Source organism: Lontra canadensis, unplaced genomic scaffold, assembly GCF_010015895.1.
Source record: "Lontra canadensis isolate GAN:19392208 unplaced genomic scaffold, GSC_riverotter_1.0 scaffold174, whole genome shotgun sequence".
NCBI classification, from domain to species: Eukaryota; Metazoa; Chordata; class Mammalia; order Carnivora; family Mustelidae; genus Lontra; species Lontra canadensis.
In genome coordinates, this window is record NW_022631168.1 from 1,889,934 (window position 1) to 2,148,241 (window position 258,308).

At 37.3% G+C, this 258,308-nt stretch overlaps 2 protein-coding genes and 1 pseudogene across 3 annotated transcripts; all 3 read left to right on the forward strand.

The window, feature by feature from the left end:
- Positions 1-86,907: 86,907 nt before the first annotated feature.
- Positions 86,908-95,595, forward strand: SPRY3 (sprouty RTK signaling antagonist 3). The gene is made up of 3 exons (XM_032846358.1): positions 86,908-87,439; positions 87,902-88,073; positions 94,092-95,595. Exon 3 carries the CDS (start codon positions 94,195-94,197, stop codon positions 95,059-95,061), a length of 867 nt encoding a protein of 288 aa, XP_032702249.1. The 5' UTR covers positions 86,908-87,439; positions 87,902-88,073; positions 94,092-94,194; the 3' UTR covers positions 95,062-95,595.
- Positions 95,596-110,801: 15,206 nt separating this feature from the next.
- LOC116860358 lies at positions 110,802-186,010 on the forward strand (annotated as a pseudogene).
- Positions 186,011-186,184: 174 nt separating this feature from the next.
- On the forward strand, positions 186,185-236,470 carry VAMP7 (vesicle associated membrane protein 7). 2 transcript variants are annotated; one of them, XM_032846303.1, is made up of 8 exons: positions 186,185-186,318; positions 196,003-196,157; positions 201,390-201,447; positions 203,453-203,590; positions 206,219-206,309; positions 227,870-227,937; positions 230,483-230,575; positions 234,605-236,470. In XM_032846303.1, exons 2-8 carry the CDS (start codon positions 196,012-196,014, stop codon positions 234,671-234,673), a joined length of 663 nt encoding a protein of 220 aa, XP_032702194.1. In that variant the 5' UTR covers positions 186,185-186,318; positions 196,003-196,011; the 3' UTR covers positions 234,674-236,470. The 2 variants fall into 2 exon arrangements, with proteins under 2 accessions (XP_032702194.1, XP_032702195.1); XM_032846304.1 differs by lacking the exon at positions 186,185-186,318 and adding an exon at positions 192,893-193,042.
- The last annotated feature ends 21,838 nt before the right edge of the window (positions 236,471-258,308 follow it).

Genomic DNA, 258,308 nt, shown 5'->3' on the forward strand with positions numbered 1-258,308 from the left:
CTTCTTCATTGCCAATTTGGATACCTTTTATTTCTCTTTGTTGTCTGATTGCTGTTGCTAGGACTTCTAATACTATGTTGAACAAGAGTGGTGAGAGTGGGCATCCTTGTCGTGTTCCTGATCTCAAAGGGAAGGCTACAAGCTTTTTCCCATTGAGGATGATATTTGCTGTGGGTCTTTCATAGATAGATTTGATGAAGTTCAGGAGTGTTCCCTCTATCCCTATACTTTGAAGCGTTTTAATCAGGAACGGATGCTGGATCTTGTCAAATGCTTTTTCTGCGTCAACTGAGAGGACCATGTGGTTCTTCTCTCTTCTCTTATTAATTTGTTCTATCACATTGATTGATTTTTGAATGTTGAACCATCCTTGTAGCCCAGTGATGAATCCCACCTGGTCATGGTGGGTAATCTTTTTAATGTGCTGTTGGATTGTGTTTGCTAGGATCTTGTTGAGAATACAAGACCCATTTTTATGCTGCCTACCAGAGACTCACCTTAGACCTAAAGACACAGTCTGAAAGTGAAGGGGTGAGAAAACATTTACCATGAAAGTGGAATTGGGGGGAAAAAGGCCGAGATAGCAATACTTAGACAAAATAGGCTTTAAAACAAAGACTGAAACAAGAGACAAGGGTATTGCATAATGATAAAGGGATCAATCCGAGAAGAAAATACAGTAATAAACAGAAATCATACAATGCATCTTTTCAGACTACAAAGGTATGAAACTAGAAATCAGTCACAAGAAAGAGAATGGAAAAAACATGAACATATGGAGACTAAAATATTAAACAACCAGTGAGTCAATAAAAAATTAAATAATAAATCAAAAAATACATTAAGACAAATTAAAATGAAAGCACAAGAGTCCAAATCTTTGGAAACAGTGAAAGCAGTTCTAAGAGGAAATTATATAGTAATACAGACCTACCTAAAGAAACAGGAAAAAGCTCAAATAAACAATGTAGTCTCACACCTAAAGGAACTGGAAAAAAGAGAACAAAACCCATGGTGAGTAGAAGGGGGGAAATAATAAAGATCAGAGCAAAAATAAATGACACAGAGACTAAAAAAGTAAAGAAAAGACATGAAAAGACACTTCTCCAAAGAAGATATACAAATGACTAACAGACACATGAAAAAAATGTTCATCATCATTAGCCATTGGGGAGATTCAAATCAAACGACATTGAGACACCACTTTACACCAGTTAGAATGGCCAAAATTAACAAGGCAGTAAACAACATGTGTTGGAGATGATGTGGAGAAAGGGGAACTCTCTTACACTGTTGGTGGGAATGCAAGTTGGCGGGGCCACTTTGGGAAACAGTGTGGAGATTCCTCAAGAAATTAAAAATAGAGCTTCCCTATGATCTGGCAATTGCACTACTGGGTATTTACCCCAAAGATACAGTTGTAGTGAAAAGAAGGCCCATCTTTACCCCAGTGTTCATAGCAGCAATGACCACAGTCGCCAAACTGTGGAAAGAGCCAAGATGCCCCTCAAGAGATGAATGGATAAAGAAAATGTCGTCCATATATACAATGGAGTGTTATGTCTCCTTCAAAAAGGATGAATACCCAACTTTTGTATCAACATGGATGGGACTGGAAGAGATTATGCTGAGTGAAATAAGTCAAGCAGAGAGAGTCAATTATCATATGGTTTCACTTACTTGGGGAGCATAAGGAATAACACGGAGGAGATTGGGAGAAGGAGAGAAGAAAGCAGTTGGGGGAAATAGGAGGGAGAGATGAACCGTGAGAGATTGTGGACTCTGAGAAACAAAATGAGGCTTTTGGAGGGGAGGGGGATGGGGGGATGAGTGAACCTGTTGGTGGGTATTAAGGAGGGTACATAATGAATGGAGCCCTGGGTGTGGTGCATAAACAATGAATCTTGGAACACCGAAAAAATAAAATTAAGATGTTAAAAGAATTATGCAAATACTACAAACAATTGTATGCCAAGAAATTGGACAACCTGGAAGAAATGGATAAATTTATAAAAGCATACAATCTTCCAAAACAGAATCAAGAAAAAACCAGAAAATCTGAGCAGACCAATTACTATTAATGAAATTGAATTGATAATCAAAAAACCACCAAAACAGAAGAGTCCATGACCAGATGGATTCACAGGTAAATTCTATGAAACATAGAGGAGTTAATACGTTTTCTCCTCAAACTATTTGAAAAAATAAAAGAGGAAGGAAAGTGTCCAAATACATTCTATCAGGCCAGTATTACCCTCATACCAAAACCAGAAAAAGACACCACAAGAAAAGAAAACTATGGGCTAATAACCCTGATTAACATAGATGCCAAAATCCTCCACAAAATATTAACAAACTGCATCCAACAATACTTTAGAAGGATCATTTGCCACCATCATGTGGGATTTATTTCAGAATTGTAAGGATGGTTTCATACTTGCAAATCAATCATCGTGGTGCACCACATGAAGAAAATGAAGGTTATAAGTCAAATGATTAATCTCAATTGATGCAGAAAAAGCATTTGATGGAATTCATATCTATTCATGAAATAAACTCTCAACAGAGTAGCTTTAGGGAACATACCTCAACACAATAAAGAACACATATGTAAAAACACAGCTAATATCATACTCAATGGGAAAAATGGAGAGATTTTCCTCTAAGATTAAGAGCACTAAATGAGATGTCCACTCTCACCACTTTTATTCAACAGAACACTGGAAGCCCTAGACACAGCAATCAGATAAGAAAAAGAAATAAGAGACATCTATGTCAGTATAGAAGAAATTAAACTGCCACTCTTTGCAGATGACATGATATTATATGCAAAAAACCCTAAAGACTCCACCATAAACTATTAGACATAGAAATTAAGGAAACAATCCCATTTACAATTGCACCAAAAATAATAAGCTATCTAGGAATAATCTTAACCAAGGAGGCAAAAAATTCTGTACTCAGGAGACTATAAAACATTGATGAAAGAAATCGAAGACAACAAAATAAATAGGGATATGTGCCATGCTCATGGGTTAGAAGAATTAATATTGTTAAAATGTACATATTACCCAAAGCAATCTGCATATTCAATGCAATCCCCATCTAAATACCAGCAGCATTTTTTACAGAACTAGAACAAACAGTAATTTTTTTAATGCAACCAAAAAGACCCTGAATAACCAAATAATATTAAGAAAAACAAAGGTGAAACTATCACAATTCCTGAGTTCAAGATATACTATAAAGTTGTAGTAATCAAGACAGTATGTTACGTACACAAAAATAGACAAATAGATCAACCAAACACAATAGGAGTCCAGAGATACTCCTACACTTACACGATTTATAAGTGTGTCAATCTACAACAAAGGAAGCAAGAATATACAATGGGAGAAAGACAGTCTCTTCAATAAATGGTCCTGGGACAGCTGGACAGCTACATGCAAAAGAATGAAACTAGACCACATTGTTACAACATATACAAAAATAGATTTAAAATGGACTGAAGACTTTCTTAAAATTTTAGTGACAAATTTAATTTATTTAATACATATAAGATCATTCATATTCTCTGTTTCAGCTTCTGCCCACTTTTTTAAAAAAGATTTTATTTATTTATTTGACAGAGAGAGAGAGAGAGAGCACAAGAAGGCAGAGAAGCAGGCAGAGAGAGGGGGAAGCAGGCTCCCTGCTGAGCAGAGAGCCCGATGCAGGACTTGATCGCAGGATCTTGAGATCATGACCTGAGCTGAAGGCAGAGGCTTAACCCACTGAGCTACCCAGGTGCCCCACTTCTGCCCACTTTTGTAGGTTGTATTTTTTCAGGAATTTGCCCATTTCATCTAAATTTTCAAATATTTTTGCATAAAATTATTTACAATACTTACTTATTACACTTTGTCTATATGACATGAGGTGATGTGTTCTTTTCCATTTCTGATATGGCTGACTAGTTTTCTTTTTTATTTTCTGGATCTAACTGGAAGTTTATCATTTTTATTTGTCTATTATTTGTTTTCTATTTCATTATTTTCTCCTCTTTTTCTTTTTTTCTACTTACTTCAGGTTTACTTTGTTCTTTTTTAAAAAGTTTTTAGTTAAATTCCAGCTAGTGAACATACAATGTAATTAGTTTCAGGTGTACAGTTTAGGGACTCAACAGCTCTGTACAACACCTGGTGCTCATGACAATTGCACTCCATCTTCATCACCTGTTTCACCCATCCCCCTCCAACCAGCTCCCCTCTGACCACCATCAGTGTGTGTTCTTTATAGTTAAGAATCTGTTGGGCCCAAGAAAAGAACCAGCGACAATGCCTCTCCCACAGACCTAAATAGATATGGGTATAGGCAAGATGTTTGAAATAGACTTCAGGGTAGCAATTATGAAGATAGTAGCTAGGCTTGAGAAAACCATTAATGGCAACATAGAATCTTTAAGGGCAGTAATGAGAACTAATCAGGCTGAACTTAAAAATGCTATGAATGAGACACAGTCTAAACTAGATACTCTAATGCTAGGGTAAATTAAGCAGAATGAATTAGTGATCTAGAAGATAAACTGATAGAAAGGAAGGAAAGGGAGGAGGCCTGGAAGAAACAGCTTAAAATCCATGAGAACAGGATTAGAGAAATCAGTGACACTATGAAACGTTCCAGTGTCCGACTTATTTGGATCCCTGAGGGGGTGGAAAGACAGAGAGGACTAGAAGATATATTTGAGCAAATTGTAGCTGAGACTTCCTTAACTAGGGAATGAAACAAGCATTCATGACCTAGAGGCAGAGAGGACCCCTCCCAAGATCAAGGAGAACAGACCAATGCCCCAGCATGTAATAGTAAAACTCACAAATCTTAGAACCAAGGAAGCCATCCTAAGGGCAGTTAGGGGGAAGACATGTCTAACGTGCAGATGGAGGAACATTAAAATAAAGTCAGACCTGTCCACAGAGACCTGGAAAGCCAGAAAGGGCTGGAAAGACATATTCAAGGTACTAACTGGGAAGAACATGCAGCCAAGAATACTTTATCCAGCAAGACTGTCATTCAGAATGGATGGAGAGATAAAGACCTTCCAGGACCAGCAGAAACTGTGAGACTATGGACTTCAGGAAACAAACTGAGGGTTTTGGAGGGGAGGGAGAGGGGATGGGTGAGCCCAGTCATGGGTGTTAAGAAGGGCATGTATTGCACGGAGCCCTGGGTGTTATATGCAAACAATGAATCATGGAACACTACATCAAAAACTAATGATGTACTGTATGGTGACTAACATTAAAAAAAAAAAAAAAGAATATGTGACCACCAAGCCAGCCCTGCAAGAAATACTAAGGGGAATTCTATAAAAGAAGAAAGACTCCAAGAGTAATATGGACCAGAAATATACAGAGACAATCCATAGAAACAGGGACTGTACAGACTATAGGATGGCAATAAACACATATCTTTCAGTAGTAACCCTCAACATGAGCAGCCTAAATGCTCCCATTAAATAACACAGGGTTGCAGGTTGGATACAAAGACAGGACCCATCCATATGCTGTCTATAAGAGACTTATTTTGCAACTAAACACACTCCAGACTGAAAGTGAGGAGATGGAGAACCATTTTTCATGCCAATGGACTTCAAAAGAAAGCTGGGTTAGTAATTCTTATATCAGACAAACTAGAATTTAAACCAAAGACTGTAATAACATATCCAGAGGGACACTATATCATTCTTAAAGGGTCTATCCAACAAGAAAATCTAACAATTGTAAATATCTATGCCCCCAACATGGGAGCAACCAACTGCATAAGCCAGCTGTTAACCAAAACAAAGAATCAGACGGACAATACTACATTAACAGTAGGAAATTTTAACACTCCACTCTTACCACTGGATAGATCATCTAAACAGAAGATCAGCAAAGAAATAAGAGCTTTGAGTGACACATTGGGTCAGATAGACTTTGTAGATATAGACAGAACATCCCACCTTAAAACAACAGAAGACTCATTCCTCTCAAATGCACGCAGAACTTTCTCCAAAATAGACTACATATTGGGTCAAATCAGTCTCAGCCAATACCAAAGGACCGAGATTATTCCCTGCATGATATCAGACCACAACACCTTGAAACTGGAACTCAAACACAAGAAAAAATTTGGAAGGAGTTCAAACACTTGAAAGTTAAAGAGCATACTACTAAAGAATGAATAGGTCAACTAAGAAATTAAAGAAGAACATAAACAATTCATAGAAACCAATGAGAACAAAAACACATCAGTCCAAAACATGTGGGGTACTGCAAAGGTGGTCCTAAGGGGGAAATACATAGCCATCCAAACTTTTCTCAAAAAAATAGAAAAATCCCCAATGCACAAGCTAACCCTACACCTAAAGGAGCTGGAGAAAGAACAGCAAATAAAACCTAAATCAAGCAAGAGAAGAGAAATAATAAAGATTAGAGCAGAGATCAATGAAATAGAAACTAGAAAAAAAAGTAGAACAGATCAATGAAACTAGAAGCTGGTTTTTTGAAAGAATTCATAAGATTGATAAAACCACTGGCCAAACTTATCCAAAAGAAAAGAGAAAGGCCCCAAATTAATAAAATCATGAATGAAAGGGGAGAGATCACGATTAACACCAAGGAAATAGAAACAATTTTTTGAAATTATTATCAACAACTATATGCAAACAAATTAAGCAACCTGGAAGAAATTGATGCCTTCCTAGAAACTTACAAACTACCAACACCGAAAGAGGAAGAAACAGACAATCTGAAGACCAATAACCAGTAATGAAATTGAAGCAGTAATCAAAAACCGAAAAAATAAAAGTCCAGAGCCAGGTGGCTTCCCAGGGAAATTCTACCAACCATTTAAAAAAGAAATAATACCTATTGTACTGAAGCTGTTCCAAAAATAGAAATGGAATAAAAACTTCCAAACTCCTTCTATGAGGCCAGCATTACTCTGGTCCCAAAACCAGGCAAAGACCCCTCAAACAGGAGAATTACAGACCAATATCCTTGATGAACATGGATGCCAAAATACTCAACAAGATCCTAGCTAATAGGATCCAATAGTACATTAAAATAATAAACATTGTTAAAATGTCTATCTTCCCCATAGCTATTTACACTTTCAATGCCATCCCTATTAAAATACCATTGACATTTTTCAAAGAGATGAAACAAATAATCCTAAAATCTGTATGGAAACAGAAAAGACCCCAAATTGCCAAGAGAAGGGTGAAAAAGAAAATAAAGCTGAGGGCATCACATTGCCTGACTTCAGGCTGTATTACAAAGCTGCGATCAACAAGACAGAATGGTATTGGTGAAAAGCAGACACATAGACCAATGGGACAGAATAGAGACTCCAGAAATGGACCCTCAACTCTATGGTTAACTAATCTTTGACAAATCAGGAAAAAATATCCAATGGAAATAAGACAGTCTATTCAATAAGTGGTGCTGGGAAAATTGGACAGCTCCATACAGAAGAATGAAACTGGACCATTCCCTTACACTATACACAAAGATAAACTCAAAATGGATGAAAGACCTCAATATAAGACAGGAATTCATCAAAAACCTAGGGAATGTAGGCAGTAACCTCTTTGACACTGGCCATAGTAACTTCTTTCAAGACACATCTCCAAAGGCACATGAAACAAAAACAAAAATGAACTTTTGGGACTTCATCAATATAAAAAGTTTTTGCACAGCAAAGGAAACAGTCAACAAAAACCAAAAGTCAACCAGCAGAATGGGAGAAGATATTCGCAAATGACATTACAGACAAAGGACTAATATCCAAGATTGATAAAGAACTTCTCAAACTCAACACTCAAAAAATGAATAACCCAGTCAAAAAATGGGCAGAAGACATGAACAGACACTTCCCTAAAAATGACATAAAAATGGCTAACAGACACATATCTTGAACTGCAATGATATACCACCTTACAACAGTTAGGATGGCAAAAATTAACAAAGCAGGAAACAACAAATGTTGGCAAGGATGTGGAAAAAGGAGAACCCTCTTACACTGCTGGCAGGAGTGCAAGTTAGTACAGTACTCTGGAAAACAGTATGGAGGTTCCTCAAGATGTTAAAAATAGAGCTAACCTGTGACCCAGCAATTGCACTACTGGGTATTTATCTCAAAGATACAGATGTAGTGAAAAGAAGGGGCATACAAAGCCCAAAGTCCATAATAGCCAAACTGTGGAAGGAGCAGAGATGCCCTTTAACAGATGAATGGATAAAGAAGATGGAGTACTTATACACAATGGAATATTATGCAGCCATCAGAAATGATGAATACCCACCATTTGCATTGACGTGGATGGAACTGGAGGGGATTATGTTAAGTGAGGTAAGTCAAACAGAGAAAGACAATTATCATATGGTTTCACTCATATTTGGAACATAAGCAATAGTGTGGAGGACCATAGGGGATATGATATGAGATAAAATAGTCTTCAAGTTAAAGAGTAATGCCAGAGATAAAGAAAGACATTTCATAATGATAAAAAGAATGATTTATCAGAAGGACATAATAATGATAAGTGTGTATTCACCTCAAAATGCATGAAACATATTTTGATAGCAATAAATGGACAATCTCACAATTATTATAGAAGATTTTAACACCCATGCTTCAGCAACTGACACAACTAAAAATAGAAATCAGTAAAAATGTATATAATATAAGCAACACTATCAACTACCTTGATTTAATATTTGTAAAACACTATACCAAACAATTGCATAATACACATTTTTTTAAAGTACACATGGTACACTCACAAAGGTAGACTATAATTTAGGCCATGAGACATGTTTCCATAGATATAAAATGATTGAAATTATATAAAGGAATATGTCTCTTTCTGTCAAATAAATAAATAAAGTCTTTAAAAAAAAAGAATCTGTTTCTTGGTTTGCCTCCTTCTCTTCTCCCACCTTTGTTTGTTTGTTTCTTAAATTCCACATATGAATGAAATCATATGGTATTTGTCTTTTTCTGAGAGACATTTCATTTAGCATTTTTTCTTCCTTTTCTAGCTTATCAATCATTAATTTTAGACATTTTATCTTTCCCCCCAAAATTTAAACCTTTAATTTTTCTTCTAACATCTGTTATTTTAATTGTACAATTTTTCATATGTTGCATTTTATTATCATTTAGCTAGAAATATTTTCTAATTTCCTTCATTTATTCTTTGAATCATGATTTATATTTAGAAGTGTGTTTTAAATTTTTCAAATATTAAGATTTTTTTTAGTATATTATTATTTATTTATAATTTAATTCCACTATGGCCAGACAACTTCCTTTATATAATTTCAATCATTTTATATTTATGGAAACATGTCTCATGGCCTAAACTATAGTCTAGCTTTGTGAGTGTACCATGTGTACTCTAAAAGAATGTGTATTATGCAATTGTTTGGTATAGTGTTTTACAAATATTAAATCAAGGTAGTTGATAGCGTTGCTTATGTTATATACATTTTTACTGATTTCTATTTTTAGTTGTGTCAGTTGCTGAAGCATGGGTGTTAAAATCTTCTATAATAATTGTGAGATTGTCCATTTATTGCTATCAAAATATGTTTCATGCATTTTGAGGTGAATACACATTTATCATTATTATGTCCTTCTGATAAATCATTCTTTTTATCTTTATGAAATGTCCCTCTTTATCTCTGGCATTACTCTTTAACTTGAAGACTATTTTATCTCATATCAACATAGCCATGACAGCTTTCTTATGCTTACTGCTTGTATGATATATCTTTTTCCATACAATTACTTTCAACTTATCTGCATCTTTATATTTAAAATGTGCTGTTTTGAGGTAGAATATAATTATATTTCTTATACTTATGGATAATCTCTGAATTTTAATTGGAGTGTTTAGACCATTAATTATTAATATGACTGAGTTTGTTTACCATTTTAATATTTTTATTTTGTCCCCTCTATTTTGTCTTTCCTCTGTTTCCTGTTTTATTTTAGATTTTTGCAGTATTTTAAGTATTACATTTTATTTATGGTCTTTTTAGATAATGTGTTGTCTGTGTGTCTGAGTGTATGTATGTGTTTTATTTTTTCTTTTTAAAAAATTTTTATTTATTTTTTAATTTCTTTTCAGTGTTCCAGAATTCATTGTTTATGCACCACACCCAGTGCTCCATGCAATACATACCCTCCATAATACCCACCACCAGGCTCCCCCAACCTCCCATCCTCCTCCCCTCCAAAACCCTCAGTTTGTTTCTCAGAGTCCACAATCTCTCACGGTTCATCTCTCCCTCCTATTTCCCCCAACTCCCTTCTCCTCTCCATCTCCCCATGTCCTCCATGTTATTCCTTATGCTCCACAAATGAGCAAAACCATATGATAATTGACTCTCTCTGCTTGACTCATTTCACTCAGCATAATCTTCTCCAGTCCCATTCATGTTGATACAAAAGTTGGGTATTCATCCTTTCTGATGGAGGCATTATACCCCATGGTATATATGGATCACATCTTCCTCATCCATTCGTCTGTTGAAGGGCACATCTTGGTTCTTTCCACAGTCTGGTGACTGTGGCCATTGCTGCTATGAACAATGGGGTACAGATGGCCCTTCTTTTCACTACATCTGTATCTTTGGGGTAAATACCCAGTAGTGCAATTCCCAGGGTCATAGGGAAGCTCTATTTTTTAAATTTCTTAAGGAATCTCCACACTGTTTTCCAAAGTGGCTGCACCAACTTGCATTCCCACCAACAGTGTAAGAGGGTTCCCCTTTCTCCACATCCTCTTCAACACACGTTGTTACTTATCTTGTTAATTTTGGCCATTCTAACTGGTGTAAGGTGGTATCTCAATGTGGTTTTGATTTGAATCTCCCTGATGGTAGTGATGATGAACATTTTTTCATGTGTCTGTTAGTCATTTGTATGTCTTCATTGGAGAAGTGTCTGTTCATGTCTTCGGCCCATTTTTGACATGATTATCTGTTTTCTATGTGTTGAGTTTGAGGAGTTCTTTATAGGTCCTGGATATCAGCCCTTTGTCTGTATTATCATTTGTGAATATCTTCTCTGATTCCCTGGGTTGCCTCTTTGTTTGGTTGACTGTTTACTTTGCTGCGCAGAAGCTTTTGATCTTGATGAAGTCCCAAAGATTCATTTTTGCTTTTGTTTCCTTTGCCTTTGGAGCTGTATCTTGAAAGAAGTTGCTGCGTCCAATGCCAAAGAGGTTACTGCCTATGTTCTCTTCTAGGATTCTGATGGATTCCTGCCTCACGTTGAGGTCTTTTATCCATTTTGAGTTTCTCTTTGTGTATGGTGTAAGAGAATGGTCGAGTTTCATTCTTCTACACATAGCTGTCCAATTTTCCCAGCACCATTTATTGAACAGACTGTCTTTTTTCCACTGTATAGTTTTCCTGCTTTGTTGAAGATTATTTGACTGTAGAGTTGAGGGTCCATATTTGAGCTCTCTACTCTGTTCCACTGGTCTCTGTGGTCTATATGTGTTTTATTTTAATGGATTCTCTAGGGATTAAAATATACATTATCAAATTTTCATAGTCCACTTACAGTTAATATTGTACTCCTTCTTGGAAAATGTAGACACCTTGGAAACATATAGATCTCTTTACATCTCCTGATTTTTTTTATATCCTGGTTCTCATAGGTATTAAAACTACATACATTAAAGAACTTTCAAGTAAATGGGTGATGGGTAATAAGGAGGGCATTTATGATGAGCACTAGGTGTTATGTGTAAGTGATGAATTACAAAATTCTAATTGTTTTAAAAGATTTTATTTATTTATTTGACAGAGAGAGATCACAAGTAGGCAGACAGGCAGGCAGAGAGAGAAAGGAGAAAGCAGGCTCCCTGCCAAGCAGAGAGCCTGATGAGGGACTCGATCGCAGGACCCTGAGATCATGACCTGAGCTGAAGGCAGAGGCTTAACCCACTGAGCCATCCAGGTGCCCCACAATATTCTACTTCTGAAACCAATATTACACTATATGTTAACTAACTATAATTTAAACAAAAACTTGAAAAAGAAAAAAGATTATCAATGTTTTTAGTTCTATTTTCCTGGGCTTACTGTAACTTTTGAGACTAGGGAAAAAGCCCAAATTGTACTATTTTAAAGATATCACTTGGCTATAAATGTCTTCTTAAGTGGGACAATGGTGACTTATCATTATTGTCAAATAAGGTTTTAGTAAATTGCCTTTTTTAGGGGAAATGGATTAAATGATATTAAAGTTATATATATCATTATTTTATCAACTAAAACATTTGATAAATATATTATCATGATTGATATTGATGAAAATGAATAAAAATGTGTTTTTCAAAAAAAGTTACACATCAAAAACTAATGATATACTGTATGGTAACATGACAATTAAAACAGTTATAATTTTTGTTTTATTTATTTATTTAACGATTTATTTATTTACTTTAGAGAGAGAGTGGGGAGGGGCAGAGGGAGAGGGAGAGAGAAACTCTAAGCAGACTCCTCTCTGAGCATGGAGTTTGACATAGGGCTTGATGTCATGACACTGGGATCACCATCTGAGCCAAAACCAAGAGTCGGTTGCTTAACCAACTGTGCCACCCAGGGCCCCATAATTTTCGTTTAAATAGGCATATGTATTTTATTTTTATTTCTTCAACTTTTTGTTTAAATTCTAGTTAGTTAACATACAGTGTAGTATTGGTTTCAATACTACATTAAGGTACTAACATAATGTATCATTGGTTTCAATATTACACATTAGTGTAGAATTTAGGCAGATGCATTTTAGAGAAATTATTAGGGGAAATCATGTACCACTTCTGATGCTCTTGTTTTTGTTTTTGAAGATACAGGTTTCCCTTCAGCCTCAAAAACTTCTTTCAGCATTTCTTGTAGTGCTGATCTATGGGGCATGAATTCTCTTAGTTTTCCATTTACTAAATATGTCTTTATTTCATCTCCATTATTGACGAATATTTTCACGAGTTATAAAATTCTGGGCTGGCATTTCTTTCTTTCCATGCATTAAAGATGTCAAGAAACTATCTTCTGGTATCTACAGTTTTTGATAAGACATTTGCAGTCATCCAAATCATTGTTTCTGTCTATGTAATTAATGTGTCATGGTTCTCTTTATGCTTTTAAGACTTTTTCTTTCCTTCCTTCCTTCCTTCCTCCCTCTCTCCCTCTTCCTCCGTCCTTCCCTCCCTTCCTCCCTTCCTTCCTCCCTTCCTTCTTTCCTTCCTTCCTTCCTTCCTTCCTTCCTTCCTTCTCTTTCTGTCTTTCTTTGTTCAGTAGTTTTGTTATTATGTACCTAGGATTGATTTTCTTTGAATGTATTCTGTTTGAAATTCTCTGGATTTTAAAATTTATATCTTTCATTGAATTCAAGAAGCTTTGAGCCATTACATTTTCACATTTTTTTCTGCCACATTTTCTTCATTTCTTCTTGGATTCCATTTTGATATAAGCCAAACCTCTTTATACTGTCCCACAAATCTCTGAAAATCTGTTCATCTTTTCAAGCTGTTCTCTTTTTCAGATTGTATAATTTCTATAAATCTGCATTTAAGCTCATTTTCTCTTTCCTCTGTCAACTCTATTCTTTTCTTAAGCTCATCTAATAAAGTTTTTGTTTGAGCTATTGCATTTCTTATTTCTAAAAATTTCTTTTGGTTCTTTTTAAAAAATATTTTCTATTTCCCTGCTGATGTTCCCTGAATTTTAATTAATTTCTAGTGCATTTTCTTTTATTTCATTGAATATAGTTATAATGCTGCTTTAAAGTCCTTGTATGATAATTCTGACATCTGGGTCATCTCAGGGTTGGCCTCTGATAATTTTATTTTCCCTTGAGAATTGGTCACATTGTCCCGTGTGTGTGTGTGTGTGTGTGTGTGTGTGTACATTAGTTTTAGATTGTACCCTGAATATCATGGACATTATATTATAGAGGCTCTGGGTTCTTTTAGAGTTATCTGAAGAATGTTGATGTTTTGTTTTATCAGATACTAAAACAAGAAACTCACCTTATGGCCAGTTGCTTTTCTAAGTTTTGACTACCCTACTTTATATATCTTATTTTGTTCATACTTCAGGATTCTCAGGGTTTTGTGTGTGTGTGTGTGGGGGGGTGTCTAAACTTAATAGTTGCTGCTTGTGGGGAAAATTGGTCTAGAAGGGGGTTTATGTTGCCATATCTGAAAACCTTCAGATTAAGGTTCGGTTGCAGAAGGTTCAGATGCAGAATCTTCCTGATGACTCAAAGGTAAATTTGATATTTTGAAATTTCTATTTGTACCCCCCAGAGATAGATGACTGAGTGTAACCATTTACTGGTATATTTATCGAGGTCTAAGATGATCAAAATACATTCACACAGACTCCAAGAATATAGTGAGTAATCTTTTAAATGTGAACCATTATTTCCCCAGAAGTCATGCCTTGAAATCAATCTCATAATTCTATTCTTATAATCTTTTATATTCTTCTAATTAATATTACTCAACCAAATCAAAGCCTAATGTAATTGGGGAAAGAGTAGTCTTAGGATCCCCATGTCCAGACCCACTTTTATTGACTCTGAGAGTAACTTTGTCATGAAATAAAGTTTAAGTTGCTAGATAAACATAGCCATCACAAACAAAACCATAAACTTTATTTTGTGTTTTACCCCATAACGTTCAAATGCAGTATGGACAATCCAACCAAATTCCTGGTTTAGGTAAAAGATATAACTCTACCAAAGACAGGGATTTTGGAAAATTCTGGGTTGATGATTGTGACCCTTATCCTTAAGAAAACTGGAACTCCTATTCCCAGAGAATGCTCCTACAGCTATCTGCCCCTCTGGCACATGTCCTGAAATTAATCAATAGTTCTCCTTCATGTATACCCCAGGTTCTGATGCTTCTGTGCTGTGTTTTGGGCCATGTTATTTAGCTACCTGGCTCTTTAAGGGTGGAGACTCAGTTTCCTATACCCCAGCAGCTCTCCCAGAGTTAAGCCCTACTGATTTTTTTGAACTTTTTTAAGATTTATTTTTATTTTTATTTGTTATTAACATATAGTATATTACTCGTTTCAGGGGTATAGGTCTGTGATCCATCAGTCTTACACAATTCGCGGCACTCATCATAGCACATACCCTCCCCAAAGTCCATCATCCAACCACCACATTCCTCCTACCCCCTTCCACTCCAGCAGCCCTCAGTTTGTTTCCTGAGATTAAGAGTCTCTTATGGTTTGTTTCCATCTCTGGTTTCATCTTGTTTCATTTTTCCCTCCCTTTCCCTATGATCCTCTGCTTTGTTTCTCAAATTCCTCATATCAGTGAGATCATATGATAATTGTCTTTCTCTGATTGACTTACTTCACTTAGCATAATACCCTAGTTGCATCCATGTCATTGCAAATAGCGAGATTTCATGGTTTTTTTTTTTGATGGCTGCATAACATTCCACTACATATACATACCACTTCTTCTTTATCCATTCATCTGTCAATGGAAACCTAGGGTTTTTCCATAGTTTGGCAATTGTGGACATTGCTGCTATAAACATTGGGGTCCATGTGCCCCTTTGGATCACTACATTTTAATCTTTGGGGTAATACCCAGTAGTGCGATTGCTGGGTTGAAGGGTAGCTCTATTTTCAACTTTTTGAGGAACCTCCATACTGTTTTCCAGAATGGCTACAGCAGCTTACTTTCCCACCAACAATGTAAGAGGGTTCCCCTTTCTCAACATCCTTGCCAACATCTGTCGTTTCCTAAGTTGTTAATTTTAGCCATTCTGACTGGTGTGAGGTGGTATCTCACTGTGGTTTTGATTTGTTTTTCCCTGATGCCAAGTGATGTTGAGCACTTTTTTGTGTCTATTGGCCATCAGGATGTCTTCCTTGCAGAAGTGTGTGTTCATGTCTTCTGCCCATTTCTTGATTGGATTATTTGTTCTTTGGGTGTTGAGTTTGATAAGTTCCTTTAGATTTTGGATACTAGCCCTTTATCTGATACGTCATTTGCAAATATCTTCTCCCATTCTGTCAGTTGTCTTTTGTTTTTTATTGACTGTTTCCTTTGCTGTGAAAGCTTTTTATCTTGACAAAGTCCCAATAGTTCATTTTTGTCCTTGCTTCTCTTGCCTTTGGCGATCTTTCTAGGAAGAAGTTGCTGCAGCTGAGGTCCAAGAGGTTGCTGCCTGTGTTCTCCTCAAGGATTTTGATGGATTCTTGTCTCACATTGAGGTCTTTCATCCATTTGGAGTCTATTTTTGTGTGCGGTGTAAGGAAATGGTCTAGTTTCATTTTTCTGCATGTGGCAGTCCAATTTTCCCAATACCCTTTGTTGAAGAGACTGTCTTTTTTCCATTGGACATTCTTTCCTGCTTTGTCAAAGATTAGTTGACCATAGGATTGAGGGTCCATTTCTGGGCTCTATTCTGTTCCATTGATCCATGTGTCTGTTTTTTTGTGTGTGTGTGCCAGTACCATACTGACTTGATGATGACAAGCTTTGTAATAGAGCTTGAAGTCCGGAATTGTGATGCCACCAGCTCTGGTTTTCTTTTTCAACATTCCTCTTGCTCTTCGGGGTCTTTTCTGGTTCCATACAAATTTTAGGATTATTCGTTCCATTTCTTTGGAAGAAGTTGATGGTATTTTGATAAAGATTGCATTAACTGTATAGATTGCTCTAGGTAGTATAGACATTTTCACAATATTTGTTCTTCCAATCCATGAGCATGGAAAGTTTTTCCATTTCTTTGTGTCTTCCTCAAATTCTTTCATGAGTATTCTATAGTTTTCTGAGTACAGATTCTTTGCCTCTTTGGTTAGGTTTATTCCTAGGTATCTTATGGTTTGGGGTGCAATTGTAAATGGGATCAACTCCTTAATTTCTCTTTCTTCTGTCTTGCTGTTGGTGTATAGAAATTCAACTGATTTCTGTGCATCAGTTTTATATCCTGAAACTTTACTGAATTCCTATATGAGTTTTAACAGTTTTGGGGTAGAATCTTTTGGTTTTCCACCTAAAGTATCATATCATCTGACTTCTTTGCCAATTTGGTTGCTCCGTGTTTCTTTTTGTTGTCTTATTGCTGAGGCTAGGACTTCTAGTACTATGTTGAATAGCAGTGGTGATAGTGGACATCCTGCCGTGTACCTGACCTTAGGGGAAAAGCTCTCAGTTTTTCCCCATTGAGAGCGATGTTTACTGTGGCTTTTTCATAGATGAGTTTTATGATATAGAGGTGTGTACCTTCCATCCTTACACTGTGAGGAGTTTTGATCAATAAAGGATGCTGTACTTTGTCAAATGCTTTTTCTGTATCTATTGAGATGATCATATGGTTCTTGTTCTTTATTAATGTATTGTATCACATTGATTGATTTGTAGGTATTGGACTACCCTTGCAACCCAGGAATAAATCCCACTCGGTTGTGGTGTGTAATCTTTTTAATGTACCGTTGGATCCTATTGGCTAGTATTTTGGTGAGAATTTTTGCATCTATGTTCATTAGGGATATTAGTCTATAAATCTCCTTTTTGATGGGGTCTTTGGTTTTGGGATCAAGCTAATGCTGGCCTCATAAAATGAGTTTGGAAGTTTTCCTTCCATTTCTGTTTTTTGGGAAATTTCAGGAGAATAGGTATTCTTTTAAATGTTTGTTAGAATTCCCCTGAGAAGCCATCTGGCCCTGGGCTCTTGTTTGTTGGGAGATTTTTGATTACTGCTTCAATCTCCTTAGTGGTTATGGGTCTGTTCAGGTTTTCTATTTCTTCCTGGTTCAATTTTGGTGGTTTATAGGTCACTAGGGATGCATTCATTTCTTCCAGATTGTCTAATTTGCTGGCATATAGTTGCTCATAATATGTTCTTATAATTGTTTGTATTTCTTCAGTGTTGATTGTGATCTCTCCTCTTTCATTCATGATTTTATCTATTTGGGTTCTTTCTCTTTTCTTTTTGATAAATCTAGCTAGAGGTTTATTGATCTTATTCTTTCAGGAACTGGCTCCTAGTTTCATTGATCTGTGCCACTGTGTTTTTTGTTTTTTGTTTGTTTTTTACTTCTGTCATTGATTTCTGCTTTAATCTTTGTTATTTCTTTTCTCCTGCTGGATTTAAGCTTTATTTGCTGTTCTCTTCTGAATCCTTTAGGTGTGTGTTTAGATTGTGTTTTTGAGACTTTTCTTGTTTTTTGAAGAAGATCTCTATTTCTATATAACTCCCTCTTAGGACTACCATTGCTGTATCCCAAAGGTTTTGAACTGTTGTGTTTTCATTTTCATTTGCTTCCATGTATTTTAAAAATCTTCCTTAATTTCCTGGTTGACCCATTCATTCTTTAGTAGGATGATCTTTAACCTCCATGTATTGGTGATCCTTCCAAATTTTTTCTTATGGTTGACTTCCAGTTTAAAGCATTGTGGCCTGAATAGATGCATGGTATGATCTCAGTCTTTTTGTACCAGTTGAGACCTGATTTGTGACCTGGTATGTGATCTATTCTGGAGAATGTTCCATGTGCACTGGAGAAGAATGTGTATTCTGCTGTTTTATGATGAAATGCTCTGAATATATCTGTTAAGTCCATCTGGCCCAGTGTGTCATTCAAAGCCCTTGTTTCCTTGTTGATCTTCTTAGGTGATCTGTCCATTGCCATGAGTGAGGTGTTAAAATCTTCTACTCTTATTGTATTATTTTCAATGAGTTTCTTGAATTTTGTTATTAACTGGTTTATATATTTGGCTGCTTCCATGTTAGGGGCATAAATATTTACATTTGTTAGAACTTCTTGTTGGATAGACCCTTTAATTATGATATAATGTTCTTCTTCATCTCTTACTACAGTCTTTGGTTTAAAATCAAGTTTGTCTGCTATAACGATTGTCATCCTAGTTCTCTTTTGAGGTCCATTGACATGATAAATGGTTCTTGACCCCTTCGCTTTCAATATGGTGGTGTCTTTGGGTCTAAAATGAGTCTCTTGTAAGCAGTATATCAATGGGTCTTGGGTTTTTTAATCCATTCTGATACCCTATGTCTTTTGATTGGAGAATTTTGTCCATTTATATTCAGAGTAATTATTGAAAGATATGAATTTAGTGCCATTGTATTAACCTGTGAAGTCACTGTTCCTATATATTGTCTCCTTTCCTTTCTGATCTGTGTTACTTTTGGGCTCTCTCTCCACTCAAAGGATCCTCATTAATATTTCTTGCAGGGTTTAGTGTTCACAAATTTCTTAATTTTTTGTTTGTCCCAGAAAAACTTCATCTTTCTTTTATTCTTAATGATAGTTGGATAAAGTATTCCTAGTTCCATATTTTCCTCATTTTATTGCATTTAATACATCATCCCAGTCCTTTTTAGCCTGGCAGGTCTCTGTGGACAGGTCTGCTGCCAGCCTTATGTGTCTACACTTGTAGGCTAAGGACCTCCTGTCAAAAGATGCTTTCAAGACTTTCTCTTTCAAATTTGCAAGCTTCGCTATAATCTGGCAAGCTGTTGACTTATTTTTGTTGATTTTGAGGGGGGTTCTCTGTGCCTCCTGGACTTGAATACCTGTTTCCTTCCTCAGATTAGGGAAGTTCCTAGCTATAATTTGTTGACATAAATCTGCCTCTTTCTCCAACTCTTCATCTTCTGGGACCCCTAATATATAGAAATTATTTCACTTTATGGAATTGCTGAGTTCTATAAATCTCCCTTCATAATCTGATAGTTTTCTTTCTGTCTTATTTTCAGCTTCTTTATTTTCCATCTCTTTATCCTCTATATCACAGATTCTCCTGCCTCATTCTTCCTCATTTCTATAGCATCCACTTGGGACTGCATTTCAGTAATAACATTTTAAATTTTGGTCTGACTATATTTTAGCTCTCTCATTTCTACAGTAAGGGATTTCTTAGTGTCTTCTATACTTTATTCAAGTTCAGCTAGTATCTTTATAATTGCTTCAAATTCTAGTTTACTCATATTGATTACATTCCTGACAGTGAGTACCATCTCCTGTTCTTTCTTTTGGGGTAAATTTCTGTCTTGTCATTTTGTCCAGAAAAGAAAGGAAGAAAGAAAAAGAAAAAAAAAACAACAGGAATAACAATAACAATAAGAACAACAACAACAAAACTTCAAGTCACATCATTTTAGTTAGCATCTCAGAAAGAGAAGAGAAAGAGTGGTGCAGAAAAGGTGTTTAAAGAAATAATGTCTGAGAACTTTTGAAATTTAATGACAGACACCAAACCACTTTTCCAAAAACTCAGAGTACTCCAAACATGGATGAAGAAGCTAAGCATATGATATTCAAACAGCTGGAAACAAAAGACAAAGAGAAAATCCTGAAGGAAGAGAAAAAAGAATAACAATAGACTGCCTATTGGAAACTGTGCAAGTCAGGAAACAATGAGGGATTATTTTAATGTGTAGAAAGAAGAAACTTTCAATCTAGGATTCTTTGCCCAGGAAAAAAATTTTTTTTAAATGAAGGTAAAATACCATATCAGACAAGCCAAAATTGAGAGAGTTCATTGTCAGAAGGCCCACTCTATGAGATAAAAGGAACTTTTTAATGCAGAAATAATACTGTAGCGGATAAATGTGGACTGACTACAGAAGGAAATAAAGAATGCTGAAAATGAAATAAATGAAGGTAAAATTGTATTATTTACTTTTTCTTATGTTTATTGGCCTAAATGATAATTCATCATCTAGGGAAAATAGTAACAATTTATTATGTTTTCATAGCATATATAAAAGTGGAAGTTATTCCAACTAAAGTACGAATAATAGGAAGGATTAATTGGGAATATACTGGAATATACTGTTGTAAAAGTTTTATATGCCTTGTGAAGTGGGAAAATAATATTTGCTAGTAGAGTCTGATTAAAATATAAAATCATACTCTGAGTACCCACTAAAAATATATTAAAATGGGGGTATAAATTGTACATCAAAAGGAGATAAAATAGAAGTTTGAAATTTTCAACTAAAGGAAGAGAAAGCAGAAAAGGAGGAATAAAGAAACAGAGATGACATAGAACAATTAGAAAACAGCTATCAAAATGGCAGATTTATTTTTTATTTCTTTTCAGTGTTCCAGAATTCATTGTTTATGCATCACACCCAGTGCTCCATGCAATACATGCCCTCCATAATACCCACCTGGCTCACCCAAACTCCCATCCTCCCCCCCTCCAAAACCCTCAGTTTGTTTCTCAGAGTCCACAGTCTCTCATGGTTCATCTCCCTCTCCAATTTCCCCCAACTCCCTTCTTCTCTCCATCTCCCCATGTCCTCCATGTTATTCCTTATGCTTCACAAGTAAGCAAAACCATATGATTATTCATTCAGCATAATCTCTTCCAGTCCATTTCATGTTGATACAAAAGTTGGGTATTCATCCTTTCTGATGGAGGCATAATACTCCATAGTACATATGGACCACATCTTCCTTATCATTCATCTGTTGAAGGGCATCTTGGCTCTTTCCACAGTTTGGCGACCGTGGCCATTGCTGCTATGAACATTTGGGTACAGATGGCCCTTCTTTTCACTACATCTGTATCTTTGGGGTAAATACCCAGTAGTGCAATTGCAGGGTCATAGGATAGCTCTATTTGTAATTTCTTAAGGAATCTCCACACTGTTTTCCAAAGTGGCTGCACCAACTTGCATTCCCACAAACAGTGTAAGAGGTTTCCCCTTTCTCCACATCCTCTCCAACTCATGTTGTTTACTGTCTGGTTAATTTTGGCCATTCTAACTGGTGTAAGGTGGTATCTCAATGTGGTTTTGATTTGAGTCTCCCTGATGGCTAGTGATGTTGAACACTTTTTCATGTGTCTGTTAGCCACAAAATGGCAGATTTTAATTCAATCATATCAATTATCTTAGTAATCATTATGTGTGAAAAGTCTAAACATACCAGTCTAAAGGCAGAGAGTCCCATATTGAATTAAAAAAAAATTAAGACCCAGCTATGCTGTTTACAAGAAAACTACTTTAATTATAAAGACATACACAAATTAAAAGTAAAAGGATGGAGAAAAATATATAATGCAAACATTAAACAAAATAAAACTATAGTGGCCTCACTATCAGACAAAAAAAGTCTTCAGGAAAGGAATATTAACAGGGATACAGAGGGACATTACACATGATGAAAGAATAAATTCTCCAAAAGACATAATCTTAGGTGTTTACATTCTTTACAATGGAGCTTCAGAATCCATAAGGAAACATCATAAATTACTGTAATTTTAAAAAGTATATAAATCTACACTAATAGTTGGAGACTTCAACACTTCTTTAGTAGTAGCTGTAGGACAAGTAAACAGAAAATCAGTAAGAATATAGAAGACCTGGGGTGCCTGGGTGGCTCAGTCAGTTAAGCATCTGCTTTTGGCTCAGGTCATGGTCCCAGGGTCCTGGAATCAAGTCCCATATGGGCTCCCTGCTCAGCTGGGAGCCTGCTTCTCCCTCTCCCTCTATCCCTTCCCTCTGTTCATGTGTGCTCTCTGTCTCTCTTTCTCTCTCTCAAACACCTAAATAAAATCTTTAAAAAAAAGAAGAGCTGAACAACAAGACTTGGTTTACATTTATAAAACACTCCGCCTAACAAAAGTAGAATACAATTTCGTTTCACGTGCACATGGAATGTTCACCATTATTGATCATACTTTGTGTCATAAAACAAACCTCAATAAATTTAAGATTCTCAGTCATTTAATGTTCTTTATAAATAGAAGAAGAAATACTTCTCAACTTATGAGGCACGCATTACTCTAATACCAAATCAAATATATTGCAAAAAAGAAACTAAAAACCAATATTTCTCATAAATATAAATGAAAAATACTCAATAAAATATTAGCAAATCAAATATAGCAATGTATAAAATGCATAATACATCATGACCAGGATGGGAGTGGTTTATTCTAGTAATGAAAGGCTGGTTCAACATTTGAAAATCAATGTAATTCACCATATTAGTAATATAAGAAAAAATGTATGATGATTAAACAGATGAAGAGAAAGCATCTGATAAAATTAAGCATCTCTTCATGATATTTTAAAAACTCCCAGAAAGATAGGACTAGAGGGAAAAATTCCTTAGCATGATAAAGGGGCTACAGTCAAACCTGGCAGTTAATACCATACTTCTCAAAGATGCAAAACAAAGCAGGGAAATACTCTCATAATTAATGCCTATTCAACAAAATACTGGAAGTCCCAATGAATGCAATAAGGGAAAACAAAAATAAAATGTAAGAGACTGAAAGAGAAGAAATAAAACTGTCTATACTTTCAGGTGACATAATTATTTAATGAAGAAAATACCAAAGAATCTACAAAAAAAATCCTAGACCTAACAAATGAGTTTAGCAAGGTCATAAATTACTAAGTCAGGATAGAAAATTCAATTATATTTCTGTAGACAAGAAATACACAAATGGGTTTCAAATTCTTAATTTTTATTTATTTATTTGCCTATTTATTTTATTTTCTTATGTTCAGTTAGCCACTGTATCATTAGTTTTTAATGTAACGTTCAATGATTCGTTAGTTAAGTATAACACCCAGTGCTCATCACAGCATGTGCCCTCCTCAATACCCATCACCCTATTATCCCCTCCCCTCACATTTCTCCCCTCTGAAACCCCCAGATTGTTTCTCAGTGTCCATAGTCTCTCATGGTTCATCTCCTTCCCTGATTTTTCCCCCTTTGGATTTCCCTCCCTTCCCTTAAATTCTACACCTGAAACTAATATTATGCTGTATGCTAACTAGCTGGAATTTAAATAAAAATTTGGAGAAAAAAAAAAGAATGAAATCTTGCCATTGGCAGTGACATGTATGGAGCTAGAAAGTATAATGCTAACTGACATAAGTCACTCCGAAAGACAAATATCATTTAATTTCATTCATATATGGAATTTAAGAAACAAAACAAATGAGCAAAGAGGGAAAATAAGAAAGAGAGGAAATCCAAGAAACAGACACCTTAACTACAGAGAACAAACTAATGGTTACCAGGAGAGGTGGATGGGGCATGGACTAAATAGGTGAAAAGGATTAAAGAGGGCACTTGTGATAAGCACCAGGTATTGTATGGAAGCGTTGAATCACTCTTTTGTATACCTGAAACTAATATTACATGTATGTTAACTAACTAGAATTTAAATTAAAATGTTTTAAAAGTCCTTTATCAGTTCATGATTTGCAAAATTTTCCTCTCATTCAGAGGGTTTTCTTTTCATTTTCTTGACTGTAGCATTGATAGCACAAGAATTTTAATATTGGTAAAGTCCAAATTATTTATTTTTTATTTTGTTACCTGTTTTTCGTCATCAATCCAAGAAACCATTGCCTGACCCAAGATAGTAAGGATTACTCTTATATTTTCTTCTAAGATTTTTTCTTTTTCTTTTTAAAATTTTTAAAAAAGATTTTATTTATTTATTTGACATAGAGAGACATGGTGAGAGAAGGAACACAAGCAGGGGGAGAGGGAGAGGGAGAAGCAGACTTCCCACTGAGCAGGGAGCCTGATGTGGGGCTTGATCCCAGGACCCTGGGATCATGACCTGAGCTGAAGGTAGATGCGTAATGACTGAGCCACCCAGATATTTTCTTTTTTAAAATATTAATTCCAATATAGTTAAAAACAGTGTTATATTAGTTCCATTCTTTTTTCATGGCTGAATACTGTATGTGTGTGTGTGTATGTGTGTGTGTGTACCATTTCCTCTTTATCTATTCATCTATTGATAAGCACTTGGGTTACTTCCATAATTTGGCTATTGTAAATAATGCTGCTGTAAAATCAGGGTGCATGTATCCCTTTGAATTAGTGTCTTTGTAGTTTGGGGGTAAGTACTCCGTAATGTGATTGCTGGATCACAGGGTAGTTCTGTTTTGAACTTTCTGTGGAACATCCATACTGTTTCCCAGAATGGCTGTGTCAGTTTCCATTCCCACCAACAGTACAAGAGTTTCTTTTCCTCCACATCCTTGCCAACACCTGTTGTTTTTTGTGTTGCTGATCATAGCCATTCTGATAGGTGTGAAGTGACAACCCATCATGGTTTTGATTTGCATTTCCCTAATGGTAAGTGATGCTGAGCATCTCTTCATGTGTCTGTTGACCATCTGTATGTCTTCTCTGGGAAGATCTCTGTTTATAGAACTGACTCATTTCTCAATTGGATTATTTGTTTTTGGGTGTTGAGTTTTGAAAGTTCTTCATACATTTTGGGTACTAACCCTTTATCAGGCATGTCACTTGCAAATATCTTCTATTCTGTAGGTTTTCCTTTCATTTTGTTGATTTTTTTCCTTCACTGTGCAGAAGCTTTTTATTTTGGCGAAATCCCAATAGTTTATTTTTGCTTTTGTTTCCCTTGTCTCAGGAGACATAGCTGGAAAACATTTGCTACCACCTGTGTTGTCTCCAAGGACTTTATGGTTTCAGGTCTCACAGTTGGGTCTATAATCCATTTGAATCTATTTTTTGTTTAGTGTAAGAAAGTGGTCCAGTTTCAAGTTTTGCATGTTTCTGTCCACTTTTCCCAACACCATTTGTTGAACAGACTGTCTTTTTCCCATTGGATATTCTTTCCTGCTTTGTCAAAGATTAGTTGACCATAGAGTTGTAGGTTTCTGGGTTTTCTGTTCTCTTCCATTGATGTATGTGTCTACTTTTGTGGCAGTACCATACTGTTTTCGTTAATACAGCTTTGTAATATAACTTGAAGTCTAGAATTATGATGCCTCCAGCTTTTCTTTTCTTTTTCAAGACTCCTCTGACTGTTCAGGGTCTTTTGTGGTTCCATACAAATTTTAGGATGGTCTGTTCTAGCTCTGAGAAAATGCTGTTAGTATTTTAGTAGGGATTGCATTAAATGTGTAAATTGCTTCAGGTAATGTAAACATTTTTAACAATATTTGTTTTTCCAATCTATGAGCATGGAATGTATTTCTTTGTGATTTCTCCAATTTCTTTTATCAGTGTTTTATAGTTTTCAGAGTACAGGTCTTTCACCTCTTTGGTTATGTTTATTCTTAGGTATCTTATTATTTTCGGTGCAATTGTAAATGGGTTGATTCCTTAATTTCTCTTTCTGCTGCTTCATGATTGGTGTATAGAAATGCAACAGATTTCTGTACATTGATTTTTTAAAAAAATTTATTTATTTACTTGACAGACAGAGGTCACAAGTAGGCAGAGAGGCCGGCAGAGAGAGAGGGGGAAGCAGGCTCCCTGCTGAGCAGAGAGCCCAATGTGGGGCTCAATCCCAGGACCCTGAGATCATGACCTGAGCCAAAGGCAGAGGCTTAATCCACTGAGCCACCCAGGCACCCCTGTACATTGATTTTTGTATGCTGTGACTTTACTGAATTTTTTGATCAGTTCTAACAGTTTTTTCGTGGAATCTTTGGGTTTTCTATATAGAGTATCATGTCATCTGCAAATAGTGGAAGTTTGACTTCTTCCTTGGTGATTGGGATGCCTTTCATTTCTTTTTGTTCCTCTGACTGCTGTGGCTAGGCCTTCCAGTACCATGTTGAATAAAAATGGTGAGAGTAGACATCCTTGTCTGTTCCTGACCGTAGGGAGAAAGCTCTCAGTTTTTCCCCATTGAGGATGATGTTTACTGTGGGTTTTTCATGACCTTTATTATATTGAGGTATGTTTCCTCTATCCCTACTTTGTTGAGGGTTTTATCATCAATGAATGTTGTACTTTGTCTTAATGTTTTTTCTGCATCTATTGAAATGACCACATAGTTCTTATCCTTTCTCTTATCGATGTGATGTATTATGTTAATTGATTTGTGAATATTGAACCATGCTTGCAAACCCAGAAGAAATTCCACTCGTGTGTGGCAAATGATTTTTTTAAATGTATTTGTTGGATTCAGTTTCCTAGTATTTTGTTGAGCATTTTTATAGCTATATTCATCAGGAATATTAACGCACAGTTGTCTTTTTTTAATGGCATCTTTATCTGGTTTTGGTATCGGGGTAATAATGCTGGCCTCATAGAGTGAGTTTGGGAGCTTTCCTTCATTTTCTATTTTTTGGCATATTTGAGAATATGTATTAACACTTCTTTAAATGTTTGGTAGAATTCACCTGTGAAGCCATCTGGTCCTAGACTTTGGTTTCTTGGGAGTTTTTTTCGGTTACTAATTTGATTTCTTTGTTGTTATCAGTCTCTCAAATCTTGTATTTCTTCCTGTTTCAGGTTTCATAGTTTATGTTTCTAGGAATTTATCCATTTATTATAGGTTGTCCAATTTGTTGACACAGTTTTTAAAATAATATTCTTTTATAATTGTATTTCTGTGGTGTTGGTTATTATTTCTCTTCTCTCATTTGTGAATTTATTTGAGTCCTTTCTCTTTTTTTCTTGAAAAATCTGGTAGAAGTTTACCAACCATCTCCTGGTTTCATTGATCTGTTCTATTGTTTTTTTTTAAAATGTCTATATCATTTATTTCTGCTCTATTTTCATTATTTCCTTCCTTCTGCTGGTTTTAGGTTTGGTTGTTATTTTTCTAGTTCCTTTAGGTGTAATGTTAGGTTGTTTATTTGTGATTTTTCTTGCTTCTTGAGGTAGGCATGTATTGCCATAAACTTCACTCTCAGAACCACTTTTGCTGCATCCCAAAGGGTTTAACCATTGTGTTTTCTTTTCATTTGTTTCCATGTACTTTTAAATTTTTTTTCTTTCATTTCCTAGTTGACCCATTCATTGTTTAGTAGCATGTTATTTAACTTCCCTTTATTTTTCCTTCCAGGATTTTTTCTTTTGATTAACTTCTGTTTTCATAGCATTGTGATGACAAAAGGTGTATGGTATGATTTTTCACCTTGAATTTGTTGAAGCTTGTTTTGTGGGTTAATGTGGTATATTCTGGAGAATGTTTTGTGTGTACTTGGAAAGAATGTGTATTCTTCTGTTTTAGGATAGACTTCTGTTTTAGGATGAACATATCTGTTAAATCCCTCTGTTCAAGAGTGTCATTCAAAGCCATTGTTTCCTTGTTTATTTTCTGTTTAGATGATCTGTCCACTGATGTAAGTGGGGCTTTAAAGTCCCCTACTATTATTGTATTATTGTCAATTAGTTCTGTTATGTTTGTTATTAACTGTTTTATGTATTTGGGTGTATAATACAATTACAATTGTTATACCTTCTTATTGGATTGTCCTCTTTATTATTACACCATGTCTTTCTTTATGTCTTGTTATAGTGCTTGTTTTGTAGTCTACTTTGTCCAATACAAGTATTGATACCCCAGCTTTCTTTTGACATGCATTTGCATAATAGATCTTCATCTCCTCACTTTCACTCTACAGGTGTCTTTAGGTCTGAAATAAGTCTCTTGTAGGCAACATATAGATGGATCTTGGTTTTTCTCCATTCTGTGACCCTATTTCTTTTGATTGGAGCATTTTGTCCACTTACATTCAAATTAATTATTAATAGATATGTATTTATTGTCATTTTATTATTTGTTTTTTTTCCTGCATATTTTCTTTGATCCTTCTTTCTCTCTTTCATGGCTTGCTGGTTTTCTTTTGTATTTTATTTGAATTTCTTTCTCTTTATTTTTTACATATTTATTAGTGGTTTTTGATACATGACTACCATTAGGTTTGTATACAAAATCTTGTGCATATGAGTCCATATTAAGCTAATGTTTATTTAAGTTTGAACCCATTCTTAAGCCTCTCTTCCCCACATTTTAGGTGTATGTTGTCATATTTTACATCCTTTTATTCTGCAAGTTCCTCGACTGATTTTTACAGAAATATTCATTTTTATAGCTTTTGTGTTTCCTACCTTCATATTATCACTTTTGGTCTCTCATTTCCACTCCAGGATTCCCCTTTAATATTTCTTGCAGAGCTGGTTTAGTGGCCACAAACTCCTTTAGTTTTTATTTGTCTTGGAAACTCTTTATCTCTCCTTCTATACTGAATGATAACCTTTCAGAACAGAGAATTCTTTCCTATAGATTTTTCCCATTCTGCACTTTGAAAGTAGCATGACACTCCCTCTGGCTTGCAAAGTTTCATTGAAAAATCTCCTGCTTGCCTTATGAGTTTTACCTTATAAGGTACTGTCTTCTTTTGTCTTGCTGATTTTATTTTTTTCTTTATCACCACATTTTGCTAATTTAACTACAAAACATCTGGGTGTGTGTGTGCTTTTGTTGATCTTGATGGAGTTCTCTGTGTCTCCAGGGTCTGGAAATCTGTTTCCTTTTCCAGATTAGGGAAGTTGTCAGCTATTATTTCTTTAAATAAATGTTTTGTCTGTCTCCTTTTTTCTCTCTTCTTCTGGGACTTATATACTAATGAATGTTATTACATTTGATGGAGTAACTGAGTTCCCTAAGTCTATTCTCATTTTGTGTAATTCTTGTTTCTTTTGTTCAGCTTGATTACTTTCCATTACTCTGCTTCTAGATCATTAATTCATTCCTCTGCTCCTTCCAGCCTGCTGTTCATCCCATCAAGAGTATTTCTCATTTCATTTATTGAGCCTTTTATCTCTGGTATGCTATTCCTTATCTCTGTGTGAAGAGTCTCACTCATGCCTTCCACTCTTTTCTCAAGTCCAGTGAGCATCCTTATGATCATTACTTTACATTCTCTATCAGGTATGTTATTTATATCTGTTTTGTTTAGATCTCTGGCCATGGTCTTGTTCTGTTCTTTCATTTGGAATAAATTTCTTTGTCTTCTCATTTTGTCTAGGTCACTGTGCCTGTTTCTTTGTTTTGAAAAAGTCAGCTACATCTTTTCTTGAGGGTAATAGCCTTAGGAAGCAGAGGTCCTATATTGCCCTGCCATGTAATGTCCCCTGTTCCCTAGGGCCTGGCACTTCCAGGAGTGTCTCCAATGTATGTGGCACATGCAGATTTTTTCCTGGCTGCTTTATCCTTCAGGCCAGTTATCTACAGAGACTCTCTTTGCCTATTGTGGGAAGTGTTTGGTCCATGGTCTGAATATGGTACATTTTAACTAGGTGTGCTCTGGTCTGTTTGTGAAATGAGACCTGTCACAAATGAGGCTTCACAAAACTTCCAGGTTATGAAATGTCATGTGAACATGGGTTTGGTCCAGTCTTCTGGGGGTGGGGGTCTGTCTCCCTCAAACTAGGGTGTGAAGGGTGGTTCCATTGAGGCATGGGAGATTAGGGCTTGGTGTAAGCAAGTTAAGTAATGTCTGCTCTGTGCTCATTCCTGAAGCTGACTCTATAAATCTACAACTGTTCTAAAAACTAGAGTCAAATAAAGTATTTAAAAATTAAACCAAATGATATTCATGAAGTATTATGAAAGCTCTATCCAGATATAAAGTCAAAATGTAAAAGTCAACTCAAAAGTTTATAAAAAGGATACAATAAAACAAAAAGAAGAAAATGACAAATATAAAAAGCAAAATAGGTAAATTCTGAAACAAAAAATATTTTATAAATAATTCCAAGAAGATGATCTTAGAAAAAAGGCAGTAAAATAGACAAATCTCAGGCAAATATAGTCAATGTAAAAGATTATTGATTATTATCAGTAATTCCAGTTAATTAGAAAGAAGGATAATATAGTAGATACAGAGGGGAAATTACAATACATAAAAATATATACTTTTGAAAATCTCAAAGGAACAATCTTTTGTAAGAATGTAAATTACCTAAATTCAGTAAAGACATATAAAAATGCATAGACCAATAACCAACAAAGAAAAAGGGGACCTGAGCCCTACAAACTTTTGGATAAATTTTAGAAAATGTCAAGGGAAGTTAATTCAAAACCTATAGAAATTATCCCTGAACACAGGAAAATATTGAAAGGTACTTCATTTTATGAAGCTAGCAAAATCTAACACAGAATGCCAAGAAATATATCACCAATAAGTTCATTATAAATCTATTTTACCTATAGATTTATGCCTTAAAATTATAAATAAATAAAATACTGACAAATTGAATTGATGGTATATTGAAAATAATAATGTGCAAATATAGCTATGTTAGAAATCTCCCATCTTAGTCTTTTAGTGAGTATGTGCTTCTGGGCTCTGACTTTCACAAGTGCTTCAGCCTAGAATGGGGTATTTATCTCCTCCCATCAGGAAGAATAGGAAAATTCTGGAGTTTGATATTTCCTTTTCCTCAAATCATTTAGACTCTGGTAAAATCCACACTGGTTAGACTCTGGTAAAGTTGCTTCTCTTTTTAAATTCTTTAATTTAAATTCCAGTTAGTTAACATAGAATATAATATTAGTTTCAGGTGTACAGTATAGTGATTCAGCACTTCCATACAACACCTGGTGCTCATCACAACAAATGCACTCCTAAATCCCCATCACCTATTTCACCCATCCCCCAACCATCTCCCCTCTGGTAACCCTCAGTTTGTTCTCTATAATGAAGAGTCTGTTTCTTGGTTTGACTCTCTCTCTCTCTCTATTTTCCTTTTGCTCATTTATTTTGTTCCTTAAATTCCACACATGAGTGAAATCATACGGTGTTTGTCTTTCTCTGACTGACTTATTTCACTTAGCATTATACTCCCTAGCTTCATCCACATCATTGCAAATGGTAAGATTTCATTCTTTTTATGATCAAATAACTTTCCATTGCGTACATGTACTACATCTTCTTTATTCATTCATCAGTCCATGGATACTTGGGCTATTTCCATAGTTTAGCTATTATTGATAATGCTGCTAAAAACTTAGGGGTACATGTATCTCTTCGAATTGGCATTTTTGTATTATTTGGGTAAATATCTAGTAGTGCAATTGCTGGACTGTAAGGTAGTTATATTCTTAATTTTTTGAGTAACTTCCATATTTCTTTCCAGAATGGTTGCACCAGTTTGTACTCTCACCCAAAATAAGACGATTCCCCTCTCCCACAATCTCACCAACACATGTTGTTTCATGTGTTGTTGATTTCAGCCATTCTGACAGGTATGAGGTGATATCTCATTGTAGTTCTGATAAAGTAGTTTCTCTTGAGGACAGAACTTTGTTAAGGAGTTTAGAATACTCTGGGTCTATTTCAAAATAGTTATTTTTCCTCCTCCCTCTGAAGGAAACATGAGGGGATTTTTCTCTGATCTCTACCATGGTTGGATTCCCAGGGGTAAAACTCTTGAAAGTGTGGAGTCTCCCCTAAGGATGGACCTCTAGAACTTTTTAATCTCTCAAATTAATCCATTTTTAATCTCCAACAACCAGCCAATTACCTTGTGTTTATATCTCATACTGGCTTCAGTGTAGTTTCTTTTCCCACTAAACTATAATTCTCTATATCCACCTGTCTTCTCTGCCTTTCCAGTTTTTGTGGAGTTGTTTGCCCTGTGAATTCAATTCTCTTATGTATCTAAGAAGAGTTGTTCATTTTCAGTTTTCAGGATTTTTTTTTCTGGTTGTAAGAATAGGAATGGTGACTTCCAACCTATTCACATGTCAGTCCAGAAACCACAAGTGTTTTTAATTTTTATGATTTCTTAAATGTAATTATGTTTTAAGAACTGTATCTGCCCAACATATTTAAAGTGATGTTTCAAATCTTCCAGGTGTTTACATTTTGTTTGTTATTTAACTTTTATCTTAATTAAATGTGGTCAGAGCATTTGTCCCTTAACTCTTATTTATAAAATGTTTGAGTTTGCTTCATAGCACATTATACAATAAATTTTATAACTTTTCTATAGACCTTTACAAATAACTTCTAAAAATATGCTAACTTTGTTCAACATTGTTGATTAATTATATTATTCTATGTTATCATTTATTCATTCAACAAATACTTGTTGAAATCAGTATGATTCAGGCAATGTGTTAGTTACCTGTGAAATAATGATGAACAAACAGAAACAATCTTTGGTCTTGTGAGATTCACAATCTAGAAGTAAGATGCAGACAATTAAACAGACAACTATAACACCATCTGAAAAGTGCCATAGTGAGGATCATATAGAGTTTTATGTAAGAACATAGGAAGGACAGATAATACAGACTAGGGAGTCAGGGAAGATTTTATGGGGAAAATTATGACCAAACTGAGACCTAAAGGATGAATAGAAGCTAACCAGGAAGAGGGGAATTAAAAAGGGTTTTAAACATGTCTGAAGAACAGGAGGTGATAGTTAGCAATGCATTTTTAGGAACTTAAAGAATTTCACTGTAGCTGGATTGTGCAATGTGATCTGGGACTAGAGGGCAGGGTGGTGAAATGAGACTGGACAAAGTCCAAATTATGTGACGACTTTTGCCCATATTAAGGAGTATGTAATTCATCTTAAGATAAGTAAAGAGCCATTGAAAAAATTAAACTGGTGAGTGACATGATTTTAACTGTATATTAGAAAGAGTCTCTACTGAAGTCTTAGCTACAACAACCAGACAACAACAACAACAAATAAAAGGCATCCAAATTGGGAAGGAAGAAGTCAAACTTCCATTATTTACAGATGATGTGATACTCTATATAGAAAACCAGAAAGACTCCACCAAAAAAACTGCTAGAACTGACACACAAATTCAGTAAAGTTGCAAGATACAAAAATCAATGGACAGAAATCTGTTGCATTTTTATATGCCAATCATGAAGCAACATAAAGAGAAATCAAGGAATTAATCCCTTTTACAATTATACCAAAAATTAATAAGATACTTAGGAATACACCTAACCAGAGAGGTAAAAGATCTGTACTCTGAGATCTGTAAAATCCTGTTGAAAGAAATTGAAGGTGACACAAATGGAAAGGCCTTCTATGCTCATAGATTGAAAGAACAAGTATTGCTAAAATGTCTATATTACCCAAAGCAATCTACACATTTAATGCAATCTCTATCAAAATACCAAAAGCATTTTTCACAGAGATAGAAAAAACCATCTTAAAATCTATATGGAATCACAAAAGACCCTGAATATCCAAAGCAACATTGAAAAAAAAAAAGGAAACTGGAAGTATCATGATTTTGGACTTCAAGTTATATTACAAAGCTGTAATAACCAAGGCAATATAGTACTGGCACAAAAATAGGCACATAGATCAATGGAACAGAATAGAAAACCTAGAAACAAACACATAACTGTATGGTCAATTAATCTTCAACAAAGCAGGAAAAACTATCCAATGGAAAAGACAGTGTCTTCAACAAGTGGTGTTGGGAAAACTGGACAGCCACATATAAAATAATGAAGATGGGCCACTTTGTTACACCATACACAAAAATAAATTCAAAAATGGATTAAAGACCTAAACGTGAAACAGAAAATCATTAAAATCCTAGAGGAGAACACAGGCAATAACCTCTATGACATTGGCCATAGCAACTTCTTTCTAGATATATCTCCAGAGACAAGGGAAGCAAAAGCTAAAATAAACTATTGGGAGTACATAAAAATAAAAATCTCTGCACAGTTGCAAATAGTATATCCAATAAAGGGTTAGTTTAGAAAATATATTAAGAACTTGTTAGATTAAACACACAAAAACCAAATAATCCAATTAAAAAATAGTCAGAAGACATGAAGTGTCTACTTCTCCAAGAAAGACATCCATACAGCCAACAGACACATGAAAAGATGCTCAACATCATTCATCGTCAGTGAAATACAAATCAAAACTGCAATGAGATATCACACCACACCTGTCAGAATGGCCAAAATAACAAGTTAGGAAACCACAGGTGCTGGTGAGGATGTGGAGAAAAGGGAACCCTCCTACACTGTTGGTGGGAATGCAAACTGGTGCAGGCACTCTGGAAAACAGTATGGAGGTTCCTCAAAAAGTTAAGAATAGAACTACTGCCGCCTCCTGACAGTGCATGGGGGAAGAATGAGGCACAAATATGTCAGCTGCAAGAGAATGGGAACAGGGGGCAACAGTAGAAAAGACTGTCCCTGTTTGGGCGCCAGTATGATCCTATGATCCAGCAATCTTACTAATAGATATCTACCCAAAGTCTACAAAAATATAATTCGAAGGATACATGCACTCTGATGTTTATAGCAGCATTATCAACCATAGCTAAATTATGGAAAAAGCCCAAATGCCTATTGATAGATGAATGGATAAAGAAAATATGCCATATATATATATATATATATATATATATATATCATATCTTCATATATATATATTATTCAGCCATCAAAGAGAATGATATCTTGCCATTTGCAGATGTGGATGAAGCTAGAGAGTATTATGCTGAGTGAAATAAGTCAGAGAAAGACAGATACCATACGATTTCACTCATATGGAATTTAAGAAACAAAAGAAATGATCATAGGGGAAAGAAAGGGAAAGGCCGACCAAGAAACAGACTCAAAACTATGGACATTGGGGAGGGTATGTGTTATGGTGAGTGCTGTGAAGTGTGTAAACCTGGCGATTCACAGACCTGTACTCCTGGGGATAAAAATATATTATATGTCTATAAAAAATTAAAATTAAAATTAAATATTATATGTCTATAAAAAATTAAAATTAAAAAAAAACTATGGAGAACAAACTGATGGTCAACAGAGGAGAGATGGGTGGGGGGATGGATTAAATAGGTGATGGGGATGAAGGAGGGCACTTGTTGTGATGAGCACCAGGTATTTTATGTAAGTGATGAGTCAATAAATTGTATACCTGAAACTAATATTACACTGCATGTTAACTAACTGGAATTTAAATAAAAACTAAAGAAAAAAAGGGAAGATTCTCTATCTTTAAAATGGAAAATGAATTGGAGTAAGGAAATATAGGATATCTTTAATCCTATATTAATACCACCTCTGATTTTATTTTTAATTCAATTTGAATTATCCAAGTAATATATAAAACTATCCTCACACCTTATACAAAATTTAATTCAAAATATATCATGGGCTTATACATAAAATGTAACACTAAAAGTTTTAGAAAGTTAACACAGGATAAAATCTTGGGGACCTAGTGATAGACCAAGCATTCTCAGACAAGATAGCAAAAGCACAACCCATAAAAGAAAAAATGGATAATTTGGACCTCATCGAAATTAAAAACTTTTGCACTGTGAAAATAATGTTAAGAGGAAAACTCAGGATGCAGATTGAAAGAAAATATTTGCAAACCATGTGTCTGACAAAGGACCTGTATCTACAATATATAAAGTGTGCTCAAAACTCAACAGTAAAAACAGTCAATTCAATTGGAAAATTGTTAAAAGACATGAGCAGACATTTCACCAAAGAGGATGAATAATATACAGATGACAGATAAGCACATGGAAAGAGGTTCGATATTATTATCCATAAGGGCAATGCAAATTCAGACCACAATGCAATATCATTACAGACCTATTATAGTAGTCAAATGGAAAGTAGTGATAATACCAGATGCTAGTGATAATACACAGAAACTGGATGTCTAATACATTACTGGTGTGAATGCCAAATAGTAAAGGCTCTATGAAAACAATTGTTGCAGTTTTTATAAACATTCAATTACCATAAAACCAAGCATTTATACTCCTGTACATTTATCCAAAGAAATGAATACTTATATTCATATAAAAACCTGTACATTAATATTAATAATAATAAGTAAAAATAGAAAAATACTGGCAACAACTCAAATGCTGTTCATCCATGTGAATGATTGAGCAAACTATTTTAGATCTAAACTATGGAATGCTACTCTGCAATAAAAATGAATGGACCATTGATACATGCAACAACTTAGATGCACTTCAGGGGTATTATGCTTAAAGAAAAAACCCAATTCCAAGATGTTATATACTGTATGTTTCCATTTATATAACATTCTCAGAATGACTAAACTACAGAAGTAAAGAACAGGTTAGTGGTTCCCAGGGGACAGGGATGGAGGTGGGGTGTGGTAAGGGGTGAGCGAGAATACAAATAGGTAGAACAAAGTAGTTCCTTTATGGTGATGGAATAGCTTTGTATCTTGATTGTTGTGATGCTTACACAAAACTATGTGTGTAATTAAATTGCATAGAACCAACACACACAGATGCAGATTTTAAAATGGTGAAAACTGAATGAAATCTGTGGTCTTACAGTAGTTTACCAATGTCAGATTTCTGGTTTTGATATTATACTAAATTATATAAGATGTCACCATTAGGGGAAGATGGGAGAAGGGTTCATAAAATTTTGTAGACTATTTTTGTAGCTTCACATTTCAAAATAAGTTTTAAAAGAATATTTTCCTAGATTGTGAAGAAACACTTAAGAAAATTAATAACAAAAACCTTGAATTCAACCCTCAGTTGTGACATGTATTATTTTTTTCTCAAGACAAACTATTGTGTTCTAACTGTAACTACTTCAAATTATTTTGGTCATAAAGAGAACTGAACAAAAAACTGCATTGATCAATGCAAACACTTTAGCACTGAAAAATGTATAACTCCTGTTTTAAAATATCACCATAATCTGAGGTATATTTTAGATTATTTCTCTTCTGAAGGTCAATCTGATTTTTAAAAAACAGTTATGCATCATCAGAGTCTTATACTTGTGAATAAAGCACATGGGACATATAATTTTAAGTCAGACATAAGATGTAGCTTTGGAACGGTTAAGATTATTTTCTTGTATATTTCCTACCTGCCACTTAAGGCGATAAAGACAAGTCCAAATATGCTTCAAATAATAGCAACTTTTAAGAAAGTCAGGTCTGGAGACACCTGTGGTGGGGTGGGATCTCCCGGGGCCAGGAGACATATTTGGGTTCTTATCTCTGTCCTTCTTAAATAGGATTTTAGGCAAGTCATTTAATGTCTTTTAGCTTCATTTTACCTCTCTATAAAACTGCAGTCATGGGCACCTGGGTGGCTCAGATGGTTGAGCGTCTGCCTTTGACTTGGGTCATGATCCCAGGGTCCTGGGATCAAGTCCTGCTTCGGGCTTCCTGCTCTGTGAGAAGCCTGCTTCTCCCTCTGCCTCTATTTGTCTCTCATGAATAAATAAATAATTTTAAAAACAAAACAAAACAAAACTGCGATCAATTTTCTTGTTCTGCTTACTTAAGAGGGCTGTTATGAAGATTGTGAGATAAAATAAATGAAAAATTTGTAAAACTATAATGTGATATAGAAATATAAGGTGAGACTAAGGGTAGTATTATATTAAAGGTATACTGACTTTAAAGAAAAAGAATTAAGACATCACATATAAGTCTAAAGTCCCTTGTGGTCACTATTTCTGATTACATTCACTTCTCCACCCCAGAAGTCATTACTGCTCTAAGTTTAGTGTGTACCATTTCATAATTCTTTTTTATTTTATGCATACATATATGCACTTACAAAAATATGTGTAAATATATGGTATTATTTTTGCATGCTTTCTACATAAATGTTATCATATGGTGTGTGTCATTCTGTAGCTTGCTTTTTTCAGTCAATGTTATATCTTAAGGATATATTCATACTGATATATATATAGCTTTAATAAATTTATTGTGACTGTGACATTCCATTTGATATACAATTTCTATTTAACTATTTCTCTGTTATTGGACATTCAGGCTGTTTTCAAGTTTTTGCAGTGTTGTAGAAAATATTCTTGTACATGTCTTCTAATACACATGTATATTTTTCTCGGGGGAGGAAATAAAATTGATGTGTCATAGATTAACATTTTGACCTTTACTATAACTGCCAGATTATACCCCAAAGTGGCTGTACCAATATGTATCTCCATCATTTCCCCACACCCTTGCTAAAATTAGATCTTATCTTCCAAATATAACCTATAAAAAATCAATCCACCTTGTGGCAGTTTCAGCATGGTGTCATGTTCAAATAAACAGTTGTCTAAAATCCAAAAAGAAAGTAAAAACATTACATTTTATTTTTGCCTCTTATATGCCTTTCACAACACACAGCAAAATAGCTTAAAAATATTTTTCACCTATTTACTTCCTGAAATCCCCAGTCATCATGGTACAGTAGGTACTCCAATCTCTTTCTCTTTCAAAATTACCTAAAACACTGGTATCTAGCCCAAGTTAATTTTTCCTTCTTTTAGTAATTGTCTTCTCTTTCCAATATAAATCAAACAAATCCTGGCTTGTTTCATTTCTCTCTCTTAACCATTATCCTGATCTTTGGAACAAAGTTCAGGAACAGAGTGTGCAAGGGCACAATTCTAAGTGGATGTGTGGAGTGTAAGTTGTAAGTACTTTTATTTCAATTCTTTTTCCTATCACACAAGTTAGAGCAAAGTGCAAGACTGGTTTTAAGTTTGAACTTTAGGCAGGAAGAATGTCTTCCCACAAGATGGGGTTTTCAAATTCCTCTTTTATTTACACAGTACACAGAAAAATGTAGGTCCTGAAGAAAAAAAAAAAACAAAACATATCTCCCAGGGAGATAACAGATAAGAACCAATCAGATTAGAACAGCTGCATCAGGAAGTATTAATAAAACTCTTTCTAGTTACAATTACTCTACTCATACAATATCCATCTCAACAATACTGAGCCCTTCAGCAAGGCTTTTGGTATTTCCATGATTGGTTAACAAATATTTCTAGAGTTCTTCTTGTGTGCAAAGTCCAGTATTGTCTAGTTTGTGAGAGAGGTGGAGCGAGCATAGAAGACACATGGTGTCTGTTCCTAGGTACCTTTTAGTTTAGTTTCAGAGTGTCATTGCAGCATTGTGGTTAAGCATACAGACTCTGAGGTCAAATTTCATGGGTGACATGACTTTATCACCTGTTTGTGTGACCTTGGGTAAATAATTTTAGCTCTCTGAGTTCAGTTTCCTTATTTATTAAAGCAATAATTGTTCCTATCTCATAAATCTATTCTGAGAGAAACAGTTCTTCCTGGTATATTTCACATGAAAGGAAAACAAAAACATATCTATCTTTTCTTTGATTCTCACTCATTACTCTATTAGGGAAATGCAGATCAAAACCACAATGAGATACCATTTTATACCGACTAGGATGGCCACAATAATTTCTTTAATGGAAAATAACAAGTGGTGAGGCTGTGGAGAAATTGGAACCCTTGCACATTGCTGGTACATGTACATGTACATGTAAAATGATTCAGTCACTGTGAAAAACAGTTTAACAATTCCTCAAAACGTTAAACATAGAATTACCATATGACATGGCAATTGCACTCCTAAGTATATGCACAAAAGAAATGAAAACAGGTTTTTAAGCAAAAACTTGTACACCAAATTTCACAGGATTCCTATTTACAGTATCCCAAAGTGGCGGACAACTTAAATGTCTATGAACAGATGAATGGATGAAGAAAATGTGGTCTGTCCATATACTAGTGTATTATTCAGCTTTAAAAGTAATGAAATTCTGACACATCTTACAATATGAATGAACCTTGAAAACATTATGCTAAATAAAATAAGCCAGACACAAAAGGACAAATATTTCATGTTTCAGTTTATATTATACATTTTATATATTTTATATATTTATATTAAGGAAAAGGTGTGTTTGCATAGCCCAATTTTCTCTTCTCTTCTTGGGAGCTGGACTGCCCATAGAAATAATGGAACATAGCAAGGCATGCAATTTTATGTAACCCAGTGACTTTGGCAAGAGAGGGGTACAGAGAAGAGAAGAAAGAAGAGAGCCTAACACTCAAGGCTTCACTCTGGGACTTTGGAGGTAAGGGAGGTGAGGGTCTGGAAAATTTGTTTGAATATTCAAAAAGCGTAATTCCAGACAACTCTGAAACAGAGGTTTCTGTGTGTGTGTGTGTGTGTGTGTGCGTGGCGTGTGCGCGCACGCATGTGTGCATGCTCCTACTGTAAAAATTCCAGCCAAATGCTATGAATAAGCAAGAATGTTGGAGAAATAAGAACAGCATGAACAGGTAACATCTTATAATAATGTGCTCTTGCAAGGTCAGGCACAATATTATCTGGAAGATCTAAGTTAATTTGTGTGAAAAAAGCCAACCTGCCACAGTAATGGGCAAGAAGTAGTTAATCAGCAACCAAAGTGCTCCTGCTTCCTAGGGCAGTTGGGGTGATATTTCCCTTCAACATTCCTGCCATCTTTATCTCTGCAAAGTGTGGTGTTGGTTTCACTTCAGATTCCAAGGGGAAGGGGCTTTTCCTAGCAAATGCATTTTAAAATGTTTCTCTCGGTGTTACGTTGTACAGAAAAATACTAATCCCACAGAGAGAATTAGACACACACACACACACACACACATACACACACACACCAAAAAGAAGAAAAAAGTCTGATATGAGTACAGACCCAGAACACCAAAGTCAGAGAGAGCCACAGCTTCACACAATCTTTGCTCACATTATAGAGGGAAACAAAGTCTTCCACAGAAACCTGCTGTACCACTCTTAGTAATGGACTCCTTTGGCTTGGCCTGGGCCATTCTACTTGTGGATTGTTTCTTGGCAGCCTTTCCAGGTAATGCCTATATTTTCAGGCTGCCTCAATTCATTGGATTGGGCCTTGGGGCCTCTTTTTGACATGCATCTGATCAAATGGGATCAAGGAAGACTAGAATGGTAAAATACTGACTGCAAAACTCCTTTACCAACTTCCAATAATGTCTGAATTCATGTCTAAGGAACATAGAAACACCCTTCAATTCCTAGTTTCTTGCCACCACTCAAACATTTCTTATGGAGAACAGAAAGATTCAATGCAATTCCAGTCTCAGAAAGAGCTCTAGAGAAACCATCTTTTTCTAAGCTGGAAAAACTCGCCTCATCCAAGACCAGCTTTAATTCCCTAAATTTTGCTTAAATCAAAGAATAGGCAATTAGAAGGGATATGCTAGTTGGTGTTCCATAGGTTGGTTTTCTTGGAGAGTGGAAAGGGTCTTTCACCTGTTACTTAACTGTTTCTGTCAGTAAGGGTGCATCAGAGACCCTGTTGTAATAAGTTGCATTACTACAGAGGAACACACAAGACTGGGGCCTGGTACAAGGACCATCAAGAAGCATAGCTATTGAGACCCACTGACAACTTTTTAAAGGTATGACTGTATTATGCCATAAGTGAAACAAGTCAGTCAGATAAAGACAAATACCATATGACTTCAATAATATGTGGAATTTAAGAAACAAAACAGACAAACACAGGGAAGGGAAGGAAAAGTAAAATAAAAAGTAAATTTATTTTTAAAATAAAAAATATCTATTTAAAATAGATAAAAACAGGGGAAATCAAACCATAAGAGGCTCTTAACGATAGAGAACAAGGGTTGCCGGAGGCGAAGGGGATGGGGGTATGGAGGTAAGTGAGTGATGGGCATTAAGGAGGGTTAATGTGGTGAGCACTGGGTGTTATATGCTAGTGATGAATCACTAAATTATACCCCTGAAACTAATAATACACTAAATGCTAACTAATTTGAATTGAAATAAAATCTTTTAAAAAATAAAGATTTGGGTGTAACCAACCAACAAGAATAACAAAAACTTCCAGTCAGCAGGGATCACCTGTGAGAGCAGAAACTAAATGTTCAGGCTTAGGAGAACTTACTCTACTAACATACCTGGTTTTGTCTTCCAGACAAAAATCATCCTTGACCTCAGAATTGACTACTAATATCTCAGTAGACTTCCATTTGAACACATAAAACAATTTGGCCTTGAGGATTTTTTAACCCCACTGAGCATCAATTTCCCTATCTGAATATGAGTGTTTACCTTATAAATTTGTTGTGAAGCTTAACTGAGACAAAATATGTAATTAACCTTGCATAATGCTTGGTGCATAGTAAGGACCAAAGGTTATTAATATTATTTTCACTAGCAAATTTAGTAGGGCTGAAGGCTCTGAAACACTGGGTAGGAATTTGAGCCAGCCATAGAGACCTTGAATTGTAACCTGGCCTTCAGATTCCTCATCAGGAGGGTGGGACCAGGACTAAGAGCGTTACACTTGGCATAAGACCAAACTGCATGACTGCACAAACACTGTAACTGTTCTGTATTCAGACACATTTGAAAGGATTTTTCCAGCATAAATTTCTAAATGTGCTGCTTGTTTTGTAATTCAATCTAGGGCAGCGGCAGCAGTGCTATCATTATTTGCATTTCTGCCTTTCAGACTTGGATCCAAGATATTTGCAGCAGTATGAATTGGCTCATAACGAAATTCTTCTCTTCAAAAAGCATTTCGCATTACTTTCTCTCATACCTGTAAGCAAATAAATCTTAATAATCTTTTACATTGATTTGTTTCTGGGACATTTGGTCAAGAATAATTTATAGAAATGAACTGGTTTAGACACTATGGGAAATTTGACATTAATTTTTTCCCATTGCTTTGATTTTAAGAAATTATTTCAGTAGCGAAGAGTTTCATTAGCAATATATTTCTAATATTTCTTTTAATATTGTAATTACATATTTTCATTTTAATGAACAAAAGACAATACAAAGGTTTTATAAACAGTTGGAAAATCTCCTCACCTTAAATTAACTTTTCTATTCTCTAGGATTTCATATCTCCAATAATAACTTGGATATCTGTTAATCTTCAATTTATAATTGTACAGAGGAAAAAAACATTTTCTCTTATGTATTTGTCAAGCCTTAAGATGGTTCCAATAGTGACTAGTTATTTTTCACTCTGCTTTACCCTGTTGTGTTTGGAGTATTACATTCTCTAACATTAATAAATAACTGTACATCTACATTAGTCTTTCTTCACTAGAGTGCCCTCAACTTCTGGAAGGACTAACCTGGTTATCTATAATGGACTGCTATATAGCCTCAATGAATGAACTCTCGAATAATCTGCAACTAATTCTAGGGTAGAAGCATGGGAGTAGTTTTTGAAGGTTGGATAATTGAATGGTCAGAATTTTGTAAGAAACCTACTGGAAATGTTCACATTACACACAAAGTTTCCAGGTACTATATTTCTGTATTTTTATTTTTCATTTACTGCTTTGAATTCTTTGTTGTCTCCTTTTGGCTCCAAACTATGGACCACATATATCTCCAAGCAAATTTTTTAAAATTTCTTTTCAGTGTAACAGAATTCATTGTTTATGCACCACACCAAGTGCTCCATGCAATATGTGCCCTCCATAATCCCCACCACCTGGCTCCCTCAACCTCCCACCCCCAGCCCCTTCAAAACCCTCAGATTGTTTTTCAGAGTCTATAGTCTCTCATGGTTCATCTCCCCTTCCAATTTCCCTCAACTCCCTTCTCCTCTCCATCTCCCCATGTCCTCCATGTTATTTGTTATGCTCCACAAATAAGTGAAACCATATGATAGTTGACTCTCTCTGCTTGACTTATTTCACTCAGCATAATCTCTCCCAGTCCCGTCCATGTTGCTACAAAAGTTGGGTATTCATCCTTTCTGATGGAGGCATCATACTCCACAGTGTATATGGACCACATCTTCCTTATCCATTCGTCCGTTGAAGGGCATCTTGGTTCTTTCCACAGTTTGGCATCTGTGGCCATTGCTGCTATGAACATTGGGGTACAGTTGGCCCTTCTTTTCATTACATCTGTGTCTTTGGGGTAAACCCAGTAGTGCAATTGCAGGGTCATAGGGAAGCTCTATTTGTAATTTCTTAAGGAATCTCCACACAGTTCTTCAAAGTGGCTGCACCAACTTGCATTCCCACCAACAGTGTAAGAGGGTTCCCCTTTCTCCACATCCTCTCCAACACATGCTGTTTCCTGTCTTGCTAATTTTGGCCATTCTAACTGGTGTAAGGTGGTATCTCAATGTGGTTTTGATTTGAATCTCCCTGATGGCTAGTGATGATGAACATTTTTTCATGCGTCTGATAGCCATTTGTATGTCTTCATTGGAGAACTGTCTGTTCATGTCTTCCGCCCATTTTTTGACATGATTATCTGTTTTGTGTGTGTTGAGTTTAAGAAGTTCTTTATAGATCCTGGATATCAACCTTTTGTCTGTATTGTCATTTGTGAATATCTTCTCCCATTCTGTGGGTTGCTTCTTTGTTTTGTTGACTGTTTCCTTTGCTGTGCAGAAACTTTTGATCTTGATGAAGTCCCAAAAGTTCATTTTCACTTTTGTTTCCTTTGCCTTTGGAGACGTATCTTGAAAGAAGTTGCTGTGGTTGATATCAAAGAGGTTACTGCCTATGTTCTCCTCTAGGATTCTGATGGATTCCTGTCTCACATTGAGGTCTTTTATCCATTTCGAGTTTATCTTTGTGTACGGTGTAAGAGAATGGTTGAGTTTCATTCTTCTACATATAGCTGTCCAATTTTCCCAGCACGATTTATTGAAGAGTCTGTCTTTTTTCCACTGTATATTTTTTCCCTGCTTTGCTGAAGATTATTTGACCATAGAGTTGAGGGTCCATATCTGGGCTCTCTACTCTGTTCCACTGGTCTATGTGTCTGCTTTTATGCCAGTACCATGCTGTCTTGGTGATCACAACTTTGTAGTAAAGCTTGAAATCAGATAATGTGATGCCCCCAGTTGTGTTTAAACTGGGGGCATCACGTTGTTACCTGGTTCCAAGCAAATTTTTAGCCCTTAATTACCCATAGCATTGCATCCTTTCTGAAGCACAAGATAATTTTTCTCTAAATTAAAGGGAAATCATAAGTCCTCACGTTTAATGCTCCTGATTCAAAATTAGTTTTCTTTCCTTAGATGCCTAAATTACCCCCAGTGCATAACTACAGAATCTTGCTTTGAAAAGGGCCCTTGAGGGACATCTGGGTGGCTCAGTCGTTAAGCAACTGCCTTCGGCTCAGGTCATGATCTCAGGGTCCTGGGATTGAGCCCCCACATCAGGCTTCCTGCTCAGCGGGAAGGCTGCTTCTCCCTCTCCCACTCCTCCTGCTTGTATTCCCTCTCTTGGTGTGTCTCTCTGTGAAATAAATAAATAAAATCTTAAAAAAAGAGAAAAGGGCCCTAGAGCTTAATCTAATTTTCAGCTCTTTGAAGGATTCATTATTGCAGTATCAATGACAGTTTGTAAATCAGTCTCTAATTGAGTACTTACCTGGTAAAGAAGACTACTTTATTAGTTGTTAGAAAAATATTTCTTAAAATAAGACCCACCTCCCTAAGTTTTCTTTAAGGAAAAGTTTATAGTCCAAAATAAGATTTCCCTACTTTCTTTTTTTTTTAAAGATTTTATTTATTTATTTGACAGAATGAGAGCGATCACAAGTAGGCAGAGAGACAGACGGGGGGGAGGAGCAGGCTCCCCACTGAGCAGAGAGCCCGATGCAGGACTCAATCCCAGGACCCTGAGATCATGACCTGAGCTGAAGGCAGAGGCTTAACACATTGAGCCACCTGGGAGCCCAAGATTTCCCTACTTTCATTTAAAATGTTGTACTATCAAAATGTTGTACATTTATCTCTAAATGGATCAAGTATGGCACATTTTAACAGGAAGTATTCATAGTGGTTCTATGTCCATTAATCCGTATTCCAAAATATTGTCTACTCTTTAAAGCTACCAGCCCTGATGCAACATCCCAAATATCATTGCCAAAACCAGAAGTGCATTCTCCTATTTCATTAATTGTAATTTTATAGTATGGTGGCAGGAAATGCACTTTCATTTCACTGGCTATAGCTATTATACTATGTGGAAACAACTGCCTGGAAATCAGCCAAGTCCCTTGGCATAAAGGCCAACCCTGAGTAAGACAAAGGTAATACAAGAAAGGAAACTATGCCACCACACCAAAAGCATTATTGAGACACTCTAAAGCAGGGCTTCTCAACTCTTTGCTAATCATATGTGTAAGGGAAAATATGTTTGCCTGGTGGTAGGTTGTATCAAAAATCATTTTTTTCAGTTAGGTAATCACCAGAAATAGAGTTCAGGAAGTGACATCACCACACAGGCAAAAGAGAGACCCTCCAAAAAGTAATTTTTCCAGAACCCTGGAATAACCTTAGGTCAGAGGTAGCAAAAAGGAGAGGGGAATGTGCCATAAAATGATAGATGGTATATTTAATTAAAGAACCGAGGAATAGTTACATGATTTGCCCTCCTCTGTCACTGGTGATTGCTTCAGGATGAAACTTAAAAATGAAGTCTGACATTGAAGGTTATCAGGTTGCACTTACTTGTGGAATATAAGGAATAACATGGAGGACATTAGGAGAAGGAAGTATTTACTGAAAAGTAAAAACATTAAAATATTAGACATTAAAAAACATTAAAAGTAAAAACATTGAGTCACCAGACTCAACTAACATGATAACTAATATTCAAGGAAATAGTAAATGGAGAAAACAGAAAAGAACTATAAATATGCTTAAATAATATTTAGAGAAAGATTCATCACCCTTAGAATACATCATTAAATAATTCACATTCATAAAATAAAAATAAGCTCCCGTTCAAAAAAAAAAAGGAAATAATCAGGGTTCTTATTTGTAAATAATATAATATAATCCATATAGCTTTGTCCAAGCCTAAGAAAATGGCTATTGAGTGGCTACTATGTGCCAACTACTCTTTTAGACATTGGAGATAGGAGATACAGCAGCAAGTAAAACAAAGTTCATTTCTTATAGAGCTTATACTTCAGTGAAAATCTAAAGACTACGAAGTTGTATGATTCAAGGGGTGCTTGGGTAGCACAATCAGTTAAGTGTCTGGCTCTTAGTTTTGGCTCAGGTCATGATCTCAGGATAGTGAGACTGAGCCCTGCATTGGTCCCTACTTTTCTCTTTCCTTCTGCTCCTCTCCCTCTCAAATGAATAGATAAATCTCTTTTTTTAAAAGTGTATGATTCAGGTAGTGATATCAAGCAGAATAAGGGGACAGCAAATGACAGGGGCATATGTATGTGTGTCTGTGAGTATGTGAGCACATTGTGTATGCTATTGTAGATAGAACAACAAGAATAAGCCTCTCTGATAAGGTAATATTTGAGCCAGGAATTAAAGAAACTGATAAGATGAGCCAAGAGGTTAGAAGAAGAATATTCTAAGCAAAAGGAGTGTCTAGGGGTTTTTGATTAATAGTAAGGAGACCAGTGTGTCTTCAGCACACTGAATAAAGAGTGGTACAGTTGAAATAAAAGCAATAAGAGCAGGCCCAGTTACATAAGATCTTGTAAATCATTGTGTTTTGGGTTTCAGTATGAGATATTTGGAAAGCCATTGTGTGCTTACTAGGTGAAGACTGACATAATCTGACATACATTTTAATAGTCTCACATTGGTGGCTGTATAGACAATAGGCTAGAGGGAACCCGAGTATAAGTAGGGAGACCAGTTAGCAGATTATTGTAGTGATATGGAAATGAGGTGATTGTGGCTTAGAGCAGGGTGTTACCAGTGGGAATGAGGATATATGGTCAGACTCTGGATATATCCAAAAGGAAATATGGAAAGGATTTGCTGGTGACTTAAATTTGGGGAATGAGAGAGAGAAGACAAGAATAACTCCAATATTTTGCCTGAGGAAGTAGAGTAGCAAAGATACTATTTATTAAAATAGAGAAAATTACAGGAGAACTGGCTTATTTTTGTTGGAGAATGAAGAACTGGGGTTTTGGACATGTTAAGTAGGAGACATCTATTGAACATCCAAGTGGAGACATTGAGTAGGTAGTGGGATATATTATTCTGAAGTTCAGGGGAGGGATCTTAAGCTATAGATATTAATTTGGCAGCCCTCTCTATATAGGAGGCATTTAAAGTCATGAGACTGGATGATAACAGCTAAGGAATGAGTGGGGTCAGAAATGAGAAGAGGACCAAGGATTGAGTCTTGTGTTACTTCACTATTTTGCAGCTGGGGGCTAAAATATTACCAGAGGATATGGAGGAGAAACAACCAGTGAGATAGGAGAAGTATAAAGAGGTGTCCTGGAGGCCAAATGAATAAAGTGTTCCAAGAAAGAGAGAGTAATTGACAATGTAGGTAATACTGACAGGTCAACTAAGATGAAGACTAATAATTACCCTTTGATATTAGCAATATGGAGGCTATTGTAAACTTAAGGGTAATTTGTTAAATAGGGTTATCTGTTGAGGGTGAGAATGGAATATTAGTTATTAAAGGCTTTTTTTAAAAAGTTTTTTATGTACTTAAAACATTTTTTTAATTTCTTTTCAGTGTTCCAGAATTCATTGTTTACACACCACACCCAGTGATCCATGCAATACATGCTCTCCTTAATACCCACCACCAGGCTCACCCAATCCTCCACTCCCCTCCCCTCCAAATCCCTCAGTTTTTTTCTTAGAATCCACAGTCTCTCATGGTTCATCTGCCCCTCCGATATCTCCCAACTCCCTTCTCCTCTCCATCTCCCAATGTCCTCCATGTTATTCCTTATGCTCCACAAGTAAGTGAAACCATATGATAATTGACTCTCTCTGCTTAACTTAGTTCACTCAGCATAATCTCTTCCAGTCCCATCCATGTTGATATAAAAGTTGGGTATTCATCCTTTCTGATGGCTGAATAATATTCCATTGTGTGTGTATATATATATCACATATTTTCTTTTCTCAGATCTTGGAGTAGCGTTCAGTGTTGGTCTGGAGTAAGGGTAAGGGTTCGGGTTAGGGCTGTGGTGAGGGTATGGGTCTATTGTACTGCAGTTCAGAGACCTCTACAGAGGGCTAAGTTTAGGGCAGGGTTATGGTCATGGTGAGAGCTTAGGGTTAGGGGTTAGTGGTTAGCAGTTTGGGGTTAGTGTTAGGGTTTGGTTTAGGATTAGGTTTTTACACTTTACCTTCATCCATGTCTTGCACAGGGTAAGATTTCTTTTCCATGGCTGAGTAATAGAACATTGTCTATATACACCAAGTCTTTTCTTTTCTCAGATCTTGGAGTAGGGCTTGACATATGGCTGTATGGAACCACAAAAGACCCCAAATAGCCAAAGCAATTCTGAAAAAGGAAAGTAAGGCTGGAAGCATCACAACTCTGGATTTCAAGCTGTATTACAAAGCTGTAGTCATTGAGACAGTATGGTACTGGCACAAAAGCAGACACAGATCAATGGAACAAAACAAAAAAAAAACAGAAATAGACCACATTTATATGGCCAATTAATCTTTGACAAGCAGGAAAGACTATCTAATGGGAAAAAGACAATCTTTTCAACAAATGGAGTTGAGAAAACTGGACAGCAACAGGCAGATTAATGAAACTGGACCACTTTATTACACCTTACACAAAAAAATAAACTCAAAATAGTTTTTCATAATATTCTGATAATTGTATTTTTGTGGATTATTTCTCCTCTCTGTTTGTGATTTTATTTATTTGATTCCTTTCTTTTTTTCAAAGAACCATGTCTTGGTTTCATTGATCTGTTCTATTGGGGTTTTTTGTTTGTTTGTTTGTTTGTTTAGTTTCTGTATCATTTGTTTCTGCTCTTTATTATTTCATTTCTTGTGATGAACTTGGGTTCTTTGTTGTTATTTTTTCTAATCCCTTTAGGTGCAATGTGAGGTTGTTTATTTGAGATTTTTCTTGATTCTTGAGGTAGTCATGTATTTCTATATACTTCCCTCTTAGAACACTTGCTGCATCCCAAAGGTTTGGGACCATTATGTTTTCATTTTCACTTGTTTCCATGTATTTCTTAATTTCTTCTTTTATTTCCTGGTTCAGTCATTCATTGTTCAGTGACCTGTTATATAACCTTCATGTATTTGTGATCTTTCCAGATTTTTGCTTGTGGTTGACTTCCAGTTCATAGCATGGTGGTCACAAAAGGTGCATGGCATGATTTTGATCTTCTTGAATTTGTTGAGGCTTGTTTTGTGGGCTAGCATTTGATCTATTCTAGGGGATGTTCCATGTGCAGTTGAAAGGAATGGGTATTCTGTTTTAGGATGGAATGTTCTGAATATATTTGTTAAATCCATCTGTCCAAGTGTGTCATTCAAAGCCATTGTTTCCTTGTTGGTTTTCTGTCTAGATGATCTGTCCACTGATGTAAGTGGGGTGTTAAAGTCCCCTATTATTTTTGCCTTATTATTATTAGTTCATTTATGTTTGTTTTAATTATATTATATATTTGTTGCTCCTATGTTGCATGCATACATATTTAAAATTGTTATATTTTCTGTCATATATTTATTATCCCCTTTATTATTATATGGTGTCTTTCTTTGTCTCTTGTTACAGTCTTTGTTTTAATGTCTGCTTTTTCCAAAATAAGTATTGCTACTCCAGTTTTCTTTTGACATCCATTGCATAGTAAATATTTCTTTATCATCTCACTTTGATCCTTTACGTGTCTTTAGGTTTAATGGATAAAAAAGATGTGGAAAATATATAAAATGGATTATTACTCAGCCATCAAAAAGGATGAAATCTTACCATTTACAATGATGTGGGTGGTACTGGAGGGCATTATCCTAAGCAAAATAAGTCAATAAGAGAAAGACAACTATCAAATGGTTTCACTCATAGTGGAATTTAAGAAACAGAACAGAAGATCATAGGGGAAAGGAGAAAAGGAGGAAAAAATAAAATAAGACAAAATCAGAGAGAGAGAGACAAACCATAAGAGACTCCTAACTATAGGGAAAAAAATAAGGGTTGCTGGAGGTGAGGGTGGTGAGGGGATGGGGAAATAGGGTGATGGGGGATTAAGGAGGGCACATGATGTAATGAGAACTGGGTCTTATAAGCAACTAATGAATAACTGAACTCTACATCTGAAACTAATGATATACTACAGGTTAACTAAATTTAAACAAAATAAGTTATTTAATAAAGAAAAAAAATGAGTCTCTTGTAGATGGTATATAGATGGATCTTCTTTTCTCATTCATTCTATCACCCTCTGTCTTCTGTTTGGAGTGTTTAGTCTATTTTCAGAGTAATTATTGATAGATATGTATTTAGTGTCATTTTCTTATTTGTTTTGTGGTTGTTTTCTGAAGAAAGATCTTTTCTTGTCTTTCTGATTTGCTGATTTTCTTTAGTGATGTAATTTTCCTTCTCTTTATTCTATACATATTTATTAGTGGTTTTTGATATATGGTTACCATTAGGTTATATATAACATCTGCATATAGCAGAAATCTGTATTAAGTTGATGGTCATTTAAGGTGAACCCATTCTCTTTTCTCCTCCTCATATTTTAGGTGTATGTTGTTATATTTTATATCCTTTCTTGTGTGAGGTCCTCAACTGATTTTTTTCCAGAAATATTCATTTTCACTGCTTTGTATTTCCTACCTCTATACTGTCATTTTTGGTATCTCCTTTCCACTCAAGAAATCCCTTTTAATATTTCTTTTTTAAAATTATTTTTATTAACATATAATGTATTTTTGCCCTGGGGTACAGGTCTGTGAATCATCAGGCTTACACATTTCACAGCACTCACCATATCACATACCCTCCCCAATGTCCATAACTCAACCACCGTCTCCATACCTCCCCACCATCCAGCGACCTTCAGTTTGTTTTGTGAGATTAAGAGTCTCTTATGGTTTGTCTCCCTCCCGATCCCATCTTGTTCCATTTTTTCCTTCCTTACCCCCCACACCACCTGCCCTGCCTCTCAAATTCCTCATATCAGAGAGATCATATGATAATTGTCTTTCTCTGATTGAGTTAGTTCACTCAGCATAATACCCTCTAGTTCTATCCCACATTGTTACAAATGGCAAGATTTCATTTCTTTTGATGGCTGCATAGAATACACATAGTATTCCATTGTGTGTATATATATATACACACATAAAGAAGATGTGGTATATATATATATACCACAATAAATTCCTGTTAAATTCAATATTCAATATTGACATTCAATATTTCTTGTTAAATGTCTTATATACATATACCACATATATATATGCCACATGTATATATACCACATCTTCTTTATCCATTCATCTGTTGATGGACATCTAGGTTCTTTCCATAGTTCGGCTATTGTGGATATTGCTGTCATAAACATTCAGGTGCACATGCCCCTTTGGATCACTACATTTGTATCTTTAGGGTAAATACCCAGTAGTGCATTTGCTGGGTCGTAGGGTAGCTCTATTTTCCACTTTTTGAAGAACCTCCATGCTGTTTTCCAGAATGGTTGCACCAGCTTGCATTCCCACCAACAGTGTAAGAAGGCTCCCCTTTCTCTGCATCCTCACCAACATCTGTCATTTCCTGAGTTGCTAATTTTAGCCATTCTGACTGGTGTGATGTGGTATCTCATTGTGGTTTTGATTTGTATTTGCCTGATGCCAGGTGATGTTGAGCACTTTTTCATATGTCTATGGGCCATCTGGATGTCTTCTTTGCAGAAATGTCTGTTTATGTCTTCTGCCCACTTCTTGATTGGATTATTTGTTCTTTGGGCGTTGAGTTTGATAAGTTCTTTATAGATTTTGGATACTAGCCCTTTATCTGATACGTCATTTGCAAATATCTTCTCCCATTCTATCAGTTTTCTTTTGGTTTTGTTGACTGTTTCCTTTGCTGTGCAAAAGCTTTTTATCTTGATGAAGTCCCAATAGTTCATTTTTGCCTTTGCTTCCCTTGCCTTTGGCGATGTTTTTAGGAAGAAGTTGCTGCAGCTGAGGTCCAAGAGGTTGCTGCCTGTGTTCTCCTCAAGGATTTTGATGGATTCCTGTCTCACATTGAGGTCTTTCATCCATTTGGAGTCTATTTTTGTGTGTGGTGTAAGGAAATGGTCTAGTTTCATTTTTCTGCATGTGGTGGTCCAATTTTCCCAACACCCTTTGTTGAAGAGACTGTCTTTTTTCCATTGGACATTCTTTCCTGCTTTGTCAAAGATTAGTTGACCATAAGGATGAGGGTCCATTTCTGGGCTCTCTATTCTGTTCCATTGATCCATGTGTCTGTTTTTTTGTGTGTGTGTGCCAGTACCATACTGTCTTGATGATGACAGCTTAGTAATAGAGCTTGAAGTCCGGAATTGTGATGCCACCAGCTCTGGTTTTCTTTTTCAACATTCCTCTGGCTCTTTGGGGTCTTCTCTTGTTCCATACAAATTTTAGGATTATTTGAAAGAAGTTGATGGTATTTTGATAAAGATTGCATTAAATGTATAGATTGCTCTAGGTAGTATAGACATTTTCACAATATTTGTTCTTCCAATCCATGAGCATGGAAAGTTTTTCCATTTCTTTGTGTCTTCCTCAAATTCTTTCATGAGTATTCTATAGTTTTCTGAGTACAGATTCTTTGCCTCTTTGGTTAGGTTTATTCCTAGGTATCTTATGGTTTGGGGTGCAATTGTAAAAGGGATTGATTCCTTAGTTTCTCTTTCTTCTGTTTTGCTGTTGGTGTATAGAAATTCAACTGATTTCTGTGCATCGATTTTATATCCTGACACTTTACTGAATGCCTGTATGAGTTCTAGCATTTTTGGAGTGGCTTCTTTTGGGTTTTCCACATAAAATATCATATCATCTGCAAAGAGTGAGGGTTTGACTTCCTCTTTGATGATTCAGATGCCTTTAATTTCTTTTTGTTGTCTGATTGCTGGGGCTAGGACTTCTAGTACTATGTTGAATAGCAGTGGTGATAGTGGACATCCTGCTGTGTTCCTGATCTTAGGAGAAAAGCTCTCAGTTTTTCTGCATTGAGAGTGATATTCACTGTGTGTTTTTCATAGATGGCTTTGATGATATTGAGGTATGTACCCTCTATCCCTACACTTTGAAGAGTTTTGATCAAAAAAGTTACTGTATTTTGTCAAATGCTTTTTTAGCATCTATTGAGAAGATCATATGGTTCTTGTTCTTTCTTTTATTAATGTATCACATTGATTGATTTGTGGATATTGAACCAACCTTGTAGCCTAGGAATAAATTCCACTTGGTCATGGTGGATAATCCTTTTAATGTACTGTTGGACACTATTGTGTTAGTATTTTGGTAAGAATTTTCACATCCATGTTCATCAAGGATATTGGTCTGTAATTCTCCTTTCTGATGGGGTCTTTGTCTGGTTTTGGGATCAAGGTGATGCTGGCCTAATCAAATGAGTTTGGAAGTTTTCCTTCCATTTCTATTTTTTGGAATAGTTTCAGGAGAATAGGTGCTAATTCTTCTTTAAATGTTTGTTAGAATTCCCCTGGGAAGCCATCTGGCGCTGGGCTCTTGTTTGTTTGGAGATTTTTGATGACTGCTTCAATCTCCTTACTGGTTATGGGTCTGTTCAGGTTTTCTATTTCTTTCTGGTTCAGTTTTGGTAGTCTATATGTCTCTAGGAATGCATCCATTTCTTCCAGGTTGTCAAATTTGCTGACGTATAGTTGCTCATGATATGGTTTTATAATCATTTGTATTTCTTTGGTTTTGGTTGTGATTTCTCCTCTTTTATTCATAATTTTATTAGTTTGGGTCCTTTCTCTTATCTTTTTGCTAAGTCTGTCCAGGGAATTATCAATATTATTGATTCTTTCAAAGAACCACCTCCTAGTTTCGTTGATTTGTTCTACTGTTCTTTTGGTTTCTGTTTCATTGATTTCTGCTCTGATCTTTATGATTTCTCTTCTCCTTCTGGGTTTAGGCTTTCTTTGCTCTTCTTTCTCCAGCGCATTTTGGTGTAGGGTTAGGTTGTGTACTTGAGACCTTTCTTATTTCTTGAGAAAGGCTTGTATCACTATATACTCTCCTCTCAGCAGAGCCTTTGCTGTGTCCCACAGATTTGGACTGTTGTATTCTCATTTTCATTTGTTTCCATGATTTTTTTCAATTTTTCTTTAATTTCCTGGTTGAGCCATTCATTCTTTAGTAGGATGCTCTTTAGCCTCCATGTATTTGAGTTCTTTTCAACATTCCTCTTGTGACTGAGTTGCAGTTTCAGAGCATTGTGGTCTGAAAATATGCAGGGAATGATCCCAATCTTTTGGAACTGGTTGAGACCTGATTTGTGACCCAGGATGTGATCTATTCTGGAGAATATTCCATGTGCACTAGAGAAGAATGTGTATTCTGTTGCTTTGGGATAGACTGTTCTGAATATATCTGTGATGTCCATCTGGTCCAGTATATCATTTAAGACCTTTATTTCCTTGTTGATCTTTTGCTTGGATGATCTGTCCATTTCAGTGAGGGGGGGTGTTAAGGTCCCCTACTATTATTGTATTATTGTCAATGTGTTTCTTTGATTTTGTTATTAATTGGCTTATGTAGTTGGCTGCTCCCATGTTAGGGGCATAGATATTTAAAATTGTTAGATCTTCTTATTGGACATACCCTTTAAGTATGATATAATGTCCTTCCTCATCTCTTATTATAGTCTTTGGCTTAAAATCTAATATTTCTGATAAAAGAATTGCCACACCATTTTTCTTTTGATGTCCATTAGCATGGTAAATTGTTTTCCACCCTCTCACTTTAAATCTGCGGGTTTCTTTGGGTCTAAAATGAATTTCTTGTAGACAGCATATTGATGGGTCTTGGGTTGTTTTTTTTTTTCCCATTCTGATACCCTCTGTCTTTTGATTGCAGTGTTTAGCCCATTTACATTCAGGGTAACTATTGAAAGATATGAATTTAGTGCCATTGTATTGCCTGTAAGGTGACTCTTACTGTATATTGTCTCTGTTCCTTTCTAGTCTACTACTTTTAGGCTCTCTCTTTGCTTAAAGGACCCCTTTCAATATTTCCTGGAGGGCTGGTTTGGTGTTTGCAAATTCTTTTAATTTTTGTTTTTCCTGGAAGCTTTTTAAATATTTATTTATTTATTTATTTGACAGACAGAGATCACAAATAGGCAGAGAGGCAGGCAGAGAGAGAGGAAGGGAAGCAGACTCCCTGCTGAACAGAGAGCCTGATGTGGGGCTTGATCCCAGGACCCTGGGATCATGACCTGAGCCAAAGGCAGAGGCTTTAACCCACTGAGCCACCCAGGTGCCCCTGTCCTGGAAGCTTTTTATCTCTCCTATTTTCAATGACAGCCTAGCTGGATATAGTATTCTTGGCTGCATATTTTTTCACTTAGTGCTCTGAATATGTTATTCCAGTTCTTTCTGGCCTACCGGGTATATGTGGATAGGTCTGCTGCCAATCTAATATTTCTACCATCATGTGTTACAGACTTCTTGTCCCGAGCTGCTTTCAGGATTTTCTCTTTGTCACCAAGACTTGAAAGTTTTACTATTAGATGAATGGGTGTGAACCTATTTTTATTGATTTTGAGGGGGGTTCTCTGTGCCTCCTGGATTTTCATGCTTGTTCCCTTTGCTATATTAAGGGAATTCTCTATAATTTGCTCCAATATACATTCTGCCCATCTCTCTCTTTCTTCTTCTTCTGGGATCCCAATTATTCTAATATTGTTTCGTCTTATGGTATCACTTATTCTCGAATTCTCCCCTCATGGTCCAGTAGTTGTTTTTCTCTCTTTTGCTCAGCTTCTTTATTCTCTATCATTTGGTCTTCTATATTACTAATTCTCTCTTCTGCCTCATTTATCCTAGCAGCAAGAGCCTCCATTTTTTATTGCACCTCAATAATAGCTTTTTTTATTTCAACTTGGTTAGATTTTAGTTCTTTTATTTCTTCAGAAAGGGGCTTTATTTCTCCAGGAAGGGATTCTCTCATATTTTCCATACTTTTTTTGAGCCCAGGTAGCACCCTGATAATCATCATTCTGAACTCTAGTTCTGACATATTACCAATGTCCTTAATGATTAGGTCCCTAGTTGTTGGTACTGCCTCTTGCTCTTTTTTTTGTGGTGACTTTTTCTGCCTTGTCATTTTACCCAGATAAGAATATATGAACAAGAGAATAAAATACTGAAATGGTGGCAAAGACTTCCAGAAAAATGTATACCAACCAAATCCAAAGATACCCCAAAACTGGGGAGGAGAAGAAAGGGGAAAATTTTTAAAAAATGAAAAATAAAAAATTATATATATGGCCATTGACTAGAACAGAGCCACCCACTTGATTTTGGGTATATACTGGTATCTTAGAAGAAACTACTTCCCAAAATTTTAAAGAAAGAAAAACTTATATATATACAAAAATAAAGGAAAACATGTTGAAGGGATGGAATATGACTGTAAAGATAAAAATTAAGTAAATATTCTAAAAAAGGAATTGATAAGATAAGTTGCTTGGGGAAAAAAAAGAAGAAAGAAAAAGAAAAAAAAAAGGAGGAGAGATATGATCAGGCTGGAGACTAGAACAAAGCCACGTGCTAGATTTAGGGTATATTTTGATCTATTAGAAGAAATTGTATCCCAAAATTTTAAAGAAAAAAAACCTGTATGTATACAAAAAATAAGGCTAAATACAATGAAGGGATAAAATATGACTAAATAAAAATTTAAAAAGATTTTTTAAAGTTATTGTTAAGATGAACTAGTTAAAAATGTTAAAAGAGAAAAGAGGAAAAGTTTAATAAGTGGAATAAAAAATAAAATTAAAAAAATTTTAACTTTGCAAGACTAAAGGATCATGGGGAAAAAGCCATGAATTCTATGCCTTGCTTTCCCCTAGTTCTGGAGTTCTGTAGTTCTCATTGATTGGTCAACTTGTTCTTGGCTGGATGTGCTTGTTGATCTTCTGGGGGAGGGGCCTATTCCAGTGATTCTCAAGTGTCTTTGCCCAAGATGGAATTGTGCCACCCTTGTCAGGGTCCAGGCTAAGTAATCTGCTTGGGTTTGCTCTCGGGAGCTTTTGTTCCCTGAAAACTTTCCCTACAGCTTTGGAGGACAGGAATGAAAATGGCAGCCTCCCAATCTCCGGCCCAGGGGAGCCAAGAGCTCAGGTCCCCACTCCTCAGTGTGCCTTCAGAAAAAAAGCAGTCAATCCCTCCTCTCTCCCTGGTCTCTGGCCACTCTCTGAGTTCACCGGCCTTTGAGTGAGCATTCTATCTCTGGTGCATGGCCCCATTTGGAGTCTCCAAACCCAGCAGATTCCTGCTGTGTGCTTCCATGCTGCTCCTCCTGGAGGAGGAAGGAGGGGGTCGCTCCAAATCTGCCACTTGTGGGGTCCCTGCTCAAAGAGCAGTGTCCCAACTGTGCCTTGGATCACAGTTTAAGGTAACCCAGATCTGAGAGCTCACTCCTTAACTCATTCTCGGTAGTCAGCTTCCCACTCCAATACCTGGCAGCTCTGCCACACTCAGACACCCCGGTCTTTCTGTGACCCCATGGGTCCAGAGACTAAACTGCCCCTGAGAGGGCCCCACCCCTCTGCTTAGCCTCTGGAGTGATGTCCTTCAGTGGATCAGACTTCTAAAAGTTCTGATTTTGTGCTCTGCTGCTCCACCACTTGCCAGGAGCCAGTCCTCCCACCATGGTCTATCTTCCCGTCACTTTGGATTCACTTCTTTGCACATCCTATCTTCTAGAAAGTGGTTGATTTTCTGTTCCTAGAATTCCTGCTCTTCTTCTCTTCTACCTCCTGTTGAGTTTGTAAGTGTTCTGAATGGTTTGATAGCTATCTAGCTGAACTCCTGGGACCTGATGTCATTTCAGTCTGCTATTCCTCCGCCATCTTGACTCCTCCCTCTCCCCTTTTAATATTTCTTGCAGAGCTGTTTAGTGGTCATAAACTCCTTTAGTTTTTGTTTGTCTGGGAAACTCTTATCTCTTATTCTATTTTGAATGATAGCCCTGCTGCATAGAGTATTCTTGGGTGCCGATTTTTTTCATTTAGCATTGTGCTTTTTCCATCTGCCTTGCAAAGTTTCTGTCAAGAAATCTCTTGTAAGCCTCATGAGTTTTCCCTTATAAATCACTGTCTTCTTTTGCTGCTTTTAAATTTTTGTCTTTATCACTATATTTTGCCACTTTAAATACAATATATCTTGGTGTGCATGTGTTTTTCTTGATTTTGATTTCTCTGTGCCTCTTAGATCTGGGTATTTGTTTTCTTCACCAGATGAGGGAAGTTATCACCTATTATTTCTTCAAATATTCTGCTCTTTTTTCTCTCTCTTCTTCTGAGACTCCTATATTATTAAAATTGTTAAATTTGATGGAATCACTGAGTTCCTTGTCTACTCTTGTTTTGTGCAATTCTTTATTCTCTCTTTTGTTCAACTCACTTTCCATTACTCTGTCCTCTAGGTCACTAATTAATTCCTCGCTTCTTCCAACCTGCTGTACATTCCTTTATGTGTTTCTTATTTTGTTTACTGAGCTCTTTATCTCAGCTATGTTTTTCCTTATCTCTGTTTTAAGGGTCTTACTGATGTCTTCCTCTCTTTTCTCACACCCAGTGGGTGTCTTTATGATCATTACTTTAAATTCTCTATCAGGCATTTTACTTATACCTGTTTCACTTAGATCTCTGGTGGTGGCCTTATTCTGTTCTTTCATTTGTGATAAATTTCTATGTGTTCTCATTTTGTCTAAGCCTCTGTGCCTATTTCTCTGTGTTAGGAAAGTCAGCTAAGTCTCCTGTTCTTGAGGGTAATGGCCTTATGAAGAAGAGAATATATAGTACACTACCATGTAGTGTTCCCTCCTTGCCAGGGTCTGGAGCTTCTGAGTGTCTCTAATGTATGCTGCATGTGCTCTGCGGCTTTGTTCTGGATGTTTTTTCCCTCAGGCCAGTCATCTGCAGAGGATCTCTTTGACTGCTGTGGGCAATGTTTTGTTCTTGGTCTGAATGTGGTACATTTTAACTAGGTGTGCTCTGGTCTGTTTGTGAAATGAGACCTGTTGTGACCCCCACTAGAATGAGGCTCCACTCTTAACCAGGAGATGTAGTCTGAACAGAGGTTTGGGCCAGTCTTGGGGAGGGGACCTACATGCTGGGACTGAGGCAAACTAACTGGGAGGGGTAGCTCCATGGGAGCCCAGAGATTGGGTAGTTGGGGCTTGGTATAAGCAAGTTCAGTAGTAAGCATCAGGGCTGCACTGGTTCCCACAGGTGACCCTGTCTGTGCTTATGCTGAACGGTAAGAGGGAACTGTTTCTGGCCAGCCTTTGTCCCCAGAGGAGTCACTCTTAGATGCTGCCTCTCTGGGATGTGCTCCAAGATGTGCAAATTACCTCCCCACTGTGTCCTTGTGCTCTTCAAATTACTGTTTCCACATTGTATGTCTGTGAGCTGTTTCCGCTGCCTTCTCCAAGAGCAGCATAATGCCCTCAGGGTTCTATCCTAGCCAAGCCTGCTGATCTTTAAAACTTAGGTCTTTAAGCTCAGCTCATTGTAAGAACCCATGAAATTCTCCTGCTTTCCAAGCCAATTGCTATGGGGATTCATTTTCCCCATGTGCTTCCCTGTGTGCTGGTCTTCACTACACCTTAATGATTGAAGATACCTCCCCACTGCAGTGGCCATGATCCATTTTTCTCCCAAACTATGTCTCTGCACTTCCTACCTTCTTGATATGGCCTCTTCTCTACCTTTAGTTATGGAGTTTTTTCTGTCAGTGTTCAGGTCAATTTCTGGAGAATTTGGGATGATTTGATAGTTATCAAGTTGTGGGATGAGGTGAGCATAGGATCCTCCTACTCCACTGCTACCTTCCTACACCCCCTAGATATTGGAGGTTTAAGAAGATAGTAGGTGGTATACAGTAGTCATCTAGATAACATGTTATGAAAATGTCATAGCATTGCCAGGCAACACTAAAGGCCCTCTGAGATTAATGGTCATGAATTTGAAGATGAAAATTAAAAGAAGATCAAACCAGTTAAAATGAAAACAGAGAAATGAAGAATTGGGTTTAAACAGGTTTGAGATTATTTTTTCTGGTGAGTATAATGAATGGAAAGAAGAGCAAAGGAGTAAATGGTATGCCTGGGAGTTGTTATAATAATGGACCATGAAATATAAAATTTAAAAAGGAAAGTAGTAGTAAAAGGTCAATGGATTGGAGTTCCCAGAAGGGTCAAGAAAATGTTGAAATTGAGGTATTACAAGGAGTGAGGAAAAAGATAGGGGAAAATAGCTTGAGAAGGGGGATGTTAAAATTGAGGTTGTATACCTAGTGAAGTTATTTATTAAAGGAAAGCTGGAAAACCAATTTTAAGACTCAGTTTCCAGAAACAATTGCCCAGGGCCAATGCCACAGAACTGGCCTGATTTGAAAAACTGTTGCTCCTGCATTATATGCCAACAAATTGACTTTACTGTAACAGCTACTGCTGCCAGCCCCGATGCCACTACTTTATTAAGAACTTGACCTTGCATTCTCTGCCATCCTTCAAAGCCAAGTTCCTTCAATACTACCTATTCCAGAAAATAGAAACCACACAGTACCACTTTATTCACTGCAATTCCAAATCAAACTCTCATGCCAGGGCATCTAATTGGTAGACCCTAAGTCATATTCCTACATCTTAGTTTCAACACAGACTAGAAGTTTGAGTTTTGACTTTTTTTAAAAAAAGATTTTATTTATTTATTTGACAGACAGAGATCACAAGTAGGCAGAGAGGCAGGCAGAGAGAGAGGAGAGAGGAGGAAGCAGGGTCCCTACTGAGCAGAGAGCCCAATGCGGGGCTCGATCCCAGGACCATGGGATCATGACCTGAGCTGAAGGCAGAGGCTTTAATCCACTGAGCCACCCAGGTGCCCCTGAGTTTTGACTTTTATATTTGATAGGTAAAAATTATAATAAGAATTTCCCAAATATCAAAAGGCCATTCATAATATGCTGGTCAAACACAATATGACAAAAATTTACTATAGATATTTTTATAAATTAAAAACAAAATTGTCAAAAATTTACCCATTTCTGAAGGAATGATTATGCATACAACTAAAACTAGAGTTATATTTTAGTTGAGGATTGAACACAGAGATTCTTCCAAGGTGCAACACAGAAAAGCAAAAAACAAAAAGATAAAAATTCAGAGTCATGCAGATCTTTATGAGAATCGCAATATTTATTTAATAAAAGTTCCAGAAAGGAAAGGAAGGGGACAGAAGGAAAGATGAAGGAGAGACAGTGACAGAAAGACAGAAAGACAGAAAGGAAAGGAGAGGAGGGGAGAGGGAAGGGAAGAGAAAGAAGGGAAGGAGAGAGGGAAAGGAAGGAAGAAGGAATCAAAGAAATACTATATACTAAAATGTCCTTAAATTGAAGAATGTCTTATATCTTCAGATTTAAAAGGTCCATCAGGGGGACATCTAGAGAATATGGTGGAGCAGGAAGACCTTAAATTCACCTCATCCTGTGGCTACAACTAGGTAACACTGCATCAATGTAACTATCCCAGAAAATGACCCAAAGACTAGCAGAACAGACTCTCCATAGCTAAATGTAGAGAAGAGACCACATCAAAGAGTGTAGGAAGGGCAGAGATACAGTCAGGAGCTAAACAGATCTTTAAGACTGCCCATAGGAAGGAAGGATGCTTTGGGCATAGAGATGGAACAAAAACAGACCTTCACTTCAGGCACCCCAGGCATGGGGAACCCACAGGGGAAGATAAATCCCCATAACATTTGGCTTTGAAAATCAGAGGGGCCAAATTTCAGGAGTTCTTATAATTAGTGGGGCTTAACTCCTGGAACTTTAAAAATCAGTGGGGTTTTGCTCTGGGAGAGTTGGGAGGGTGATATGAAATTGAGTTCCCACCCTTAAAGAGATAACACAACAGATGGACCTGATGAGATATAACATAGAAGCAGCAGTTTGAAAAACACCTGGGGGGTATGGAAAGGAGATTTATTTACTAATTTTAGAGCATGTGCTGGAGGAACAGGGATCACTGGGAGACTTCTCCAGGAACTGGCAGTGTCATTTCCTTCTCCAGCCCCCTACCTTGATACAGGAACCTGCAGGAACCAGCACAGTGCCAACACTCACTACCAAACTTGTTAAAATTGTACCCTATTCCCAAGTCTTCCTGTGGACATGCTCCCTCTGGCCCTATGTTTTCTAAAGCTGCTCCAGTTCCCCTCACACCGCAGATCTGCACAAACCTTGCTAATACCATATGTCCTGCCCATGTGCATGATTCTGTGGACCTGCCCCCTCCAACCTGGCCTGCCTTGGTTCCCAGTGGCTGCAGGTCCCATCCCACAGCAGACTGAAATAGACCTTAATGGCACCATGTGCCCCACCCCGATGTTTTCCTGCAGACCTGTCCCCTCCAATATGCCCTTGGCCAGAGCCCATTCAAAGCAGTGTCACAAGCCTGGAGTGTGCAACCAACCCTGACAGGGGCCAACATCATGCCAAAGTGACTCCTACTCTGGGAAGAGGGGAAGATAACCACACACACCAGTCTGATTGTATTCCAAGCAGTGGGCTAGGTGCAGACATCTGACTGCAGTCCCCACCCATCAGCAAAAGCTTCTCAGGGAAAATGCCTGCAGTACAGTGTTACCGGATGTATAGCAAATGCCTGATCTGACTAAACTCAAGCCCAAGGCAACCCCAGACTGGTCCATAAACAACATGGGGACCAAACCCTTCCCACAACAAGCAATGAGAGCCATTTCAGATGGCTGCATTAAAGGAAAATGTAGCTCAGCCACAACAGAAGGGTGGACTCAACACACATAGTAGATACTCCTGAAGCACCAGGGTCTTCAGAGCACTATGCTGCAGGACAGTACAGGACCTTTTCTCTATAAGGTCACTACTTTCTAGAGCAGGAGACATAGCTGACTTTCTGAACACATAGAAACAGGCACAGAGAATTAGACAAAATGAGGAGACAGAGGAATATGTTCCAAATGAAAGAATAGGACAAAATCACAGCAAGAGAGCTAAACAAAGCCAAAAGTAATATGCTTAATGGAGAATTTATTTATTTATTTGACAGACAGAGATCACAAGTAGATAGAGAGACAGGCAGAGAGAGAGGGGGAAGCAGGATCCCTGCTGAGCAGAGAGCTTAATGTGGGGCTCGATCCCAGGACCCCGGGATCATGACCTGAGTTGAAGGTAGAGGCTTTAACCTACTGAGCCACCCAGGTGCCCCTGGAGAATTTAAAGTAATGATCATAAAGATACTCACTGGACTTAAGAAAAGAGTGGATGACTTCAGTGAGACCCTTAACAAAGAGATAGAAAATATAAAAAAGGAACCAATCAAGAGATTGGTTATTTTAATTTTTGTTGGTTATTTTTATTTCAGTTATTTTCAATAACTGAAATTAAAATTAGATGGAATAAATAGTAGACTAGAGGAAGCAGAAGAATGGATCAGTGACCTGGAGGACAGAGTAATGGAAAGAAATCATGCTGAAGAGAGGAGAGAAAGAAATAAAAAATGAAAACAGACCAGGAATACAGTGTCACAAGCAAGCATAATACTCACATTATACAAATCTCAGGAGAAGAGAAATAAAAGGGAACAGAAATTATATTTGAGGAAATAATGGCAGGAAACTTCTTGAATCTGGGGAAAGAAACAAAAATCCAGATCTAGGAGTCATAGACAGTGTCCAAGGAAATCAACCCAAGGAGTTCCACACTAAGACACATAGTAATTAAAATGGCAAAAGTGATGATAAAGGGAGAATTTTAAAACAGAAAGAGAAAAGAAGATAGTTACATACAAAAACCCCATAAGACTATAAGCTGATTTTTCACCAAAACTTTGCAGGCCAGAGGGAGTGGTGTAACATATTCAAAGTACTGAAAGAGAAAAATCTGCACCCAAAATAATACTGTATCCAGCAAGGCTATCATTCAGAATAGAAAGCAAGATAAAGAGTTTCCCAAACAAACAAAAACTAAAGGAGTTCATAACCACCAAACCAGCTCTACAAGAAAAGTAAAAGTGGACTCCTCGAGTGGAAATGAAAGACCATAAGTAGGAGTAAGAAAAGAAAGAAGCACAAAAACAGTAAAAACAAGTATATCTATAAAAATCAGTCAAGGGATTCACAAAATAAAAGTATATAAAATATGATACCATACACCTAACACATTGAGGTGGGGAGAAGAGTACATAAGGGGTTCACACTTAAGCAACCATCAATTTAATATAGACTGTTATATGCATGAAATGTTATATGCAAATATAATGGTAAGCATAAATCAAAAACCAGTAATAGATATGCAAAAAATAGAAAGAAATCCAAGGATATCACTAAAGAAAGCCAACAAACTGTGAGAAGAGAGAGTAGGAGAAGAAAGGAGCAGAGTACTACAAAAACAACCACAAAACAAGAAACAAAATGCCAATAAATACATACCTATCAATAATTACTTTAAATATAAATGGACCAAACACTCCAATCAAATGACATAAGGTAACAAAGTGGATAAAAAAGAAATACCCATCTCTATGCTGCCTACAAGAGACCCATTTTGTTTTATTTTATTTTATTTATGATTTTTTATTTATTTTTTATGAGACCTATTTTAGATTGTTTTTAAAGGTTTATTTATTTGAGAAAGAGAGAATGGAGGGAGGGGCAGAGGGAGAGAATATTCAAGCAGACTCCCCACAGAGCACAGAGACTGATGTGAGTCTCAATCACACAACACATGAGATCATGACCTGAGCCAAAACCAAGAGTTGAATGCTTAACTGACTGACCCACCTAGGCACCCTGAGACCATTTTAAAACTAAAGATACCTGTATATTGAAAGCAAAGGGATGAAAAACATTTTTTACACAAATGGAAGTGAAAATAAAGCTGGGGCAGCAATGCATATGTTGGACAAAATAGACTTAAAAAAAAGAGTAAGAGACAAAGAAGGTCACATAATCATAAAGGGGACAACCCAAAAAGAAGATATAACAGACACGTGATAAAATGTTCATCATCACTAGCCATCAGGGAGATTCAAATCAAAACCACATTGAGATACCACCTTACACCAGTTAGAATGGCCAAAATTAACAAGGCAGGAAACAACAAGTTGTTGGAGAGGATGTGGAGAAATGGGAACCCTCTTACACTGTTGGTGGGAATGCAAGTTGGTGCAGCCACTTTGGGAAACAGTGTGGAGAGTCCTTAAGAAATTACAAATAGAGCTTCTCTATGACCCTGCAATTGCACTACTGGGTATTTACCCCAAAGATACAGATGTAGTGAAAAGAAGAGCCATCTGTACCCCAATGTTTATAGCAGCAATGGCCACAGTCGCCAAACTGTGGAAATAACCAAGATGCCCTTCAACAGATGAGTGGATAAAGAAGATATGGTCCATATATACAGTGGAGTATTATGCCTCCATCAGAAAAGATGAATACCCAATTTTGTATCAACATGAATGGGACTGGAGAAGATTATGCTGAGTGAATTAAGTCAAGCAGAGAGAGTCAATTATCATATGGCTTCACTTATTTGTGGAGCATAAGGAATAACACGGAGGACTGGGGAGATGGAGGGGAGAAGGGAGTTGGGGGAAATTGGAGGGGGAGATGAACCATGAGAGACTGTGGACTCTGAGAAACAAACTGAGGGTTTGGGAGGGGAGGGAAGTGGGGGTTGGGTGAGCCTGGTGATGGTTATTATGGAAGGCACGTATTGTATGGCTGGGTGTGGTGCATAAACAATGAATTCTGGAACACTGAAAATAAATTTAAAAAAAGAAGATATAACAATTCTAAATGTGAAGCCAACATGGGAGCACCCAAGTGTGTAAAGCAGTTAATAAGAAACATAAGGGAGTTAGTTGATAGTAATACAATAGTAGTAGGGGCCTTGAACACTCCACTTATATCAATGGACAGATCATCCAATTAGAAAATCAACAAGGAAAAGTGGCTTTGAATGACACATTGGACCAGATGGGTCTAATATATATTTAGAATAGTCCATCCTAAAACAGCAGAATACACATTCTTTTCAATTGCACATGGAGCATTCTCTGTAATAGGTCACACATTCGGCCACAAAACAAGTCTCAGCAAATACAAAAGGGTGAAAATCATACCATGCATTTTTTCATCACTATGCTATGAAACTAGAAATCAAACACATGAAAAAATTTGGAAAGAACACAAATACATGGCTGTTAAGTAACATGTTATTAAACAGTGGATGGATTAAACAAGACCTCAGGGAGGTAATCTAAAATTACGGGAGACAAATGAAAATGAAAATGCAACAGTCCAAAATCTTCAGGATGCAGCAAAAGCAACTCTAAGATGGAAGTTTAAAGCAATACAGGCCTACCTCAAGAAGCAAGAATAATATCAAAAGACTGAATCGTACAACTAAAGTAGCTAGAAAAAGATGAACAAACAAAAACTCCAAACAAGTAGAAGGAAAAAAATAATAATGATTAGAGTAGAAATAAATGATACAGAAACTTAAAACAAAAAATAGAACAGATGGATGGCACCAGGAGCTTGTTCTTCAAAAAGATCAACAAAATTGATGTCTATTTTTTTTGGTCTCCCAGTGTTTTTTATTTTTAAAATTGATAATCCTTTAAGCAGACTCATAAAAAAAGGATAGTACAAAATCAGAAATGAAAGAGGGGAAATAAAAATCAATACCACAAAAATACAAAGGATTATGAGAATTTTTAAAAAAGATTTTATTTATTTATTTGACAGAGAGAGAGAGATCACAAGTAGGCAGAGAGGCAGGCAGAGAGAGAAGCAGGCGCCCCACTGAGCAGAGAGCCCGATGCGGGGCTCGATCCCAGGACCCTGAGACCATGACCCGAGCCGAAGGCAGAGGCTCAATCCACTGAGCCACCCAGGCGCCCCCCCCTTTTTAAAGATTTTATTTATGGATTATGAGAATATTATGAAAAATTTTATGGCAACAAATTGAGCAATCTAGAAGAAATAGACAAATTCCTAGAAACATATAACCTCCCAAAATGGATCAGGATGTAATAGAAAATTTGAACACAGAATACTATCAATAAAATTGAATCAGTAATCAAAAAACTCCTAACAAACAAACCCCAGGACCAGATGGCTTCACGAGGGAATTCTACCAAACATTTACAGAGGAGTTAACACTTATTCTACTCAAACTTTTCCAAAAAATAAAAGAGGAAGGAAAACTTTCGAATTTATTCTGTGAAGCCATCATTACCCTGATACCAAAACAAGATAAAGACACTACGGAAAAAGAGAACTACAGGCCAATATCTCTGATGAACATAGATGCAAAACTCCTCAACAAAATATCAGCAAACTGAATCCAACAATACATTAAAAAAATCATTCACCATGATCAAGTAGGATCTATTCTGGAATACAAGTCTGGTTCAATATTTGCAAATCAATCAATGTGATAGATCACATTAACAAGAGAAACCATATTATGCTGTGAATTGTGTAAGACTGATGAATCACAGACCTGTACCCCTGAAACAAATAATATGTTATATGTTAATAAAAATAATAAAAAAGAGAAACCATATTATTATTTCAAAGGATGCAGAAAAAATATTAGACAAAGTACAACATCCATTCATGATAAAAATCCGCAACAAAGTAGGCTTAGGGGAAACATACCACAGCATAATAAAGGCTATATGTGAAAAACCCATGGGTAACATCATGGGTTTCAATGATGAAAACCTGAGAGCTTTGCCCCAAAGGTCAGGAACAAGATGAAGGTGTCCACTATCACCACTTTTAATCAACATAGTACATGAAGTCCTAGACACGGCAATCAGACAACAAAAAGAAATACCAAACTGGTAAGGAAGACATACAATCTCCCTTTGCAAATGACATACTATTCTATATAGAAAATCCTAAAGACTCCACCAAAAAACTACTAGAACTAATAAGTGAATTCAGAAGATTGTGGGATACAAAATCAATATTCAGAAATCCATTGCATTTCTATTCACTAATAACAAAGTACCAGAAAGAAATTAAGGAATCTATTCCATTTACAATTGCACCAAAAATAATAAAATTTGTAGGAATAAACTTAACCAAGGAGGTGCAAGACCTGTAGACTGAAAGCTATAAAACTTTAATGAAAGAAACTGAAGATGACACAAATGGAAAAATATTCCATGCCCGTTGACTGGAAGAACAAATATTGTTAAAATGCCCATAGTACCCAAAGCAATCTACAGATTTAATGTGATTTCTATAAAAGTAATGATGCACTTTTCACAGAGTTAGAGCAAACAACCCTAAAGTTTGTATGCAAGCACAAGAGATCCTGAGTAGCCAAAGCACCCTTGAAAAAGAAGAACAAAACAAGGTATCACAGACCCAGATTTCAAGGTATACCAAGCTGTAGTCATGAAAACAGTATGGCACTGACACAAAAATGGACAAATAGATTAATGGAACAGAATAGAAAGCAATAAACCTAGGATTATACGGTTAATTAATCTTCAACAAAGGCAGAAATATGCACAGAAAAAAGTCTCTTCAACCAATGCTGTTAAGATAATTGGAGAGCTACATGTAAAACAATAAAATTGGACCACTTTCTTACACTATAAACAAAAATAAACTCAAAACAGATTAAGGAACTAAATGTGAGACCTGAAACCATAAGAATCCTAGACAAGATCACAGGCAGTAATTTCTCTGACATCAGCCATAGGCACATTATTCTAGATATGTCTCCTGAGGCAAAGGAAACAAAAGCAAAAAAGCAAAATAAAGTATTGGGACTATATCAAAATAAAAAACTTCTGTACAGTGATGGAAACAATCAACAAAACTAAAAGACATCCTACTGAATGAGAGAAAATATTTGCAAATGATATATCTAATGAATGGTTAGTAGCCAATATTTATAAAGAACTTATACAACTCAACATCTCCTAAACAAATAATCCTAATTAAAAATGGGCAGAGGAGGGGCGCCTGTGTGGCTCAGTGGGTTAAAGCCTCTGCCTTTGGCTCAGGTCATGATTCCAGGGTCCTGGGATCAAGCCCTGCATCAGGCTTTCTGCTCAGCAGGGAGACTGCTTCCTCCTCTCTCTCTGCCTGCCTCTCTGCCTACTTGTGATATGTCTGTCAAATAAATAAAATAAAATCTTTTAAAAAAATGGGCAGAGGACATGAACAAACATTTCTCCAAAGGAAATATACAGATGGCCAATAGACATATGAAAAGATGCTCAACATTATTCATTATCAGAGAAATGCAAATCAAAATCACCATGAGATATCACTTCACACCTGTCAGAATGGTGAAAATCAAAAACAGAAGAAAAAAATGTTGGCAAGGATGGTGAAACCTTCCTGCACTGTTAGTGGGAATGCAAACTAGTGAAACTACTCTGGAGAACAGTATGGAGGGTCATCAAAAATTAAAAATAGAATTACCATGTGATCTAGTAATTCTCCTACTGGGTATTTACCCAAATAATATAAAAACAGCAATTCAAGAAGATATATGCACTCCTATGTTTATTGCAGCATTATTTACGATAGACAAATTATAGAAGCAACCTAGTGTCCATTGATAGATGAATGGATAAAGAAGATGTGGTATATATATATACAATGGAATAATATTCAGCCATAAACAAGAATGAAATCTCCCTATTTGCAACAGCATGAATGGATCTAGAGAGTATAATGCTAAGTGAAATATATCATTCAGTGAAATACAAATACTACATTATTTCACTCATATGTGGAATTTAAGAAAGAAAACAAAAAAGAAAAGGAAAAAGGGATAAACCCAAAAGCAGACTATTAGCTATAGAGAACAAACTGAGGGAGGGGTGAGGGGAGGGGAGATAGGTGAAATAGGTGAAGGGGATTATGAATACATGTAGCATGATGAGCACTGAGTAATGTATAGAATTGCTGAATCACTGTATTGTACACCTGAAACTAATATAACCCTGTATACTGCAATTAAAATTTTTAAAATACATTAAATAAATATGTAGTCCACCAAGTCTCAAGAAGGAAGAATGGAAAGAATGGTGCATACCTATATAGATCTTAGTAAAGATATATCCGATTATCATATGGTTTCGTTTATTTGTGGAGCATAAGGAATAACACAGAGGACTGGAGAGATGGAGAGGAGAAGGAAGTTGGGGGAAATCGGAGGAGGAGATGAACCATGAGAGACTGTGGCCTCTGAGAAACAAACTGAGGGTTTTTTGGGGGAGTGGGGGGATGGATGAGCCTGGTGGTGGGAATTAAGAAGGGCACAGATTGCATGGAGCACTGGGTGTGGTACATAAACAATGAATCTTGGAACACTACATCAAATACTAATGTTGTATTATATGGTGACTAACATAACATAATAAAAATTTTGAAAAAATAATAAAACTAAAAATAAAAAAGAATCTTTTAGGAAACTCCTGCCTCAGTAGGTCAAGAGTATACAGGTGCCCTAAGGCTAAAATGGGTTATTTTATTTACTCATTTTTAAATATTCCCAGACTGGAGATAACTATGTCTGTCTCTTTATGTGTAAACTGACACATAATATTAATGAAATACTAGCATCTATTGAGCATTAACAGTGTATTGTTACCATTGTCCTAAATACTTGATACATATATTCCTCATAAAAATTCTCCATGTTAAGACACCAAAATCATCTCCATTTTAGGATGGGACAACTGAGGCCAAGAGAACTAAAGCTAAGTTACCTCATGTCAAACAACAAATACGTAGCATAAATGAGATTGGAACCTAGGCAGTCTGGTTCCAGAACTTACACACTTAACTTCCATACCATACCTCTTCCCTAGAGTAGGACTGATATCTATTGCATGACTTGTAAATAAAGAGGGAGCAAGGTGAGCAAATAAAGAGGGAAGGAAAAATGGGAAGAGTAAGTGCATCTAAAGTAGCTTTCAGCTGAGTGAGAAGATTGTATTCCTTTTAACTTTTGCTTTTACTAAAGCAAAATATGAAATAATTCAGAAAAACTGGAGTTAAATAGGAAAGAATTGGAAAGGGTTTTGCTTTCACTTTTTTTTTTTGCTAATTCTGAATATTAGGCATTGATAATCTCTTTATTCTCCAGTTAGACTATGTGAGTTCATCAGGACCCAAATAATTTTTAGTTTTATTGCAAATTCTGTACCAGTTACAGGGGACGAGTGATGGAGTGGTTATATCCGTACAATGGATTACAATTCAACAATACAAGTGACTTGCTTTTCTCCACTACTATTACCCAACAGCCCATGATTATTATTTGTAACAGACTTCCTGAGCAACTTCTTTATCTAAAAAACACACACACACATGCGCACACACATGCACACAAACAAAAATACACACACACATTCAGCTAGATGACAAGATGTAAGATCAATATGTAAATTGTATTTCTACACATTAGCTATCAAGAATCTGAAAATGAAATTAAGAAAACAATTTCATTTATAATAGCATCATAAGGAATAAAATAATTAGGATTAAATTTCACAAAAGAAATGCACAGACTTATATCCTGGAAAATGCAAAATATTGTTGGAAAAAAATTGAAGAATATCTAAATAAATGGAAAGGCAGTCTGTGTTCATGGATCAGAAGACCTAATAAGTCTTCTTATCAGACTTGTTAGTCTTATTAAGATGGCAATACTCCCCAATAGATTCAACACAATCCCTATCAAAATCCTAGCTGGATTTTTTGCAGAAGTTGATTAATCCAAAGATTTATATGGAAATTCAAGGGGGCACAGAATAACAACAACAAAAAAATCCTGAAAAGGACAAAATAGGAGTACACAATCTTTCTAACTTCAAAACTTACTATAAAAACTGTAGGAATCAAGACAGCGTTGTGGCATAAGAATATACAGATATATCAATGCAGTAGAATTGGGAGTCCAGAAATAACCCCTTACATTTATGGTTAATTGATTTTCTATAAGAGTGTCAGGATAATTTAATGGGGGAAACAAAGAGTCTTTTCAACAAATGGCACTGGGACAACCAAATAGTTACATATAAATGAATAAAGTTGGACATCTACTTCAAACCATATACACAAATCAACTCAAAATGGATTATCAAAACAACTTACGAGCTAAGGCTACACAAACATTCTTAGAAATAAGCATAGGAATAAATCTTTATGAACTTAGATTATGCAAAACTTTCTTAGATTAAACAACAAAAGCACAAATGACAAAAGAAAAAATAGATAGATTGCACTTCTCCAAAATCAAAACTTTTTTTGCTACCAAACATATCATCAAGAAAGTGAAAATACAACACACAGAATGGGATAAATGTTCTCAAATCATGTATCTGATAAGGAAATTGCATCCACAATAGATAAGTAAATCTTTTTTAATTGTAGTTTTATTTTATTTTTCAGTGTTCCAATATTCTTTGTTTTTGCACCACACCCAGTGCTCCATGCAATACGTGCCCTCCTTAATAACCACCAACAGGCTCACCCAACTCCTCACCACCTCCCCTCTAAAACCCTCAGTTTGTTTCTCAGAGTCCACAGTCTCTCATGGTTCATCTCCCCTTCTGATTTCCCCCAACTCACTTCTCCTCTCCTTCTCCCAGTGTCCTCCATGTTATTCCTTATGCTCCACAAGTAAGTGAAACTATATGATAATTGGCTCTCTCTGCTTGACTTATTTCACCAGCATAATCTCCTCCAGTCCCGTCCATGTTGATACAAACGCTGGGTATTCATCCTTTCTGATGGAGGCATCATACTCCATTGTATATACGGATCATATCTTTATCCATTCGTCTGTTGTAGGGCATCGTGGCTCTTTCCAGTTTGGCGACTGTTGCCATTGCTGCTATGAAAATTGGGGTACAGGTGGCCTTTATTTTCACTACATTTGTATCTTGAGGGTAAATACCCAGTAGTGCAATTGCAGGGTCATAGGGTATCTCTATTTGTAATTTCTTAAGGAATCTCCACACTGTTTTCCAAAGTGGCTGCACCAACTTGCATTCCCACCAACAGTGTAAGAGAGTTCCCCTTTCTCCACATCCTCTCCAACACTTGTTGTTTCCTGCCTTGTTAATCTTTGCCATTCTAACTGGGAAAATTGGACAGCTATGTATAAAATGTTCTTAAAAAACAAACAAACAAACAAACAAACAAACAAACCTGGAGACATGAAGAGGAAAGTGCCCAGAGGAGATAGTGAAGGACACCAAGAAAGCAGAGAAGAGGAATAGAGAAGAGAAGAAAGTTAGAAACAGAAGAAACTGAGGAGGCCAGATAGAGGAAACAAGGTAGTTGGGGAGAGGAAATAGAACAAGAATAAGGTTCATGAGTTTGGGGGGCTGGAGAGAGAGAGAGAGAGAGTGAGAGAGAGAGAGAGAATGAGAGGAGGGAGGCCGACCTTGTAATACAGAGCTGAGCTTTATTGAAGTTTAACAGAAAAGAAACCTTGTTTGAAAGGAAGAGACTGGCTATATTTAGTACTGGGTAGGATGTCAGTTCTGAAAATAAACTGCTCCCAGAACCAAATGTAATCCTCAGTGCTGTTGTCACCTGCAGCAAGCTGGCCTCCCTTCCAGGGGAATGAGGAACATGGACACATCAGCTACCTCAGAGTTCCTGACATTGACAAGGACTTGCTTTGCTCCATTATCAAGTTTTAAAACTTCAACTTCTGATTAATATGGGGGGGGGAAAGTAGCATAGCTGGAGAAAGTGAAATATATGTTAGTATATATGTGGGGCAGGGATGTGTCCTGCTAAATAAAAACCAGAATCTAAACACCATGTGGCCAGATGCTTAATACAATATTCGCTACTTCCATGGTACACTTACAATACATGAATGTGAACATAGGGGCCCAGAAGGAAGTATGATAGACCATGTAGAAGGATATACTTGAGGTACACTATAAGTGGCATAGAGATAAGTCCGGTGTAGAGGTCATGCATACACAATGGCAGACAGGCCAAGGTCAGGCTACATTAGGAAAAGACAGAGACTTAAAGTGCATTTGCACACACACACACACACTCACTCATTCACTGTGTTGGGAAAGTATAGGTGATCACTGAAATGGAAAAAAAGAAAACCTGAGATAAAACAGGTATTTCAATGGGAGATCTACTTTAAAAGCAAAGTGTACCCCCAACACAGGGCTCAAACTCACAACCCCAAAATCAAGAGTCACATGCTCTGCAGACTGAGCCAGGCAGGTACTCCCATGGAAGAAAATACAAGCAGAGTTCCAGAATTCTAAGGTTCAATTTTATCTTATCACTTCCACTGTTACCCTTCTCTAGTCTAGACTGTTTCAACAGCCTCTTAGCTTGCACTCTAAGGTCCTATCCTGAATACATGTACTCCACAGGGAAGCCAGGGAGATCCTTTTAATATTATAAGTCAGATTATTTCAACTCCTCTGGATCCAGCCCTCTCCTACCTCTCTGGTTTCCTTTGCTACCAGTATCCCCTCATTTCTTTCAGTCTAGGCATGTTGACCTTCTTGCTCTTCCTAGAACATTCCAAGAACATTCTGGCTTTGGGATTTGCATTACTCTACCCTCCATGTGGGAGATGCTGTGCCCATATAGCTAAATGGTTTTTTCTCTCACTTTTTTTGAGACTTATCTAATGCCATCTAATGAGAGAGACTTTCCATGACTACCATACATCAAATAGAGGCCACCTTACTATATCAAGTTTATTGGATAAAGAAAGATGATGGGTGGAGATTTCTGATAAACTGTTAGATATCTGGGTCTAGAGTTCATCTAGGAGGTCTGGATCATATTTGGGAGTTTCCATCACTGTAAGCAAGGATAATAGTGTTTGTAATGGTCTAGAGGTAAGGGAAAACATGGTATATTCAAGGACCATGTGGGAGTTTTTGAAAACACAGATTTGTTGGTCTCACCCAAGATCTTTTGAATAAGATCTCTGGAGGTGAGACTTAAGAATATGTAGCTTGATAAAGTTCCACATATCATACTGATGTGCAGTCATGGTTAAGAACCACTGCTTGAAAGATACATGCACCTTCACAAAATTTACTAGTAATCTCCACAATGCCAAACCAGCAGATACTTTATACATCTCATTTGACCACTCTGTTGGAATTGATAGTTGATCACTCAACTTCAAACATTTTACTTCCATGGCTTCCAGGCATCACACTGTCATGATTCTCCTGCCATATTTCTGACCATCCCATCTCAGTCTATTTGATGGACTTCTTTCATGCCAGTCCCTTAAATATGTATGATCTCCAAAGTTTGGCTTCCTTTCTGTCACTCTTCCACACACTCTCCTACTAGGCTCATCCATTCACATGACTTAAATTTGTGTACTACTGGTGCCCATATTGCCATTCCTGATCCATATCTTCTCTTTTCAAGTTTTTATTTAAATTCTAGATAGTTAACATACAGTGTAATGTTAATTTCTGGTGTAGGATTTATTGATTCATCACTTACAAACAACACCTGGTGCTAGTCAACAAGTGTCCTCTTTAATCCCCGTCACCCATTTAACCCATCCCCCCACCCACTTCCCCTCCAGCAACCCTCAATTTATTCTCCGTAGTTAAGAGTCTATTTTATGGTTTGCCTCTTTTCCTCCCCATGTTCATGTTACATTTCTTAAATTCCATATATAAGTGAAATCATATGATATTTGTCTTTTTCTGACTGACTTATTTCACTTAGCATAATACATTCAACTCTATACACATTGTTGCAAATGGCATTTTTTCATCTTCTTTACAGCTCAATATTATTCCATTCCATTGCCTTTCATCCATTTTTAGTTTATTTTTGTGTATGGTATAAGCAAGTTGTCCAGTTTCACTCTTTTGCATGTGGCTGTCTAGTTTTCCACCACCACTTGTTGAAGAAACTTTTTTCCATTGGATATTCTTTTATTCTTTCCTGCTTTTGTGAAGATTAGTTCATATATATATATATATCTTCTTTGTCCATTCATCGGTCAATGGACATATGGGCTCTTTCTTTAATTTGGCTATTGTTGATAATGCTGCTATAAACACCAGGGTGCATGTACCTCTTTGAATCTGTATTTTTGTATCATTTGGGTAAATAACTGGTAGTGCAGTTGCTGGGCTGTAAGGTACTTCTACTTTTAACTTTTTGAGGAACCTCCATACTGTTTTCCAGAGTGGCTGCACCAGTTTGCATTCCCATCAACAGTGCAAGAGGATTCCTTTTTCTCCACATCTTTTCCAACATCTCTTGTTTCCTCTGTTACTGATTTGAGCTATTCTGACAGGTGTGAGATGATAACTGATAGTGGTTTTGATTTGTATTTCTCTGATGATGAGTAATACTGAATATCTTTCCATGTGTCTGTGTTAGCCATCTGGAGGTCTTCTTTGGAAAAAGGTCTATTCATGTCTTCTGACCATTTTTTAACTGGATTAGTTGTTTTTTTGGGTGTTGAATTGTGTAAGTTCTTTATATTTTGGATACCAACCCTTTATTACATATGTCATTTACAAATATCTTCTCCCATTCTGTAGATTGCCTTTTACTTTTGTTGATTGTGCCCTTCACTGTGCAGAAGCTTTTTATCTTTTTTTAAAAAGATTTTATTTATTTATTTGACAGAGATCACAAGTAGGCAGAGAGGCAGGCAGAGAGAGAGGGGGAAGCAGGCTCCCCGCTTCTCATAGAGCCTGATGCAGGGCTCGATCCCAGGACCCCAGGACCATGACCTGAGCTGAAGGCAGAGGCCTTAACCCACTGAGCCACCCAGGCACCTCCAGAAGCTTTTTATCTTGATGAAGTCCCAATAGTTTATTTTTGCTTTCGTTTCACTTGCCTCAGAAGATATATCTAGTAAGAAGTTGCTACAGCCGCTGTCAAAGATGTTGGCTGCCTTTGTTCTTCTCTAGGAATTTTATGGCTTCCTGTTTCGTGTTTAGACTTTCATCCACTTTTAGTTTATTTTTGTGTATGGCATAAGAAAGTGGTCCAGTTTCACTCTTTTGCATGTGGCTGCCCAGTTTCTCCCACACCATTTGTTGAAGAGATTGTCTTTTTTCCATTGGACATTCTTTCCTGCTTTGTCGAAGATTAGTTGACCATAGAATTGAGGCTCTCTATTCTGTTCTATTGATCTATGTAATTGTTTTTGTGCCAATACCATACTGTCTTGATCACTACAGCTTTGTAATGTAACCTGAAGCCCAGAACTGTGATGCCCTCAGATTTCATTCTCTTTTTCAAGATTGCTCTGTCTATTCAGAGGTCAACAAAACCAGGAGCTGGTTCTTAGAAAAAATTAATAAAATTTATAAACTCTTAGCCAGGCTTATCAAAAGGAAAGGAGCTAGATAAATAAAATCACAAATGAGAGAAGAGAAACAGTAACTAAAACCGCAAAAATACAAACAATTATGAGAGAGTATTATGAAAAAATATATGCCAACAAACTGGACAACGTGGAAGAAATGGATAAATTCCTAGAAATATATTAACTGGAAAAACTGAAACAGGAAGAAATAGAAAACTTGAAAGACCAATCAATAACCAACAAAGAAACTGAATCCATAATAATGTTAAGTGAAATAAGTCAAACAGAGAAAGTCAATTATCACATGGTTTCACTTATTTGTGGAATATAGGGAATAGCATGGAGGATGTTAGGAGAAGGAAGGGGAAAATGAAGGGGAAGAAATCGGAGTGAGAGATGAACCATGAGAGACTATGGACTCTGGGAAACAAATGGAGGGTTTTAGAGGGCAGGGGGTGGGGGGATGGGTGACCTGGTGGTGGGTATTAAGGAGGGCACATATTGTATGGAGCACTGGGTGTTATACACAAACAATGAATCATGGAACACTACAACAAAAACTAATGATGTACTATATGGTGACTAACATAACACAATAGTTACAAAAAAAAGAAATTGCATCCATAATAAAAAATTTCCCAACAAAGAAAAGTCCAGGGCCAGATGGCTTCCCAGGGGGATTCTACCAGATAGTTAAAGAGTTAGTACCTATTCTTAAAGAAATGAAATAATAGAAATGAAAGAAAAACTTTCAAACTCATTCTAGGAGGCCAGCATTACCTTGATTCTGAAACTAAACAAAGATTCCAATAATAGAAGAGAACTACAGTCCAATATCCCTGATGAACATGGATGCAAAAATTCTCAACAAAATACTAGCAAATTGAATACAACTGTATGTCAAAAGAATCATTCATCACGTTCAAGTGAGGTTTATTTCTGGGTTGCAAGGGTGGTTCAATATTCACAAATCAATCAACATGACATACCACATTAGCAAAATAAAGGATAAGAACCATATGATCCCCTTAATAGATGCAGAGAAAGCATTTGACAAAGTACAACATCCATTTAAAAAAATTTTTTTTAATTTATTTTCAGTGTAACAGTATTCATTTTTTTTGCACCACACCCAGTGCTCCATGCAATACGTGCCCTCTCCAATACCCACCACCTGGTTCCCCCAACCTCCCACCCCCCCGCCTCTTCAAAACCCTCAGATTGTTTTTCAGAGTCCATAGTCTCTCATGGTTCACCTCCCATTCCAATTTCCCTCAACTCCCTTCTCTTCTCCATCTCCCCTTGTCCTCCATGCTATTTGTTATGCTCCACAAATAAGTGAAACCATATGATAATTGACTCTCTCTGCTTCACTTATTTCACTCAGCATAATCTCTTCCAGTCCCATCCATGTTGATACAAAAGTTGGGTATTCATCCTTTCTGATGGAGGCATAATACTCCATAGTGTATATGGACCACATCTTCCTTATCCATTCATCCGCTGAAGGGCATCTTGGTTCTTCCCACAGATTAGCAACCGTGGCCATTGCTGCTATAAACATTGGGGTACAGATGGCTCTTCTTTTCACTACATCTGTATCTTTGGGGTAAATACTCAGTAGTGTAATTGTAGGGTCATAGGGAAGCTCTATTTTTAATTTCTTGAGGAATCTCCACACTGTTTTCCAAAGTGGCTGCACCAACTTGCATTCCCACCAACAGTGTAAGAGGGTTCCCCTTTCTCCACATCCCCTCCAACACATGTTGTTTCCTGTCTTGCTAATTTTGGCCATTCTAACTGGTGTAAGGTGGTATCTCAATATGGTTTTAATTTGAATCTCCCTGATGGCTAGTGATGATGAACATTTTTTCATGTGTCTGATAGCCATTTGCAACATCCATTTTTTATTAAAAACCCACAACAAAGTAGAGATAGAAGAAACATATGTGAACATCATAAAGGCCATATATGAAAACCCCACAGCTAACAGCATCGTCAATGGGAAAAACTAAGAGCTTTTCCTCTACTGTCAGGAACAAGATAGGGATGTCCATTCTGACCACTGTTATTTAACATAATACTAGAAGTCCTAGTCACAGCAATCAGACAACAAAAAGAAATAAAAGTCATTTGAATTGGCAAGGAAGAATTCAAACTTCCACTCTTTGCAGACAACATGATGCTCTATGTAGAAAACCAAAAAACTCCTCCAAGAAACTGCCAAAACTGATGCACAAATTAGTAAAGCTGCAGGATACACAATTAATGTGCAGAAATCTGTTGCATTTCTATACATCAATCATGAAACAGCAGAAAGAGAAATTAAGGAATTGATCCCATTTACAATTGCACCCAAAACCATAGGATACCTAGGAATAAACCTAAAGATCTGTACTCTGAAAACTATAGAACACTCATGAAAGAAACTGAAGATGACACAAAGAAATGGAAAAACATTCCATGCCCATGGATTGGAAGAACAAATACTGTTAAAATGTTTATATTACCTCAAAGCAATCTATGCATTTAATGCAATACCTACTAAAATACCACCAACATTTTTCACAGAGGTGGTACAAAAAATCCTAAAATTAGTATCAAACTGATCTATATCTTCTTATAAAGTCAAAATCCATGTATAATTTTGCCTGGATTACCATTTAGGTACTACATGGGGACTTCAAACCCAACATTCTCAAACCTAATTTTTTAATGTTCCTTCCATATTTCAGTATATGGCATGATTAATAGCTCACATCTAATAAGTCACTTAATCTTTATTCTATAGTCTGCATATCATCCACTTTTCTTCAACCACACTGCCCCTACCTTGACTCAGGCCACAATTTTCTCTCATCTGATTTAGTGACAGGTTGTGTTGTAGTTTATATGTTTACATGTCCATTTATTCTATCAGACTGTGAGTAATGAGAGGCTAAGATCACTCATTTACTCATTCAACCAGTATGTATTCATCTCTATATCTTTCACATCTAGTGTATTCCTTGACATTAAGTAGGTGCTCAGTATATGTTTGTTTTACTGAATTACATTGAAACTTACTATGTTACAGATGAGAAAAAATGGGCCTATAGATGAAAAATGACCTGCCAAAACTGCAAAGGCTAAGAAGCTAAAATTTACATTTCCTTACTCTTAGTCAAGTTTTCTTTCCACAGATCAACTTTGTACCTACCTCCTACCCCTCTATGCTCTCCCACATTATTTTTTTTGTCTCTAATTTTTCTATACCATTCTCTCATTATTGGTCATATTGCTCCTATATTTGTTTTCCAGCTTCAATGGGGAAAAATAATTATCACCATCCCTATAGGCTTTTTGGTTAAGAATCTGTATTTCCTTGGCATTGTTTACTTCTGGCATCATCACTGCTGAATCAGGATGACCATAGGTCAGCTTTTCGTCTGGCATTTATAAAGAGTTCCTCTTGATTTCAGTAGGGTATGGATAAAACTGGCCTTATGTAGGAACTTACAAGCTCTCAAATGGATTTAGCTGCAGTCTGGGAAAAACAGAATGAGGAAAGAGTTTCAGAATTTGTGTAGAATACGTGTTTTATGTAGACAAACTAAGAGAGTATGGGTTATAATTATAAGTGAGAGAAATTGATGTTTTATTGGATTTATGGGTGAAGATTCTGATAATGATTATTTTAGACACTGTATTGAACCATCATACAAAATTGTTTCTTTATGTATAATCTATTTCTACTTGCTACAATTTAGTAAAACCTAAGTAAGAAACCTAAATAAGCTCAGTACATTCTAGGAATATGAAGAAAATATGTGGGCCATGCCTTCTAGAGAAAATTTCTGCTCCTAATTTGTTCAGACTATGAGTATAGGGGACCCTCTTAGAATGGTTTATAAAACATATTGTTTTCACATCTTTGTATCTTCATTAGTTCTGTTATATCTGCTTGTAATTGTTTTCATTTGTCCTTTTATTTATCAAATATTTTCTGTGCATCTACTCTGTGCCAGGCATTATGATAAATTTGGGAGATTCAGTGATGTTTCTTTTTGCACTTCATTCTGTCATCCCCTCTCTTACCTCTTGCTTTTTGCACATGGTATTCCCTCTGGCTCTAATGTCCTTCCCATCCTTCAATTTTATATTTAAATATCACTTTTTCCAGGAAGCATTCAATAACACCCTCAACATTGGATTAGGTGTATTTCCTCTCTGCTCCCTTACATAACACTTACCCTTTATTATACTTGTCTGTTTGCTACCTTTCCTACTAAATTATGAACCCCTTGAGACCAGGGATTCATTGACTAATTATATATTAATTAATAGCATATATAACCTAGTATCTATATTAATAATTAATAAGAATTAACTTATTCTATATATTAATTTATTACTATATTATTATACTGTGAGGCTATATATAGTAAGGCACCAATGTAAATAACTGAGATTATTCAAACTTCTCATGTCTTAGGATGATACCCATAAAAAATGATAATTAGGTTAATTTGATCATTCATTCAACAGTGCCTTCTATGGGTCACTCACTTGTTCTGATTATTCAACAACTAAATTTCTTACTCTTGTGGAGTTGACACTCAAGTGGGTAAGGAAAGATGTTTGTTCTGTGCCAGATACTGTTCTAAGCATTTCACATGTTTTAACCCATTGTAATTCTCACAACAACCCTATGAAGTATATTTGTAAGTTGTACTGATTTTACAAATAAGAAAACAAGGCCCAAAGAGATTAAGTAACTTGGCCAAGGATATATAGCTGGCAAGTGGCTGATCTGGAATTCAACTCAGGTTGACTCATTTCAGAGCTTACACTCTTAATCACTACACCAGAGAACCCTCTCATCTATAAATCTCTTCAAGGATTTTTGCTCTAACTTTTCCAAATTACTTGATATCCCTGAATATTCCAGGTCATTATGTACTGTTTAGCTATCTGTCCTTTTCTTTATCACCCTTAATTATAATTATCTGTCTCCCACTCTAGACAGTGATCTCTTTGAAGGTAGATATAACACAACATATTTGTCTCCACTGCTGTATCCCCAGGGCCTGGCACACTTGGTCACTCAATTATTGCCTATTAATTGAATAAATAACTGACTCTTGGTAATCAACATAAATATTTTTATTTGTGCTTTAAGCTGTTGTGTTTCTGAAAGATTATTTGCAGTTTCATGATTTTTGAAAAGATATTGGGATAGTACAATTACATAGAGAAATTGGTGTTGAGACATTACAAAATTCACTATGTCATATCTGACAACCTGATTTACAAACTGGTTAGAATCAGTATATTTCCGGAAACATGCTTTCTTAGCTCTTTAGTTAATGGTGTGCTTTTCAGGAAACACATTTAGACATATTCATTGGATTGTCTAAAATCATACAACTAGTTAGTGAGAGTGTTGGCCTAGAAGCAAACACAGGTCCTCCTGTCTCCCAGTCCAATGGCTTTTTTCTCTTTATAGATACCTTGTTGACATTAACTCAAATCCAGCTGAATTTGGACATACTGTCTTAGCACAGATCAACACATCTACATCTAAAAGCCAGTAATTTCAAAAAATAAGTAACCTTGAAGAATACCAAATAAATCACTCTGCCCTCCAAATATCTTCCTTACTACTATGTTTTAGAAATCTCTAAGTTATAGTTTTATGATTAATTAAATACACTCTTCCATACTTACAACAACTGGTTGTCCAAATCATTTTTTTAAAGATTTTATTTATTTATTTGACAGATAGAGATCACAAGCAGGCAGAGAGGCAGGCAGAGAGAGAGGGGGAAGCAGGATCCCGGCTGAGCAGAGAGCCCGATGTGGGGCTCGATCCCAGGACCCGGGGATCATGACCTGAGCCGAAGGCAGAGGCTTTAACCCACTGAGCCACCCAGGCGCCTCCAAATCATTTCTGATATGACAGCTAAGTCACAAAGATTTTGAGAAATAAAAGATTTCTTTAGAACAGAAGGGAGCCTTAGAGTCAGGGAAGTATTCACAGAGGAATTAGGACCCTGATATAGAAAATGAATGAATATATACAATCATGTGAAGGATACATATGGAAAGCTGGTATTTTAGAAGAGTGAAACATTCAACTTTTCTTATGTTAAAAGATATGTTGAGAAGTGATTGAATGTATAGAGTCAGAGAATAACTTGATTGACAAGCAAAGCAATTTAAACTTAATGCTGTAGGAATTAGAAATAAGTTTTTGAACAAAGGAATAAAGTATGAAAATAAGTCACATTTAAGAAAGATATATTTGGCATATATCTGCTTAAATTTAAAACGAGCTTAAAGTAATAAAAGGATTTCAATCATTGGAATCATCTCCTGCCTTTCCTGTGGGCTTCATTAGGGTGAGAACAATTTCTTAATTTTCATATTTACTCTTCATTGAGCACTTACTATATGCCAGACACATGATAAACCTTTCAAATGCAAGACCTCATTCAGTTGGTAGGAAATAGCACAATCCTGTGATGTGGGGACTATTGTTACTTCCATTTTATAGATGAATGGAGGAAACAGGTTCAGAGAGGTAAAGTGACATGCCTAAAGTCAGATAGCTCATAAATTTAGGAGCAAAAATTTGAACCCTGATCTGTTTGACCCAAATCTAGCTAGTACAGTAGTTGGCACATAGCTGATGTGCAATAAATACCCGTTGGAAAAAATGGGTGAATGAATTTATCAGTAAATCTATCCTCTTCTGCTGATGAAACTACAGATTAATGTTTTTCATGATCTTGATAACCTCAAGTCAATATTAAGAGTAAAGAAAATGTTTAAGCCATGAAAGAGGAAAATTTACATAGGCAAATCTCTTGGCTCTAGAAATTCTGATTAGGAAGAGATCTGGATTTGCTTAGAAATTATATGCACACACACGCACACATATGTGTGCGTGTGTGTGTGTCTGTGTGTGTGTGTATACACTATACATACCTACATATCAACAAAAGAGTTTGGATAACCTTTGACACACACATACACATATGAGTATGTAGACCCACACAAGCATGTATATTTTTAATCCCATGCTTTCTTCTGTTTTCTTAATCCTCCTGAGAGGGTGTAAATAACAGAATGTCAGAGCTAGAAGGGACCTTAGCAATTACCAGCAATTATCAGATCTTTTCATGTAAATGTAGAAATTGAGACACTAGAGGGAAAGTAAATTGCAAAGGTCATACAAGGAGTTAGAGTAAGATTAAGGATCTCAGGTTCATGACTCACACAGGTTTGTTTTACTCTGAACTGTCACCATTTACCATCTCAATTTTATAGATGGGGTAAGCAAGGCATCCTAAGAATGTTGATGATCAAGCTCCTGCTACTTGTCCATTGAAGCAGGACTTGAAATCAGATCTCTTTTATTTTAAATGTGAGGCTTGTTTTCAACCAAGTGCTTGTCTCGATGCCCAAAACAAAGACCGGTTCCTACTGAATTAAATAGTGGACTGAGGATAATTTACAGAAAACTTTGTCCTTCACTTTAAGAGAAATTGTCCAAAGCTGCTTTATTTTCAGAAGACTGGCAGCCCTAAGGGGGCTGCATAAAGGCAGGGATTTTGTCTTCCTTACTGAATCCACAATATCCAGCGCAAAAGAAGGCACAACATTTTTGTTGTTGTTGACTATATGGCATACTAAAGGCAGGAAGGGAAAGTAAGGTGGGTAATGGTTTCCCAGCGGATGATGGATGGATAATCATTATTAGGGTTAGTGGGAATGAATGTGGGTAAGAGGTGGGAGAAACCCTTAAACAAAGGAGAAGCTCTGTCTGATAGAAGCTGCAAGCACTCGGCAGAGATATTTAAATGAGGCCTCCTTAAAATCGTTACTTTCCACCCCACCCCCTATTCCCCTTTAAATTTTGTTTCAGTCATTACCCAGGGACCGGATACAGAGATTCCTATGGGGAGTTCTAATGGGTCGATTCAATTTCAGCTGGATGACGCCACTTAGCTAAGCATTAAGAGCTACGGCTCCGGGAAAGCCAACGACACAGAGAGAGGGAGAGAAAGAAATTATAACAAGGAGCAATAAATCCCTTTCCTCCCATCCTCCCCTATAATCCATTCACAAGACCTTCAGAAATCACCTACATTCACAAAACAGCCGGCTAGCTGAGCTGAACACACTGCAGTCTCACTCCCCTACCCCCGTCTCTGCAGATTATATACCAGCACACCCTGAGCTGTATAAATAATCACACACTAGCGGTATCTATTGCTCTGTTGAGATACCCTGTGTCTACAACTGCAGTTTCTGCTGCTTCGGTTCATCCGTCAGATTGGAGGAGACAGAGGCGGAGGCGGAGGCGGAGGCAAAAGAGAAAGAGGGGGAGGAGGTAAAGAAGGAAGAAGGGGGGGAGGGAATGGGAAGGGAAGAGGAGGGGAAGGAAAACGCTGAAGGAGGAGGGGGAAAAGAAAGAGGAGGAGGAGGAGAAGGGGAGGAGAAAGAGGCGGAGGAGGAGGGGGAGGAGAAATAGAAGAAGGAGGAGGAGAAAGAAGAGGAGGAGGAGGAGAAAGAGGAGGAGGAGGAGGAGAAAGAGGAGGAGGAGATGAACAACTTACCCCGCTGAGCTTTCTTTGGGGAATACGTGCATCAAGATTGAGATCTCCATGTAAAATCTATACAAAGTATCTGCCACTACAGGTCTGACTCTCCTCCCCACCCCCCACCCCACCCCCCCCTTTTTTTTTTCCTTCTTCCCCTCTTCTTTTTCTTCTTCTTTTTCTCTTTTTTTTTTTTTTTTTTTTTTTTTTCTTTTTTTTTTTTTTCTTTCCGTTTTCTCTGCTGTGTCAGAAAGACCGACACAGAACTATCTGTTTCTGGCTCCACTGCCAGTGAAGGAGTTTTCATTCAGACTTTCCGAAGAGAGGTGGAGAAACCTGAAGACTCAGGAGAAGAAGAGGTCTTTTGAGCCAAATGGGGCATTAGTTCTTCTGCTTTCCTCAGCATGGATAAACCCTTTCCTCAAGGTAAGCCATAGAGATTAGCTCTTAAAGACCCTAGAATTCTTTCTGTGCAATGCATATATTGCCATTCATTCCAGCCATCCTGTGTGTGTGTGTGTGTGTGTGTGTGTGCGCGCGCGCGCGCGCGTTCGTGTGTGTGCGCGCGCGCGTGCGCGTGTGTGCACGCGTACAAGAGCAAACGCATGGGTAAAATAAAATGAAAACCATTTAAATGACATTTTAATGAATCAGCTTTTGCAAAAAATTTTCCGTATTAGAAATTTATAAATCAAAATGGAACTTCAAAATAACCCTTTTGTAGCCAAATGTCAATTTAATTTTTAGCCTGTTGACCTTTAAATGCATTTTGGTTCGTGCCTAAGCCCCTTATAGCGCAGCCTAACCACCCAAGCTGAGGACGTAGGGAGAGCCCGTGCTGAGGCCAGTCTGGCTGCCCAGCGGGCATCCTGTCAGCGTGGGGCTAGTCTGCTATTGGCTCACAAGTCTGGGCTGTGCATCGTTCAGATTTCATCACATCACCTTGCCCTGGGTAGAAATGGCGCAAGCTGACACGGCATAACCCCCTGCTTACATTGAGTCAGAGCAATGATTTAGAAATCTCTGGATCCATGCCTGGGTGTGTGTGCACATGTCTCCGTGTGGCATACGGAAATTTTGTTGAAAGTGAGAACCTGTGACCATGTCCAGTTAACCAATAGGCATTTGATAGGACCTAGTACAGTGCTTTACACTCCTTCCATTCCTCTAGCCAAGTATAATTAGCATTCACCTCTGCCTGCGGCAAACCAAGTTGGATGAACAGAAAACAGACCTCCAACTCTTAAACAGAAAATCTATTTTGAAATGCAAACTATTGTTGCTTTTTTGGGTACATTAAAACCTCATTGTAACATAATGTGCTATGACATGAATTTGGATATACCAGGTGTTAAATCATGCTCCCAAGTCAGCTGCATATATACATAACCAATAAGGTACTGACTAGCATTTTATCCATAAGGGAGTATTAGTCTTGTTCCCTGTACCTCTAAATAAACATTTACTAAGACTTTATTCTATGCATTTTGGTTTCTTTGTGTTCTGTTTTTAGGTCTCTCTAGCTGTGAAACAATCTAGATAGTGATCTGAGTGACTTGGATTTAGAAGGTTTTTACTCAGGGTAGAGGAGTTGGGTAGTGAGGAATGAAAAAACTTGAAGGAAGGAGACTAATTCTTCATGAAAGACTTTTTGAGACAGAGAAGTACAACCAACAAACCCAGTATAAAAAATGTAGAGCATCAAAACAAGAAGGGGCCTTAAAAGCCACCTTTTCATGCCTCTCATTTTGCAGATAAACGGAGGCTTGGGATAGAAGTCGTTTGCCCACAGTCACACAACAAAGCAGTTAAGACTGGAACTTAAATTTCACGTATCTTGTAAAAGGTTATGGGGTTTAAAGAAAATCCCTACTTCTTAAGTGAACAACTAGCATTTTCTTCAGGATTAGAAGTATGTGAATTCATTCAATATTACAATTTTCCCTGTATTGCTCATCACTAAAACACCTACATCTTTAAAAATGCAAGGACTTTAAACTGCTAGACTCTCTAGTTTGAGTCTTAATGAAACTATTAAAGTAATGAATAGAGCTAGGGTAGCAAAGTGACAAGTTAAGAGTTAAATGTGGTGAGAACCTGGCAGCTCCAGCAAGATGTATGTGGTAGGAGGGAGGCCCAGTCAGTGGCTGAGAGGTTAGTAATGTAAACTATATACAACTTGGTATTTGTAAGGGGGAAGTGCTTTGATAGAGATGCAAATGCTTTTGCACAGAGAGGGATTTTTGGAGAGCAGACTTTGGAACAGTAGAACTAAGAAAACATATAAAGCCATAGCAGAAATTCCCCCTATGTTTGCTTTCAGTTATTCTGAGAAGGAGTGTATGTAACAGCAGAGCACAGAAAAAAGTAACACACCCCAGAGCTGTTACACAGTAAGGTACAAAACAGCATTGAACCCATGGGAGTGGGATAAAACAGGAGCCAAGCTCTCCTTCTCTGCCCTCCTCTTCTTTGAAATTGAGGTTGAGTCATATTGTATCAGAAAGGATTTACCAGAAAAATCAGAACTGTCTAAGGCTGTTAGCATAGTAGAACTTTAGATTAGGGAAGTTTTCAACTTTGGTTTCAACATGGCAGATTTTGGGTTCCAGGGAGTAAATACATTTTCCTTTCATTAACAAACAGAATTTCTTGAATAGGTTTAGCTCTCTAGTCCCTAAGTTGGCGTAAGAAAAGAAATTTCTGTTTAGATTGAACAGAAAATTTCAGGGCTACAGGAAAACTGTTGAGAAAGCTCTGAGCACCTGGCCAGAGGGACTGAGATGGGAGTGGGTTTACAATGCATCATTCATTACTGCAGAGGCACTACGTGACAGAAATCACTAGATCCCACCAATGTGCAGCCAAGACTTGTAATCACCTTGGCTCCTATTTAATAATATGTGATATGCTTATTCTCTCTCTCATTTAATAGAATATGGAACTGACCAACAGCACAGTTTCTTGACTGGTTTTGCTCACAATGAATTGCCCTTTAGCAGGAGGATTTCTGAATCATAAACATGCATGCAGTCGTAGTTTTTCATCTAATCTATGTGCTGTAACAGTCTCTCTTGCCTCTTTGCTTCTCAGTCCCCCCTCCCCTTACCTTCCCCTATGGTATCTATTTGGGTTCTTCCTGTTAGCTGGATCAAATCAGCAAACATTTTATTGTCATTCAGTCCTGTTTTATTCTTCTAATTTTGCCCAGGTCCTCCTTCTGCCTATATTGCAGATTTTCCACAGTCCATTCTGATAAAAGATTTGGTAGGGCAGGAGTTCATTCTGGTAAGCCTCTTGTAAACAAGGCGATAGTACCTCATCATCCCAGACCAATGCCCAAAGTTTCTTTTAATTATCCAACCAGCAATGCAACTTTTCAGTCTTACAGCAATCTAATCAATATCCAGATACACCTTCTCAACTTAAGTACCATATACCCTTTTGCTGCCAAGACAGGATCCTCTTTGAACATGGTTCTGAGTCATTTCTATTATGACCTAGATTCCTCCAAGCTTAGCTTTTCAACCTTCTGGGCATGTCCCTGAGATACCTAGTGATATCTTTGGAATCCCAGAGGATTATCTTTTGTAACTTTGAGACCTTGTATGCCTTCCTTTGAGTTATTGATTCTTAGAATTTCCAATATGTTTTGAGTCTAATTTCCTTTGGGAAATCAATGAGTCTAAAATGCTTCCAGTGTGTCTGTTACTGTTCTTATAAAGGACACAAAGGACCCCATGCATTCTTTATCTAATCAATGTGCAATAAATCTACTATTTCTTATAAATTTGCCAAAAGACTCTTCCTGATGCAAAGTTTCCACATGCCATACTCTGCAAGTGAGCTGAACAATGTGTCTTTGTTTATTTTTTTTAAGATTTTACTTCTTTATTTGTCAGAGAGATTGAGCATAAACAGGGGGAGTGGCAGGCAGAGGAGAAGCAGGCTCCCCACTGAGCAAGGAGCCCCCATGGGGGGCTCTTGCGGGGCTCTCTGGGATCCTGACCTGAGCCAAAGGCAGACCCTTAACTAACTGAGCCACCCAGATGTCCCATGTCTTTGTTTATTTAGGTGTTCCAATGAAAACTACTTTTTCCTTTCCAATGCTGAGATTATGAATCTCAACTAAGTTCAGTAAAGGTAGATATAGAAGGTTTCAGGGGGCTGTGAGTCCAAGTAAATTAAAGAGACGTGGGGTGCCTGAGTGGCTTAGTTTTTAAGCGGCTGCCTTCAGCTCAGATCATGATCCCAGGGTCCTGGGATTGAACCCCACATATCAGGCTTCCTGCTCAGTGGGAAGCCTGCTTTTCCCTCTGCCCCTCCACCTGCTTGTGTTCCCTCTCTTGCTCTCTCTCTCTCTGTCAAATAAATAAATAAAATATTGTTTTTTAAAAAGAGACATAAATTTTGCTTTTGAATGCTGAAATGAAAAAGGGCATGTTCCTTAATTTACCCTCAAGGATTGAAGATATAGAAGGTGTAGATGAAGAGAAATTTTTGTCAAATTGTGTAGTTATAGAACTAAAGACCATAATGGGGCAGAGTCCTTCAAAATCACCTAGTTTACCCCTATAATTTTATAGATAGTAAAATTGAGGCCCAAACAAAGCAAGTGATTTGACAAAAGTTTCATAGATATTTGAGTGCTAGAATGTCCATAGTGTTTATTTGCATTCCCCTGTGCTGCATTAAATAACACCAAAACAACTAGCTAAAAAGTGAAATTATAGTCAGACTGGTTCTTTTCTGTGATGTGCCAGAAAAGTTATTTTTAACCAAATTAAATCTTCTTTTCAAAAACGAACAGATGTAAATTCAACTAAACAGGTTTACACGGGGATATAGCCTCAAAAGGCAATGAGGCCAGTCATATTATTAGCCACTGAGTCCTTTGTGAGCTGCACCCTTCTCTTTCCTGTTATTGAGCTCTGGGCACATTTCGGTGTCATGTTTGCTTGCTTATGGAAACCTAATCAAGCACTATCCTTTTTCACTTGTTCATTTCTATTACTCATTCAAGCTTTGCATTCCATACAGTAGTGTGAGTAATCGATCTATTTTGAGGAGGCCTGAAATATGATGGATTTCAAATATATGCTTTATTCATGCTAGTGTTTCCTAGGTCCTAATGCCTCCAGGATGACTCTTGGATTTGTGCTTAGGTTTTCTTGTGTATACCTTTTTGGCCGGTCAGTCTTCCAGGTGTGGTACAGTGATCTACTGTTTGTACCATATTTTCCTCATAGTCACCATTATCAGTTTTAAGCTCCATTAAATCCTTCAGGGAATGACCGCCCAACTCTTCCTGATTGTGATACCGTGGAGACACAAGTAGGTGCTTTCTAGATATTCAACTTGTTTTAAATAGGCACTGTTAGGGGCGCCTGAGTGGCTCAGTGGGTTAAAGCCTCTGCCTTCAGCTCAGGTCATGATCCCAGGGTCCTGGGATGGGGCCCCGCATAGCATCTCGCATCAGGCTCTCTGCTCTGCAGGGAGCCTGCTTCCCCCTCTCTTTCTGCTTTCCTCTGTGCCTGCTTGTGATCGCTGTCAAATAAATAAAATCTTTAAAATAAATAAATAAATAAATAAATAAATAGGTACTGTTACAGGTGACATTTCAAATAATTCAGGGATCATCTTACATTGTTCTCCCATCCCTAGTGTTTGATTCTGGAGCTGTACTACCGCTTAGAAAGAGTTATCTCCTCAAGGAGTTAAAGCAGACTAAAGGTGAGGAGAATTGCAGGGTGATTAGTCTTGGCTTCCATACACCGTGGGGTGGTTTTTTCCTGTTATTCTACAAATAGCCTGATTTTCACTCTCGGTTTCTCTGCCATATCACTGCCGTTACTGCATCCTGCCTGCTTGTAGTCTCCGAATCAAGCAATTTCTTTCTCATCTGTTTATTATGCTTATCAGAAATTTTACTGAAAGGAGAATATGTATACCTAGATCCCATCAATCAAAAACATATATATGTACATGTGTATACATGTCTCATACATATACACATGCAACTTCTCATGGAAGACTTTTGAGGATTTTTCTTTTTGTTTTACATTAGCATTACTACAGGATGTAGCCTTTGCATTTGAAATTAGCTTCCAGTTTTATTAGAATTCAGAGGCTCAGGGCCTAGATTTCTCCATTAGCACACATCTGCATGGTCTAGCTGCTCCTGTGACCCTGGTCGTGTGACGAAATACAAAAGGAATCAATGATGTGAGCTTTGCTCCCAGAGAGCTTTATAGTCTGGATGCATTGAGCAGATTTGCCTGTACAGAAGTCGGTGAGGTCAACTACAGAACAGAGGTGTAACCCTAACCCTAACCCTAAAGTGATTGAAGGTCGTGGTAGAGTTAGGGCCTGAGCTTTGGTAGTTCCCTGCAAAGTGGTCCTCCTGTGTGTTCTCATGTATTGTGTCTGTCTCCTCTCCCCTAGGATTTTCTGATGTGCCCTAAGGTCCATATAACTAGAAGGGCTATTTATCACCACAAGTGCCACCCTGACCCCAAACCACTCAGAAGTCAAGAATCAAAGGAAAATGGATGCCGCCATGACAGACGACTTCCAGCAGATCCTCCCGATTGAGCAGCTGCGCTCTACTCACGCTAGCAATGATTACGTGGAGCGGCCCCCGGCCCCCCGTAAGCAGGCCCTCTCCAGCCCCTCCCTTGCAGTGCACACTCACAAGTCCGACTGGTCCCTGGCCACCATGCCTCCTGCTCTTCCCCGCAGCCTCAGCCAGTGCCACCAACCGCAGCCCTTGCCTCAGCATCTGAGCCAATCCAGCATCGCCAGCTCCATGTCCCAGAGCACCACTGCCTCCGACCAAAGGCTCTTGGCCAGCATCACGCCCTCGCCTTCGGGCCAGTCCATCATCCGAACCCAGCCCGGAGCGGGGGCCCACCCAAAGGTCGACGGTGCTCTGAAGGGAGAAGCTGAGCACCCCACAGGGCACTCCGGGGAGCACCTCTTCATTTGCGAGGAGTGCGGGCGCTGCAAATGTGTCCTCTGCACAGCGGCTCGTCCTCTCCCCTCCTGCTGGCTGTGCAACCAGCGTTGCCTTTGCTCTGCCGAGAGCCTCCTCGACTACGGCACTTGTCTCTGCTGCGTTAAGGGCCTCTTCTACCACTGCTCCACCGACGACGAAGACAACTGCGCCGACGAGCCCTGCTCCTGCGGGCCCAGCTCGTGCTTTGTCCGCTGGGCAGCCATGAGCCTCATCTCCCTCTTCCTCCCTTGCCTGTGCTGCTACCTGCCTACCCGTGGATGCCTCCGTCTGTGCCAGCAGGGCTACGACAGCCTCCGGCGACCAGGCTGCCGCTGTAAGAGGCACACCAACACTGTGTGCAGAAAAATCTCTTCTGGTAGTGCACCATTCCCCAAGGCCCAGGAGAAGTCCGTATGACCTTCCTACAACACGGAGCCAGAGCTTTCTCCTTCTCGCACCCGTTAGGAAAGTGCAGGCCTCATCTCTGGAGAGGGGGAGAAGGAGTAAAGCAGCCAAAGTTAGGGCCTCACCAGTTTTGCTCCCGCAGTGTCAGGGAATGGCCGAGTACATCCTGGCGCAGGATGCCTTGTTCTTTCTCACAGTATCTATCCCACTTCTCTTCAACCTTCTTACACCTGGCCATTTTAGCCATGTGGCTGTCCTGGCAAATTCAGGTGATACACAGGCATGAGATTCGGACACGGAGGACTGACAGAGCCACCAACGTGGAGGGTTAGGGGCTCCCCAACATAATGCCTCTTGATGCAGGCTCTGAGCATCCCTCCACTGTCCACAGTGCCTTTGGAAACTTTCTTCTAAGATGGTTTTCCGGGCTGCATGTGGAACAGTGTTCGATATTCCAGGGAATCCGACCCCTTCTCCCTGTTTACTGCCCTTCCCTTCTTCCGTCTTCTCCCTCTTACCTCTTGTTCTTTGTTCCTTCCCCCTTCATTCCAGCCTGATTCTTAGTTTTCATTCCATTTCTTTCTCCCTCCCTTCCTTCTATTCCTTTCCTCTCTCTCTTTCAGACTGACCCATTCTCCGTCTTGTTTGATCTATCTTTGTCTCTCTCTACCTGTCCTTTCTCAACTACGTCCAAAAGTGCTGTTTTTCCATAGGTGTTTCCTTTGACGCCAAACTTTGCTATGCTATACTATTTACTAAATTTTATTAAGGGAAATGGATTACTGTAATGAACTGATCACTAGCAATAGTCTATATCCTGACATGTGTGTGTGTGCACTCATAACCACACTCACTTGTTTGTGAACACACGAGGCAAAAATTAATCTTACATTTCCTGGTTTAATGAGCTGGAGTTTTACTCCTTTTCCCAATAATCAACTTATAGTACTGACAGATTCCACTAGCATGCAGAGTAGGATAGTAAATCAGGATGCTCATAACTTTGTATGTCTGACCCAAGTGCCAAAGGCAGACGTGCTTTATAGCTAAATGAACAAAGCAAGGGATATTACAGAGGTCTGTTCTCTCTTAGAAGCTAACTGCCCTGAGACTGCATGGCTCAGGCCTTAATTATGGACATAAAAAGTCATAAAACTTTAGAGCTGGAAGGAATCTTAACTGTTAATCTAGTTCAATGCCCTTATTTTGCAGATGGGAAAACTGAGGCCTGGAGATAGGAAGGGATTTTTCCCAAGGCCACACACTGAGTTCATAGCAGGGTGAGACTGGAAAAAAAGTCTTCTGACTTCTAGTTCAATATTCTGTACTCTACATCACATTAGGTCATGGGACTTTTCTCTTAGGACTCTATTAACAGTGACAGAAAGCCATTGTCATTCAATTTTTCTGGAACCATGCCAAGTTAGTGTGGTGGTCTTTATGCAGTGCATGGTGGGTAGCTAATTAACTATCAGGTGTTGAGGCTGCCCCCAGTGGACATCACCTTTGACTCTGTCACCTGTAGAAGCTCCAGTGTGGAAAACAAAACAAAAACAAAAACAAGGAATCCCTAACCAAGCTATATCTTCGCCTACTTTTTGCTGCACATGTCGTGCTCGCTCCTGGCTTTGTCTGCGATGGCAATTGCCTGAGGACCTAAATTTCAGCAGCTGGAAAACTGAGATGAATGACATATAAAGCAGAGAACTGACTTCTCTTCTTTTAAAAATATACCAAGAGCCTGTGTTGTGAATCTACTTCAATGGGAAAAGGCTGCACTGGGGATGGCAGGCACCTAAAGACACAAGCATTAGATCCAGTTTCCCTCTGTAAGTGAATCCAAAATTCACTAAGGAATTCAGAGATTGAGGGCACTTGCTTGAAATCAAGGTGCTCCAACTTAGTTTAAGACTTCCAGACTCTAACTTTATAGATCATCTCTTTTAAAGTGTGCATGGATGTGTACTGCAGAGCGGCGAGTTGGGAGAAATGTATAGTCATACACGGGGGGAAGAAGGGAACATCCACATCCCTTTGTTGGCTATATGCTATAGAAATATGTGCCACTCACTTTGTGTTGGTTCTGAATCTTCCTGAAGTGTACTGACACAGCCCCATGCTTTCACTTTCGCCTCCTCTTCTAGAATTGCTTTGCTCTATTTTTGTATATATAAATATGTTATGATGATTATTAATAATGTTAATGATATTGCTGCAAATGGTGCCATATATAAGGTTTGGCTTCTTGGAACATTATAAACCCAAACCAATACCTGTAACCTCTTAAGTTGCTTTCAGATCCTTCCATTTTAAGTAACTTTTTAAAATCTTAACGAGTCTGCCTGATTGAACTTTGACTTATCTATTCCTAAAAGCTGTGCCCAGTTCTCTGGCTGGATCCAGCTGGATGGTGATGAGTAGCAACATACCCTTCTCCCCGCTTATGCCTGAAATTTGCTTAGAGCTGAGATATATAAGGGTTCTATGACACTAGTGCATTGTTCCTGGAGCTAAAGTTATTCTATGGATGTTTGCTTATTAGTTTCAGGGCCCAAAACAACAAAAGTCCCTCCTCCTTCATAGCTCCTTGATATCCCAATCCTGCAGTCCTTACTCAGGCAAATTGTGCACTGCCAGAGGGGCCCTGGGCTCTGCCATACACCCAGAAGAGCTCTTCTCAGTGTATTTCTAAATGGCCTTACACTTGGTAGAAGAAACTGAAGGGTTACTCAAATGCAATTGCAATGTGCAATCTGCTGCTGAGTCAGGGCTTTGCCTTGTGTCCAAGTTGGCCTGATACGGGCTGCATCTGGTTTACGTATAGATGGGTCCTTTTGGGGTATGTCTACAGAAGTGTGAGTGTGCATATGTACCCTTCTGTGAAATTTTATATATATATATGTATACACATATATGTATGTGTGTGTATATATATATATGTGTGTGTGTGTGTGTGTGTGTGTATATATTCACACATCTCTATATATTTTAATGTATTGCACATGTATATTTAAAATATATATAAAAGAAGTCTAAATCCTGAAGAAAGTGTCTGTTTTCATTATTTTTCTACCTTGTGTCATGTACTATATAAGCAGGAATATTTAGAGGATGTTTCCTGCTTAGCATTTTTTTGCAGTTAAGTCATCTGTTACCCCCTAATTCTACTACTTTCCACATATTTGTTCCTTGATATATTTATTTCACATGGCTTAGTCAAGAGTTTTCCTTTGATTCCAGCCCATCTTCCCTCATCACGATGGGTATAATAAATATAGTGAACATTTCTATAGTGCTTACTCTGTGCTAAGCATTATTATAAACGCATTGCCTATATGAGCTCATTTCAATCTCACACTAACTTTAAGATGTAGGTATAATTACAACTGCCATGTTACATATGAGAAAACTGAAGCACAGGGAGGTTAATTGACTTGCCAACAGTAACAAAGCTTGTCAGTGAAGGAGCTAATATTTGAACCTAGACTGTCTGAGTCCAAAGTCCAGGCTCCAAAGTTAGCTATAGAAGTCTGGAACATAAAGTACACCCTTCTGGTATAAAACAAGCCTCAAACAGTGAATAGTCCTTTACCCAACACCAGTTCCTCTGCAGCCTAAGAGTTGAGAAAAATGGGCTCCCATGTTAGCAGTGAAGCAATAGTTAACAGATATCGTATATTAGCTGTCTTGTCTCCCAAGATGGCGGCATTAGAAACTTCTCCACTACTCCCCTCGAAAACATGTTTGCAGCCAGTTGCCACTTCTCAGACAGTTTACAGTGCCGAGCTACTAGAGAAATATTTTCACTTGTGCAGGAGAAGGTAAGAGTTTTTAAGAGTGTGACATTTTCTTTATAGGGCCAGGAAAACTATTTGATTTGTTTCTGCAGAAAGTAGAACTAAAACTATTTTTAGAATTTGAGATTAGTTGGAACTGTTAACATTTAAATTCATTGATTATACTGAGTGCATTCTTCTGATTCAAATGTAAGCAATCCACTAATGACCATTGTTCAGTATAATTTCAGCCACTAATTATGATGATATCACATAGACACGTTTTAAGTGCTACACTATCATTTATTCTTATAAACAATAGTTCCCTGTGCCCTATAGACCATTCTTACATGAAGTCAAAGCATCTAGTTAATAAAAACATCCCATTGGTGTGGTTTCATATCTATGGACAATGTCATAAAAGCATTGAATGCATTCCACTGATTTAATTTTTGCTTTTTTTCCATGTAAGAAAGGATAAGCATAGGAAAATTCTGAAGAAGTCTTCCGGGTACATAATGGAATCATGCTATCTCTACAAACAATACAGCAAAACTCTACTTTACCTGAGTTACTAGCACCATTTGACAGAGTTGCTCATTTTATCACCTGGCTTCCAGGATACCACATTCCTCTGGTTTTCCTCCTACTTCACTCTCTGCTTCTCCTCTGTATTCTCTGCTGGACTCCCTCACTTTTTTCACTTCTTCATATTCAAGTAACCCAGCGATTGGTCTTTGAAATGTGCTCTTTGGGTACCATTTACATGATGACTTTCAAAATTCTATCTCCAGCCTGGACTACTTTCTTGAACTCCCCACTCATATCCAACTGCCTATTTCACATCTCTACTCTGATATCTGGTAGGAATTTCAAACATAACATGTTCAAATGAAGCTCTTAATCTTTCTCTCCTCAAACCTGACTTTTGCAGCATTTCTTATCTTTTTAAATGCCAATTCCAAACTTACAGTTGCTCAGATAAAAAAAAAAAAACTTTGTATTTATCCACTAGGCATTTTATTAGTTAAAAATGTAGCTAAAATTCTCAACCTCTAAATCCTCAATTAGCCTTTTACTCTGATGATTTAGCATGTGGTCATTAGTACCCTTTTGAACCTCTGGCCTAAGGTTTGATAAAACTAAAATCCTTTGTCCCTTTATCCTAATCTAGGCCCACATCCTTATCTTGACCCTCAAATTGATCAACACTCTACCAGTGTTGCTGCTTTCAAAGGCCAGAATGACAAGACACATGGCCCTCAAGGAAAAGCATCTTGGGAATGACACCGCTCATTGTTTAGAGATCTTGATATCATCACAATCAAAGTTATGTATGTTGCTCCCAAATGCATTTACTGGCCAGTCTCCTAGAAAAGTAGTAATCTTGACCCACAAGTTGTCATTCTCCAACTATTCAGGCAATTCTTTTGACTATACCATATAATTGTCATGTCTCTGATGGTAAAAGCCAAAGATGATAAGGACCTGGAAGCCCCCAAGTCCTTTAGGAACTAACAAACACCACTGATGCAGGTTACTAAGGAAAGAAAACAGAGACAGTCACTTGGGCAAACACCCTAGGTTTATTAATATAGGGTTTTAACCTCAAGTCACCTGTATGTTTTCCTACTGTGACAAGATGAGATGAACTATACAAGCATTCTGAAGGTTCATTTTGAACATATGTTCTAATGCTTAAACTAAAGGGACACTGAATGACTCAATTGGCCCTCTTCTCTTAGGTCCACACTTTAATCTTACCTTCAAATTCTTACCACTCTGATGACAAAAACAAAACAGAATAAGCAAAAAAATATTAAAAAGGAAATACAAGGAAAAGAATACTAATTTTTATAATATCAGAGATTAGTTGGTAACAATTTTACTCTAAGAAAGGGACATTTCCCAATGGGAGTGAAGGGCTTCCAAGTAGAAGTCTCCAGCTATACATGAGCTATATTAAAGTAAAGAAAGAAACTGTAGTGAGGAGTAATACTAAACATGGGTTGAGACATTTTTTTTAAGATTTTATTTATTTGACAGAGAGAGATCACAGGTGGGCAGAGAGGCAAGCAGAGAGAGAGAGAGAGAGAGAGGAGGAAGCAGGCTCCCCGCAGAGCAGAGAGCCTGATGCGGGACTCGATCCCAGGACCCTGAGATCATGACCTGAGCTGAAGGCAGAGGCTTAACCACTGAGCCACCCAGGTGCCCCGAGACATTTTTTTTAAAGATTAAGAAAACGAGCCATATGAAAGAAAAAAAACCCCTATGATCAGTTTGTTTCTCTCACCTAAAACTCCATTTCACCAGTCTCTTGAACTCCTTTTTGTCCTTGACTTTTATTTATCATCTCTCTTCTTTCTTTTTCAAGCTCCTATAGCACATCTGCTGGAATGATTCTCTGTGTCTGTGCATGTGTGCATGTGTGTGTGAGAGAGAGAGAGAGACAGCGAGAGAGAGAGAGAGAGAGAGAGAGAGAGATGTGGATGGAGCTTGAGCTCTCCCCTAGAGGTTTTAAGTTAAGAGTATGCCCATTAACACTCTCAGCCTTTCAAACTCCCTTCTAGGACTTGTACCAGAGTACCTGGATCTTACACTAAATGAGGAGGTTTCTTTTCTTCAGAAATACTAGACTGGATTTGTGGCTTTCCCTGGATTGGCTTCTTCTAAGTCAATATGGTACTGTGGAAATCATAGTACCCTGAGACCAATTAAATAAAAATCTGTGGAGGTAGGGCTGAAGAAAGGATTTTTTTTTAAAGCTCCTGGGTGATTATAATATGCAAACAGTGTTGAGAAAGCCTAATCACTTCATTCTACAAATGCAGATACTGAAACTCAGAGAGGGGAAGTGACTTAATTATAACCACACAGTGAGTTAGAAAGAAAGTTAGGAGTTATGAAAACCCAAGTCTGCTGACTCTTAGGCCAGAGGCCTTATCTTCATACTACACTGCTCCTCTTTCTATCTTGTGCTTTCTGGACCTTTGCTTTCCTCATTTGGAAAATGAAGATAATAAATCCTAGAGATTTTGTGAGAGTCATTAAACAGACAAATTTCTAATATACAAGGTTCTGTGCAAATATGGAAGAAAGTTATACTTGAGGGAATTAATATACAACACATATGTGAAGCTGAGTCTATAAAACAAGTTGTTTCCTATTTTAATCAGTCAATTGTTTGGGTATTGGGTATTGTACCTACCTAATAACATAAATCAAGAAGGACCTCTTGTGTGGGTTGTGTGTACCTTTAAACCTAACTTGGTGTCAGTGACAAGAAACTCAGAGTTGATGAGAGAGTTCATTCTTTTCTTTCTCTTTCCCTTACTGCAATTGGAATTTAAAAAAATATATATATAAAAGTAGTGAGATATCTGGACTTCTTATAGTCAGTCAACTACAACATGGCCTTAGGACTGAACTAGCCCAGGGTTTCTATTCCTGAGGACAGTTAGGGGTTGGAGGGAAGGGATTTAAAAAAAAAAACAAAAACAAAAACCTGTCTCTTCTGAAAGGCAGACAGATGCATGGAAAGGCAAAGGGAGGGTTTCCAGTTAGGAGGAGCTACTGCTAAAGAAGCAAGACAGGAGGGAAGACGTTTCCTGATTTGGCTGATCTGAGGAAGTAGATTATTTGGAGGTCTAGTATCCCCAGATTGACAGAGAATTAACCACAAGGAACACATTTTCTGAATTCCAGGGCCCCAGCACAGAGTTCTAGACCCATTCCTGTCTTATCCACCCCAGGTATTAGGAATTTCCAGAAGAGGCCCCTTCTATTCCCCTAGGAGTCATACATCTGGCTACTTGTTTATTTGGTAAAAATGGAATTCTGTACCATTTATAAAATGGACCTCTTGTGTCTTCCTTATTTTGAAAGTATAATGCACATTCCTAATTCATCTTTCATTTTTGCCAATGATTTTTAAGTATTTATTTGAAAGTTATTTTTAATACAAAAATATATTTATTTAACAAAGCATTCCTTTATCCTTTTATTTCAGCCATACTAATAAATTAAAAAGAAGCCATGATTAAAGTAGGTATTTCTATATGTCACATTACAAACTAGTTTTAAAAATCTACTTAGTAGGGACGCCTGGGTGGCTCAGTTGGTTAAATGTCTGTCTTCTGCTCTGGTCATGAATTCAGGGTGCTGGGATCAAGTCCCACATCAGGATTCCTGCTAGGCAGGGAGCCTGCTTCTCTCTCTCCCTCTGTTCTCTCTCTCTTTCAAATATAATTTAAAAATCTTTTAAAAAATCTACTTAGTATATATATCATCATTTCATCTTGAAATACCTCCTTTTTAGGGGGGGAGGCAGAGACACAAGGAATTTGAAGGAATCAAGATGCCTAAAAGTATAGTTATGGGAGCTTATAATCAAGACCTGCCTCAGGCAGGGGTTACATTTCAGGTAATTAAGACATGGTGACTTATGCTTAGGAAAATGTGGGTTGTTAGAAGCCATGTTTCAGGGGTCTATGATATCCTAGCAAATATAATGCAGAAAGCTCCTTGCTAATAGCTACACTGCTGATGAAGTGCTTGTACTTTGCCTAACAACAATTAACACAAGAACCTAGAATGAGCTGCATAAAATAGCATGTGGACAGAATAAGAAATCAGACTGTCTCTAGTTCTAAAGTAATGGTCAAATTTGGTTGTGCATTAATAGTAGGAGCATTGAAATCTCTTTCAAAAGAACTTGAAATAAACAGAATGGAGATTGGACCTGAGGAGAATAAATAAAGGGTAATTACTCCATAAAGGACTAGAGCATAAGCTAAAGTACAGAAGCAACACTGAATTTAGAATCAGAAGAGAAATGTAATAACATACAAGACAGTATGAGATGAGAGAAACCAACTTTGATGAATTTCATCCAAAGAATTATTGGTCATTCCACTATGTGTTAGGCACCTTTGGTAGGTTACTTAGGCTTTCTGTGCCTGGTTTTGAACCTAGAAACCATGATTCTAAATATTTTGTGCTCTTAACTACTATAATCTACTTCTTTTCTGTATAAATAAAAATGGCTATATGAGTAAAGTCATAGGATGTTCTCATTTGCCTGGGACAGTCTCAGTTGATACCTGTTTCCCAGAATATTTAATAGTGTCCTCTTATATTCTGAGAATTTATCCAGACATAACTTGGTTGTAATATGTAATAGTATGCTTAATTAGCTAACTCTGATAAAATCATTGTATGAAAAGAGTTCTCGGTAATTTCAGCGTTGGCCCATTGCTCCTATTATCCTCAAACACCATCCAAAATTGACCTCCCCTGCCCCCATTTTTAAAGCCTTTCTTACCCAGCTTGCATTCCCCGGTCCATCATGACACCTTTGACCTTTTTTCTCCCTAGCACACTTGCTTTAAAAAAAATCTAAACCTAAGTTCAATAAAACCACTTGTCCCACATTTTCATCTAAACAGAGGAATGTGTTTGGAGAAAAATACACAACCATAAACTCGAAGTGAGCCCTCAGTACCACCAGACATTTCTACTTTATTTCTCTTTTCAGTTTCTTTTCCAAATTTCAAAAAGGCTATCTCATACTTCTCTCGTCACATATCCAATACCACTATCTCCTTCATACCTGCACTCTGTCTAAGACCTAGGCACGTATCATTGAGAAAATAGAGACATTCTCTCCTGAAACTTCTCTAGCCAGCCTTTTTGAACCAGCCCTCCACTGAAATGGCTTTTATTGATGTCACGAATGATTCTACCTTCCTAAATCCAATGGTAAATTCTCAGTCTTCATCTTACTTGTCAGTAGCTCTTGTCCCAACTGATCATGCCATCTATCCTAACTTACATTCCCCAAAAAGCCTATCAGAGCCTGAGATAAGGACTTGCATGCAGTTAGTTTATTTGAGGAGCTGACTCAGGAAACAGGAAAGGCGACTGAGAAGAATGAATCAGGAAAGGAGGTAACATCAATTCAAAGATATGTTATTAATTTGCTTACTAATGTAGGCAACTGTGGATTATTCCCACTGAGGACTACCTTTGAAACTGTATAGATATGCTTTAGAATTTTCCACCAGACATAAAAGAGATGGGTGTTTATCCATCATATTTTATCTTCCATTGACCAAGGGTAATCTGAGAGAGTATTAACTCACTGGCACTTGCAGGTTTGTTCATGAACTAGAATCACTGAGCAGGCTCCTGCAGGTGTTCTACCTGGTGATAGCACAGAAGCCCCAAGGCAGGAAGAAATAGTTTAAGAAACCGCTGAATGAGGTAGCATCAAATTGCCCCTGCATACAGCTGCTACAGCAGTGTCCCGAAAAAGATGTGGTCCAGGAGCATGTGACATGCGGCATTAAAGATTTTCAACACACCCTCCTTTCTGAAATATATTCTTTACTTGCCATCCCGCACATGATACTCTCCTAGTCCTCTTCCTGCCTCAGTGATCTCTCCTTTTCCAAGTCCTTTTATGGTTCTTCTTCATCTCTCTAAACTATAAATATTTTTTTAAAGATTTTATTTATTTATCAGAGAGAGAGAGGACAAGCAGGCAAAGTGGCAGGTAGAGGCAGAGAGAGAAGCAGGCTCCCCCCTGAGCAAGGAGCCCGATGCGGGACTTGATCCCAGGACCCTGGGATCATGACCTGAGCCGAAGGCAGTGGCTTAACCGACTGAGCCACCCAGGTGTCCCTAAACTATAAATATTAGAGTGCCAAAAATTTCAGTTCTTAATCTTCTTTTCTCTATCTATACTCACTTTCTTGATGATCTCATCAAGTATCCTGCATTTAAGCACCATTTTTATATACTCACAACTCCCAAATGTATATCTCTTGCCCCAACCTCTCCTCTGAATTCCTGACTGTTTTCTTAAAATCTCCACTTAAAAGTTTAATAGTAATATAAAACAACATATTTCAGTGATAAATGATTTCTATACTCTTGAAAATTGCTCCTCTCTGTTTCCCCCATCTCAGGAAATTATGACTCCATTCTTCCAATGACTCAAGCCAACCATTCTGGAGGTATCTTTAACTCCTACCTTCTTCTCATATCAGTTGGCCAACAAATCCTGTTAGCTCCACACACAAAATAAAATACTTCTCTCCATTATCACTGTGACTACCTGGTTTCATTCACCCTTATCTCCTCCATTGATAACTGCAGGAGCTCCTTGATTCTACTCTTGACCCCTCCCCCAGAGTCTAATCTCCACAGAAAAAACAGAGTAATTGTTCTATAACTGAAGCCTGGATCTTGTTTTTCTCCTGCATAAAATCCTTCAATGATCTTCCCATTATCTTACAATCAGATTCATAATTTCCATCATGGTTATAAAGCCCTACATACATGCTTTTCTCCTGATATCTACATGGTCCAGTCCCTCACTTAAATCAGGAGTCCACTCAAATCTCAATTCCTCAAGGCCTTCCCTGACCATCCTAAATCAGCATTACTCACCATTCTATCCTCATTTTGCTTCATTTTCCCCACATAGGATATCTTTCTACCTCATTATTATATTTTATTGTTGAATGAATAAATAAACTGATATCATGGGCGTTAAGCTGGAGCAGTCTTTCTTTTTTAAAAATTTTATATGGTTATTTTTTATTTCTTAAAGTTTTTATTTGAATTCCAGTTAGTTAACATACAGTGTAATATTAGTTTCTGGCGGACAACTTAGTGACTGAACACTTCCATACAACACCTGGTACTCACCACAACAAGTGCCCTCCTTAGTCCCCATCACCTGTGTAACTCATCACCCACCACCTCCCTTTGGTAACCATCAATGTGTTCTCTAAGGTTAAGAGTCTGTTTCTTGGTTGGCCTCTCTGTTCCTTTTATTTTCTTCCAATTGTTCATGGGTTTTGTTTTTTAAATTCCACATGTGAGTGAAATCATATGGTATTTATCTTTCTCTGACTGACTTATTTAACTTAGAATAATACTCTCTAGCTCTATCCATGTCATTGCAAATGGCAAGATTTCATTCTTTTTTGTGGCTGAGTAATATTCCATTGTACATACATATCAAATTTTTTTCCTTCAAATTTAGGATTAGGGTCCAGTTTAGGGCCAGAATAATGGTTTGGGTTATGGTTTTGGCCACTGTGAGGCTATATGCCTATTATCCTGCAGTTCAGATACCGCTCTACAGAGATAAATTTAGGATTAGAGTTAGGGTTAGGATTAGGTTTTCATTTAGAATTATGCTTTCTAGCACCATCCATGTCATTGCACATGGCAAGATTTTATTCTTTTTTATGGATGAGTAGTATTCCTTTGCATATGTGCCAAATCTTTTTTTTTCCCCTCTTGGATTCAAGATTAGAGTTTGGTTTGGGGCTAAAATACAGGTTAGGGTTAGGTTTGGGGCCAGGGTGATGATATGTGCTTATTATCCTGTAGTTGAGAGACTCTGCAGAGAGATAAGTTTAGGGTTAGAGTTATAGTAGGGCTAGGTTTAGGGGTTAGTGGTTAGTGGTTATGGTTATGGTTTGGGTTAGGATTATGTTTAGAGCTAGGTTTGGTGAGGGTAAGGGTATGTGCCTTGTATGCTGCAATTCAGAAACATCTCCAGAGAATAAAACCTCAGACTCTGTTAGCTTGAGCATAATCACAGTAACCATATTCTGGCTGAAGTAAAGAGCAAATATGACCCTATAAATACTCTTTATTTGGATATTCTATTGGTTCTTCTTTTTCAGTCTCTATCTTTGCATACATTTTCAGAATTATTGCACATTCTTATTTTATTTTAAGTTTTTATTTTCATTTCAGTTGGTTAACATACAGTGTAATATTAAATTCTGGTGTACAATGGAGTGATTCAACAATTCCATAAAATACTCACTGCCCATCACAGGTGCCCTCCTTAATATCCATCACCTATTTCACCCATCTCCCTACCCATCTCCCTTCTGGAAACCAACAGTGTGTTCTCTGTATTTAAGTCTGTTTCTTGGTTGGCATCTCTCTTTTTTCCCCCATGATCATTTATTTTGTTTCTTAAACTTCACATATGAGTGAAATCATAGAGGCACTCTTCATCGACATCAAGAAATATTGACAAATGTGCCTGTGTGCTACACATTGCTTTGTGTATTATTCTACTGTGTTCTCTCCCAAAACTCTTCCCTTGCCCCCTTGGAACCTCTATTTTATTTCTCCATTTCTGGAACTAACACTCTGAAATTACATTGCTTCCCCTTCAACACTTTCTAGTAGTTGCTGTTTATTCTTCTCTATATGACTTCGCTTCATTCACAATGCAGCCTATACTCCAGAGAGATGACAATTTGAGTGCTCCTCATAAAAAGTGTTGGTTGAAATTGTATGGGTGTATGATCTTTCTCTGGCAGAAAGTATACACCAGAGGAATGCAGAACTCTAATAGAATTTTTCCTTTAAAGTGATGGCTTTCATAATTAGAGAAAAGAAAGATTTCTACTGGTAGGAGTTTCAATGATTAACAAAGGCAGGTTTACCAGGCCTCTTTAAGGTATTTCTATAAATGTATGTTTGGAAACAACTAAAATATAAAAATAATAAATACCAATTGTTGAGAATCCTTTATGTTTCAAGTGTAAAATTTAATCTTCATAGCAACACTATGATATAGATTTTTTTTTATCAATATTGACAACAGATATGGAAACTGAAACTTTGGAAAGTTAAGTGATTTGTATAAGGCAATACAGTTCACAAGATTTTTTTCTAGATTTATTGAGGTACAATTGATAAAATAAAAATTGCATAATTGAATGTAGACAATGTAGTGTTTTGATATATGCACATATTGTGAGATTAGTACCACAGTCAAGCTAATTAACCTATCCATCACTTCACCTAGGTTTTGTTTTTTATTTAAATTCAATTTAAATAACATGTAATCAGAGGTGATTTAGTGATTCATCATTTGCATATAACATATAGTGCTCATTACATCAAGTGCCCTCCTCAATGCCCATTACTGAGTTACCCCCTCCCCCCACCCACCTCTCCTCCGGTAACCCTCAGTTTGTTTCCTAGAGTTAAGAGTCTCTCATGGTGTGTCTCCTTCTCTGTTTTCATCTTATTTTTCCTCCCCTTCCCCTATGTTCATCTCTTTTGTTTCTTAAATTCCACATATGAGCGAAACTATATATTTGTCTTTCTCTGACTGACTTATTTTGCTTAGCATAATGTCCTCTGGTTCCATCTACATCATTGCAAATGGCAAGATTTCATTCTTTTTCATGGCCAAGTAATATTACATTCTATAAATATACCACATATTCTTTATCCATTCATCTGTCGATGGGTATCTGGGCTCTTTCCATAGTTTGGCTATTGTGGATATTGCTGCTATACCCTGGGGAGCACGTGCCTCTTCAAATCACTATGTTTGTATCCTTTGGGTAAATACCTAGTAGTGTGATCACTGGGTCATAGGGTAGTTCTATTTTTAACTTTTTGCAGAACCTCCATACTGTTTTCCAGAGTAACTGCACCAGTTTGCATTCCCACCAACAGTGCAGGAGGGTTCTGATTTTTCCACATCCTCACCAACATCTGTCACTTCCTGACTTGTTAATTTTAGCCATTCTGACTGGTGACCTCACATTGTTTATGTGTGTGTGTGTGTGTGTGTGTGTGTGTGTGTGTGTTGTGGGAGCCCTTGAGATCTAGTCTCAGCAATTTCAAGTATACGATATAGTATTAACTTACTCACAGTGTTATACATTAGATCTCTAGAACTTATTCATACCACATAACTGAAATTTTGTACCCATCAAACTCCCCATTTCCCCCACCTACCAGCATCTGGTAATTACCATTCTACTACCCATTTATATGAGTATGACTTTTTTATATTCTACCTATGAGATCAGGCAATGTTTGTCTTTCTGTGTCTGGCTTATTTTACTTAGCATAAAGACCTCCAGATTCATCAATGTTGTCACAGATGGCAAAATTTCTTTTTTAAGGATGACTAAGGGTGACTAATATTCATACATGGATGGATAGATATAGATATAGATATAGATATAAATTTTCATTATCTATTAGTCCACCAATGAACACTTAAGTTGTTTCCATATCTTGGCTACTATATGAATAATACTGCAATAAACATGGGGGTGCAAATATCTCTTTGAGATACTGATTTCATTTTCTTCAGATATGGACCCAGAAATGAGATTCCTGGATCATATAGTAGTTCCATTTTTAATTTTTTTGAGGATCCTCCATACTATTTCCATAATGGCTCTACCAATTTACATTTCCACCAACATACAAAGGTTCCCAATTATGCATAGTTGATCAACATTTATTATCTTTCTTGATTTTGATAATAGACATCCTAGCAGTTGTGAGGTTATACTTTATTGTAGTTTTGATTTGCATTTTCCTGATGATTAGTGATGTTAACTACTTTTTCATATACCTTTTGGACCTTTTTATGTGTTTTCTTTGGAGAAATGTCTATTTAGGTCTTCTGCCCATTTCTCAAATGGGTTATTTGAGGTTTGTTTTTGTTTGGTTTGGTTTGGTTTTTTTTGCTATTGAGTAGTGAGCTTCTTATGTATTTTGGATTTTAACTGCTTAACAAATGAATAGTTTGCAAATACTTTCTCCCTTCCATCGGCTGTTTTTCACTCTGCTGATGGTTTCCTTTTCTGTGCAGATTTTTGGTTTGAGGCAATCCCAATAGTCTCTTTTTGCTTATGTTGCCTGTGCTTTTGATGTCATATCCAAAAAAATCACATTAATTTTCTGGCTGATTTGCTTGTCTGTTGCTGTCACAACCAGTATCAAGACCTCAAGTTAGCAGTTATGCTGGCCTTTCCTGTTAGTTTGTCATTGAGGTTGTTCTTGTTTTCAGCAATACGGCAGTGGCTTTTTCCATGCCCATCTCTAACTTAGGACCACTTCCAGCAGTGAAGTTACTGTTCCTTATGATTTACCTCATCTCTGGAGAATTACCATGGCATGGAGCTGGAGGTGGGTAAAGGAGCTGTTCCAGACTAAAGTGCCACAAACTTTCATCATTCTTATTGAGGTTTAGTGATTCTTCTTGAATAGACTCTTCTCAATTTGTTTTATACATTTGGCTAGTTTACAGATTTCTGTAATCATAGTTTTTGAAAGTTTTGTCTAGTTTCATTGTTCATTTGTTTGTGAAGAGAACTTGTCAAGGTCCTCACCCAAAATTTCTGGAAGTCCTGCCATAGATTACTGATTTTTTAATCTTTATTCTTTTTTAATATAATCATTGGAAGCTATAAATTTCCATATAGATGTTGCTGTATCTGTAGACCTACACATTTTGATGTGTTGCATTTTGGTTATCGCTAAGTTGTAAACATTTCCAATTTCTTCTTTGACTCATGGGTTATTTAGAAGGATATTTCTTCATATCCAAGTAGTTAAGGATTTTCTAGGTATCTTTTTTTTCTTCAAATTATTATTTAAATTCTAGTTAGTCAACACATAGGGCAATATTGGTTTCAGTAGAATTCAGTGATTCATCACTTATATACAACATACAGTGGTATCGTTTAACTGGTTTTTTTTTGTAATTTAATGTTTTGTTCAGTGAACAATCTCTGTTTTCAATTTCTTTTAATTTATTGAGACTTATATTGTGGCACATCATATGGTCCTTTGTGGTGAATGCTTCATGTGTAGTTGAAAATAATGTGTATTTTGCTCTTTGGGAATGAAGTGTTTTATAAATGTTAATTGAACCATTATTAGTGTTTAGTGGTGTTCAGGTCTTCTTTATCCTTACTGATTTTCTGTCAGCTTGTTTTATCAATTAGTGAAAGAAGTATGTTGACATTTCCAATTCTAATTGTACTTTATCTATTTCTCCTCTCATTTATGTCAAAGTTTGCTTTATGTATATTCAATGTCTGTTTTTAGGTGTATACACAGTTAAGATTGTTATGTCTTCTTGCAGAATTTACTCCTTTATCATTATGTGGTATCCTACTCATCCCAGATATTTTATCTCATTTTGAAGGCTACTTCATCTGATATTAATATATCTACTCAATCTTTCTTTTGTATAATATTTGCATGGCATATTTTTCTCCATTCTCTTAACCTATGGCTTTATATTTAAGGTTGTTTTCTTGTAGGGTCATATAGTTTCTCATATAAGCATATATAATGGTATTTTATTGTAATAATTTTTTAAATTATAATTTTCAGGACATTTGTATATAATGTAATAACGTGGTTGATGTAATTCTACTTTTTCACTCTTTGTTTTCAATTTGTTCTATCAATTATTTATCCCTTTTTGTCTTTTTTCCCTTCTTTTGTGTTGAGAGGGTTTTTTTAAAATTGTTTTGCAGTTTATTTCCTTCATTGGTTTATTAGCTTAATTTTTTTTTGACCATTTACCCTAAGGTTGACAATATACATCTTTGACTTATCAGTCTGCCTTCAAATACATTACACTTTCAGGTTCAGGGTAGGAACTTTACAGCAACAAACTTCCATTATCCTCCTCTCAACATTAACATTATTGTTTTCATAGACTATAATTCCAAAATACATTATCATTATTTCTAAACAGTTAAAATTTATTTTTAATCTATACAGCTACAATTTATACTTTTTGATGTACAATTCTTTGAGTTTTAACAAATGCATCAAACTGTACAACCACCACATAATCAGGATACCCCTAAAATTCCTTCATGCAAATCCTTTGTAGATAACTCTGGTCTGCAACCCCAGACCCTGGCAACCACTGGTTTGATTTCTGTCTCTGTAGTTAAGAGTTTCATGAATGTCTTATAAACAGAATCATACAGCATGTAGACTTTTAAGTCTAGCTTCTTTAACTTGACATAATATATTTGAGATTCATCTATGTTTTCCTTTTTTTTAGATTTTTATTTATTTGAGAGAGAGAGAAAGAGAGAAACAGATTTAGAGAACGAAAGGGAGGAGGGGCAGAAGGATCATGACAGGAGCCAAAGGCAGACACTTAACCAACTGAGCCACTCAGGCTCCATGTATGCATGTTTTTCTTTAAATTAGTGAGCATATTATAATATTTATCATACTTGTTTAAGGTATTTGGCTACTGATTACATTATCTCTAACATCTCTGTGATTATTTCTATTCTACAATTTTCCTCCTGGTAGGAATAACATTTGCATGGCTGATAATTTTTCATTGGTTATTAGACTATGAGAATTAACATTTTTGAACAATGGACTTTGTTGTCTTTTTTAAAGAGTGTTAAAATTTGATAAACTTTTGTATCAAGGTGATTTCTTGAGAATTTAGTTTTTTACATTCTGCTAGACAAAGTCTATATAACCTTTTCTTTATGTCTAATTTAGTAAAGTATGACTCTTTTTAGGGGTTTCTACTGAATGTCCAACATTTATCAGAGGTATTTTTACTCTGGTTGGTCAGAATTCACATAGCTCTCAGTTCTGTGTGAGCTCTGGGTAGTTGTTATTTGAGATTTGTGTTGGGGTTTCATCATATACATGTGTGGATTGATGTTTAGCCAAAGACTTATGAAGGCCCCTATGTACATTTCTGGAGGGATTTTCCTGACTAATTCTCCCCTCCTCAGTTTTCAATCCCCAAAGGTCTAGCACCTCCCAAGCATCCTCAAACTCAATTCTCTGTCCTGTCAACTCAGACTGATGTGTTGTATCTGGTATTCTCCCAGCACCAATGTCCAGAAGGTGTCTCCAAGCACAAAATAATTAATAATAATTATAATAATGCCCACTTTGTTTTCCTTGTTTTAGAGATCACAATCCTTTGCTTTTGTGTTCCAAAGTCTGAAAACTGTCATTGCATATATATTTGTCCAGCTTTTTCATTGTTAATGGTAGGAAGATAATTTCAAATATTAAGGTTTGAGTTTGGATCTCAGACATTTTCTTTTTTCTATACTCATATCTTAGGTAATGTTATCCAGTCTTATTATTTTATACAATATTTCTGTCTTGACACATCTCCAAAATTTATTTCTCTAGCCTGGACTTCTTTCAAATCCAGATGTATATAGTCAACTTGCATATTCACTTGAATGTTAGCAGACATCTGAAGTTTCACATATTTAAAACTAAAGTCTTGAGGAGAGGAAGGAAAATGTGTGAGGAGCTTCCACCAGTCTTGCTGACTGCCTGTCCTTGGACTCACTCCAACAGATAAAAACCCTGAGAATAAAGAAGCAGCATAGGGAAAATTCAAACAAGTGGCATATGAAGTGTTATGATGCTAAAAAATGGGACATCTAACACAAATACAGCAAAGAAGGATTAAATGGGGGCATCTGGGTGGCTCATGGGTTAAGCCTCTGCCTTTGGCTTAGGTCATGACCCCAGGGTCCTGGGATTGAGCCCCACATCGGGCTCTCTGCTTAGCAGGGCGCCTGCTTCCTCCTCTCTCTGCCTACTTGTGATCTCTGTCTGTCAAATAAATAAATAAAATCTTTAAAAAAAAGAAGGATTAAATAATAAAGGTAAAAGTGGAGCTCATTTTGACAATCTGAGTTTGGCTTCACATTCTGTAACTTAGATGACATCTTCAGGGAATTTTTTGGTGGAAGGGGTCTCTTTTCATTAGACTTCTTCAAAGACCCATTTGAGGACTTTTTTGGGAGTCAAAGGGTTCCCCGGTGGAAGCAGGAGCCAGGGACCAGGGTTAGTTATTTTTCTCTGCCTTCAGTGGATTTCTGTCTTCTGGAGAAGGTTTTCTTCTTTTGATACAGAATTTACTTCCTTCTGGTCACCAGGTCGTGACCTCACTTCATTCTTTTCCATGGCATTTGGTGGTGGTGGGATGGGCAACTTCAAATGTATATCACTAAATGGTTAATGACAGAAAAATCACTACAAAGAGAATTATTGAAGTTGAAGAAAACAGCTAAGTCCTTAATGGTAAATGGTAAGGAGCAGCTGCTATAATTGGAAAACAAGAAACTCAATGCACACATGTCTAAGGGTTACAGGGGGGGGGGGGGGGGAGGATGGGTGTTGGGTATTATGGAGGGCACCTGTGGTGAAGAGCACTGACTGTTACATGTAACTAATGAATCATTGAACACTACATCAAAAACTAAAGATGTATTATATGTTTGCTAATTGAATTTAATTAAAAAAGTCAATGCATAAAATCTTTAAAAAAAAAAAAAAAGGCGGGGAAGGGGGCCCCTGGGTGGCTCAGTGGGTTAAAGCCTCTGCTTTCAGCTCAGGTCATGATCCCAGGGTTCTGGGATCCAGCCCTGCATTGGGCTCTCTGCTCAGCAGGGAGCCTGATTCCCCCGCTCTCTCTGCCTGCCTCTCTGCCTACTTATGATCTCTGTCAAATAAATAAAAATCTTAAAAAAAAAGTCAATGCACACATGTAACAGAAATGTTACCTGTAACCAGCACCACTGAGGATTAATGGGAACATTTTTTGGGGAAGATTTCAAATGAACTCAACTTTCATCCTAACTGTACCTAACCTAGAGTATTTATACACATTGGAGCCCTATTTGTCATAGGCTTTTGAGTTTATTGTTGGGGCTACATAATGGGACCGTTATTTGGGGAGATTTTGTTTTTTTGTTTTTGTTGGTTTTTTTGTTTGTTTTTGTTTTTGTCTTTAAAAGTGTTGTAAATCTCTGTATGCACCTTGCTTTCTCTATTAAATATAATCCAAGGTGGCCATGTTACACTAACACCAGGATGGGCCTGCTTTTCTATCGTGTTTCAAATGTGAGTCAAATAGAGTCAATCTTTTGTGAAGTTAACATTGCCAAGATGAATCTTCCACAAAAATAATTTCAATTTTTGTCAGTATTTAATAGCGAGAGATATTAATGCATTAATGGTAAGAGATTTTTCATTTAACATAAATTGAGGATGCTTTTCCAGTTGTGAATGCTGACAATTTAGTAAGTTTTAGAACTGTTTAAATATGTAACATTAAGCTTAGGTTTAAAAAGGTAAAGCTGGTACACTGGATCTTTGTCATTTGTTTAAAAAAATGCAAAGGTGTTTGGTGCAAAAAAAACAAAACAAAACCAAAAAACCAAAAAAACCCTAAAGTCTTCATTCCTAAAGTGTTCCTATCCTTTCTTTCCAAACCTTTTTCTATACCACTGTCCATTTATGTGACTACTCCATTATTCTAGTTGTTATGTCCATCCTTGAGTCTTTTGTTTCTCTAACCCCCTTTCATGACCTCCACTCCACTACCCCATCAAAGCTCACATTATCTCTCACCTATATTACCTTAATAGCCTCCTAACAGGTTTTCTTGCTTCTGTTACTGTACTCCCTACATTCCATCCCCTCAAAAAAAACAGAGTGGTTCTGTTAAATGATAAGTGAGATAATGTTGTAACTCTTCTCAAAATCTATAACAGCTTCCCAGATTATTTTCTTTCCTTGCTCATTCCACCTTAGCATGGCCAGGATTACAGTGAGGCAAAAGAGGAACACACTACACAAAATTTAAGGAAGTCCTATGAGTACCTAACCCTTGTTCTGGTCCTGTACTCTAGCTATATTGACTTCTTTGTTGTCCTTCACAAATCCCAAGAATGTTTTGGCCTTGGGTCCTTCACATTTGATGTGGGCACTGCTTTGAATATATTCTTCCATCCAGTACTTTCATGTTTTGCCTGAGCTCTTCATTCAGGTTTCTATGAAAAATGCCTTGTCAGTGAGGTTTTAGCTCACACTCTCACTCTCTTATTCTGTTCCTTTATGCCTCTCTAGTTTTCTTCTTAGCACTTACCACCACTTAATATATCTTTATTCATTTATTGCCTGTATCTTCTACAAGAATGTAAGCTCACTGAAAACAGAAATTTTGTTTTATTTTGTGCTGCATTCCCAGAAATTGGAATATTGCTTTGTCCATAGTAAGCATTCCATAAATTATTTGTTGAATGAATGACAATGTACAGCCTCTTATTTTTTTTTATCTCTTTTCATTTCATTCCTTTCTTGCAAACAACACGTGCTTAGATGATTTCTTTACTCAGTTTTATGGCCTCTGTCTTTTAAAGAGATAATTGAGATTATCCACATTTTGTATAATGTTTGATACACTTTATTTAATTTCTTACATGTTATTTAATAAACACATTATTTATTTTATATTGTTTTGCCCACATTTGCTAATTTGATCGAGATATTAATTCAGTCTTTCCTTTGTTAATTTGTGACCTCTAATATGCTTTATAATTTCATTAATGGTTACCTCAACTTTCAAGCACGTAAGCCTCCACTATTATTTGAAAACATGATTTCTTCCCTATTAGGGTTTCTTCTACTCCAATATTTTTATTTAGAATATTTTCTTATTTATTTAGAATACTTTCACTTTTTTCCCTCTACTAAATTCATACTTTTCCTAATAAGATCTTTAGAATGTGTTTACTTCTCTAGTCGCACTCTTTTTTATTCATGAACTCTTATTTTTCATAGATGAGGTAGTACTTTTAGTAGTTCTAAACATAGAAATATGTTAGTTCTAAACATTGAAATATGGAACTTCTGTTTCAAAAGTCATTATTTAATATTCATGTTACCTATTTCTAGATAGTCTATTATTATCTGCTTACATTAACTACTATATTTCATATGTAGACTTTGTTTTTTCACTTCAGGGATTGTTCCCCTCTTGTTTAATTTGGTTAGTTTTTGTATGTTTTTTTCTCCTTCTGGAGCTGAAATTGTTCACATATTTGGCCTCCTGCATCTATACATCAATGTAGACCCATACCCAATGTAGAGCTTTTTGATATTGATCCCTAGGTGCTTGTTTAGCTCACAACGTAAAAAGTCCAGCACCAATTCTTTTTATTATAATTATCACAGTATCAAAAACTTCATTTGTCTCCAGGTGATAGGTGCCATTTGATCCAGGTGAGGCAGATAATTCAGAGTTAGTAGAGGAAAAGTGAGCTTTGTTCAGATATCCATCTTTCTAGAGGATGGGTTTTAAATGGCAGTTCACGAGTGTGGAGAGAGAACATATTTTTCTTCTCCTTCCTTATTTCTTCCTCATTTTTGTTTAAAATGATAAGTGTACTTTCAGCTAGGTATGCTCAGAAACTTTGGCCTTCTCTCCTGCTACTTCTTTTGTAGACTTTCCCCCCATGACCCTGAATAAAGTGTAGTTTGAGGCATACTCTTCTTTAGAAGAGGTTAAGCTATTTCTTAACCAAATCTATTCTTTGTTTATTTATCTGTTCATTCATTAAAAAATATTGAGTAAGTATTCTGTGCCAAACACTGTTCTAGGTGAGTTAGGCATATACAATCCCTACCCTCATGAAACCTACATTCTATTGTGAATAAATAATCACAAGTTAATTTCATATAGCTATAAATGAAATAAGGAAACTGTGGATAAAATATGAATCAGTAATATCTTGGAGAGAAAGGTATGAGTAAGAAGCCTGGGGGGAAAATCAAGGGAAAACTCCTGATAGTAGAAATCCTTGTCAAGTAGGAAAAACAGATTTTGCTCTTTTTCAGAACTTCATGTCAAATTATAAAAACAATTTGTGGCTTAGAAATATATAATCAGGAATGAGTTATACTCCTGATCAAGTAGAATAAAGTCTCATACCAACAATTAAACAAATTTCAGAAGAACCCAGGTACTCTAACTAAGGCTGTGCACAAATCTTAACTGAACTTCCCATTTGTATTCAGCTGTTCCCAAACTTAGAAATGAAAATTCATGGGCCCCTCCTCAGAACTATTGAGTCGGAATCTTGAGATAAGACCTAGGAATTAGTATTTTAACAAGGCCTCCTAGTGACCCTTATGTAAGTTAAAGTTTGAAAAATGAAAACTTAGAGCACAATATATAGGTAGAAATAACTTAAGTTGCCAACATTTTATTAATGCAAAAAAGGAGTTCTAGAATAGGTAAGATCACCGTTGTTAACATATAAACAAGGCGAAAAGAAATACCATGGCCAATATTCAAACACACTAGGGGAAAAGTAGTCAAGAGAAATAAATCTGGAAGAAAATATATAACAAATACTGAAAGTCACCTCCTTATCTTTCTCAAGTAATAAAATTTCTGTGTTTTGCCTGGACATATGATCACACAGTTGGAAAATTGCATTGCTCAGCCTTTGTTACAGCTAGATGTGTCCATATAACTAAGTTCTGGCCAATAGGATTTGGGAAAAAGTAATACACTTCACTTTCAGATCCTCCTCTTAAAAGGAATGAGTATGCTCCCCTTTCCCTTTCCCCTTCTTACTGCTATAGATATGAAAATGGTAACTGGAGAAGCCTGCTTAGACACAGACGTTGAAACTACACAATTTGTCCTATCAGCCCCATACCACCTTAGCTCTGGAATATAATGTGAAGTAGAATAAAATTTTATCTTATTTGAGCTCCTATATTTTGGGGTCTCTTTGTTACAGCAGTTTTGAATATACCCTAATAAATACATTGCATGAATCCAGTAAAATAAGGACTGAAAGACAAATGATAAAACAACAGAATAAGATGAAAAGGTAGAGGGGTAGAACTCAGGAATTAAATCAAAGATCAAAACAATATTATTGTAGAATTAAAAATTAGGAAATTGAAAAGAATAAAAAAGATGGGTTAAAATATTGTTATTAATATAAAGAAATGTCTGAGATATATTCACTCAAGAAATATTTGTGTGGCAGCTACTTTTTTCCACACACTGTTCTAGGTACAGATATTTGGGGGACAGAGTTTACACAGGTTGTATTTCAAACAAAGGAAAGAGTATGAGTGAAAACCTTGAGGCAGAAAAGAGGTTGGTGTTTTTATTCATAATGGAAATGAAGTTGGTGCAGCTAAGGCCATGTGAATAAGGGGCCAGAATTGTATGGGATTAAGTTGGAAAGTTTGAGAAGGAAAAGACTGTACAGGGTCTCTATAGGCCATGGTAAGATTTTCCATTTTATTCTTGGCTAATTGGGAAGTCACTGGGATGTTTAAGGTGGTGGACAAGAATGATCTAATTATTATTTTGAAGCTAGTTTTTTTCCCTAAAGATTTTATGTATCTATTTGACACAGAGAGAGAGAGATCACAAGTAGGCAGAGAGGCAGGCAGAGAGAGAAAGGGAAGCAGGCTCCCTACTGAGCAGGGACCCTGATGTGGGGCTCAATTCCAGGACCCCAAGATCACAACCTGAGCCAAAGGCAGAGGCTTAACCCACTGAGCAACCCAAGAACCCCTTAAAGCTAGTTGTTATATGAAAGATAGATTACAAGGGGATAATAATGGGAGCAGGGAAACCCACTGCTCACTGTCCCTCCAATAACAACTCCAAGGCAAGTAATAATGATGGCTCAAACCAGGAAATTCCAGTGAGTAAATACCTAAGTGATGTTTCACACAGATTGAGTGTGTAGATAAGAGCTTAGATAAAAAGTCTGATCAGGGCGCCTGGGTGGCTCAGTGGGTTAAAGCCTCTGCCTTCGGCTCAGGTCATGATCTTGGGGTCCTGGGATTGAGCCTCGCATCGGGCTCTCTGCTCAGCGGGGAACCTGCTTCTCCCCTCTCTCTCTGCCTGCCTCTCTGCCTACTTGTGATCTCTGTAAAATAAATAAATAAAATCTTTAATCTTTAAATAATAATAATTTAATCTTTAAATAATAATCTAAATAATCTTTTAATCTTTAAATAATTAAAACAAATTTTTTTTAAAAAGCTGATCTGAAGATATAAGATTGGAAGTCCTCAGCATATAGTTGCCAATTGAAGGCATAGGAGCAAATGAAATCAAGTGAGGTTGAAATGTAGAATAAGAAGATAAGAGAATTAAAGCCCAAGCTTTGAGAGACTCTCAACATTTAGGATGGGTAGAGGGGGTAAAATTTCCAAATAGTATTATTGAGAGAGGGAATTCAGAGTGGTGGGAAGAAAGCAAGAAGAGTGTGGTGTCATGGAAGGTGGAAGAATGTGTTTCACTAAGTCAAATGCTGCATGGAGAAGTCAAATGAGATGAGGACTGAACAGTGTTCATTGAATTTAGCTATAAAAAAGTCTTTAATTAGCAGTCTCTTAGATTGCAGATGGTTAAAGAGTAAGAGACAGGTATGTAAGTGTGTTTAATGATAAGATGACTGGCAGCCTGTACCTCCTGGGAGAAACCATAGCTTGCTTTTTTCTTTCCTGTCCTCTTTTTTTTCCAACATAATGTGTGGGTCTAGGGAAAACAGTCTATGTCAGCATAGTGTTAGGTACTGAGCAATGTTTTTCTTCCTTGATTCCATTTCAGTGGCATTGGGAGATGCAGCCTTTCATGTTATTGGAAGGTAACATCAGAGGTTCTGGTTTAGGCTTAGAAGGAAGCCACTTAAGTCTTTAGGCTAAAAGAGAGAGGGACTGAGGGAGAAGGGAGAGAGAGAGAGAGGTTTTTCTATGTGACTCACACCAGTCTACTAGAGTTCTTATTTAATATTTGGTTCCAAGTTCTCAGCTAACAATAAAGCATTTTTGTTTGTTTTCTTTGTGCCTATATCTACCTTAGGGACTTCACTGAAAGGAGGGATAGTTTGGATAGGTCAGGATTCATATAGTCCTGGGATTTCCTATCAGAATAAAATCTCAATAGATCCTTTTAACATCTCCTCATTTCAGCTTCTTACATGACCAAGCTATCAACTTGAATTACAGATCCCTTGACAGTCCCTGTCTTGTTCCCAAACCCATGATTGTACTTTTATATTGAAATATTTCTGATATCCATATACCTCTCCTCTATAGTAATACTATCATAACTTTAAACTTCAATCCTATGGTTCTCATCCTTCTGCTGACAAACTCCCCCAAGAAACTGACCATATACCTGGGCTAATTTCTTTAGTTTGTTAACACTTTCCCCATATCAGCTCTGTTCAACTACCTGACTGAAATTTCTTGTGTCATATGCATTGAATCTGCTACTTAGTACTTGCCTTGTGTTAATGAGCATGTCTAGGCTTCTGATACAGATCCTTCTCAATGTGATCTGTATAGTCATTGACTAATGTGTTACGTTTTAGCCTCATTTCTCATACCTATAGAAAAAAAGTAATAACCAATTGTGGTTCCAGTTAGCTTCTGGAAGAATAAAATTATCTAATTTTGAAAGGAGCTCATTGGTTCTTCTCTTTTAAATATATTTGTCCCTAGTGTTTCCTCAAGTCAATATTAACATCTTTATCATTTGCTTATTATAATAAGATTTCATTGAGTTTACTTTTGTAGCCACATAGATTTGGGGACAAGATCTTTTCCCCTTCACAAAATGACCTAATAGCTTAACATTTTTATAAAGTTATTATTTGCATACAATAAAATCCATCCATTTTAAATGTATATTCAGATGGATTTTTTTGAAGATTTTATTTATTTATTTGACACAGAGAGAGATCACAGGTAGGCAGAGAAGAAGGCAGAGAGAGAGAGTGGGGGGGACGCAGGCTCCCTGCTGAGCAGAGAGCCGGATGTGGGGCTTGATCCCAGGACCCTGAGACCATGACCTGAGCTGAAGGCAGAGGCTTAACCCACTGAGCCACCCAAGCGCCCCAGTCAGATGGATATTGATAATTGTATACAGTTGTGTAACTACCAGACACATAGCCAGGTCTGGGGACCACTGCTACTTCTATCTACATTCAGACTATTTTTAGTAATTTTCTCAGTTGGTTTTTATAAACACTCCAGTTTGAGCATCACTTACATTCTTACTGTTGTTTGGCTCAGGGTTACTTTGAATCCAATCTCCTTTCTCTCTTTTATCTCCTTTTTCTTTTTTTCTTTCATAGGCTGTTGATATGTTGTGGGTGAGTTGGTTTCACAGCAGCATGCGCAGAGAGTTGACTTTTATTTTTCTGCTGATGTTACCACATGCAGAGCCATGCATTCAACTGGTGGACTCAGAGAATGGAAATTGTCATTCTGTTTGGCTTAGCATATTAATGAGGTTTAGTGCTTCCACAAATGCATGTCCTGAAGTTCAATGCCAAAGAGAAATGCTTTTTGTCTAAACCACTGTTTGTAATTCAGTGGCTACCACTAGGGCCTGATACTCTAGATGTCAGGGATTCACCTATAGTAGGTAATGAGGTATAAAGGTGATGAGGAAAATGATTACTTTTCATTTTAATAGAAAGCAATGACTTTAGAATTAGACCTTCAAAACTTATGTCCTGAGTTTCTGCACCAATATGATACAGAATAAAACAACAAAGTGGGCCAGGGATTTCCTATGAGATGCACAGGTACTGTTTAGTATCATTCCACTCTTCTCCCAGTATTTTCTATGGAGGAATAGAGTGGGTGAGTAGTAAGTTAGAATCATTTTCCATAATAAAAACATTCTGGAAATGAAGAATACTTATGCGTTAGAGCCATGGGAACTAATCCTGACTTTGCTACTAACTCACTGTTCTGACTCACTTTCCCCATTTTACAATAAGGATGATAAATTAAATAATCTCTGAGGACCCTTCTAGCTCTGAAATTCCATGAAGCTGTAATTCTCACCACTTTTCTCCTTCTCCCAAATTGTGGGGAGAGAGATATGTGTTGGATTGCTTTTACTCTTTCAGCTTAACAATTAGCTCTTCAGTTGATTAATGTTCTGCTGGCAACAACAGCATTTTAGTGAAGATGATTTAGTATTTCACCAATTGCTAGATGCTTATAAATGTGCCAGCTTGGTGTATTGAAATTAGTAAGGTTTCTAAAGGTATTTCAAACTGGCTTTATTTAATTAAATGCTGGATAGATGCAGTCCAAGGTTAACCACTTAATAAATTGGCAACCAAATAAAAAATTGAGTCAAACATTTTGAGCAGTTTACTGGAAGAGATCTGGGCTTTCCACCAAGAGATTCTGTAGCAATGCTGGCAGCAGGGTGGGCCATTTTTAAGCTCCTGACTCATTGTCACTATACCCTTCCACCCAAGATTGAATCCTTCCCCACAAAAAAAAAAAAACCTGCATAGTGTCACTTGATTGGTAGCAACAATGTCTGTGTTAGCATCAACAGACTAAGAGAAAATCCCCACAGGAAATGTTAATAGTTGAGACAAGAACCATCTTTAATTCACTGTGTATTTGAACATAAGAATATTTTAAGAAAGTACAGTGGTGATAGTTCTTAGGTATGTAGAAAAGTTTTTTTTGCTATTTCTCTGAACTGGTATTTAAGTTGAAGACTACAAAAAGGGATCATGGAGTAAGATAACATAATCTTGCTTGGAAGACTGTAGAGAGTGTTAAGGTGTTAAAGATCTGAAAATGAGAATTAAGGGTTGCCATGTAACTACTAAGAGATTAATTCAGGAAAATTTCTGTTTTCTGAGAAACTAAAGGAATAGATATTATCACTCAGGTTGTCAGGAAGCTGTATTTATAAAAACCTGAGCATCTTGTTAAGTTATAAAACCAAGAAACCCATTAAGCAGCTACTTCATGCTCAACTCTGTACTAAATGCTATGGAAAACATGAGGTGGAGATGAGATTACTGCCCGAGAGTACTTAAAAGACAACATGAAATAATGGAAAGAGTTAAGGACAGAGAGTAAGAAGAATTGGTTTCCACCAGCTTACTCTGTGACTTTGGTAAGGGACTTCTCTCCAAGTTTCGGATTCCCAGAGCATTGAAATAGGATTCCATGAGATAATATGTGACAGTACCTCAGAAATTATGAAGATCTAGTCTCATGTGGTCAATGACAATACAGTTGCTAATGACTGGAGGTAATAATGGTGTAGTAAAAACAAACAGAACACCAGACCCTCTGATAGACAAATTTGGGTTAGAATCCTGTCCTTGTCATTTGCTGAGTGGTCTTGGGAAAATTACTTAACCTCTATAAGGCTCGGTTCCCCATTTGTAAAATTAGAATAATGATAACAATAAAAACTTACCACATAATATTGTTGCTTAACATAGCAGGTATTTGGTAATGGTAGTCTTTATTACTCATCAAAATAAATACAGTAAAATAGGAAACTGTATGGTATAAGCTATAATGGGAATGGGAATTTAAAATTCCATGTCAAGTTATACTGTGAACAAAGCTACCATGACAGCTGGAATAGTTGAAAGTATCCCTTTTTAGAAATTTATTTTTTTATTTTAAAAAAATGTTTCAGGATTCCAAGATCCTTTTTAGAAATTTTATATAATGATTTTGTAGTTTTTGGGTAAATACCCAGTAGTGCGATTGCTGGGTCATAGGATAGCTCTATTTTCAACTTTTTTGAGGAACCCCCATACTGTTTTCCAGAGTGGCTGCACCAGTTTGCATTCCCACCAACAGTGCAAGAGGGTTCCCTTTCTCCACATCTGCTGATTCCACATCAACATCTGCTGTTTCTTGTTTTGTTGATGTTAGCCATTCTGATAGGTGTGAAGGGATATGTCATTGGTAGCTTTGATTTTCATTTCCCTGAAGGTAAGTGATGATGAGCATCTTTTCATGTGTCTATTTGCCATCTGGATGTCCTCTTTGGAGAAATGTCTGTTCAAGTCTTCTGCCCATTTTTAAATTGGGTTATTTGGCTTTAGGGTGTTGAGTTTTATAAGGTCTTTATATATTTTGGATACTAGCCTTTTGCAAATACTAGTCATTTGCAGATATCTTCTCCCATTCTGTAGGTTGCCTTCTAGTTTTGTTGATTGTTTCCTTCACTGTGCAGAAGCTTTTCATTTTGATGAAATCTCAATAGTTTATTTTTACTTTTGTTTCTCTTACCTTGGGAGACATATCTTGGGATACATGTACCCGCTATGTTTATAACAGCATTATTTACAATAGCCAAAATATGGAAGCAGCCCAAGTGTCCATCAGTAGATGAGTGGATAAAGAGGGTGTGGTGTATGTATACAATGGAAGATTATTTAGCCATTAAAAAAGAATGAAATCTTGCTATTTGCAATGATGTGGCTAGATTTACAGAGTATTATTCTAAGGGAAATAATTCAGAAACAAAAGTGCACACACTCTATACTGCAAACACAGTCCATATAATTCCTATTTTTTTTATGCCCGAACAACTTCAATTTCATAAATATATTTTACCTATTTGGCATCTGGAAACATTTGAGTTTTCATTTCTGGTAGAATAAAAAGCAGTGGACTTCCTAACATTCATCATTTAAAACAATTACTAGGCTACCAAAATATGTTAAATATTATTTGTAAATTATCGTACAAAAGTGTACATTTTTCTATTTTGATGTAAAGTTCTACGACTTTTAGCATACGTATTGATACATGTAACCACCCTCACAATCTGGGCACAGAACAGCTACCAAAAATAACTACCTCATTCTACCACTTTATAGTCATCTCTCCCTCTACCCATAAACCCTGACAGTCTGTTCTTTATCCTTTATAGCCTTGCCTTTTTCAGAGTGCAATATGAATGAAATAATGCAATATGTAGCCCTTTAAGAGTGGCTTCTTTCATGCAGCATTGTGTCTTTCTTCAAGAGTCATCCAAGTTTTTCTGTATAAAAATAGTTTATTCTTTTTAGTCTGAGCAGTATTCTATTGTATGAACATACTTCAGTTGGTTCAGTGTTTGCCCATGGAATGACATTTAGATTCTTTCCAGTTTTGGACAATTATAAATACAGCTGATATACACATTGTTGCTTAGATGTAACTTTTCTTTTCTCTGGGGCAGAGACTCAGGAGTAAGATTGCTTGGTCTTATGGTAAGTCTATGAATTTACAGGAAACTTCCAAACCATTTTCTGGAGTGAATGTCACAGTTTTGTTTTTTTTGTTTGTTTGTTTTGTTTTTTTGTTTTTTTTTTTTCATTCTAATAATGTCTGAGAGTCCCATTTGCCCATATACTTGTCAGTGCTTGGTATTACCAATATTTATTAAAATTTATTTTTTGTTATAAAAGTAAAGGATGTATGTGTTGATTTTTTTAAAGGAAATATACCAGAAAGGCAAAAAAATATAAAATAAAATCCTCTATTGTCTCTCCCCCCTAACCGGGATAAACCTATTGGCTTCAAGTGTATCTTTTCAGAAGTATTTAACTTATTTGTAAGTATATATGGACGTATACAACTATCCTTGTGCTGCTTTTAAAAATTCAAACGGACAAAGATATCAGACAAGAAATACTTACCTATACCTTGATGATAGGTGATATATTCCTTTGTCAGGAAAATACCTCCAAAAAAACTATGTTGTAATGTTCTGATAAGAGTGATTTTTTACAGCCATTCCCATTTCCACGAGTTCATCCTCACTCTTAATTGGGATTTAAGAATACAGTAATGATAAACTAAATGTTTATAGCAGTTTTGTCTAATTGCCAAAATTGGAAGCTACATGACCTCCTGCTGTACATCCCTCAATGGAATACTACTTAGCCATTTAAAGGAATACACTTCTGATAACACAGAAACATGGAAGAATCTCAAATGCATTATGCTAAGTAAAGATAATTTGCTTAACTGTCTCAAGAGTTACATAGTGTCTGATTCTGTTTATATGACATTCTGAAAGTGGCAGACTATAGGGATGGGAAACAATTCAGTGAAGGGTTTTGTACACCAGGGACTGAGTATGGGGATTAAGGATAATGATAAAAGGGACATAAGTGAATTTGGGAGAATGATGAAACTGCATTATATTTTGTTTGTGGTGCATATTTCAAAATGTAAAAATAAGCACTTGCATTCTATGTAAATTATACCTCAATAAAAAAACAAATACCACCACCAAATAAATAAATAAATAAATAAATAAAATTCAAATGGTATTATATATGAATATGGATCTGTACATAAATGTACATTGTACATTAACATCTACAATCCACTTTGAGACAATTTTTGTATAAGGTGTAAGGTTAAGATTGAGGATGTTTTTGTTTTATTTTGTTTGCATACTGATGTTCAATTGTTGCAACACAATTTGCTGAAAATCTTTACTAAATTGAATTGCTTTTGCACTTTTTGCACTTTTTGCACTTTTGAATGTGCAAAAGCAATTCAATTGGCCATATTTGTGTTCGTATATTTCTTCTTTTTTTAAATTTTACACTTTTTAATTTAATTTTTTATTTTTATTTTGGTTGGTTAACATATGGTGTTATGCTAGTTTCAGGAGTACAATAGAGTGATTTAACACTTCATATATCAGTCTGTGCTCATCACAGCAAGTGCACTCCTCAATTCCCATTACCGATTTCTCCCATTCCCCCCACCACCTCCCCTCTGGTAACCATCAGTGTGTCCTCTATACCTAAGAGTCTGTTTCTTGGTTTGCCTTTCTCTCTTTTTTTCTCCCTTTGACCCTTTGTTTTGTTTCTTTAATTCCACATATGAGTGAAATCATATGGGATTTGTCTTTCTCTGACTGACTTATTTCGCTTAGCATAATACTCTCTAGCTCTATCCATGTTGTTACAAATGGCAAGATTTCATTATTTTTTATGGCAGAATAAAATACATGTGTATATATACCATGTCTTCTTTGTCCATTCATCTATTGGTGGACACTTGGTCTACTGTCATATCTTGGCTATTGTAAATAATGTGGCTATAAACATAGGGGTGTATGTATACCTTTGAATTAGTGTTCTTGTATTTTTGGGTAAATACCCAGTGGTGTGATTACTGGATGATAAGGTAATTCTGTTTTTATCCTTTTGAGGAACCTCCATACTGTTTTCCACAGTGCTTGCTGCAGTTTGCATTCCCACCAATGATACACAATTGTTCTCTTTCTCCACATCCTTGCAATCACCTGTTTTTTTCTTGTGTTGTTGATTTTAGCTATTCTGAAGAGTGTGAGGTGATATCTTACTGTACTTTTGATTTGCATTTTCCTGATGAAAAATGATGATGAGCATCTTTTCATGTACCTGTAGGCCATCTGTATGTCTTCTTTGGAAATACATCTATTCATGACTTCCCATTTTTAAAATTTGGGTTATTCATTTTGGAGGTGTTGAGTTTTATAAGTTCTTTATACATTTTGTATACTAACCCTTTATCATATATGTGATTTGAAGATATCTTCTCCCATTCCTTGTGTTGCCTTTTAGCTATGCTGATTATTTCATTGACTGTGCAGAAGCTTTTTATTTTGATATAGTCTCAATAGTTTATTTTTATTTTTATTCTGTTGCCTTAGGAGACATATCTAGAAAGAAGTGCTGTAGTCCATGTCAAAGAGGTTGCTGCCTGTGTTCTCCTTTAGGATTTTTATGGTATCAAGTTTCATGTTTGGTCTTTAATCCATTTTGAATTTATTTTTGTGTATGGTGTAACAAAGTGGTCCAGTTTCATGTCCTGTTTTCCCAACACCATTTGTTGAAGAGACTGTCTTTTTCCCGTTGGATATTCTTTCCTGTTTTGTTGAAAATTAATTGGCCATATAATTGTGGGTTCATTTTTGGGTTTTCTAGTCTGTTCCATTGATTTCTGTGTCTATTTTGTGCCAGTACCACACTGTTTTGATGATTGTAGCTTTGTAATACAGCTTGAAGGCAAGAATTGTTTTGCCTCCAGCTTTTCTTTTCCTTTCCAAGATTCTTTTGGCTATTTGGGGTCTTTTCTGGTTCCAATCAAATTTTAGGATGGTTTGTTCTAGCTTTGTGAAAAATGCTAGTGGTATTTTGATAGGGATTGCATTAAATCTGCTTTGAGTAGTATAGACATTTTAATAATACTTTTTCTTCCAATCCATGAACTCTAATTCTTTGTGATTTCTTCAATTTCTTTCTTCAGTCTTTCATAGTTTTCGGGATATAGGTCTCTCACCTCTTTGACTATGGTTATTCCTAGGTAACTTACTGTTTTTGGTCCAGTTGTAAATGGGATTGATTCCTGAATTTCTCTTTCTTCTGCTTCATGACTGGTGTATAGAAATGCAACAGATTCCTGTAAATTGGTTTTGTATCCTGCAACTTTACTGAATTTGTGTATCAGTTCTAGCAATTTCTTGGTGGAGTCTTTTGGGCATAAAGTCATCAGTAAAAAAAGTCATCGGAAAGTTTCACTTCTTCCTTGCCAATTTGGATGCCTTTTATTTCCTTTTTTTTTTGTCTGATTACTGTGGCTGGGACTTTCACTATTATGTTGAATAAAAGCAGTGAATGGAGATGTCCCTGTCTTGTTCCTGACCATAGAGGAAAAGCTCTCAGTTTTTCCCCCATTGAGAATGATATTAGCTGTGGGTCTTTCATATGTGACCTTTGCTATGTTGAGGGGTGTTCATGTTAAACCTACTTTGTTGAGGGTTTTTATCAATAACGGATGTTGTATTTTGTCAAATGCTTTTACTGTTTAAAGGATCATATGTTTTTTTTCTTCTATTGATGTGATGTATCATGTTGATTGATTTGCAAATATTGAACCACACTTGCAGCCCAGAAATAAATCCCACTTGATCGTGATGAACGGTTTTTTAAAATGTACCATTGGATTTAGTTTGCTAGTATTTTATTGAGAGTTTTGCACCTATGTTCATCAGGAATATTGGCCTGTAGTTCTCTTTTTATTGGTGTCATTATCTGGTTTTGGTATCAGGGTAATTCTGGAATCATAGAATGAATTTGGAAGTTTTCTTTCCTTTTCTATTTTTCAGAAATTTTTTTTAGGATTTATTTATTTATTTATTTATTTAACAGATAGAGACCACAAGTAGGCAGAGAGGCAGGCAGGGGGGTGGGTAGCAGGCTCCCTGCTGAGCAGAGATCCTGATGCGGGGCTTGATCCTAGGACCCTGGGATCATGACATGAGCTGAAGGCAGAGGCTTTAACCCACTGAACCACCCAGGTGCCCCTATTTTTTGGAATAGTTTGAGAAGAATGGGTAGTGGCTCTTTTTTAAATATTTGTTAGAATTTACCTGTGAAACTGTCTGGCCCTGGACTTTTGTTTGTTGAAAGTTTTTGATTACTGATTCAATTTCTTTGCTGGTTATTGATTGATTGGTCTGTTCAATTTTTTCTATTTCTTCTTGATTCAGTTTGGGAGGTTATATATTTCTAGGAAATTGCCCATTTCTTCTAGGTTGCCCAATTTGTTGGCATGTAATTTTTCAGAATATTCTCTTATAGTTGTATTTTTGTAGTGTTGGCTATTTCTCATCTCTCATTTATGATTTTATTTATTTGGGTGCTTTCTCTTCTCTTTTTGGGGGTGCTTTCTCTTCTTTTGGTAAGTCTGGCTAGAGGTTAATCAATTTTACTATTTTTTTTTAAATCACCAGCTCCTGGTTTCATTGATCTGCCCTATTTTTTTGGGTTTGTTTTTGTTTTTGTTTTAGTTTCTATCTCACTTATCTGCTCTAATCTTTATTATTTCTTTCCTTCTGCTGGTTTTAGGCTTCATTTATCATCTTTTCTAGCTCCTTTAGGTGTAAGGTTAGGTTGTTTATTTGGGATTTTTCTTACTTCTAGAAGTAGGCCTGTATTGCTATATGCTTCCTTCTGATGATCACTTTTGCTGCCTCACAAAGGTTTTGGACTGTCATGTTTTCATTTTTATTTGCTTCCATGTATTTTTTAAAATTTCTTCTTTGACTTCCTGGTTGACCCATTCATTCTTTTAAAAAAAGATTTTAATTAATTAATCAATTTGACAGAAAGAGAGATAGAGAGAGAGCACAAGTAGGCAGAGCAACAGGCAGAGGGAGAGGAAGAAACAGGCTCTCTGCAGAGCAGGGAACCGGACATGGGGATCGATCCTAAGACCTTGAGATCATGACCTGAGCAGACGCTTAATGACTGAGCCACCCAGGTGCCCCATCACTCATTCTTTAGTAGGATGTTGTTTAACTTCCATGTATTTGTGGTCTTTCTAGATTTTTTCTTTTGTTGGCTTTTAGTTTGATGACAAAAGATGCATGGTATGATTTCATTCTTTTTGTATTTGTTGAGGCCTGTTTTGTGATCTAATACATGATCTATTCTGGAGAATATTCTGTGTGCACCTGAAAAGAATGTGTATTCTGCTATTTTAAAATGGAATGTTCTGAATATATCTGTTAAACCCTTCTGTTTCAGGTTGTCATTCAAAGCCATTTTTTCCTTGTTGATCTTCTGTTTGGATGATCTCTCCGTTGATGTAAGTGGGGTGTTAAAGTCCCCTACTATTATTCTATTATTATCAATGAGTTCCTTTATATTTGTTTTTAGTTGTTTTCTATATTTGGGTGCTCCTGTGTTGGGAGAATAAATATTTACAATTGGTATATCTTCTTGATGGATTGTCAAGTATAACACCCTTCTTGGTCTCTTGTTACAGCCTTTGTTTTAAAGTCTATCTTGTGCAATACAAGTATTGGTAATTATACTTCCTGGTGTGCACAGAGATTTGTGCTAATCTTACAGGGGAGGGGCCTGCTGCACTGGGACTGAGGCAAGTGTGATTGAGAAGGGCAGTCCAACAAGTGTGCAGGGGTGTTGTGCCTTGTGTAAGCAAGTTGTCAGTGTCAGCACCATGCTGCTTCCTGCAGGTTGCTCTGTGTTTATGTTGAGGGGTCTGGGAGGAAAAAGGCTCCAGCCAGCTCCTTTGTTCCTGGAGAGGTGTCTCTGTGAATGCTGCCTTTCAGGGACACCCAAGAAGAGCTGATAGTCTCCCCACTGTGTGGCCCAGGTGTTTTTCAGATTGCTATTTGCACACTATCTGCCCCCCAGGTTGTTTGTCTTCCTTCTCTCCAAGAGCAGCACAGTGACCTTTGGGCTCTTTCCCAGCCAAGCCTGCTGACCTTTAAAACTCCGGGCTTTAAGCTCTGCTGGTTGCAAGAACTCATGAAATTCAACCCATCCTCATTTCCAAGCCAATGGCTTTGGGGAGTTCTTGTGTGTTCCTCTATGTGCTCGTCTTTGTCTCACCCTTCTCCATAAACATGTCTCCTTCCCCTTCACAGCAGCCATGATACATTTCTCCCCTAACCACATCTTCCCAATGCCTACCTTCTTTGATATGGCCTATTGTCTCCCTTTGGTTATGGAGTTTGTTCTGTCAGTCTTCAGGTTAATTTCTGGGGTATTTAAAATGATTTGATAGTTATCTAGTTGCATTCATGGGATGAACTGAGCCTAGGATCCCTCTAGGGGACCCTAATACTAACCCTCTCTGTTTCTTCCAGCTTGCTGTTCATTCCATCAAGTGTGTTGCTCATTTCATTTATTAAGGCTTGTATCTCTGGTATGTTATTCCTTATATCTGTGTTAATGATCTCACTGATGTCCTCTACTCTTTTCTCAAGTCCAGTAAGTATCCTTATGATCATTGCTTTAAATTATCTATCAGATATGTTACTTCTATCTGTTTTGCTTAGATCTCTGGCCATCGCTTTGTCTTGTTCTTTCATTTGAGATAAATTTCTCTGCATTCACATTTTGTCTAAGCCTCTGTGCCTGTTTCTCTGTCTTAGGAAAGTCAGCTAAATCTGTTCTTGAGAGTAATGGCCTTATGAAGAAGAGGCCTTGTAGTGTCTTGAAGTGCAGTGTCTCCTCCTCCCCACAGCCTGGCACTTCTGGAATGTCTCCAGTGTGTGCTGTGTGTGCTCTACTCTCAAGTACTGGCCACTTTAAATAAGTCATCTGCATAGGCTCTCTTTGCCTGTTGAGGGCAGAGTTTGGCCCCTGACCTAAACACTGTGTTTTAACTAGATGTGCACTGGTCTGCTCATGAAATGAGACCTGCTGCCACCAAGACCAAGTCTCTCCAAAATCCCCAGGTTGGGAGACAAAGAATTGGCAGGAGTTTGGGCCAGTCTTCTTGGGGAGGGGTCCCACTGCCCTGGGACTGAGGCAAGTGTGACTGGGAGGGGCAGTTCCACAGGAGAATGGTGGGGGGGCAGGTCTTGGTGTAAACAAGTTAGGTAGTGAGCGTCTGCTCTGCGCTGGTTCCCACAGGTGTGTTTATGCTGGCGGGGGGAGTGGGAAATGGAACTGGCCAGTTCCTTTGTTCCCAGAGGCTCTCTCCATAAATGCTGCCTCTCTGGGATTGCTCTGAAATGAACAAATAACCTCCTCACCGTGTGCTCCAGGCACTCTTCAGATCACTATTTCCTGCTGTATGTTCTTGGGAGGTTTGCCTGCCTTCCCTCCAAGAGCAACCCCAATGCCCTCTGGGCTCCATCCAAGCCAAGCCTGCAGACCTTCAAAACTCCAGACTTTAAGCCCTGCTGGTTGCAAGAACTCATGAAATTCAGGCTCTCTCTCTTTCCAAGTCAATTGCTGTGGGGATTCATTTTCCCTATGCGATCCTTTGTCTGCTAATCTGTTTCTTGCCCTTCTCTGTGACTGGGTCTTTCCGCCCACCATAGTGGCCATGATATGTTTCGCTCCCAAACTGTGTCTCACTTCCTACTTTCCTGGTGTGACCTCTTCTCCACCTTTAGTTGTGGAGTTTGCTCAGCCAAACTTCTGGTTGATTTCTGGGGTATTTAGGATGATTGGTAATTATCTAATTGTATTCATGGGACAAGGCAAGACTAAGGTCCTCCTAATCTGCTGCCATCTTCCCCTGTCTCTGGGCATATTTCTGGGCTAATTATTTTGCTCCATTGATCTATATGTCTATCCCTTTGCTAATGTCATGTTGTTTTGATTACCATAACTATACAGTCAATCTTTTTTTTAAAAAGATTTTATTTATTTGACAGAGAGATAGAGAGTACAAGTAGACAGAGTGGCAGGCAGAGGGAGAGGGAGAAACAGGCTCCCCACCAAGCAGGGAACCCGATGTGGGGCCCGAACCCAGGACCCTGGGATCACGACCCGAGCCGAAGGCAACCACTCAACCAACTGAGCCACCCAGATGCCCCACTATACAGTCATTCTTAAAATAAGGTAGTGTGATTGTTCTAACTTGATTATTTTTTTTTTCAAAATTGCTTTAGCTGAGAATGCCTGGGGTGGCAGTCAGTTAAGAGTCTGATTCTTGGTTTTAGTTCAGGTCCTAATCTCATGGGTCATGACATTGGGCTCTGTGTCAGGCTCTGCACTCAGTGGGTCTGCTTTGATATTCTCTCCCTCTGTCCCTTCTCCCATTTGTGCTCTCTGTCTCTCAAATAAAAATAAAATCTTTTTAAGAAATTGCTTTAGCTATTCTGTTTGTTTCCCTTATAAATTTTAACATCAGCTTATCCATCTCTACAGAAAAAAATCAATTTTAGTAAGAATTTAATTGCATTAAATTTATAAATAATTTTGAGTAGAATTTGTACTTTTATATGTTGAACTATCCAATCCATGAACATAGTATGTTTATTTTTAGGTGTATTTAGGTTTTCTTTTAATTCTTTCATGAGCATTTTATAGTTTTCAGCATATGGAACTTACACGTTTTGTTAGATTTATACTTAAGTATTTCACTTTTGGAGGGTTATTGTAAATGGTATTATTTTTAGATTTTTTTCATTCCCAGTTGTATACTAATAGTATATAGAAATATCTATTTTTGTTATTATTGACTGTATGTCTTTTAATCTTGCTAAACTCAGTTATTAGTTCTATATGTTTTTTGGAGACTATGTTAATATAGTACTGAATTCAACTTGCTAATATTTTGTGTTGAATTTTGCATCTATGCTCCCAGGAGATATTGGTTTATCATTTTTTGTAATTTCTTGCAATGTCTTTATATGGTTTTGATATCAGAGTAACACTGGCCTCATAGAATAAGCTGGTAAGTATGCCTTTGTCTTCAATTTTTGTCAAGAGTTTGTGTAGAACAAAAATTTCTTTCCTAAATGGCAGAATTCATCAGTGACAATCTGAGCCTGTTGTATATGTGTGTGTGGGAGTTCATTATAAATTATAAATATAAGGATATTCAAGCGATCTATTCTCTTTTTTGTCACACAATAGAAATTTTATTTGTAGCAAATAAAGAGATCATAGGGGAATAACTTCAAAGTGCTGACTCCCCAGGTGGGGATGAGTGGTTTTCTTTTGTTTAGGGATAGGATGAATACTCAGAAAGGTAGTTATGTCATCACATGTAGAGGTGTGTATAAGGTAACAGATGTTTACTTAGGAAACATGCCTATACATGTATTGTATGTTATGTTAATGAGGTTTATGTTCCTCCTTGCATGGATATTTTAGCATTATTATGAGGTAGGGTGACTTGGACACTCCATTGTCCCTCTGTATAGGTATGAGTGAGTGGTTGAGCTCAAACTGGTCTAGGCTGGCTGGAGCTCTTCCTGTTGTTTGCCTCTAAAAGATAAGGTTAACATTCCTGTGAAGAAGCAGCAGGGTCATTGGGGACCTTTCTGGTGACGGTTTTAACCTCATTGACCCCATGGGGCATGGTTTCAATCACCTCTAGAGTTATGATCCTTCCTCAGTTTTGAAGGAATTGGGATAATGACCACTCTGGCTATTCCCTGCTAAAATGGAGTGAGGTTTTGGAGTTTGAGGAATGAAACAACTTTGCACTTTGTTGGAAATATACCCTGGTATTTGGCTAACCATGTACATTTTGCATGGCCAAAATATTTGGAAAACATATTTCATTGTTACATATAACCCAAATTTTACTAGTCCTTGTAACATTGATTTAATCCTTTGGGGATTCTAGAAAAAGGGTCCAGTATTTAGTACAATTATCTTGTTACCAGTATAATGTAGTTCTCTGACTTAATTTATCATAACTGGGAGTAATCTATAAGAATCTGTCTCATATGTGCAATAAATTTCTATCAAAAGTTCTTGTGGTATGGTTACAGAGTAACATTCTCTCCTTTGACAAGATTTTTCTTAGAAAAGCAATATAGATCAACATTGTTTTCTCTTAGCTGGAACTTAACTGTTCTGTTCTGGACCACAGGTGAAAAGTTTTCTCCATATCTTATAAACTGGTCTTAGTCTTGAAAATAGATTAGTTTAACAGTTGTCTCATTTCAGGAGGCAGTCCTGCAGGGTGGGGGGGGTCTCTCAAAATTAGGTCTGTATTGTGCAAGCAATCGGGTAATGAATGAGACATTTCTATGGAAACAAAAGAAAAACACGGATTAATAACTGAAGCAAATTATAAACCCAGTGTCTGAGTCCTGAGTGTTGCCAGTAAGAATATTTCTAGATGTTGGTTTGGAAGCATCCTTAGTGGGAGTGCGAGCAGGCAATGGCAACCCCACACACACATACACTGGATTTTTTCTAGTTTGAACTTGTTTGAACTAAAATGTCTCTAGTGATCTTTCTCAGTGGCCAATACAACAATAGGCATGAAGATTGTGTAAACCTGGGGCATCTGGGTGGCTCAGTCAGTCAAGTGACCAAATTGAATTCAACTTGGGTCATGAGCTCAGGCCCCTTGTTGGAGCACAGTCTGCTTGAGATTCTCTCTCTCCTTCTGCCCCTCCCCCACTTCTGGACTCTCTTTCTGAAATAAATAAATAAATAAATATAGTAATAAAAAAGATTGTGTAAACATGGGCCAGTATGGCAATTTCTCTGAAGTTTACCTTAAGTTGTCTAGCTTCATTTTTCAGGGCTTTGGGAAAAGAGGGTAGTTTTAGGGCTCAGTGATTCCAAGTCAAGAGAATGAAAGACAATTGGAAACTTTAGTTTGGAGAGTCATAGCCAGATATTCAAGGAAACCAGAATTCAGGATCTAGCCCAGTTTTATAGGAAACAACAGTCAAAGAAATTAATCAGAACTAGAATCTAGTATCTACAAAGGTGTATTATTGGAACCATTTTTATCTAAAATCACACTCATTTCTGTCAAAAGTAGCCAAATTAAGGGTAATTTGTTTGTAAAACAAATTCAGTTTTAACATATTTTACCTCACTATTTACATACGTGTAGCAAGAACAGTGATTGGTTGATTGGCCATGTAAGTGTCTTTAAATCTACTTTGCTGGAACTTTTCATAAGGAATTTTAGATTAAAATTTTAACAGCTTCTCAAGGTGAAGAAGCCAAGCCAAATACTTGCCATCAGACTCATCTGCAATAACTATAGATTTGTTACTTCTTCTTTTCCTGAGGTCCCCAAAACATCCTGACTTTCCTGCACCTGCCAAAAAGTGACTTTCTTTACTTACATGATAAGGCTGCTGGGAACTCTGTAAACAAGGTATCAAGTCAACATTTCCAAGAGGCTTTATTGGCTTCATAAAGTCAAACTTAGTTCTTTAAAGCTGTCTTGTCAGATCTGAATCTATGCAAGTTTCTCTCAAATATGACATTCCAGTCAAAGTCTTGGTAATATAACTGGTGTTTCCCATGGTGTTGTGCTCAAGGAGAGCAGATTCTTATGGAACTATGCAAATGACTACAATTGCCATGAAAGGAAGAATACTCACTGATAGTTTCTGAATTTTGGAGGGTTCAGGTAGGGAGAAAAGATAAATGTTCCAATTTTTAAAAAAAGGAGTATTTTACCACATTTTTGTGAGACATTGATAGCTTAAAAGAAAAAGTTTGTTTTTTTTTAAATCTATAAGAGCAAACATTAGAGAACCAGCAATATTTTATACTAAAGCCATAAAAACTATAATCATCTTCCTCAATTTGTTCCCATGTTTTTAATTCTTATTCTGTTTGAATGCAATTTTTCCGTTAGTTCCAGAAATTCTTGCTCAGTTTAGTCTTATAATTGTAAGGGTGTCAAAAACCTGTATTTGTTAAAAGTCCTTTCTATGAATCTCTTTGAAGCTGAAACATCTTATCAGAACAGAAAATAATATTAATGACAAAAGACTAAAAATGGATATGGTTAAAGATCTGATGAGAATTCATTATAGTGTAGTTGAGTATGAAATTCAGTTATTTTTGTCACACACAACATTCTAATAATTAGAATTTTAAGTGATGACATTATATCAGTACTTATTAAAACTTTAGGAATTTCATATACTTTTTGGAACTATTATACCATTTACATGTACATATAACCTATGAAGGCTTATCATCATTTGTTTGACAATGCTTGTCATGTAACTTAACATACCAGATAAACAAGTCTGATTAATCAGAAAGGCTTCATTTAGAATTTGAATTTCAGGGAAATTTGTTTAAAAAAAAACCAGAAGATTTTAAAGCACAGGCCTAAGTAGGATCACAGATCACTATAAAACTTAATACTTAATTATCTGTTTAAACCAAGGTGGTGAAAAGAGTTTCCAAAGGCAAATACAGAGGGTTACACAGTTATTACAGAAACTTAGCTCCTTTAGGGGTGCCTGGGTGGCTCAGAGGGTTGGGCCTCTGCCTTTGGCTCTGGTCAGGATCTCCGGGTCCTGGGACTGAGCCCCTGCATAGGGCTCTCTGCTCAGTGGGGAGCCTGCTTCCCCCTCTCTCTGTGCCTGCCTCTCTGCCTGCCGCTCTGCCTACTTGTGATCTCTGTTTGTTGAATAAATGAATGGAATCTTAAAAAAAAAAAAAAGAAACTTAGCTGCTGTAATATTGAGAAGATTCAGGGTTTTTTTTTTTTAAGTAATCAAAGACCTGTTTCCAGTGACTCAGGTTGCTGCTGCTTCCTTTGTCTGGGATTGTAAAAGAAGAAAGAGAAGCGCAAAGACCAAGTAGCCAGGGTGGAGATTTAAACAGGAACAACAACAGTGTCTGGCATGCCTGACAAACACACTAAACAACCAGGTGGGGCAGAGATTTTTCTTTCAGCCTCCCAGATTCTAAAGTAGTCTCTGCTGGACCATTTCTTGTTTTACCAGGCTGGGGCGTCCAAGCCTCCAAATAGTCAGGTTGTGTGATCTTTCATCACCCAGTGAGGTCTAGGCTGAACATGAATGAGTATTCAATCCACCAGAGTACTCTGTTATTCTGGCTTGCCCAGACTTTGTGAGACAACTCCAGTTTTCCTCTAAAAGCTGTGCTACAAATCCAGTATAACTTATACCAGCAGAGATCCTTTTGAGTAAAAGTACTCAGAGTGGCCACTGGATTTTAGGTGAGGTCAGAACATTGGGCCAGTGGTTACAAGCACCAGGGAGAGTCCTCCAAGGAGCTGGCACCAAGTCCTGGTAGCTTAACTCAAGTAACTGGAAGGCAGAACCTCAGAAGGACAAGTGTCCCATTTGCGTCACCAAATTTGTAATTTGCGTCACCAAATTTGTAATTGAACTAATATGAGTTTGCTCCTTGGTGAGTTACAGATAGAGACTATACACCAGGTGGACTTGTCACACAATAAACTTTATTTGTAGCAAATAAGGAGATCATGGGGAATAACTTTCAAAGCCATGACTTCTCAAGTGATTTATTACTTCTTGAGTGAGTTTTTTTTTTTTCCATTGAGGGAGGCAATCTATATAATAGGACCTGAGTATCCCTTCAACTTCTTGCTGGGTTTGCCAAGAATACAAGGCCTTGAGCACTCCTTGCCTCGGTCATTTCTCAGCGTTGTGTTTTCAGTGAGCAGCCTAGAGGGATGAGGTAATGTCTGTCCCTTAGACAAAGAGCAGTGGTTCACTAAAAATGGCAAATACCCTCATCTCAGTGTTTCTGTCCTGTAATGCAGCCCACAGAATGTGTATCTATCTAGGAGTCTAGTGTTTTTTGCCAGCATTCATGAACTGGTAATAGTAATAATAATAGTGAGTCTCAATTAGCTTGCAAGCAGAGTAAAATTCTAGACCCTCAGGGTTCCTGGTAGTTTTTGGCAATGAGGATGGGTGTATGCTGTGATATGGGATGTGAGAAAATTCCCCAGGATGTAATAGAGAAAAAATGTGTTCTCCTTAGTGGTGAGAAGGCCAACGTGGAAATAAGTGTTCTTTACTGCTCTAGCTGTTAATGGACCAGGAATTATAAAAGGACACTCCAACGGTACTTTGTTGTTGAATCTTTTCAGGGTGGGAGTTTGTAGGGATTTTATCATGACAATGGGGCAGCAGCCCTGGGGCTCCAACCAAAAATATGATGTACACTGTGACTGCTGAGTCAAAAGGCCTCGGATAAGGATATAGTGTCAGCCTTGAGAATATAGAGCTTTGAGTGGAGCAAAACGTTAGAAGTTCACTTGTTTAGCCTGAGCAGTTATTCACTTGAAAACAAAAGCAAATGTAAAGAAACTTCTTTCTCACTCTATACCCCCCTGATTACTCTCTTCCACCCCAATCTCAAGTGATTATTTTTTAGGGAAAAAAAAGTATACTGGGGAATTTGTGGGGAGAGAAGAGACTCAAACTTTTATAACTGTTAGATATAAACACCCAAGTCGCCATCTTATCTGGTCCTGTGGAGGTGTTTAAAAACATTGAGGGGCAAAAAGGGCAACAGGGCCTGGGCCCTTGCTGATCTCTACGAGGTACAACCTTAACCAACTCTGGGTTAAGGAGTGAAAGGAAAAAAGCCTCCCTGTAGCTCAGCTTTGTAAGAGATAACTACAAAAATATTGCAGCATGCATCATATCTAAAAATAAAAGAATGAATACTTTCTTCTAGGATCATGAACATGGCAAGATTGCCAACTCTCACAATTTTTATTCAACATGGTACTGGAAATCCTAGTCAGTATGTAAGAGAAGAAAAATAAATAATAGGTATACTGATTGTAAAGGTAGAAGTAAACCATTTATTCACAAGTGACATGACCATCTATGTATAAGATTTTAAGGAATCTATATAAAAAGTGATTTGAACCAGTAAGGTCCCAAGACATAATGTCAATGTGCAAAAAATCAGTTGTATTTCTAAGTATTAGGCAATGAACAATTGGAAATCAAAATTTTAAAATGTCATATATAGAAGTATATAAAAACATTAAACATGGATGGGTCAATTGAATAAAATATGTGCAATACCTATACACCAAAAAATATAAAACATTGTTGAGATAGAGAGATATACTATCGTCATATGTTGGAATGTTCAGTATTTTTTAGATGTTGTGCTAATTTTCTATTGTATGAGAAATTGCCACAAACTCAAAATGACACAAACATTAACTTAAAATGACACAAACATTATCTCATAACTTATGTGAATCAGGCATTGAGGCACCAGTTAGTTGGATCCTCTCTGTTCAGGGTCTCACTAGGCTGGCTGAAATCAAGGTGTTGGCCAGGGCTGTGATCTCATCCGAGGTTCAGGGTCCTCTTCCAAGCTCTCTGGTTATTGGACAATTTAGTTTCTTGCAGTTGTAGGACTGAGGATCAGAGAAAGAGTTGCTGATAGGTCCTCTGAACCACTAGAGCAAATGGTTAAGTTGGAGTTTTTCAGGATAATCTAAAACTCCAATTATATCAAGCCATTAAAGTAGGACTGATGGGGTTTTAGAACACAGGTGAGGTTCAGTGGAGTGAGGTCTGGAACCGACATCAGAAAGAATTCTTGAGACATCTTTGGTGCAAAAAGGTGGTTTATTAAAACACAAGGACAGGGGGCGCCTAGGTGGCTCAGTGGGTTAAAGCCTCTGCCTTCGGCTCGGGTGGTGATCTCAGGGTCCTGGGATCAGGCCCCATCGGGCTCTCTGCTCAGCAGGGAGCCTGCTTCCCTCCTCTCTCTCTCTACCTGCCTCTCTGCCTAGTTGTGATCTAGGCCTAGTTGTGACAGATCTAGTGCCTGTCAAATAAATAAATAAAATCTTAAAAACAAAAAAACAAAACAAAACAAAAAAAACACAAGAACAGGACCTGGGGCAGAAAGAGCTGCCCTAGGTTTGTGAGGGGTGGCTGATTATATACTTGGGAGTCGGAGGAGTGTAAGGAAAAGGGAGGTTTCAAAAGGATTTTCAGGAGTTAAAGGAGACTCACAGGATATCAGAGGCCTTGACATTGTCAAGTTAAGGTTGTTTTTCCCTGTAGCAAGGCATTAACATTGGAATAGTTGGGAGCTTCCTGGGGGAATATTATACTCTGTCCCCTTCAGGTATCTGTCAATGGCCTGCAGGTTATAAGGACATTTAATTGTATCTATATTTCCTTCTGGAAGCTAGGTTATTGACAGAAATGCTTTGTTTAGTAAATTGCTAAGACTTTTGTAAACCAAGGGAGACTCAGGTCTTGCAGGATTGTGATCTCTGTAAGTTAACTATTTGTTTTTCCTTTCCTTAGCTTTAGTGCATCCAGGAATGAATACCTGAGGAATGTGGCAGATAGCCCATGGGTGGGGGTGTGTGTGTGAGTTGTCAGCTTCCGCTTTGTCCTCAGCTAGCCTTCTGTTCCTCAACAGGACTATGAAGTAGGAACTTATGTAAAGGTCTATGGAAAGTTTTTGTCTTTGTGTAAGGTGTCATTTCTTTGGGACTTAGTATCTGATGGTATATCTAGGGTTGCTGTTGGTCAGCAGAGTCAGCAGTTGCAAAGAAGAGATAGATGTTTAGCAGAGGAGAGCAATGACAAACGACTCTTTAAGGCACCTCTGCATTTGTCTATCCCCGTATCAGCAGCAGGTTTTCATTTTTCAAAGATGGTTGGAACACTATTCCATCTTTTATGTTCTTCTACAATATGACTTTGCCACTCCCACGTCAGGAGGTATGGTCTGTTTCTCATCCCATTGGATCTGGGCCCTATCTGTGACTATTTTGACTAAAAGAAAATGGTGTAAGTGAAACTATGGAAGTTCTAGGCACAGCACTTACCTGGCATAAAACTTCTGATTCCTGCCTCTTGGAATACTCAAGATTGATACAGTCCCTCATGGAGCTTCTGTACTATAGAAGCCCAAGTCATATGGTGAGGTCGTAAGTAAAAGCTATGATCCACAGTCCCAGCCAACAGGTAAGTTCCCAGGCAACAGCCAACTATGTGCATGCATAAACCATCCTGGATGTCCAGTTGAGTTGATTTTTATGATAAGTCCAGCACTAGATACCATCTGAATGAAGCTGTGAAACCCCAAGTGAGAACTACTCAGCTGATCCTAGTCAACTCACAGAGCAATAAGAGAGAATGATAATTTTTTCAGCCACTAAGTTTTGGGATGATTTATGTAATAATAGATAATCAGAATAGCATCTGATTGTGAAGAATCTCCAAGAATTATAACCATTGTTTCACTTCTACCTCCCTAAATCTCACACAGATTCTTTTAACACGGAGCCATTCTTATAAAGGGTTTCTAGGAAATGTAGTTTCAAGCTCAGATAAGTTGACAATAGAACATTTGGTATATTTGGCTTAGTTGCAAAGCTTTGGCTATTATAATATGAATTGACATGGCATAAGCAGAGGGTTTAAATGTATTTGCTGTGTGTTGGCTTTTTCTTCTGCTTTTGCAATCTGCCATGAGAAGAGCCTGCCTTGAATAACCTCTGGTGTGGTCCTACAATGATAGGTAGAGAAGACCTGATTCAAACTCTGGGTCTGGAGTTGAAACTAGCCAAGCCCAGCAGGGCTCAGCAGAACCACAAAGAACTAGCAGACTAGTGAACAAGAAATAAATACTTGTAAGCCACTGAGATTCTTTTTTAAAATTTATTTATTTATTTATTTATTTATTATTTTTAAACTTAATTTTATTTTTTCAGTGTTCCAAGATAGCCACTGAGATTCTGAAACTGCACAGCATTATTTCAGGCAATAACCATCTATTATAACTAGTAAATAAATGGAAAGAATAAAACATTTTTTCTGCCTTTCTTGATGAAAGTACTTCAGGGCAACCCAATACTTGATGTGGGTAAGTTCTTCTTTACAGAAGAATCCCAACTTATAAATGCAAGAAGAATGACAGGATATCACCATTTTGAAGCATATAATGAAATGATAGTTCTAAGCAGAGATCATCAAGAACTGTGAAAATTATTAGGTAGAAAGGGGTTGGGTAAATTTAAAATAGATTAATCAGGCTGTCAACACATAAACAAATTAATAAGCATTAACAACACAAAAAAAGAGAGACAACCAAATATTATGCCTTGACATGGTGCAATAGGAAATACAAACAACACCACTTATAGCTTATTCATGTTAAAATTTGAATCTAAATCTGATAAACCTCTATGCCTAGTTACAGGAAATACAGAAGTCAGAGGAACTGGTGTGTGGTGGTACCAGTTAATTGTTGGGAACCCTGGAAGAAAGTAAATGACACCATGGGGAAGAACATTTAGCAAAACCCAGAGTGTGGGAAATTTTCCAGGACAAACAAATGATTTCTTCCACAAATACACTGAGGAGAAGGAGAAGAGAAATATAACCTATAGATTAAAAGAGATTAGAGACATAGCAATCAAGTCTGATTTATGTACATCGGTTGGATCCTAATTCAAGTAAACCGACTGAAAAATAATGTGGGAGACAACTAGAGAAATTAAGACATGATATTTGGTGACATTAAGGAATAGTTGTTTGCCTTATATATGATAATATATTTAGCTGCAACTAGGGGATAGTTGTTATCTTTACCCGTAGTATTGTGATTGTGTTTAAAAAGGAGTCCTTATCTTTTTGAGATATATACTGAAATGTTTATGGATAAAATGACACATCCTGGTCTTGTTTCAAAATGGAGGGCAGTGGGTGGGGGTACAGATTCAACAAGACTGGCTAAGAGCCTGGGGCTTTGGCTGGAGCAACTGTGTGCATTGTGGTACAGTTAAGTCAGAGAGAGAAACAGGTTTTGATTGGGACAAGGGGAGTGGCAGATCTGGAACTCTGTTTTTGACACATTAGATTTGAAATGACTATTAGAAATAGTAGAAATGGAGATATCAGGCATAGAGATATCAGGCAGTAGTAGAGATATCAAGAAGTAGTAAAAGTAGAGATATCAAGCAGATATGAGTCATGTCCTCTCTGAGAGGTCATGCTGGAGATGTAACTTTGGGTGTCTCCAGATTTTGTAGTTTACACTCTTCCCATGTGAACTCATCTATCCACATGTCTTTAATACTTTCTAGATTAGGTAGGAGCTATCCTATTCTTTACAGTTTCTATCATTCTTACAGGGAATGCCAGTATATTCAGCCATTTTGGATAAATTAGCAGTATGTATTAAAAGGCAAAACCCTAACCCTAACCCTAATGCTCAATGACCAATTCCACTTCTCTGTATCTACCCTAGAATTACATTTGTACCTGAGCAAAAGTAGACATGGCAAGAATACTCCCATTTATTCATAATAGCAAAAATCTGAAACAACCCAAATGTCCACTGAAAGGAGAATGGCTAAATTATAAATATTTTCACACTATGGAATATTATGCAACAGTTGAAAAGAAAGTATGCTATATCTGAGTATTGTAATGAAAAGATCTTCAAGGTATATTATTGAATATAAAAAAAGCAAGTTGCCGAGGAATACTTCTACTTTTGTGTTGATAACTTAAAAAAAACTATGTGTGTGTATGTGCATGTGTATATACATATATTTATATATGTGTATTCAAATTTAAAAGTATTTAAAATACTATACACCAAACATAACATTGGCTATATTTGGGTGGGATACTAATTTGGGTGGCTGGTAAGGAGAACTTTTAGCTTTAACAGTAATGTTTTCACTTTATAATAAAATGATATTTACATATTGCAAATTTATCTTTTATCTAATATCAAAGAGTAAAGCAATTATGTGTAATTATCTGTGATCAAGTAATAGCAAATGACATAGTGAAGTTATTAGGAACAGGGGCTTTGGAGTGGGATCTTCTGGGTCTGTATTCTGGTTCTGCAATGTAGTACCTGTGTCTGAGTAAGATGGATAAATTCTCTATGTTTCTATTTCCTTATTTTTAAAATGGAGCTAACAATAGTACTTGTTTCAGGGTGCCTGGGTGGCTTGGTGGGTTAGGCGTCTGCCTTTGGCTCAGGTAGTGATCTCAGGGTTCTGGAATCAAGCCCTGCATCAGTCTCCCTGCTCAGTGGAGAGTCTGCCCCTTCCCCTCGCTTGTGCCCATACTCTCTCTCTAATAGGTAAATAAAAACAACAACAACAACAATAGTACTTGTTGCAAAAGTCTGTGTTAAAATAATATATACAATAGGCTTATAAGACTGCCTAGCACATAATCAGTGATCAATAAATCTCTGTCATTTTTATTATTTTAAAAACTTATTTATTTATTAAAGTATAATTAATATACAATGTTATATTAATTTCAGGTATACAATGTAATGATTCAACAATTCCATCATTTTTCAGTACACATCATGATAAGTATGCTCTTAATCCCTGTCATCTATTTCACCAGCAGAAAAATGCAAATCAAAACCACAATGAGGTATCATCTCATCCCTGTCAGAATGGCTAACATCAAAAACGGAAGAAACAACAAATGTTGGCAAGGATGTGGAGGAAAGGGAACCCTCTTGAACTATTGGTGGGAATGCAAGCTGGTGTAGCTACTATGGAAAACAGTATGGAGGCTCCTTAAAAAATTAAAAGTAGAGCTACCATATGATCCAGTAATTCCACTACTGGGTATTTACCCAAAGAAAATGAAAACACTAATTTGAAAAAGATATATGCAGCCCTGTGGTTTTTTTTTTTAAAGATTTTATTTACTTATTTGACAGAAAGAGATAGCGAGAGAGGGAACACAAGCAGGGGGAGCTGGAGAGGGAGAAGCAGGCTGGCGGAGAAGCAGGCTCCCGCCTGAGTGGGGAGCCTGATATGGGGTTCAATCCCAGGAAACCAGGATCATGACCTGAGCCGAAGGCAGATGCTTAATGACTGAGCCACCCAGGTGCCCCAAGCATCCCTATGTTTATTGCAGCATTCTTTACAATAGGGAAGATATAGAAGTAATCCAAGCATCCACCCACAGATAAATGGGTAAAGATGTAGTATATACATATATACACAATGGAATATTACTCAACCATAAAAAGAGTGAAATCTTGCCATTTGTAACAACATGGGTGGCTCTAGAGAGTATAATGCTAAATGAAATAAGTCAATCAGAGAAAGACAAATACCATATGACTTTATTCATACATGGAATTTAAGAAAGAAAACAAAAAAGCAAAGAATTATTGTTATTATTTCCATTTTTTTTAAGATTCCATTTATTTATTTGAGAGAGAGAGTGACGGAGAGAGGGAGAGAGAGAGAGAGCATGAGAAAGAAGATCAGAGGGAGAAGCAAACTCCCTGCTGAGCAGGGAGCCTGATGCAGGACTGGATGTTGGGACTCCAGGATCATGACCTGAGCTGAAGGCAGTCACTCAACCAACTGAGCCACCCAGGTGCCCATTATTTCCATTTCTTAATAGACTTATGGTTTGGTATATTAAGGGTGTCTGGATATTATTCTTGTGAGTGAGATGGTGAAATAGGGGCTGAATGGTATTGTTAGGCTATTCATAGCAGATTCATTCATTAAATATTTTGCATACCTATTATGTGCAATTGTGTCCAATGTGTTTTCATTCATAGATTGCTTTCTGCTTGGAAAGGCATGATGTGGCGCTATTCAATAGTTTTGTCAAAAAAAAAAAAAAAAGAGCAATGCCTGAGTCAGTTAAGCATCTGCTTCAGTTCAGGTCTTGATCCCAGGGCCCTGGGATCAAGTCCCACATCAGGCTCCTTGCTCAGTGGGGAGCCTGATTCTCCCTCTGCCTGCCACTCCCCATGCTTGTGCTCTCTCTCTCTCACTCTCTCTCTCTGAAAAAAATAAAATAAAATCTTTAAAAAATTTAAGAAGAAAGAAAGAAAAAAGAAAGTGCAAATTACATAAATCTTCAAGGGAATACAAATTCCACAGATAACATGCAGGGTTGAATCCAATAAGATGAAAATATTTTTTTCATAAAGTAAAACAATCTTAGATTTTAAAGTTTCTTTCATCCAATAGCCACTCCATGCAATAATATTCTCACCAGTAACCCAAACAAGAATCATCATACTTCTTCTTAAGTGTTGTTTTGAACAGAGGACTCATGATTTCATGAAGAAGACTCTTCAATTGTTGAGGAGCTAGAACTGTATCTTATGTTGATACTAAATCAGCAACTCAACAACTTCAAGAGGTGGTTCATTTTCCTATGATAGATACACAAATCAATTCTCTTTCATCTTTTACATGGCAACTTTTTGAATATTTGTAGACAGTGATCCTGCCACCCTAGAATCATTTCTTCTTCAGGCTAAAAATTCCTGCACTTACCTCATTTCCTATCACTCTTCTTATCCTTTGGACTAATTCCAGTTCAGTGGTGTTCCACTTAGAGTGTAGGACTTAGTTTTTTTGTTGCTGGGAGAATATATCTGCTATTGCAACTCTCCACTTTTATACATAACAGAGAGATAATCTGGAGCAGTTGTTCTTCTAATGACCTAATATAATTAACCCTTCTGGTATCTAATTAAAAATAAACATATATCAGGGTCTCTATGTTTCCCTGTGGAACTGTTCTAATTCATCTTTGTCCTCTGGCTACTATTTTACATAAGATAAGCATAGGGCAGTTAATTTTGGAAACACATATGATAGAAATTTGTAGTTCAAGATTTTTTCTTAATGTACTTTCAATCAGTCCTTCCAGTTACACTCAGTGATAATTTTCTTATACCTATATATTCTTCCATCCATAATCCTACATAGGAAATACTGAAAACTAAAACTTAAACTGACATGACCTAGAGCATTACCCTGATATAAAAACCAGACCAATATCACTGATAAAGAGGGATGCAAAATCCCCAACAAAATATTAGCAAACTGAATTCAATAATACATTAAAAGCATCATTCACCATGGTACAGTGAGATTTATTCCAAAGATGCAAGGGTGGTTCAATATTTTCAAATCAATCAATATAATATATCACATTAACAAAAGGAAGGATTAAAACAATATGATCATCTCAATAGGTGCAGAAAAAGCATTTACCAAAATACAGCATCTGTTCCTGATAAAAGAAGATACTCACAAATGACACTACAAAGGGCTGATATCCAAGATCTGTAAAGAACCCCTCAAACTCAACCCTCAAAAAACAGATAATCACATCAAAAAGTGGGCAGAAGACATGAACAGACACTTCTTCAAAGAAGACATACAAATGGCTATCAGACACATGAAAAAATGTTCATCATCATTGGCCTTCAGGGAGATTCAAATCAAAACCACACTGAGATACCACCTTACACCAGTTAGAATAGCCAAAATTAACAAGACAGTAAACAACGTGTGTTGGAGAGGATGTGGAGAAAGGGGAACCCTCTCACACTATTGGTGGGAATGCAGGTTGCTATAGCCACTTTGGAAAACAATGTGGAGATTCCTCAAGAAATTACAAATAGAGCTTCCCTATGACCCTGCAATTGCACTACTGGGTATTTACCCCAAAGATACAGATGTAGTGAAAAGAAGGGCCATCTGTACCTCAATGATCACAGTAGCAATGGCCACAGTCGCCAAACTGTGGAAAGAGCCAAGATGCCCATCAACAGACAAATGGATAAAGAAGATACGGTCCATATATACAATAGAATATTATGCCTCCATCAGAAAGGATGAATACCCAGCATTTGTATCAACATGGACAGGACTGGAGGAGATTTTGCTGAGTGAAATAAGTCAAGCAGAGAAAGTCAATTATCATATAGTTTCACTTACTGGTGGAGCATAAGGAATAACACAGAGGACGTTGGGAGAAGGAAAGGAAAAGTGAATTGGGGGAAATTGGAGGGGGAGATGAACCATGAGAGACTGTGGACTCTGAAAAACAAACTGAGGGTTTTGGAAAGGAGGGGGTGGGGATAATAGGTGAGCTTGGTGGTGGGTATTAAGGAGGGCACGTATTGCATGGAGCACTGGATGTAGTGCATAAACAATGACTCTTGGAACACTGAAAAAATAAAATAAAATAATAAAAAAGAAGCTCAAAAAATAGAGGAAACACACCTCAACATAATAAAAGCCATGTATGGCAAACCCACAGCTAATATACTCAATGGTGAAAAGCTGAGCTTTTCCTCTAAGATCAGGACATCTAAGATGTCCACTCTGGCCACTTTTATTCAACTTAGCACTGGAAATCCTAGCTACAGGAATCATCCAAGAAAAAGAAATTTTTAAAAAGTCCAAAATGGACAAGAAAGAAATAAAATTGTCACTATTTGCAGATGACAGGATACTATTAGTAGAAAACTCTAAAGGCTCCATCAAGAAACTATTAGAAGTTGTATGTGAATTCAGTAAAGTTGCAGGATGCAAAATTAACATACAAAAGTCTGTTGCATTTCTATCTACTAATAACAAAGTAGCAGAAAGAGACATTAAGAAATGTCTTATTTTCTTATCTTATCCAAAAAGACTAAATTATTTAGGAATAAAGTTAATTTAGGATGTGAAAGACCTATTACTCTGAAAATCATAAGACATTGATGAAAGAAATTAAGGACAATACTAACAAATGGAAAGATATACCATGCTCATGGATTGGCAGAATTAATATAATTTAAATGTTTATACCACCCAAAGAAATCTGCAGATTCAATGCAAGCCTATCAATACCAACAGCATTTATCACAGAACTGGAACTAATAATTCTAAAATTTTTAGGACTCACAGAAGACCTCAAATGGCTAAGTAATCTTGAGAAAGAACAAAACTGGAGATATCACAATCCTAGATTTCAAGATAAACTACAAAGCTATATCATCAAAACAGTATGGTATAGGCACAAAAATGGACACATAGATCAACAGAACAGGATGAAGAACCCAGATATAAACCTGTGCTTATGTGTTCAGTTGACCTATGACAGAAAAGGCAAGAATGTACAATGGGAAAAGACATTGATTTCAATAAATGGTGTTGGGAAACTGGGCAGCTACACAAAAGAATGAAACTAGACCACTGTGTTACACTACACACAAAAATAAACTCAAAATGGATTAAAGACCTAAAGGTGAGACCTGAAACCCTAAAACTCCTAAAAGAAAACAGGCAGTAATCTCTTGGACATCAGTCTTAGCAACATATTTATGGCTATGTCTCCTCAGGCAAGGGAAACAAAAGCAAAACAAACTATTGGGACTACATCAAAATAAAAAGCTTTTGCACAATAAAGGAAACAATTGACAAAACAAAAAGTCAATGTATTGAACGGGAGGAGATATTTGCAAATGATATTTTCAATAAGAGGTTAATCTCCAAAATAGATAAAGAATTTACACAACCCAAAGCAAAAACAAAAACAAAAACAAACAAACAAACAAATAACCAAAAAAGAAAAACAAACCCTAAACCAAACTAAACAAGTAATCTGATTAAAAATGAGCAGAGGTATGTGCCCTCTATCCCTACAATTTGAAGAGTTTTGATCAGGAAGGGATGCTGTACTTTGTCAAATGCTTTTTCAGCATCTATTGAGAGTATCATATGGTTCTTGTTCTTTCTTTTATTAATGTATTGTATCACATTGATTGATTTGTGGATGTTGAACCAACCTTGCAGCCCTGGAATAAATCCCACTTGGTTGTGGTGAATAATCCTTTTAATGTACTGTTGGATCCTATTGGCAAGTATTTTGGTGAGAATTTTCGCATCTGTGTTCATCAAGGATATTGGTCTGTAATTCTCTTTTTTGATGGGATCCTTGTCTGGTTTTGGGATCATATGATCTCCCTGATATGAGGAAGTGGAGATGCAATGTGGGTGGTTTGGGGGGGTAGGAAAAGAATAAATAAAACAAGATGGGATTGGGAGGGAGACAAACCATAAGAGACTCTTAAGCTCACAAAACAAACTGAGGGTTGCCAGGGGGAGGGGGGTAGGGAGAAGGTGGTGGTGTTATGGACATTGGGGAGGGTATGTGTTATGGTGAGTGCTGTGAAGTGTGTAAACCTGGCGATTCATAGATCAGTACCCCTGGGGCTAATAATACATTATATGTTTATAAAAAAAGAAAAAAGAAAAAAGAAAGAAAAAAAATGAGCAGAGGGCCTGAATAGACATTTTTCCAAAGAAGACATACAGATGGCCAATAGACACATGAAAAGAGGCTCACCATCACTAACCATCAAGGAAATGCAAATCAAAACCACCATGAGATATTGCCTCATACTTGTCAGAATGGCTAGTATCAAAAAGACAAGAAATATCAAATATTGGCAAGGATGTGGATAAAAGGGATTTATCAAGGGATGTGGGAAAATCAAGGGATGTGGGAAAAAGCATTGTGCACTGCTGGTGGAAATATAAATTGGTACTGCCACTGTGGAAAACAGCATGGAGTTTCCTCAAAAAATTAAAAATAGAAATACCACATGATTTAGTAATTCCACTACTGGGTATTTATACAAAGAAAATGAAAATTAATTTGAAGATATATGTACTCCTATGTTTATTTATTATAGCATTATTTGCAACAGAGAAGATATGGAAGCAAGCCAAGCATCCTTTCATAGATGAATGGATAAAGAATGTGAGTGGACAAAGAAAGAGATACACATAATGGAATATTATTCAGCCACAAAATGAAATCTTACCATTTGAAACAACATGGATGGACTTAGAGGGTATTATGCTAAGTGGAATAAATCAGAGAAAGACAAATACCATATGACTTCACTTATATGTGGAATAAAAAAAAATGAACAAACAAAAAAACCCCTAGACTCTTAAATACATAGAACAAACTGATGGTTGCCAGAAGGGAGGTGGATGAGGGAATGGTTGAAATATATAAAGGGGATTAAGAGGTACACATTTGGGGCACCTGGGTGGCTCAGTGGGTTAAAGCCTCTGCCTTCGGCTCAGGTCATGATCTCAGAGTCCTGGGATCGAGCCCCACATCGGGCTCTCTGCTCAGCAGGGAGCCTGCTTCCTCCTCTCTCTCTGCCTGCCTCTCTGCCTACTTGTAATCTCTGTTTGTCACATAAATAAATAAAATCTTAAAAAAAATTAAAAAAAAAATAAAAAAAGAGGTACAAATTTCCAGTTATAAAATAAGTCGTGGAGATGAAAAGTACATGATAGGGAATATAATCAATGATATTGTAATAATATTGTATGGTGACTACATTTATTGTGAATTTTGAGTAATGTGTAGCATTATTAAATCAATATGTTGTACACCTAAAGCTAATATAAAATTGCATGCCAACTACATTTCAATTAAAAATGACAAGGTCAGTGTTATTCCCATCCTCAGATCTATCCAAGATTCCCCTCTGAAGTCAGGTAACAGATACTTTCCTCAACCAGAGAAAATCCTGGCCTACTCTCTCTCAGAAATAAGAGAAATCCTAGGTAGGCTACATCAGCATACCTGAGTCTATATCGTTAGGCTCTTATTGACCCTGTGGTTATCAAGTTCTGACTCTTAGCCCAGAATTTGCTCTTTTACTAGGGTCACTGAGTTCGGAGCTGTTTTGTTCTCCTGGCCCTTTAAAGTAAGTCTCAGTGGATTCCCATAAGACTGAGTAACTTTCAAACACAGGGGCTCCATCCTTGGATCCCTTCCATGTCTACACCTACTTTCCTCATCAACTGGTTTTTGTAGTGTTAAATACCATATATATGTTGGTAATACAAAATGTGTATGTCCTGTTCAAATCTCCCTGTTGAATTCTGATAGCCATGTAGTGAGATCCATACTATGGCGGACTCCCTTTAAAGTCATGAGATGGCTGCTGGCACACATTGGAACTATATTCTTCCTTGTTCCTTGTTCCTATCTAGTGAAAAATAGACTGCATTGCTTCCCACAGTCAAAATGTTATTTATTTTTAAGGCTTTTTCTATAACAGATTTCCATTATCATGTAGTTTTCTCTTTAATCTGTTAATATGGTGAATTACTTTTATATATTTTCTAGTATTAAACCACTCCTGCCTCTCTAGCATAAAACCTACCATTGTATTCAATTATTAATATTTCATGTAGGATTTAACATTTATATTTATAAATGAAATGGAAAAGTCATTTTCCTTTTATATAATGTGTTTGTCTCTTTGGTACTATGATTATGCTGTCTTAAAGATAAGTTATGAAGTATTCTTTTTTATCTGTTGCTTGGGAGAGTTTGATTAAAATTAGGATGATCATCTTGAAATTTAGTCAAACTTGCCTGTGAAACCATCTGGACCAGGTATTTTCATTGGAGGAATATTTTTAAAATACTGTTTTATTTCATGATTCTAGGACTATTCAAGATTCTTATATTTTTTTAGGTCAGTATTGGGTAGTTTAAGTAAAACTTCTTGTGACGTTGATATCTTCTATATTCTTCTGGATTATTTTTGTCTCCTTGATCTTGCACTAATTGAAAGAAATGTATTAAAATTTCCATGTGGTAGATTTGTCAACTTCTTTCTGTAATCCTACGAATGAAAAAAATGCTTCTTTTTGGCTAAGTTCTAAACATTTGATGCTATTATTGTTGGCCTGTAAGAATTTTATCAATTTATATGTAACCTTTGAATTAGCACATTTTGATCACTTATCCTTTAACTGTACATGGAATTTAACTCAGAGAAGTCCCAGTTATGCAGTTGGTCCATTACATCGGCAGACTCAATGACACACATTCATTTGGACAGTTAGTTTGTAATTATTTCTAATTGTTAAAGCTTGCTGCAGATGCAGTTCATGTCTATTACTCCTCTATTACTGCAGATTCCTGCATTTATTTTTTAATTATTTTTATTAACATATAATCTATTATTTGCCTCAGGGGTACAGGTCTGTGAGATTCCTGCATTTAAATGGCAGATTTAAAATAATGATAGTACAGTGGTTTTAAAAGATTAAGAAAAAAACCCTTGAGTTACTTCATTTCCATCATTCTGTTTGATCACTTGGAGTTTTTATTTGTTTTGAGCTCTGTTACTAGTGTAACAGTATGAACAGAAAGATACAATATTTTTGATTCATAGTGAGTTTTAGTTCACACATGAAATATTTTGCTCAGTTTGAATAAAACACTTAAAATTGAATTTTAGTCTTTTTAAGATATTGTTTTTAAACTAAAAAAGAAACCCCCCAAATAAAGAGGAAAACAAGAAGATAATGATTTTTACATATTATTACATGATTATCATTGAAAATAATTTTGTCATATGAAGGAAGACAACACTAAAAAATGATCTGCTCCAGTGATAAATACACTAGGTATGCCACTGTTAGGCAATTTGTTCATTCATTTTATAAGCTCTTATTTTTTTCTCTTTAAGATACTCCAAAATTTTAGGGTGCTTGGGTGGCTCAGTCAGTTAAGCAGCTGACTTGATTTTTGGCTCAGATCATGATCTCAGAGTCCTGGGATTGAGCCCTAGGTCAGGCTCTGCACTCAGCAGGGCATCTTAAAATCAGGTAAATTTTGTTATTTTAGAAAATTCTTTTTAGCATTTAGATTGTTTGCATTTCCATATAAATTTTAGTATCAGTTTGTAAATATCTTTTTAAAAACCTGTTGGGATACTGATTGCTTGAGTTACATTTGTGAATTAATATGAAGAAAATTGACACTTTGATACAACTGAGTCTTCCAATCTATGACTATGGTATATCTCTCCATTTATTTTTCTTCAAATTTTGCCAGCAAAATTTAAAGGTACAGGCTTGTACATATTTTGTTAAATGTAACTTTAAGTAATTCATGTTTTGGGATGTTATTTTATATGTAATTGCTTTTTTTGAAAATTTTATTTATTTACTTATTTGAGAGACTTTTGTTTCTTAAATTCCACATACAAGCAAAATCATATGGTATTTTTCTTTCTCTGACTGACTTATTTTGCTTAGCATAATACCATCCAGTACCATCCACATCTTTGTAAAGGGCCAGATTTCATTCTTTTTAATGGCCAAGTAATATTCCATTACACACACACACACACACACACACACACACACACACACATGAACAACAATTCTTTATTCATTCGTCTGTCAGTGGACATCTGGGCTCTTTCCATACTTTGCTTATTGTGGACATTGCTGCTTATAAACATTGGGCTGTATGTGCCCCCTTCAAATCACTGTTTGTATCCTTTGGGTAAATACCTAATAGTGCAATAGCTGGGTCATAGGGTATCTCTATTTTTAACTTTTGAGGAACTTCTATACTGTTTTCTGGAGTGGCTGCACCAGTTTGCATTCCCACCAACAGTGTAGGAGGGCTCCCTTTTTTCCACATCCTCACCAGCACCTGTTATTTCCTGATTTGTTAATTTTAACCATTCTGGCTGGTGTGAGGTGGTATCTCATTGTGGCTTTGATTTATATTTCCCTGATGCCCAGTGATGTGGAGCACTTTTTCATGTGCCTATTGGCTATTTGTATGTCTTCTTTGGAGAGATATCTGTTCATGTCTTCTGCCCATTTCTTGACTGGATATTTTTTGTGTTTTTTGGGGGGGTGTTGAGTTTGATAAGTTCTTTATAGATTTTGGATACTAGCCCTTTATCTGGAAAGACATTTGCAAATATCTTCTCCCATTCCATAGGTTGCCTTTTAGTTTTGTTGACTGTTTCTTTGCTGTGCAAAAGCTTTTTACCTTGACAAAGTCCCAGTAGTTCATTTTTGCTTTTGTTTCCCTTGCCTTTGGAGACGTGTCTAACAAGAAGCTGCTGTGGTCAAGGTCAAAGAGGTTGCTGCCTGGGTTCTCTTTAAATAGTATTTTAAATTCAATGTCTTTATAAGATGTAAACTTATTCAGATTTTCTAATTTTTTAGTCAATTTCAACATTTCATTTCTCAAGGAATTTGTCAATTTCATCTAAGCTGTAAAGTCTTTTGGCATAAAATTATTCATAATATTTCCCTACAATTTTTTCATATATGTAGGATCTGCAGTGATATTCCCTCTTTCATTCCTGCTAGTCCTAATTTGTTTCTTCTCCCTTTTTTCCTTATCCTATTAGTTAAGGCTTATGAATCTTTTCAAATTACCAGCTCTTGATCTTACTGATGCTCTCAATTGTTTTTCTGATTTTAATTTCATTTATTCCCCTTATCTATTTGTTCTATTTCTAGTAATTCTATTTCTAGTAATCGAGGTAGAAGCTTAGATTGTTGATTTGAATACTTTTCTTCTAGTATAATGAACACATTAAGTTATTTATATTATTAAAACATAAATTTCCCTAAAGCACTGCTTTAGCTGCAACACACAAATTTTGGTATGCCATGTTTTCATTTTCATTTAGTTCAAAAGTTTCTAATTTAACTTATGATTTCTTCTTTGATGCATGTGTTGCAAATATCTTTTTAATTCCAAACATTTAGAAATATTTGAGATATCTTATAGTTATAGATTCCTAATTTAATTTCACTGTGCGTCATAATTTGCATGATTTCATTCTTTCTAAAGTTACTGAGACTAGTTTGTGGCCCAAATTATGGCTATTTTGATAAATGTTCCATGTATTATTTTATGTGATATTAATACAGCTACTCCAGCTTTCTTCGGTTTATGTTTTATATTGTATACTGCTTTTCACATATTTCCTTTTAACTGATCTGTGTCTTTATAATAAAGTGAGACTCATAAACAACATACAGTTGTGTCTTGGTTTTATATCCAAGAGAGGAAGAGAGAAAATGATTCTTTCCTTTTCCTTTTTCTTCCTTTTTTTGGGGGGGGGTAATAGAGAAAGTCCTATTTGAAAGTCAAAGTAAGTGAAGTCAAATGAGTATATTTTCTAAGATGAGTCAACACTGCCTGACCCAGCAGGACTTGAAAAGTTGCAGTAGGAAATAAGAATTAAAAGTATTTCTGGGCATTTTGACATTGAATGAATAATGCATGACTTTTAAGCAGTACATAATACAAATTAAAAATTTTGAGTCGGCAGCTCAGGTGCACTTTATAATAGGATTGTAATAGAAAATGAAGAATAGGTCTAAGCCATAGACATGGTTGAAATATGTATATCTCTCAGTTTTATGCTTCAGTATAATGGAGTAAAGACAGTGATCAATAATGAAAAATAATTTGAAACAGTTGTACTTGTCAGTGGAATAGCTTGTAGTAAGTTGATATGTATTTTTTCCCACAGTTTTATAATATTCCAGGTAGGGAGGGCACAGTAATTAACAATATAATCATTATCCCTGCCCTCATAAAGTTTATATTTTAGTAGAACAAAGGAATAAATATGCAATTAAATAATTACATGGAATTGTACAATTCTATGTATTGTACAATTGTACAATTCTATGTACTAGTAGTGAGAGCACTGAATGCTAAAGAAGTGTACAATGAAGGGTAAAATCTAGTGTTCAGGGGACCAGAACCAAAGTGGATAGTAAGGAGATCTAAAGAATGAGAAATAAGCTATGTGAAGGGGGTTGGTTTGACAGACTAAGATAGATATGGGGAAATGCCTGAGGCAGGAGATAACTTGCTATGTTTAAGAAAATGAAAGAAGGCTAGTATACCTGGAATAAAGTGAGGAGAAGAAAGTAGGATATGAGATAAGAGAGAGGTAGGCAGTGACCTGGCAATATTAACTTTGATTTAGTAATTAGGGAGCTGCAAAAAGTAATGGAGGAGTCCCTGGGTGGCTCAGTGGGTTGGGTCTCTGCCTTCAGCTTGGATTGTGATCTCAGGGTCCTGGGATTGAGCCTTGCATCGGGCTCTCTGCTCAGCAGGGAACGTGCTTCCCCCTTTGTCTCTGCCTGCCTCTCTGCTTACTTGTGATCTCTCTCTCTCTCTCTGTGTCAAATAAATAAATAAAATCTTTAAAAAGGCAATGGAAATCAAGGAAATGACATAAATTTACATTAAAATTTTTTTTACTCTTTGCTATGTGGAGCAAATATTGGAGTGGAAACAAAAGATTTTTTATAAGATTTTATTTGAGAGAGAGAGAGAGAGAGAGAGAGAGAGCATGCACAAGCACACATAGAAGCAGGAGGAGCAGCAGAGGGAGAGGGAGAAGCAGGGAGCCCGATGACCTGAGCAGAAGGCACACGCCTAACCAACTGAGACACCCAGGCGCCCTGAAACAAATTTTTTTTTTTTTGAAACAAAATACTTCATGAGGAAGTTAGCTAAGAAGATATTGAAACACTGCAATCAGGCATTGTTAACAGCTTTGTGGTGAGTAAGTTATGGTTGTAGAGATATAGGAAAGCTAATCAATTGGAGAGATTTTAAGAAAGTAGAACCAACTGGACATTTTGATTCATTGTATATATGGGTTGAAGGAGAAGATGAGTTTAATTTATAAGCTTATGGCTTGAGTAGTTGAGTTGACAGTATTAGCATATTTGAGTCTGAGACCCCCAGAAGATGAGCAGTTTTGAGGGGAAAAAAAAGATAATTAGTTCAATTTTGAGCATACTGAACTTGAGGTAACCAAGATATATGCAGGTATAGAGTATGCAGTTGGATATAGTCTTGAGTTTGAAAAATGGTGGATGCTGGAGATACAATTGTGGGATTCATCAGCATATTGATGGTGGTTTTTCATAAGAATGAATAACAGACATTTTCTAGGTAAAGGGTGTAGAATTGAAAAGCAAAGGGCCCTGGAAGAGTCCTGAATATCCAACATTGTAGGGCCATGTTGAAGAGAAGGACTTAGAAAATGAGACTGGTAGGTAACTATATAAATAGTAGGGAAACCAGGAAAATACAACTTAATGGAATCCAAGGTATAAAATAACTTCAAGGAAAGAAAGGTCAATTGTGCTGAAAGTTATTTATAGATCTGATAAAATGAAAATTCATGTTTAATTTTCATATATACATTCTAATGGATATAACTAGCAAATAAGGTATTGTTGCAAAATGCAAAGAACATGATGTTTGATTGAGACAAACCTGGTTTTAAATCCTCAGGAAAGTAACATCAGCAATGTGGTGGAACAGGAGTTTTAGCCCTCATCCCCGACAAAGAAAGATTTTTGACAACCACCCATGGACGAGAATACCTTTGTGGATGTATAGAAATCCACAGAGAGGTTCTAGCACCTTACTGTAGCTTAAAAATCTGAGAATAGACTCATTGAAGAGGATAAAAAGAACACTTTTACTTTACCTGAGGATAACAAGAACACTTTTACTTTACCTGTGTAATCCCTCCCCAAAGGCAGCACAGCTCAATGCCAAGAGAGAACCCCTCAGCCTGTGATTTTTCCTATGGGGGAAAGTGAGTCTCTGACTTCCTTAGCTGCTCCATTCTCATCCTATCCACAACACTCAGGACATTGGCATATCTGAGTAGTCAGGGGGCAGCAAGGAGCAGGGAAAGGGTGGAGACTCAGAATAACTGAAGGGTTGAAGTCTATAAAGATTCATGGATTCTACAACTCACCTCGCATAATCTGCCAAGAGGCCCACTTGTAAACCTTGTATGATACATCACCTGTAGTCTCTCCCAATTATTCCACAAGTGACACCTAGATCTCCATGCATCCCTCACACCTTTGGAGCTGGTGCTCACCCCCTACTCCCACAAAATACACATGCAAGCCTCTATAGATTGTGCACAAGCACATACAGGTGGCTCAACTCTGCTGGGTTGGGAGATGGCACATAACATTAAATGCTTCAGGGCACTGCCTAGGGAAAATAAATGGGAGGCTCTCATTACATGGCTTTGTAGAACTGAGAAAGTGCATACAATCCTAAAACTACCCCCAAGAGAGATCAAGAGGAGTGGAGTGGGTACATCCATAAGAAAGGTCTGAGAGACCCCCAGAGTGCCTAGCTAGGCTGACTGATGAAGGTCTTTCTCTCTCAGAGCCAATCAGTAAAGACCAGAAGAAGTGACTGCTTTAAATGCAAAGATGGCAATGCAAGAATTCAAGAAATATGAAAAATCAAGGAAACATAACACTACTAAAGGAGTGTAATAATTTCCCAGTAATCAACCCCTCCAAAATGGAGATCTACAGTTTAACAAATAATTCAAAATAATTGTTTTAAGGAAGGTCAGAAAGCTATAAGAAAACAGGCAATGCAATTAAATCTGGAAAACAATTCATGAACAAAAGAATTTTAACAAAGAAAAAAATAAAATCATTAAAAAAGAACCAAATAAATTCTGGAGCTGAAGATTATGATGAAAGAAGTGAAAGATGCAACAGGGCTTCAATAGCAGACTTGTGAAATGGAAGAAAGAATTTGTAAACTTAAATCACTTGAATTTATCCAATCAAGAGGAAAAAAAGAATGAAGAAGAGTGAAGGAAGCCTATTGGTTTTATAGGGTACTATCAAATGAACTAATATATGCATTATGTGACTCAGAAAAGAGAAGAGAAAAGAGCAGATGGTTTATTTAAAGAAATAATGGCAGAAAATGTCCCAAATTTTGGGAGGAACATGGATATCCAGATGCAAGAAAGTTAAACAGTCAAATAAGATCAACCCAAAGATTAAACTGAGACACATAATAATCAAATTCTCAAAACTCAAAGAGAAAAAGAAATTTAAAAGCAATAAAGCAAAAGCAACTCATCACATACAAAAGAAACCCCATTAGACCTTATAGACCAGGAAAGAGTGAGATGATACATTCAAAGTGCTGAAGGAAAAAAAAAATCTGCCAAACAAGAAATGGAGAGATAAAAACCTTCTCAGAAAAACAAAAATTGAGGTAGTTTTTCACCACAAGATCTGCCTTACAAGAAATGCTAAGGGGAGTTCCTTCAGTTGAAATGAAAGGATGCTAATTAATAATATGAAAACATAAAAAATTATAACTCAATGGTAAGGGTAAGTATACAGTCAAATCAGAATACTCTAAGACTATAATGGTGGTGCTTAAATGACTTTTAACTCTAGTATAACAGTTAAAAGACAAAGGTATTAAAAATAACTAGAAATTTGAATAAATAGAAAGTAAAATAACTAGAAAATAAATAAATTTAAGTAACTTTAAATTTGAGTAACTAGAAAATAAAATTACTAGAAAATAATTAAAATTAAAATAACTAGAAATTTGAATAACTAGAAATAATTTGAAAATGAACACACATTATAAAAAGATATAAACTGTGACATCAGCAACATAAAATGTGAGGTAGGAGTAAAAGTATAGAGTTTTATACTTCAATTTTATACTTCAATTGTATGCAATTGAAGTAAAGTTTTAATCAGCTTAAAACAGACTAGAAGACATTTTATGTAATACTAATACCATAAGGAAAACACTTCTAGTAGATACACAAAAGATAAAGAGAAAGGAATGAAGGCATACCACTACAAAAAGCAATCAAATCACAAAGGATGACAGAAAGAGAGGAAGAAAAGAAAAAAGGGAAATATAAAACCATCATAAGACAACTAAAATGGCAAAAGTCCTGACCTATCAATAATTACTTTAAATCTAAATTGATTACTTCCAGGGCAGAGGTCACTGGCAGAGCTGACTTGACCTGGGCTTTGGTCTGTGAAGCATGTTTGGAGTCCATGAGTACCTTCTTTCAGGCAGTGAGCATCAAGAAGGTCCATTCCACCAACTTCAACTGCTTGGTGATTGTGTGGATGTTCTTTTCGGAGTAGGCATTGCCTGATTATTTACAGTGACCACCACATGGCCCAGGAAATGCTCATCGCCTTGCCCCTCACATCCAGGCCAGGTCTGCAGCAGAAGTGGGGACAAGCCAGGTGCTGGTACCAGGCACTGATAGTGCAGAAGAGACCAGAAAGCAGATTTTAGCTTGGGATCGCTAGGACACTTCTTTAGGGCCACAGAGCAAAGAAAATAAAAAGAGCAAGAAAGCTAGCAAGTGTGAGCCAGAGCATTTCTGGGACAAGACACATTCAGAGAGGGGTCTGGACAAACTTGAATTTATTTCACTTTTTTACTATCACTCCCTACTGAACTTGTTTGAATTTGGCTTCTCCTAGCATTCGCTCACGGTACCTCTTACTCTGATTAACCAAATCCAGTGCTTTTTCTCAGTCATCTTTCTATATCAGTAGCATGTGCCACTTTTAATTCACTCCCTTGTGGAACTTCTCTTTTTTTTTTCTTTTCTTAACCATAAAAGTGTACTACTCTAATCCTTCATTTTCTTCTCTATTTCTGGGGTGTCTCATTATCATAACTTGAACTACCCTCTTGGTTTAAATCCTACATTTCTGTTTGGCTTTAATTTCAATTACTGAGCTATAGTCAGATTACGTGCTCCAAATTTCCTCTAAATCCCACCAACATTCTTTGTCCAAAATAGAACTGATAATCTTACATGCACATATACTTGCCTCTCCCCCTGACTTCCCCATTCCTTTTAAAGGCACTTCATCTGCTCAGCCACCTAGGCTGGAAACCACAGCATTATATCTGGTTCTGCCCTCTCTCTTTCCCTGCATATCCAATCAGTAAGTTCAGAATATTCTGTCTTAAACAAAAGCTTCAGAAATGTTCTCTCTATTCCCATTTCACTGTATTGTTGTATTCTCCCACCCAGTCTCCCTTTCTCTGATCATTTTTGCTGCTGTTTAATTTCATCTTTCAAAGTACATCACTGGTTTTATGTATCTCTACTGCTTGTTTCACACTGTGCCTAATGTGTTTTTCATACTGGGTTACCACCAACTTAGTGTGGATCATGAAATCAATTTAGGGGATTAAATCAGCCTTTAAAAACAAAGTAAAATAGAATAAAAAGTACCAGAGTGCATGGCACAGGGAATGGGAATTATTCTTTTAAGAAATTTAACTTTTCAGCATATAATCATGAATATATATGTAAAATATGAAGTATGTGTATGTGTGTGTATACTTAGTTGAAGGAAAAAATGGTTAATGGCTACCTGTTTAGAGAACTTCAAAATGCTCAGCTTGGCAATCAATGATCTCTAGACACTGGTCATTGTGTACTTTGCCAAACAAATACATTTTCCATGACTTCGCTACAGTATTACTGTACTTATTCTCATTTAAAAGGGTGTTATCTTCAAGAGCTGACCCTAACCCTTTAAAAAAGAAACTAGCAAAAAGCAAACAAACAAACAAAAAACCCTATAGGAGGCAGTATAGTGTAGTAAAGAGCCAGAATTCCTGGGATTGAAATCCTAGCTTTGCCTGTAAGTAGCTCTGTGGCTGTGAAAAAATTACTTAGTCTCTCACTGTCTGTTTCCTCATTTATAAAATGGGCATGATAGTACCTATCTCCTAGGACTGTTCAGAGGATTAAATGAGTTGATTTCTGTAAAGTGCCTAGATCATTACCAGGAGCATAGTAAGTGTTATCTAGGAGGCCTTATGCTATAAGGATATAAGCCTAGATTTGAGCTAGTTAAGCTGCATGCTTAACTAGCTGTTATTTCTAGCCAGACTGTAACACTCTCTTCATCTGTAAAAATGGGGATGGTTCAAACATTGCTGCAAAAGTAGACAGAATGCTGGCAATGTGAACTTGAGGTTTGGGCTGTTTTCTCTGGGTCCCCAGCACTTTGCATAGTGCCTGATACACAGTGTGCAATAAACATTTGTTGAATTTACAAATTAAAAAATCTAAATTGATTAAATTTTTCCAATCAAAAGACACAGTGCCTGAAAGGATTTTTAAAAACCCACATGTTCTAACTACAAGAGACTCACTTCAACTTTAAGGACACATATAGGCTGAAGGTGAAAAGATGGAAAAAGATACTCCTTGAAGATACTGAAAGAGAGCAGGGGTAGCTATACTCCTACCAGGAAAATAGACTTTAGGTCAAAAACTGTCAGAAGAGACAAAGAAAGTCATTACATAATGATAAAGGGGTAAGTTTATCAAGAGGATATAGCAACTGTAAATACATAAGTATCCAACACTGGAGCACCTAAATATGTAAGAAAATGACTGTGGACTCTGAGAAACAAACTGAGGGTTTGGGAAAGGAGAAGGGTGGGGGGTTAGATGAGCCTGGTGGTGGGTATTAATGGGGGCATGTATTGTATGAAACACTGGGTGTGGTGCATAAACAATGAATCTTGGAACACTGAAAAAATAAAATTAAATTAAAAAAAGAAATGGAGAAATAGTAATAAAATAATAGTAGGAGACTTCAATTTGAACAACAGATAGATCTTCCAGATAGGAAATGGATAAGGACACAGAACACTTGAATAACAGTATAGACCAAATGGACCCAACAGATATATACAAAATATTCCATCCCTGGCAGAATAAATATTCTTCTCAAGTGCACATGGGACATTATCCAGAATAGATATGTTGGGCCACAAAACAAGTTTTAATAAAGTTAAGCAGATTAAGATCATATCAGTACCTTTCCAACTACAATGACATGAAACTATAAATCAATAATGAGAGGAAAACTGAAAAATTCACAAATATGTGGAAATTAAGCTACACATTCCTAAACAACCAATGGATCAAAGAATTTAAGTGGGAAATCAAAAAAATATCTTGACACAAATTAAATGGAAACACAAAATGCCAAACTTATGGGATGCAGCAACAGTAGTTCTAAGAAAAAAGTTTACAGTGGTAAGTGCCTATATTAAGAAAAAAAAACCTCAAATAAATGACCTAATTTACTCCTCAAGGAGCCAGAAAAAGAACAAACTAAGCCCAAAGTTAGCAGAAGGAAGAAAATAATGAAGATTAGAGCAGAAATAGATGAAATAAATTAGGTAACAAAAAATAATCAATAAAGGTAGGACTTGTTTTTTGAAAAGATAAACAAAAGTAGTAAGCCTTTAGCCAGACTACCAAGAACACATAGCCAGACTACCAAGAACACAAGAGATAAGATTCAAATAAATAGAATTATAAATGAAAGAGTAGACATTACAATTGATACTACAGAAATACAAAGGATCATATTAGGCTACTATGAACAATTACAGGGCAACACATTTGATAACCTAGAATAAATGGATAAATTCCTAGGAACACACAACCTACCAAGATTGAGTCATGAAGAAATTAGAAAAATCTGAATAGACCAATAATGAATAAGGAGATTGAATCAGTAATCAAAATCTCCCAACAAATAAAGTCCAAGATTAGATGGCTTTTACTTGTATATTCTACCATATGTTCAGGAAGAATTAACACCAATCATTCTCAATCTCTTCCAAAAAAAATGAAGAGGATGGAACATGGCCAAACTCATTTTATGAGGTGAGTATTACTCTAATATCAAAGCCAGGTAAGGACACTACAAAAAAAGAAAATTACAGGCCAATATCCCTGATGAACATAGATGCAAAAATCCTCAACAAAATACTAGCAAAATTATTTAAATAACATATTTAAAAGATCCTATACCATGATCAAGTGGGATTGATTCCTATCATGCAAGATGGTTCAACATATGCAAATCAATAAATGCAACACAGCATAGTAACAGAATGAAGAGTACATATTATATGATCATCTCAATAGATATAGAAAAAAGCATTTGACAAAATTAAACATCCTCTCACAATAAAAACCTCTCAATAAATTAGCAATCAAAGGAATGTATATTGGGGGAGGTCACTGAGAGGGTGTGATCACTGGTTGACCCATGAACTGGATCCCAGCAATTGAAGGGTCCTCATCCCCTCCCCAGTCCTTTGAATGTGCATTCTGTTTGCCTTCCTTGCTCCCAGAAGCTGTCCTAAAGACACAGCCTTGAGATAGTGATATGGTATTGAGACCATCTGGAGAGTATATTTGACTGAACTCAGTTAAGGCATCTATATAAAATTTCAAGATTTGGCAGGTGAGGAGATCTACTGATCTTCAGACAAGCCTCCTGTGTAATTTCCCTTGATTATTAAATCTTCCACATACCACTCTGGAGTGTTCTGCCTCTTTCTTTGGTCTCTCCCTGCCCTCTGCACATAGGGGCTGGTTTCAGATTATACCCAAGAAGTTCCTGAGGTTGTGAACCAACAATGTATTTCAACATAATAAAGGGTGTATATGACAGGACCATAACTAATATCAGAGTAAACAGTAAAATAGTCAAAAGCTGAATGCTTTTCCTCTAAGATCAGGAAGAAGACAAGGATGCCCACTCTCACCATTTCAATTCAACATAGTATTGGAAGACTCTGTCAGAGCAATTAGGCAAGAAAAAGAAATGGAAGGCATCCAAATAAGGTAGAAGTAAAAATATGCTTTTTTGTAGATGACATGATTTTATATAGAGAAAACCCATAGCCACCACCTAAAGAACTAAACAATGAATTCAGTAAAGTTTCAGGATACAACACTGACATAAAAATCAGTTGCATTTCTATACACAACCAAATATCCCAAAAGGAAATTAAGAAAACAATACTACTTGCAATAGTATCAGAAAGAATATTTAGGAATAAATTTAACAAAGGAGGTAAATGATCTGTACGCTGAAAACTATAAAACACTGATGAAAGAAACTGAAGAGGACATAAATGAATACAAAGATATCCTGTGTTCATGGATTGGAAGAATTAATATTGTTAAAATGTCCACACTACCTGAAGCCATATACAGATTCAATGCCATCCCTATGAAAATTTCAATGATATTTTTCATAGAAATAAAAAAAATCCTAAAATTAATATGGAACTATAAAAGACCCTGAATAGCCAAAATAAGCTTGAACAAGAAGAACGGAGATGGAGGCATCACACTTTCGAAAGGTATTACAAAGCTACAGTAATCAAAACAGTAAGATACTGACATAAAAACAGACATCTGTATCATTGGAGAAGAAAAGAGATACCAGAAATAAATCCATACATCTACAGTCAACTGATCTTTGACAAGGGTTCAAAAACACACAATGAGAAAAAAATAATCTCTTCAATAAATTTTGCTGAGAAAACTGGATATCCATAAGCAGAATAATGAACTTGGACTCTTATCTCATGCTATATACAAAAATTAACTCAAAATGGATTGAATACTGAAACGTAAGACCAGAAACTATGAAACTACTAGAAGAAAACATAGGGCAAAAATTTCTTGACATTGGACTGTGCAATGATTTTTTTTGGACATGACCCTGTATTAGTCAGGGATCTCCAGAGAAACAGAACCAATAGGATAGATAGTGATATAGATATAGAGATGATACAGATTTGCATATAGAGTACAGATATAGATATATGAGGAGATTGCTTACAGGAATTGACTCATGTAGTTATGGAGGCCAAGAAGTCCTATAATCTGATGTCTAAAAGCTGGAGAACCAGGAATGCTAGTGGTAAAATTCAGTCCATTGTCTGAAGGATTGAGAATCAGGAGAGCCAAAGGTGTAACTCCTGGTCTAACACTGAAGGCCTGAGAATCAAGGGGCCACTGTTATAAGTCCTAGAGTCCAAAGACCTAAGAACCAGGAACCCCAATGTCCAAGGGCAGGAAAAGATGGCCATCTCTGCTTGAGGAGAAAGAGAATTTGCCCTTCTGGTTTCACTTGGGCCCCCAAAAGATAAGATGTTCCCTTCCCACATTGTTGAGGGCAGATCTCTTTACTCAAGTCTGTTGAGTCAAATGCTAATCTTTTCTACAAACACCCTCACAGACACCCAGAAATGATTTACCAGCTACCTGGGTATACCGTACTCCAGTCAAGTTGACAAATAAAATGAACTATCACAGACCCCCAAAACAAAGGCAGCAAAAGCAAAATAGACAAGTCAAATTGCATCAAATCAAAAAGTTTCTGCAAAGCAAAGGAGACAATCAACAGAGTATACAACCTACAGAATGGGAAAAAATGTTTACAAACCATACATCTAGTAAAGTGTTAAAATCCAAAATACATAAGAAAGTCAAAGTCAACAACTCCATTGCAAAAAAATTACGAATAACCAGGTTGAAAACCAACTAAAGAACTAAATACACATTTCTCCAAAGAAGATATGTAAATGGCCAGCAAGTATATAAAAAGGTACTGGTATCACTAATCATTGTGTAAATGCAAATAAAAACTAGTGCAGTACCAGTATAAAGTCAGACATATAGACCAATGGAATAGGATAAAGAGCCCAGAAATAAACTCTCATGCATATGGTCAAATGTTTTTTGACAAGGCTATCAAAACTATTTAATGGGATAGGGTGGTCTTTTAAATAAATGGTGCTAGAAAAACTAAATATCCACATGCAAAAGAATGAAGCTGGATCCTAACACCATATACACAATTAACTTAAAATAGATCAAATATCTAAATGTAAGACATGACTATAAAACTCTTAGGAAAAAAACATAGGGGAAAAGCTCCAAAACCCTGGATTTGACAATGATTTATTGGATAAGACACCAAAGACATAAACAAAATGGAAAAAAAAACAGACAAATTGGACTTCATGAAAATTTAAAATTCTGTGCATCAAAAGACAGTATCAACAGTGTAAGAAGGCAACTCACAGGATGGGAGAAAATATTTGGCACATTATATATCTGATAAGGGATCAATATCCAGAATACATAGAGAATGTCTAAAACTCAACAACAATAACAAACAACATGATACAAAAATGGATAAAGTCCTTGAATAGACATTTTATCCAAAGAAGATATACCAAATGGCCAATATGAACATGAAAAGATGTTCAACATCTTTTGAAATGCAAATCAAAACTCAAACCTATTATCATGACTAATACCAGAAGAGCAAAAAATAAGTGTTGGCAAGGATGTACAGAAATTGGAATCCTGTGCATGGTTGATGGGAGTGTAAAATGGAACTACCATTGGGAAAACAATATGGCAGTTCCTCAAAAAATTAAAAATAGCAGTACATTACCCAGCAATTCCACTTTGGGTCTATACCCAAAATAACTGAAAACAAACAAGGTCTTGAAGAGATAGTTATATACCCATGTTCATAGCAGTATTATTCACAATAGCTAAAATGTTTAAGCAAACTAAGTGTCAGCTGACAGAAAAGTGGATAAACAAAATGTGATATATCTATATCTATCTATATTTATCATCTATGGCACTGTTTTAGTGGAAATCAGTCTGTCAGTCTATCTATTACACTGTTGTAATAGAGGTCCTACCTAGAGCAATCAGGCAACAGAAAGAAATAAAAGGCAGAATCAGAAAGGAAGAAGTAAAAATTCTCTATTTTCAGATAACATGATTTTATATATAAAAATCTTAAAGACTTTATCAAAAAGCTATTAGATCTAATCAACAAATTCAAGGGCCCAAAACCATAAAATACTTGGGAATAAATTTAACTGAGGAGGCAAAAGATCTTTTTTTTAAATTAACATATAATGTATTATTTGTTTCAGGGGTACAGGTCTGTGTGATGCAAAATATCTCTACACTGAAAACTATAAGACATTGATGAAAGAAACTGCAGAAGACAAATAAATGGAAAGCTACCCCATGTTCATGAACTGAAAGATTTAATATTGTTAAAACACTCATACTACCCAAAGCCATCTATAGATTCAATGCAATTTCCATCAAGATTTCAACAGCATTTTTTATAGAAATAAAAAAAAATCCTGAAATTCATTTGGAACCACAAAAGACCCCATACAGACAGGAAAATCTAGAGAAAGAACAAGCTGGGAGGTATCACTCTTCCTGATTTCAAACAATCTTAGAATGTTATCATAATCAAAACTGTATGGTAGTGGCACAAAACAGACACATAAACCATTGAAACATAATCAAGATTCTAGAAATACACCCATGCATATATGGTGTACTAACATTTGACAATAATACTAAGTGGAGAAAAGATAGTTCTCTTCAATAAATGGTGCTGGGAAAGTTGTATATTCTCATGTAAAAGAATGAAACTATAGTCTTATCTTACAGCACTCATAAAAAAATAACTCAAAATGGATTAAAGACTTAAATGTAAGACCTGAAACCATAAAACTCTTGGAAGAAAACAAAGGGTAAAAGCTCCTTGACCTTGGTTTTGGCAATGGTATTTTGGATGACACCTAAAGCAAAATAAACAAAATAAAAAATGAACAATTAAGACTGCATTAAACTAAGAAGCTTCTGCACAGCAAAAGAAATGATGCACAAATGAAAATGCAACCTATGGAATGGGAGAAAATATTTGAAAACCACACTTCTGATAAAAGGTTATTATCCAAAATACATGAGTAACTCATACCAAGCTATAACAATCCCCCACCCAAATAATCCAAATAAAAATGGGCAGAGGAATTCCACAGATGTTTTTCCAAAGAAGATACTCAAATGGCCAACAGGTACATGAAATAACCAACATTACTAATCATCAACGAAATGCAAATCAAAACTACAATAAGACTTCACCTCAGACCTGTTAGAATGGTTATTATAGAAAGACAATACCAAGTGTTGGCAAGGATATGGAGAAAAGGGAACCCTTGTGCACTGTTGGTGGGAATGTATATTGGTATAGTCACTATGGAAAACAGTATGAAGGTTCCTTAAAAAACTAAAACTAGAGCCATATGATCCAGAGATTCAACTTCTGAGTATGTATCCAAAGGAAACAAAATCACTAACTCAAAGATAGATGCACCCCATGTTCACTGCAGGATTATTTACAATAGCCACGACATGGAATCAACCTAAGGTATCATCAGTGGATAAATGGAAAAGTAAATGTGGTGCATACATACAAAATGGAATATTATTCAGCCATAAAAAGAAGGAAATCTTGTCATTTGCAACAACATGTATGGATCTTGAGGGGATTATGTTAAGTAACTAAGTCAAACAGTGAAGAACAAATACTGTATGATCTCACTTATATGTGGAATCTAAAAACAAACAAACAAACAAACAAACAAACTCATAGAGAACAGACTGATGGTTGCCAGAGGTGGAGAATAGAGGTAGGCTGCATAGGTGAAGGCAGTCAAAAGATACAAACTGCCAGTTATAAAATATAAGTTGTGGGGATGTAATGTACAACATAGCATAGTGACCATAATTAATAATGTTGTATTGTATATTTGAATGCTGCTGAGAGAATAGATCTTAAAAATTCTCCAAACTGAGGGTTGATGGAGGGAGGTGGGTGGGGATGGGCTAAATGGGCAATAGATATTAAGGAAGGACTTGTTATGATGAGCGCTGGGTGTTGTATGTAAGTGATGAATCACTAAATGCTACTCCTGAAAGCAATATTACACTATGTTAACTAACTAGAATTTAAATAAAAATGTGAAACAAACAAAAAGTTCTCATCACAAGAAGAACATGTAACTTTGTGTGGTTATGGATGTAGACTTATTGTGGTAATCATTTCATGATATATACAAATATCAAATCATTATGTTGTACAACTGTAACTAATATGTCAATTATTATATCTCAAACAAAGCCAAAAACATTACCATACATATACATGAACAGAAAGTCCTCATTATCTAAGGACAACTTAAAATGTATACCTAAAATGTACTTAAAATGATACCTGAAGAGAATCAACCTAAAAGGGTAATAAAATTTCATCACAAATGGAAAAAAAAAAGGTTTAGGATTTAATCTATAAAAATAAAAACAAAAATTATGAAAATATGCTAGTTAATCTCATATTTAAAATAATGTAGGTTTAATTTCAGTTATGCACTAATTTTTAAAATGGACAGAGAATGAAATAATTGGGGGATTTGCGGCATTGCTCCAACAAAAGTATTACATGATACAGTATCCTTCACCATATTTTTTTATTCTCCTAACATAAAAAGGGTAATTTTTGCCCAAACATTTGAACAATTCATTTCTTCTAAAGATCCCTCATCAATTTGATATCAAAACTCATATCACTCATCCATGTAGATTTTTGTCACTTCAATTATTAAGTGATCTAATTCATGTATCAGTGGCTATGGTGTGTTGAAGCAGTTATCCAACACCACTCTCAACTTTATGAAAAACTTTGTATCTTTTGCAAAATTTTTTAATTTTACCTTGTGATTAATTTGTAATTTTTCCACTGTTAACATTCAATAGTCAACAAAGGACCAATGATGTGATGGACAGACAGAGGTTACTGCTAAGCAGCGAGAGATTTTGGAGGGATTTTGAGGAGAAATAATTTTATAAGTGATCAATTTATTGGTGATCTTATCCATGGTATAATGAATTCTGCTTTCCTGTACAAACTCATAAAATATAAGCACTCAGAGAAAGTGTAATGTAATTCTGTAAACATACACACACATCTGTACATGTATATATAATCTTCTGAGATCTATATCATAAATGGTAGGATTAAAGCTTATTTTTATATTTCCCTTGTTACCTACCTGAATTTTCTGATTTTTCTATTACTGATCATACATTATTTGTGTAACTAAAAAAAAAACTTGTATGATTTATCAGATGAAAGTAAGCTTTGAATAATGTTTGAAAGTGAGGCTTATGGTTTCTGTCTAGTCACATATTTTGTTTGCAGTGGTTTTACAAACTGGCAACTGAAATTTGGCCTTGATAGTTGTATGTCCTAGAGTCATTAAGCCCAGAATTATAGGGTACCACTTGCTAGGGACAGTAAATGGACTTGAAACTACAGAATGAAAGATTTAGGTTTTATCTATTAAATAACATTCATTTTTTAAAAAGATTTTATTTATTCATTTGACAGACAGAGATTACAAGCAGGTAGAGAGGCAGGCAGAGAGAGAGAGGAGGAAGCAAGCTCCCTACTGAGCAGAGAGCCCCATGCGGTGCTCGATCCCAGGACCCTGAGATCATGACCTGAGCTGAAGGCAGAGGCTTTAACCCACTGAGCCACCCAGGCACCCTTATTAAATAACATTCTAACAGTTTCTGTTGTTAACTCTGGTAGGCATTACTACAAATTGAAAAATTTGATCTTAGTTTAGGATTAAATCTGATCCTAATTTGAGTTTGAGGGATTAAACAGTTTTTCATAGTCTTTTCCAGTATTTTCTAAGCTTATCTACATCACCTAGGTCTCTTACTACAAATACAGACCTTCTTATCCCACTCTTAAAAATGTGACTTTGTAGGCCAGGAATCTATATTAACAGCTAACACCTTCAGGTGATTCTGATGTAGCCCTACACATATACTGGTGTCAAGGAATCAGTGTTTTAGTCCAGTGGTTCTGGGACGAAATCACCAAACTCTTGGTGAATGGACATTTACATTTACTTCTTCATGATCCTATAATAAACAGAATTTCTTAGGGTATGGCCTTCCTTGGGCAATACAAACATGGCACAATTTCTATTTGTATCAATGCCAGCAGCTGCCAACCAAGAGAAAGCAAATGATAACAGTGTTATTCTTCAGTATCAAGTTTCAAACATTAGAATGCAGCAAAATTTGAAAGAGAAAAGCATTACAACACAACACATACCCTCCCCAAATGAGCACTGGGTATTATATAAGACTGATGAATCACAGACCTGTATCCGTGAAACAAATAATACATTATATATTAATTAATTGATTTTAAATTAAAAAAGAAAAATATAAATAAAATGAAATGAAATGAAAAAAGAAAGAGAAAATCAATCACTTAAAGCAAACTTTTCAACAGATTTCAACACAGCAAAATCATAAAAATTTATCTTGAAGATCAGCTAATACAACCTCAAATTTTACAGATGAAAGTCATAAAGGTGAAGTCATATGAATTGTATTACAACCAGAATTGTTACAAATTCAGGACACAATGACTCTTATACTTGCATTTTTGTTTGTTTGTTTAAATTTTATGTTTTCAGTCTTCCAAGATTCATTGTTTATGCACCACACCCAGTGCTCCATGTAACACTTTCCCTCCTTAGTACCCAAAACCAGGCTCACCTAATCTCCCACTCTACTTCCCTTCAAAACACTCAGATGACATGATACTTTATATGTAAAACCCAAAAGACTCCACCCCCAAACTACTAGAACTCATACAGCAATTCAGTAATGTGGCAGGACACAAAATCAATGTACAGAAATCAGTTGCTTTTTTATACTCTAACAATGAAAATACAGAAAGGGAAATTAAAGAATCAATTCCATTTACTATAGCACCAAGAACCATCAGATACCTGGGAATAAACCCAACCAAAGAGGTAAAGGATCTGTACTCAAGGAACTACAGAACACTCATGAAAGAAATTGAAGAAGACACAAAAAGATGGAAGACCATTCCATGCTCATGGATCAGAAGAATAAACATTGTTAAAATGTCTATACTGCCTAGATCAATCTATACTTTCAATGCCATTCCAATAAAAATTCCACTGGCATTTTTCAAATAGATGGAGCAAACAATCCTAAAATTTGTATGGAATCAGAAGAGACCCCGAATTGCTAAGGAAATGTTGAAAAAGAAAAACAAAAATGGGGGCCTCACATTGCCTGATTTCAAGTTTTACGACAAAGCTGTGATCCCAAGACAGCATGGTACTGGCATAAAAACAGACACATAGACCAGTGGAACAGAGTAGAGAGCCCAGATAGGGACCCCCAACTTTATGTTCAAATGATCTTCAACAAAGCAGGAAAAAATGCACAGTGGAAAAAAGACAGTCTCTTCAATAAATCGTGCTGGGAAAATTGGACAGCTATATGTAGAAGAATGAAACTCGGCCATTCTCTTACACCATACACAAAGATAAACTCAAAATGGATAAAAGACCTCAGCGTGAGGCAGGAATCCATCAGAAGCCTAGAGGAGAACATAGGCAGTAACCTCTTTGATATCAGCCACAGCAACTTCATTCAAGATATGTCTCCAAAGGCAAAGGAAACAAAAGCAAAAATGAATTTGTGGGACTTCATCAAGATCAAAACCTTCTGCACAGCAAAGGAAACAGTCAACAAAACAAAGAGGCAACCCACAGAATGGGAGAAGATATTTGCAAATGACAGTACAGACGGAAGGCTGATATCCAGGATCTGTAAAGAACTCCTCAAGCTCAACACACACAAAACAGATAATCATGTCAAAAAATAGGCAGAAGACATGAACAGACACTTCTCCAACGAAGACATACAAATTGCTAACAGACACATGAAAAAATGTTCATCATCACTAGCCATCAGGGAGATTCAAGTCAAAACCACATTGAGATACCACCTTACACCAGTTAGAATGGCCAAAATTAGCAAGACAGGAAAAAATGTGTGTTGGAGAGGATGTGGAGAAAGGGGAACCATCTCACACTGTTGGTGGGAATGCGGGTTGCTACAGCCACTTTGGAAAACAATGTGGAGATTCCTTAAGAAAATTACAAATAGAGCTTCCCTATGACCCTGCCATTGCACTACTGGGTATTTACCCCAAAGATACAGATGTAGTGAAAAGAAGGGCCATCTGTACCCCAGTGTCCATAGCAGTGATGGCCACAGTCGCCAAACTGTGGAAAGAACCAAGATGCCCTTCAACGGATGAATGGATAAGGAAGATGTGGTCCATATACACTATGGAGTATGATGCCTCCATCAGAAAGGACGAATACCCAACTTTTGTATCAACATGGATGGGACTGGAAGAGATTATACTGAGTGAAATAAGTCAAGCAGAGAAAGACAATTATCATACGGTTTCATTTATTTGTGGAGCATAAGGAATAACATAGAGGATATGGGGAGATGGAAAGAGAAGGGAGTTGGGGAAAATTGGAGGGGGAAACGAACCATGAGACTATGGACTCTGAAAAACAGTCTGAGGGTTTTGAAGGGGCAGGGGGTGGGAGGTTGGGTAAACCTGGTGGTGGGTATTATGGGGGGCACGTATTGCATGGAATACTGGGTGTGGTACATAAACAATGAATTCTGCTACACTGAAAAGAAATTTAAAAAATAAATTAAAAATGTTTTAAAAATCCCTTAGTTTGTTTCTCAGAGTCCACAGTCTCTCATGGTTTGTCTCCCCCTCTAATTTCCCCCAACTCACTTTTCCTCTCCATCTCCCCATGTCCTCCATGTTATTCCTTATGCCCCACGAGTAAGTGAAACCATATAATTGACTCTCTATTCTTGATTTATTTCACTCAGCATAATCTCCTCCAGTCCCATCCATGTTGATACAAAAGTTGGGTATTCGTCCTTTCTGACAGAGGCATAATATTCCATTGTATATAAGGACCACATCCTCTTTATCCATTCATCCACTGAAGGGCATCTTGGTTCTTTCCACAATTTGGCGACTGTGGCCATTGCTGCTATGGACATTGGAGTACAGATGGCCCTTCTTTTCACCACTTCTGTATCTTTGGTGTAAACAGCCAGTAGTGCAATTGCTACTTGCATGTTTTTAATGAATCAATTATGTCTACTACTTGAATTCCTTGAGAGGATGTATTTCTAGTACCTAGCATACTTTTTAGCACATCACGCCTCCGTAAAAGTTTGTTAAACTGTTCTGTTTAATTTCAGGAAGTCAAAATAAAAGTCATGGTGATAACAGGAGACAAACCATAAAAGACTCTTAATCTCATGAAACAAACTAAGGATTGCTGGGGGGTGGGGGAGTAGGGATGGGGTGGCTGGGGGATGGACATTGGGGAGGGTATGGGATATGGTGAGTGCTGTGAAATGTGTAAGCCTGACGATTCACAGACCTGTACCCCTGGGGCTAATAATACATTATACGTTAATAAAAAATTCTATTTAGAGTATTTGAAAGCTGTAAACACATATGTAACACAAAGAAAACCAAGGGATCTATATCTATATCTATATCATCTATATCTATATCTATATCTATATCTATATCTACCTGTATATCTATCTATCTATCCATCTATCCATCTCTTTTAGGCACTGAAGCCCAGGAGGCAGGAGCAGAAATGGAGGAGGACTAGGGAAGCAAATAGATTGTGTACAGACCTGGGGACTGTTTGATTTAGGTAATTAACACTAACTGCTCACCCCTCTTTTTGTTCCCTCTTTAAAAAAAATTATCTTTTATTAACATGTATTGTATTATTAGCCCAGGTGTACAGGTCTGTGAATTGCCAGGTTTATACACTTCATAGCACATACCTTCCCCAATGTCCATAACCCCACCACCCTCTCCCTACCCCCCTTTCGTTCCCTCTTAAAGGGCTTCTGAAGTTCACGCAAGAGGGGCAGACAGGAAACCAAGACCTCCATAGACAAACCTTGGCCCCACTCAGTTTGTGTGCTGTTTGGAGCCTCCATTTCCTTTTCTGGAAAATGAGGTTGACAATAATAATAATTAGTTTGCAGCATTACTGAGATGATTAAATGCAGTAATATATATTTACCATAGAATACTATTTGGTACCAGAGAAGTGTTAGCTCTTCTTCTTAGCATACATTCTTTCAACAAATTGTAATTGAGCACCAACACTATGCTACCTTGAGGAGGTACAATGATGGACAAGAGCAATAAAGTTCCTTCCTGCAAGGAATTCATATGTTCTATTATTGAATAAAATTAAATGGGGGCATACAATAAACAAGTAAACATTGAAAAATTATTTTGAGCATATATTTTGTAAAGAAAACAAAACAGAAAAAATGTTTAATGATCAGTGGTCATGGAGAGTCCAACTGAGGAGGGGCCATATAAGTTGGGACCCAAATTACAAGAAAGATATGTGCACAGATCTGGAGGTTCAGCCTTCAGTGCTGAGTAAACAGCTGGTACAAAAACTCAAAGGTGAGAACATATTTGATCTGTTCCAAGGTGGAAATCATGCACTTGCAATATGATCATGCCTTGGAGATGTATTTTTACCCCTGCACATGTGAAGATAATTTATATGGGCATCTTCATCCTCACCAAGTAAGAGTTGGAGAATGCGGAAGATGTAGCTACATGTCTTGCATGTTCTCTCATTATAAAACGAAAAAGGTCGGCTTATGTAGAGAAGCAATCCCAATCCCTTCCACCAATGAATGATTAGTTAATTGCTGAAAGCTTGAAGAGTCGAAATCCTGAAAAACTGGGATTGAGCCAAGGTGGAAAAAAACAAACGCGAAGTTACAGGTCTCTTACCTAGGGACACCAGGCTTGTGGTTTGCTACTCTATTAGACTGTGGATTCTTTAACTTTGAAGGATAATTTCCAATCAGTGCTTTATTTCCCTCCATTTGATCAGTTTATAACTTAAACCTAATCACTCACTATCTGATAGCAATATCTACCTCAGAGCCATTAGTATCCCTTATTTTTGACTTGGTTATAAAGATAAGATAATTCAAATTAGCCCTTCTTGTAATCTGACATCAGTTTTCCTTTAGAAACTTTAAAACTGAAGAAAATGAGTTGTCTTGTTAGTGCCGCACTTCCATGTTCTGCACCAAACCTCAGGCTTGCCCTTGGTTTGGTCCTTTTTATAATGTTCATGTTCTGTGAAGCAGCCATTTTCTGTTACATACCATTTGGAGTTAGTCATGCCATTAAATATAAAATTTGGTGAATTTAGTGGAGAAAATTTCTCCAGAACTAAAATTTCATGGATAAGTCAAAAAGTGAAATGGTCACAAAATTTAGAATTTCCTTATGAGTATTCTGTATGTTTATTGGAAACATAACTAAATAAAACATAAATGAATAAAAGAGAAAAAATAAAAGTCAAACAGCCAAGGGAGGTAAAATTGATAACAGAACAAGAGGAGGAATATATATCAACTTAGTAAATAAAATGCTTAGATAATTTTGCCAGACCAGGGCAGATATTTCTATGTATGGATGCTCAGTGGTTTTTAGAAAAGGCTAATGAAATTGCTCTCTAGGTGGGAGTTGATGTCAACTCTTTATGGCTGACAACAATGTTCCCAGCATTTTCACAGTATCATATCACATCACCTAAAAAGTAAAGCATCTAAAGTAACTGCTGAAGATTGTCTTGAAAATGAGAAGCCAAATCTGAGTAGATGCACTCATGGGGGTACATCTGATGAACCTCTATAATCTGCAACCAAACTAGAGGCACACTGTGACAGAAGAATGTTGTCCTGGAGAAAAAAAGATATGTAAAGAGAGATGGGTTATCAGCTTTACTTTGTTACAGTGCTGGGAGAAGCAAGAAATTAGATTCATGGAATCTATAATTAGATTATATGGAACTTTGAAAACCCCCTTTGTATATACAAATTTCCTGTGTGTATATAAAGTTAACAAAAATCCACTGACATCTGGCAGGTTGTTTGGGAAATGGCTCTTGCAATTAGAGAGAAAAATGTCTTACCAGAAAACATTCTATTACTGATAGCTGCACATAGATATGGGAGGTTTAAATTAAAACAGTCTATAGGGTTTTTTTCCTCTTATTACCATGGCTATGTGTAGCCATTAGACTGAGAAACAATAATTCATCAAAAGCTGGATGCTGAAAGTGTTTGGTACATTATGAAAAGCATTGTTCTAATGCAGATGTAAATAAGTGGCATGTTCTTGATACCAAGAGAAACTTCATTGCTGTGTGGGAAAGACACCTCAGAACTGCTTTGCCAAACCTGGTGTTGGAATCAGTGATGGCTCAGAGAAACAGAGCAGGATAAAAGTGATGACTCTGACCGAAATGATCCACAAAGAAAAAATGAACTCTCCCATACTCAAATGCCAATGATTTTGTAGATATTGATAATGTGTTAGCTCCCTCTGCTGATTGGAATTTCAAAGGAGAACAGGCACTCTTGATGTAGGACCATTTTGAACACAAAACAAAAAGAAAATTTGCCCAAGACCAAATATCCAGGAGAAAAGAAACATAAACAGCCCTGGGGATCAGTGATGGAATGCAACAATGTGCATGATTTTGAAGTCAAAGCAACAGTCACTGGATTTGTCTGTGAACCACAAAATAACACATCAGGGTTTAATCCTATTAAGTGGAATGTAAAACCAAGGTCTCCCAGATAGGGTTAGCACTAGCCCCACAGACATTTCTAGATCCCTCTAGTAGTACATGAGAGCTGGTTTGTAATCCAGACTCCATTGTTTCTTAACTTTGTAACCTTTGCCAAGACTAGAAGATTTCTCATGTACAAAATTAGGAAACTGGATTAGGTTATCTAAACCATCAGTTCTACAATTCCAGGCTTCGTAGCTGCAGGAACTGAAATAGAAGTTGAAACCTTTACTCCATACACTCAAACTACCTAAAATCATCAATCATAAAGAAGTGATTCCATTCTTCAATAACTTGATGAAATAGTAACAGAATCTGAATTTGAAAACTATAAAATTATAAAGCCACCTATTTAAATAGTTCTGTATACACATTAGTGTACACATCCAGAAGCATTTTTCTTGGAAACTACCCAATATATTTTTAAAACTGTAGATATTAATTTATTACCAGGATAGATGGTGTATTGGCATGCTAAATAAGGCTAATTAAAAAAAAAACCTTATATAAGATCATATCGCTGCTCTGCTCTAACCTCTCTAATGATTTTCTGTTATAAAAGAATAAAATCCAAATTCATTCCAGCTTCCACAGTCTTGCAAGACCCACTGGCCATAAAATAAGACATAATAGAACTCCAAGCACAGAGAGCTAGTACAAAGATCATAAAATGGGAAGGAGCTCACAATATTTAAAGACCAGAAAGAAACCTGGTGTGATCTCTCCTCCTCCACTCTTCACTTCTGCTACCTTCCAGTCACTCTGGCTTTATTTCTGTTCTCTCTTAACCTTCTTGTGGCTGATTCCTTCTTGACTTTCAGGTTTCAGCTTAAATGTTACCTCCTGACCTTCCCTGATTTCCCAATGTAAAGGCTTGTGCTAGAAATACAAATTTTGGAGCACAGATATATTACTTTAGGGGAGAACACGGGGTAAGAAGAGAGGCTTTGATAGAGCCCTAAAAATCTCTAAATTGAGGCAACATTTAGGGTTCACATAGTTCTTTTTTTTATTTTTTTAATTCATTTTCAGCGTAACAGTATTCATTGTTTTTGCACCACACCCAGTGCTCCATGTGATCCGTGCCCTCTCCAATATACACCACCTGGTTCCCCCAACCTCCCACCCCCCACCCCTTCAGACCCCTCAGATTGTTTTTCAGAGTCCATAGTCTCTCATGGTTCACCTCCCCTTCTAATTTCCCTCAACTCCCTCCTCCTCTCTAACTCCCCTTGTCCTCCATGCTATTTGTTATGCTCCACAAATGAGTGAAACCATATGATAATTGACTCTCTTTGCTTGACTTATTTCATTCAGCATAATCTCTTCCAGTCCAGTCCATGTTGATACAAAAGTTGGGTATTCATCCTTTCTGATGGAGGCATAATACTCCATAGTGTATATGGACCACATCTTCCTTATCCATTCGTCCGCTGAAGGGCATCTTGGTTCTTCCCACAGATTAGCGACCGTGGCCATTGCTGCTATAAACATTGGGGTACAGATGGCCCTTCTTTTCACTACATCTGTATCTTTGGGGTAAATACCCAGTAGTGCAATTACAGGGTCATAGGGAAGCTCTATTTGTAATTTCTTGAGGAATCTCCACACTGTTCTCCAAAGTGGCTGCACCAACTTGCATTCCCACCAACAGTGTAAGAGGATTCCCCTTTCTCCACATCCCCTCCAACACATGTTGTTTCCTGTCTTGCTAATTTTGGCCATTCTAACTGGTGTAAAGTGGTATCTCAATGTGGTTTTAATTTGAATCTTCCTGATGGCTAGTGATTATGAACATTTTTTCACATAGTTCTTAACTCAGGACTGTCTGGTTCCAAACCTCATTCTCTTTCTAGGACACTATTCCCTCTCACAAAGAATAGGTACTAAATAAAATTAATACTAATATGAAAAGTAAACCTTTGCAGGGGGTGGATAAAGGTGAAAAAAGAAGTATGTACTTTAATGAAAAATGAAGAAGTGATATTTGAGATAGGTATTGAAAAATAAATAAGATTTAGACAGGAGAGGCAGCATGTGCAAAGGCACTGAGACATGAAAGAGCATGGTACTCAAGTGTTAGCTCCATGTAGGCAAGGACATTGTCTGTCTTTCTCACTGTTATATCTCCAGGATATATCATAGGCCTGGCTCACAGTAGGCACTTAGTACATATAGTGGAAGGAATGGAAGGATACATGAATGAGTGAATGCCACCATAGAGAAGCAGGCTTGAACACAGAATGTTTTGGTGAGAGAGACAGAATATGAAGCAGGAGAGGTAGAGAGAGGCCAGATCATGGAGGGCCTTGAATTCTCTGTTAAGAATCTTAGACCTTATCCTCTATATAATGGGGATCCAATGAAGGTTTTTTTTTTTAAGATTTTATTTATTTATTTTACAGATAGAGATCACAAGTAGGCGGAGAGGCAGGCAGAGAGAGAGAGAGGAGAAAGCAGGCTCCCGGCCGAGCAGAGAGCCTGATGCGGGGCTCGATCCCGGGACCCTGAGATCATAACCTGAGCTGAAGGCAGAGGCTTAACCCACTGAGCCACCCAGGCACCCCTCCAATGAAGGTTTTAAGTAGGATTTCAAAGTGATCAGATTTTGTTTTAGATAGAATAATCTTAAGTGATAAGAAGGGGTGGGTGGGGAGATTGTGAAGGAGACACTATAGGTACAGAGACAATCCTTCTGATTTCTAATGCCCTGATCATTTTAGTTATGATTCTCTTAATGTACTTCAATTTGTCTATAGCCCACCCGGAGCTGATAACAATAACTAAGGTATGGTATATCCTGCACATATTAGATTAGAACCATGTGTATAGTGACTCATGACCAGTACTTTTTTTTTTGACATGCTTGGAAAAATACAGAGGAATGGAGTAGAGGTAATTTGCACAAACTATCTCACCATTTATCATTCTTCCTTTTTTTTTCTCTCCCTGAATATAAACTAAATAAAAGTAAATGTTAGTTATCATTTTGTAAGACCAAATGAGGGAGAACCAATGACAAACACAAAGCTTGTTTGATAAATACTTATTGACATCAAGTGCTTACTCTCTACCTGACACTAGTGTTCATTAATCATTGCAACAACCCTTGAAGACAGGTGTTGTTATTATACTCATTTTAAAGATGAGAAAACTGAAGCTTTACAAGTGAGGCATTTAGGAGATAGAATTAATATGTTTTGCTGATTGTTTGGATGTGAACTTTGAGGGAGTGAAATCACTCAAAATGATAGCCAACTTTCTAGTGTGAGCAACTGATTGCACGGTTGTGCTGTTCACTGAGGTGGGATTAGAGGAGAAGGAAAAACAGGTTACAGGAGAGGGTAGAGTGGAAATGTACTAGGTCATATGAGGACTACATTAAGTTTTAAGTTCTTGAAAGAGATGCCCAGCTGTCATTAAATATCTCAGTCTGGGTTACAGGAGTCTTTTCTGGGCTTCCTATATGTGGGAATCCTCAGCATACAGATGACAACCAAATCAGTGGGGATGGGGAGATTACCCAAGAAACATGTGAGCATAGGGCAGAGCACTATGGGTCATGAACATTTCAAAAGAAAATGAGGAGCTGCATAAAAGTGGGAGGGGAATGAGGAATGTGAATCATCTTAGAGATAAAAGAATAGAAAGTGCTATGAAGTGAATGTTTGTGCCTCCGCCCAATTTATATGTTGGAGTCTAGCTCCTCAATGTGATGGTAGCTGGAGGTGGTGTCTTTCTGAGTTAATTAGGCCAGGAGGATGGAGCCCTCATGAATAAGTTTGCTGCCCTTGTAAGAGATGTGTGAGTACTGATGTCTCGCCTTCATGTGAAGATACAGCAAAAAGACAACAGCCTGTACGTCAGCAAGCAGGTTCCCGCCAAAACTTAACCATACCAGCATTCTTGTCTGAAACTTCCCGGCCTCCAGAACTGTAAGAAATAAATTTCTGTTGTTTAAGCCATCCACTTTGTGATATTTTGTTAAAGCAGCCCATACTAAGAGGATTTAAAGAGGAAAATAATCAATGTTAAATCCTGCAAGTATGAAGTATGGTAATTGTTGAGAAGGGTCTATTGTTTTAGCAACACAGTTGAGAATTTTGACTGGAAAAGAGAGGTGGGAAAAAGACCACAGGTTAAGTTTGTGCGGTGACAGGTTTTGGGGGGTGTGGAGTTGAGAAGGGTGACTTTGGAATGTTTTAGATGAGAGAAATTCTGCCAATCTTTAAATGCTGATAATAAAGAGCAAGTAAGCAGGGAGCCATTTGAGGAGTCATGAGAAGGAAGGGTTCATCAGTGGAGCTAGACTCAGTTGGCAAGAGAGAACAGGAATGTAAAGGGGAAGGGGCGAGGGAGCTTAGATCAAACGAGAGAAGGCGAAGGAGGAACGGTTATTATTATTATTGCAAAAGAATGGGAGAAAGGATTATTGAAGGGTCTAAGGAGGTTAGGAAATTTCGTGGCGAAAGTAGGGAGCTCCTGCGACACGAATTCTACTTTGTGCCGTAACAGGAGACGTTACCTGCTGAGAATAAGCACAGAGATGTCGGGGCAAGCTTCGCTCTTCATCTATCCCACCGACTCAACGCTGGTGAGCTCTTTGTGGCCCTGCATCCTTCCTTTTGCCGGAGGAACCGCTTGATGATGTTTACCACAAGTTATTGACTGTGTGACAGACAGGACGATACGCCAGTTGGAACTACCACTCCCAGAATGCAGTGTGGCTACTGGGAAGTGCCGGGGCTGGGAATGCCGCGAGTCCCGCCCTACAGTCCATTTTCATTGGAGGAACGCTCACATTCCCAGGAGGCCGCGCGCGGGCGGGGCGCTTTACGCGGAAGCCGGTGGCGTCCGGTCCCAACCTCCTCCCGGAGCGGGCAGTTGGTGGTCCGCCTCTGGCTTACGCCGCTCGATTCTGAGCCTACGCACTCTTAGGGGGTTCCCGGACAGGTAAATGGTACTGGGCGCGCTCAGCAGAAGGCGGGGAGACGACGGCGGAGGGAGGGCAGAGGTGTGGACGAGAAGGTGGTGGGGTGGAGTGAGGAGGCAGTGCAAGGGTGACTTGGGCTTCTCTGGTGTCGACGGTTCGAATTGTCGGGCAGGTTCAGTTTTGGCGAGCTGCGTTTTGTGCCGCTGAAAAGGTCTCGAATTAAGGAGTGTCAGAATGCGTCACTTAAGTTGTTGCAGGAGGGAGAAATGTTAACTTTCCCTCAGTTCGCATTCTGCAAGACCTTTCTTTAGCGTTTGAATCTTGAGATTCAGTCTTGAGATCTCAGTCTTCTAAAAACTAATCTCTACGCCCTTGTTTTGATGACGTCACTTTTTGGTTCACCTACTTCTGAGCTCCGTGTGTTTGTACACCTCCGCGTGCCCTTTCTTCACCACCCATTGTTTCATTCCTCTTCTTCCTCGGTTTGGATAGGGACTCAGTAGCTCTACCCAGACCTATTTCCACAGCTTCAGACCTGTATGTTATTGTAATAATTGGCCAATATTTAACAAACTCAGACCATGTACTAGACTCTTTCGTAAATGTCTTACATCTCCCTCTCTCATATCCCCCCACAAATGATCAGTTGTCAAGTCCTTTTCTTTCTCTTATTAATTGCGCTCAACTACCTGTACCTCCATCGTCCCACCCTTGATCCCAGAGACATGTTACGCCTTTGAATAGCTGTGGCTGAGAGCAGACTCACATGTTTAATAAATATTTATTGAACAGCTAGTATGTCCTAGAGACTCTTCTAAGGTCAAGGGATATAGCTAGAAACAAGTCGTAGGAGATCTCTACTCTTAAGTAGTTTACATGTTTGTGTGTGTGTGTGTGTGTGTGTGTGTGCGGGCAAACAGGAATAATCCCGATGATGTGATGTGGTAGTGATGGTTAATGCAAAATAGAACAGGTGGTTGACTTGACAGGGTAGGCTCCTATCCCCAGAAAGTCAGAGGGATTGAATTTGGTCTCAGAACAGCACCATAAAAGAATATTTGTAACACCAGCAAGAATACAGCAAGTCTGTAACCAGACTTCAGGCTTTTCATAAACACCTCTTCTTTTCTTCTGCCATATCAATATTTGTTCTTCATTCTTCTGTCTCCTCCAAGGTTATTACAGCAGAATTGGTGGTTTATCTGTCATTGGATTATTTCCTTCTAAAACCCTGACAGAAAGTTGGGGATTAGAATAGATTAAAGCAGTTGAACTGCTTTATCTTAATTAAGGACATAATTTAGTAATCAAAATATCCTTCTTACCAGGTCCTACTGAATATAAAGTTACTGTTGTTTAAACCAAAACATGCTCAGATTCATTCATTTATTTAACAAATATTTGAGGGAAAATTATATGCCAGGCATTGTGCTGAGCACTGTGAGCTGGTGAGGATAAAACGAACTTTGCCCTCTCTTCCAGAGGAGTAATTATAACAGTATGTGGAGGAAATTCCTAATACATAGGCTGACACCTGCATTTTTTCTTCACCCAGTGAAATAATCACAAACCTCTAAGAAGTCTGAATAAATTTGTACATTTTTAGATTATTCACTAGTTACTCTTTATTGCAGTTATTTATGTCTGTCTTTCCCATTGTACTATGGCTTCCTTGAGTATAGAGGTCCTCTCTTACTGGGCTTCATATCTCCGGTGTCTACTCCTTTGGCTGTCATATAGTAAATCCTCGAAAAATATGTGTTGAACTGAATTTGAAAAACGATTTGATCCAATACATTAATTGTTTCATTTATACAGGCCTTTTTTTTAAAAATAAAAGGTCATTGTACTTATTCCTAAAACTTCTCATTCACCAAATGTGGACCATTCCATCTCATCAGGCCAGTTTACCTTCCCTGGTTTGTTCTCACTACTGTGCCTTCTCTTGTTCCATACCTCTTCCATAAAATGTGTTCCCATCTCTTTCCCGAGCACTTTCCATGCCCCCTTCCCATTTAACTTAATGGGCCAATTTCATAGTATGTGAGAGGGTGGAAACAATCTAATGTTTCCTATGAAACATTCTGCTAATGAACTGTTGCAAGAATTAACACAATACATTCCTTTGCAATAATATAAATAATGATACAGAATGCATTCTTTTGATTTTGTATTGACTGTTACCATGTGCTATGTGAGAAGTTAATTCTTCCCCTTTTTTTCTGTTTGGACAGTTGCACAACCTTTATTCATACAACATGTTTTAGTGTCATTTGGTTTCCACTTAGTACAGACACAACTTTAAATATTATTTTCTCCTTAGCCTGAGATAATTGTTATTTTGTCCCTCTGTCACTTTCAGAATGTCAAATCTTAATTTTTCAAATAAAAGGTTTCTATTATGCAGATATCTTTCAATTGTAAATTGTTACGGTAAAAGATAAATTTTGTCTTTATAAGTGATTAAAAAACACAACAGGAATACAAGAGTGCTTGAGTCATGATTGTGATTATGATTTTAGGATGTGCCAGCCTAAGAGCAGCCAGACATGCTTCTAAGACATTAAAAATTAGGCACTGTCATTTTAGAGAATTCCTTAGCTCTTTGGCCTTTATGGTGCAAATGCAGCATGGAATTGTGTGTCATCATTTATAAGGTATATGTGTATATCTGGAATATTAACACATTTTTAATGTTATCAAAATAAGAATATAGAATTTAAAAAATCCTAAGAACACATAGACTTGAATGTGAGAAAAACTGACTTGGCCTTTTTCTTTACTCAGTTCCCTAAAACTATCTTCATCCTCTACTTGAAGATGCCTCCACTGAGGAGCAGTGTTTTCATTGTGGCTGTGGTATATGTAACTTGTTATTTATTTTCCTTTTTATGTATTTTTTTCTAGAGAGGGACATGGGGAATGGGGAGCAATTTTTTAAGATTTATTTATTTGAGAAAGAGAGAGAGAGAGAGTGTGTGTGTGTGTGTGTGTGTGTGTGTGTGTGAAGGACAGAGGAAGAGAGAGTCTTAAGCAGACTCTGTGCTGAGTGTGGAGCCTGACACACCATGACCTGAGCCAAAACTAAGAGTTGGTTGCTTAACCAACTGTGCCACCCAGGTGCCCCAAGCAATTTGTTTTTAACACAGGTAATCCCTTACTTACAAACGGATATATTTCAAAAATTCCTTTTTAAAATTTTTTTGAAGCTTCATGCCTTTTTCTTTATAAATAATGCTGTTCAGGGCATTTCAGTTATTATGACAATTGGTAACATCTTAATCTTCAATTTGATGGACTTGAAGATCTTCACAGTTTAATAATTCTTCTGCAAAAAACTACATCTAGAATTCTCAGTTGGATTCCCCCATGACATATCTTTTTTTTTTTTAATCCTGGCAACTGAAACAAAAGTGTCCTTTCCTTAGAATCTTCTTGTAGAAGTAGAAACAGGCCTTTCTAGCTCCCAAGTTGTTGGAGGTGGCCCTTCTTCTCTCTACGGACAGGTCTCTAATGAGAGTAAGGGAAGAGTGAATATATGGAGAGGGAAGAGTACGAATGATTTGGGAGGAACAGTGAGGTTCTCAGATGTTTTGTGTCCTCAAGAAAGATACGTTGAATCTTGACAGGTGGTACCTGTGAATGTGACTTTATTTGGAAATAAGGGTCTTTGCAGGTGTAATTAAGATGTAAGTTAAAATGACGGTCACAGTGGAGTGGGTGTCCTAATAAGAGAAAAGACCCAGAGATTTCTATATGAAAACATGGACACGCATGAAGAACACCATATGACTGTGGAGGCAGAGATTGTGAAGTGCTGCAGCTGAAAGCCAGGGAATGCCAAGGATTGTCAGCAGACTACCAAAAGCTAAAGAGAGATAAGAAAGAATTGTTCACTATAGATTTCTGAGGGAGCCTGGCCCTGCTGACATCTTGATTTAGGGCTTCTGGCCTCCAGAAGTAGGAGACAATAAATTTCTGTTGTTTTAAACCTTTGTGGCTTTTGATACTTTGTCAAGGCAGCCACAGGAAACTCATACAGGATTCTTAGCAGGAAGGAAGTAAAGCTGGGATAACGGCTCTGGGACCAAGCAAGGCATCCGTAAGAGAATGGAGGAACAGTGTTGAGACACGACTTTCCTTTATATATCATTTTTTTTTCCTTCTCTTTCTTCTCTGGCTTATCTTTTTCACTCTTTTTTTCTTGCATATTATATTTATATAGCATTTTATGGTTTATTACACTTTCACATACTGCTAGTAATTAGCAGAGGCAGGTTTTCACTTTAAATGCAGTATTCTTTCACTGTTCTTTCTATTATCCCAATTTTCAAGCGAAATGAGAAAAACAGTTATCATATGATTTCGCTCATATGTGGAATTTGAGAAACAAAGCAGAAGATCGTGGGGGAAGAGAGGAAAAAATGAAATGGGACGAAACCAGAGAGGGAAACAAACCATAAGAGACTCTTAATTTCATGAAACAAACTGAGGTTGTTGGGGCAGGGGAGGGATAGGGTGGCTGGGTTATGGACATTGGGGAGGGCATGTGCTATGGTGAGTGCTGTGAACTGTGTAAGACTGATGAATCACAGACCTGCACCCCCCTGAAACAAATATGGTATATGTTAATTAAAACAAAAAGACATTACAGATTCAGGTGATGGGGATTAAGGAGTACCCTTGTGAGCACCAGCTGTTGTGGATGTGCTGAATCACTGAATTATACATCTGAAACTAATTTTACACTGTTAACTGGAATTTAAAAACTTAAAGGACATTACAGATTCTATTGCATGAGAGTTACAGTGGGGGCAGATGAGGCTTGATAATAGGTGAGGTTTTTAACAGTCTAGAAGAGAGTAAGAAATTCCTATTATTGGCGTCTGAAAAGAAAGTTTCTGTTGCTATGTACCTGATATTTAACAGATATTTTTTAATTGGGCGCTGATTTTCTTGAACAAAACACTGCTTCCCTGTAAATACATCCATTGTTCCTAATTATATTCCAAACAGTGCGCTCCCTGTTCTGGGTGACTGTACTTCATGTAAACTTGAAGGCTATTGTCATATTCCCTCTAAGTCTTCTTCTTTTAATATTAAATATTTCTAGTTTATCTATGTATTCTTCAAATGATAGAATGTCCAGGTCCATTACCCATAAAGTGGCCCTTCCATCCAGTCTTGAAATGCTGTACTGAGAGTTGAACTCAATATTCCACATATGTTCTAACCAGCACAGGGTATAATGGTAATAGTACTTAAAAAGATCAAGGCACCCTATTTTAAAATGTAATTTAGGATTATGTAAGCATTTTAAGCAATTACCTGATGTTCATAATGAACTTACAGTCCACTAAGACACTAGATTTTTTTTTTGTATTGTTGCCAAATTCAGTTTTCTTCTTGAAGCTATTAAGGTACTGAAGCTGCTACTCTTTCATCTGTATCAGGGGCCATATAATTTCTCATCTCTGTTTCTCTTTGTGTTATTGTTCCACTCTACTGCATATCTGTTGGACCAACCAATGACTTCCTTCTTTATAAAATTTAAAGTCTTCCTACTGTGCATCAGTAAACACAGATAGGAGCTGACATGTGTTCCTTCTTGACACTTGCTTTCCTTTTGGCTTCCAGGCCACCACACTCTTCTGGCTTTCCTCTCACTTTCTCAGTTGGTCTTTCTCAGTCTTCTTTGTGGGTCCCTGTTCTGTTCATCTGCCTTTCCCTCAGTTATTTGTTGTGCCTTCAGTTTTGTCTTTAGTTTTCCCTTAACTTTGATTGTGCCCTGTTTTTTTTCTATATGCAAAATGTCTTCAGCAAATAGATCATGTTTAAAATGACAGGTTTAGATGAGCTCTTCTTGGGATGAGAGAGCATAGAACCAAGACCCATGGAAAGTCATCATTTGGAAGTCAGCTAGAGGAAGAGGGCTCAGCAAGAAAACAAGGAGCAGCCAGACATGTGGGAGTGTTTCAGGAAGGAGGGTTAGTCAACGGTGTTGACTATTCCTAAGAGGTCAGGTAAATGAGAATAGAGAAGTGTCCATTGAATTTTGCAGCATAGAGGCTGTTGATGATCTTAGCAATCATGGATTTGTGGACCGTTGAGGGCAAAACCCAGTAAGTTAAAGAGTTAAAAAGAAGTAGAGAAGCAAAGATAGTGTATAGACTATGATTTTAAGAAATGGAGCAGTACCTAGAGCATGTTACTGAGGCTTTTAAAAAAGATCGAGGGAGTTAATGTATGAGAAAATGATTTGGAAATTGTAACTTACTACATATGTGTAAAGAGAAATCCAGAAAGAAGATGGCTAAGGACACAATTCTGAGGAACACCCTCCTTTAGAGAGTGAAGAAGAAACCCTGAGAGGTGTTCAGACACCAATGAGTACTTCTGCTTTATGTGCAGTGTTTCATTGCTGAGATTCCAAGAAGGAATCTCTGGATTCCCTGACTTCAGGCACTTTGTGGTCTGTTGCTGTGTTTCACAAAATATGGTTAAGTGAATCACCTGCATCTAGATAGGCTTGTCTTAAATATGTTATTCCAGGGTCTTACCTCAAGTCTACTGATTCAGAATTTTAGGTGATGATGCCAAGAATTTGAATTTTTAACAGTGACTGTCACTCTCCCACCCAAGAGAACTCGTTCACCTATAGTTTAAAAACCACTGGCCTGTTGGATGGAACTGAACATGTTAAGAAATAACATTGAGTTGAAGAGTTAGTAGAAGCATAGGAAGGTACTTGGACATCTCTTTTTATAAATTTATACCATTAGATAAAAGAAATGGGGCTGTTGGGTGGAAAAATAATACAGATTCATTAACATGAGAAAAATAACCTTAAACTCTTGCTGTGTTGTTTTAGAAATGTTTTGTTTATGAAGGATCTTAACAATTTAAAGAACCATTCCTCTTGTAGAAGGTTTGGGTTCTTTTCAGTTTTGTTTCTATTATGGATAATGGCTTTATAATAGAGGCAGTATATACTATATGGATAAGATTATGGGTTCTAGAACCATACCGCCTGGGTTTGAGTCCCAATTTTTATTATTTACTAGTTCTGTAATTTTGGGCAAACTGTGTAAGTTATCTGTACTGCAGTTTGCACATTTTAGTAGAAGTATCATAGTAGTGTGTAATTTAATTGATGTAAGCATTGAGCGAGTTAATGGTTGTAAAGTGCTTAAAATGGTGCCTGATACACAGGCACTTAATAAATATGGGCTATTAATATTGTTAGTATGTATCTTTCTGACTCGAGTCAAACTTCTGTTGAACTATTAGGATAAATTTTCAGGGTGGGATTATTGCGTATGTGGAATTAAGAAACAAAACAAAGAAAAAGAGACAAAAATCAGACTCTTAAATACAGGGAACAAACTGGTGATTGCCAGAGGGGACGTGAGGGGATGGGTGCAATAGATAAAGGGGATTATGAGTACACTTATGGTGATGAGCACTGAATAATGTATGGAATTGTATTGTACATCTGAAACTAATATCACATTGCATGTTAATTATACTTAAATAAAAAAAGGAAGAATCCCCTCTTTATGTTCCTTTACTGTTTATGGTAATTGCTTTTCAAATGGTGATATCCAATTGTGCTGTATAATTTGTTAATACACCTTATCTATCAACGTGTGTATAACATATATGTTACATTTTATATATACATACATGTACATATTTCGTGTGTCTATATATCAGTATGGTTTAGGGTTGTAAACTTGTACAAGACTATGACCTTTTTATTAAGCCTATTATTAAGTGTCTTACATTAATAATATAGCACCTTGGGAGTAGTGTCTCCGGGTTCCCGAACAGATGGAAAGATATTCCGTGCTCATGGATTGGAAGAATTAATATTTTTGAAATGTCCGCACTACCCAAAGCAGTTTTCAGATTCAGTATAATACCTATCAAAATACCAATAGTATTTTTCACAGAACTAGAACAATTAATCCTAAAATTTTATATGGAACCATAAAAGAACCTAAATAGCCAAAGCAGTCATGAGAAATAAGAACAAAGCTGAAGGTATCACAATCCCAGATTTCAAGATATATTAGAAAGCTTCAGTAATCAAAACAGTATGGTGCTGGCATAAAAACAGATACATAGATCAATGGAACAGAATAGAGAGCCCAGAAGTAAACCCGTAATTATATGGTCCATCAATCTTCAACAAAAAAGGCAAGAATATACAACAGGGAATAGATAGTCTCTTCAACAAATGATGCTGGGAAAACTGGACCACTGTCTTACACCACACACAAACTCAAAATGGATTAAATACCTAAATGTGAATAACAAAACCATAAAACTGGAAGAAAAATAGGCAGTAATTTCCTTGACATGGGCCTTAACACCATTTTTCTAGATATGTCTCCTGAGGCAAGGGAAACAAAAGCAAAAATAAACTATTGTGAATACACCAAAATTAAAAGCTTTTGCACAGCAAAGGAAACCACCAACAAAAGTAAAAGGCAACTTACTGAATGTGAAAAGATAATTTGCAAACGATATGTTCATAAGTGATTAGTATCTAAAATATATAATGAACTTATACAACTCAACACCAAAACCCTGCAGATAATAATCCAATTAAAAAGTGGACACAGGACCCGAATAGACAGTTTTCCAAAGAGAGCATACAGATGGCCAACAGACACATGAAAAGAGGCTCACCATGATTAACCATCAGGGAAATGCGAATGAAAACTACAGTGAGATACTGCTTCACACTTGTCAGGATGGCTAGTATCAAAAAGACAAGAAAGAGGTATTGGCAAGGATGTGGAAAAAAGGGAACACTTGTGTACTGGTGGTGGGAATGTAAATTGGTGCAACCACTGTGGAAAACAGTATGGAGCTTCTTTAAAATATTAAAGATAGAAATACCTTATGATTCAGTAATTCTACTACTGGGCATTTACCAAAAGAAATGAAAAACTTATTTGAAAGGATATATGTACCTCTATGCTTATTACAGCATTATTTACAGTAACTAAGATACAGAGGCAACCCAAGTGTCCATTAGTAGATGAATAGATAAAGAAGATATGCACCATATATACATACCCATCTTCTTTATCCATACATATATGGAGATATACACACACAATGGAGTATTATTAGTCATAAGAAAAAATGAGCTCTTGCCATTTGCAACAACATGGATGGACTTAGAAGGTATCGTGATAAGTGAAATAAGAGGCAAATACTGTATGATTTCACTTACATGTGGAATCTAAACAAATGCTTAAAATACCTGAAAAGCAGAATCAGACCTATAAATACAGAGAACAAACTGATGGTTGACAGAGGGAAGGGGGATGGGCAAAAAGGGGTGAAGGGGAGTGAGAGAGATAGGCATCCATTTATGGAATGAGTAAGTCATGGGACTAAAAGGTACACCATAGGGAATATAGTCAGTGTGTTGTAATAGTTCTGCATTGTGACAGATGGTAGCTACACCTGTGGTAAGCATAGCATAAATTGTAGACTTGTCAGATCACTGTGTTGTATACCTGAAACTAATGTAACATTGTGTGTGAAATATACTTCAATTAAAAAATAAGTGAATATTGAAAAAATACTGTTTTCAGGTAGATGTTGGTAAATAATAATTTTCTTTTGAAAGATCTTGTCAAAGAAATATTCTAAGTTTTGTGTGCCTTTTTTCCTTTTGATAGATCGAAGCCATGGCCATTCTTTTTGCAGTCGTCGCCAGGGGAACGACTATCCTTGCCAAACATGCTTGGTGTGGAGGAAACTTCCTGGAGGTGACAGAGCAGATTCTGGCTAAGATACCTTCTGAAAATAACAAGCTAACGTACTCACATGGCAAGTGAGTTCTGCTCTGCATGGGTAGAGGGTGAAAGAAGTAAACTGTGTCATAATCAGAATGATAGAAAACTCGAAAACAAGGTTCTTGGTAGATAATTTGAATAAACTGATAGAACAGTAACCTTTACCAGTTTAGACAATGGTCTGTTCTACTCATTATAAATTTGAATTTAAATTATTTTTTATCATCAAAGTGATATTAATATTTTAAAGAAAGGTATGGTAATGTTACTTGTAAAAAATAACTTTGCTATAGAGCTTTAGGATATGTGCAACATGATACAGATAAAAGATGTAATATTCCTATGTTCATTCTTTCAGTAAATATTCATTGAGCACTTGACTGTTGCTGGGTACTGTGCTTGGTGCTGGGGATACAACAAGAAATTACACAGTATTTGCCCTCATAGAGGTTATAGTTTAATGGAGGAGACAGTCAAGTGCATAGATAATTGTAGTAGATGGTGGAAGGTAGTGCTAGAAGGAGCAGCCAGTGGAGAAGTATGGAGTTAGGGAACTGCAGGTGGCATTCTGTGACTGGTGCCCAGCATGGTGAAAATAAAGCTGGAGAGACAGGTAAAAGAGCAATCATATAGGGTCTCATAAGCCATGTTAAGAGATTGACTTTACTTTGTGGGCAGGCACTGAAAGTTTTCAGCTGGGGTGTGACATGGTCAGATTTTGCTTTAGAAAGATCACTCTGGTGGCTGGTCGGAGAATGGATTGGGGAGGGCATAGGTGGGAAATCTTAGTAATCAGATAAAAAGTGCCTCAACATTCCTCATCAATACTTAAAAAACTTTTGTTATTTAACCTATCCTAATTTCCTTAGTTCCTATCTCAGAAGGAGGTTCTTACTACTTTCCAAAGCTAGCTCCTTGTATAATTTAGGATCTAGTCTAGTCTAAACTACCGTAAGAGAGATACCCAAAATACAGTGTCACTTAAATGAGATAGCCCAGAGAGGAGTACTTCCAGGCTGCTGGGGTGGCTCTGTCATTTTCAGTTAGTGTCTTCACTTAGCTCTGGCCAAGACAGCTCCTTTAGTTCTTGTTGACATCGCATGCCCGGTATTTTTTTTTAAGATTTTATTTATATATTTATTTGGCAGACAGAGATCACAAGCAGGCAGAGAGAGAGAGAGAGAGAGAGAGAGGAGGAAGCAGGCTCCCCGCTGAGCAGAGAGCCCGATGTGGGGCTCGATCCCAGGACCTGATCTTCATGACCTGAACCGAAAGCAGAGGCTTTAACCCACTGAGCCACCCAGGTGCCCCTACATGCCCGGTATTTTTAAAGGCAAAGCCAGAAGTAGGGTGACATTTTATTGTTCAGAAGTTTTGGCTTACATTTTATTTTTCTCTACATAGTTATGTAGCTAACCTAGCTGGAAGGGAGGCTAGAATTTGTCATAGGTGTGTAGCTGTATGTTTAGCTAAAATTCTCTTACTCTATAAGAAGTTACAGGATATTAGGAGACAACTTGCAATGTTCCATTCTACTCTTTTGGGCCTCTCAAATATCTGGGTGTACTCTTCTTCTCAAACAAAGAGCACATATCCTCTCTGTAGGAGATGGTCCAAAACCTTATCTGGTCACTGTCCAGTTCAGAGAGTCTGGGTGACACACAGTCTTCTCCATAAGGCCCAGGAGTGGCTCCTGTGACTTACCATGAAGAGAAGTCATATGTTATTCCTGCTCCCCCTGCCCAACCCAATAGAGAGTGGTAGAAGTAGAAAAACATCAGCAGCATCAAAGTTACAAGCTCACATTTAGAAAAGGGAAGAATGAGAAACACATAGAAGTCACTGCTTCCTAGCAGTGTTCCAGTAACTACTTCATAGCAGTTTCAAAGACTCCCTATTCTGATGCTGGAGTGGTTAGTGGTTCTGGTTCATTGGAGGAACTTCCTTGTTTTTTTCTCCCTGATTCCTGGCTTTGTTCTCCAGGAGGCTCTTCCTTGTCCATTATCATCTGGCCACATCCAAAATGGGTGTTAGGGTGTCATCTTTTGGAACTATGCAGGTTCAGTAGTCTGCTTCCTGCTGGTATAGTTTAGAGGTCCAGACATCTTAGGGGTCAAATAATTCCAGCTTCTTGTGAGTATGGCTTAAGGCGTTTTCAAAAACTTACTAGGCTTATGGTCACTGTGTTCCTAGTCAATTCCCAGGACAATGCCCAGGGAAAGCACATTCAGTCCTTTTAGAGGCAAGACTGGGAAGTGGGAATATACCTTCCACTCACATTTTATCAGCCAGAAATTAGTCACATAGTCCTATCTAGCTACGAGGGAAGCGAGAGTATGTAATCCAGTAAAGGTGCGGTTCTAGTACAAGAAGGCAACCCTAACCCTAACCCTGATCCAGTCCTGCCCAGTATCCTCTGGAGTGAGGCGCCATCACCCAGTTTTTCCTTTTAACCTTCTGCCTCGGTTTCTTTCCTATAACGATATTTCATCATCTTGATTAAAAATATCTCTTATTATTGTACACTGAAAGAAAATGTCCATTTTACTGTAAGACAACCATTTCCCTCTTGAAATCCAGTCTTCCTCTTGATGCTTCTTCTTCTTTAACAACATCGCCAGTCATTCAGTTGGCTTACCCTAACACTGAAGAATCATATTTGACTTCCTCTCCAAATCCTTGCCATTGTCCTGCAAGAAATTTTTCAATCCATTCCCTTTCCTCTGTCCCCACTTGTCATAGTGTTCAGTTTAGGCCTTCATTGGTTTTCATTTTTAATAGCCTCCCCCTAACTTGCTTTTCAGCTTCTAGTTGCTCCCTCCTTAAATCTGTATTTTACATTTCTATGATTAAACTTTCTTGCTTAAAACCCATTGCTTTTAGAGTAAAGCCCAAACTCTACTTTCATAATTTTGTCCCTTCCTGACCTTTCTACACTTACCTGTATAGGAGTCCTTGCCATTCTCTGACCTAGCTCTATTATTTCAAGCTTTGTTATGTATTTCTTTCATGCTTTTGGACTGTCTCTCCCCTCCCAGCCCCCTGGTAAGCTTTTGCTCATTTTACAGGTCCCAAATGAGATACTGTCTTCATTATTATTTAATCCTTCTAAAAGGGTAATTCTGATCACATCCCTTTTCTTTAGCAGTTACTCTGTACAGTCTGGGTAAAGTTTTTTTTTAATTTAATTTTTTATTTCAGTGTTCCAAGATTCATTGTTTATGCACCACATCCAGTGCTCCATGCAATCCGTGCCCTCCTTAATACCCACCACCAGGCTCCCCCAACCCTCCACCCCCTCCCCTCTAAAACCCTCAGTTTGTATCTCAGAGTCCACAGTCTCTCATGGTTTGTCTCCCCCCTCCAATTTTCCTCAACTCACACGGTAAAGTTTCTTAATGACTCCAGAGACTTCAATATCTGCCCCTGCTTCCTTCTCTGGCCCCCTATCTCACTACTTTAGCTTTCAGTTTTGGTCTCCAGCCTTGCTTAGCTATTTGCATTTCAGTGCTGGGTTCTTTCTCTTTTCCTATTCTTTGCAGTAGCCATTACCTTTTACTTGAATATGTTTATCTTTTTAAAAATCTGACTTTGCCTTTCTGAGGTTAGATATTTCATTTTCTAGAAAGCCTGAACTCCCAAGACCAGGCCAGTTGCCCTCTTTTTGCTCATCTCCATAGCATCCTTTGTTTATTCATACTGTAGCACTTACCACACCATATTATAACTTCAATCTTTACTTTTTGTCTCTGTCACCCGACTGTAGACTCTTTGGTGGCGGGACCATGCCTTGTGACTTTTTTGTGGTCTTTGCACCAAGTTACTCCCTAGGGTACAAATTTTCTGGAGAAAATGATGACTTCCATTTTGGACACTGTATTTAAGTTGTCTATTGTATGTCCAGTTCGATGTGTCTAATAGACAGTAGTGTATGTAGGCCTGGAGCTCAGGAAGTAGGTCAGGTCTAGATTTGGGAATCATCATCATAATTGTGGTAGCTGATAAAAACAACAGGAATTGACAACGGATGCCACCATCCAGGGACTGTGTGTGAGAAGAGCAGGTAGCTGGGGATGATGGAAAACATCAATACAGAGGGAAAGAGACTGCCACATGAACCAGGCAAGCCTGGTGGTGGGAAAGCCAGTGGAGAGAAAACACTTTTCAGAAGGAAGTGGTCAACAGTATCATGTTTCAGAGAGAACCACTGGATATGGTGATGCAGAAGTTATTGATGGAATTGACATGAACAGTTCTAGAGTAGTGGAGGAAGACATTTTGCCCGAGTTCCCATACCTCCTTATAATTCATATCAAGCCTTTGTATGAACATTAAAAGTATAATTCAGCAGTACTCCTATCTCTCCAGTTGCCCAAGGTAGAAATCTGGGAGGCAAAATTGAGTTATCCCTCTGCTTCATTTCTAGTAGCCAGTTAATCAGGTCCTGTTCTGTTTCTTCTTCTATTTCACACTCTAATCATGTGAGCTCATTTGACTGTACTAAACCCATTATGTGCTTTTTTTTTTAATCTCCAGGCCTTTGTGCTTGTTGGTTTTACCCTCTGGAAGATTCTTTATCTGCTCTTTACCTTGCCATCTCTCACTTATTCTTCAGGTCTTGACTCAGGCATCACTTGCTCCAGGATGTCTTTCCCATTACCCTTTGCTAAACTCTGTTAGGTGTCTCCTTTATGTTGCCAGAGCACCATATGGCCTTTTACTCCTCCTCCTGTTTTACCGTGCTACTTGGTAATTCCCTGCACTGTGATCTTTGTGAAGGCAAGGACTGATGGTTTTGCTTACTTGTATCATCAGCACCCAACCCAGTAACTGGCTCAAAGTAGATGCCATACAAATGCTAGTCTTGAGTGTTTGGTAGAAAAAGTGATTCCTCTGAGATCTTAAAAGAAGCCAAGGAAGAAGTATGGCTCATTGGAAGTTAATCTTAATTACATGTCCCTCCTAAGATGTCATCTCTTATAGAGGCCCTAAGAGTCCAGTTATGCTTTTGCAGCTACCATTTTAATGGGTAATGTGCATACTGTTGTGCTACTTAGGGTAGAGACTTTCTTTTAATGTCTTATATATTCTTAGCAGTTTGAGTTGAGAGAAACAGGTGTATAGGGGATGAGGAGAGGGAGAATAGATAGTATCTGTAAACGATATGGTCACATTGGTAGTACTAAATTTGCTTATACATAGATAGAAGATGGAAATGAAAGAGATATTGCTTAATAACCACAGTCAGTTTTATATCTTTTATCCTACAGTTATTTGTTTCATTACATCTGCCAAGACAGGATTGTATATCTTTGTATCACGGATGATGTAAGTAACTTGAAGACATGTTGCTATTTATGTGTACTGTTAATAAAGTCAGTTCTTAATTATCTTTAGTAGGTAAAGTTGATGTGATTATAACTGTCCATAGCTAGAAATTTTTTCTGTACTTTGCATTTATCATATGGAGCAGCAAATGACAAGAAGAGTTGATGTCTGGGTATATGCAGATCAGCTCAGTTTCGGTAGAGTTTTAGCTTAACCTCTTGCAATTTCTGCATTTCTCCTATTGTGTAGTGAGAATTGGTCATAATCATGACCCTTTGGTATCAAATCCTCTCAAAATTTATTTATCTGAAATATTAAATAGGTTATTTTATTCAATACTGAATTTTAAAATTTAAATTCAATTAGCCAACATGTAGTACATCATTAGTTTTTGATAGAATATTCAATGATTTGTTAGTTTTATATAATACCCAGTGCTCATGTCAATAGTGAATTTAATGTATATAAGTCTTTGGAAAAGAAAATCATGATATGTCATGATCAACTTTGTAAACTTGTAGTTCACATTGGTAAGTTGTTTTTTTGAGTATTTGTAGATTCTAGGTTCTAGACCAAAATGCTCTGTAACTTAACAGTGCCATTAAGGTCATTTTGTCTGCTGTCCTTAGTGTCAGCTTCCTCCTAGTACATTCCCCTATGGTTGCATGGAACCACATGCTTTCTTATTTGTGTCCGGAGAAGAGGAACTGTGTCTTTTCAAATCTCTTATTGTAAGAATGAGGAAAGTTCTCAGAAGCACGTAGTCCTCTCCCCCTCCTTCAAAGTGAACTTTTCATGTCTTATTGGCTAGGACTAGGTTACATACTTATTTCTAAATTGAGCAATGACAAGAGGCATGGAATTGACATGATTACCGTAGGTCAGGTTTTTAACCTTTATTGAGTCACAGACCCCTTCGACACTCATGGACCTCTCCCAGGATGTTTTGAAATGTATGAAATACATGAATATAAACAAAACCAGTTATATTGAAGTATAGTATTCAGAGTATTTTAAAAATTGGTAGAGTAACATATATGCTTTTTTATGAATTACATTAAGTGACAAGATCTAGTCATAGGTCTGAGAACTAATAATTTTGAAGTGAAGAGTATAAATGATATTTTGAGATACCTGTAACTGATGGTATGTGAAAAAAAGATTTCTATTGGTGACAGTCATAAGTACTGTTTGGTACTATTCTGGTTTGTTACCTACACTCGATTTAAAACTTCAGTTAAAACTTAATGTGATTTTTCTTCTACTCAAGTACATGGACCCCTTGAATTTGGACCACTGACCCCAGTGTAAGAACCCTTAGGTTAGACTAATCATCTTGGGTGAAATGGAGATGAGTATCAACCATAGAGATCATCACAATGATTTTTATCCCTAGTTTCACAGTGTTTTCTAAAATTATTTAAAAAATCCATCTATATCTGAAATAACTGATGTGAAAACTCTTGGAATAGATAAGAAATATAACTAAATTTGGGTTCATTAGAGTTGAGTTTTCTATTTCTTGACTGGGACCAGACAAGAGTACTACACTTAATCTTTTCAAGTATACCATCAATATTCAAAAAACTCAATTCAAAGTATGTATCAGTAGTGTTATCTTTGTGTGTGAAAGACCATACCATTATTATGGATTTATTAAGCATCTTCTTATATTGGGCCTTCTCACAGGTCCTGTGAAAGATATGGAGGAAGTAAAACCCAACTCTTATTCTTCAACCCAACTAACCTAGATACTGTTATCTTTAGTTGGCAGTAGTCAAAGAAATATATTTGGATTGGACTCTCAGTTCTTTCTTTTATTAGTTGTTTGACCTTTGGCAAGTTACCTTTTAAGAGCCTTTGTTCTCTTATTGTAAAATGAGGTTAGTGCTAGTTCTTCCTCATGGAATCATTGCTCAGTAAGTGTTAGCTATTCTTATGGTTGTTGTTAATCATATCATCTTGGTTTACTTTCTGATTGAACTCTATGTTGGTCTCTTTTCAGGATTTTGAACGTTCTCGAGCATTTAATTTTCTGAATGAGATAAAGAAGAGGTTCCAGACTACATATGGTTCAAGAGCACAGACAGCACTCCCATATGCCATGAATAGTGAGTTCTCAAGTGTCTTGGCTGCACAGTTGGTAAGGTCTTTTTCAGGATATAGTATTTTGATTCATACCTTCTTTATGACCTCCAGGCACTTTGAATAGAGGGGACCCTGACCTGCAAATATATTTTTCTGATTGTGCTGTTAAATGGCAACATAATAAAACTTCCCAGATAGAAAAAATTTAAATAATCAGTGATACTATCTATGTAGTGTTCGAAGACATTAAAGATCATCTACTTTAGCTACCCACCTAATGCATAAATCCATTCAGTATGCCAAATGGCCTCTTAACTGGTACATTAACCTTCTGTCCTCCCATGAGGCACCTGTAGTTTTTATTTTTGTTTTTTGTTTTTGTTTTTGTTTTTTTTTTTGAGTGAGAGTGAGTATGTATGTGGCAGGGGAAGGAAAGGGGGAATGAGGGGAGGGACAGAGAGAGACTCTCAAGTAGGCTCCACACTCAGCATGGAGCTCAATGCAGGGCTCAGTCTCACAACCCTGAGTTCAAGACCTGAGCTGGAAATCAAGAGTCAGATGCCTAACGACTGAACCACCCTGGCACCCCAAGGCAACTGTAATTTTTCAACAGCTTAACTTAGTCATTTGAAAGTCTGCTCATCTGTATGAATACCAAACCGTCAGCTCAGTGAAGTTCTGCATATGTATACACCAGTGAAATACCACCCTTTTCAAAATACATCTCCATGACCCTGAAAGTTCCTGATGTCCCTTTGCAGTCATTCGCCTCCCCAACACTCTGCCCCAGGCAAACACTGCTCTGTCTCTTTTCTGTCACTATGAATTAGTTTTGTCTTTTCTAGAATTTACTATAAGTGGGAGTATGCATTACATACTCTTTTGCGTCCTCCATGCCCTGTGTAAGACTTTTGACACTCATTCATATTATGTAAATCAGTAGTTCCCTTTTTTGCTAAGTAGTTTCATATGCATGTACCACAATTTGTAATAAATTATCAGACTTTTTTCCAAATTGGTTGTGCCATTTATATTCCCACCAGCAGTTCTAGTGTTTCTGCATTCTTGCCAATGCTTGCTATGGTCTGTCTTTTTAATTTTAGTCATCCTAGTGGGTGTGTAGTGGTATCTCATTGTGGTTTTAATTTGCATTTCCCTGATGACTAATGATGTTGAGACCTTTAACAATGCTTCCCTTTTAGCCATGAAACTATTTGAGTGCAAAGAGACATATGTTCTGTCTATGATTGTATGGTGAATGAGAAAAAAAGAATTATTGTAATTGAGTGCTTTACTTTTCACTTCTTCATGTGTTCTTTTTAATACTTTTTGAGTGTTACACTTCTTTTTTTTTTAAAGATTTTATTTATTTATTTGAGAGAGAGAGAGCACAAGAAGTGGAGGGTCAGAGGGAGAAGGAGACTCCCCGCTGAGCAGGGAGCCCCATGTGGGACTCAATCCCAGGACACCAGGATCATGACTTGAGCCGAAGGCAGATGCTTAAATGACTGAGCCACCCAGGTGCCCTGAGTGTTATACTTCTAAATATGCATTCTTCTGGGGATGAAGTTCCTTTAAATAGTTATGTCTTTATTCAGTCAGTTCATTTGTTTTATACTTCTCACTAGAAAACATTCATATATGTGAAACTGTAAAACATCACCAACCAAAGGGCGCCTGGGTGGCTGAGTTGGTTAAGTGTCTGCATTTAGCTCAGGTCATGATCCTAGAGTCCTGGGATTGAGCCCCGCATCAGGCTTCCTGCTCTGTGGGGAGTCTCCTTCTCCCTCTTCCTCTCCTCCTCCCTTTTACTCATGTGTGTACTCTCTCTCTCTCTCTCAAATAAATAAATCTTTAAAATAAAAACCAAAACAAAACATCACCAACCAAAAATATACCAATATATAGTCAAAAGTAAAGGGTGAGCTGGCAGCAAAACTCTCAGCTTAACCAGATTATCATTGGCTCCATATGTATGTGTGACCCTCTGAATAAATCTGTGCCAGGATTGTCATCCACAGATGGAGATAATAATAAGAGCATCTTCATCATGGAGTTTTTGGGTCGATTAAATAATGTTCTCTCTTTGAAGCATTTAGCACGGTGAGGTGACTAGAATATTATATATTAGGGACTTGATGGATACCTATGTATAATAGTTTCAAAATATGTACTATTAGCAATGTCTTAGATTTCTAGGTCCTATTAGAACCCAATGAAAATAGGATGCCTGCTCTGATCCCAACAGATAGAAGAATAGATGCTCAGAAGGTGGGGTAGCGTCTCCTCATCATACCCAAGAAGTGGGGAACAATTTAGTGTGCTTTTCCCTCTCTTGTTCTCCCTGCCCCAACTATGGTCTTTACTCCTTTCTTGTCTGAGCACAGATTATATGAACCTGTACTTCTGCCCCAAGAGTCTCAAGTATATATATGTATTGATATATTATATTTATTTTATTTAAAATAAGGTGATACTTTTATACTATAACACTTACATGGTAACATTTTTTTATGCTGCCTATATTTTTCCCTAGGCCTGATAACAATTTTTAAGTGAAATGGAATGTATCTTTTGTATCAGTATAGGCATAATTTAATAGCATTCCTTAGTGTCATTCCTCTTCTTTTTGTTTTTCTATTGTAAATAATGTCTGGGTAAGTTAAATCTTGTTTTCTTATAGAAGCATCATTCTGAGAATAAGGGCATAGACAAAGTGGTGGAGACTCAAGCCCAAGTGGATGAACTGAAAGGAATCATGGTCAGAAACATAGGTATGTTTCATGGCATAGTCCACATGCAAAAATGATAATAGATTACTTGATTGGGGTCACATTATTCAAGAAAGGCTGAAATAGTACTTCCTGAATCTTACTTTTGAAAACTGTCAGCTAATATATGGATATTACCTACCCAGGATACTGACTCCTGTATGAATGTTTTTTTTCTTAGTACTTATGACTGTTTTTCATTCTAATTTGTTAGTTGGCTTACCAAGAATAATTTCCGAGACTCTTGCAACAGTTCAGCAATTGAGAATAAAGTAGTTTTGGCTGGAGGTACTTAAATAGCTGATGTTATCAGTAGGTACTTAAAGTATAACTTTTTGACTTCCTCAGAAAGTTCGTAGCACTTGATTGAGAGAAAGAATTGGTCCAAAAAAACTCTTGTACTCTTCAAATAATGAACTGTGATATAAATTCTGTCAGCCTTTGTTTTGTCAAGCTCTTTAGCACATTAAAATAATCCAGAGAAATGTATCGTTTATTTTTTAATTGACTATGCAATTATATTTAGATTTAGGATGATGCTAGTTTTTTATACTGGTTCTCAAAAATGTAGTCCCTGGGCCAGCAGCATCAGCATCCCTTGGGAACCTGTTAGAAATGCAAGTTTTTGGGACCCACCCCAGAGCTATTGAAGCAGAAACTCTGTGAGTGGGACCCAGCAATCTGTGTTTTCACAAGCCCTCCAGAGGATTCGAATGCATATTGAAGTTTGAGAACCACTCTTTCTAAGGGGAATATCTCAGACAATAACTTGTATAAAATTGAATGAAAATTATTATATTGTTGTTTTGTAAGATATTTAACTGAGACATTGTCAAATTTCATAAATGTCATTTTACTTATAATCTTGGATTTACTATTTGAATCACTGGTACATTTATTATTAGCATAGGTACAAGCTCTAAAGATATTTAAGAAAAAAATACTCTTGATCCCAGCATCCTAAAGATTCATTTCCATTTTTTCTTTTAAGATACACACACACACACACACACACACACACACACACACACACATATACACACACATATATAAAATAATAGCTTATGTTCAGTTTTGTTGAGGCAATAGTGACCAAGATTTGGAGTCATATTTGCCTGAGTTTGAGTCCTGATTTCACTTCCAGCCTGCTGGTAGTCCTTGGTCAATCCTCTAACTTCTTTGAGCTTTGTTTCCTAATCTGCAAAAAGGAGATGGTAGAACCCAAGGTCACCAGGATAAAGGAGATAATGTATGTAAAGCATCTTGTACAGTGCCTAGCACATACTAAGAGCTGAATTATTGTTAGCGGTCATTAATCTACTTTATGCTCATACAGTATTTCATTGGGTTATATTATAGGTTAGAATTGTCCTTATTTTGGACACTTCGGTTCTTAAGAGCAATGTTACTCTGTTACTCTGCATATTGTTTTATAACCAAAGAGCTTGCACCGGCATATCAGTGCTGTGCTTCCTTCACTGAGAACATCTTGTTATGAATATGTCAGTTGGACTGAACTGTGTGCTTAGCGACTTGGTTGAAGCATTAGCAAACACTCGTTAGGTAGCACTGATTTAGAGGTTTGTGTTATAATAGCAGTACTGCTATAAATGATTTTGTGCCTATTTTTCTTATTTTCTTGAGATTAAGTCCCAGGAATGAGATTAATAATCAAAAGGGAGAAATATTTTTAAAAAATTTTTATTTTCATTCCAGTTAGTTAACATATAGTGTAATACTAGTTTCAGGTGTACAGTAGAGTGATTCAGCCATTCCATACTGCACCCAGTGCTCACCACAAGTGTCCTCCTTCATCCCCACCACCTATGTAACAGTCTCCCACCAAACCTCCCCTCTGGTAACCATCACTGAGTTCTCTATAGTTAAGAGTCTGTTTCTTCATTTACCTCTCCGTTTTTTTTTTCCATTTGTTCATTTGTTTTGTTTCTTAAATTTCACATACAAGTGAAATCATATGGCAGTTGCCCTTCTCTGACTTATTTTGCTTAGCATTGTAATCTCTAGCTGTAACCACATCATTGCAAATGGCAACATTTCATTCTTTTTGATGGCTGAGTAATATTCCATTGTGTGTGTACGTGTGTGTGTGTGTGTACATCTACCCCCTCTTCTACATCCATTCATCAGTTGATGGACATTTGGGCTCTTTCCATAGTTTGGCTATAGTAGATAATGCTGCTATAAACATTGGTGTTTATAGCATGTCTCCTGTCAAATCCGTATTTTTGTATTCTTCAGGTAAATACCTAGTAGTACAATTACTGGATCATAAGGTAGTTCTATGTTTAACTTTTTGAGGAACCTCCATACTGTTTTCCAGAGTGGCTGCACCAACTTACATTCCCACCTACAGTGTAAGAGGGTTCCCCTTTCTCCACATCCTCTCCAACACATGTTGTTTCCTGTGTTGTTAATTTTAGCCTTTCTAACTGGTGTGAGGTGGTATCTCTTTGTAGTTTTGATCTGTATTTCCCTAATAATCAGTGATGTTGAACATAAAAGGGAGAAACATGCAGTTCTTGATATGTTTGTCTCTTAGCTATTTGAAGTAATTTCCTCTCGTTGGTTTTAGTTTTAATTGTATGTCTAGATGCAGACTAGAGAATCAGCTGAATAAACTAATATTTCTTTTCTGTTTTTGTTACCAAATTTATTTATTTCACTCAAAAGTGAATCAGCCAACTACTGTATTTTTATTGCAAATGCATGAAGCTCCCAGAAAATGAAACTTCTAAGTCAACTTCTTTTAAATGATTTATTTTTACAATTACTGAGATAATCAAATTAAAATGTAGCAAAAGCATTTTAATCATCTCTCTTTGATTTTTAACAGATTGATTTTTTTTAACAACTTTATTGAGATAAAGTCATAGACTATACAATTCACCTATTTGAAGTATACTATCCAGTGATTTTTAATATATTCAGAGTTGTGCAACCAGTTTGGGAAATATTGCCAAGTTCAATAATATTAAACTTCTGATTCATGAATGAGATGTTTTTTCATTTATTTAGGTCTTCTTTGATTTTTTTCAATGATGTTTTGTAGCTTTTGGCATACAGATCTTACATGCCAAAGACTGCTTGACCAAGTGTTGGACCATCTCCTCTGAGCCCTCTATTTGACTAGGCCTGATTCTTGGGCTGTGTCCCAGGTCTACCTGAGCCAGTCTTAAATTAATCCCCTACCCTTGATATCTGATCACCCTTGATAGCTGATCAGGTTCCTCATCCTCTGCCTTTGATGAATATGTCCTTGGCTTGCCTTTAGGAAGATTATTTTAGGGTAGTTTAGGCCTAAGATAAATAAAAGGATAGAACCTTACCCTTGACTTTTCCCTCAGTAATTTTTCATCTACTGACTACCCCTTTACTCTGCTTGTTGGCTAATAAATCCCCCTTTGTTCTTGTTTTTTTATTTATTGAGATACAATTTACATAAACATCATGTGAGTTTAAGGTGTACAACATGTTGATACATTTATATATTGCAATATGATTACCACTTTAGCTTTTAGCTAACACCACTATCATATAAATTGTCATTTCTTTTTTTGTGGTGAGAACATTTAAGATCTAGTCTCTTAGCAATATTGAAGTATATAATACAGTATTTTTTAGTATAATTGGTGCTGTACACTGGATCTCCAGAATTTATTCATCTTCTAGTTGCAGTTTTGTACCCTTTAACAACACTTCCCCAGTTTGTCCATCTCCCAGCACCTGGTAACCACCATTCTGTTCTCTGTTGCTACAAATTTGGCAGTTTTAGATTCTTATATTTCTTATAAGTAATATATAATACATGTCTTTCTCTGTCTGGCTTATAGCACTAAGCATAGTGCCCTCAGGATCCATCTGTGTTGTCACAAATGACAGGGTATCATTCTTTTTTGTGACTCAGTAATATTCTGTTGCATGTATATATACTTCATCTTTTTAGCCATTTATCCATTGGTGGACACTTAGGTTGTTTTTGTATCTTGGCTGTTGTGAATAATGCTACATTAAGCATGGGCATGCAGATGTCTTTTCAGTATCCTGTTTTTATTTCCTTAGGGTATATACCCAGAAGTAGAATTGCTAGATCATATTGTAGTTGTATTTTTAATTTTTAAAAAACATTTTATTTACTTATTTGACAGGGCACGCACAAGCAGGGGGAGCAGCAGAGGGAGAGGGAGAAGCAGGCTCCCCGCTGAACAGGGAACCCGATGCGGGGCTCAATCCCAGGACCCTGGGATCATGATCTGAGCGGAAAGCAGCCACTTCACCAACGGAGCTACCCAGACACCCCGTATTTTTAATTTTTTGAGGAACCTTTATACTATTTTCCGTAGTGGCTGAACCAATTTATATTCCCACCAACAGTGCATAAGGGTTTCCTTCTCTCCACATCCTCACCAACACTTGTGATTTCTTGTCTTCTTGATGATAGCTATCAAACAGGTGTGATATCCACAGTATCTCATTGTGGCTTTGATTTGCCTGTCCCTGAAGATTAGTGATGTTGAGCATCTTTTCATGTGTCTGTTGGCCATCTGGATGTCTTCTTTGGAAAAGTGTCTATTCAGGTTCTTTGCCCATTTTTAATTGTGTGTGTGTGTTTTGTTAACTGAGTTGTATGGATTCCTTATGGTTTAAGAAATATTTTCTTCCATTCTGTAGATTACCTTTTCATTTTGTTGATTGTTTATTTTGCTGGCCAGAAGCTTTTTAGTTTGATGTAGTTCCACTTGTTGAGTTTTGCTTGAAGACGAGTGTCAAAAACCTTCTTCTGTGTGTTTTCTTCTAGGAATTTAATAGTTTTAGTCTTGGAATTTAAGTCTTTAATCCATTTCAAGTTATTTTTTGGGAGGTGTTCTAAGGAATCCAATTTTAGTTTTCTGCATGTGGTATCCAGTTTTCCCAGCACTATTTGTTGAAGAGACTGTCTTTTCCATAGTGAGTATTCTTGGCTCTCTTGTGACATCTTAGTCAATGGTATATGTGGGAGTTTGTTTCTGCGATCTCTGTTCTGTTGCACTGGTTCATGTATCTTTGTTTATTTAGGCCAGTACCATACTGTTTTAATTACTACAGCTTTATAGTATAGTTTGAAATCAGGAACTGTGATTCCTCTGGCTTTGTTCTTTCTCAGAATTGCTTTATCAGTTTGGTTCTGTGGTTTCATAGAAATTTTAGGATTGTTTTTTCTATTTCTGTGAAAATGCCATTGGAATTTTGAAAGACAGCGCATTGAATCTGTAGATGGATTTGGGTAGTATGGCCATTTTAACAATATTAGTTCTTCTGATCCATGAATATGGGATATTTATATTTGTTGCATCTTTAATTTCTTCCATCAATGTCTTGAAGTCTTCGTTGCAGAGATCTTTTACCTTGGTTAAATTTATTCATAAGTATTTTGTTACTTTTGATGGTATTATGATTGGGATAGTTTTCATTATTACTTTTTTGGATATTTTTATTGTTAGTATATAGAAATTTAACTGATTTCTATATGTTGATTTTATGTCCTACAACTTCATTACCTTTGTTCATGAGTTCAACAATTTTATGGTTGAGTCTAGGATTTTCTGTATATACTATCATATCTGCAAATGATGCCAGTTTTAGTTTTCCTTTTCTATTGCGATGCCTTTTTTTTTTTTAAAGATTTTATTTATTTGTCAGAGAGACACAGTGAGAGAGGGAAAATAAGCATGTGGAGTGGGAGAGGGAGAAGCAGGCTTCCTACTGAGTAGGGAGCCTGATGCAAGGCTTGATCCCAGGACCCTGGGATCATGACCTGAGCTGAAGGCAGATGCTTAACAACTGAGCCACCCATGCGCGCCCCCTATCTTGATGCCTTTTATTTAATTGTCTTGCCGGATTGCTCTACATAGGACTTCCAGTACTTTATGAATAACAGTGGTGAGAGTGGGCACCTTTGTCTTGTTCCTGATCTTAGAGGAAAAACTTTTAATATTTTACCATTGAATATGATGTTACCTTTGGGTTTGTCATATGTGACCTTTATTATGCTGAAATATGTCCTTCTATACTCAATTTGTTGAAGGTTTTTATTGTGAAATGATACGTTTTGTAAAATGTTTTTTCTGCCTCTGTTGATTTGATTATAAGTTTTTATCTTTTATTATATTAATGTGGTGTATCATGTAAGTTTTTATCTTTTATTATATTAATGTGGTGTATCACATGTATTGAGTTGTATATGTTGAACCATTCTTATATGCCAGGAATAAATTCCACTTGGTCATGGTACATGATCATTTTTATGTGGTGTTGAATTTAATTTACTAATAATTTTTTGAGAATTTTTGCATCTGTGTTCATCAGGGATATTGGTCTATGGTTTTCTTGTGTTCCTGTCTGGATTTGGTGTCAGGGTAATGCTGGCCTTATAAAATGAGTTTGGAAGTATTTCCTGTTTGGTTTTTTTGGAAGGGTTTGGGAAGGTTTGGCATTAATTTTGCTTTAAATGTTTGGTATAATGCACCAATGAAGCCATCTGTTTTTAGGTTTTTCTTTGTTAGGAGGTTTTTGGTTACAGATTCAGTCTCCTTACCCATTTTTGGAAAGTTCAGAATTTCTATTTCTTCCTGATTCTCTCTTGGTAGGTTTTATGTTTCTAGGATTATATCCATTTCTTCTTTATCCACTTTGTTGTCATATAATTATTCATAAGAGTCTCTTATGATCCTGTGTATTTCTGTAGTATCAGTTGTAATGTCTCCTATTTCTGATTTTATGTGAACCTTCTTTTTCCCCTTAGTCTAGCTAGACAAAAATTATTTGTCAATTTTGTTGGTTCAAAAAAAACCCCCAGCCATCAGTTTTATTGATCTTTTCTATTTTTCTGGTTTCTATTTCATTAATTTCCACTTTAGTCTTTATTTCCTTCCTTCCACTAACTTTGGGCTTAGTTTTTTCTTTTGTTTCTGGTTCCTTTTGATTTTTTTCTTTAATCCATTGGTTGTTCAGGAGTGTGTTATTTAGTTTCCACATATTTGTAGATTTTCCAGCTTTCTGCATTTTGATTTCTAGTATCCTACTACTGTGGCTGGAAAAGAAACTTGGTATGATTTTCTTCGTAAAATTGTTAATACTTGTTTTGTGTCCTATCATCTGACGTATCCTGGAGAATGTTCCTTGTGCACTTGAGAAGAATGTGTATTCTGCTACTGTTGGATGGAATGTTATGTGTATGCCTGTTATGACCACTTGTATGGTTTAAGTCATGTTTCCTTGTTGATTTCTGTCTGGATGTTAGCCATTGCTAGAAAGAGGTGTATTGAAGTCGCCTGCTATTATTGCATTATTATCTTCCTTCAGATCTGCTAGTATTAAGATACTTAGGTTTTGGGTTTTTTTTTTTAAGATTTTATTTATTCTCTTGACAGAGAGATCACAAGTAGGCAGAGAGTCAGGCAGAGAGAGAGGGGGAAGCAGGCTCTCTGCTCAGCAGGGATGCTGAGGCAGATACGGGACTCGATCCCAGGACCCCGAGATCATGACCCGAGCTGAAGGCAGTGGCTTAATCCACTGAGCCACCCAGGCACCACAGATACTTAGGTATCTTAATACCTAAGTATCTAACCCTGATATTGTGTGCATATATGTTTATTTTTTTGAAGATTTATTTTTATTTTAGAGAGAAAGAGAGTGTGAGAGTGGGGGGAGGGGCAGAGAGAGAGGGAGAGAGAGAGTCCTAAGCAGACTCCCTGCTGAGCACAGAGCCCGATGTGGGGCTCAATACCATAATCCTGAGATCGTGAACTGAGCTGAAATCAACAGTTGGACGGACACTTAACCAACTGAGCCACGCACACCCCTGAGTGCATATGTATTTAAAATTGTTGTATCTTCTTAGTGAATTGACCACTTTAATATTATATAATGACTATTTATCTTTTTTTTAAGCATCTTTGGTGTACCTTCTTATTTTATACCCACTTTCTTTTGGTTTCCACATGAATGGAATATCTTTTTCCATACCTTCATTTTAAGCCTATGTGTGTACTTAAATCTGCGTTGAGTCTCATGTAAGTAGCATATTGTTGGGTCTTTTTTATTTTTAATACATCCAGTCACTCTGTGCCTTTTGATTGGTGAACTTATTACAGTTAGAGTAATTTTTACTAATTCCATTTTATTCATTGCTTTCTAGATGTTTTGTTATTTCGTTGTTCCCTTTTCCTTCCATTTCTGCCTTTTTATTTTTTTCCTTTTATTTATTATTTTCCCCCAGAATATATATATATATATATATATATATATATATATATATATGTGTGTGTGCGTGTGTGTGTGTGTGTGTGTGTGTATCCCAGAAAATGTTAATAAGTTTTAATTGAGATGTAGTTGACACACCATATTATATTAGTTTCAGATGTACAACATAGTGATGTGACAATTATATACATTAAGAAATGCTCACCACAATAAGTGTAGTTCCATCTCTCACCATAGAAACTTATTATGATATTATTAACTATATTCCCTGTGTTATACTTTTCATCCCTGTTACTTATTTATTTTATAACTGGAAGTTTGGCCCTCTTAATCCACTTCACTTATTTCACCTATCCCCTGACCTCCTCCCCTCTGGCAACCACCAGTTCTCATTATTCATGTTTCTGTTTTTGTTTGTTTTGTTTCTTAGATTCCACGTATAAGTGAAACCATATGGTATTTATCCTTACTTACTTCACTTAGCATGATACCCTCTATGTCTATCTCTATTGTCTCAAATGTCTGCCCACTTTTTAAAATTGGTGATATTTTGGGATTGTGTGTTCCCTTTCCTATTTCAGTATCTGTTGTGAATCTACTCCAGGTTTTTGCTTTGCAGTTACCCTGGGGCTTGCATTAACCATCTTATCGATAAAATAGTCAACTTTAAGGTGATAGCAACTTTTCATACAAAAACTCTACATATTTACTCCCCTTTTATACTCCTGGTGTCACAATTTGCCTTTTTCTACTGTGTTTTTGTTAAAAAATTATAGTAGTTATAGATATTTCTGATATTCTTTTAACCTTTATACTGTATCTAAGTGTTTAACACACCATCTTATTACAGAATTAGTTTTCTATGTCTGTACATTTAATCTTTACCAGTGTATTATATACTTTTCTGTGTTTTCATGTCACTAGTGTCTTTTCCTTTTAGAATTTCTTGCATGGCCAGTCTAGTGGTAATGAACTCTCTTAGCTTTGATTTGTCTGAGAATATCTTATTTCTCCTTCATGTTTAAGGATAACTTTGTCATATAGACTATTCTTGGCTGGCAGTTTTTTCTTTCAACACTTTGGATATATTATTCCACATTCGTTTCTGGCCTTTAGGGTCTCTGCTGCAAAATCCATTCATAGCGTAATAGGAATATCTTTGTAGGTTATAGTTTTATTTTTCCTCTGGCTGCTTTTAAGAGTCTGTCTTTATCTTTGATTTTTGACAGTTTTATTATGATGTATCTTAAGAAGGTCTTTTTGCATTGAGATAATAGGGTGATCTCTTACCATAATGAACTTAGATGTCCAGGTCTCTCTCCAGATTTGGAAAGTTTTCCACTATTATTTCTTTAAATAAGCTTTCTGTCTTGTTGCCCCTCTTATTTACTCCTGGAACCCCAGTTATTCTAATATTTGTATGTTTGATGGAGTCCCATTGATCTTACAGGCTTTTTGGATTACTTTTCATTATTTTCTCTTTGCTGTCCCCTGGGTTGTCTCAAAGTTCCTATCCTCTAGCTCACTTATTATGTCTTCCATTTAGATTACTTTGAGGTAGATGTTTTCTATTGAATTTTTCGTCTCATTCATTCTTCACCTCCAGAATTTGATTCTTTGTTATGACTTCTGTCTCTCTGTTACATTTCAGATTTTGTTCATGTAGTGCTTTCCTGATTTTGTTGATTGTTTTTCTGTGTGTTTCTTTGGCAGCTTAAGTTTTTCAGAACAGATATTTTGAATTCTTTATTAGCTAGATTGCAAAGTTTCACCCTTTTGATTTGTTATTGGAGAATGATTGTTATCTTATGGTGTTGACATATTTCCTTGGTTCTTTATGTTCTCTGATTTTGTATCCTGCCACATTAATGAATTGCTGTATGAGTTCTAGTAGTTTGGGGGTGGAGTCTTTTGGGTTTTCCATATAAAGTATCATGTCATCTGTGAAGAGAGAGAGTTTGACTTCTTCACTGCAAATCTGAATACTTTTTATTTCTCTTTGTTGTCTGATTGCTGTTGCTAGGACTTCTAACACTATGTTGAACAAGTGTGGTGAGAATGGGCATCCTTGTTGTGTTCCTGATCTCAAAGGGAAGGCTGTCAGCTTTTCCCTATTGAGGATGATACTCGCTGTGGGTTTTTCATAGATAGATTTTATGAAGTTGAGGAATGTTCCCTCTATCCCTATACTTTGAATCGTTTTAATCAGGAACGGATGCTGTATCTTGTCAAATGCATTTTCTGCATCAATTGAGAGGACCATGTGGTTCTTTCTTCTCTTATTGATTTGTTCTATCACATTGATTTGCGAATGTTGAACTACCCTTGCAACCCAGGGATAAATCCCACCTAGTCATGGTGGATAATCTTTTTAATACACTGTTGGATCCTATTAGCTAGGATCTTGTTGAGAATCTTAGCATCCATATTCATCAGGTCTGAAATATAATATTGGTCTGAAATTCTCCTTTTTGATGGGGGTCTTTGCCTGATTCGGGGATCAGGGTAATGCTGGCTTTATAAAAAGAGTCTGGAGGTTTTCCTTCTGCTTCAGTTTTTTGAAACAGCTTCAGGAAAATAGGTATTATTTCTTCTTTGAAAGTTTGGTGGAATTCCCCAGGGAATCCATCACGTCCTGGGCTCTTGTTTTTTTTGGGAGGTTTTTGATCACTGCTTCAATCTTGGCAAGGTTTAAAAGAGTATGTAACCACCAAGCTGGCACTACAAGAAATATTAAGGGGAGTTCTATAAAATAAGAATGAACCCAAGAGTGTCATTGAACGGAAATTTATGGAGATAATCTATAGAAACAAGGACTTCACAGGTAACACGATGTTAATAAAACATATCTCTCAATAATCACTCTCAATGTGAATGGCCTAAACCCTCCCATAAGGTGGCACAGGGTTGCAGTGGATAGAATGACAGGACATGGGCCACCTGGGTGGCTCAGTGGGTTGAGCCTCTGCCTTAGGCTTGGGTCATGATCTCAGGGTCCTGGGATCAAGTCCCGTGTCGGACTCTGCTTGGCGGGGGGCCTGCTTCCTCTTTTCTCTCTCTCTGCCTGCCTTTCTGGCTGCTTGTGATCTCTGTCTGTCAAATGAATAAATAAAATCTTAAAAAAAAAAAGATAGGACCCATCCATATGTTGTCTACAAGAGACCCATTTTGAACCTAAGGATACATCCAGACTGAAAGTGAAAGGATGGAGAAGCATCTTTCATGCCAGTGGGCCTCAAAAGAAGGCTGGGGTAGCGATTCTCATATCAGATAAATTAGATTTTAAACTAAAGACTGTAGTCAGAGATATAGAAGGACACTACATCATTCTTAAAGGGTCTATCCACCAAGAAGATCTAACAATTGTAAATATTTATGCGTCCAATATGGGAGCAGCCAACTACCTAAGATAACTGTTAATCAAGATAAAGAGTCGTATTGATATGAATACATTAATAGTAGGGGATCTTAACACACCACTCTCAGTAATAGACAGATCATCTAAGCAGAAAATCAGTAAAGAAACAAGAGCATTGAATGACACATTGGACCAGATGGACCTCATAGATATATACAGAACATTCCACCTTAAAACAACAGAATACTCATTCTTCTCAAGTGCACATGGAACTTTCTCCAGAATAGACCACATACAGGGTCACAAATCAGGACTCAACCGATACCAAAATACTGAGATTATTCCCTGCATATTCTCAGTTCACAATGCTTTGAAACTGGAACTCAACCATAATAAAAAGTTGGGAAGGAATTCAAACACCTAGAAGCTAAAGACCACCTTGCTTAAGAATGTTTGGATCAAACAGGAAATCAAAGAAGAACTGAAACAATTCATGGAAACCAATGAGAATGAAGACACTTTGGTCCAAAACCTATGGGATACAGCAAAGGCAGTCCTAAGGGGGAAATACATAGCCATCCAAGCCTCCCTCAAAAAAATTGAAAAATCCAGAATACACCAGCTGTCTTTATACCTTAAATAACTGGAGAATCAGCAACAAATGCAGCCAACCCCACACACAAAAAGGGAAATAATGAAGATTAGAGCAGAGATCAATGAGATAGAAACTAGAGATACAGTAGAATGCATCAATGAAACTAGAAGGTGGTTTTTTGAAAGAATCAATAAGATTGATAAACCATTGGCCAAACTAATCCAAAAGAAAAGAGAGAAGATCCAAATTAATGAAATTATGAATGAAAAGGGAGAGATCATGACTAACACCAAGAAAATAGAAACAATCATCATAAATTATTATCAACAGTTATATACCAATACGTTAAACAACGTAGACACAATGGATGCATTCCTGGAAACTTCCTAAACTTCCAAAACTCAATCAGGAAGAATTTGACAACCTGAATAGACCCATATCTAGTAACGAGATTGAAGCAGGAACAAATGGATTTAGCAGATATATTCAAAACATTCCATCCAAAAACAGCAGAATATATAAATTCTTTTCAAGTGCACAGGGAACGTTTTCCAGAATAGATCACATATTAGGCCATAAGTCTCAACAAATTAAAAAGATCAAAGTCATACCTTATATCTTTTTTGACCACAAAGCTATAGAACTAGAAATCAACCACAGAAAAAAAAATCTGGGAAACCACAAATACATGTTGGTTAAATGACATGCTATTACATAATAAATGCGTCAACCAAGAAGTCAGAGAAGAAATCAGAAATTATCTGGAGAGAAATGCAAATGAAAATCAAATGGTCCAAAATCTTTGGGATGCCATAAAAGCAGTTCTTAGAAGGAGGATTATAGCAATATAGTCCTACCTCAAGCAAGAAAAATCTCAAGTAAACAACCTAACCTTACACCTAAAGGAGCTAGTGAAAGAGCAAACAAAACCCAAAACCTGCAGAAAGAAGGAAATAGTAAGGATTAGAGCAGAAATAAACGAAGTGGAAAGATTAAAAAAAAAAAAATCAAACGAGGAGCAGTTTCTTGGAAAATATCAGAGAAAGAGGGCACAAATAATCAGAAATAAAGGAGGAGAAATAACAACTGACACCACAGAAATACAAATAATCATAAGAGAATATTATGAAAAAGTGTATGCCAACAAACTGGGCAATCTGAAGAAATGGACAAATTCCTAGAAACAACCTACCAAAACTGAAGCAGAAAGAAATAAAAAATTTGAACAGACCAGTTTCAGAAATAAAGTTGAATCAGTAATGAAAAAAACCTCCCAACAGACAGAAATCCAGGAACAGACAGCTTCACAGGGGAATTCTACCAAACATTTAAAGAAGAGTAAATACCTATCTCAAACTTTTCCAAAACGTAAAACAGGAAGGAAAGTTTCCAAATTCATTCTGAGGCCAGAATTACCCTGATACCCAAACCAGATAAACAGTTAAAGACACCACAAGAAAGAGAACTATAGGCCAGTATCTCTTGTGAACATAGATGAAAAAGTCCTCAACAAAATACTAACAAACCAAATCCAACAATACATTAAGAAAAACCATTCACCACACACAAGTGGGATTTATTCCTGGGCTGCAAGGGTGGTCAGTATTCACAAATCAGTTAATCTGCTACATCATATCAAGAGAAGAAAAGATAAAAACCATGTTATCGTTTCAAAGGATGCAAAAAATTTTTCAAAAATAACATCCATTGGTGATGAAAACCCCCAACAAAGTAGTTTTAGAGGGAACGTACTTCAACATTCTTAAGGCCTTAGATGAAAAACCCACAGCTAACATCATCCTCAGTGGGGAGAAATTAAGAGCTTTACCCCTAAGGTCAGGAATAAAACAAAGATGTCTGCTTTCATCACTTTTTTTTTTTTTAAACATAGTACTGGAAGTCCTAAACAGCAATCAGACAACAAAAAGAAACAAGTCATCCAGATCAGTAAGGAAGAAGCCAAACTTTCACTCTTTGCAGATGGCTTAATACCATATATAGGAAACCCTAAAGACTCCACCAAAAAACTAGTAGAACTGATAAATGAATTCAGTAAAGTTGTAAGATACAAAATTGATGTATAGAAATCTGTTGCCTTTCTGTACATTAATATTGAAGCAGTAGCAAGAGAACTTAAGAAAACAATCCTTTTAACAATTGCACCAAACGCAATAAAATCCCTAGGAATAAACTGAACCAAAGAGGTGACAGACCTGTACTCTGAAAGCTATAAAATATTGATGAAGGAAATTGAAGATGACACAAAGAAATTGAAAGACATTCCATTCTTATGGATTGGAAGAAAAAATATTGTTAAAATGTTTGTAATACCCAAAGCACTCTACAGATTTAATGCAATCCCTATTAAAATACCAGTAACATTTTTCACAGGAGTAAAACAACCAGTCCTAAAATTTGTATGGAATCACAAAATACCCCAAATAATCAAAGTAATCTGGAAAAATAAAAACAAATCTGGAGATATCTTAATTCCAGACTTCAGATTATATTGCAGAGCTGTAGTAATCACAACATTATGGTCCTGCCACAAAAGTAGACATATAGATCAGTGGAGCAGAATAGAGTGCCCAGAAATAAACCTACAATTATATGGTCAATTAATCTTTGACAAAGGAGGCAAGACTATGCAATGGGGAAAAGTCTCTTTGACAAGTAGTGGGAAAACTGGACCTCTTCCTTACACTATATGTAGAAGTAAACTCAAAATGGATTAAGGACTTATAAATATGAGACCTGAAACTAAAAATCCTAGAGGAGAGCACAGGCAGTATGTTCTGTGACATTGACTATAGCAACATTCTTCAAGATACGTCTCCTGAGGCAAGGAAAACAAAAGCAAAAATAAACTGTTGGGACTTTCATCAAAATAAAAGCTTCTGCACATAAAACTGGCGGCATCATGTTACCTGATTTCAAGCTTTACTACAAAGCTGTGATCATCAAGATAGCATGGTACTGGCATAAAAACAGACACATAGACCAGTGGAACAGAGTAGAGAGCCCAGATATGGACCCTCAACTCTATGGTCAAATAATCTTCGACAAAAGAGGAAAAAATATACAGTGGAAAAAAGATAGTCTCTTCAATAAATGGTGCTGGGAAAACTGGACAGCTATATGTAGAAGAATGAAACTCTACCATTCTCTTACACCGTACAGAAAGATAAACTCCAAATGGATAAAAGACCTCAACGTGAGACAGGAATCCATCAGAATCCTAGAGGAGAACATAGGCAGAGAAGGAAACAACAAAACTAAATGACCGCTTACTGAATGGAAGAAGATATTTGCAAATGACATATCTGTTAAAGGGTTTGTTCCAAAATATGTAAAGAACTTCTAGAACTCAACACCAAAAAACCCCAAGTATTAAAAAATGGGCAGAATACATGAACAAACATTTCTCTAAAGAAGACATCCAGATGGCCAACAGACACCTGAAATGATCTCTTCACTTATCATTAGGGAAATGTGACTCAAAACTACAATGAGATAATCACCTAACACAAGTCAGAATGGCTAAAATAAAATACACAAGAAAGTGTTGGTGAAGATGTGGATAAAGAGGAAACCTTTTGCACTGTTGGTGGGAATGCAAACTGGTACAGCCACTGGAAAACAGTATGGATGATTCTCAAAAAGTTGAAAATGGAACTACCCTATTATTTTTAATTGCACTACTGTGTATTTACCCAGAGAATATAAAGTACCAATTTAAAGGAATATATGCATGCCTATGTTTATAGGAGCATTATTTACAATAGCCAAACTATGAAAGCAGCTCAAGTGTCCCATCAATAGATGAATGGATAAAGGTGTTATACAGACATATACACACGTACTGGAATGTTATTTAGTCATAAAAAAGAATGAAATTTTGCCAATTGCAATACCATCAATCAATCTAGAGAGTATAATAGTAAGCAAAATATGCCAAAGAAGGATAGGTACCATATGATTTCATTCATATGAGGAATTAATAAAACAAATGAACAAAGGGAAAAAAGGAGACAAACCAAAAAACATACTTTTAACTATAGTGAACAGGTGGCTACCAGTGGGGAGGTGGGATGTGAAACAGGTGAAGAGGATTAAGAGTATACTTATCTTGATGAGCACTGAGTATTAAATGGAACTGTTGACACCACAGTAATAAAAATATTACAGTAGAGTACTACAAAAAATATATACCAAGAAATTGGTCAACCTACAAGAAATGAGTAAATTCTAGAAACATATTCCAAAATTCCAAAACTGAATTAAGAAGAAATAGAAAATTTGAACAGACCCAATTTCTAGTAAAAAAATTGAATCTGTAGTCAGAAACCTACCAAATATTAAAAATTCAGGACCAGATGGATTCACATGGGAATTCTACCAAACATTCATTCATTCATTCATTCATTTAAGATTTTATTTATTCATTTGTCAGAGAAAAAGAGAGTGAGCACAAGCAGGGGGAGCAACAGGCAGAGGGAGAAAGAGGCTCTCCACTGAGCAAGGAGCCCAGTGTGGGACTCAGGGTTCTGACCTGAGCTGAAGGCAGATACCCAACTGACTCAGCCACTCAGGCACCCTCAACAAAACATTTAAAGAAGAGTTAATACCCATTCCCTTTAAACTATTCCAAAAAATAGAAGAGGAAGGAAATCTTGAAAATACATTCTACAAGGCCAGCATTACCCTGATACCAAAAACAAAGACATCACAAAAAAAGAAAACAGGCCAATATCCCTGAGGAACATAGAGTCAAAAATCATCAACAAAGTATTAGTAAACCACATCCAACAATACATTAAAAGGATCATTACCATGATCGAGTGGGATTGATTCTGGGAATCAAGGATAGTAACATATTTATAAATCAGCATGATACACCACATCAGTAAAACAAAGGATAAAAATCATATGGTTGTTTCAAAAGATGCAGAAAAAGCATTTGACAAAATTCAATATCCATTCAGTTTAAAACTCAACAAAGTGGTTTTAGAGGGAACATACCTTAACATAGTAAAGGCATATATGGCAAACCCATAGCTAACATCATGCTCACTGGTGAAAATTGCAGCACTTTAAGATCAGGAACACGACAAGAATGACCACTCTCACCACCGTTTTTTAAAGATTTTATTTATTTTAGAGAACAAGAGAGAGAAGGGGCAGAGGGAGATCTCAAGCAGACTCAGCACTGAGCACCGAACCTGCTGTGGGGTTTGATCTCACTACCCTGATATCATGATCTAAGCCAAAACCAAACGTTGGATGCTTAACTGACTGTGGCACCCTGGTGTCCCCATTCTCACCACTTTTATTCAACAGAATACTGCAGTCAGGTAACAAAAAGAAATATGAGGCATCCCTACTGGAGAGGAAGAAGTTAATCTGTGTCTATTTGCAGATGACATGATAATATACATAGAAAACACTAAGGACTCCACCAAAATAACTAGAAGTAATAAATACAGTAAAATTGCAGGGTACAAAATTAGTACTCAGAGATCAGTAGTATGTCTATATGCTTATAATTAAAGTAGCAAAAAGAAATTAAGGGAACAATTCCATTTGCAGTTGTGCCAAAAAAATAAAATACCTAGGAATAAACTTGTCCAAGGAGGTAAAAGACTTGTACTCTGAAAACTATAAAACATTGATGAAAGAAATTGGAGACAACTTAAGCAAACAAAGATATTATTCCATACTTATGGATTGGAAGAATTAATATTGTTAAAATGTCCATACTACTTAAAGCAATCTATAGATTCAGTACAATCCCTATCAAAACCATCAACAAAACTAAAAGCCTATAGAATGGGAGAAGATTTTTGCAGATGACATCTGATAAGGGCTTATTATCTAAAATATACAAAGAAATGGTATTACTCAACACCAAGAAACCAAATAATGTGATTAAAAAGTGGGCAGAAGACATGAACAGACATTTCTCCAAAGAAGACATCGAGATGGCCAACAGATATGTGAAAAGATGCTCAGCATCACTCATCATCAGGGAGATGCAAATCAAAACTACAATGAGATAGCACCTTATACTGATGAGAATGGCTGATAGCAAAAGGACAAGAAATAACAAGTATCTATGAGGATGTGGAGAAAAATCCTCATGCAGCATTTGTGGCTATGTAAACTGGTACAGCCGCTGTCCAGACTATGTAGTTTCCTCAGAAAATTAAAAATGGAAATACCATATTATGCAATAATTGCACTATAGGGTATTTGCCCAAAGAAAATGAAAACACCTAATTGGAAAAGATGTATGCACACTTGTGTTTATTGCAGCATTATTTGTAATGGGAAAGATATGGAAGCAACCTAAGGGTCCATTGATAGATAAATGGATAAAGAAGATGTGGTATGTACATATAATGGAATATTATGTAGCTATAAAAATGAAATCTTGCCATTTGTGACTACATGGATGGAGCTAGAGAGTATTAGGCTAAGTGAAATAAGTCAGTTAGAAAAAGACAAATACCATATGATTTCACTGCTATGTGGAATCTAAACAACAAATGAATATACAAAACCAAAACAAAACAAAACAGAGGGATGCCTGGGTGGCTCAGTCAGTTAAATGTCTGCCTTTAGCTCAGGTCATTGTCCCGGGGTCCTGGGACTGAGCCCTGCTTTGGGCTCTGTGCTCAGCCAGGAGTCTGCTGCTCCTTCTCTCCCTGCCCCTCCCTGCATTTGTGCACGCGCGCTCTCTCTCTCTCCAATAAATAAAATGTTAACAACAACAACAAAAAAAACCAACACAGAAATAGACCCATAAGTACAGAGAACAGATGGATGCTTGCCAGATGGGAGGGTGGTGGAGGATGGACAAAATGGGTGAAGGAGAGGGGGAGATACAGGCTTTCAGTTATGGAAATTGATAAGTTATAGGGATGAAAGTTAGAGATAGTCAATGATAGCATTGTATGGTGACAGATGGTAGCTACATTTGTGGTACGCATAGCATAACATAGAGAAGTTGAATCACTGTGTGGTATACCCAAAACTAATGTAGCATTGTGTATCAACTATACTCAAATCTTAGAAAATTATAATTATTCAATCTGTTTGTTGTAACTATTCAGATTTCCTATTTCTTCTTGAGTCTGTTTTGGTGGTTTATGTCTTTCTAGGAATTTATCCATTTCATCTTAGTTATCTAATGCATTGATATACTCTTGTTCATAGTATCCTCTTAGGATCCCTTTCATTTCTGTGAAGTTGATAGTGATTATTTCAGTAATTTGAGTTGTCTGTCTTTTTTTCTTGGTCAGTTTATGCAAGGTTCTGTCATTTTTGTTGGTCTTTTCCAAAAACCTATTTCTGGTTTCATTGATTTTTCTCTAGTGTTTTCTGTTCTGTATTTAATTTTTTCTGCTCTGATACTTTCTTCCTTCCTTCTGTTAGCTTTGGATTTAATATGCTATTTTTTTTTCCAGTTCATTAAGGTAGCAAGTTATTAGTATGAAATCTTCTTTTCTTAGCCTGTTCAGGCTACTATTTAAACTATCCAGCCTACAGTAATTTTTTAATAACAGAAATTCATTTTCTCACAATTCTGGAGGCTTGAAGTCCAAGATCAAGGTGCCTGCCTAGTTAGATTCTGGTGAGAACTCTCCTCCCAGATTGCAGAAGGCCTCTCTTACTATGTTCTCACATGGTAGAAAGTAAGACAGAGAGTAAGCTCTCTGGTGTCTCTTCTTATTAGTACACTAATTTCACCATAAGCTGTGATGGCCTCATCTAAACCTAATGATACCCTACAGTCTCCCATCTCTAATACCGTCACATTAAGAGTTAGGGCTTCAATATATGAATTTCAGAGGGATACAGTTCGGTCTATAACATCTTCTCTTTAATGTAGGTGTTTACTACTATAAATTTCCTTCTATGTACTTCTTTTGCTTCATCCCATAAGTTTTCCTTCTGCTATTGATTTCTAATATCATTCCATTGCTAAGTCCAATAGCTGAGCTCCCCCTTACCCCCCCACCAAAGTAAGTTTCCGACCTCTACTCTTTTTCCTGTGTATTGATTACAGTTTCCTGTTTTTTTCCCCATATCTCTTAATTTTTTGTTGAAAAATAGATGTTTTAGATAATGTATTACAGCAACTCTAGGTACTGATTCCCATCCTCCAGGGTTTGTTGTTTGGTTATTTGCTTATTGACTAGGCTGGACTTTTTCTTTGAACTTTAGTTTTCCCACAGTGTGCTGTCTCTAATGTCATTTCTCAGAGGGATAGCTTTGAGGATGTGTAGTCACACTGGAGTGACACAACTCTCTTTGAGTGTCTCTTTTCCTAGTCTCCCTGTCAAGCTTCTAGCTTGTCTGCCTCTGTTGGTGTCACACCCAGATGTTAGCCTCCACTAATTGCAAGCTAATTTCTGTATTTTGGTAACAGTTCCCCCAGACATAAATTGATCCAGTGTAATCTAACAGAGCTTCTAATAGAACTTCTGCTCTATGTGTAGGGCTAGATGAAGGAAAGGAACCTCAGACCTATCAGGCATGCCTTGTGGGAATAGAGCTTCTGCATCATGGAGCTAAGGGTAGGATGGGGTGGGAGAAGAAATGTTAATGACCTATCCCTGCTGGAGAGAAAGCATACCTGTTGGCTGGGACCTGGAGAGGAAGAGCCTCCAGGCTTTACTTGCCTAGAGTAGAGCTTCTGTCTCAGCTAAGCGATTGCAGGTCATGGCTCAAATGTCATAGACTCACTGTTCTTACTAGAATTAGATAATTTTTTGTATATGTTTCCCCACTTGCTATATGCCCTTAGGGCATTGATAGTTTTCAGAGACGTTAAATGGTGGTGGCTTTTGTTTTCATAATTTTTCAAGTTGTAGTTGTTTTGTTGGGGAGAGGGTCTGTAGAATTTCTCACACTGTAATTCTGGAAGTATCCAACTCTCACTCATTTTGAAGGCTCCATTTTTTAAAACTCTCAGGTCATATGCTTAATTTAGGGTTTGTAAACTACGATTCTTGGATCAAATCTGCATAAAGTTTTATTGGAATACCATCATGCCCACTTATTTACATAATGTCTTTGTCTAACAGAGTTGAGTAATTGTGAGAGAGACCATTTGGCCCAGAAAGCCTAAAATATTTAGTATCTGGCCTTTTACAGAAAAAAAACTGCCAATCCCTACTGTAGTTTATCAGCTTTAATAAAGTCTTTTATACTTAAAGATAAAAGTGCTTCTGTAATAAATGTGTGTTGTTGTCAAGAATACCAACTATAATTAAAATCAGATTTGGCTTAAAAATAGCAGGTTTGTAATATAAACATATTTTCTGGTTTTTCCAACATTTTTAGATCTGGTAGCTCAGCGAGGAGAAAGATTGGAATTATTGATAGATAAAACAGAAAATCTTGTGGATTCGGTGAGTATGGGAAATGGTGATATTTTTCAGGATCTAAATACAGTAGAGAAACATTGATGGCTAACATAATAGGGGAATATATTAAATTTAATAATTTACAGGGTTTTTACCTTTCTAACTCCATATGTGATTATGTTGTGATGGTAAGGATAACAATGAAGCATAGAATAAGTCACAACCCATTAAAAACCATTAAGGAAATTTTGGTTTGGAAAACATAATATACAAAAATATTTTTTTAAAGCTTTAGGTTGATGCCTTTACAGTTTAGCTCATTTGCTTATATCATCCTGTTTCTGTACATTTTGTGAAACATGAAACAAATAAATGTGCAGGCCAGTTATAATCCAGTATGAATTGTGAAAACTGGACAATCAGGTCACTTTCTTGCTTACCATAATAGCTTGAGCTGAGTCAAATTGGGAAGGGCCAGTGAGCCTTAAGAGTCAGTGAGTCCTTGTGATCTACTTCTGCCACAGTTATGTGTGTCTTTGCATTTTCTATCTGGATAGTGGATGGGGGTTTTCAGGAAAGATGATATATAGTGAATAGATGTGAATAGATGAAGGGCAAAGATCAATTAAATTTTAGGTCTACACAATTACAAATTTAAATGCAGAGTAGTTTACACCTTGAAATGGATTAGTGAGTGATCATGTTTATTCCTACTGGCAGCTAGATTATAGTGGTTAGGAGTACAAGCTCTACAGTCAGAGCTGCCTGGGATTGATTCCCCTCTCTGCCACTTAGTAGTTGTGCAACCTTAGACAAGTTACTTAACCTCTCTGTGCCTCAGGCATCTTTGTTATAAAATGGAGCTATGCCTCATTAAATCAGATAATGCACACAAAGTGCCTAACACAGGGTCTTGTGCACAGTAAGAGCTATTTCAGGTTTATTGTTATTGTTAGTTTTATAGGGACATCCATTAACAGTAGTTCTTAGGAGGATAATAGTTTTAAGTCAAAGCATATGGTAATTGGAGGAAGGGTGGTACCATATAGCAAGTCAAAATAGCAGGTTTCTATAATGGCTCACTTTGTAACCCATTGCTATGGGGCAGAGAAGTATCTGATCCCAGATCTGCAGATCAAATTATTAATCCATGAAGATTACTCTATTTAGCTAGAATGGTCTGTGTTTAGCCAGTGCTAGTATAGCCTATAATTCCCAAGTAAGTCTTTAATTTTGTTGACTCTGTGACACAGAATAACAAAAGGTACTAATTAATTAACAGATGTCTCTCTTTATGGAGGCATAACATATAAGAATAAAGTGCAGAAAGTGTACCACTTGGTTATTTTTTACACATATGTCTATATGCATGTAACTGCCACTTAGGTCAAGATAAAAATAAAATTCCAATATTGCAGAAAGCTGCCTCATGCTTCTTCCTATTACTAATCCCCAACAGGGTTAACCATTTTAGGACTTACATTACCCTAGATGATGTTTTGTTTGTTCTTAAATGTATAGAAATGGATTCATATGTTATATACTAGCTTCTTTCTGACCTCTTTCACTATTATGTCTATGAGATTCATTCATATTGTTCAATATGATAATAGTTTATTTTATTGTTTTGTACTATTCAGTTGTATAAGTCTACCACTACAATTTGTTTATCCATGCTCCCCTGTTGGGAATCTATTCTAATTCCGGGTTTCCTGTATTGTCCCGTTGATCTGTTCATTTTTTTCAGTCTTTTTTTTTTTTTCTGTGTTTCATTTAGGATAGCTTCTATTAGTTTTCTTTTGTGGTTTGTAATCTGTTATCCCCACCTCATATATTTTTCATCTCTACAGTTTTGATTTGATTCTTTTTTATATTTTCCACATGTCTCCTTTACATGTGCATGTTTTCCTCTACCTTCTCGAATAGATGAAGTATATGTACAATTGAACTGTTAATTCCATGTTTGGTGAACTTGGTCATACATCTCTGTTGGATATATACCTAGAAGTGGAATTGCTGGGCTAACTAGGGAATTTTGTTGTTTTAAACTCTTTGTGGCTGGTGGGAGTGGTTCAGTAGATATTGAAAAGTCACTGTTGCAAAAGAAAATGGATAACTGAAGGAGTAAAGTTTCTTGAATTTTAGGCCTCATACAAGTAAATACATATTTTCTTAGGAAAATTGAAAGATTTTTATGGCTCAGAAAATCCCAGGATTATTTTGGGCAGAATAGGCAAATGTGTTTGCAACCAGCTGGTTAGAGGGAACCTTTCTTCCTGGAAGCATAAAGAGGAAAAGGCTTTCACACTAGCAGGAAGAGCCACTTCTGATTCCTGACACAACATGCAGTACTTTGGTAGGCAAGGAAAAGTGGTGAAGCTTTTCTAGTGGGCTCGTATTACTTACCATACCCCTGACCTAGTTCTGCTTCTGTGGACTTGTAATCATGAATGGCTGATCTCTACCTGTGAAGAGACTAATGAGTTCATGATTGAATATGATTAATGAAAGTAAAAGTTTCATAGGTATTACTACAAATCGGTCTTGTAGTCAGTGCCAGGGATCAAATAATTCATATTTTTCCCCCTAGTCTGTCACCTTCAAAACAACCAGCAGAAATCTTGCACGAGCCATGTGTATGAAGAATCTCAAACTCACTATCATCATCATCATCGTTTCAGTCGTAAGTTTTTGTCATTTTAGTGTGTTATTTTATTTTTCAATCTTTAAGAAACTGGATGCTAGAATTCTTTCTCAATGATTAGCTGTCCTGTGAAAACAGTCCAAAAGTTTGTACTTAAACCCCATCTTCCTATTGCGAATGTTTATATGTAAGGAATCAGGGAAGGCATTCCAGATATTCCTGGATATTTAATGTTTTTTTTCAGTACTGAAATGGGATTCTTTTAAAATTACATTTTGTAATTGATTCCATATTTTCTAATGATATTACTGTTTTCTAGCTGATTGAGTGCTCCATTTCTTTATTTCTGTTTTCTCATTTCTAATTGATCTGTTTTTCTGCCTGGCAACTTTGCAAAACTCTTATTAGTTATAATAGTTTGTCAGTCTATTCCTCTGTATTCTGATTCTTCTGTCAGGAGTCAGCAAATGTTCTGTAAATTGCCAGATATTGTAATAAATATTTTATGCTTTTCAGGCTGCATGTAGTCTCTGTCATATATCCTTTTTTTTTAACTTTGAAAAGTATAAAAACCATTCCTAGCTCACAGGCCATGAGCTCTAATTTGCTGACTCATGCTGTAGGTAAATTATGATGCCATCTGTTAATAATTTCAATGTTATCAAATTTATATACACACATTATATATAATTCTACATAGTTATATGTAGGTATGTATATATGATTTGCAGTTACTAGCAATGTTGGATAATTATGGTACCAATGGGCATCTTATTTAGTTCCTGGTTTTAAGTGGAATGCTTCTAATATTTATAAGAGTGATATGTAGGGGCAGCTGGGTGGCTTAGTCAGTTAAGCTTCTGCCTTCGGCACAGATCATTTGGGGGCTCCCTCAAGTGGGGCTCCCTACCAGTGGGGAGCCTGCTTCTGCCTCTCCCCTCCCCCCAACGTTTTCTCTCTCTCTCAAATAAATTAAATCTTTTTTAAAAAGAGTGATATGTATTATGAATTCTTGTTAGATTTTTATTGACAAGTTAAAGAACTTTATTTTTGTTTCTAGATTGCCTGAAGTTTTAGTCAGGAATAGGCATTTAATTTTGGGAAATGATATTTCTCTTCACAATGAGTTGACAATATGACTATCTACATTTAGTAGTAATATATAGAATTACATTAATAAATGTACTTATAACTGTCCTTTCACTTCTGGGGTAAATACTAAGTGGCCATTACGTAGTATTCCTTTAATACATCATGAGTTCAATTTGCTAATGTTTATTTAGTAGTTCTCATGTTTATAAATATAAGTGAGTCTATATGCTGTTCTTTTGTAACCCCTATGTCAACAGATATTGGACCTTTTTGAACTATCCTGAATGTCTGATAATCTTTTTAATATGCCTAAATTCCTTTTTTTTTTTAAATTACATTTGAGAGAATTATTCAGCTCACTCATCACCTGCAAGCTAATTTTCTTTTCAGCTCTGTTCATCCTATGTATTTATTTTTCATATCTATGCTTTAAATTTCTAAGAACTCTTATTCTTAGTTTAATTTTTTTTTTTTTTTTACGGAATTGTCCTTGTTGACATATGTACCCTCTCTTTGAATTTCTCTGGATATAAAGAATACATCACAGGGAATTAGCTTATGCAATGGTGGGAGCTGGATTGGCAAGTTCAGAATCCTCAGGGCAAGTTCAAAATCTGTCAGGAAGGGCAGTCTAGACCTCTGGGGCAGGAGCAAAGGTATAATTTGTAGACATAATTTCTTATTCATCAAGGAAACCTCAGTTCTGACCTTAAGGATTTCTAACTGATTGAATCAGGCTAGGCTGTAGGCTAATCTGCTTTACTTGAAGGTAACTGATTTATGGGCTTTAATCACATCCACAAAATACAGTGACACCTAGGTTAGTGTTTAATTGGGTAACTGTGTACTATAGCTAGCCAAGCTGACACATAAAACTGATCTTGGAGAAATATAGTTATGTTTATCTGTAATGGGATTATTTTTGTTTTTAAATGAATTTTATAGGTATTTTAAAGCTTTATTTCTAATATGGTAAGTGTTATTAGTTATAATCCCCCTGTGTAAGAGCTCTTTGTAGTCCTCAGTAATTTTTAAAAATCTGAAGAGGTCCTGAATGAAAAGTTTGAGAGCTGTTGCTCTAAGGAGGGTGAGAGGGAGATGCTTTACTTTGGGGGTAGTTTATGGCTGGGTGAAACAGCCTTTCTCCTCATCCTCTTGCCATTTGCAGAAACCCAAAATTAACTCTGAGCAGATACCTCTGGCTCCGCTCCACTTTTCCTTGACCCATGTTGAAAGACCTCCACCTTAGGTAGCTGCATTTACATAACAGAAGAGCAGCCATCAATCTGTTGAAAATTTCACCATAGCCCAGAATGTCTCCTTGCTCAGGAGACTCAGGTAGCACATTCTAGGCTCCTCAGCTTAGCTTCTTCCTTCTACTTGGGTCTATGAATTTAGATTGATTTATAAAGCTGGATTGTTGTTAAATTCATATTGTATTTATTGATCATTTATATACATAGCTCTGCTCTTAATGCAGTATCAATCTTTCCCAAAAGCTGTTGTTGCCTAATAAATTGTACTTCAGCTTTAAAAATCCTTATATTTCAGCTGTGGCAAATAGTCAACTTCATGTCAAATTGGAATATCTGTGTGTGTGTGTGTGTGTGTGTGTGTGCGCGCACAGATTCATTAAGAACCAGAATTTGCTGTAAACCACCACCCTCCCTCACATTTATAGAGAAGTAAGGTAAAAATACTCTGCTGACTTTTGGGAGCAAGCATGGAATTCATAAGTGTGTTTTGTTCCCTAACATTGAGTAATGAAATCAACCATTGAAGATATAAAAAAATTGTAATTTAAAGCAAGACAAATGATGAAATCAATGCAGTGAACCTAATGTTTAAAATAAATCTATTTGTTGGAATTTAGTAATGTGTACAAGCATACTATTAAAAATATACTTCAGGGGTGCCTGGATGACTCAGTTGGTTAAGTGTCTGCCTTCAGGTCTGCCTTCAGCTCAGGTTGTGATCCCAGGCTTCTGGGATCAAGCCCCACATGGGGCTACCTGCTCAGCGGGGAGCCTGCTTCTCTCTCAGCCTATGCTCCTACCCCTGCTTGTGCTTTCTCTCTTTCTCACTCTCTCAAATAAAATCTTTAAGAAAATAAAATATGTATGTGTGTGTGTGTGTGTGTGTGTAAGTGTGTGTATTTCAAAAACCCAATACAGTTAAAAAGTTAATGCTTTTAATAGGAATAGGAATAGCATTTTTACTGTGTTACTTTTACTGTGTTACTATCATCAGCTTTATTTTGATTTGGTAATTGTAATTGTCATGTCATTATTCACCAAAAGGTTAATAGCAACATTTCTTTCTCATGGGTGATAGAGATACATAATCTCTCCTCAAACTTTTAAATATTTCTAATCATCCTAATAATGAAAAGTAAGATGTGTATAAAACCTAAAAATATGCTTCATAAAAATAATAAAATCATGCCTCAGGAGAATTAGGATAATTTGTGATCTTGATAATTAATGATGATTCTGCCTGGTTTCCAATAAGAGAAACAACTCCACTGCTTTTTCCCCCAATGAAGAAAGTATAGTGGAGGGGCGCCTGGTGGCTCAGTGGGTTAGGTCTCTGCCTTCAGCTCAGGTCATGATCCCAGGGTCCTGGGATTGAGCCCCTCATTGGGCTCTCTGCTCAGCAGGGAGCCTGCTTCCCCCCGCCACCCCACCCGCCTGCCTGCCTCTCTGCCTACTTGTGATCTCTCTCTGTCAAATAAATAAATAAAATCTTTAAAAAAAGAAAGTATAGTGGAATTCAAATGTGTGAGAGTTATATCATAAAGAATCCCTTTAACTCCACTTCTGCCTTTGAAAATACTTTATTGGTGTATTATATTACTACACAACTGCTGCTGTAATGGAACCAGTATCTGTTTATAGGTTTTTACCTTGCTTTATATATTATTTATGAGTCTGTGATGGATTCAGGAAAGTAAAATTGCCTTCCTTCTCCCTGTAGGTGTTCATCTATATCATTGTGTCACCTCTCTGTGGTGGATTTACATGGCCAAGCTGTGTGAAGAAATAAAAAAAAAAGTTGTCTTTAACCAAGGATATGAGACAACAAGGAGTTAAAAGCAATCCATGTGACTCAAGCCTTTGAATACTGACAGATGGTGTCTGCCAGTCTCTTCAGCTGTCTTCTGTTTCTTTCTTTTTTTTTAAATCTTGTTGTATGTGTCCAGATTTATCTTTGTCCAGTTTATTCTAGTGCACTTCAGATTTAACCATTTATTGCAGCAGTACCCTTAAAAAGGCTTTTGTTTCTTTAGTTTGTTAATTAGAGTCATCTATTTAGAGAAACAGTTTTATTTGTAATTGCACAAAGCTATCACCAAGGTAGAAACCACCAGTCTTATGAGCTGTCTACTAAGACTTTGGATGAACTTTGTATTCCAGAGACAGAGAGCATCGCTAACATCTCATCTTTTGCTATTGAAGAGTTTTAGGTGCTTGAAAACAATTTAAATGGAAAATCGTTATTTGGGGAATTGTAAATAATTTGTTGGTGCTGCTTGTTTCTAGGAGCCCATGCAGGTAAAGTTTTAAACATTTTCTGTCAGTCATATGGGGAACATTTTGCTAGCCCATTAGAAATATACAGAATTAACCTTTTCCTTCTAGTATTCACTTTCAGGAAGAAACTTTTGACCTTTCACAAACCTTACAGAGCATGATATCCTCTCTTTCCCCCATTGCACTTGATTTGAAAAGATGATGGCTTAAATATTGTTGAAGAGTGTGGTTTTTTATATACTTCTTTCTTTTTGGTGGATATTTAGGGCAATTGTATAGTTAATAGAACAGGTAGTGGATGAGGTGGCGAGGCAAATTCTTCTGGCTCACCAGAGAAAAATAAGACAACCACGGTGGATATACTAGTGTTTTAGGTATATGAGGGAGAGGTAGTATGGGACATTTTTTTCCAGTCTGGGCAAAGCCCAAACTGAATATAGTCAACAGTCAACTCTAGGGTTTGGGTTTGACTTCTGTTGAATAATAGTTTCAATATCCTTTATGGATTAATAAATTCTATGATCTGTCTTTGAAGAATTCTTTTGTGAAACTGGAGAGTAGACAGTATGATATGTAGAAATAAGACCAGACAGTTTTTAACATCCATTTAACTGCAGTGTGGGAAAACTGGAGTGTAATCATACTGCTTTGGCTACACTGGCATCTGTTACCTATTAACGTACTTTTGGTGTGTATCTGAAAGGATATTTGCTACCCTAAATCATTTATTTATCAATAAATGCCAGTAAGTGGAAATTATATTACATTTGACTATTTTCCAAATGAAAGAGCAAAGTAGTCTATAAAACCTAGCCACCTGTGTAATCCTAGTCATGTGCCTTGAATACGTATGTGTCTCATAATCTGGCTCTTGCTACCTGTTCTTCCATCTAAACCTTTTGATTCATGCTACTAGCCTCATTTCTTTGACATATACTTTAGGCCCACTGGAACTCTTTTCTTGATGATCACACATGGCGCAAATGTTTCTTGGTCTTCTTTATCAACACTAATGCCTTTTAATTATATCAGCATTTCCTATTGGAAAACACTTTTGTTCCAGGAAAACATTTGGCATTCTTCAGTAATAATTTCCAAATGTCTTTAATCCAAAGAAGAAGACTTAAAGCTTATTTCCCTTTCTTATACACACCTGAATAAAAATGATGTGCATGTTTTAGGGATAAATTACTTAACTGTTCATTGGTCTATTTATGTATAAGAATGCTTTTTAAAGCACATATCTTGTTTTAAATGATGCACAAACTGAAGGCATTAATAAAATTTAAGAGTAATGTAATGAGCTTTAGAATTTCCTCCTGGAATCTAATTTCTTCTGATAACATTTTGCCATAGTTCACTTACACTAAAAATACATTAAGAAATGTGACCTGGGGAGGAGTTAAGATGAAGGAGGAGGAGGGGGACCTTATACTTGCCTCATCCCTTGAACACAGCTAGATAAATATCAAATCATTCTAAACACCTAAGAAATTGATCTGAGGATTGAGAGTACAGACTGCAAAACTAGTGGCAGGAAGAAGGCCACATCATGGGAGGTAGAAGATATGGAGACATGATTTGGTGGAAAAAAGAACTGCAGGTGGTCTGGAGGGGAGGCAGCCCTGATCAGGGAGAGTAGAGGGAAGAGAGAGCGAGAGCAGTACACAGAGCATTGCACAAGACAAACACTTGCTCAAAACCATTGACAGGGAAAGCAAGAGGGGCTGATGATTGCAAGTTTTTATAAGCAGCAGAGCTCAAAGTCTGAAGTTTTAGAAGTCCATGCAATCTCTGGGGTCATGCCTGGTGGGCTTAACTGTGCTCTTGTGGGGAAGGAGGGCGGAGGCCCAAGAGGATATCATGGCCCGAGGATCCCCTGGGTAACACCAGGAGAAACTGTTCCTCTTCTTGAAAGTCCATTTGGGAGAGGTGGCATGGCCTATCTGGAGACAAAAGAGCTGGTGGGCACCATTGAGCTGCCCTGTTGACTAGCATAGGAGTAGAGGCAGCTGCTGAGGGCAGCTAACCTGGACACTGGCTTTTTACTGCACTTTACCATAAACTCCGAAGCTCCTGTGCATTTGTGTGACTGCCCTAGGACAAACTGGCATAGCCAGAGCATGGTGGGAATCTCACTGAGAGGATCAGCACAGGTCTGTGCCACACCTAGTCCCTAAAATGTAGGGTTTTGAAACCCAGCTGGTGAACCTGAGATAAAATAGCACTGTGCTGCCAGGCGGGCAGACACTTTGGACACAGGGTGAAGGCAGGGATCTGAGGGATGTCTGGGACACATGAGGGGAGATTGTCAGCTCCTCTGTGAGGACTTTCTGAGCAGTGAGAGGCATGAACTCCCCTCTCTGGGTCTGCTATGACCAAGATGCAATACTGACTGGATGTAATGACCACAAGGATGGAAGTATCAGAGGAATGAATAAGTAATATAAAAGATAAAATTATGGAAAATAATGAAGCTGAAAAGAAGAGGGGAAGAAAAATATTGGATCATAAATGTATACTTAGGGAACTCGGTGACTCCACAAAGCATAACATTTGAATCATAGGAGTCCAAGAAGAGAAGGAAAAGGGTTTATTTGAGCAAATTATAGCAAAAAATAAAAAACTTGCCTAACTTGTGGAAGGAAATAGACATCCAAATCCAGGAGGCACAAAGAACTCCCATCAAAATTGACACAAGCAGGCCAACACCAATAAAATTTGCAAAATACAGAGATAAGGAAAGAGTCCTGAAAGCAGCAAGGGAAAAGAAATCCTTAAGCTACAAGGGAAGACAAATAAGGTAAAAGGAGATCTCTTCACAGAAACTTCACAGGCCAGAAGAGAGTGGCATGATATATTTAATGTGCTGAATGGGAAAAATATGCAGCCAAGAATACTTTACCCAACAAGGCTGTCTGTCTTTCAGAATAGAAGGAGAAGTAGTTCCCCAGACAAAAACTAAAGGAGTTCATGACCACTAAACCAGTCCTCCAAGGAATACTAAAGGGGGACTCTGAGTGGGAAAGAAAGACCAAAAGCAACAAAGACTGGATGCCTGACTAGTTTTTAGGGCTTTTATCTCTGTGGTCTTTTCTCAAGTCTGGCTAGTATCTGTATAATTGTTGTTTTAAATTCTGATCTGAGCATATTACTTATACATGTTTTGATTAGATTCCTGGCTGTGACCTCTTCTTGTTTTTCTTTTGGGAAGAATTCCTCCATCTTGGCATCTTTTCTGGGTCTCCTCTTGTGTGTTAGGAAAGCCTATTATGTGTCCTGCTCCTGAAAATAATGGCAATCAATAAAACTAAAAAGCAGACTACATAGTGAGAGAAGGTATTTGCAAGTGACATATCTGATAAAGAGGGTTAGTATCCCAAATCTGTAAAAAAATTGTCAAACTCAACACCCAAGAAACCCAAATAATCCAGTTAAGAAATGGACAAAAGACATGAATAGACATTTTTCCACAGATGACATTGAGATGGCTAATGGACACATGAAAAGATATTCAACATCAACCATCATCAGAAATACAAATCAGAACTACTTTGAGATACCACCTTATGCCTGTTAGAATGACTAACAACACAGGAAAGAGTAGATGTTGGTGAGGATGCAGAGAAAGGGGAACCCTCGTGCACTGTTTGTGAGAATGCAAACTGGTGTAGCCACTGTGGAAAACAGTATGGAGTTTCCTCAAAAAGTTAAAAGTGGAGCTACCCTATGACCCAGGAATTGCAGTACTAGTTATTTACCCAAAGGATACGAAAATACTAATTCAAAGGGACACGCACATCCTGGTTTATAGCAGCGTTATCAACCATAGCCAAATTATGGAAAGAGCCCAAGTGTCCATCGGCTGATGTGTTCATAATGAAGATATATATATATGATATATCTATCATATATGTGTGTATATATATGTATGTATATATTTGATATATAAAATATGATATATGCACACAATGGAATATTACTCAGTGAAATAAGTCAGAGAAAGACAAATACCATGTGATTTCACTCATATATGGAATTTAAGAAACAACAGATGACAGATGAATGTAAGGGAGAGGGGAAAAAGAGAAGCAAACTATAAGAGATTCTTAACTATAGAAAACAGAGTTGATGAAGGGGATGTGGGTGGGGGATGGGCTAAATGGGTAATGGGTATTAAGGTAGGTACTTGTGATGAGCACTGAGCATTATATGTAAGTGATGAATCACTAATTTCTACTTCAGAAAATCTATATTTCACTACATGTTAACTAGAATTTAAATAAAAACTTGAAAGAAAAAAAAATGTGATCTGGACCCTTTCAGTATAGAGCATTGGTCTCAGGTGTATATACTTCCTTCAAAACCAATAGACACAGAAGAAGTTTATATATTTATATATATTATATATATATAGTATGTATATATTCTATAGTAAATATATAACTATTATGTTTAATAATTCAATTATATTTAATTAATTACATATGAAATATTATATAATAAATATATAATTAAATATTATATGTGTGTGCATGCATATGTATATACAGTCACCACAACTATATCCTTAGACCATGGTTGAGATATAAGTGAAAAGAACCCAAGGGAGTGCAATCCATTTTGACGTGATTCTGAAAAGTCTTTCTAAAGTTGAATGACAGATTCTGAATGAAATGCCTCAAAGGAAGGCAAAAGAGGGTAGGAGATAGTCATTCAAATAGGGCTAGCTAACAGGGTTAGCTAAACAGAAAAAAAGAGAAAAGAAGGGCAAAGATCAAATGTACAAAACGTTGGGCCACAACAAAACAATAATCAGCTACTTGAACCTAGGTAACTGAAGTCAGGAATGAGGTAGAATTTTTTTGTTGTTTAGGCTAAGGCAACTCAAAACATCAATTTAACTTCTGCCCAGGCCTCCTGCAGGTTTCAGCTGAAGTATTCCTTCCCTAATCGACACAGAAAAAAAAGATGGCTATGTATTTAGTTGTTATGAACAGAGAATGAAGTGGCACAAGCTAATTATTTCTCTGTACTTCAAAACCTTGGCTGTGAGGTCAAATGGTGACACAATCCATATTTTCCTTCAGAATCAATGGATATGGCTTACATCAGGTAATGTTTCCTCCTTGCTTTACTCTGGAAAAAAAAAAAGCAATGGTTTTTTACTTTTACAAGAAATGCTTGCTCTACTCTTCTGGTACCTATCTTTCCTAGCCTTGGGACAGATGAAGAAATTGGGTTGCTTCCTAAAGTATCTTGAAGGAAATGGCTGTAACAACAATAATAGCAGCAGTAGACTCTCCTACAGTGTCCTATATTAAAAGCAGATCTATCTCTGACTGCTCCATCTTTTTAAGTATAATTAATGAAGTGGAGTGGTGGTGATGGTGATGATGGTGGTGGTGTTTGATCTATGAATCACTTTGAAATCACTGAGGAGGGGCACCTGGGTGGCTCAGTGGTTTGGGCCCCTGCCTTTGGCTCGGGTCATGATCTCAGGGTCCTGGGATTGAGCCCCACATTGGGCTCTGCTCAGCAGGGAGTCTGCTTCCCCCTCTCTCTGCCTGTCTCCTGCCTACTTGTGATATCTGTCAAATAAATAAAAATCTTTTTTAAAAATCACTGATGAAAACACAATCAAGGCAAATATTACAGAAGCAAGGGGTTTAATATAGGATTTAAGCTTACACAAATGTCTGACAAACCAGAAGGGAAAATCTGGAAGGGAGTTACCAGGGAACAGAAGAATAGTCCCAAGCTTTTCTACTTGAAGCACTGGCACTTGCAGACAGGTTGGAGCTTGCTAGAAAACCTGAGAATCTCTACATGTCTGTTTGCCAAAGTAACTGTGTGAAAAAGGTCATGTGGAAAAATTTGTGGAAGCCACAGTCTCAGTAGACTGGATGTGAAGTACCTGGCTTGCAGTCAGGTACTTGGTCTGTAGAATCAGCAGACAGGAAGATGTAGTGGATGTTGAGTGGAAGAGATTGAGAAAAAGCTGTGGCACACTAGGCACTTTAGCATCTTTGTGTCTGACTGCCCTAACCTTCAGAAAGTGTTGGACTCCACTTCCTTTCTGCTTCCCAAGTATCACATGAATTCATTTCACTGGCAAAACATTATCCTAAAATCATATAGGTAAAGAAGTTTCTGTAAAATTCCCAGCTTCTGGCAAGAGCATTGGTTCCAGTCCAGCACAGCCAGTTCCTCCTAGAATCATTCATAAGATCATTTCAACTGCTTTACCTCATGAAGAAAGACCATTTGGGTAAGTTAATACATTCTTTTGGTCAGGGTACATTGTACACAGTTGTTGGGGATTCATGCTGCTTATTAAACCAAAACATTATCTAAATCTGAAATATGTTGCGACTTTACATCTCTTTTCCAAAGAGAAGGAAAACCATGACAACACTATATGAAAAAATTCATATGCACAGGTTGATTCCCTGAATTACCTTTTTTGTTTCCATTCTACTTTTGGAACAAAAAGAAAACTTTTGAAGGTCTCATGCACAGAGAGGGAACATGAAATTCAGTAGTGCCCTCTACACACTCTCATTTCTGTGTAAGTTGGAGTAACAAGGACTGTATTTACCCGCTGTTCTTAACCCCCCCAAAAGAAGAAAGATACATGAAACAACAGTTTTTAAGACACGACTCTAGGCAATGTAAGGCAGTGATACTTCAAAGAGGTGAACCCATTAATTGCCCCAGCTTATTAGGTTGAGATGGCACCCAGACAATCACATAGTGAGGAAAAACCCAGGAAAAGGCCAGCAGACTCCCTAAATTGAAACACATCTGAGATTTCCATGAAGACCAAGATACATAGTCTCTGTAGAGCTGGGTACTGGAGAGGAAAGAGCTGCAAAGAGAGGACTCCAGAGATCTGAGGAAACTACTCAAATGCAAGGCAAAGAACCCACAAAATATTACAGGGAACACTATCCTACACTCACACAGGGAAGGAATTTTGCCTGTACCTACCAGGCAGACTGGAAAATCTTATGACTTACAGAGGATTTGGAAAAGTACTCAGAAGGGTGTGGCCTAGACCAGGATTTCTCAATCTTGCCACTGTTGACATTTGGGACTAAATATTCAGGATTAAGGTTTAGGGTTTGGGTTGGAGTTAGACGTGGGTTAGGGTTAGGAGTTAGGTTCTGGGTTTCCTTTCCACTTCTCCATTCTTTGTACTGAGTTCCTCATAATAAATGTCACACAATGTCACAATAGAGTATGCATTTCAAAGCGTTGACAAAGAAATCAAATATTTCAAGAAACCTATTGATAAGAAATCCTTTTCCATTGTATTGTCAGAACCCTTCAGTGATTTCCTTTTTTTAGCCCTCTCCTAGTTCATTGCCTCTCACAGTTTAAGATCATAGCTACCTCTTGCTTCACTGCAATTTTAGTGCAAAATAATAGAAATTGGCTTCTCTTCATCTTTCGTTTCCCTTCCCACTAACCTCTCCCAAATGTTTCAGCGCCTCAAGAATTACTTATGTTAGACTTAGGTGTTAGGGTAGAGGTTAAGGGTTGGAGTCTAGGAGTCTGGATTAGGGGTATAAGTAATGGGTCAGGGAATTACATTTAGAGGTTAGAGGGTTATGGTTAGGGTTATGGTTAAGCATAACTGGCATTCTTCCCGGTCTTCCCTTTCCAGCTCTCTAAGCCTCCAGGATGAACAGACTTCACCCGGGGTCACACATGAGGTGGGGGTTGAGCTGGGCCATTGGTTGTCTGTGCTGCAGTCCTGGGCTCTTTTAGAAAAAGAATGAAATGCCCATCTGGTCACTGCCTGCTTCATTTTTTAAAATTTTATTTTATTTAAATTCATTTAATCAACATATAGTGTATTATTAGTTTCAGAGGTAAAGGTCAATGATTTATCACCAGCACTCATTACATCACATGCCTTCCTTAATGCCCATCACCCAGTTACCCCATGCCCCACTCCCCTCCAGCAACCCTCAGTTTATTTCCTATGGTTAAGAGTCTCTTACAGTTTTTCTCCCTCTAGTTCCTCTAACACACTCTAGTTCCATCCATATCATTGCAAATGGGAAGATTTTATTTTTGATGGCAATATAATATTCCATTGTGTGTGTGTGTGTGTGTGTGTGTGTGTGTGTATACACACACACACACACACACACACACACACACACATATACCACGTCTTCTTTATCCATTCATCGATCGATGAACATCTGGGCTCTTTCCACCTTTCCATAGTTTGGCTATTGTGGACATTGCTACTTACAAACATTGGGTTGCAGGTGCTCCTTCAGTTCATGACATTTTTATCTTTGGGGTAAATACCTAATAGTGCAATTGCTGGGTCATAGGGGAGCTCTATTTTTAACTTTTTGAGGAATCTCTGAACTGTTTTCCGGAGTGGCTGTACAGGCTTGCATTCCCACCAGAAGTGTAAGAGGGTTCCCCTTTCTCCACATCCTCACCAATATTTGGTTTTTCCTGACTTGTTAATTCTAGGCATTCTGACTGGTGAGAGATGGTATCTCATTGTGGTTTTGATTTGTAGCTACTTGATGCTGAGTGATGTTGAGCAGTTTTTCATTGTGTCTGTTGGCCATTTGTACGTCGTCTTTGGAGAAATGTCTGTCCCTGTGTTCTGCCCATTTTTTGACTGAAAAAAATTTTTTTGGGGGTGTTGAGTTTGATAAGTTCTTTATAGATTTTCGATACTAGCCCTTTATCTGATAAAGTCACTGCCAGTTTCAAATCTAACACAACCTCTAGGGTTATGTAAGGGTCAAGGGTTATGGAAGGCCTCAGAGATCATGCTTAGTTTTCTCCTACCATCTTTTCAGGCAAGGTTGCTGCTGGCCCCACTTTGATTATCCCCAAGTTCCAGCACAGCTTTAACACATGAGGACACTCAGTAGAAATGTGTATTTTACAGGACTGAGTGCAGGAACTGCCAGCCCCCATATATAGCCTTCTTGAGGGGTTGGGAAATCCTTCAGGGACTGGCTGGATCTTTCATCCCAAATGATCAGACAGCAGTAGACAGGTTTTAGACAGGAGAATCTTTGGACTCTGATTATCTAAGCAGGCATCTGTGGACCTCCAGCTCAGGCAAGCCAGGGTCTCCTCAACCCCCATGGCCAATTACTGAGCTGACTGTGCTCCTGGCAATTTAACAGGTCCATGGGCAGTGTAGACAGTCCCTCAGGATGTTTCCATTCTGAACATCTGTGTGGTTGAAACAAACTTCTTCTCCTGCACAGCCTCCTAGCGTGCCAAGAGAGGTAATACTCTCCAAACACTGAACATGGCTCTGGCCACAACAGTCATACAGCAGACTGGTCCTGCAGTCCTTTGACCTCACAGTTGTAAATTAAAACTTTGATAAGCATACTCGTTAAGAATCAAGGATATGGGAGCAACTGTGTCTCCCAGTGAGTAGTTTCTCACTGAGGCTGCATGGTCTCAGAGAGCCACATGCATGTCCCAGGGCCTGTAGCATGTCAGCTATGGATTTGTGGTATGGAATAGACCTTGGGCTTTTCACTGCTTCACTGAGCAATAATTTCCTTACCATACTCACATTTTGTCCCTGTTATTTGTGAAGGAGAGAGAAGAGATTAGAAAATGAGCCAGTGTGTTCTTTGGGGTGAGTGATAAATGTGGCTGGGAGGGAGGTGTTACTCCTGGACTCCCTCCTCCCAGGGACATGCGTGAGGTCTGTGTGCCTTCCTGTCTCAGAGATGTGAAGACCCAATACCCAAAGCAGGAGCCTTGAGTTTAGCATCAAGAGTAAAGTTGTTTTTTCAGCAAGTAGAAGAGTATCTTGCCATCATAGGAGGACAATAGCATTGGATGGGTAATTGCAGCCCCAGACCCTAAGTGAACCCTTTCTTTCTTTTGGCTTCAGATTCCACAGCTGTGCAGTCAGCCACCAGTGTTGTGGAATCTGCTGCTTTCCCCAGCTCAGCATCCGTTTTCATGCTCAAGTCCAGCACCTCAGCTTGCTTTTGGGAAACACATCTCACCTGCCTCCCATCCAAACAGTTCTAGAGGGCAGACCCCACATTCTACCCACAAAGACATTTGATCCAAGTCTAGCTGACCCTGTGCTCCATATCTGGGGGCTCTGATGGCTTCAAGGATGAGAATGTAATCCAAGCAAGGCCAAAGAAAATTCAAACTATGACTTTTCATGGAACTTAAGACAAAGAGAAACCCCTTCCCAGTGGAATAGACAGTAAGTGGGTGTCAGCCTGGAGTTGCTAGAGGTCCCAGATGCAGTGAGAGAGACTGTGCCAGTGAGTGAGGCCACTTCAAAGATACTTAGCAGGATGGAAGTTGGAGAGGGTTCAGGTCACATTGTGAGATTGTGAGCCCCTGGATCTGCCATGTTCAAACCCACTCTTGCCACTTGCAAGCATTAATTTTTCCCACTATTTAAAAATATTGATTTATTTTACTTTAGTAAGTGCATCCAGTCCCTTGCGATCCAAAAAGTGCTACATTAGGATCAATAGTTCCTGAGACTCCCTGTGCACAGTGTCCTCACTGGGTGGGCCATGTCTTTCTTGAGGAGAGGAAGACAGTGTGGGGGAGGGGGCATTGGGTCTCAGGGGAGTTTCAGAGCAGCTCTGTCCCTATTCCTTCTCTGTGCCTGGAGAGGAAAACTCCCAGAAAGGTGGGAGGAAAACCAGAAAGAGGAAGAGGTTCCTGGATGGCTAATTGGTCTACTTGTTTTTTTCCCTTATTTTAGGGTCCACTTTGTTAATGTGTATTTTTACTAGGAAATCACCCATTTCCTCTAGGCTTCAAGTTTGATGCAATAGGTTTCTTACTTGACCTGTAATTTCACCTCTCTAGTTTTCTACAGAATCGTCACAATTAATGAACAAATATTGATATTTTATCATTTACTAAAGTCCATACTTTATTTAGGTTCCCTCTGTTCAACCTTTTCTGGCTCTCCAGAATCCCATGCAGGACACGACGTGACATGTGGTCATCATGTCTCTTTTGGCTCTTGGCTGTGAGAGTCCCTCAGACTTCTCTTGTTTCAATGGCCTTGACAGTGTTGAGGAGGACTGGTCAGGTATTTTGTAGATGGTCCTTCACTGGGATTTACTTGGTGTTTTCCTCATGACTAGACAGGGTTATGGGATCTGAGGAAGCAGATCATGGAGGTAAAGGGCTCTGTCATCACCTTGTATCAAGGGAAAATGCTCTGGAGGCCATTTCTTCACTTTGATCACCTGGCTGAAGCCGTGTTTGTCAGTCTTCCCTACCATGGAGTTACTCTTTCCCATGTGTGTATGGTGTATCTTCATGAATAGGAAGACACCATGTGGAGCCCATTCTTTAGGAAATGGGAGTTAGCTCCACCTCTTGATGGATGGCTAAGTATCTACATCTACTATTTGGAAATCTACATAAGACATATTAATTCAACCCTATTAAAAAAAACAAGATACTATGTAATCTGTTAATAAAAATGCAACCCAGTGATTTAAAAGATCACACTGTCCTTATTCCATGATTCATGTATCAGGCAGCATCCCATCTAGCAAATAGAAAGGAGCTCCTTTGAGCCACAGGAAAGGAAAGGTTTTCAAAGAGAGAGAGAGAGAGTGGAATAAAGGAAAAAAAAAGTCAAAGGATGCCTTTTTGTTTTAGGTAAGGTTGCCCTCCTAAGGGGAACAGAAGGGGTCTACCAGTGAATTTTCCAGGTTGACTGATTAAAGTTTACATGGTGTGTGTGTGTGTGTGTGTGAAAGTGTTAGTTTAGGTAGTAAGGCTTGGTTCACTGATTGGGTATCACTTTTTTAAAGATTTATTTATTAGAAAGAGAGGGTATGATAGGGATAAAGAGAGAGTGTGCCTTGTGGCAGGAAGCAGGTAGGAGCAGAGGGAGTGGGAGAGAACAACCCAAGCAGACTGTGTGACACGGGGCTTGATCTCATGACCCTAAGATCATGACTGTGCCACCCAGGCACTCGTGCTGACTGGGTCTTTTAACATAAGTGACACCACTATTGGACCTGTGGTTTGACAATTATTTATTTTTACCAGTGTGGACACCTGAGTAGTTATTTGGGTTATCCTCCAGCACTATAGTGTTTGGTTCCTCATTTATTCTTGTTTTGAGAGTGCTTTCCATTGATTCCTGTTTTCCTTTGACATGATTTCATCTTTGTGGGGTTTTTCTTGGTACTTTCTTACTTTCTGTTACTTCAAGAAATCCTGGCTCCTATATTTACTGTCTCAGTCCTGGTGTCAGCAATTTCTTCAAGGATACCTGGTTCCTTTTATTAGAGAATGGTATTTAAAAACTTACATATGGGAGCTAAATGTGCTCAGTGGGCAATGCAAGGAAATATATGTGTGTATTTCAACCTGTGTAAAGGCACCTAATTATAAAGATTTCTATGTTGAATGTCTGTAACCATAATAAGTTAAAGATAAGTTTATTCTGATGTCTCCAATCTGGTCCATCACCATATGGGGATTACGATATTCTCCCTTCGCTGATCTGTAACTTCCTACTCCAACAATGAGAAGCCTGGCTCCCACCACCTGCCATTTATTTAATTCATTGCTCTGTTCCAGATTACAGATACGATAATTTCTGAACTGTTAGCTACCACCCTGATGAGAAAGAAACTTTATGAAGTAGCGTCTACTGTGTTTGTATGGCATGGTTTTTCTTTAGTTTACAGATTCCTATCATTTCCAGAGTTACTTAGGTCAGCACCTTTTGCCACACAATTTACAGTGAGTTTTTTTTCCTGTGTATTTCTAATATAGTTAGATTATTTGTCACATTCTGTATTCCACTGAAGGGGAGGAATAATTTTCCTCTGTCCAAGATTTTTCTAGCTCCACTAAGAATGAAATTGATATGAGACAGGTTAACAGGAAAAAAAAAAAAAAACAACCTGAAGTTTAATCATGTACGCATGGAGGCTTAATAATGAAATTGAGACCCAAAGAAATGACCAATGCAGGCGTTTTTATACTTTTTGGACAAAAAGAAAGTAAACCTATGAGGAAATCACAGGACAAAGGAAATTTGACCATAACCATTAGTAAGGAATTCTAAACAGAATTTGGGCTGGGGTAATAAATTAGTAAAAAAGTAAGAATGGTTGTTCATAAAGGCTTCTTCACTCTAAATTTTCCATCACTGTTGATAAGGAAGTCTCTTCACCTCCTAGTGTAGGGAGATCTTCATATGGGATATTTATTTCCTGCTTCCAGTGGGACTTGTAAGGGGGAGTCTGAGTATCCTTCTTGCACAGGCTGTCTCTTAAGTAACTTTTATTCAAAATGATCAGTGTGTCACTTTGGCCTGTTCTTGGACCCTACACCATCCTGTGATACTCCCACATCCTAAATAATTTAAGTAGATTATGATGACTGTTTGGGATGTCAAAATATTTGGATTTTGACAGATGTATTGTGGCAGGTATAAATCACTAAAATATCATGGAATACTTCAAATCCCCCATCCCTTTATCCTGTTATCATGTCTGTAGTTTTGCCTTTTGCAGAATATCATATAAATGGGGTCATACAATGTGTAGCCTTTTTGGACTGGATTCTTTCACTTACCCAAATACATGTACGATTCATCCATGTCATTGTGTGGGGTGATGCTTCATTCCTTTTTATTGCTGAATAGGTAAACAGGAGAAAAACAAACAGAAGTTCAATAACATGCATACGTCCTGTTCATGTGGGAGATACCCAGGAAAACAGACTGAATCCCTGAGATGGCCCAGCCATCTCCATAAATTTCATCTTCAGCTAAAGGCACAAAGATTTTGGGTGGTGGGAAGGCCAGTTAAGAGACATTATCAGGCCAAGCACAGAAAAGGAGGGTATGGTTGTTAGGCAGATTCAAGTCTGTGTCTTCTCCTTTGATGAGGGTGTGTTGAGATTTAGTCATTCTTCTGTTCCTGATACAGAGAGGGAGACACCCTTACAAATGGAGATTTCCTTTATAAGTATACATTGCACTCACCAAATGGCAATCTCTGCTCAGTTTTCAGAGATTCTCCTGTGTCTGCTGTTACTTAAAAATAGTCAGCCCCATGTAATCATTGTGCCAAAGAGGCATGTTTGGGGTGGCATGTTGTGCTTCCTTCGCATGGATGCACTCCAGTTTGCTTATGGATTCATCTATCGAAGTACCTCTTGATTTCTGTAAGGTTTTAACCACTAGATATAGAGCTGCTGTGCGTAACTGCACATGAGTTTTTGTTTGGAAATAGTTTTTTAAAGCAGTTATCTAAATACCAGAGAAACGATTGTTGGATTCTAAAGGTGAGACTTATTTAACTTTGGGAAAAAACTGCCAGACGATCTTCTGAAGTGGCCACACATGCATTCCTCCAGGGTGTAGGATAGTTGCTGTCATTTCTCACCTTCCAGCAATTGGTATTCTTGGGTTTTTTTGTAGTTTAGCATTTTTAATGTGTGCAGTGCTATCTCACTGTTGTTTACATTTGTAATTTCCTAATGATAATGGATGTTGAGCATATTTTGTGTGATTTTTATTATCTGTACATCTTTGTCCAGGCATCATTCAGATAGTTACCTGTTATCAATTAAGGTATTCCCTTTTTGTTGAGTTCTGAGAGTTTTTTGTATATTTTGAATACAAATCTTTTACCAGGTATGTGTTTTGCAAACATTACCTCCCAGTTTGTAGCTTGTCTTTTAGTTTTCTGAGCAAGGTCTTTCACAGAGCAGAAGTTTTAATTTTAAGAAGTTCATGTTATCAATTTTTTTTTCTTTTGTGGATTGGCTTTTGGTGTTGTGGGTTAAAACTCATCACCGAACTTAAGGCCACGTGGATTTTTTTTAATATTTTCTTTCTGATATTTTGATAGGTTTACATTTTATTTTTATTTTTTTTTTATAATTTTATTTTTTATAAACATATATATATATATTTTTTTCCCCCAGGGGTACAGGTCTGTGAATCTCCACGTTTACAAACTTCACAGCACTCACCATAGCACATACCCTACCCAATGTCCATAACCCCCCCCAACCCCCCTCTGCCCAGCAACCCTCAGTTTGTTTTGTGAGATTAAGAGTCACTTATGGTTTGTCTCCCTCCCAATCCCAACTTGTTTCATTTACTCTTCTCCTACCACATTAACCCCCCATGTTGCATCTCCTCTCCCTCATATCAGGGAGATCATATGATAGTTGTCTTTCTCCGATTGACTTATTTCGCTAAGCATGATACCCTCTAGTTCCATCCATGTTGTTGCAAATGGCAAGATTTCATTTCTTTTGATGGCTGCATAGTATTCCATTGTATATATATACCACATCTTCTTTATCCATTCATCTGTTGATGGACATCTAGGTTCTTTCCATAGTCTGGCTATTGTAGACATTGCTGCTATAAACATTCGGGTGCACGTGCCCCTTCGGATCACTACGTTTGTATCTTTAGGGTAAATACCCAGCAGTGCAATTGCTGGGTCATAGGGTAGTTCTATTTTCAACATTTTGAGGAACCTCCATGCTGTTTTCCAGAGTGGTTGCACCAGCTTGCTTTCCCACCAACAATGTAGGAGGGTTCCCCTCTCTCCGCATCCTCGCCAGCATCTGTCATTTCCGGACTTGTTAATTTTAGCCATTCTGACTGGTGTGAGGTGGTATCTCATTGTGGTTTTGATTTGTATTTCCCTGATGCCGAGTGATATGGAGCACTTTTTCATGTGTCTGTTGGCCATCTGGATGTCTTCTTTGCAGAAATGTCTGTTCATGTCTTCTGCCCATTTCTTGATGGGATTATTTGTTCTTTGGGTGTTGAGTTTGCTAAGTTCTTTATAGATTCTGGACACTAGCCCTTTATCTGATATGTCGTTTGCAAATATCTTCTCCCATTCTGTCAGTTGTCTTTTGGTTTTGTTAACTGTTTCCTTTGCTGTGCAAAAGCTTTTGATCTTGATAAAATCCCAATAGTTCATTTTTGCCCTTGCTTCCCTTGCCTTTGGCGATGTTCCTAGGAAGATGTTGCTGCGGCTGAGGTCGAAGAGGTTGCTGCCTGTGTTCTCCTCAAGGATGTTGATGGATTCCTTTCTCACATTGAGGTCCTTCATCCATTTTGAGTCTATTTTCGTGTGTGGTGTAAGGAAATGATCCAATTTCATTTTTCTGCATGTGGCTGTCCAATTTTCCCAACACCATTTATTGAAGAGGCTGTCTTTTTTCCATTGGACATTCTTTCCTGCTTTGTCGAAGATTAGTTGACCATAGAGTTGAGGGTCTATTTCTGGGCTCTCTATTCTGTTCCATTGATCTATGTGTCTGTTTTTGTGCCAGTACCATGCTGTCTTGATGATGACAGCTTTGTAATAGAGCTTGAAGTCCGGAATTGTGATGCCACCAACTCTGGCTTTCTTTTTCAATATTCTTTTGGCTATTCGCAGTCTTTTCTGGTTCCATATAAATTTTAGGATTATTTGTTCCATTTCTTTGAAAAAAATGGATGGTACTTTGATAGGAATTGCATTAAATGTGTAGATTGCTTTAGGTAGCATAGACATTTTCACAATATTTATTCTTCCAATCCAGGAGCATGGAACATTTTTCCATTTCTTTGTGTCTTCCTCAATTTCTTTCATGAGTACTTTATAGTTTTCTGTGTATAGATTCTTAGTCTCTTTGGTTAGGTTTATTCCTAGGTATCTTATAGTTTTGGGTGCAATTGTAAATGGGATGGACTCCTTAATTTCTCTTTCTTCTGTCTTATTGTTGGTGTAGAGAAATGCGACTGATTTCTGTGCATTGATTTTATATCCTGACACATTACTGAATTCCTGTACAAGTTCTAGCAGTTTTGGAGTGGAGTCTTTTGGGTTTTCCACATATAGTATCATATCATCTGCGAAGAGTGATAGTTTGACTTCTTCTTTGCCGATTTGGATGCCTTTAATTTCTTTTTGTTGTCTGATTGCTGAGGCTAGGACTTCTAGTACTATGTTGAATAGCAGTGGTGATAACGGACATCCCTGCCGTGTTCCTGACCTTAGCGGAAAAGCTTTCAGTTTTTCTCCATTGAGAATGATATTTGCGATGGGTTTTTCATAGATGGCTTTGATAATATTGAGGTATGTGCCCTCTATCCCTACACTTTGAAGAGTTTTGATCAGGAAGGGATGCTGTACTTTGTCAAATGCTTTTTCAGCATCTATGGAGAGTATCATATGGTTCCTGTTTTTTCTTTTATTAATGTGTTGTATCACATTGATTGATTTGCGGATGTTGAACCAACCTTGCAGCCCTGGAATAAATCCCACTTGGTCGTGGTGAATAATCCTTTTAATGTACTGTTGAATCCTATTGGCTAGTATTTTGGTGAGAATTTTTGCATCTGTGTTCATCAAGGATATTGGTCTGTAGTTCTCTTTTTTGATGGGATCCTTGTCTGGTTTGGGGATCAAGGTGAGGCTGGCCTCATAAAATGAGTTTGGAAGTTTTCCTTCCATTTCTATTTTTTGGAACAGTCTCAGGAGAATAGGAATTAGTTCTTCTTTAAATGTTTGGTAGAATTCCCCCGGGAAGCCGTCTGGCCCTGGGCTTTTGTTTGTTTGGAGATTTTTGATGACTGTTTCAATCTCCTTACTGGTTATGGGTCTGTTCAGGCTTTCTATTTCTTCCAGGTTCAGTTGTGGTAGTTTATATGTCTCTAGGAATGCATCCATTTCTTCCAGATTGTCAAATTTGTTGGCATAGAGTTGTTCATAATATGTTCTTATAATTGTCTGTATTTCTTTGGTGTTAGTTGTGATCTCTCCTCTTTCATTCATGATTTTATTTATTTGGGTCCTTTCTCTTCTCTTTTTGATAAGTCTGGCCAGGGGCTTATCAATCTTATTAATTCTTTCAAAGAACCAGCTCCTAGTTTCGTTGATTTGTTCTATTGTTTTTTTGGTTTCTATTTCATTGATTTCTGCTCTGATCTTTATGATTTCTCTTCTCCTGCTGGGTTTAGGGTTTCTTTCTTGTTCTTTCTCCAGCTCCTTTAGGTGTAGGGTTAGGTTGTGCACCTGAGACCTTTCTTGTTTCTTGAGAAAGGCTTGTACCGCTATATATTTTCCTCTCAGGACTGCCTTTGTTGTGTCCCACAGATTTTGAACTGTTGTATTTTCATTATCATTTGTTTCCATGAATTTTTTCAATTCTTCTTTAATTTCCTGGTTGACCCATTCATTCTTTAGAAGGATGCTGTTTAGTCGCCATATATTTGGGTTCTTTCCAAATTTCCTCTTGCGATTGAGTTCTAGCTTCAGAGCATTGTGGTCTGAAAATATGCAGGGAATGATCCCAATTTTTTGATAACAGTTAAGACCTGATTTAGAACCAAGGATGTGATCTATTCTGGAGAATGTTCCATGTGCACTAGAGAAGAATGTGTATTCTGTTGCTTTGGGATGAAATGTTCTGAATATATCTGTGATGTCCATCTGGTCCAGTGTGTCATTTAAGGCCTTTATTTCCTTGTTGATCTTTTGCTTGGATGATCTGTCCATTTCAGTGAGGGGAGTGTTAAAGTCCCCTACTATTATTGTATGATTGTCGATGTGTTTCTTTGATTTTGTTATTAATTGGTTTATATAGTTGGCTGCTCCCACGTTAGGGGCATAGATATTTACAATTGTTAGATCTTCTTGTTGGACAGATCCTTTGAGTATGATATAGTGTCCATCTTCATCTCTTATTATAGTCTTTGGTTTAAAATCTAAGTGATCTGATATAAGGATTGCCACTCCTGCTTTCTTCTGATGTCCATTAGCATGGTAAATTCTTTTCCACCCCCTCACTTTAAATCTGAAAGTGTCTTCGGGTTTAAAATGAGTTTCTTGTAGGCAACATATAGATGGGTTTTGTTTTTTTATCCATTCTGATACCCTGTGTCTTTTGATTGGGGCATTTAGCCCATTAACATTCAGGGTAACTATTGAGAGATATGAATTTAGTGCCATTGTATTGCCTGTAAGGTGACTGCTGTTGTATATTGTTTCTGTTCCTTTCTGATCTACTACTTTTAGGTTCTCTCTTTGCTTAGAGGACCCCTTTCAATATTTCCTGTAGAGCTGGCTTGGTGTTTGCAAATTCTTTCAGTTTTTGTTTGTCCTGGAAGCTTTTAATCTCTCCTTCTATTTTCAATGATAGCCTAGCTGGATATAGTATTCTTGGCTGCATGTTTTTCTCGTTTAGTACTCTGAATATATCATGCCAGCTCTTTCTGGCCTGCCAGGTCTCTGTGGATAAGTCTGCTGCCAATCTAATATTTTTACCATTGTATGTTACAGACTTCTTCTCCCGGGCTGCTTTCAGGATTTTCTCTTTGTCACTAAGACTTGTAAATTTGACTATTAGGTGACGGGGTGTGGACCTATTCTTATTGATTTTGAGTGGGGTTCTCTGAACCTCCTGGATTTTGATGTTTGTTCCCTTTGCCATATTGGGGAAATTCTCTCCAATAATTCTCTCCAATATACCTTCTGCTCCCCTCTCTCTTTCTTCTTCTTCTGGAATCCCAATTATTCTAATGTTGTTTCGTCTTATGGTGTCACTTATCTCTCGAATTCTGCCCTCGTGGTCCAGTAGTTGTTTGTCCCTCTTTTGTTCAGCTTCCTTATTCTCTGTCATTTGGTCTTCTATATCACTAATTCTTTCTTCTGCCTCATTTATCCTAGCAGTGAGAGCCTCCATTTTTGATTGCACCTCATTAATAGCTTTTTTATTTCAACTTGATTAGATTTTAGTTCTTTTATTTCTCCAGAAAGGGCTTTTATATCTCCCGAGAGGGTTTCTCTAATATCTTCCATGCCTTTTTCGAGCCCAGCTAGAACCTTGAGAATCGTCATTCTGAACTCTAAATCTGACATATTACCAATGTCTGTATTGATTAGGTCCTTAGCCTTTGGTACTGCCTCTTGTTCTTTTTTTTGTGGTGAATTTTTCCGCCTTGTCATTTTGTCCAGATAAGAGTATATGAAGGAGTAAGTAAAATACTAAAAGGGTGGCAACAACCCCAGGAAAAATATGCTTTAGCCAAATCAGAAGAGATCCCAAATCGTGAGGGGGGAGGGGGAAGGGGATAAAAAGAGGTTCAGAAAGAAAAAAAAATAAAATAAAAAAGAAAAAAGAAACAAATAAAAAAAAGAAAACCAATAATGAAAAAAATATAAAAAGGAAAAAATATATATATATTGGATAAACTAGTTAAAAAACGTTAAAAAAGAAAAGGGTAAAAGTTTAAAAAAATTTAGCAGAAGAAGAGAAAAAAATTGAAAAAGAAAAAAAATTAAATTAACTGCAAGGCTAAAGAATCATGGGGAGAAAGCCATGAGTTCCGTGCTTTGCTTTCTCCTCCTCTGGAATTCCGCTGCTCTCCTTGGTATTGAAACCGCACTCCTCGTAAGTGAACTTGGTCCTGGCTGGGTTTCTTGTTGATCTTCTGGGGGAGGGGCCTGTTGTAGTGATTCTCAAGTGTCTTTGCCCCAGGCGGAGTCGCACCGCCCTTACCAGGGGCCGGGCTGAGTAATCCGCTCGGGTTTGCTTTCGGGAGCTTTTGTTCCCTGAGCGCTTTCCGTAGAGTCCGGAGGACGGGAATGAAGATGGCGGCCGCCCAGTCTCCGGCCCGGAGGAGCCGAGAGCTAGGGGTCCCACTCCTCAGTGTGCCCTCAGGGAACAGCGTCCAATTACTCCCGTCTGCCTGGCCTCCGGCTGCGCTCCGAGCTCACCGAGCCTGCGACCGGTTCAAGGTAAGCCCGAGCTGTGAGCTCACTCCTCGGCTCCGTCTCTGTAGCCGGCTTCCCTGTTCTAATACCTGCGAGCTCTGCGACACTCAGACACCCCGATACTTCTGTGACCCTGCGGGACCTGAGGCCACACTGGCCCCGCGTGGGCTTCACCCCAGTTAAGCCTCTGGAGCGATGTCCCTCAGCGGAACAGACTTTTAAAAGTCCCGATTTTATGCTCCGTTGCTCCGCCGCTTGCCGGGAGCCGGCCCCTCCCCCCGGGGTCTGTCTTCCCGTCCCTTTGGATTCACTTCTCCGCCAGTCCTACCTTTCAGCAAGTGGTTGATTTTCTGTTTCTAGAATTGCTGTTCTTCTTCTCTTCGATCTCCCGTTGGATTTGTAGGTGTTTGCAATCTTTAGATAAGCTATCTAGCTGATCTCCCGCAACCTGAAGTAGTCTCAGCTGCTACTTCTCCGCCATCTTGACTCCTCCTCCGATAGGTTTACATTTTAAATTTATCTACAATTTTGAATGAATTTTAGTGTAATTTGTAAAGCTTGTGTCTGCATTTCACTTAACTCTGTATGGCTTCTAATTAATTGTTTCTATTTCTGGAGAAGTCAGGGGATAACTGGACTCCATTTCAGTTTGAATTTTCAAAATGTGATGGATTCAGCTGGAGGGACAGGTGCCTCCCCTGAGCTGAGCACACCGCATCCTGCACCGCCCCCACTGCCCGTAGGGGGCGCCCGAGTCACCGCACCGCATCCTGTGCCGCCCCCACCGCCCGTAGGGGTCGCCCGAGTGCGGCCCCGCCTCCTCTTGAAGCCTGGGGGTCAGCACAGAGGGTCCTGAGGCCTTGGAACACCTGTCAGCGCTCGGGAGGAGGCAGGGCCTCTTCCACAGTCAGGAAGCTGGCCTCCTCAGGATCCAATGTGGAGACTTCAGGAGGACATGGGGCTGTGTTCACGCTGACAGGAGCCCGGCCTCCTCGGGACCCTCTGTGGAGGACTTGGGGCCACGTTCATACGGACAGGAGCCCGGCTTCCTCAGGACCTGATGTGGAGGACGTGGGTCCGCATACAGGCTGACAGGATCCGTTGTGGGGTTCGTGGGGCCGCGTCCACTCTGACAGAAGCCCGGCCTCCTCAGGACCCGGCGGGAGAATGTAGGGCTGCGTCAATGCTTACAGGAGTCTGACCGCCTCAGGACCCGCTATGGAGACTTTAGCAGGATGTGGGGCAGCATCCACACCGACAGGAGTCGGGCCTCCTCAAGACCCGCTGTGGATACTTCGAGAGAAGGTGGGACTGCATCCATGCTGACAGGACATGGGGCCGCGTCCACACCCTCAGGACCCGCTGTGGAGGACCTGGAGCCCCATCCATGCTGACAGCACCCGCTGTGGAGAATGTGGGGCCGCGTCCACGCTAACAGGATCCGCTGTGGAGGATGTGGGGCTGCATCCACACTGACAAGACCTGCTGTGGGGTCACAGGGCTGCCTGCACGCCAACAGGAGCCTGGCCTCCTCAGGACCCATGGAGCCAGGAGAAGGTGAGAAGCCCCCAGAGCGGGGACTGCTGAGGGGGTGCGTGCTCACAGGGCGCCGCGGAGGAAGGGCTCGCTGTGTAGACACCGGGCTTCTGTGGATTTGTATGCGGTGCAGTGGCCTCCCGTGGGGCTGTGGGGTCCCCCTTTTCCGGCTCAGATATTTCCCGGTCCCGGCTGTGACTGTGCACCCACGGACGCGGCTCCTGGGGCTCCTCAGACTGTCTGTAGTCAGGGAGCCGCCGCCAGGCCTCAGTGCTCGTGCTCCCAACCCCACCCCCACCCCGGCCCTGCGAGGTCCTTCCCGCGTCCACACCCGCCGCGGGGCCGGCTGGAGTCTGGGCATTCGGGAGCAACAGCCCGGTCTCTGCCGGCGGCGGTGCGGACGGCGGGTGTTTCCCGGCGCGGTTCTTCCCTGAGCCCAGAGTGTCTCCAGTCTCCGCACGTCTCGTGTCTGTCATCAGTGTCGCGCGGTGTCCGAGGACCGGCCTGATCCCGGCTCAGCAGGTCCCGGACAAGGCGGGAGAAGCCGGAGGGTTGCCGGGACGGCGCGTCCGTGGGAGAAAGGCAGGGGCCAGAGGGACGGAGGTTCCTGCCGCGGAACTGCGAGGGCAGCGACTTCCTGGGGGAGATGAACTGATAAAGCCCCAGTGCTCACTACAGAGCAGGGACCACAAATACTCTGCTGAATGAGAGAGGGCATGAAGGAGGATGGGAGACAGGGTTCGGGTTCGGGATCGGGTTCGGGGTTCGGGTTCGGGATCGGGTTCGGGTTCTGGTTCGGGTTCGGGTTAGAGGGTTAGGGTTAGGGTTAGGGGTTAG

Bases quoted from the DNA above. Each gene is read 5' to 3' on its own strand.
- SPRY3 (XM_032846358.1), top strand. From the start codon at position 94,195: ATGGATGCCGCCATGACAGACGACTTCCAGCAGATCCTCCCGATTGAG.
- VAMP7 (XM_032846303.1), top strand. From the start codon at position 196,012: ATGGCCATTCTTTTTGCAGTCGTCGCCAGGGGAACGACTATCCTTGCC. The intron at 196,158-201,389 runs GTGAGTTCTGCT...TTTATCCTACAG, and splicing joins CTAACGTACTCACATGGCAA to TTATTTGTTTCATTACATCT. The intron at 227,938-230,482 runs GTGAGTATGGGA...TTTTCCCCCTAG, and splicing joins CAGAAAATCTTGTGGATTCG to TCTGTCACCTTCAAAACAAC.